The 288,358-nt window shown below is 39.1% G+C and overlaps 8 protein-coding genes and 2 pseudogenes across 13 annotated transcripts in view; 2 read left to right on the top strand and 8 right to left on the bottom strand.

Annotated features, from left to right (window-relative positions):
- The window catches only part of ADH5 (alcohol dehydrogenase 5 (class III), chi polypeptide), a 13,247-nt gene extending 8,049 nt beyond the window's left edge, over positions 1-5,198 (bottom strand). For 2 of the 3 annotated variants that reach the window (XM_032632366.1, XM_032632367.1), the window contains exons 1-3: positions 5,071-5,198; positions 2,047-2,148; positions 267-408 (exon numbers count right to left, since the gene is read on the bottom strand). In XM_032632366.1, coding sequence (XP_032488257.1) covers positions 267-408; positions 2,047-2,148; positions 5,071-5,082 — 256 coding nt within the window. In that variant the 5' untranslated portion in view covers positions 5,083-5,198. Of the gene's footprint in view, positions 1-266; positions 409-2,046; positions 2,149-4,757; positions 4,916-5,070 lie in introns of those variants that run through there. The other variant, XM_032632368.1, reaches the window with a different exon arrangement.
- Positions 5,199-24,408: 19,210 nt separating this feature from the next.
- LOC116754013 lies at positions 24,409-32,398 on the bottom strand (annotated as a pseudogene).
- A 373-nt stretch (positions 32,399-32,771) lies between these two features.
- On the bottom strand, positions 32,772-47,741 carry ADH4 (alcohol dehydrogenase 4 (class II), pi polypeptide). Its single transcript, XM_032632014.1, is given in 10 exon segments — positions 32,772-32,914; positions 33,408-33,497; positions 33,500-33,542; positions 37,200-37,460; positions 41,611-41,839; positions 43,547-43,634; positions 45,162-45,244; positions 45,246-45,301; positions 46,273-46,374; positions 47,724-47,741. Coding segments are annotated over 10 exon segments (1,113 nt in total).
- A 25,344-nt stretch (positions 47,742-73,085) lies between these two features.
- On the bottom strand, positions 73,086-90,745 carry LOC116754010 (annotated as a pseudogene).
- Positions 90,746-97,507: 6,762 nt separating this feature from the next.
- On the bottom strand, positions 97,508-112,875 carry ADH1C (alcohol dehydrogenase 1C (class I), gamma polypeptide). The gene is made up of 9 exons (XM_032632364.1): positions 112,778-112,875; positions 109,582-109,683; positions 108,820-108,958; positions 106,748-106,835; positions 106,431-106,650; positions 104,345-104,605; positions 101,349-101,484; positions 100,007-100,145; positions 97,508-97,778 (listed from the first exon to the last, which is right to left on the bottom strand). Exons 1-9 carry the CDS (start codon positions 112,793-112,795, stop codon positions 97,754-97,756), a joined length of 1,128 nt encoding a protein of 375 aa, XP_032488255.1. The 5' UTR covers positions 112,796-112,875; the 3' UTR covers positions 97,508-97,753.
- A 10,739-nt stretch (positions 112,876-123,614) lies between these two features.
- LOC116754009 (all-trans-retinol dehydrogenase [NAD(+)] ADH7-like) lies at positions 123,615-151,783 on the bottom strand. The gene is given in 13 exon segments (XM_032632013.1): positions 123,615-123,639; positions 125,766-125,904; positions 126,641-126,776; positions 128,547-128,594; positions 128,940-129,164; positions 135,610-135,826; positions 135,919-136,004; positions 136,619-136,759; positions 137,985-138,088; positions 142,653-142,793; positions 146,686-146,934; positions 147,027-147,125; positions 151,717-151,783. Coding segments are annotated over 13 exon segments (1,677 nt in total).
- Positions 151,784-152,239: 456 nt separating this feature from the next.
- On the top strand, positions 152,240-163,602 carry C5H4orf17 (chromosome 5 C4orf17 homolog). The gene is given in 6 exon segments (XM_032632012.1): positions 152,240-152,314; positions 152,420-152,431; positions 158,695-158,776; positions 160,125-160,314; positions 161,559-161,602; positions 163,096-163,602. Coding segments are annotated over 6 exon segments (606 nt in total). The 3' UTR covers positions 163,299-163,602.
- Positions 163,603-170,660: 7,058 nt separating this feature from the next.
- Positions 170,661-196,293, bottom strand: TRMT10A (tRNA methyltransferase 10A). 4 transcript variants are annotated; one of them, XM_032633628.1, is made up of 8 exons: positions 196,165-196,293; positions 190,617-190,813; positions 187,089-187,251; positions 177,326-177,397; positions 176,183-176,257; positions 174,193-174,342; positions 172,986-173,091; positions 170,661-171,796 (listed from the first exon to the last, which is right to left on the bottom strand). In XM_032633628.1, exons 2-8 carry the CDS (start codon positions 190,799-190,801, stop codon positions 171,531-171,533), a joined length of 1,017 nt encoding a protein of 338 aa, XP_032489519.1. In that variant the 5' UTR covers positions 190,802-190,813; positions 196,165-196,293; the 3' UTR covers positions 170,661-171,530. The 4 variants fall into 4 exon arrangements, with proteins under 4 accessions (XP_032489519.1, XP_032489521.1, XP_032489522.1 ...); XM_032633630.1 differs by lacking the exon at positions 196,165-196,293 and adding an exon at positions 195,565-195,870; XM_032633631.1 differs by lacking the exon at positions 196,165-196,293 and adding an exon at positions 195,589-195,870.
- An 8,881-nt stretch (positions 196,294-205,174) lies between these two features.
- Positions 205,175-251,076, top strand: MTTP (microsomal triglyceride transfer protein). The gene is made up of 18 exons (XM_032633740.1): positions 205,175-205,304; positions 211,000-211,187; positions 212,661-212,804; positions 219,045-219,152; positions 220,391-220,507; positions 220,794-220,933; positions 222,669-222,819; positions 224,967-225,124; positions 228,102-228,270; positions 229,163-229,270; positions 233,751-233,963; positions 236,104-236,315; positions 238,478-238,575; positions 238,681-238,802; positions 240,156-240,383; positions 245,666-245,790; positions 248,037-248,207; positions 249,697-251,076. Exons 1-18 carry the CDS (start codon positions 205,244-205,246, stop codon positions 249,866-249,868), a joined length of 2,685 nt encoding a protein of 894 aa, XP_032489631.1. The 5' UTR covers positions 205,175-205,243; the 3' UTR covers positions 249,869-251,076.
- Positions 251,077-263,674: 12,598 nt separating this feature from the next.
- C5H4orf54 (chromosome 5 C4orf54 homolog) lies at positions 263,675-284,283 on the bottom strand. Its single transcript, XM_032633060.1, is given in 4 exon segments — positions 263,675-268,484; positions 275,820-276,509; positions 276,512-281,214; positions 282,040-284,283. Coding segments are annotated over 3 exon segments (5,424 nt in total). The 5' UTR covers positions 282,108-284,283; the 3' UTR covers positions 263,675-268,484; positions 275,820-275,856.
- Between the last annotated feature and the right edge of the window lie 4,075 nt (positions 284,284-288,358).

The following is a 288,358-nucleotide window of genomic DNA, read 5'->3' as shown; positions in this document are numbered from 1 at the left end:
CATCTTCAAAAATTCTTGCTTAATTGGGCAAAATTTGCTTTGGAGATGTACTTAAACCATTTCAGATAAACAGCAGTCTGCATAATCAGAGAGAAAGAAACTCTCAAATATTTGTGCTTTTCAGATGAGGCGTATAAAATCAATCTGACAACTTACTTAGGCAATAACTTATTCACAAATAAACAATGTATAAGTTATCAGAAACATAATTTCCCTATAGAAATAAACCAAAATTGTAAAATAAGTGATTCAAATACTCTCCTTACCTGCCTTCAGCTTAGTAACTCCTTCACCAACACTTTCCACAATTCCAGCACCTTCATGTCCCAAGATCACTGGAAAACTCCCCTCAGGATCAGCCCCACTCAGGGTATAGGCGTCAGTGTGGCAAACTGCAGTGGCAATAATCTAACAGGGTATTAACGTGTCTACATGTGTGTGCATGCGATTCAGTGAGGCATAGGTGGAGGCACTTTTAATAACATTTTATTGATTAGAAGATACAATTCTTTCATATTTTAACCTCTCTAAAATCAGCATATGCTTATACTCTATGGCATCTTAATTAGAACTGGCAGCATTTTCTTAGTGGTACTTAAAAGTAACGGTGCATTTATAGGCAATGAAACATGGTACATCTATTCTCCTTTTCGGTGCATGTTAGCAAGAGAAGGTAAACAAGGTGATGTTTTGGGCACTGTGCCGTCTGCAGGTGTGGAGAGGAACATCCCCTGTGTGCAAAAGCAGGTGGAACCCATCTCACTGCTGGCCTCCTCCTAACTGCTGGGGAATGCGATTTCTAAAAAGGTATTGGCTATTTCTGAAATACGTCAGCCTGCTTGGTCTGGGCCAAAACTCAGAGGTTTTACTGGAACCAACTCCCCTTTTAGCAGCCACACACAATTTCTACTTAAATAAGCCCTTTATCCCGATTTCTCTAGCCTTCAAGCATCTCTCACTTCTCCAAACTACCAAAAGCACAGAAAGGAAAAGTCTTGGGGGTGTCTGTATTTATGCTTCTATGCTTCTCACAAATATATCCAATTACAATGTAACATTCTTGGCTGTTTGTTAGCAGTTTCCCAAGGAAGACTGCTGAACTCAGTGTGCCCGATACGGCTCATTTTAGTACATCCAGGACCAACATTTTCTTTTCTAGTAGCAAAATCACAACCAGGCTGATTTCTGAACTTAAAGAAAAACATACACACTAGTCTAAGATTTCAGATCCCTGGGCCTGGGTTAAAAGGATCTGGAAGTTATTTGGCTCTGGCTTCTCGACCTGTTCAGTGTGACCCCTGGGAACCTGAGAATTGGAAGTGGGATGGGGAAAGTATACTCCAATTCACAGCAAAAAATGCTTATTTTTTCTAGAGGTTAGTTTTATTCAATGTTCAGTACTTTAAAGCACTGATTTTATATGAAAACAAGTACAGAGGAGAATGCCAGAATATCCAGCTGCCTGCCTTGTGCAGTATGACTCTCTCTAGGGCTAACTTCAACTTCCCTGCCACAGCAGAGGTTGAGAAGCACTGCAATAGTGAATCCCCTGAACCCTGGCCTTGTCTCCAAGGGTCAGTACATTTTAAAGCTCTCTTAGCAAGCTTACTTCACTTGCTTGTTGGTCTAATCAATTAGGAGCCTCTTCCTAAATCTTATTTGAAGTTTCTTCCAACAATCCAAAGACCATTTCTTTCTTCTTTTGTTTCTAATGTGTCACCATAGATTTTAACTTATGGGATCAGCAGAAAGGGGAGCATCCTACCAATCCACCTTAAACCCAGACTACAGAAGATAAATTGCAGTAATCCAATGATCCATGCAGAAGGCTGCTCAGCACAACACCAAAGCTCAAAAGATGGGAGAAGGCTGCTGCAAAGGTGAGAGGGATAAAATAAGAGGCTGTGATTCCAAGGTTGGATGACCTTCAATACCTTCTCCTTGACATTGTCCTTTGGGATTTCTCCTCTGCAGACCTCAGAGGACTCATCTATCCAGAGACCTAATTGTAAGCCTTTTTCCCCAGTGCCTTGGATGTTTCGTTACCTTAATTCGAACTTCATGAGCCTTTGGGGGTGCCACCTCTATCTCCTCTATAGAGAGAGGCTTTCTAGCCTCCCAGGCAACCGCAGCCTTACATTTGATAACCTGAAATGGGGAAAACAGAGCAAGATGTTTATCCTCCTGAACTAGTAACAAACTACTTATTAGTTAATTTAGATGCTGGTGAATGCTAATCTTAGAAAGTACATCACAAATAAGACACATATAACTCTAAGTGATATGGAGAACTGTCTGGCACGTGTTTATACTTCATATAAATGATATTCATTAAAAAGATTTAATCGAGATGGCCACATGAAGTTTAATTCAGGAATTCCCTGGCAGTCCCGTGGTTAGGACTCGGCGCTTTCACAGCTGGGGCCCACTTTCAATCCCTGTTCCGGGGAAACTAAGATCCCTGCAAACCGCATGCCCCCCACCCCATAAAAAAAATAAAGTTTCACTCATCAAATATTTAATGACCCTCTACAATGCATAAACAGGAGCTGGTTAACAATACAGGTTCCAAGAAAATCTGATTCAGTAGTCTGGTATCAGACCAAGGAATCTGAATGCTTAAGATGTGCCCTATGAAATTCTTTTGCTCAGGCTGGTTTAAGTAACACTGGTTTAGTGCAAAACTGCACGGTGGGAAGGAGCGTAAGGAAAAGTATCAGAATGGGGGAATTAAAAAAACCCTACATCTATCCCTTTCAACTGTGCTATCCAACACAGTAGCCACTTGCCACGTGTGGCTTTTGAGTGCTTGAAAAATGGCCAGTCTGAACTGAGATAAGCTGTAAGTAGGAAATATACCCAGATTTTGAAGAGTTAGTATAAAAAAATTTAAATATTTCAATAATATTAAAAAATATTGATTACATGTTGCGATAGTATTTTGACTACATTGGGTTAAGTTTTAATCCAATTTAATACCGTTTGAATGTGGCTAATAGAAAACTTAAAATTATATATGTGACTCATACTGTATTTCTATAGTATAGTGCCACGTCAGAGTCTAGTCAGGACACTCCTCCTTTACCAGAGAATGAAGTGTAATAAGGAAGGTTTTGACTCGTTCACATAATGCTTATGAAACATGTTCACAGAATAAAGATTGCACTGGGTTTACAGGAGACAGACTCGAAAGCTAACGATTACAAAAAGTGTGATTTAAAGGGATAGGCACAAAGTGCTACAGAATGCAAAATGTGGAAAAAGAGTGTAACTTTGGTTGGTGGGTTTGGGAAAGCGTCACTTTCAACTGGGATGCGGAAAGATGAGGAAGAGTTAGTTACATAAAGATAAAATATCTACATATAGAGTGACTGTGAATGGTGAATATGAAGGCCCTTATACAGTCCTTGATACAGTGTAGCTTTGCAGAAATAAGGTGGCAGTTATTAGTAGCAAGAGAACAAAGAGTAGAGGAAAAGAACTGAACTATGTAGAAGGATGAGTGGCTTGTGTTAATTGGCGAGGCTGGAAATGATCACTTTAAAAATTAAAATGTAGATATTAAATCTGATCAATCAATCTGGTAAAAAAAATTCATACATTGCATTAGAATCTTTTTTCACCTCAATGTACCATAAATTTCAAAACAAAACTCCAAAGGTAAAATTCAGAATACTAACAATGAAGTCACATATTCTAGAGATCTGAAGCAACAAGAATAAATCATCCATAATCTAAGCTTTATTTAAGTCCCTTCTCCACCCTCTTAAAGCATATGTGAAAGTTTAACCTTTTCCTGTCAATTCTAAACAAAACAAAGCCCCACACTAAATCCACACGCAAATGCTCTACTTCAACATCTGAACTATCACAGGAATTATAATTTTTCACATTCTCTGCTGAAGACACTTGGTAATAAGGAAAAAAACCTGCCAACTTGTTAAATCTGAAAGATCGTTTAGAATTTACCATTTCTATTCAAGTCCAAATCTTTTTAGAAAATCTGTTTGCAAAGCATTAAAACAATCAGCAACTTTAGACGGATTAATCATATTACTCATATATTTCTGCCTTTGTTTACTGTCTAACGTGTATATCAGGAACTTGCAATTATAGTCTGTTGCACAGGGTTCGGAACCCCGGCTCACTATGTTTAGTGTTATCACTAAGCACGACAAACCTCTAAGCCTCAAGTTTTTGGTCTGTAAAATGGGCTACTACATTGCATAGCTGTTATGTGAGGATTAAAGGAGGATATGTATAAAGCTCTGGTGCCCAAGTGCTCCAAAACGTTACCGAAAGGGCTCTTAGGAGCCTTCCAAAAATACATTCCTGGGTCTTCCCTGGTGGCGCAGTGGTTGAGGGTCCGCCTGCCGATGCGGGGGGCGCGGGTTCGTGCCCCGGTCCGGGAGGATCCCGCGTGCCGTGGAGCGGCTGGGCCCGTGAGCCATGGCCGCTGGGCCTACGCGTCCGGAGCCTGTGCTCCGCGGCGGGAGAGGCCACAGCAGTGAGAGGCCCGCGTACCGAGAGAAAAAAAAAAAAAAAAAAAAAAATTCCTTGGTGGCACAGTAATAGCTCAATTATGAACTACTGTCGTGAAAAACAGGCAACGTAGGGGTTAGGAGCACGGGCTCAGGCTGCAGCTTTGCCACCGAAAAGTATGGCCCCGGGCAAGTTACTTATTTGTATGTACGCTAGGCGTGGCGGCCCCTAAGCCACCCCCAGAACACCAGGCTAGAGACCGACTCCCCCCTCACCTCCACTCTCCGGTTCTCCCCACCTCCACCCCGCTTCGGCTGTCCCAGAAAGAAGCAACAAAAACCCTCCCACGAACGGAGCCGAAACAAAGCTTCCTCCCTCCCTTCTTGCTGAACCGCTCGCCCGAAGCCCCGTTTCAGTTCCGGCAGCCGGAGGCCGTCTCAGGGCCAGGCCCCGCGCGTCTCCCCCTTACCTCCTGACTCCCCCCCCCCCACCCCCCGGTCCCCCCCCGGCCAGAGGCCCGGTTCTGCTCCATGGTTTCCCTCCCTCGCTTCCTTTTCTGGACTCAGCCAGAGTAGCAGCTGACAATACCTGGCTTGCCATCTTCTCGGATTCCGGTCAGCGCGAAGCGAGGACTCAGGAAGTTCCCCACCGCAACGAAAGGTCGAGGATGTGGGTGGGGCGCGCCGCCTGCGCCGGGGAGAGCGTGGAGGCGGGGTTTGCGGGGGCCGGGCCGTGAGGGGCGGGGCCTGGGGTGCGGCCCGCCCAACGTGCCAGCGGAGGCCCAGGTGGTCTCGCGGGGAGTTGGAGGGGTGTCAAGGAGGCTGGTTGGTGGCGGCAGCTTCGTGAGCCACGCTACAGGTACCCTGCACTATATCTGTCAGGAAAGGGTTTCCCCGTGTGACTGTAGCCCAGGCAGCGTCGATAAAGCTTACAAAGGAGAGTTGTGGAAGGTGAGGAGCCAGGAATTAAATTCTCTGGAAGCATGTGAGAAGCCATGAGAGGACTGCATCGTCTTTGTGCTCCTTCTACACACTTTGTGGGCACGTCTTGAGGGCGCAAGGCGAGTAAGATGCAGCTGTTCGAGGGAGTTTCCGTCAGCTGAGCTGTGTGAAGAAGAATAAAGGACACGCCCCAAACGGAGGCGCCTTCAGGAAACTTCCCAGGGTCAACTTGAAAAAAAACGCGCAAGGGACGACCAGTGAGTTTATTCAGTGTCCTGCTGGGGACTGTGGCGTGGGAGACAGACTCTCAGATAGCTCAGAAGAGTTGTCTTGGGAGGCCAATAGATATGTGATTTGGAGGAGGGAGGTCCATGTAATCCAGCGTGTTATCTCCTAGAAGGTTATTGCTAGTCCCGAGGAACGGTATCTTAAGTGAATGATTTTCGTGCATGGGAAGGTGTGAGAATCCAGGTTCATAAAAAAGTTTCTCTTGAAATATTTCTCACTATCTAAGGGCCTGTTTTCCCAGAGCACGGAGTGCCACTTTCCTGATCTTAACCCTGAATTCCTTTCAGGATGCACTGTAGGTCAGCGACTGCAGTGGCCAGTGACTCAATCCTTGCAGAATTGGATGGTGGGCAACATCCTTCACTTTACACCAGGCTCCTATACCAGCTGCTGCTGAAGGGTGAGTAGGATTTCTGATGGTGGTCGATAGGACATTGGGAGAGAACTTTGCAAGGAGAAGGGGGCAGGGAAAAATCTCTGAAACATGGATGCATTTGGTGTGTTTTAAGAGTGGACCAGAGTGTAGAGAGAGGGCGGATGAAGTATTTGCCAGTTTACTCTTAAACTCTGTTATGGATGCTGAATTTTATTAAAATGGCTTTACTGAACAGACCACTCTTCTTCCTTGCTGCTCAGTCTTTTTAATGGCTTTTTAATGGCTCCTTTCCCTCAGTATATACCTTAAGGGTTAGTGCTCCCAAAAAGTTTGTCCGAAGCCTTTCCTTTCACTCCACCCACTCATCTACACCATGGCTTTTAACTTCTATTTATATAAGGACCACTTCTAGATTATGAATCAGGATGGCTCCCAGTAAACTCCAGACTTGGGCACACAACTGCCTTCTAGACCTCTGCCTCCATTAGGATATCTCACAATTATCTCAGACTCAACTTGTCCCAGACTCATCCTGTCATCCTTTTTCCTTAAAGGTACTCTTTTTTCTGTCTTTGTGTGTATCACTGAAGGACCCAGATCTAATCATCAGACTACAGAAACCTTCCCCTTCTCCTACACCTTACCATTACATGACTAAAGGCCTATTTTTACCACCTTTTTACCCAATAAGTATATCATATGTGCCTTTCAACAAAAAATAACAAGGCATACTAAAAGGCAAAAAACACAGTTTGAAGAGACAGAGCAAGCATTAGAACCAGACTTTGATATTGCAGTGATGTTGACATTATCAGGAATTTAAAATAACTATGATTAATATGCTGAGGGTGCTAATGGAAAAAACAGACAATATGCAAGAACAGATGGATAATGTAAGCAGAAAGATGGAAATTCTAAGAAAGAAACAAAAAGAAATGCTAGAAATTAAAATCACTGAAATGGAAATGAAGAAAGCCTTTGGTTTTTTTTTTTTTTGCGGTATGCGGGCCTCTCACTGTTGTGGCCTCTCCCGTTGCGGAGCACAGACTCTGGACACGCAGGCTCAGCGGCCATGGCTCACGAGCCCAGCCACTCCGCGGCATGTGGGATCTTCCCAGACTGGGGCATGAACCTGTGTCCCCTGCATCCGCAGGCGGACTCTCAACCACTGCGCCACCAGGGAAGCCCTTTGTTAAAAAAAAAAAAAAGAAAAAATATTATTTATTTATTTATTTAGGCTGCATTGAGTCTTTGTTGCTGCACACAGGCTTTTCCCTAGTTGCGGCGAGCGGGGACTACTCTTCATTCCAGTGCATGGGCTTCTCATTGCAGTGGCTTCTCTTGCGGAGCACGGGCTCTAGGCACACAGGCTTCAGCAGTTGTGGCACGTGGGCTCAGTAGTTGTGGCTCGTGGACTCTAGAGTGCAGGCTCAGTAGTTGTGGTGCAAGGGCTTAGTTGCTCCGCAGCATGTGGCATCTTCCCAGACGAGGGATTGAACCCATGTCCCGTACATTGGCAGGCGGATTCTTAACCACTGAGCCACCAGGGAAGTGCCAGTGGGTTTATTTGTAGATTGTACATAGCTGAGGAAAAGATCTATGAGGTTGAAGATATGTCAGTAGAAACTTACTAAACTGAAAAGCAAACAGAAAAAAAAACTGAAATAAATGGAAAAGAATATCTAGGAGCTATGGGATAACTACAAAAGGCATAACATATACCTAATGAGAATGCCAGAAGAAGGAAGAGAAAGAAACAGGAGCAATATTTAGAGCAATAATGATTGAGAATTTCCTCAAGTTAATGTCAGACACTGAACCACAGATTAAAGAAGCTCAGAGATCACCAAGGAGGCTAATGCCAAAAAACAAAACAAAAATAAACAAACGAAAAAACTACACCTAGGCATAACATATTCAAGTGACAGAAAATCATAGATGAAAAAATCTTGAAAGAGGCCAGAGGGCAAAAAGCACCTTACCAAAAGAGGAGCAAAGATAAGAATTACAACCAATTTCTCCTCAGAAATCACCTATGCAAACACATAGTGAAGTGAAGTATATAAGTGTTGAGGGTAAAAACCTTCCAATCTAGAATTCTGTGTCCTGTGACTTTATCCTTTAAAAGTGAAGGAGAGATAAAGACTTTCTTAGACAGAGAACCATTGAGGAAATTTGTTGCCAGAAGACCTGTCTTACAAGAAGTGTTAAAAGAAGTTCTTCAGAGAGAAGGAAAGTAAGTCAGGTCAGAAACTCAGATCCAAATAGAGAAAGGAAGGGCAATAGGGAATGAATAAGTGAAGGTAGAATAAAAACTTTTATTTTTCTTTATTGATTTAACAGGTAACAGTTTGTTCAAAATAATAATAGTGGGACTTCCCTGGTGGTCCAGTGGTTAAGAATCTGCCTTCCAATGCAGGGGACATGGGTTCGATCCCTGGACAGGGAACTAAGATCCCACATGCTGCAGGGCAGCTAAGCCCGTGTGCCGCAACTAGAGAGCCTGTGAGCCTCAACTACTGAGCCCACATGCCACAACTGGAGAGCCTGTGCGCTGCAGCTACTGAGCCCCCACACTCTGGAGCTCATGCGCCACAACTAGAAAGAAGCCCGTTCACCGCAATGAAGAGCCTGCGTGCTGCAATGCAAGATCCTGCATGCCGCAACTAAGACCCAACGCAGCTGAATAAATAAATAGTTGAAAATAACCTAGCTCCGATTCCATCTTCTCATTAAAAAAAGTAATAACAGCAAGAACATTTGATGATTATAGTTATGTATAATTGAAGTGGATGACAGCAATGATACAAGGGATTAGAGGGTGGAATTAGGATTATTTTGTTATTGTAAAGTATTAGTACTACCAAAGAATCCATATAGTGCTATTTGAAGGTGAACTTGGATTAGCTGTAAATATGTATTGCAAACTCTAGGGCAACCACTAAATTTTTTTTCTTTTTTTCGGTATGCGGGCCTCTCACTGTTGTGGCCTCTCCCGTTGCGGAGCACAGGCTCCGGACGTCAGGCTCAGCGGCCATGGCTCACGGGCCTAGCCGTTCCATGGCATGTGGGACCTTCCCGGACCGGGGCACGAACCCGTGTCCCCTGCATCGGCAGGCAGACTCTCAACCACTGCGCCACCAGGGAAGCCCCCTAAATTTTTTTTTAAAAGTATATGGGAACATATGTATATGTATAACTGATTCACTTTGTTATAAAGCAGAAACTAACACCCCATTGTAAAGCAATTATACTCCAATAAAGATGTAAATAAATAAAGAAGTATAGCTGATATGCTGAGAAAGAAGGAAACATGGAATCATGTAATATACTGCATTAACACCAGAGAAGGTAGAAAAGGAGAAGACAAAAATGGTAACAAAGAAGAAGGACAACGAATAGGAAACAGTAACAAATATGATAGATAGTAATCCACCTATATCAGTAATCACTTTAAATGTCAATAGTCTAGATGCACCAATTAAAAGATAGAGACTGTCAGTATGAATCAAAAAACAAGTCCCAAGTATATTTTATATACAAAAAACTGCTCCAAAGAAAGCTAGAGTAGCTGTATTAATTTCAGACAGCAGATTCAAAGCAAGAAATATTATGAGGTATAAAGAGAGGCATTACATAATGATAAAAGGGTAAAAATGTAAAAATTCTCAGCAAAATATTATCAGATTGAATCCAGTAATTAATAAAAAGAGTTATATGGCACAACCAAGGGATTTATCTCAGGTATGCAGCCTGTTTCAACATTTGAGAATCAACTAATGTAATTCATTTCATTAACAGGCTAAAGAAGAAAAATCACACAATCATATTAATAGATGCAGAAAAAACATTTGACAAAATCCGACACCCCTTCATGATGACAACTCTAAGGAAACTAGGAATGGGGGGAAGTTCTCAACTTGATAAAGAACATCTACAACAAATCTACAGCTAACAATGTACTTAATGATAAGAAAGTATTTAGAAGCTTTCCTACTAAAATCAGGCACAAGGCAAGGCTATCCCCCCTCACCACTCCCTCTCAGTATCATACTGGAAGTCCTAGCTAACGCAATAAGACAAGAACAGAAAATAAAAGATATACTGATTGGCAAGGAAGAAATAAAGCTGTCTTTGTTCACAGATGACATGACTGTCTAAGAATCCACAAAAAACTTGTGGAACTAATAAGCGACTATAGCAAAGTTGAAGGATACAAGGTGGTATACAAAAGTCAGTTGCTTTCCTATATACCAGCAATGAACAAGTGGAACTTGAAATTAAAAACAATACAATTGGGCTTCCCTGGTGGCGCAGTGGTTGAGAGTCCGCCTGCCGATGCAGGGGACACGGGTTCGTGCCCCGGTCCGGGAAGATCCCACATGCCGCGGAGCGGCTGGGCCCGTGAGCCATGGCCGCTGAGCCTGCGCGTCCGGAGCCTGTGCTCCGCAACGGGAGAGGCCACAGCAGTGAGAGGCCCGCGTACCGCAAAAAAAAAAACAATACAATTTACATTAGCATGGAAAAAATGAAATACTTAGATATAAATTTAACAAAATATGTACCAGATCTATGAAGAAAAACTGTAAAACTGATGAAAGAAACCAAACAAGAACAAAGTAAATGGAGAGATAGTCCAGATCATGGATAGGAAGACTTATTTATTTATTTGGATGTGCCGGGTCTTTAGTAGCTTCACACAGGATCTTTGTTGTGGTGTGCGGGATCTAGTTCCCTAACCAGGGATTGAACCCAGGCCCCCTGCGTTGGGAGCACGGAGTCTTAACCACTGGACTGCCAGGGAAGTCCCTGGTTAGGAAGACTTGATATTGTCAAGATGTCATTTCTCCCCCTCTTGATCTGTAGATTCAACCCAATTCCAATCAAAATCCCAGCATGATATTTTTGTGGTTATTGACAAACTGACTCTAAAGTTTGTACGGAGAGGCAAAAGACCCAGATTAGTCAACTCAATATTGAAGGAAAAGAGGAAAGTTGGAGGACTGCCACCCCCCAACCTCAAGACTTACTATAAAGCTATAATAATCAAGACAGTGTGGTATTGGCGAAAGAATAGACACATCAGTGAAACAATAGAGAGCCCAGACATAGACCCACATAAATAAAGTCAATGATCTTTGACAACATAGCAAAGAAAATACAATGGAGAAAATACAGTATTTTCAAAAAAGGTACTGTAGGGCTTCCCTGGTGGCGCAGTGGTTGAGAGTCTGCCTGCCGATGCAGGGGACACGGGTTCGTGCCCTGGTCCAGGAAGATCCCACGTGCCGTGCCATGGCCGCTGAGCCTGCACGGCTGGAACCTGTGCTCCACAACAGGAGAGGCCACAACAGTGAGAGGCCTGCATACTGCAAAAAAAAGGTACTGTAACAATCGGACATTCATATGCAGAAAAATGAATCTAGACACAGACCTCACAAAAATTAAGTCATAATGGATCATAGACCTGAATGTAAAATGCAAAATTATAAAACTCCTAGAAGATAACATAGGAGAAAATCTAGATGACCTTTGGTATGGTGATGACTCTTAAAATACAATACCAAACGCATGATCCATAAAAGGAATAATTGATAAGCTGGACTTCATTAATATAAAACAACATTTCTATTCTGTGAAAGACACTGTCAAGAGAATAGGGGAAGCCACAGATTTGGATAAAATATTAACAAAGCATATCTGATCAAGGGCCATTTTCAAAATATACAAATAACAATAAGAAAACAAAAAACCCAATTAAAAATGGGGTGAAAGATCTGAACATATTGCCCATTAAAGAAGCATATGGCAACTAAGCATATGAAAAGGTATTCAACATCATATGTCATTTGGGAATTGCAAATTAAAGCAATAAGATACTACTACACACCTGTTAGAATGGCCAAAATCCAAAACACTGACATCACCAAATGCAACAGGTATTCTTATTCATTGTTGGCGGGAATGCATAATGATAGAGCCACTGTGGAAGACAGTTTGGTGATTTCCTACAAAACTAAGCATATTCTTACCATGTGATCTAGCAATCCTGTTCCGTGGTATTTACCCAAAAGTTGAAAACTCATGTCCACACAAGTTTTATAGCAGCTTTACTCATAATTGCCAAAACTTGGAAGCAACTAAGATATCCTTCAGTAGGTGAATGGATAAACTGTGGTTCAGCTAGACAATGTAATATTATTGAGCACTAATAAGGAATGAGCTATTAAACCCTGAAAAGACATGGAGGAATCTTAGACGCATATTACTAAGTGAAAGAAGCCAATCCGAAAAGGCTACATACTGTGTGATTCCAACTATACATTTAGCATTCTGGAAAAGAAACCTATGGAGACAGTAGAAAAATCAGTGATTGCCAGGGGTTAGTGGGGAGGGAGGGCTGAATAGGTGGAACAGAGAACATTTTTAAGGCAATGAAGCTATTCTGTTATGATACTACATGGTAGATATATATCATTATACATTTGCCGAAACCTGTGGAATGTACAACACCAAGAGTGAACCTTAGCATAGGAGTTTGGGTGATAATGATGTGTCAAAGTAGTTCATCAATGTAGCAAATGTACCAGTATTGTGGGGAACGTTGATAGTAGGAGAGGTTGTGTGTGTGTGGTAGGGAGGAGGAGGTACGTGGGAACTCTGTATTTCTACTCAGTTTTGCTGTGAACCTAAAACTGTTCTAAAAAATAAAGTGTATTAAAAAATAATAGGGCTTCCCTGGTGGCGCAGTGGTTGAGAGTCCACCTGCCGATGCAGGGGACACAGGTTCGTGCCCCGGTCCGGGAAGATCCCACGTGCCGCGGAGCGGCTGGGCCCATGAGCCGTGGCTGCTGAGCCTGCGCGTCCGGAGCCTGTGCTCTGCAACGGGAGAGACCACAACAGTGAGAGGCCCGCATACCGCAAAAAAAAAAAAAATAATAATAATAGACAGGAATTACAAGTAGATGTTTAAGTCTCATCTACTTTCTATGAGAAGACAAAATTGATACAAGGTGAAATCAGAGGCCCTCAGTCTCATTAGAGAATTTGCTAGTGTGGACTAAATTAGAAATAGCCTGAGCAGGTAGGAGATACAGGTGATCTTTCCAGATACAGATCACAAAATGGGTATAGCAGCAAAATATAGGAGTATTGGGGAATCTCAACCTCCTGGCAGCATTTGGAAGCAGGCCCTTTGTTAAATTCTTGACCTACTGTGCTCTCCATTTCATTGAATAGAAGAGAGGAAACAATGAATGACACTGTTAACTTGTACTTAATTCTAACTCTTAAGATAATTCAGCTTATTTTTAAAATTTATTTATTTATTTTTATTTCTGAGATATGCGATTTAAAGTAATAACTAGAATTATGACTTATAATATTATACCAGAACATGTAAGATTTTTAGGAATTTCATCTAATGTCTGAAACATTTATATTTAAATTTATTTTTAATTCAGCTCATTTTGAACTGAAGGGCTTATTAGGTGAAAATGACCTGTCATTTTAGACTTTGTAGCATGCAAGTAAGTGTACACTAGACATAGTCAAACAGACTTCAAAAAGTTGAAACATATTTCATAGAGCTCACAAGAAATAAAGATAAGTATTGAATGAATTCAAGGAGGAGTTCATGAAGCTGTAAATGTCTGCTACATTTTGAGGGGAACTTTTTTTGTTTTTTGTTTTACCGGCTTCAGTTGACATTGCTTGGGTACATATTCCATTAGAGAGGTAGAGATAGCCCTTGCTATGGCCCCTCTGAATTGGAACAGGAAACTGAACTGCCACAGATGGGTTAAACACAAGGGAGCCAGAAGTGGTTGGTACTAATTCTATTAAATACTGAGGCTCGAAATCTACCCATCAAATCCTTTCTCTTGGGAAAGCACACATACACATAGCATACAAAGTAGATGGACACCTAGTTTGCAGCTGCAAATCTGAATTGTGTTGTGTGGTTTTTCCTGTTATTTTTCAAGACGAACACATATCACAGAATTAGGTGGTCAGAGACTCCTTGGGTGGTGCTACGATCCCAAAGAAGTAAATTTTCCTTATTTTTTTTGTAGGTAATATATCATAAGTTATCCATTATTGTAAGTAACCTGAACATATCTTTTCCTGATTGGAACTATGGAGACTCTGGAAAACCTGACAGGCTGGAGAAGTACAGGCATACCTCACTTTATTGTGCTTCACTTTATTGCATTTCACAGATACTGAATTTTTAAAAATTGAAGGTTTGTGGCAACCTTGTGTTGTCAGTTGATGGTTAGCATTTTTTAGTGATAAAGTTAGGTATGTACTTTTTTAAGACATAATGCTATTGTACACTTAATAGACTACAGTGTAGTATAAACATAACTTTTATATGCACTGGGAAACCAAAAAAAAAAAAACCTCATGTGACTCACTTTATTGCCACATTCACTTTATTGCAGTGGTCTGGAACCAAACCTGCAATATCTCTGAGGTGTGCCTGTACAAGGGATAGTTTCATGATTAAATGTAACAGGAAGTTAAAATGGAACTTTTCATTTTGTCTCAGTTTTGGCTAAAAACTCCAAGGCCAAGCAATATAGGTGCCAAAATTACCCTCACATTCTAAAGCAAGGTACTAGAGTACCTTATGTAGGACATGCTCAGAGACATCTTCTGTCAGCATTAGCTCATCTCCTATCTCTCAGCTATATAAGGGAGGGCAAAGAATCCATGGGGAAGGGCAGAAATGGTTTGGAGGGAGAATTTCTTTGGAGAGAGTTGTCAGTATGCTGTATATGCCCCTCCTACTTCCTGGTAAGTATGTTGGGAGCACTTGCCCCTCATCTGAAGCCAAGAGAAGAAAAACACTCAAAAAGCTTCAAGTATTTTCTCTGAAATGTGGAAGATGCAAGGTCTGTTATCTGAAATAAAATTTAAAAATTTAAGGCTGGTGGCAGAATGAAGTAGAGCAGAGTTTAGTGGGGACAAGGACACAAGTGTGTTTCCCACGGACCAAAGGTGGAAACTGCAAAGGGATACAATTGTAGATTATTTTAAGAGGAACTTCATCACAGAAATCCATCTGGAGAGGTAAGGTGACCCTTGTGGAAGCAAAGGGTTGAAGGCAGAGTCTTAGTTGTCCAGTTGTAGAAAGAATCATCCCTATAAAGGAGTTGCAGGTAGGAGATCCCTACTGGGTCAGAGGATTCTTTGTGAAACCCACAGAAATTCCCCACTCAAGAAGGAATTCAGTATCTAAAAGATGCTGCACCCAAAGGACACCAATATCAGATTGCAACAGTATTGGTTGTATAAAATGTAGTCTTTTCCTCTAAATTTCTCCTCTTTTCCAGGCTGGACAATTGAGGGGACTTGAAGCAGTAGCTAGCAAGAGGTGGGAGGAAATGGAACACAGAAGGGAGAAGTAAGTCCCTCACTCCTTCTCTACTGCGGACTTAATTTCCTGTAGCAGTAATGGCAGTCAAGCCAGTGGCGGTGTCCTCTGTCCGGGGGTGGAATTGATGGTTCAGTCTGCGGCATCTTGAACCTGAGGTCAAGGAAAATGGTGACCAGATCAGTTCTGCTGCCTGGGTTTGGACATAATTTCAAGCTATAAATCTCTGAAAGTGTTTTCTAGTCCTCTTGATGGTTCTAGGACTTACCCAATAATAAATTCCTTATCATTATAAATTAGCCAGAATTGATTCCTGTGACTTGCAATGAAGTCAGTCAAAAGCAGTATCAGGAATTTTGCAAGAAAACAGACCATCAGGGAAATGGATCAGTCTGGGATTAATTATCTGACCTGTTGAGGCTGAAAGCAGTGAAAATCCAGTTGATTTTAAGGAGTAGATTATCTCTAGGTGTGCAGGGGTGGAATAGTTAATAGAAAATCAACTCTGATTTACTGGAAATAAGTAAGAAAGTATTAAAGGCAAAGCCTTAGGGACCACAAGATTTTTGCTGTAGAAGAGTGTTAAAGTACATGAGTCATTCAAAGCCTGTGGCGGGTAGATGGTTGCTTCTGAAAGTGCTGGACATTTTAATGAAAGAGAATGGTAAATTCTGCTGCTCAATGATGTCAAGGCTCTAGTTCAACTTCTCTGCCAGTCTCGTCTTTCCCATCATGGTTGCAAGATGGCTCCTGCAGCTCCAGACTGTCATGTCCTTACATGACAGTATCCAAAGGCGGGAAGGAAAGGGTCTTTTCTCCACTCCCCCCTTTTTTTCTTTTTAAAAAATTGAAGTATAGGGAATTCCCTGGCGGTCCAGTGGTTAGGGCTCTGTGCTTCCACTTCAGGGGACAAGGGTTCCATCCCTGGTTGGGGAACTAAGATCCTGCAAGCTGCGTGGCATGGCCTAAATAAATAAAAATAAAAATTGAAGTATAGTTGATTTACAATGTTGTGTTAGCTTCTGGTATACAGCAAAGTGATTCAGTTATACATATATATACATATTATTTTTTGTATTCTTTTCCATTATGGTTTATTACAGGATATTGAATATAGTTCCCTGTGCTATACAGTAGGTCCTTGTTGATTATTTTACATATAGTAGTTTGTATCTGCTATTTCAAACTCCTACTTTATCTCTTCCCCACACCCTTTCTCCTTTGGTAACCATAAGTTTGTTTTCTATGTCTGTGTTTCTGTTTCATAAATAAGTTCATTTGTGTCATATTTTAGATTCCACACATAAGTGATATCATATGGTATTTGTCTTTCTCTTTCTGACTTATTCACTTAATATGATAATCTCTAAGTCCATCCATGTTGTTGCAAATGGCATTATTTCATTCTTTTTTATGGCTAAGTAGTACTCCATTGTATATATGTACCACATCTTTTTTATCCATTCATGTTGATGGACATTTAGGTTGTTTCATGTCTTGACTATTGTAAATAGTGCTGCTATGAACATAGAGATACATGTATCCTTTCGAATTAGAGATTTCTCTGGACATATGCTCAGGAGGGGGATTGGTGGGTCACGTGGTAGTTCTGTTTTTAGTTTTCTGAGGAACCTCCATACTGTTTTCCATAGTGGCTGCACCAATTTACACTCCCACCAACAGTGTAGGAGGGTTCCCTTTTCTCCACATGGAAAGGGTCTTTTCTTTACCCTACCCTTCCTCTTTTTTTAAATCAAAAGGGAAATCACTCCCCCAGCAGATTTCCCCTTATGTCTCATTCACCAGAATGAAGTCGTATGTCTACCCCAAGTCAGTCACTAGCAAAGAGGAATGGGATTAGACCAGTCATAGTTTAACTTCTGGAGCCGAGGGAGAGTCCCACCTTGCCTGAGCTCATTATTGCCTGTTTCCTGAATAAAATTGGGGTTCTGTTTATAAGGGAGAAAAGAGGAATGGCTAATGAGTCAGCATCCAGTGTGGGCAACACCATCTTTGGGTAGCTCTCACCTGTTTATAGTATGACCTAAAAAACTGCCCTCTTTGAGTAGAACCTAGAGCAGAAGAAGTTCAGCTGGTGTAGCCTGCTATGAAAGCAACTCTGATGCTTTCCTTTTATGGACTGAATGGCTTTTAAGGGACCATAGCAGGACATTGTATGGAGCCTGTGGCAACTCCAATGGTAGAATCATGGTGGAGAACCTAAAGTTTTAGAGCAAAGTCATACTTTCTTCAGTCCTGGTTATGATTAAAAATGCCTGACTGTGGTGACCATGGTGATCACTAGGTGATCGTGCTATCTGAGTTTCTCACCATGAACTGGGTGTTACTGGATCCACAAAATTATAAGGCTGGATGTACCCAGGAGGATAGCCTTACTAAAGGAAGTGATGTATATTGGACTAGACCCAAGCAAATCCGGAAGGCATGGTAAATTGCCTGAGCAGCTGACTTAGACTCCTACTGCACTTCCACCCCTTGGGGAGATTCCCTGTGATCAGTTCATAGAGGAGGAAGAGAATTTCAGCTTGGTTATAATGCTCTGCACGATATTCTGCCAGTTGGTAGAGGTAGACTCGGGAAATCTTGCCAGAGTACAGAACTTCAAGCATTATGTCACTGTGAGTGCTCTGATAGGAATGAAATGATCTGAGATACAAATCTACATTGATTAATAGGTAGTAATTAATTAATGATTTGGTCAGATGATGAGGGACTTTGAAAGAATGAGGTTGTAGGATTGGTAGTAAGGACGTCTGGAAAAGAGATATGTGGATGGACCTTCCATAACAGGCACTGAGCATGAGGAAATTTATATTCCATGTGAATCTTGCCAAAAGGTCTGATTTTGGAAGAGATTGTTAATGATCAGGTGAAAAAGGTGACCCATCCTGGGGATATTGTTCAGCAGGCAACACTTTCTCTAGAGTCTTTGGAGTTTCACAAGACCTTTTGGTTTAAATAACGTTTGTATTAACAGAGAATGGATTTCTTTTTAACAAAGATCAGAAGACATTCTAGTAACACTTGTGAGTATATACATGTCTTCATATTGCTGAGGAGAGCAAAATGATATTCTTGGATAGATTCGTAATTTAATACTTTATCAAATCAGGTTTTTAAAAGTAGCTTATGATGCAGAATTTATTTCTCTTTTCAAAGCTGCAAGAAGGGACATCTCTTTCATTTCTTTCTCAGACTCCTTTGGTTAATAATGAAGACTTTTATTTTTAAGGTCAGGTTGTGAAATTTTATTAGTTATATTAACAGCAGGCCTATAGGACAGAATTTTATTGATAGAAATGGAGAAAAGGATAAAAATGTTATTTAATAATAATATAAGGATATAGCTTTTCTTCTTTATTATTTAATGCCTTATATACTTATAATTTCTTTCTAAAAAGACCTTGAAACTTCAGAGAAGACAAATGGTCTATCCCTGGGTTTAAGTGATAGAATAAGAGCATTCTGGTTAAATCGCATTCCAGAGAGGAAATATTTAAGGTTTTTATATAGCTCAATATTTGTCAACAATGGATATGATTGACTAAAGAATATACAGACATAGCCAGCATTTACTGGTATATTATTCAGAATAGGTATGTTACTCAGACTGTATATGGTGTATTGAGTTTAAGAATACTTAGCGATATGTAATTAGGAATAAAGAGGACGTGATGGTAGGGGAAAAGGGGGTGTGTTAGCTGGATTCAACTAGCAGAGGGACTGAACTTTGTGATGCTCCAGAGAGCAGAACTAGGGAGGCAAACCCTAGCTTTAACCATAAGGGAAAAATTGGCCTGCTCTCTGCAAAGCACTTGCAGAATATGAAAAATCGCCTTGCCCTCAAGAAGCTATAGTCTAGTGAAACTGTTGAAGAATCAGATGAAATAATGCACATGAAAATACTTTAAAAAATGTGAGCTATGATATAGGTGAAAGTTGTTATTCTCTCTCTGAATTCTTCTCAAAGAAAATAGATGGAAAAAATGTTAAAAAAAAAAACCAAACACCTGAGGGCATTGTGGTATTTAATAAACAATGACAGTCCAAGATGTTTGAAGACAGTTAATGTATCTTAAAATGCATTTTTTTCTTCTTAGAAGAATATACTGTGATTTTATTGGCTTCTAAATTCAGGTATTACTCACCCTATTAACTGGCATTCTTAAAGATTTGTAATAATTTTAGATCAAAATATCATTACAAAAATAGACCTGTGTATCTAAATATGTTAGAGAATGAAAACCTTTAATAATGCTTTTTGTTTGTTTGTTTTGTTTTTTCCTTTGGAGGGGTCAAGTTCCATTCCAGTTTTGTTTCAGTGGCTTGATACCCTAGAAATACTATAACTTGTGTTGCCCCTAGTATTTTAAAGAGTAACATTTTGGAGAGGGATGGATTGGGAGTTTGGGACTAGCAGATGCAAACTATTATATATAGAATGGATAAACGACAACGTCCTATTGTATAGCACAGGGAATATATTCAATATCCTGTAATAAACCATAATGGAAAAAGAAAAGAAAATTAAAAATTAACATTAAAAAATAACAAATAAATATTAGAGCCCTGAGGAAAAGCAGGAAAAGCAGACAATTGTCAGTAGTTTGCAGACTATTTTTATGTCTCTAAAGTACAGTTTTTAAATGGACGTTTTCTGCATATTAGCAAATGAATTATTGTTACAAGATTTTTATTGTTTCTGGAGTATCAAATAAAGACGCAGCATTCATTTCTTATTTGAAGAGAGAGATGTTTGGGTAACTTAGACATTAGGTGTACATTTTGAAGAATTATACTATAATTACGTTTACTAGGAATTTCAGTTGGGGGTCTGGATGAGGAAAAAGGCCTCTGCTGCTAAAGGAATGATAAAGGTTAAGCTTTAAACCCCATACACATCACCCTGGGTTTTCACTGATTTTATAAATAATCCCAGTAGTCTTGTTAAGAATAATGAGATTTTTTTGTTTTTCAAATTATAGAACCAGACATGGAAAAATAGAAGACTGATAGAGGCAGGGATGGTGACTGCAGGAGTAATTGGAGAGAGGGAGAGAGGAAACTACTGCCTCACAACTTAGTTAATAATTTATTATTAACTTAGTTATTATTTTTACTAATTAATAGGTTTTATTGATTAGTTATTAAAATAATGCTCATAATGACTATTCTGAGTTATTAGGATTAGATTTGTGATTATATAGGAAAAAGAGGAGTATAGAAATATTTTGGAAAATTTTCACTCAAAAGGGCTGATACAGGGCTTCCCTGGTGGCGCAGTGGTTGAGAATCCGCTTGCCAATGCAGGGGACACGGGTTCGAGCCCTGGTCCAGGAGGATCCCACATGCCACGGGGCAACTAAGCCTGTGCACCACAACTACTGAACCTGTGCTCTAGAGTCCACGAGCCACAACTACTGAGCCTGCGTGCCTAGAGCCCGTGCTCTGCAACAAGAGAAGCCACTGCAATGAGAAGCCCATGCACCGCAATGAAGAGTAGCCCCCGCTTACTGCAACTAGAGAAAGCCCATGTGCAGCAACAAAGACTTACAGCCAAAAATAAAATAGATAAATTAATTAATTAAAAAAAGGCTAATATAAACTATTTGGACACTTGTGAGGGTAAATTTGGGTATCAGACAACACATATCTATTGAGCATCTCTAACAGACAGAAGGGTGGATTCAAGGATTGTTCTGCCTTCAAGGAATTTACAAACATATACTTGAAAAACTAGCAATGGAAACAGCATGTCCTAAGATTGCAATAAAGATACTAAGAGCCAAAGGATATCAGGGAAGGAAAGCAGCTTTATGGTTGCCAAGATCTGAGAAGGAGGTGGGTCTCAAGCTGGACCTGGGAAGGATTGAGGAACCCAAGGAGAGGTGGGGAGGGCATGAGGAGAAAGAACCCAGCTGATATAGAGAATAACATGGGAAAGGCCAACCACCTGAGGGGTGCGTCCTATTCCCCACAGTGCCAACAAAGGAAGCCTTTACAGATGGGTTAACTGGCTTCCATTTCTAATGAAAGAGAATCTTAAATAAGCAGGAATATAAGTTTCTGCTTTGAGATATTACTACCCTCCTTAGCCAAAGTTTCAGAGTTTATCTTCTCTCAGAGTTAGACATGTGGTAAACATTAAAAATAACCCCAAACTGGTGGATTTCAGAAATTATGCTAAACTGAGATCTAGTCTTTGTTACTCTAATCTAAATTATTATCTGTCTGATTCTTAAACTGCCCATTGTAGCATCTATTACTAAAATAGTTTGAAAACGCTCATTTTGCTCTTCATATAACTCTTATTGTCTGTTATATCTTGCAACTGTAAATAGTTTTACTTACTACATTTATTATAAATACATTGTTCTTTGTCATTTCTAGTTGAATATAGAAAAAGATTACTTAGTGCAAATTACAGATGTTTAACTCTGTTAATCTCTAAACATTATACATTGTGATAATTATCAAAGATGAAAAGGGCAATTATTTAATAAAAGTGGAAAATTGAGAGTATAGATGTATTTTACTTTAAAAAATCTTTATATATATATGTGTGTATATATATATATTCATTTATACAGTTTCTGATATCCCAGTACTAGTGATTATAGTTCATAGTAGTAAAGTGGGGCTAAGAGAAATGAACAAATGTTAAAAAGGAAATTATTTAGCAGCTTGTTAAAGAAGAGTAGCTTGTAACTTATTGTAATTTGTGTTACATATACGATATATGTAACACAAGATTTAAAGATATGTGTATCTTGTTACATTTTACATATTAATAGTGATTTTTCTGTTAAAAAGTTTTTTATTATGGAAAAGTTTAAACGTATACAATAGTAGACAGAGCAGTATAATGAAACCCCATATATTTATCACCCCACCTAAAAAATTATAAACATATAGGCAATCTAGTTTTATTTATGATCCCTTCATTCCCCACTCCCACCTCTCCAGAACTAGTTTTAAACAATGCCCAAACATCTTATGATTCTATTCATAAACACATAAATGATCATAGTAATAACATAGGAAATACTAATATATTTTATGGATAAAAATGCTGTAATCTCTATAGCTGTTTGATATTGACATGTTAACTGTAAATATCTATTTAAACTCACAGTTATCATTGTTCATCATATCAGATAATGAATTAACCAGACAGGTTCAGATTTAGTCAGCTAGTATTACAGATCGTTCCTGGTGTTGTCAAAAGAGCAGGACTGTCCTAATGCTGTTACTAATAATGAAACAACAATCAGTATAATTTTCATGACAAATTTCACCAAAACCTATGAATAATTTTTGGTTTTTTGTTTCAAGATTTGTCTTAATATTTCTTTGTAGATACCCACTTTGCTAAGTCTGATTTCTTTTATCTTGTCATCCACTTCCATACATGACATTACTAATACTTTATTCATGGTGTTAGTAAGCTGGGGAAAAATTGGGGACCCTCACTTGATTCTGGGCAAGATCCTTGTGGCCCAGTGGTGTTGTAGGAAAGTAGAGCATGTTGAGGTTGTCGTGAGATTTTCGTCTTGGAATAGTCACTGCTCTTGGCTCTCCTGTAGCTTAGGGAAAATTGGGCATCAAAAGAAGGTGTGGTTGGTGTGTTGGAATACTGCTTGCGGAGAACTCAAAAATTCCTACTCCTTCAACATGTAGAAGCAAGGAGGGGGATAAGCCTCAAAGGCAGAGAATCTTGGACCTTACTGCTGGAGCTGTGGAATCCCTGGCATCAGCAGGTTGTCATGCACAAATATTTTCTTCACCCAGGACCTGGAACTACACCTACCTATGGAGGGAGAACTTCTGTGGCCTTTCCTCACCATGAGTCAGGGCCACTACACCTTAACAGGCCACCTGCGTGTTTTGTTCCCTCCAGTTCCTTGCTTCTGTGCAGCTGGTATGGCAGGAAGGCCTACCCTCAGTTGTGCTTCCCGTATGATCAGCATCGCTGGAGAGGCCCATCCTCTGCTTTCTCTGTTGCCACCTTTCCAGGTGTGTGGGCAGTCAGGTGGTCTTCTCAGTAGGCCAGGGGGAAGAAGGAGGCCTCATTCAGGTGTCTACCCCTAAGCCTCCATTCTACCACTGACTACCAGGCCTACATGGGATAGTGTGAAAGACTTGACCAGCTATTAATAAAGTAGTGCAGCATTTTCCATTTGGCCGCCACTTAGCAGGCCTTGTGGGTATATTCCGTGACTGAGAAAAAGGGTAGTTGTGGAGGAGCTATGAGCGCCAGGGTCTAAGGCCGTAAACCCCAACCTGACTCCTAACTTGGGGAATACTGCTTATGGGAATATTGAGATCGTACAAGATATTTTAGGGCTTACACACTAAGTTACTTTGTGTAGCTTAAAAAATAATGTTTACTTTTTCTTTTCTTTTTTTCTTTAGAAAATCTTTGATGTGCAATAGCTAAGAAGTGAAGCAACTTTATACCTATCTGTATGGATTAGTTTCAGGTTAGCTCCTAACTACTGTTAGGATCCCAGAAAAAGACTGAGTGAAGCCAAGACCTTGGGAAAAGTGTGGACAGAGAGAAACCCTAGAAAAAGGGAGGAAAGGGGGTGCCCATGAAGGGCAGGAGGATCGGGCCTGGGGAGGGACTCCTGGGAAGGAGCAGAATGCGGACAGTCGTAAACAGAACTCAAGGATCTCTGGGGGTGCCTCAGGCAGAGCCCACAACACTCCACCCCTGCTTTTGTCACACCCTGGACTTCTGCTCATGGATTTCTTCTGGAGAATTCTGAAGCTCTGCAACTTAAAATAGAGGTTTAAAAGCAAGGACTCTGACATAGTTATAGTCATTGTCAGTACCCACAGATAATCAGAAACACTTGGAAAAACAGCTACCTCTACCTAACTCTTAAAACACCACCGTGTGTTACAGCCCCATTTCAGGCAGTTTTCTGGAAGAGTCTGCTGCCTCCTGGAAGAGCAGAGGCCTTTGCCCACCTGTAGAACTTGTTGTCTGATCTTGATGTCTGTCTCATAGGGCCTGCCATTACTCTTCTTGATACAGAAGATCTCTTATGCGGCCAATTTGGTGTGGCTCACAGGCATCCAGGTTGCTGCCTTTGATGTAGTTGGAGTATTTCTGGTAGTGTTCTGGATTCAGATCTTCATTGATAGGCTCCTTCTGTGGGTGTTTTACAGGACTGGACAGCTTGATGTTCAACGTGAAGGCCTTAGGGAGGAGGTACACACCATCTCCCACTCGATACTGGATGCCATTCTTGGTGGCTGAGCTGTAGAGAACCCGGCCATCCAGATCCTTGAGCTGCTTTTCCTCCATCGGCTGAGTTTTTGGAGGGGACTGAAATCTCGCATCGTTTTGATCATACCACAGCTGGTAGAGATAGGACTTCCCATCCCATCATCCTCTGCCATCAGGGCCTCCGAATCCATGCCTCCCTCCAAGGCCCAGTTTTATGACAGAACTTTATAGACCTTCACTTTGCTGTGAGTGTATGAAAAGCTGCATGTCCTCACATTTGTCCACCAGGAACAGCTCCAAGGGGTCTGATGCGGCCCCGAGGACGTTGGGTGTCCCAACACAGAACCAGTGGGTACGCAAGCTCTGCCTTTGCTGCTCTCCTCCCACAGTGCCATGACAGTGGTTTTGAGGAATTATCTGGAATAACAGAGACACAGTTCCCCACTTCCAGGGTTTCTGAGGCAATGTATACTTTCTTATAGTAACTCTTCTTCCCAGCAGTCTTGATGGCTTCTCCAACCCAATAGATCAGATTCTTGTACTTTCTTTTCTCCTGATGCATTTTTTTGGAGTGATGGCATCTCCAGGATATTGCCATTGACATTGTTGTGATCTGCCTCCTTCATGACCATATTGGGACATCTCTCTTGGCAAGCCTGTTTGCTCCATTCCCTACCACAAAATTTAACCGTATCCTTACAGGCTTTACACTTTCCACATTCGGGCTGTTGACGAATGTTACAAATGCCACACAGTCGGCGTTTAAAAGCATTCTTCTTGTCTTTGTCATCCTTTTCAATTTGCTCTGTGAAGAAAGTGTCAAAGATCTGGTAGAGCAGCTTGGTAGTGGTGGCTTTAGTGAGGCCTTGGTCCTTCTTCTTGGCAGAATGCCCAATGGTCTGACATCTTTCAGCTTGCCTTTTTCCCAGGATGACCCCTGCCAACTTGATCAGGTCCCTCACGTAGTGGGTCAGGAAGATGGGCTGCTTGTCACTATCCCGAGTCTCATCATAATTCTCTACTTGTTCCACCACAAACTGGGCAGTGAATTGACTTAAGTTGAGCACAGAGGACAAACAGCAACTTCAATCTTATTGATCCGGCCTTCATAGGCTGAGTCAGGGCTGTTCTGCAGGAACTCAACTACTGCCGTACTTGTGTAGACCTTCTGCATCGTGCTGAACATCAGTGCTTTCTCTGCTTTGGGATCCATCATAATGTATCTGACAAATGAGGTGCTGAAGCTCATGAGAGCCTTTTCACCTCTGTCAAAGCCAGTGATCCACCGTTCACTTATGGGACCAAGAATTTTGCCATTAACACCACTTTCAAGAGATCAGTCATCATTTTATATTGATTTTGCTGAATCAGAAAAGGAGAGTTTGACATTCTTCTTAATTAGGCTGGTGTTGATTGGGCACAGGTAACCACTTTTACAGTACATGCTGAAGCATGTCAGTTTGGTTGGGGAAGAGCCTCTCAAAGCCAGATTCATTGTCTTCAGAGACAGACATTCTCCCATTTGTTAACAACTGTATCTCATCCACTGCGTCAGGAGGATGCTCTTCATATCCTAGTTCAGTGTCATCCAGGTCCTGTCTGCATTGAATGCACCTTGGAGGATGGGTCTTGGAGGACACAACTATTTTGGTTTGAGCAACTTTTTTCTCAGCTGGGTCCTTGGATATAGTTTTGCATCTCTTCTCCTCCCTACTGGCACTTTAATCTTGGACTTTCAGTCTCCAAACTTTTCATCCTTCACTTTCTAATCGGCAACTTGTGATATTACTCTTTCAGGTTCTTTTCCCTCATGTCTCTGGCAGCTAGAATCTTTGGGTTGTCTTCTGTAACTCTTTTCATCTTTCTTATCTCCTTCATCCTGAATTTTATCTTGAACTCCTTGTTCTGCCTGGCTCCTTAGATTTCTGTTTAGGTGCTTGTTCTTTAGTTTGACCTCTGAATCTCTTCTTTTTCATCTCTTTGTTCTTCTTCCTCCCTGTGTGTTTCTGGTTTTACTCTTTCTGGTTCTTCTGCAGGGAGTGGTCTAGCAACTGGTTCTCTGGATGTGACTTTATGTCTCTTTTCCTCCTAGTCTTTTTCTTCTTCATTGATAGAATCATCCAATTTCGGTCTTTCAAGTTCTTCCTCAGATTTCCTTGCGAAATGAGATGTGATGGTGGTCCGACTGGTAGTTTGCCTTATAATCCTGGGCCTAGATGAGACTTCAGACTTTGTTTCTCCATCAGACTTGCATCTTCTAGGTATGCAAAGTTTAGCAACGGGTATGGGACACTAGTTTTCCTCTGCTATTCCCACTCTGCGGTCCTTACCACTTGTTTTCTAGACATCCATTCACTTCCCAACTGAAAGCCTGAGGTCTGTTCTCCAAGGATAAATCTTTATTTAAAGGGATTTGATTTTAGCCAGGTAGCCCTCCACTGATAATTCTTCTTTATGTACTTTATATAAAGTCACACAACTGATTCTTTATTTCTGTTTGCAGAATCATGCAAGGGGTTCAATTTCTCCTTCACACATTCTCTTTCTGTTAAGCTATCTGAAAACCCACGGAGTCTGCTCCTGAACTGCAAAGAAAATCATCCTCACCACACTGAGCAGGGATCATTCCTTTTCTTCTTTTTTTTTTTTAAAACATCTTTATTGGAGTATAATTGCTTTACAATGGTGTGTTAGTTTCTGCTTTATAACAAAGTGAATCAGTTATACATATACATATATCCCCATATCTCCTCCCTCTTGCGTCTCTCCCCCACCCTCCTTATCCCACCCCTCTAGGTGGTCACAAAGCACCGAGCTGATCTCCCTGTGCTATGTGGCTGCATCCCACTAGCTATCTGTTTTACATTTGGTAAATTTGTTTTACATTTGGTAGTATATATAAGTCCATGACACACTCTCACTTCGTTCCAGCTTACCCTTCACCCTCCCCACGTCCTCAAGTCCATTCTCTACGTCTGTGTTTTTATTCCTGTCCTGTGCCCCTAGGTTCTTCAGAAGCCTTTTTTTTTTAGATTCCATATATATGTGTTCACATACAGTATTTGTTTTTCTCTTTCTGACTTACTTCACTCTGTATGACAGACTCTAGATCCATCCACCTCACTACAAATAACTCAATTTTGTTTCTTTTTATGGTTGAGTAATATTCCATTGTATACATGTGCCACATCTTCTTTATCCATTCATCTGTTGATGGACACTTCGGTTGCTTCCACATCCTGGCTATAGTAAATAGAGCTGCAATGAACAGTGTGGTACATGACTCTTTTTGAATTATGGTTTTCTCAGGGTATATGCCCAGTAGTGGGATTGCTGGATCATATGGTAGTTCTATTTTTAGTTTTTTAAGGAACCTCCATACTGTTCTCCATAGTGGCTGTATCAATTTACATTCCCACCAACAGTGCAGGAGGGTTCCCTTTTCTCCACATTCTCTCCAGCACTTATTGTTTGTGTGTGTATATATATATATATATATATATATAATTTTTTTTTTTTTGGTGGTATGCGGGTCTCTCAGTGTTGTGGCCTCTCCCATTGCAGAGCACAGGCTCCGGACACGCAGGCTCAGCAGCCATAGCTCACGGGCCCAGCCGTTCCGCAGCATGTGGGAACTTCCCGGACCGGGGCACGAACCCATGTCCCCTGCATCAGCAGGCGGACTCTCAACCACTGCGCCACCAGGGAAGCCCGTCTGTAGATTATTTGATGGCCATTCTCACTGGCGTGAGGTGATACCTCATTGTAGTTTTGATTTGCATTTCTCTAATGATTAGTGATGTTGAGCATTCTTTCATGTGTTTGTTGGCAATCTGTATATCTTTTTTGGAGAAATGTCTATTTAGGTCTTCTGGACCTAAATTTTTGGATTGGGTTGTTTGGTTTTTTTTTGATATGAGCTGCATGAGCTGCTTGTAAATTTTGGAGATTAATCCTTTGTCAGTTGCTTCATTTGCAAATATTTCTCCCATTCTGAGGGTTGTGTTTTCGTCTTGTTTATGGTTTCCTTTGCTGTGCAAAAGCTTTTATGTTTCATTAGGTCCCATTTGTTTATTTTTGTTTTTATTTCCATTACTCTAGGAGGTGGGTCAAAAAGGATCTTGCTGTGATTTATGTCATAGAGTGTTCTGCCTATGTTTTCCTCTAAGAATTTTATAGTGTCTGGCCTTACATTTAGGTCTTTAATCCATTTTGAGTTTATATTTGTGTATGGTGTTAGGGAGTGTTCTAATTTCATTCTTTTACATGTAGCTGTCCAGTTGTCCTAGCACCACTTACGGAAGAGGCTATCTTTTCTCCATTGTATGTTCTTGCCTACCTTGTCATAAATTAGGTGACCGTATGTGCATGGGTTTATCTCTGGGCTTTCTATCCTGTTCCATTGATCTATATTTCTGTTTTTGTGTCAGTACCATACTGTCTTGATTACTATAGCTTTGTAGTACAGTCTGAAGTCAGGGAGCCTGATTCCTCCAGCTCCATTTTGCCTTCTAAAGATTGCTTTGTCTATTCCTGGTCTTTTGTGTTTCCATACAAACTTTGAAATTTTTTGTTCTAGTTCTGTGAAAAATGACATTGGTAGTTTGATAGGGATTGCATTGAATCTATAGATTGCTTTGGGTAGTATAGTCATTTTCACAAGGTTGATTCTTCCAATCCAAGAACATGGTATATCTCTCCATCTGTTTGTATCATCTTTAATTTCTTTCATCAGTGTCTTATAGTTTTCTGCATACAGGTCTTTTGTCTTGTTAGGTAGGTTTATTCCTAGGTATTTTATTCTTTTTGTTGCAGTGGTGCATGGGAGTGTTTCCTTAATTTCTCTTTCAGATATTTCATCATTAGTGTATAGGAATGCAAGAGATTTCTGTGCGTTAATATTGTATCCTGCTCCTTTACCAAATTCATTGATTAGCGCTAGTAGTTTTCTGGTAGCATCTTCAGGATTCTCTATGTATTGTATCATGTCATCTTCAAACAGTGACAGCTTTACTTCTTCTCTTCTGATTTGGATTCCTTTTATTTCTTTTTCTTCTCTGATTGCAGTGGCTAAAACTTCCAAAACTATGTTCAGTAATAGTGGTGAGAGTGGACAACCTTGTCTTGTTCCTGATCTTAGTGGAAATGGTTTCAGTTTTTCACCATTGAGAATGATGTTGGTTGTGGGTTTGTCATATATAGCCTTTATTATGTTGAGGAAAGTTCCCTCTATGCCTACTTTCTGGAGGGTTTTTATCATAAAGGGGTGTTGAATTTTGTCAAAAGCTTTTTCTGAATCCATTGAGGCGATCATATGGTTTTTTCCTTCCATTTGTTAATATGGTGTATAACATTGATTGATTTGCGTATATTGAAGAATCCTTGCATTCCTGGGATAAACCCCACTTGATCATGGTGTATGATCCTCTTAATGTGCTGTTGGATTCTGTTTGCTAGTATTTTGTTGAGGATTTTTGCCTCTATGTTCATCAGTGATACTGGTCTGTAGTTTTCTTCTTTTGTGACATCTTTGTCTGGTTTTGGTATCAGAGTGATGGTGGGCTCATAGAATGAGTTTGGGAGTGTTCCTCTCTCTGCTGTATTTTGGAAGAGTTTGAGAAGGATAGGTGTTAGCTCTTCTCTAAATGTTTGTTGGAATTCGCCTGTGAAGCCATCTCTTCCTGGGCTTTTGTTTGTTGGAAGATTTTTAATCACAGTCTCAATTTCAGTGCTTGTGAATGGTCTGTTCATATTTTCTATTTCTGCCTGGTTCAGTCTCGGAAGGTTGTGCTTTTCTAAAAATTTGTCCATTTCTTCCAGGTTATCCATTTTATTGGCATATAGTTGCTTGTAGTAATCTCTCACCATCCTTTGTATTTCTGCAGTGTCACTTGTTACTTCTCCTTTTTCATTTCTAATTCTATTGTTTTGAGTCTTTTCCTTTTCTTTCTTGATGAGTCTGGCTAATGGTTTATCAATTTTGTTTATCTTCTCAAAGAACCAGCTTTTACTTTTTGACCTTTGCAATCGTTTCCTGCATTTCTTTTTCATTTACTTCTGATCTGATCTTTATGATTTCTTTCCTTCTGCCAACTTGGGGTTTTTTTGTTCTTCTTTCTCTGATTGCTTTAGGTGTAAGGTTAGGTTGTTTATTTGAGATGTTTCTTGTTTCTTGATGTAGGATTGTATTGCTATAAACTTGCCCGTTAGAACTGCTTTTGTTGCATCCCATAGGTTTTGGGTCGTTGTGTTTTCATTGTCATTTGTTTCTCGGTATTTTTTGATTTTCTGTTTGATTTCTTCAGTGATCTCTTGGTTATTAAGTAGTGTATTGTTTAGCCTCCATGTGTTTGTAATTTTTACAGATTTTTTTTCCTGTAATTGATATCTAGTCTCATAGCGTTGTGGTCTGAAAAGATACTTGATGCGATTTCAATTTTCTTAAATTTACCAAGGCTTGATGTGTGACCCAAGATATGATCTATCCTGGAGAATGTTCCCTGAGCCCTTGAGGAGAAAGTGTATTGTTTTTTTTTTTTGGATGGAATGTCCTATAAATATCAAAGTCCATCTTGTTTAATGTATCATTTAAAGCTTGTGTTTCCTTATTTATTTTCATTTTCATGATCCTTCCATTGGTGAAAGTGGGGTGTTAAATTCCCCTACTATGATTGTGTTACTGTCAATTTCCCCTTTAATGGCTTTTAGAATTTGCCTTATATATTGAGGTGCTCATATGTTGGGTACATAAATATTTAGGATTGTTGTATCTTCTTCTTGGATTGATCCCTTGATCATTATGTAGTGTCCTTCTTTGTCTCTTGTAATAGTCATTATTTTAAAGTCTATTTTGTCTGATATGAGAATTGCTACTCCACCTTTCTTTTGATTCCCATTTGCATGGAATATCTTTTTCCATCCCCTCACTTTCAGTCTGTATGTGTCCCTAGGTCTGAAGTGGTCTCTTGTAGACAGCATATTTATGGGTCTTGTTTTTGTATCCATTCAGCCATTTTATGTCTTTTGGTGGGAGCATTTAATCCATTTACACTTAAGGTAATTATCAATATGTATGTTCCTATTACCATTTTCTTAAGTGTTCTTTTCTTTTTATCGAATGTCTTTTTGTTACATTGCAGTTAACACTTCTGCAAATTAGGGAGTTCATATGAGTAGAGATATTTTCTCAGATTTCTTACCCAGGAAGTATCCTTGGTCCTCACACCATGGACCTATTTTCTTCTTTTGCAACATTTGTTCTCTGCTTCAAAGTCCTGTCATTTAACTATGTACTTTTCCCCTTTCACTTCTTTTTGTTGCCTTTTTGCATCTCTTCTGTGTAACACTGTTCCTGGTGTTTTGGCCTTTGCTTCTATTGATCAACACTGTGGTTGATTATTTTAACCAAAATCATTGATCCTAGTCTTACCCACTCCCCAATTACCAGGGATCCCCTGATTGGGACATTTTTATAAATCATTTCTCAGGGTCTATGCCAAGAGAGCACAATGTAGCTAAATTGTAGACTTGAATCACTTGTAAGACAACCATGACAAAGCAAGAGAATGAGGCAGTTGGGGAACCCTTTAAGTATCTGTTACCTGCCACTCACTACTCACATCTTCATGGTTTTCACCTGAGTCTGATAATGAAGGGCCTGGAGTGGGCATTCTGTGTCCACTGCAGACCACAGTGATTCCAGACTCAGGGCCATATTGTACTATATTGAACCTGACATTATACTCTAGAAACCTCTCTTACTATGGAGCAGCCCCAACTGAGTTAACAATTTGTGAAGGGGAAAATATGTGTCAGTTTATATCGCCACTCTATGTTGGAACAGTGTATGTCCATGTACATTATGGAAATAGAGTAGGAAGTTTTCTTTTTTGCAAATGGCCACTATTTAATCTTTTAAGGACATTGAGTACTTCTGATGATGTGGAAAGTGTCAGAAGAGACACACTGGTTAGTTTTCAACATCAAATGAAAATAGAATCATCATAAAGGTTTTTCAAACTGCTCACTCATCTCTTTGGTAATTTACCTTTTTCTTTGGTACATTACGTCAAATGCCTCATTAACTTTGTCAGAAGCAAGGGTATGGGACACCAGTGCATCCAGATCGAATTTCTTATTCTTGTAGTCAGCAGCCAGCTTTGGGACAGAATCGATACCTTTCCAATCTGTAATTGGCCAAAATACCAAATAAAGACATGGTGCTTGACATGAAAAGGTAGTTTAACCAGTGTTTGTTGAATGAATGAAATTATCAGGTCAGATTTGGGTTGCTTCAAATAGCTTATCCCCCTGCCATCTTTAATTTTTTGTACTTCTATCTATTAAATTTTTTTTCTTCAAAAGAAAATTTCAAGATTATTTTCTATTTCTAGATAAGGAAGTATCTCAATTTGATCACCGTCTACCTTTTGTTCCCCTATGTTGGTCCATTTTAATGCAAACTGAACTTCAGTTTTCAAATTATAGTTATCCTTCTATAAAGAAACTCTGTTTACTTTCAAGTAACTAATAGAATAAATAGCTTTCAGGTAGTCTTCAGATATGTTCTAGGCACTCAATATTTAAAAAATAAATTATTTTCCTTTCCTTTCAATAATCCTAATTATGATAATTTGAGTACTACTATGAAGAAAATTAAAAGAAAAAAAAAAAACTGACCACCAAAGCTTGTTCCATTTAGAGTACGGCCCATTATTAGCTCCACTGCAGAAACACTCAATCCGTTGTCACCAACGTTTACTCTAATGATGTACATACTCCCCAACCTACTGTTATGCTGTCAAGGGCTGCTCTCTGGAAGGTCAAACAAAAAGATTAGCTGAGTAAGTAGAAAAGTAGAACATGAATTCCAATGTGGGTTTGTACAATAGTTTAGGGAAATTTTACACAACTCTGCATAAAAGATAATGGCTAATGAGGTTGTAATATTGTAGATTGAGACTTGAGGCACCAGTGTTCTGTTTCAGATAGAATATCCAATAAAATTTTGAATGTCATCAAAAAAGATGTTGAAAAGAAACCAAACATATTTTACTCTGTTTAATACCACACTTATGCTGAACCCAGAATGCATCTCATTGTATATCAAGAAAAATATACATACATGAAGGTAAAGAAAGATCTATAGAAGATATTATAAACTCTAGTCAACAAGTTTTTGACCAGGTACAATGGTATATATGAAGATATTTGCAATTCCAGGGACAAAGGATCAAAATTAAGTCACAAACAGAGGGTAAGTATTCACTAGAGTCTAAAAATGAGGCATATACTGTAAACTTAGCAGATCTCAATGTAGGATAATTTAAAAGAAATGCTATTTAAAACAGAAGGCAAAACGGTTAAACAGAAAATAACAGTGGCTGCTGCTCATCAAACATTTCATCTGCTTCCCTATATTTTTTAGCTCTCTTGCAGTTAAGTAGAGTCATATGACTAGTTCTGGGCTATGGGCAGGAGTGACGTGTGCCATTTCCTAGCCAAAATAGAAAAGCCAGTGTACATCCCGCCAGCTGTCCCTTCTACTCTAACAACCAAGAGGACCTCATGTTGAGATTGTAAAGCCACAAATTTGAACTTCCTTGATTGATGAATCACTACATGGAAGACAGGCCCAGGGGATTTGCATTGATCTTTGCATGAGAGAAAGAGAAAATATTATCTTAACCTACTGCAGGTTTGGAGTTAATATAAAAATGCCAAGATTGAAAATGTAAATAAGTTTAAGAAAGATATAAACTTGTGGATGGCCATTCCACATAGAAGCCCTATGTTATAGTTGAACATTTAAAATCTTTTGAGACTAATATTATACAAGAAAAATATAAACTTATCCCATATTGTTTGCCATAGCCAGTGGTTAACTTTGTTCTCACCTGTTGAGGCAACTTTTACTTCTACAGAAGTCCCAATAGGAATACCATTCCTGTTCATCACTGATCATTATATGAAAGAAGCAATCTGAAGTACAGTAAATTCTTTCCCTCTTCTCTCGGTCTGTCTTACTAGGGATGGGCAATGCAATGACCTAGAACTTTTAGAATGTGTTTTGAAATCTTTATTTGAATATGTATTTATAGTTTTGAGAATTTCTAACATTTCTAAATAGCAACTCTTCTAGTTTCTGTACTTCTTATATGGCAGAAATATTTTTGTTTAATGTATATTGTACAGAGAGATCCACAGAGAGAGGTAAAGAGCACAGGCACTGCTTGCGACCTTAAGGTAGCTGCCTACATTACTCCTGGTTTTTTTTTTTTTTTAATTTAATGTTTTTCCTATTGCCCTTCTCTACATTTCTGAGCTTTGCTCCAAGCAGGGAATTAACCTCCATCATTATAACTTAGTCAAATGGGTATTATATGCAAATACAGGGTTTTATTTGGTAGCCTCTGATAACTTTTTTTTTTTTTTCGGTATGCAGGCCTCTCACTGTTGTGGCCTCTCCCATTGCGGAGCACAGGCTCCGGAAGCGCAGGCTCAGTGGCCATGGCTCACGGGCCAGCCACTCCACGGCATGTGGGATCTTCCCGGACCGGGGCACGAACCCGTGTCCCCTGCATCGGCAGGCGGACTCCCAACCACTGCGCCACCAGGGAAGCCCCTCTGATAACTTTTGATGAGAATTTTTAATTCTCAAAATCGTATAAAATTGTCCATTACTGTAAATTTCTAATTGTTCTGTTGGGTTCTTTAGACTGCTGTAGAGCATTAGTGATCATTGAAATTAAGTTCATTCCCATTACTGGAATCTCCTCCACGACGTAGAAATTAAGCTTTCCCTAGTTATGGAAGCTTTTGGTGGAAGGGTAGTTAGCCCATCTTTCTGTGATTAAACCCATCTCTTTTTATTTGGGTTCTCTAGTGTAATTCTATTCCATAATTTAAAATACGTTTCTTGGTGTAATAAATAAGTTAATAATAGAACCTGCCAAGTTTTGGATCAGTGGTTCTCAGCGTGAGAACCAATGCATGAGAATATCCTGGGTATGGGTCAATTCACTGATACTGGAAAACAACTCCCCAGGTACTTCTGAAGTATAGCCAGTTTTGAGAATCTCTATACTAGAAAAATAAGTGGGCTGAATTTCAGTGTTTGTGAAACATATGAGCTGTGGGAAGTGGAGGGAGGAATGTGGCACATTGAAGGCCACAGGTGCCAAGGACAATTGAAAAAGCAAGGCCTGAAGCTTTGGATGCAGGGGAGCGGTGCAGTACAAGGGGTCCTCACTGCACGGATGTCAGTAATAGCTAACATTTATTGAGTGCTTATTACCTGCCAGATCCTCTTTTAAGCAGTTGCACTATTATAATGAAGCCATTCTAAGAGGAAAGACCCAGGAAGGGCAGCCTTCCCAGTCTCCATTCTCTTTTGTCATATCATGTTGTGTCAGGTAAGAACCGAGGGGAAAATTGCCAAAGCCTGCTCCTGGGAGGTTGAAGTACAGAATTTCATTCTTTGTACCCTCTCTAGAGGAGAGTTTTAGGAGCCAGGCTGAGTGAAGGGGTAAATAAAAGGGAATACTGTCATAACTACTTCACAGCTCTCACTAATGAACTAAGAAGCCTCCATAGGCAGAAAAGTTAGTTGATGAATTCTTTGGTCATCTTGTTAAAAAAAACAAAACAAAACTCTACTTAGTGGCTTTGAGCAAAGATGCATTAGGTGAATATTTGCTGGAGACTAAGGCTGCGTGCTCTGGAGGCTAACTTCTCCCTATGTTGCCTGTGCAGTTGGCTCTTTACTCCGTTTTCTGGAGCAGAACAGACAGGACTGGCTATGTGGGCCTGCAACCAGTGCAGTTGCCCAGGGTCCTGCACTCAGAAGGGCCCTCCTTTCCTGTCCTGAGAGGAGAGGAAATCTGAATGGTACAAAATTGTAATGTTTAGGAAAAAAAGATTGAGTTTTTAATTTTGCAGCTTGTTGACTTTTTTAATTGAAAATTTCACATATATAATTTGGACCTAATTCTGCAGCCCGATTATTGAGATCTGATGGACAGAAATGGCTTGTTTGTAGGTTGCTAACATCTCCTTGCTCTACTTTAAGATGAGAGTGGATACCTCTGGCTGTTAGGGGTGACTCCATTCACCCTGTCTATTCCCTCCTCTAAATCTGCCTTTTCTATTTTTTTTCCTCACTTCTCATAGGCACATTTCTTTGAAAGTTTTTATTTCTAAGTTTTCCCTTAATTTTTTGCTGACTTTCATGTGAAAGAATAAACAAATATTAATAACACATTAATATTAAATAGTAATATTTATTAATAAGTAAAAATTAATTATATGTATGTAACATATAATGATATCTAATATAGTATTAATAACTATTCTTAAACATAACTTATACATGTATATAAATATTAAAATTTAATAAGTATATTAAGATGCACATATTATAAATGTTAATAAGCAATATTTATTATATCCTATTATAAAAAATATACATACCATGATTTTAGCTCCACCTACACACTCAAAGACAAAATCCACACCTCCATTGGTCATTTCAACAATGACCTCCTGAATGGGTTTATCTAGGTCTCTAGGATTGAGGCAGTTGGTTTCTCCAAGGGATCTGGCCTTTGTAAACTTCTCACTTTTGATGTCAATAACTATGATTCTGGAAGCTTCTGCTGCTTTATAACCGATTACAGCTGAAAGACTGACACCTCCTAGGCCAAAGGTGGCACATGTAGAACCAGGTGTAACCTGCAGGCAAGAAAATTATACATTAACTTCTCAAGCAGCTGGTCCCACTTTTTTTTTTTTTTTTTTTTCCTTGACCACTCCGTGCTGCATGCGGGATCTTAGTTCCCTGATCAGGGATAGAATGCGTGCCCCCTGCATGGGAAGCACAGAATCTTAACCACTGGACCACCAGGAGTCCCTGGTCCCACTTTGTAAAATAGGGACCGAGTGAGGTGGGGGCAGGACCATATAAATAAAGACGGCCTGTCATAAAACTAAATGATATAGCTAAATGGGGGCAATTTGCCAACATGAAAATGGATGAATCACTGGCTAAATCTGCAGAAACACTTGAAGGCCATTAGATATTCAGCTCATAACGAACAAACCCAAGTGAAAATCATTCCCTTGTCTTCCTTTTCCCTTTGGTGTTATGAGAACAAAAACTGAAGCCCACACATTTTAATGGGTTTATTGGTTTCTTTTTAAAATAGATCAAAGTGAGAGAGTAGCACTGATATATACACTACTGAATAATGTAAAACAGATAGCTAGTGGGAAGCAGCCGCATGGCACAGGGAGATCAGCTCCGTGCTTTGTGACCACCTAGAAAGGTGGGATAGGGAAGGTGGGAGGGAGATGCAAGAGGGAGGGGATATGGGGATATATGTATACGTATAGCTGATTCACTTTGCAATACAGCAGAAACTAACACACCATTGTAAAGCAATTATACTCCAATAAAGATGTTAAAAAAAAATAGATCACAAGCCCCAGTGTTCATTGCAGCACTATTTACAATACCCAAGACATGGAAGCAACCTAAATGTCCATTGACAAATGAATGGATAAAGAAGATGTGGTACATATATACAATGGAATAATTATTCAGCAATAAAAAAGAATGAAATAATGCCATTTGCAGCAACATGGATAGACCTAAAGATGATCATACTAAGTGAAGTAAGTCAAAGACAAATATCATATGATATCACATATATGTCGAATCTAAAAAAAAAATGATAAAAATGAACTTATTTACAAAATAGAAATAGACTCACAGACTTCAAAAACAAACTTATGGTTACCAAAGGGGAGAGGGGAGGGATAAATTAGGAGTTTGGGATTAACATACATACACTACTAGATATAAAAGAAATATATTTCCTTCAATTAAAATATAACCAATACCTCTAGGCCCAACTTAAATCACACTCTCCCCATGAAATGTTTCTTGATTCTTCAATTAGAAATTAGTGCCCACCTCTTTGCTTTTTTTATATCATATAATTTATAATTATTCTTGATTGATTTTGTTTGCATACACATGTTTCTTTAAAAGACTGCAAAATCTTTGAAGGCATATAATCACATTGCTATCAAGGAGTGTTCTTATCTTTTGTCTTTGATAAATGTTTGTTACATTGAATTAAAAAGAAACATAATATATAAGATGATAAGGAAAGCTGCTATAGCTGGAATATGTTATTTTGTAGAGTGGCAAAAAAATTACTATACAGAGAGATGCTCAATTAATATTTTCTAATGGTGATGAGAAACTGTTAGAATTAAAGCATAAATAAAAGGGAAAGAGAAAATGTGTCCAAGGGAAGTACTGATATATTCTAAACTGGAAACAAAACTATTAAGGAACAGAGAGAATGCATGTATTTTACTTTAACTTATGTGTGATATTAGGCATGCATATGCTGACTTTTGCTACTCAGGGAAAATAGAATATCTATTTTGCAAATATTCAGAATAATGTTCTATATATACTATGTTCTATTGACTATGATACTGTGGCATATTTAATATATTTCCAGATATATTTCTATGGAGACTGTATTATAAAGTTTGCCGTAAGTCTCATCGAAAGTAACATGCATTTTTCTCATTGAAGCAATGTTGTACACAGTAGTTGTACATAGCTCACAACAGTGTATAAATTGAATACACTGCACCAGTTATGTTATACAACTGGACATCTGTGTGTAAAAGTGCATTTAATTGCACTTCTGAGTGGAGGTTATTATAAAGTACCCCCCACTTAAAAATAGGGCTATAAATAGTTGATGATTATCTATCTGCAGACAACACTGTTACAGGACATTTTTATGCTTCCAAAGATCTCTATGAAATGTGATTAATTTGGCAGTAAAGGATACAAATAGGTTAAAAAGAACCCAGAGTTCTGATGATACTGGGGGAGTGGTCCTCAATAATTAATCAGAGTTTTTGCATCACTTTTCTTCCCAGAAGTAAATTAAACATTATTAAAGCTCTTGCCTTTTGACTAGAATTACTGACACTTCACTTCTCTTAACTTGTTCCTATCAGATTTATTTCTCTTCTTTGAGCGTGAGGTGGTTTAGCTATTCCTCAGTAGCAGGAAGAGCAGATTCTGGGAGTTTAGGTAAGTTCTGACTAGATTTAAAAGAAAACTGTGGCTGAATCTCTAGTGTTAATATCCCTGAAGAAAGACTAGAACAGTAGAAGGTGACAGTCAGCATGGAGTCCAGAAAAGGGCGCGGTGGGGTGTGGTGGCAAAGAGCAGTAATTTTTCCCTGTGGCTCCAGTGTTATCTAGAGGAAAATACGCCTTGACTGGAGGGTCACATCAGCTCTGAACTCCAGCCAACTAGCAACACCCTTCCTCCAGGAGCCTTCCGATTGTAGTTTGACCTCCCATATAGCTTTACATTTTTGTTAATGAATAAATGAATGAATGAACTTTTAGAGGGAGATAATACACTAAGAGCCAAGAGTAGCATTCCTGTGGCTGATGTAATTCTCAACGAAAAGTCATATCTCGATATTCTGGCTACTAGATCAGCCTCTTATTTTGGTTAGTTTGACTTTGTTTCCTTGGCACTGAACAACTCTAAGTAAGCTGATAAAAAAGAATATTTGGATTGCAAGGCTGAGAACCAAGCCTCACCAAGGCGTTTTAGGTGTTTCACATGAACCTGGCTTTATTCATTCATTTGCTGATAAATTATCAAGCTCATATTATGTGCCAGGCACAGGGCTAGGCTCTGGAGCTATCACAATGAACAAGAGAGAATTCTTGCCCTTACAGAGCTAATCATCTAATAGGAAGGAGAAATAAATGGGAAATTTCTTCATAGTGTGATAAGAAGGAAGACAGGGTTAAATACAGAAACTTTAGGGGAAAGTGGGAGGGAGGGATACCTCATGCATGCCTGGGAGGGTGGAGTAGGCTTCCAACAGGAAGGGATAAATAAATGGAGTCAGCCAGAAGAAGTGGGGGAGCTTTCCAGGCAGTGTTGGTGGGAGCCAGGTGTGAAAAGTCCAGAGGCGCAGTCCAGAGCCCAGAGACTGAGGGTCAGGCCCAGGGGAACAGTGAGCCACAAAAGGAAGAAGGAGAAAGAATGACTATAGCATATTGAAGGAAAAGGGGAATAATTAAAGGGGAATAAAAACTTTAGATTTTTTGTTTAGGAAGATCACTCTGGTTGCATTTTGCAGTTTAGAGTCAAGGGAAAAAGATTGATATCAAGGAGGTTCAAATAAGCAGGTTGTTTGAAGTGTCCAAGTGATATTGACATCTCTCTAATCTCTCAGTTGAAGAGCTTTGTAAAAGCTAAATTCTAACATGGAATTCCAGGGACGCATCTTACCATCATCAGGGCTGCCATCTTGAGACCTTCCCCTGAAGCCACAAAGGCACAGGGTGAGAAGCAGAGATGAATTACTACAGTTTGGGAGAGAGGAATCTGCTGTGTCAGGGAGAAAGTAGGGTAGCTCTATGGAGATGGGTGGAGGTTTCTGTTGTCTCTTGACTGGGTCTGCTGTCCCAGGGCGAGCATTCGTATTTAGGGGACATATTTATCAGGCTGTATTTAAATCAGGGACAGTCTGTAATCTAACATACGAGTAAAGGAAAAGAAATGAACATGAACTGGGTGCCAGCTATATGCTAGCCTCTGGGCCAGATGTCTTACGTATGTAATATGATTTAATTATCCCCACAACTATTTGTAGTAGATATTATGGTAGAGAGATAGGAATAGAGAGGTTAAATAACTGGCCTAAAATCATGGAGGTAATAAATGGCAGAGCCAGGTTTTGAAGATAAAGCTGGTTGCTTTATCATGCTGCCTCCTAGTAATGTCTATTTTACACAACCTGGTGATTAAGTATTTTACCTTGGCAATGTTGACTACAGCACCATAGCCAGTTGAAAATGCACATCCAAGCAGACAAACTCTCTCTAAACTGGCATCATCATCAACTTTGGCAAGGTTAACATCTGACACTACAGTGTACTGACTGAAGGTACTGGTTCCCATGAAATGGTAAAGTCTTCCTCTGCAGGTAAACCTGCTAGTTTTGTCTTCCATTAATTTTTGATCACCCATAGGAGTTTTGAAATGCCTAGGGTAAAAAGATACAGAAAAAGAGAAAGTAGATGGACCACTGATTACTTTCCTGAAGAAAAAAATTAGGCGTTATGTATTCGTTATGATAATTTTATTAGATGGAAAAATTGAAAACAAATGGCTTGAGAATTTTCACCTAAATATATAGTCAGAAGTGGTCTAAAGGTAATAATGATAATAATAATACACTTTTGATTGTATACTTCTTATGTGCCAGAAACTCTTTTAAGGGCTTTACATGTATTTCTTTAAAAAATTGTATTATGGAAAACTCAAGCACATATAAAAGTAGAAAGAATAGCAAAATGAATCCTCATGTAACCATCTCCAAGCTTTGGCAGTTATCAATTCATGACTGATCTAGTTTCATCTATTACCTACCTGATTCCCCAACACTAGCACCTATCCTCCCCACTTTGGACTATTTTGAAGTAAATCCTAGACATCGCTATTTCATCTGTAAATATTTCAGTATGTGTCTCTAAAAGATAAAGATTCTTTTAGTTCCACACATTGCATTTGGTTGATATGTCTCTTAAGTCTCTTCTAATTTATAGGTTCTCACCCCACCCCTTGTTTTTTCCCTGCCATTTATTTGTTGAAGAAACAGTCATTTGGCCTACAGAATTTTCTTCACTCTAGATTTTTCTGATTACACTCTTGTAACCTGGTTTAACATGTTTCTCCATCACTGTATTTCCTCTAAACTAGTATTTTTGATCTAAATGCTTGATCTGATTCAGGTTTTATGTTTTTGTAGGAATATTGCTAACATAGTGTTGTGTATTTTCATCTGGAGGCATATAATACCTTATCTCTATTTTTGTGACATTAGAGAGAATTGATGGTCATTGTCAAAATCTATTATTAAAAGTTTGCAAAAGGGTGTGTTCGTTCTTTGAATATCTGCAAAACCCTGTGAAGTAGGCATTATTACTGTCCCCATTTTATAGATGAGGAAATTGAGGCACAGTAATCTATGTAAGAGTAGTAAAATTTTAGCTTCTAAAATAACTAGTTTCAATTAGAATTAAGCATAAACAGATCTTTCTATAGTCTCAGTAGAGAATAAGGCAATTAAAAATTTTGACTCTGGAGCCAGACTGCCTAGGTTCAAAATCTAGCTCCAGGACTTACATCTACGTGGTCTTGGAATAAATTACTGTGACTCGTTGCATTCCTCTCTCATCCTCTGTAGAAGTAGCTATTATTCTGAATGTGGCATTTATCATTCCCTTTACTACATACACATGAACCATAAACAATATATGGTATTGTTATTGTATATGACTAAATTTATCTGTGAGAAACTTGCTTCTTTCCCTTAACATTATATGTGTGAGATTATTCTATGTTGATACATTTAGAGCAAGTTTAGCCATTCTCATTGTTATATAGTATATTTAGAGGAAGTTTAGCCATTCTCATTGTTATATAGTAATTCCATTGTGTTACTACGTAGCAATTTGTTAATCTATTTCTTATTGAAGGACATTTACCCTATTTTCAATTGCTCGTTATTACAGTGTTGCAATGATCATTATGGTGCACGTCTGTTTGGGTGATTTTACAAGTTTCTTGTACACATCTAGAATTGGTGGGTACAAAGTATCCACCTCTTCAACTCCATTTAGGTATGCCAGTGTACTGCCCAAAATATTTGTAACAATTTATACTCTTACTAATAGTTTATAGAGCTTACTTGATTTTTCCACAAAAATTTGTGTGTGAACTCAGACAGAACTTGCATTTTCTACATTGAGGTGTGTAGAGTGGAATTACTTTGTCACCTAGAAAAGAAGGCCATGTGTTAGATGATGCCTAAGATGTTACTTACAGTTTCTACCAGGTGAATTGGTGGAAAACACCATTCTTTATGGTATACATTTTATGTTCAGTAGGAAGTATAGGTGGCTACAGTATTTTATTAACCTGCAAGATCGCTGATTCTCCCAAGTATTGTATATACTGTCTTTTTTCTTTTTCATTTTCCCTCTGCTGGGCAGTCAAGCAACACATCTGTATTATACCATCAGGTGCAGAGTCCTTTGTGAGACTCTGCTGTCATTGCAACACTCTGCATTATGACTATTATTTATTACATAATGACTTTATTTATTACATTTCTAAACATCCTGCATGGAACAGAACATCCTTATATAATAGGGGAGGTGGGCAATAGGCTAGATATGGAGAGTAAACTATATATCATCTTCATGTTTCATTTAGTTCACTCTCAAATTCTACATTTTCTACTTTTTATTCAATTTCAATAATGATTTCTATCCTCTGATGACCAAGGTCCAATAATGATGATTAACATTTGTTCAACATTTAGTATGTGTCAGTCACCATTCTAACTGCTTGCATGTATTATCTCATTTAATTCTCAGGACAACCCTTTGAGATGGGTACTGTTATTGTCCCCGTTAGAAAATGGAAATCTGAGCTGAGTCACAGAAAAGTGACTTAACTGGTTAAGGTCACACAGCCAGTAAGTGGTAGAGCTGGGACTACATTGGCCAGACTTGTTTGTGGATGCCAAATTTTGGAGAGCAATTTGTTTCTATAATCTTGTTTTGAATGGAAAGATACTAATATACATCTCAGTTTGGAGCATCCTCATTAAAGGAAGAAAGAATGGTACGGTTCATCCTGTCTGATAAGTGACAATTGCATAGCTCATATTGCAGTATTTGATGGATCTGTTACAAAATGTAAAGTAAATAATTCGACTATTGGCATGCTTCATACACGTGTTTATCTTACAAACTTCCAAGAAGACATTTAAGCTAACATTGACATATGCATAATATTTCTCACTTAAGCTACCTATAAGTCATCATTCTTTAAATTCTTTATAATATTAAAATCGTTTTTTTTTATTTAGAGGAGGTTGTTTTAAATTGTCATCTATTCCCCCTTGGAAGCTCAGTGTAAGCTCACCTTGTAACTTTGCATCATAGGACAGTTTTGCAGTGCTATATGTACATAAAGTGACCGTATTTCCCAGATTTTATTAGACAGTTCTTTTTTTATTCATTTCCCAGACCAGGAATCAAACTTGCACCCCCTGCAGTGGAAGTGTGGAGTCTTAACCACTGGACTGCCAGGGAAGTCCCCAGGCAGCTCTGATCGGAAATATTGTGTCTCATTGCTAGACTCTGATAGACTGTGTGCTTCAGTTTTGCTTTGGAAAAGATGGTCCCCTTATGTAAACAGAGATCAATTATAGCATGCAAAGCCAGGACTGTATCAGGAATTATCCCTGAAATATCCTGACATTTCCATTTAATTGGAATCAGAAATTTAAATACCTGGTTTGAAGTTGGTCACTCTTGGCCCAACACTTTCCACGATTCCTGCAGCCTCATGGCCAAGGATCACTGGGAAAAAACCCCTCAAATTGAGGATGGATGACATGGGCATCAGTATGGCACAAGGTGGTGGCGATTATCTACAAAGCAACCGCAGACTTGAGTCCTGTTTCTGTAATTATATCATTGGGGTTGTTAGGAGGATAATTTTAGGCCCAATGACACTTTGAAACTTAACAACACTCATTGAGCTCAATAAAAGAATTGCATTTTGAAAAAAAGAGAATAATTAAAAATATGTTGTGATATAGTCTTTCCTCTTAATCCATCTTTATTTTCTTCCTTTCACTGTCACTGAAAAAATCACACAAAGAGAGAGAATTGGCAGTCACTGTCTCTAGGAGAGGAGAAATCAAAGGTAACAGAAAAGTTAAACTCTGTTAGAGGGAGTGGAGGGGGAACACAGGTTTCTAGGGCTTGTTCAAATTTTGTTGAAACGACATGAAATACAATAGAGGTAATAAAACTTTTATAGTTAAAAGAGAGATATCAAATAAGGGATTGTCTTAATTAATTACGAAGTGTCCCAGTATTATTTTTCAGGATTCTGTTCATGAGGATAACTCATTCATTCTCATGCATAAACTCTTACTGTGGTTGGTGATCCTGAGGAAAAATATAAGCCAGGTCAGCTGCGGAGAAAATTGACTCAACTTGTCGCCTGTGATCCCTCTCTGCTCAGTGCCATGTCTTCTCCCTGCTGTCTCACTTCTGTCCCCTCCTCTGGGCACCCAGGACCCTTAGCATCAGATCTTTCCTTGTTTTGAACCAAACTCTCAATCTTTCTTTTAATAACACTTTTCAATAACTGGCAACTGGAAAACAAAAAGAAAACCTACCTAATTCTAATCTAAAATGAATTCCTTTGTCTGATTCTTACAATTTACCCCTCCTAGGGATAATACCTGTTTTTAATGTGAACCTAAATATGTAATTCCCCCATAGTGAAAACTCTTGGGACTCCCAGTTATACTAGATAGGCTTGACCTGACCGAAGCCAAGTCTGCATTTGGTGTCTTGCCTGTCCCGCCCTGGGAAAGTTCACACACACCTGAATTCGAACTTCATGAGCCTTGAGGGAAGCTCCCTCAACCTCTTCAACGCTGAGGGGCTTGTTTGCTTTCCAGGTGATAGCTGCTTTGCATTTAATAACCTGAGAAAGTGGGAGAGGGGGAAAGGATAGGAGGGAGGAAGAGAGAAGGAGAGAGAAAGAAAGAATATCATGGAAAAAAAATGAACGAACATGTTGATACTATTATTTTATGAAAGAGAGTTTTGGAGTTTGGGGCTGGATGTTATATATAATTATATTATTCTAAAGACAAGGGACCTTAATTGAAAATAAGAAGTCAAATTCTACATTGTAGTCATTGCACTTTTAATTTTCAAAAAGAACAGGTGTATTAAAGTTTACTCTATTATAAAGCCTTGATTTTTTTCTCTCCAGAATAAAGAGGATAAATCTATAGGATTTGGGCATGGTAGATGACCAATATGTGTTTGTTGATCGAACCATTTGTTATCAGCTCTGCATTACCTGAATCCTTATTGCTAGAGCAGATGTGTTTTACATCTTCGCTGCTCAAAATGTGGACCTCCCTGCCACCAGCAGTTATTGACATCACCTGAGAATTTGCTAGAGCTATAAGCCCTAGTAGTTTGTATCCCTTAATTTCCCTCATTTATTTCTCTCATCTTCCCAACTCCCCACCCCCACACCCTGGGCAATCACCTGTTCTCTGTATCTATGATTTTGTTTCTGTTTTGTTATGTTTGTTTATCTGTTTTTGCTTTTTAGAGTCCACATATAAGTGAAATCATATAATATTTGTCTTTCTCTGTATGACTTCACTTAGCTTAATACCCTCTAGGTCTACCGATGTTGTCACAAATGGCAAGATTTCATTCTTTTTTATGACTGAGTAATATTTCATTGTGAGTGTGTATGTACATGTGTGTATATATATATATATATATTTAAATTTATTTATTTATTTTTGGCTGCGTTGGGTCTTCGTTGCTGTGTGCAGGCTTTCTCTACTTGCGGCAAGCGGGAGCTACTCTTTGTTGCGGTGCGGGGGCTTCTCATTGCGGTGGCTTCTCTTGTTGTGGAGCACGGCCTCTAGGCACGCAGGCTTCAGTAGTTGTGGCTCACGGGCTCTAGCGCACAGGCTCAGTAGTTGTGGCTCACGGGCTCTAGAGTGCAGGCTTAGTAGTTGTGGCGCAAGGGCATGTGGGATCTTCCCAGACCAGGGCTCAAACCCATGTCCCCTGCATTGGCAGGTGGATTCTCAACCACTGCACCACCAGGAAAGTACCTATATGAGTATATATATACCACATCTTCTTTATCCATACATCTGTTGATGAGGACTTAGCTTTTGATCAACTTTAAACTGCTGCTTTCTGAGAGTAATTCCCAAGGACGCTTCTTTTAGCAACTGTATAAAGACACACACAAAAAAAACAAGAATTGAACAAAGAAACAGTATATTTGCTTACTTTGCCCTTGGTGCCCATTTTCTTTGGGAAACTTGCCTTGGAAGTTTCTTTCTGATTTAAGAAGTTCTTCTTCTTCTATCCAGGGTGCTCTGTGTCCTGTGTAGAATTGTCTTTGAATAAATACCATCTCTGCTCTTCTGTTCTCCAATTCTTTTCTCCCCTTTTTTGTTGCTGTAATCTGCAACTTTGCCCATCTCTCTCCACATCATCATTTGTGGTGTCATATTTCAGCTGCAAACCCTCGTTGCTTCCAACTAGTTGGGGATTTCTGTTTACTTGTTTTTTTCTTTTTTTATTGCAAAATATAAAATAACAGAGTAAAGGTCATTAAACCTATTAGATAAGTTAACAAATAATTATAAAGTGAAGGACATTTCCACTGACCCAGAATCCCTCCTATATCCATCCTTCTCTTTCACAATCCTAATAATAATTTCCTTGCATTTCTTTTATGATTTATGCTTCTCTACACAATATAGTTTAGTTTTACTGATTAAAAGCTTTATACAAATGGAGTCATAGTGTATGTGTTCTTTCATGTCTTTTTTTTCTCTCAACTCTATTTTTGTGAGATTCATCCACATTGCCTATAGCTGTACTTTGTTTATTTTCATTACTGTAGAGTATTCCATTGTATGAATTGACCACATTTTTTTTTCATCCATTTTCTGTTTTGTGATGAATCAGAATTGCATAACAAGTCTTTTCATGTATATCCTGTTGTACTTGTGCTTTTCCTTAGGGAAAATTCAGGGCTTATATGCAGCTAACATACCCTATTAAGGTGATGCCAATTGTTAAAATATTGAAATACATCTGATCCTGTTGGTAAAAAGCCGTAGTATTCTATTATCTCCTCCAGACTTTAACTAATATTTTATTATTGAATATTTAAGTTGTTCTGTTACACTTTTTTTTTTTTGCGGTACGCGGACCTCTCACTGTTGTGGCCTCTCCCGTTGCGGAGCACAGGCTCCGGATGCGCAGTTATTTCAGTTATTGTATTCAGTTATGACTGGTTCCTTTTATATTTTCTAGTTCCTTGTTAAAATTCTCATTATGTTCATTGATTCTTTTCCTGAATTCAGTTAGCATTCTTATTACAAATGCTTTGAACTCTTTATCTGGTAAATTATTTCTGTTTCATTAATTGCTTTTTCAGGGGTTTTCTCTTGTTCTTTCATTTGAAATAAATTCCTCTGTCTTTTCATTTTGCTTAACTTTCTTGTCTCTGTGATATTGTGTGAAACAGTTACCTATTCTGGTCTTGAAGGGGTGTGCTTGTGTGGGAACATCCCTGTACAGTCTGTGTGTGCCCAGTGGCTTTGCAGGGAGAGCTGTATCTGACATGAGCATGAGTCATATCTTCCCCCAGGGTGTGCTGGCAGCTATCACCTTGGTAGGAGGTGGGGCTGGAGATAGAGGGGCTAGTGCCAGAGCCAGATGTGAGCTGGGGCTTCTCTACTGCTCAGTGGCCAACAGGACTTTTTTGGGAGTGGGGGTCAGGTCCTTAGTTGCTGGAGCAAAAGCTATAAGGGTCAGATCTGAGCTGGTTCCAATCCCTCTAATTGTGTGCTTTGCCCCCTCCCAGCGCCTGCACCCTCGCCCCAGAGGGGAGCAGTGCTTGAGCAAGAGAGGCTGGTGTGGACATTCAGCATGGGTCAGGGAATGGGCTGTGGCAGTCCTGGACCCAGTCAGAGTTCTAGATCTGCTGCTTCCATGGGCACCAGCAATGCCCACCCTCACCCTGTTATGATGCTACGTTGGGTCCGAGTCGGCTCCATCCTGCACAACTGTGCACTCCCCCGGTTCCATCAGCCCTTGTGCTAGTGTGGAGCTGTGCCGAGGAACAAGAGGGCCTGGAGCGGACACTTGGCTCGGGCTGGGGCTCAGGCTGGGGCGCATGCTGGGGCAGTTGTAGGGAACTTGTCAGAGTCCCAGACAATCTCATTTTGCTTCCTCTGCCTTGTTTCAGGAGTGAGCAAGTGTGTGCACACATTCTTCATGAGCATAGTCTAGGTTTCTTACAGCTCCACTGTCAGTCCCACTGGTTTTCAAACCAGCCAAGGGGACTTACCCCCACAAGCTGGGGTGCCCGATATGTGGCTCGCACGGCTCACTCCCCAGGGAGGATCTCTGAACCCACGTAATCCTCCCCCTCTTCTGTGTCCCCTCCTAGATGTGCAGGTCCTGACCTGACCACTTCTCTTCCCTTCCTACCTGATTCTGTGTGGGTCTTTCATACAGCCTTGGCTGTACAAGAGTCTGTTCGCCAGTCTCCAGTTTTCAGTGAGAATTGCTCCACGTGTAGATGTATTTTTTTTTTTTTTTTTTTTTTTTTTGTGGTACGCGGGCCTTTCACCGCTGTGGCCTCTCCCATTGCAGAGCACAGGCTCCGGATGCGCAGGCTCAGCGGCCATGGCTCACGGGCCCAGCCGCTCTGCGGCATGTGGGATTTTCCCGGACCGGGGCACGAACCCGTGTCCCCTGCATCGGCAGGCGGACTCTCACCCACTGCGCCACCAGGGAAGCCCGTGTAGATGTATTTTTGATGTGTTTTTCTGGGACAGTGAGCTCCGTGTCCTCCTACTCTGCCATGTTGATCCCTCTCCTGAAAAAGTGTCATTTTAGAATCTGGCTATAGTTTGTGACAATTGGCCAAGGGAAAATGAAAGTTTCAGATTGGTATGGGGGAAATGCCTTAATGGTGTGGGTGGTAACGTAGGGCAAGGATTCTGGTTAGAGCTTAGGTGGAAGACGTATAGACAAATAAGAATTATAGTAGTGTAAGTAATAAAATAGGAGGAATTTTGGGTCTTTTGCTTGTGGGTGGGTACAACAGAAGTACCAGTTCTTGGAGAAAGAGTGTAGAGAAGGGCAAGAATCGGCTTGTATGAGATATGAGTGAGAAAAGAGACAGCTCATGTAAAATTCCATGAGTGAGGGTGGCCAGAGGACATGAGGGCAGCAGAGCCTAACATTAAACTTAATGTTGTCAGTTCATGTCACACTGTACTATAATCTATCTTTCCTAAATCATCAGCAAAGTCTGCTACCCACTAGGGCTTTGTGTTGGTAGGGCTTTGGGAACTACAGGAAGAGGGAAAGTGCAGCATATAGTGAAGTAGCCCAGATAACAGTAGCTCCAGGAAGACAACTGACCAGTGGGATGATTCAAAAACGATTCAGCAGGAGCAGGAATTCAGACCACATGAATGTTAGCTCCTGGGGATGCTCAGAAAACATGGAGGGAGTATGTACTTCAGTAATTGTCATGGGGACCCCAGCCATTTTTTTGGAGGGGGGATAGTGAATGAAAGGTGGGGACACACATGCACGACAAATATCTGGATTACACAGGTAGAATCCGAGGTTTCTTTTTCTACCAAAGAAGTCTTTTGTTTTAAAGTTAAATCTTGTCATGATTTTAAGCAATATAAACGAGGCAGTGCTCCATGGGTTCTGCTGTTTGCTAGAGTTCTCTTTCTGTTTTGTTAATACAGTTTCATTTATTATCAAAATATTTTCAGAGGGGTTAAGAAAATGTGAAGAAATGGAAAATATTTCTAAAGAGACAAAGGGAAATCTCTTTATGAAAGTTTCTTTAGAGAGGCTCTTTAACTCCTGTCCTCACTTCCTGCAATCCCAGGTCTGCATCTGTCTCCTTTTGTGTCCTCCTCGAATATTTACAATATACAAGTATCTTTGAAAAACCCCACTCCAGAGGTCTTACTCCTGGTTCTATTCTTCTTTTAAAAAATCATCAGGGAGAAAGGATTGTCTCCATGCTGTCTTCTGTGTTTTATACCAGCCCTTTCTCTTTGGCCATGGAAACCAATGGTAGGCAGTTTTCTCTAGTAATGTTTTTCTCTAGTAATGTTCAAAGTATAAGGAGAACATTAGAATAACTTGCCTGTGATGGACTTAGTGACTGTCCCATTGTCTACTGCTGTAAACCAGAGCAATTTTCTTCATATTTTCAGTTAAAAGCATTTGTAGGATTTTGACTCTTCTGTTTCACTTATTTTCATTTTTTAAAAAGTAACACATACATACGGTAAAAATTTAAACTGCACAAGTGAAAACCGACATCCTAGTCTCCAGTCTTCCTTACCCCACCCTAGAGACAATTACTCTTGTCAATATCTTTCAGAGATATCTTTCAGAGATATAACCTCTTTAAAAATACAAAGGCTGCATATTATTTACCCTGTCGTAGGCCTTGCTTTTTTACTTAACAATAGATTCTGGAGATTTCTCATTTTAGTACATGTAGCATTCTATCATTTTGTTTAATAGTTACATAGCATTCTGTTGTATAAATATATCATAATTTATTTAACCAGTCCCCTGGACACCGATAGACATTTAGGTTGTTTCCTGTTTTTATGATTTTTTTCTCCCTGACATGAAAAACAACAATGCAATGAATATTTTGGGCACACATGGGCTGTGTTAGGCAGAATTTCTAAAGTGGCTCCCCAAAGTTGTCCTATCCTAGTCCTCAGACACTGAATATGTCAAGTTATCATGCCTGTGAATACGTTGCATGGAAAGAAGAGGGGCTTTGCAGATGTAATTAAGGTTACTAATCAATTAACATTAAAATAGGAGATTATCTTGGATTATTTAGGTGGACCAAAAGTTCATGAAAGGAGCCCTTGAAAGGAGACAAGAGGAAAGCAGATGAGAAAGATATAGTGATTCAAAGGACAGGAAGGATTTGATGTGTCACTGCTGCTTTGAAGCTGGAAGGGGGTGAAGGATCCCCATGAGAAGGAATGTGAGCAGCTTCAAGTAGCTAAGGGCAGCAGCCCCAGCTGACAGCCCATCAGCTGAGGTTGAGAACTCCAGTCCTACAACCTCAAGGGTCGTAAGCCCTATATATTATCATACTTTTAAGTCTTTACTAATCTCTTAGGTAAACGGTGTTTTTCCACTATATTTTTTAAAAATTTTATTTTATTGAAGTATAGTTGATTTACAATGTTGTGTTAATTTCTACTGTACAGCAAAGTGATTCGTTTACACACACACACACACACACACATATATATATATATATATTCTTTCTCATATTCTTTTCCACTATGGTTTATCACAGGATATTGAAATATAGTTTGGTGTGCTATATAATAGGACCTTGTTGTTTATCCATTCTATATATAATAGTTTGCATCTGCTAATCCCAAATTCCCAATCCATCCCTCCCCCACTTATTTATTTAACATTTGAGAGTTTGAGGTTGGGCATCTTCTCACATGCTTAAAAGCATTTGTGTGTGTGTGTATATATCTGTATCTATCTCTCTCTCTATTTCCCTCCAAACTAGATATGTATTTTCTTTGCCAATTTTTGTAAATTGCTTTTAAATTGCTTTTAAAGAATTCTTTATATAGTGAGGAAATTTGCCTATTGTCATATTGTTTTGTTGATTTTGGGGGGGATATTTTTTATATATGGAATTTAAAAAAACTTTTCAAATTTATCTATATGTTATTTTACATCTTATGGATTTTTGTATTGGTTAAAATTTCCTTTCCTTCTCCTTTCCTTCCTTTCCTTCCATTCCTACAGTGTTCTCTTATGGTACTTTATAGCACTGTGTGATTTCACTTTTCACATTTAATTCTTGGATTCATATCGCATTTTTTTTTTGTATAAAGAATGCAATAGCAACTCAACTTACCTTTTTTCCCCAGATAACTATCCAGTTGTTTCAACATCATATATTGAATAATCAATGTTTCTCTCTCAAATTTGAAAGGTAAACCTAATCCTATAGTACATTCCTGTATATATTTGGTCCAGTTCTGGACTCCTTCCCTATTTGGTTCCACTAATGTGTTCAACTATTTATCATATGCTTCATTTAAATAATTGTTCAACAGTTTCCCTTGGTTGACCTTTTTTTGGGAAATTTTTGTCTCGTTTGCACTTTCAGGTTCAGTTTCCGTGCATTCTATTTTTTGTTTACAGGGAGACCTGCTCGGTGCTTTGTGACCGCCTGGAGGGGTGGGATGGGGAGGGTGGGAGAGAGGGACACGCAAGAGGGAAGTGATATGGGAACATATGTATATGTATAACTGATTCACTTTGTTATAAAGCAGAAACTAACACACCATTGTAAAGCAATTATACTCCAATAAAGATGTAAAAAAAACAAAACAAAAAAAGACTACTGAAGAGGGCAGGATGGGTTCAGAAGAGACGGTTGTAAAACCACAGTGTGACTGATCAAAGGTCTCACTTTGTGCTTCATTGGAGCTTGTGGGTGGGAGTGTGGAGGAGAAGGACCAATTATAGAAATGAAGGAATTGGAACACCGGAAGGAAAAGGATAATGTCTCCTATTATAATTGAGACCTTAATTTATTTCACATTAGGGCTTTATAGTTGTGTTATTGGTACAAGTCATAGTCCCATTTTTTGTTGTAAATCAGCCAGATAAAGTGGAGACTCTCAAAGCAGTGGATAAGAAAGAGTTCAAAGCTGGAATCCTGGCTCTGTCCCCACCCCTCCTTCTTAGCTGTGTGACCTGGGGGTAAATTATCCTTCCAAGTCTCAGTTTCTTCATCTCTAAAATGGACACGCGTTCGGCACACATGTGCACACACACACACACATACAGAACTAAGTCAAGAATTGAAATCTATTGAATTTGCCCATGTAAAAGGGGGATTATTGGAAGAATACCATAAAATTGCTTGTAACGTTATTGTAGGAAGTGCAGTCAGACCTAATGGATCTAGAAATCCATCAAGCAGCCTTTGTCTTCATCTCTCTACTTTGATTCATTGTGCGCATAGCTGCATTTTCCTATTACTCTTTGCAGACAGGCTTTCTCTTATTCGTCATGATCACATGGTTAAAATGGCCACCAGCCCTGAGCCCCTCCAGCCTTTCCGGTTTCCACCATCCCCTGCCTTGCTCAGTCTCTCTGTATCTTGTTCAAATGCACGGATGAGAGATTCAGATTTGTAGCTTATCAGATAATGGGTGGAGATGTCTTTGAGTTAGTGGCCAAATCTCATTGTATGAGTTGTGAGTCTGTGGGTAGAGTGTGGATGGGGTTAGCCAAATGGACTTCTGTGCACTCAGCAGGGGGTATAGACCAGAGAAGACTCTCTGAAAAGAGGACATGGATTGCACAGGCAAGGTAACTGCAAGAAAATGACTCTCTGTAATCCATTAATAAGCAGTACTTATTCATCATTGTTAAAATTAAATAATGGCAATTTAAAAAACCTGAACGAGAAGTCAGGCGAACTACCTTCTGGGCTGGTAGCCTTTTATTAGAATCACCTGGGGGAGATTTAAACACTCTCATGACCAGACTGCACTCCACACCAATTAAATCACAAATTCAAAATGTCTGAGGATGGGACTCAGTTATCAGCATTTTTCAAAGCTCCCGGGTGATTCCAAATATATAAGCAAGGTTGAGAAAAACTGTTGAAGTCTGTGTTCTTACTTAGCCGTTTGAACAGTCGCTGCACCTTATTGGATTTCAATCTTCTCATCTGTAAAATAACAGGTATCCCTAAGCCCCTTCCAGCTCTAACCTGAATTCCAAGGATTCAGACTTGATTTATCTATAATCAAACCAATTTCATACAACATACAGTCAGCCTTCCTTATCTGTGGGTTCTGCATGCACGGATACAACCAGCAAGGGATTGAAATTATTTTTTAAAATTCCAGAAAGTCCCCAAAAGCAAAACTTGAATTTGCTGCATGCTGGCAACTATTTACATGTCATTTACATTGTATTTACAACAATTTACATAGCATTTATCTTGTATTAGCTATTTTAAGTAACCTAGAGATTATTTAAAGTATACGGGAGAGGGCTTCCCTGGCGGCGCAGTGGTTGGGAGTCCCCCTGCTGATGCACGGGACGCCGGTTCGTGCCCTGGTCCGGGAAGATCCCACATGCCGTGGAGCGGCTGGGCCCGTGAGCCATGGCCGCTGAGCCTGTGCGTCCGGAGCCTGTGCTCCGCAACGGGAGAGGCCACAACAGTGAGAGGCCCGCGTACCGGAAAAAAAAAAAAAAAAGTATACGGGAGAATGTGTGTAGGTTATATGCAAATACCACAGCATTTTATATAAGGGACTTGAGCATCCTAGGATTTTGATATGGAGTGGGAGTGGTCTTAGTACCAATCCCCTGCAGATATAGAGGGAGGACTGTATTTCAAGATAACTTAAATATCATGAGGAATATCATAAAGAAAGTTGAAAGTACAGATTAAAATATGGTTTGTGGGTAGAAACTTCTTTTAATTAGTAAATAGTAATAGTTATAAATAGGTATCCTTTGGGTATGTAGCCTATGCCAAACCTCCCTAAACTTTTCTCTGGCTAGATTTAAAGATGGATGGAAATTTTTAATAAAGAAGAAATAGGAGAGTGTATAGTTTTCTTTTTGAATTGAACATTGTGAAAATAATGTATAACTTACAGTGAACAGCTCTGAATTTTGGTGTGGAAATGTTGTGGATTTTTTTTTTTTTTTTACCTTTATGCGGACTTTATGTGAACTTCCTTTGCCTTTGGTGGAGCCACTTCTACCTTCTCAATGGAAAATGGTCCACCAGGCTTCCAGAGTATGGCAGCTCTGCACCTGATAACCTGGGAAAAAGAATATGGGGGCAGAAAAGGAAACTCCTTAGGCTTGGGAGTGGAGAAATCCTGTATTAATGATTATTTGAAGGTTGAATCCAATTCTTCTGCACTCAAGCCAAAAAAAAAAAAAAAGAAACCATCAATTAAATATACGCTGAATGTAGCCTCTTGAACCTCAATTCAACTTTTCTTGTACTGTCTCTGTATTCAGATTAGTCTTGCAATTCTAACTATATTTACATAATGCTGCACAACCAAGAGGATAGATGTCATACTTTTGATCTTACCGTGAATGAAGTTGTCCAGTGTCAGGGTAGAAATGACTTTGCAGTGTAGGAGTTTTTTTGTGATCTTAGGTATGGGAGAGAATCAATTTTGGGGTGGAGGCAGGGATGGCCATCTAGTTGTGGCAATTCATCAAATGGTGGTGGTCCCTGGCAGACTGAGATTGACGAGGTTGTTGGTGGTACGGTAGTTCTTAGGGGTTCTGATTTCAGCCCACCACTGTTCTCATTATAAATTCTCTTCTTATGTGGTCTCACCTATTTTTATAGATTCAGCTACTACCTTTATGTAGATGATGTTCGCAATCTGTATCTATGGATACACTTGTCCCTAAGCTTTAGATTCTATTCATCAGCTACTTGAATGTCCTACAGGTACCTCAAATTCCACACGGTAAAACATATACACACCATTATTTCTTTCTTCTGCCACCACCCTCCCCCTGCCCAGGGGTGGACCTAACACGCAATCTGTTCTTTACTCTTTACTTTATTCTCTGTTTCAGTGAGTGGCCATGTAACCTACTCACTCATCCAAGAAAGAAACCTGGGAAGTAGCCTTAATTTTTCTCTTTCCCTCAGTCTCCACAATCTAAAAGTTTCTGTTATCTGTCCCTTCTTCTCCATTCCTGCTGCTACTGTGTGGTCCAGTCCTCATTACCTTTCACCTGGCTTGGGTTCATCACCTTCAAGTCCATCTGCTATAGAATTGCTATCTCAACTATAATTCTGATCATGCTCTTTCCCTACCTAAAAATGATATTGCCACCAATTGTTTATCAGAATCTGTCGACATGGTCTATGAGGCTCTCCATGATCTTCTTCCTGTTATTCTCTCCAACCTTATTTCTGGTCACTTCCAGGCACAAAAAATATTCTGGAGATTCTCCTCATGTTGTTTCATCTGCCTGTACAATTGTCTCCTCCTTTACCTGGTGAATTCTTACATCTGTAAGTTTCCTCTTAGATGTCACCTTCTCTGTGAAGCCAGGCTAAGTTAGGAGCACTTTCTCTCTCTTTTGTTATTATTCTTGCACACTCTTATAATTACTGTGTCTCTCTGTGAGATCCTTGAAGGAGGGGGTATATCTTTGACTCTGGAAAGTTTGATGTAGGAGGGTTTGATATATTGCCTATTAAAGGACTGAAAAAACTGAGGAAAGGCAAAGCACATTAAGGGAATAAAAGAAAAGGGGAAGGAGAAGGAGAGGTATTAAGATTAAGACCCTCTCCCACTTTAGGAGTATAGAAACTACTTGGGCAATGAGGTGTTGGTAAATAGACAAGCGCACAGATTGACACAATTATGATATGACATAAAGAAGACTATACTTACTTTCTCTGTAGTACTCATGCTGATTTTCTCCGTGCTCTTCTGGCCACAGATGAATATATTGAGAAAGGGAGATTCTGGTTACAACTTTCAAAGTCCAAGAGAGTAAACATCACTGTTTGATCAAGAGGCTGGGTCCTGAGCTTTGTGTATAATCAGGAAATTAACACACCCGATGCTTGGAAGCTCAGATTTTCCTGTTCCTTAAGGGAGGTTCCTAAGTATGATATGAAATAGACTTAGCTCAGTGAAAATGCACAAAAGGTGAATTTGTGTAAACTTTTTTTTCTTCTCTCAATCATGAAGTTCTTTTGGTCTTTTAAATGTCCAAGTTTAAAATTTCTCATAACGTGTATAGAATTGTGTCTATGTCGTTTTTCAAATGCAGATATGATCTCTGTAACTCTAAACTTGAGTAATCCATTTGATTTTCCAAGCATGTGTCGCATTTTCGAGGAATTAGGATGTTACTAGGCAGTTTTATCTAGTAGTTTAGCATAAGCTCCTCACCTCTTGGTATTCTGAGCTGGTCACTCAGAGAAATTGAAACCAGTTTCTGTAAGAAGTCTAACAATCAGGATTTGGATTTGACCAAATCTCTGTATGTGGATTAAGAGAGTCTTGACCAGGACCCTGATGAACATGGGGACAAGGAAATACATTCCCGATGAAAGGCAACACCAGTGGGAAAGTTTTAGCTAGAGGGGAAGAGAAGAAGATTAAATGCTCTTTCTGTGTCATGATATGAGCATATGATTTTTCTTCCTTAGCCTGTTGGATTATGGTGGATTATATCGACTAATTTTCAAATGTTGAACCAGCTTTACATACCTGGAACACATTCTACTTGGTGTACTAGTTTTCTTTCTTTGCACTGTCTCTGCCTGATTTTGTTTTCATAGTAATACTAATTTCATAAAATTATTTCCTCTTCTATTTTCTGTGAGGGATTGTGTAGAATTGGTGTTAATTCTTTAAATGTTTGGGTGAATTCTTCAGTGAAACCATCTGGGTCTACAGATTTCTAGTTTGGGATGTTTAAAATTTTTAATTGTGAGTTCAGTTACCTTCATATTTGTGGGGCTATGTAAGTGATCTGTTTCGTATTTGGTGAGTTGTGGTAGGTTGCGGTTTTTGAGCAATTACTCCATTTTATCTAAGTTGTCAAATTTATGTGTGTAGAGTTGTTAATAGTAGTCTCTTATTACTCTTTTGATGTTTGCAGTGTCAGTAGTTATATACTCTGTATTATTCCTGCTTATTGGTAATTTGTATGTTCTTCCTGTTTTTCTTTGTCAGTGTTGCCAGAGGTTTGTTAATTTTATTGATCTTTTCAAAGAACAAGCTCTGTTTCATTGATTTTTCTCTATTTTTTTCTTTTCAATTTTGCCGATTTTTGCTATTAACTTATTTTGTTCTTTCTGTTTGTTTTTAGTTTATTTTGCTCTTTTATTTCTGGGGTCATGAAGCGTGAATGTGCGTTACTGATTTGCAGTTTTTCCTCTTTTTTAATGTAAGCATTTGGTGCCATATATCAGATTCAGTGCAGCTTTAGCTGTGTCACACACATTTTGGTATGTTTTTCATTTTCATTCAGGTATATGTATTTTTTAAACTTTCCCTTGAATCTTCTTCTTTGACCTACAGATTATTTAGAAGTGTGTTGTTTAGCTTCCAGGTGCTTAGAGATTTTCCTTTTATTTCTGTTATTGATGTTTATGATTTCTGTTATTGATTTCTAGTTCAGTTCCATTGTGGTCAGATAACAAACTGTATGATTTCAATTCTCTTTCCTTTGTTGAGATTTGTTTAATGGCCCAGGATATGCTCTATCTTGGAATATGTTTCATGGGCACTTGAAATGAATGTGTATTCTGCTTTTGGGTGGAATGTTCAATAAATGTCTCTTAGGTTCGATTAATTGATGGTGTTATAAGTTCTTCTATACCTTTGCCTTCTTTCTAATTTGTCTATCAATTTTTTTTTTTTTTTTTTTTTTTTTTTTTTTTGCTGTGCGCGGGCCTCTCACTGTTGTGGCCTCTCCCGTTGTGGAGCACAGGGTCCGGACGCACAAGCTCAGCGGCCATGGCTCACGGGCCCAGCCGCTCCGCGGCATGTGGGATCCTCCCGGACCGGGGCACGAACCCGTGTCCCCTGCATCGGCAGGCGGACTCTCAACCACTGCGCCACCAGGGAAGCCCTATCAATTTTTCAGACAGGGATTTTGAAGTCTTTAACTAAAATTGGTCATTTGTCTACTTTCCCTTTCAGTTCTATCAGCTTTTGCCTCACAAATTTGTAGCTCTGGGTGCATACACATTTAGGATTGCTGTTTCCTCTTGGTGGATTGCCCTTTTATCATTATATAATATTCTGCCCTGCCTCTGATCATTTTATTTTCTCTGAAGTCCACTTTATCTGATATTAATATAGTCACTCTTACTTTATTTTGATTAATGTTTGCATGATATATATTCTTTACCTCTTTCCTTTCAACCTGCTTATATATAAAGTGACTTTCTTATAGACAGCGTACATTTGAGTCATGATTTTTAATCTACTCTACCAATTTCTGTCTTTTTAAAAAACAACTTTATTGAGATATAATTGACTTAATATACAATTCATCCGTTTAAATCGTACAATTCAGGTTTTTTGTAGATTCACAGATATGTGCAACTGTCACCACAATCAATTTTAAAATACTTTCATCACCTCAGAAAGAAACCCATACCTCTCTATTCCTTTCTCATCAACGCCCCCCACCCCAAACCACCACCCTGGTCCAATGCAACCATTCATCTACCTTTTGTCTGTATAGATTTACCTATTCTGGATGTTTTTACTGAATAGGATCATATGATATGTGGTCTTTTATGACTGACTTCCTTCACTTAGCAGTATGTCCTCAAGGTCCATCCATGTTGTGGCATGTATCAATAATTCATTCCTTTTTATGGCCAAAACATATTCCATTGTATTAATATAGTACATTATCTATTCATCATTTAATGCTTATTTGGGTTGTTTCCCATTTTTGACTATTATGAATAATGCTGCTATAGTCATTCATGCATGTTTTTGTGTGGACATATGTTTTTATTTCTCTTGGGTGTATACTTAGAAAATAAATTGCTGGGTTATATGGTAGAACTCTATGTTTAATTCTTTGAGGAACTGCCAGACCGTTTTCCAGAGTGGTTGCACCCTTTTACATTCCCACCAGCAGTGTATGATGATTATGATTTCTCCACATCCTTGTCAACATCTGATATTATCCTATTTTTAAAATTATAGCCGTCCTAGTAGGTACAAAGTGGTATCTCACTGTGATTTTGATTTTAATTTCTCTGATGTCTAATGATGTCGACCATCTTTTCATGTGCTTATTGGCCATCTGTATATCTTCTTTGGAAAAATGTCTATTCAGATTATTTGCCTATTTTCAATTAAGCTCTTTGTCTTTTTTATTAAGTCATAAGAATTCTTTACTCTAGATACACATATCTCTTATCAAATATATGATTTGAAAATATTATCTACCATTCTGTGGGTTGTCTTTTCATTTTCTTAATAATATCCTTAGAAGCACAAAAATTTTTTATTTTGATGAAGTCCAACTTATTTCCCCTTCTTCTTCCTCTTCTTCTTCTTGTGTTGTATCTAAGAAACCACTGCCTACTCCAATGTTACAAAGATTTACACTGATCAATTTTTTCTAAGTTTTAGTGTTTACATTTAGGTCTTTGATCCATTTTGAGTTAATTTGTATATGATGTGAGGTGAAGATCCAACATTTTCTTTCGTGTGAGGATATCCAGTTATCCTAGCACCATTTGTTGAAAAGATATTCTTTCTCTATTGGATGTCTTGGTACACTTGTCAACTGACAACTGCATGGGCCTGGCGAGTGCTGCGGAAGGGTCTGCAGTGGCTGTAAGAGCTATTGGGGTTCTCAGCGGTACCTCTAGGTCCAATGGCTAGGGACCAAGGCAGGCAATGGTGGTGTCTGTGCAGCGGCTCAGCTGTGGGAAGAAGCTGCAAGTGTCTGTGTAGTGGCAGGGGCTGGTTGCAGACACACATGCAGTGGCAAGGGCCATTGCTAGTAGCAAAGGCTGGGGCCAGCTGTGGGTGCACCTACAGCTCTGGGGGCCCTGGCTGTTGGCAAGAACTCCTGTGGTATAGGGTCTTGCCATGGGCATGTGTGTAGCAGTGGAGGCTGGTGATAGAAGTCAGGCTGGTGGGATGCAGTTGTACAGGTAGACTGGCTAGCTGTAAGTGAGCACAGTGGTGCAGCCCAGTGACAGGAGTCAGTCAGGTCGGGGCTGGCAAGCAGCTATGGCGCCCTTGTTGTTGGTGTACACTCCTGTGGTTGCAGGGTCTTGCAACTGGCACATGGCAGTGGACAGGCTTGGACCAGTGGAGTGCAGGTGCAAAGCTGGAGTGGCTCATTGCAGGTAGGCCCAGCAGTGCAGACTAGTGACTGGATATAGGGCAAAATCAAGACCCACAAGCAGCTGTGGGGCTGCGTTCGCAGGGCTGCAGGGTTTTGCCGTGGGTATGCACTTGGCAGTGGAGGCTGGAAGTGGGAGTCAGGCTGGCAGCATGCAGATGCATAGCTGGAGGCACTAGCCCCGAGCATGTGCACGGTGGTGGGGGTCAGCCACAGGGGTCTAGGCTGGTATCTTTGCACTTGTACAGAGGCTGGGGCTGGCTGCCTGTGCAATCCCAGGCTCTGGCAGGGAGGAAGGAGAAGGAGCAGGGAGGGACTCAGGCTGCTGAGTGAAATCTGGGGTGAAAACTGATGAAATCTGCAGGGGATCCATGGTAGCTATGCAGGGGAAGGGGAGGGGGAGACTGACTCATTACTGTCGGGGGCTGGTGGTGGTGGAATTCAGGTTCCCCACTAGCTAGCATCACCTCCTGAGGCGGAGACTGCTCCTTATACTTCTGGACAGAGGTGAGAATTCCAACTCTCCGTTCAGCTTCCACTGACACCTCCCCAGTTGGAAAGGATAGCAGTGCCTTGTTACTGCTATCACATGGCCCCTATGACAATGGGGAGTGAGTGTGTGTGTGCGTGTGTGTGTGTGTGTGTGTGTGTGTGTGTAAGGGTAGCCTAATTATTGCTGGGTGGTAGTGAAAGTTCTGACTCTTCACCAGGGCTCCTCTGACACCACCTCAGGAAGGAGGGGAGGGGTGCCTCATTATTGCTGGGTGGGCATGGAAGTCTAGGCTTCCCACCCACACTATGGAGTGGGTGCTCCTTACTGCCAGGTGGGGTTGAAATTCCCAGATCCTTCCTTTGCCTTCTCTGACAGCACCCTGGTGGGTGGGGCTACAGTTCTTTCTGTTGTGTTTTGGTGGGAGTAGAGCAGCTATTATCTAAATGTTTTCTGTTTTACTAGGCTGCCCCTTTTGTAACTCTTTGGTTAGAGAGAGCAGGCTTTTGTTGGGGCCTTATTTTTTTGTCTGTGCCTGTTGGTGTTTTGAGGTTTCTGGCTTCTTCAGCTCTAAGTCTGAGATATATGAGGCATGCAGAAAACCCAGGTAACTCACACCCATACATTCCTTGGGTCTCCAGGTCTCTAGCCTTCTGCCTTCTTCTCTCCACCTTTCAGAAAGCAAACAAACAAATTAAAACCCCCCAAACCCCACACAATATAAGAAATAATTATAAAAATATCAGCAAACAAAATAATGTAGATGCATTATATGTGGAATCTTAAAAGAAAGTTACAAATGAACTTATATACAAAACAGAAATAGACCCACAGGCATAGAAAACAAACTTATGGTTACCAAAAGGGAAAGTGGGGAGGGATAAATTAGGAGTTTGGGATTAACATATACACATGACTACATATAAAATAGATAACCAACAAGGGCCTACTGTATAGCACAGGGAACTCTACTCAATATTTTGTAATAACCTATAAGGGAAAATAATCTGAAAAAAATAGATGTATACATACATACGTATAATTGAATCACTGTGCTATATACCTAAAATTAACACAGCATTGTAAATCAACTATACTTCAATTAAAAAAGTAATGTAGATGGATTAAACTCATACCAAAAAAACCCTACAAATTAATGTCAAACTTTAATCAGTAGGTTTATTAGTGAAAAAAGCAGAAAGGAGCATTGCTGAGGATGTTTATGCTCCATTTTCAACATCTGGGATCTCAAAATGAGAAGACACAATGGATGCTGAAACACAAAACTTCAAACACTGAAATGACTGACTTGCCTGCATAAATGTGGCTAGGACAAAATAATTACAGCATGAGTATTTTAAAGGACAAAATTGTCTACCTGCCCCCATTTGTTATGTCTACATTTATCTCCCCTCTTTCCTCATAGGCACCAGAAAATGTCCCCTGGATCAAGTCCAGTGGGTAGCTGGCAATCATAGGATTTGACTTTAGTAATAGGAAGCAGAGACAATAATCATCTCTGCTTATGAGCCCTGGAAGTCATCTCATTTGGATCTGTAGTTACAGGGTGCACTTCACTCCTTCAGTTTTTTTTTTTTTTTTTTGCATTTCTTTTTCTTTTCTTCCAGTTTTATTGAGATATAATTGACATACAGTGTAAGTTTAAGGTGTAAAGCATAAGGATTTGACTTACATACATCATGAAATGATTACCACAATAAGTTTAGTGAACACAGATTATCTCATATAGATACAAAATTAAAGAAATAGAAAAAATTTTTTTCCTTGTGATGAGAACTCTTAGGATTTACTCTTTATTTTTTTAATACATCTTTATTGGAGTATAATTTCTTCACAATACTGTGTTAGTTTCTGTTGTACAACAAAGTGAATCAGCCATATGCATACATATATCCCCATATCCCTTCCCTCTTGAGCCTCCCTCCCATCTTCCCTATCCCACCCCTCTAGGTTGTCGCAAAACACCTAGGTGATCTCCCTGTGCTATGCTTCTGCTTCCCACTAGCTAACTATTTTATATTTGGTAGTATATATATGTCGATGCTACTCTCACTTTGCCCCAGTGTCCCCATCTCCCTGCCGTGTCCTCAAGTCCATTCTCTATGTCTACATCTTTATTCCTGCCCTGCCACTAGGTTCATCAGTACCATTTTTTTTTTTAGATTCCATATATATGTGTTAGCGTATGGTATTTGTTTTTCTCTTTCTGACTTACTTCATCCTGTATGACAGACCCTAGGTCCATCCACCTCACTAAGGATAACTCAGTTTTGTTTCTTTTCTTTTTTTTTTTTGCGGTACGAGGGCCTCTCACTGTTGTGGCCTCTCCCGTTGCGGAGCACAGGCTCCGGACGCACAGGCTCAGCAGCCATGGCTCACGGGCCCAGCCGCTCCGTGGCATGTGGGATCTTCCCGAACCCTTGTCCCCTGCTTCGGCAGGTGGACTCTCAACCACTGCACCACCAGGAAAGCCCAGTTTTGTTTCTTTTTATGGCTGAGTAATAGTCCATTGTATATATGTGCCACATCTTCTTTATCCATTCATCTGTTGATGGACATTTAGGTTGCTTCCATGTCCTGGCTATTGTAAATAGTGCTGCAGTGAACATTGTGGTACATGTCTCTTTTTGAATTACGGTTTTCTCAGGGTATATGCCCAGTAGTGGGATTGCTGGGTCATATGGCAGTTCTGTTTTTAGTTTTTTAAGGAAGCTCCATACTGTTCTCCATAGTGGCTGTATCAATTTACATTCCCACTAACAGTGCAGGAGGGTTCCCTTTTCACCCCACCCTTTCCAGCATTTACTGTTTCAAGATTTTTTGATAATGGCCATTCTGACTGGTGTGAGGTGATACCTCATTGTACTTTTGACTTGCATTTCTCTAATAATTAGTGATGTTGAGCATATTTTCATGTGCTTTTTGGCCATCTGTATGTCTTCTTTGGAGAAATGTCTATTTAGATCTTCCCCCCATTTTTTGATGGGGTTGTTTGTTTTTTAATATTAAGCTGCATGCACTGTTTGTATATTTTGGAGATTATCCTTTTTCAGTTGCTTCATTTGCAAATATTTGCTCCCATTCTGAGAGTTGTCTTTTTGTCTTGTTTATGCTGTCCTTTGCTGTGCAAAAGCTTTGAAGTTTAATTAGGTCCAATTTGTTTCTTTCTCTTTTTCTTTTCATTACTGTAAGAGGTGAGTCAAGAAAGATCTTGCTGTGTTTTATGTCAAAGAGTGTTTTTCCTATGTTTTCCTCTAAGAGTTTTATAGTGTCTGGCCTTACATTTAGGTCTTTAATCCATTTTGAGTTTATTTTTGGGTAGGGTGTTAGGGAATGTTCTAGTTTCATTCTTTTACATGTAGCTGTCCAGTTTTCCCAGCACCACTTATTGAAGAGGTTGTCTTTTCTCCACTGTATGGTCTTACCTCCTTTGTCGTAAATTAGATGACCATATGTGCGTGGATTTATCTCTGGGCTTTCTATCCTATACTATTGGTCTATATTTCTGTTTCTGTGACAGTACGATACTGTCTTGTTTACTAAAGCTTTGTAGTATAGTTTGAAGTCAGGGAGCCTGATTCCTCCAGCTCTGTTTTTTTCCCCTCAAGATTGCTTTGGCTATTCAGGGTCTTTTGTGTTTCCATACGAAGTGTAAAATTTTTTGTTCTAATTCTGTGAAGAATGCCATTGGTAGTTTGATAGGGATTACACTGAATCTGTAGATTGCTTTGGGTAGTATAGTCATTTTCACGATATTGATTCTTCCAATCCAAGAACATGGTATATCTCTCCATCTGTTTGTGTCATCTTTGATTTCTTTCATCAGTGTCTTATAGTTTTCTAAATACAGGTCTTTTACCTCTTTAGGTAGGTTTATTCCTAGATACTTTATTCTTTTTGTTGCGATGGTAAATGGGATTGTTCCCTTAATTTCTCGTTCTGATTCTTCATTGTAAGTGTATAGGAATGCCAGAGATTTGTGTCCGTTAATTTTGTATCCTGCAACCTTACCAAATTCATTAATTAGTTCTAGTAGTTTTCTGATGGCATCTTTAGGATATTCTATGTATAGTCTCATGTCATCTGCAAACAGTGACAGTCTTACTTCTTCTTTTCCAATTTGTGTTCCTTTTATTTCTTTTTCTTCTCTGATTGCCATGGCTAGGACTTCCAAAACTATGTTGAATAATAGTGGTGAGAGTGGACCTCCTTGTCGTGTTCCTGATCTTAGTGGAAATGCTTTCAGTTTTTCACCATTGAGTATGATGTTGGCTGTGGGTTTGTCATATATGGCCTTTATTATGTTGAGGTAGGTTCCCTCTATGCCCATTTTCTGGAGAGTTTTTATCATAAATGGGTGTTGAATTTTGTCACAAGCTTTTTCTGCATCTATTGAGATGATATATGGTTTTTATTCCTTAATTTGTTAATATGGTGTATCACATTGATTGATTTTTGTATATTGAAGAATCCTTGCATCCCTGGAATAAATCCCACTTGATCATGATGTATTATCCCTTTAATATGTTGTTGGATTCTGTTTGCTCGTGTTTAGTTCAGGATTTTTGCATCGATGTTCATCAGTGATTTTGGTCTATAATTTTCTTTTTTGTGATATCTTCTTCTGGTTTTGGTATCAGGGTGATGGTGGCTTCGTAGAATGAATTTGGCAGTGTTCCTCCCTCTGCAATTTTTTGGAAGAGTTTGAGAAGGATCAGTATTAGCTCTTCTCTAAATGTTTGATAGAATTCCCCCGTGAAGTCATCTGGTCCTGGACTTTTGTTTGTAGGAAGATTTTTAATTATAGTTTGAATTTCATTACTTTTGATAGGTCTGTTTATGTTTTCTAAATCTTCCTGGTTCAGTTATGGAAAACTGTACCTTTCCAAGAATTTGTCCATTTCTTCATGGTTGTCCATTTTATTGGCGTATAGTTTTTTGTAGTAGTCTCTTATAATCCTTTGTATTTCTGTGGTGTCAGTTGTGATTTCTCCTTTTTCATTTCTAATTTTATCGATTTGTGTCCTCTCCTTTTTTTCTTGATGAGTCTGGCTAAGGGTTTATCAATTTTGTTTATCTTCTCAAAGAAGCAGCTTTTAGTTTTATTGATCTTTGCTAATGTTTTCTTCTTTTCTATTCCATTATTTCTTCTTTTAAACTTTTTAAAATTAACTTTATTTTTTATAGCAGTTTTATGCTCACAGCAAAATTGTTTGGAAAGTACAGTGAATACTCATACATGCCCATTCCCACACATGTACATCCTCCCCCACTATGAGCATCTGTACTATAGTGGTGTGGTTGTTACAGTCAATGAACATACACTGACATATCATTATCACCCCAAATCATTAATTTATATTAGGGTTCACTCTTGGCATTGTACATTCTGTGGGCTTGACAAATGTATAATAACATGTACCCATTGTAATATCATACAGAATAGATTCATTGTCCTAAAAATCCTCTGTAGTCTGCCTATTTATCCCTCCCCTGCCCCATTAACCCCTTATAACCACTGCTCCTTTTGTTGTTTCCATAGATTTGTCTTTTCCTGAATGTCATATAGTTGGAATCATACAGTATGTAGCCTTTTCAGATTGGCGTCTTTCACTTAGAAATATCCATTTAAATTTCCTCCATGTCTTTTCATGGCTGGAAAGCTCATTTCTTTTCAGCACTGAATGATATTCCATTGTTTGTATGTACCACAGTTTTGTGTATCCATTCACTTACTGAAGGACATCTTGGTTGCTTCTAAGTTTTGGTAGTTTTGAAAAAAGCTGTTATAAACATTCATGTGCAGGTTTTTGTATGGATATTTTATATGAACAGTTTTCAGTTCTTTTGGGTAAGTACCAAAGAGCATAGTTTCTGAATTATGTAGTAAGAGTATGTTTAGTTTTTTTAAGAAATCACAAAAATAACTTCCAAAGTGGCTGCACCATTTTGCTTTCCTAACAGCAATGAGTGAGAGTTCCTGTTGCTCCACATCCCTGCCAGCATTTGGTGTGTGAGTGTTTAGGATTTTTGCTGTTCTAGTAGGTGTGTAGTGCCATCTCATTGTTGTTTTAATTTGCAATTCTGTAATGACATGTGATGTCAAACATATTTTTATAACTTTATTTGCTATTTGTATATCTTCTTTGGTGAGGTGTCTGTTAAGTCTTTGGCCCACTTTTTAATAGAGTATTTTCTTATTGTTGAGATTTAAGAGGTTTTTATATATTTTGGATAAGTCCTTTATCAGATAGGTCTTATATTTCAAATTTTATATTATTTTATTTTTTATACAGCAGGTTCTTATTATTTATCTATTTTATACATCTTAGACTATATATGTCAATCCCAATCTTCCAGTACATCCCCTCACTGTCCCACCACCCCCGCTTTTCCCCTTTGGTGTCCATACGTTTGTTCTCTACATCTGTGTCTCAATTTCTGCCCTGCAAATTGGTTCACCTGTACCATTTTTCTAGATTCCATTTTTCTTTTTCTGACTTACTTCACTTTGTATGATGGTCTCTAGGTCCATCCACATCTCTACAAATTACCCAATTTCATTCCTTTTTATGGCTGAGTAATATTCCATTGTATATATGTACCACATCTTCTTTATCCACGCATCTGTCGATGGGCATTTAGGTTGCTTCCATGACCTGGCTATTGTAAACAGTGCCACAATGAACATTGTCACGCATGTGTCTTTTTGAATTATGGTTTTCTCTGGGTATATGCCCAGTAGTGGGATTGCTGGGTCATATGGTAATTCTATCTTTAGTTTTTAAAGGACCCTCCATACTGTTCTCCATAGTGGCTGTATCAATTTACATTCCCACCAACAGTGCAAGAGGATTCCCTCTGGTAGAGCTAATCAATGAATTTGGTAAAGTTGCAGGATACAAAATTAATACACAGAAATCTCTTGCATTCCTATACACTTACAATGAAAGAGCAGAAAGAGAAATTAAGGAAACAGTCCCATTTACCATTGCAAAAAAAGAATAAAATACCTAGGAATAAGCCTAACTGAGGAGGTAGAAGACCTGTACTTAGAAAACTATAAGACACTGATGGAAGAAATCAAAGATGACACAAATGGATGGAGAGATATACCATGTTCTTGGATTGGAAGAATCAATACTGTGAAAATGACTATACTACCCAAAGCAATCTAGAGATTCAGTACAATCCCTATCAAACTACCAATGGCATTTTTTACAGAACTAGAACAAAAAATCTTAAAATTTGTGTGGAGACACAAAAGACCCCAAATTGCCAAAGCAATGTTGAGGGAAAAAAACGGAGCTGGAGGAATCAGACTCCCTGACTTCAGACTATACTATAAAGCTACAGTAATCAAGACAATATGGTACTGGCACAAAAACAGAAATATAGATCAATGGAACAGGATAGAAAGCCCAGAGATAAACCCACACACTTATTGTCAACTAATCTATGACAAAGGAGGCAAGGGTATACAATGGAGAAAAGATAGTCTCTTCAATAAGTGGTGCTGGGAAAACTGGACAGCTACATGTAAAAGAATGAAATTAGAACACTTCCTAACACCATACACAAAAATAAACTCAAAATGGATTAAAAACGTAAATGTAAGACCAGACACTATAAAATTCTTAGAGGAAAACATAGGAAGAGCACTCTTGGACGTAAATCAGCACAAGATCCTTTTTGACCCACCTCCTGGAGTAATGGATATAAAAACAAAAATAAACAAATGGGACCTAATAAAACTTAAAAGCTTTTGCACAGCAAAGGAAACTATAAATAAGACGAAAAGACAACCCTCAGAATGGGAGAAAATATTTGCAAATGAATCAATGAAGAAAGAATTAATCTCCAAAATATATAAACAGCTCATGCAGCTCAATATTAAGAAAACAAACAACCCAATCAAAAATGGGGGGAAGATCTAAATAGACATTTCTCCAGCGAAGACATACAGATGTCCAAGAGGCATGTGAAAAGCTACCCAATAATTACTAATTATTAGAGAAATGCAAATCAAAACTGCAATGAGGTATCACCTCACACTGCTTAGAATGGGCATCATCAGAAAATCTACAAACAACAAATGCTGGAGAGAGTGGGGAGAAAAGGGAACCCTCTTGCACTGTTGGTGGGAATGTAAATTGATACAGCCACTATTTCATTTATTTCTGCTCTGATCTTTATGATTTCTTTGCTTCTGCTGACTTTGGGTTTTCTTTGTTCTTTCTCTAGTTGCTTTAGGTGTAGGGTTAGATTGTTTATTTTAGACTTTTCTTGTTTCTTGAGGTGAGATTGAATTGCTGTAAACTTCCCTCTTAGAACTGCTTTTGCCACGTCCCATAGGTTTTGGGTCATCCTGTTTTCATTGTCATTTGTTTCTATGTATTTTTTTTTCACTTGGTCAAGATATTTTTCAAGGCCTGAAAACACTGACTAATCGAAAATGGCCCTACTGCAATTTCTTATAATATATAAATACTTAATATAAAACTTTAAAAAATGTAGACACTATTAACTAACTCCTAAACCACACACAATAGGCTTTTCAAAAGCAATAGTTATTTAACAAAATGTAAGGTGACAATATCAAAGAATTTTCACACTTAATGAGGACACAATCAGTCACAAGCTACTCAAACAAACACAAATCTTTTTTACACTTTCCATGTTTGTTTTTAACTTTGTTTCATAGAACCACTGATAATTCAGGCTTTTTTCAAGTATAGGATTTCTAACATTCAATTACATTTTCTAAGTATTTCTATAAAGAAGAAATGAAAAAGACACATACTACATTGTTTGCCATAAATTCATACACCAAAAAGTCAAAACAATCCAAGTGAATTTATTCCTGCTTCTCCCTTCTCCAACATTAGCTTTAGATGTTCTTCTAAATATTATATAAACAGTTTTGTTAAACTCAGTTCTCTCATTGATGCAGATTAGGGGAAAATGGTTTTATAATAAGTTATCTTTAAAATTATCTTCTAAATAGCACTCTTTAGCCTTAAATTACATTGTGCTCACACAACTACAACAGTTTGCATTTGCTCAGGAACATATAATCACATTAAAAACAAATGACCTTGTATTTCATAGTTTAGCTGGCTCTTAAAATAGTTTCCCTGTGGGGGAAACAAGTATTTTGTGTTGTTTAAGAAACTGGTATATGTAAATGAAATGCTAGGTGTTCGTTTAACCTACAGATGAACTTTTGGGTGTTTTTTCTAAAATGCAAGAGATATGTGCTTAATCACTGTTCATATAGTGAAGGAATGGGATGGCAGATACAGACGCAGATGAAACTCTACATTTTGTAAGTGTAGAGTTGGATATTCTAAATGGAAGAACTGACACTGACAGTTATTTACAGGAAACAAAGGTTAAGAAAAATGTTGAAGAATATCTACTCTTAAAAAGAGAGAAGTGTTATACAACACATAAATGAGAGCTAGAGATTCAAAAAACACTTATTTTACTGTTTTAAAAGAAAAACAAAAAAATAATAGGGAGAGAGTCTAGACCAATTAGAACTGAGGCAGCTGTAACAAAAATGGAACACAGTATAATGATTTGAGCCCTTAAAGGAAATGACTAACTAAAATGAAATTTCACGTCTTCATGTCTGTAATAATATATAAATGCACAAAATATCAAAAATATGAAGTCTGAATTTTTCCCCTTATGTTTGTAATAAACTGTCAAGCCTCTGCTTAATATAGTTACTTTTATAAGCCTTCTGATTATCAGAGCATGCTATATAGGTACGTGCATGCTAGAATTTTACCATGAGAATTATAGTTCTCATCTCAAACTAGTGACTTGCCTGTTACCCATATTTATATATATATTTCATTTCCATTATAAAACACTTAAGACCTTTCTAGTGGTACATTTTAATTAACATATTACATAAAAAAGAATCTTGATTTTTAAAATGAACCTTTTTAGTACTGTAACATGATGGGTTTAATTGAACAGTTGGAACATAATATGGTAACTACATTGTACTGTTTAATTCACATTAATTCACAGTTTAATGTAGGAAAATGTTTGATTTTTAAAGTATAACCAAGATGAGACTGTAGAGTTATAAGCAGTAAAATATTAGAAAACAGTGAATGAATAAATATGATGCTTTTCCATCAGTGGCCATTCATTATTTTGCTTTTAGGAACCTGGAAGAAATTGTCTTCTTTGAGTTTCAAATGTTCTGGTAAATCTAGTCGTTTCTTAGCTTCCTCAATATCACCTTGAATTGCTGAAATAAGTGACTCTAAAGAATCAAAAGTTCTTTTCTGGTCTGGGGTAGCCGACGATGGCCACGTTGAGAATTTCCCCGTAGAAGTCCTCTTTGAAAGTATGCATGATATGAGTTTCCATGGACTCTTTTGTATTCTTGTAGTTTGGGTTCCATCCTATGCTCACCACCATCTTATGGACGTCTCCACTTCCAACACTGGCCCAACCATAATATATGCCAGTGGATACGTCAGCTGGAAGATTATCTACTACTTGTTCAGGAAAGTTAGCTGTAGGGATGCCCAGCTACTTGGAGCCGCGACCGAAGCCCCGCACCGCCTGGCTATGGTGGAAGTACGGCAGGTGCCTCATGACGCCGTCAGCTAGGGGTGCAGGCTGTGGTCCAGTCTGCGCGTCCCGCGGAGCCGCTGTTGAGGCGGTGCCTGGACCCCCTGGACCAGCCGGGGGACATGGGTGGGAGCTCCGCAGGCCAGCTGGCTGGCTGGGCGAGTGCACGGGCATACAACGGGTCTAGCGGCACAGACGACACACCATGGCGAGACCCTCACGCCTGACCGAACAGAAGGTGCCGGGTGACTCAGATGCGGCGTCTGGGCTCCGGAACGCCGGCGACTGAGGAAGTGTGTATTTCTGTGTATTTTTAAATTTCTTCTTTGATTTCTTCAGTGATCTCTTGGTTATTTAGTAGTGCACTGTTTAGCCTCCATGTATTTGTGGTTTTTACAGGTTTTTTTCCCTGTAATTGATTTCCAGTCTCATAGCATTGTGGTCAGAAAAGATGCTTCATACGATTTCAATTTTCTTAAATTTCCCAAGGTTTGATTTGTGACCCAAGATGTGATCTATCCTGGAGAATGTTCCATGTGCAGTTGAGAAGAAAGTGTATTCTGCCACTTTCAGGTGGAATATTCTATAAATATCAATTAAATCTCTCTGGTCTATTGTGTCATTTAAACCTTGTGTTTCCTCATTTATTTTCTGTTTGGATGATCTGTCTACTGATGTAAGGGGGGGTGTTAAAGTCCCCTACTATTATTGTGTTACTGTTGATTTCCCCTTTCATGGCCGTTAGGATTTGCCTTATGTATTGAGGTGCTCCTATGTTGGGTACATAAACATTTATAATTGTTATATCTTCTTCTTGGATTGATCCCTTGATCATTATGTAGTGTCCTTCCTTATCTCTGGTAACAGTCTTTAAAGTCTATTCTATCTGATATGAGAATTGTTACTCCAGCTTTCTTTTGATTTCCATTTGCATGTAATATCTTTTTCCAGCCCTTCAGTTTCAGTCTGCATGTGTCCCTAGATCTGAAGTGGGTCTCTTGTAGACAGCACATAAAGGGGTCTTGTTTTTGTATCCATTCAGCCAGTCTTTGTCTTCTGGTTGGGGCATTTAATCCATTTATACTCAAGGTTATTACCAATATATATGTTCCTATTACCATTTTCCTAATTGTTTTGGGTTTGTTTTTGTGGGTCTTTTTTCTTCTCTTGTGTTTCCTGCCTAGAGAAGTTCCTTTAGTATTTGTTGTAAAGCTGGTTTGGTGGTGCTGAATTCTCTTAGCTTTTGCTTGTTTGAAAAGCTTTTGATATCTCCGTGGAATCTGAATGAGATCCTTGCTGGGTAGAGTAATCTTGGTTGTAGGTTTTTCTCTTTCGTCACTTTAAGTATATCTGCCACTCCCTTCTGGCCCGCAGAGTTTCTGCTGAAAAAATCAGCTGATAACCTCATGGGGATTCCTTTGTATGTTATTTGTTGCTTTTCCCTTGCTGCTTTTTATACTTTTTCTTTGAATTTAATTTTTGTTAGTTTGATTAATATGTGTCTTGGTGTGTTTCTCCTAGGGTTTATCCTGTATGGGACTCTCTGTGCTTCCTGGACTTGATTGACTATTTCCTTTCCCATGTTAGGGAAGTTTTTGACTATAATCTCTTCAAATATTTTATTCTTTTTCTCTTCTTCTTCTGGGGCCCCTATAATTCAAATGTTGGTGCATTTAGTGTTGTCCCAGAGGTCTCTGAGATTGTCTTCAATTCTTTTCATTCTTTTTTCTTTATTCTGCTCCTTGGCAGTTATTTCCACCATTTTGTCTTCCAGCTCACTTATTCGTTCTTCTGCCTCAGTTATTCTGTTATTGATTCCTTCTAATGTATTTTTCATTTCAGTTATTGTGTTGCTCATCTCTGCTTGTTTGTTCTTTAGTTCTTCTAGATCTTTGTTAAACACTTCTTGTATTTTCTCAATCCGTGCCTCCATTCTATTTTCGAGATTCTGGATCACCTTTACTATCATTACTCTGAATTCTTTTTTCAGGTAGATTGCCTATTTCTTCTTCATTTATTTGGTCTTGTAGGTTTTTACCTTGTTCCTTCATCTGTGACATAGTCTTTTTTCATCTCACTTTTTTTTTTTTTATGAGTAAAATTGTGTTCCTGTCTCACTGGTTGTTTGGCTTGAGGCTTCCAGCACTGGAGTTTGTAGGCTGTTGGGTAGAGCTGGGTCTTGGTGCTGAGATGAGGACCTCCGGGAGACCTCACTCCGATGAATATTTCCAGGAGTCTGAGGTTCTCTGTTAGTCCAGTGGTTCGGACTCGGAGCTCCCACCACAGGAGCTTCAGCCGACCCCTGGCTCATGAACCAAGATCCCGCAAGCTGCACAGGTTGGCAAAAAACAAAGAAAAAAGAGAACAATAACAAAGTAAAAAATAAAATTAGACTAGGAAACAAACAGGTATGTTAGAAAGAAAAAATATACATATAGATGAAACAACAACCAGAAGGTAAAACAGAACCACAATAGTATAAAAGAGGAGAAAAAAAAAAAGGTGGAAATGCCTTGGCTGTGAAGGGTGGGACCTAAGCAGGGGTGGGGTTTGGGTGGTGGGTGGGGCCTCTGCTTAGGACCCACAGGGCTGGAAAAGGCCCTGGGGGTGTGGGGTGTGGGACCTCGGCTCAATGGAACAGAAGGGGCCCAGCCGTGTCTCCCACCTCTGGTCTCAGAGGACGGGGGACCCCACCAGGGAGCTCAGCAGTTTTCCCGGGCTTGAGTGGGTGAGGCAAATATCCTCCACTCCTCTCCCGCTCCTCCGGTCCTGGGCTGCCCCACCACCTCAGCCTCCCTCCTATGCCCCCAGGACCCACGCAGCCTGGAGAGGGCTTTGGAGGCCGGGGGACTGGCCTGGGAGCTCAGTAGGTTTCCTGGGCTCTAGTGGGTGGTGCCAATGCCCTCTGCTCCTTCCTCTGCTCCTCTGGTCCTGGAGGGACCCTCCCGCCTGCCTCTCCTCTTCTCCCCCAGCCTCCCTCCCATGCCCCCAAGACCAGTGTGGCCCGGAGGGGGCCTCTGAGGGCGTAGGACCCTGCCCAAGAGCCCGCAGACATCCCCGGCCGATTGGGCAGGGGATACGCTGGGCACACACCCCACGATCTGAGCCCCCGAGCGTCCCTCCAGGCATGGGAACCCCTCACCCCTCTCACCACACCCCTCAGGGGTGCCAGTCCTGTTCCGCCTCCACTTTTCCTCCCCAACTCAGTCCCCACACATCCTACCGGTTTGCTTTGGGGTTCCTCCCGTCTCCTTGGGCGTTGAGGTCCCCCATCCACATCCTGCAGGAGCCGTAGTCGTGGGGAGATGCAAACTCCGAGTCTTCCCACACTGCCATCTTGACTCCACCACCTAGGATTTACTCTTTTAACATCTTTCATATATAATGTACAGCGGTTTTAATTATATTTATCATATGTGCATTATATCCCTAGTACTTATTTATCTTATAACTGGAAGTTTGTATCTTTTGACTACCTTCATCTAACTCACCCCCCCCCAACCCCTACCTCTAGTAACTACAAATCTGATTTTTTACTCTTCACTCCATGACATTTAATCACCTTGTAGCTGCCCATGAGCTGGTATGATTGGAAAGGGAGGATTCCCACAGCATCTGTTTTCTAGTTGTGAATGGCTACATGAGAATCATCATAGTATTCCACTTCAAATGTCAGCTTCTTAGCTTCATCCCTCATCTCCTGTGGTACTACACAACCACTTCCAACAGCTGTAAAACAGTTCTCTGTTAGGAAGAATAATAAGCATTATACATTGTATAGTGGCAGGTACCCTAGATGTGTGCAGTATTCGACTTCCATTGTTCTAAATGCATTTGTAGTACCTTGGCTCATTAACACATGTTCTTATCTATTCATTTATTTAAACAGCTTTTTTTTACTGAGCCAATCCCATGTTTCAGGCATTGCATTTGATGCTGTGGTAATGATGATGAATATGATATTCAAAGAGTTCACAGTCTAATAGTGCAAACAAATAATTAATCAGACAATTACAATATAGTGTTTGACATGTTATAATGGGGGGGGGGTAGAGGGTGCAATAGGAACAGAGAGGAAGTATATGTAACCTAGATTTCTGGGAGCTTGAGGGCCCTGCTATAATGTGACTTGGACAATGGCTGGGAGTTAAGGAACATGGAGTTTGGTGGGGATGGGGTTTGGGCATGGATGGGTTTCAGAACAAGGAACTACATGTGTGAAGGCTCAGAGACAAGGGAGCCTGGTATCATTTGAGGGGCAGGAACTGGGAGAAGACTGAAAGAAGCTCAGTGTGATTGAGGCACTGTGCGCGAGGAGTGAAATGAAAGATGTGAGAGTAACATGGAAGATTCATGTAGAGAAAGGAGTGGTAAGAATACAAAATTTACTCAGCTGGTAATTGGCTGTGTGATCCTGGTAAGTCACTACACTGCGCTTACCTGGATCTTGATTTTCTTCCCCATAAAATGAAGGTGACAGCCAAATGACCTCAGAAATTACATCTGCCCATACCCTATCAAAGCTAAGTTCAGTAAGTCCCTTTGCAGAAAGGTTTCTGCAAATGGCTTCTGTTAGTGGGGTTGGGAAGGGTTAATAATATTCTATCCCAGGAGTATAAAACCCAGAAGCTTGGTCTGAATTTTATTTTTCTCATGGAAGTTCATCTCAGTTTCTTTGCACTCCGTTTTGTTCTATTACTACATACTATTTTGTTCTATTACTACATACACTGTTAATATTACAAAGAATAATGTTATTTATTTTAACCTTTGGTACCAAAGTCTAATGTTGCTAAATCATAGATAATTATCAAGCCAATCCCAATAAAGTAAATTTAAAGAGAAGTAACATTTCCTCATATTCCAATTCAGTAGTGTAAATTGCTTGAGGACTTTCTGAATAAGTTGGAAAAAACTGCCTGTTTCTAGGGTCAAATTCTGAAATTAGGTTTCAAGGTAGGGAAGATGACTGTATTAAATTAATATCTGGGGCTTATTTATAGTCATTACCTGTTAGTTATAGTAAATGTGAAGAGCAGAAGTGGCAAATTTTCTGATCTTTTTATGTGCTTGTAAACTCTGCAAAAGTGGCCATTTAGCAATAAATGCATGTTCTCCATCAAATTAGCATCAATGCCTACCCCATCTCCTCAGGAAATTAGATTCACCTTTTGCATTTTCACCCACGATTTGGTGACCATGGTCTTTAAATATTTTGAGAACACTAAATTTAAAATGCTTGAAAAGCTATGTGTTATTAATTTTCAGTTTAGATTTTCTCGCGTACACCATTGTATGAAACATTGCGTTAACCTCATGCTTCAATGGAGAAGAATCTAAGTTCTAAATTCTCAGCATGCTTATCTTTTCCTATGAATGCGAAGCTTCAATCCACAGTCAATAATGTGGGAACTGTCTATTGTTTTTCTAGGCTAGTGATGGATGGATTTTGGTACTCTCTTACTGCTGGTGACAAAATAGGATACATTTATTTAAATACTGCTGAGAGATAGGAGTGAAATATTTAGCTGAAGATTTTTAAAGGAGAGCTACTTAAGGGTCAGTTTCAGAGTTCTATAAAAAGTATTTGGGCCACATTGTTTCAGAACCCAGAACCATAGTCTCATAAGCTCTGAACTCAATATACATAGAAGCATGGGCGGACTCATAGAGCTAGAAAGTGGCTTCAAGGTCAAACACTCCAACACCTGTATTTTTGAGATGCTTTGTAGCTTGACTGATTTCAGTCAATCTACAAAGTGCACTTTAATAATTTCAACCAAAATTATTGTTGATTTATGTCAATCACTACTAGGTGGGACTGCTTAGCAATATCATATAGTAAGGCCCAGAAAATGCATGATAATATACTAGGAAAACCCAGTTCTCTTTAGATGTAAAAATTCTTGCACTCTTACTTGTTTACATAGAAAATATTTTGCAATCAAGACCTTTAAACTCACTCAGTACTCTACACAAACACAATCTGGCCCTTGCAGATGGAATTGTTTGCTGCTTACCATATGCAAGTTTTGTTCTCTCTTTTCTGGGTTCTTACACACAGTTCCAATTTCTACAGTGTCTTTTACCCTGTTGTTCATGTTGTAGTTCTATAAGCTCCCAAGGCTCAGATTAGGGCTGACCTGCTCCCCGAGGGCTTCCCGTCTTCCAGTCAGAAATGAGGTCTCTATGCCTTGAATCTGTAGTCTTCTGGATTTCATTCAACTCTGCTTTTCCAGTGTGTCTAGCACAATGTTGTTATTAAATGTTTAATGAATGTATGCTGAAGAGAAATATTTCTGAAATACCAAACAGTAAACTGTTGATTGAAAATAAACCCATAAAAGCAGCACAAATTGTACCTTGTAAATAAATAATTTTCTAGAAGAAGTTAGGTCATTTCAAAATTGTGTTACAGTCGGTGGCTAATTAAGTTGTACTATAATTTAATTTAATTCCCAATTAAATTTAATTTATTGGTCATATATATCAGTACTCAAACAAATCACAATGAAAATTTTATTATAACATAATTTTGTAGTATTTTTCCTTTCATTGGTCTTGCCTTTTATTTTCACATTTGATCTTCATACCTGTTTCTCAAGAAAAGAGGTATCATTATCCCCATTTTATAGATGAGGACAGTGATGACATGGGCAAAGGTAGCCATCTGGGGTCACACAGTGACTGCTTAAAGGGCTCTTCAAAACTGACTTAAAGCTCTTTTATTGCCATTCTCTAAACGGTTTCCCACAGCCACCCTCTTTTATACTTGATCTGAGACCTCTCACTTCTCATAAAGTCTTGGGTGTAAGAGTCATATGCATAAGATATCTCACATTACACAAACACACATACACACAAATACCAATTTCCATCTTGGAGCAATTCAAATGCCTTATTGATTTCTTTCAAAAGGCAACTTATGCGGGGGGAATTCCATGGTGGCGCAGTGGTTAAGAATCCGCCTGTCAATGCAAGAGACACAGGTTCAAGCCCTTGTCCGGGAAGATCCCACATGCTGCGGAGCAGCTAAGCCCGTGTACCACAACTACTGAGCCTGCACTCTAGAGCCCACGAGCCACAGCTACTGAGCCTGCATGCCACAACTACTGAGCCCGTGCACCTCAAGCCCGTGCTCCGCAACAAGAGAAGCCACCACAATGAGAAGCCCGCACACCACAACAAAGAGTAGCCCCCGCTCGCCGCAACTAGAGAAAGCCCGCATGTAGCAACGAAGACCCAATGCAGCCAAAAATAAATAAATAAATAAAGGCAACTTATGGGTTATAAGTAGATCTATGTTAATTTTTTTTACAAGTAGTCAGTTACCAGTTTAGGAATAGAGTCTGGTTTTAAACTCTGTAGAAGGCGAGGTCAATAATAACAAGACTTGGAAAAAAAGAAAACTAAACAAAGAATCAAATGAACTGTTTATGTAGAAAATTGGCAAAAGTATTCATGGGGGATAGTAAACCATTTACTTTTTGACTCCTTTCCTAATCATCAAAAGCAAGGTAATTTAATTCATAGCAGAATCCAGTTACTGCTCAGTAGTACTAAGATTACCAATATGGTAGCTGAGCCCTACATGGGCTATAGTAGACTGGACTGTTGGAGTGGATCCAGTACTGCCATGATCGCAGACCATCAGCCCGCAGCTATCCTTTGTGCTCAGGGCACCAGTGATTTCCTGTAACAGCTTACCCTCCAGCTGGTATGATTTGAGTTACCATGTACCAAGCCTCTCTGAGGCTCTAGATATATCTCCTTCACAAACCTAACATTTCAACCTCAGAAATAAAATTCTGTACTTTAATAGTGTTTTGAGAGTAACGTAGTAGAGTAGTTGCAGAAGTTGCTGGTGGCATCCTGCCTAGATCCAATTTACTATTTGATTACAGTGAGTAAGGCAGAAGCAGGCATTATTTTCCCTATTTTTCTGACTTTGAGGGGACTGATGTTCGGAGAGGTTAAATATTTTTTACTGATTGTATTTATTATGTTTTTCTTTTTTAAAAATATATTTTAGAATACTTTGATATCTTGGGACCTTTTGGACCCAGCGAGGGACTGCCTCTCCCGGGGTTAGCTAATTTCCAGAGACAGCAAACAGCTTGCTTCAGTACATCTTTGATATGCAAGCCAACCAATCTCAGTCCATATCCCCCATCCACCTCCTTTTATTGGTGCCAACATTCTGGGACACTATCCTCCTGCCCTAAATCACCCCAGGGCCAGTTACCAGATAACTGGGACCACCCCTATGGCCCAGAACCCACTGAAACTCACTTAGCCTGCCTACCCCACCTTGCCTGTTCCTTTTCCTGAAATCCACAATAAAGGCCCTGGCCCATGCTTTTTCTTAGCTCTTTCTGCATCCTGACTGACCCTGGGCTTCCCCATATGGCCCTGCATGGCGTGGCATGCTCCCTTCTTTTGGGGGAACTGTGAGCAATAAACTCTTCTTTCAAGGCAGTTGTCACTGTGTCTGTCATCGTACCATATCTGACTAAATCAAATCCTGGGTACATTTTAAGACACTGATGCACATCTAGAAAGTGGAAGTGCTGAACCTAGAACCCAGGTCTTTATATTCCTAGCAGGGTTGTGTTTCTACAACATTATGTTCTTTATAAATGTTATGTAAAATTACATTTAAGGCTATTTTGAAATGTTAGGATATGGTTAAAAAAAAAAAAAGGGGGTTGACTTCTTTTTATAAAAGATAGCTAGTACACTTTATCAGAGCCTTGGCCTCAAATATTTTATGTTGCCTAATGGGACAATTTTTACTAAAATATTTGAATATTATGTAATTGTTATGCAAGATTTTGAGTAACTTAGAAACTTGTCAGCATGGAATTGAATGATAGGAAAAAGCCATCACAGATTTTTCCATCCAAAACAAGAATCTTATTAAGGGTGTTTTTCTTCAGTGTGTTGCATATAGTGAGAGAAGGTGGAGACATGGCAGATACATGAGGAATGTTAGAAAATGTGAATAAATTCCTTCAATGAAGCAAAGGGTTAGCGCTGAGAAGAAATATCGGTGTCAATTATACTTAGTCATTCCAAGCACCAGCCTCATCACTTTTGAAATGGTTTAATTTTTAAATTGGGTTTTTATTCAAATTGGAAATTCAGACATCTAGAGTTTCTGGAAAAAGAAACTTTCATGATGGGAGGTTGGTCAATGGTAAAGTTTTCTCTAGTATTTGACATTGAAGTACTTATACAATTTTATTTACATTTAATCAACTCATGGAAAACCGCACAAATGAAGAAATAAAAGAGCACCCAGATATCTTAAAACAGCAAGAAATCCTTCACTTACCTTTTGCAATATATGTGCCTTCCTCCTCAACTTTTGTCTGAAGCTACTGTTATCATTATTGTTTCTGCTACAGTTAAACGTTAATTTTGTGCCTAACGTGTGTCAGCTTGTTTGACAAGTGCTTTACCTGCATTTTCTCCTTTAGTTCTCACTACACTAGGTAAGAAAAGAACTACTATATTTACCCTATTTTTCAGATGGTGGGACTGGCAATCAAGGAGTTTAAAAAACTTGCTAAAAAAATGGTTATGAAGAACCTAGGGGCAGGACAGGAATAAAGACGCAGACTGAGGATACGGGGAGGGGGAAGGGTAAGCTGGGACGAAGTGAGAGAGTGGCATGGACGTATATACACTACCAAATGTAAAACAGATAGCTAGTGGGAAGCAGCCTCATAGCACAGGGAGATCAGCTTGGTGCTTTTGACCAGCTAGAAGATCGGGATCGGGAGAGTGGGAGGGAGGGAGACGCAAGAGGGAAGAGATATGGGGATATATGTATATGTATAACTGATTCACTTGGTTATAATGCAGAAAGTAAGACACCATTGTAAAGCAATTACACTCCAATAAAAACGTTAAAAAAGTAAATTCCTAGAGCAATTTTGAAAAATACCCACATTCAAAATCATTTATAACTATTCAATCAGCATTTCATTTTTATTTTAAGACTGAAGTCAAAGATGTTGAGGGAGTTGAAATGCTTGCCAATGTTCTTGTAGCTTGGAGCTGGGATCCTTGCCATGAAGACCATTACACTCAGTGTTGTTTGCATATCTCCTGAGGGTCTTGGGAAATAATATATGAGAAGCCAAAATCCAAAACGACAAAGATGTACACTTTTGTCTTCTTGATGAGAGCCAAACTACAAACAATCTGAATGTCCCACAAATGTTTTGGTGACTTGTTTCGAATCATTTTGATGATGTGCTTGGCAGATGCAAAATATAATTACCGAGATGTTATAGAAACACCAAATGTTCATAATACTTTTAAAATAATACAAAGTAATACAAATGCCATGGTTGCAACAGTATAAAACTATCTTAAAACTAAGAATAGTTCTCTAATGGTGGAGAGTTTTCTTCTCAAAAATTTAAAATGTTGTTATTTTCCATGGAAAACAAATGATTACTATCAATATCTAATATTCATAGAGTGTTTAATTTGCTAGGTACTTTATATACATTGTCTTATCTAATTCAAACCCTAAAATTAGCCTATAAAGTAGATATCATTGCTATGTACATTTTATAGATGAGGACACTGAGGCTTAAGGAGTTTATATAAATTTCCCAAGATAAACAACTAGTGGTAGAGCCAGTATTCCAGGAGGCCTAACTGTAGAGTTTAATAACCTGCCTGATGATGATGATGACAAGTAATATCTTTGTCACTCTCAGTATGTTCTAAATGCTTTACATTTATCAAGTCATTAAATCCTCACAATAACTATGCAGTAAGTTCACTATTATCCTCATATTAGAGCTGCATGTGTTTCATCAATATCTTTGTCATCATTAAAGCCACTTGAGTTTTGTAGCACAGTTTTCCAGAACATGTCAACTTTACCTCCATCTAAATTTCTCAAGACCCTTGGCGTTTTCAAGCAGGAGCCAGCACAGTACTGGAAATTTTATTCCCAGACACTTTTCCTACTGGAGTCTTTGGCTTGTACCAGTGTGGGCTGGGGATGCTCTGCATCTGGGCACACCTGCCATCCTCAAGCTTCTCTGCCCTTGTCCTGGGGAATCCCTTCACTCTCTCCAGGGTGAGACCATCAGCTTCCTAGATACCATGTTTTTCACTTGAATTCACTTACCACTTTAGGAGAACTTCATCAGGTAGCCTCCTGAGAAAAAGTTCATTGGGAGGGATAGATTTTTTTGAGATCTTTAAATTTTTCTATTGGAGTTCCTTTCCTGCTATGATAATTTTTAATTCCCAAGAGCTCTTTTTTTTTAAATTGCCACCTGTTCTTACTTCATGTATACCCCATCTTCTTGTCTCTTTCAGAATATTAATAACAGCCTTTTTGAAGATTTTTACATTTTCTCTTTTCATGGATTATTTCTTCCAACTTTTCTTTGTTTGCTTTGTTCTCTCTCATATTAGAAAGCTATTGATAGAATCACCTCAAATGTCTGCTGATTCTTGGTTGTCTGCTTCTGTTGAAGAATGGCACACTAATAAGCTATTGGGAAGCTCAGAACACATGGATGGCTTTTTTTGAATGTGGGATTTGCTGTAGAATTATCTGGTGTGTTTTATTGATGTGTTTTATTGTTAGGGAATCGCAATGTTGGTATTTTGAGGTCTTTTCTCTTTTGGCTTGTCAGATTATTCAGAGAAGAATTTTCCAGTTTTCTATGTGGAAAGTACATACCCAGCTGCCACCATTCTGGGGTCCAAGAGAGCAAGTGAAGATCCAAAGATAAGCCCCTTGGGAGAAAAAAATGCAGAATCCAGAACTATGCAGGTAACTCCAGAAAGTTTGTTTATATTAATTTCATATAACTATCAGCCAAAAATCTACTAGACCTTACAACCTCATGCTTAAAAGCTCTAAACATTTTTTTAAAGGCCTGTGAAAAATGTTTCTTATATCTAGCCTTATATATCTGCCTTAGATAATTATAGGTTCCTAAATGATCCATTAAGAAAAACATGTTTATGACTCCATGAGTAATGTGCAAAATGGACAGAGAGTTTTGAAATCTTCTCAAGATTTTAGAGACATCCCCAAACGGTTTATATTATTTTGACAATTATTGGGCCGGAGTGTTTTTTCAAAAATGAAAACAAAAATCACAGTAACTTCAACTTATTTCATGGTTACATATGTATGTTAGCAGTTGAAATCTTTCATTTCTCTACAGTTTCTTTATAGGTAATAAAGTCATAAGTCTCATTGTAACAAGTGAAGCCAAACAGTTGCAGGTAAAAAGTTAACTTTTGTTCTCCAACTCACGTCAGGCCAAGTTTCTGAGGTAAACAGCCTGTATGTACATTTCCACACCTTTCTCCATGCTCATATAAACCTATATACTAATAAATGGGAATATACTTTTGGTTTGTTTTCGTCTTTCACAAACACTGGATCATACAATACACATTACTACTCTGTACTTCAGTTTCTACATGTAATGATGCACACATTCATCCACCTTAAAAGATGTCAGTTGTTTTTTTAAACATCCACTTAACATTCAAAATAGGGGTTTCTCATTCCTTACTCTGTCAGTTAGACTGTTTAAAAATTACTTATTTTTTTCTTCTACAAGCAAGGCTGCAGTAAATAATCTTGTCTTTACATCCTCACACCCAGATACTTTTATTTCTAGGAATTGATTCCCAAGTATAGTACTCCTGGGGGAAAGGACAGGTGTACTTTAGCATTTTAATAAATATTGCCAATTGCTTTTCAGAAACCTATAACAATTCACATCTTTATCAGTAGTATAAGCTAGAAGGGTTTTAAACTTTTTATTTTATACTAGAGTATAGTTGATTGACAATGTTGTGTTAGTTTCAGGTGTGTACAGCAAAGTGATTCAGTTATACATATAAATGTATCTATTCTTATTCAATTTCTTTTCCCATTTAGGTTGTTACATAATATTGAGCATAGTTCCCTGTGCTATACAGTAGGTCCTTGTTGGTTATCCATTCTAAATATAGCAGTGTGTACATGTCAATCCCAAACTCCCGAACAATCCCTTCTCCCCTGGTAACTGTAAGTTGTTTTCTAAGTCTGTGAGTTTGTTTCTGTTTTGTAAATAAGTTCATTTGTATCATTTCTTTTTAGATTCTGCATATAAGTGATATCATATGATATTTCTCTTGCTCTGACTTACTTCACTTGGTATGACAATCTCTAGGTCCATCCATGTTGCTGCAAATGGCGTTATTTCATTCTTTTTAATGGCTGAGTAATCTTCCATTGTATATATATACCACATCTTTATCCATTCCTCTGTCAATGGACATTTAGGTTTCTTCCATGTCTTGGCTGTTGTAAACAGTGCTGCAATGAACATTGGGGTGCATGTATTCTTTTGGACCATGTTTTTCTCCGGATATATGCCCAGGAGTGGGATTACAGGATCATATGGTAGCTCTATTTTTAGTTTTTTAAGGAAGCTCCATACTGTTCTTCATAGTGGCTCTACCAAGTTTCATTCCCACCAACAGTGTAGGAGGGTTCCCTTCTTTCCACACCCTCTCCATCATTTATTATTTGTGGATTTTTTGATGTTAGCCATTTTGACTGGTGTGAGGTGATATCTCATAGTTTTGGTTTACATTTCTCTTATAAATAAAGATGTTGAACATCTTTTCATGTGCCTCTTGACCATCTGCATGTCTTCTTTGGAGAAATGTCTATTTAGGTCTTCTGCCCATTTTTGATTGGGTTGTTTGTTTTGATGGTATTAAGCTGCACGAGCAGTTTCTAAATCTTGAGGACTAATCCCTTGTAGGTCACATCATTTGCAAATATTTTCTCCCAATCTGTGGGTTGTCTTTTCCTTTTGTTTATGGTTTCCTGTGCTGTGCAAAAGCTTTTGATTTTAATTAGGTCCCATTTGTTTATTTTTGTTTTTATTTCCATTACTCTGGGAGACAGATCAAAAAAGATATTGCTGTGATTTATGTCAGAAGGTGTTCCGCTCTGTTTTCCTCTAAGAGTTGCAGAGTGTCCAGTCTCACATTTAGGTCTTTAATCCATTTGAGCTTATTTTTGTGTATGGTGTTAAAGAATGTTCTAATTTTACTTTTTTTACATGTAGCTCTCCAGTTTTCCCAACACCATTTATTGAAGAGACAGTCTTTCTCCAATTATATAGTCTGGTCTCCTTTGTCATAGTTTAATTGACCATAGATACGTGGGTCTATCTCTGGGCTTTCTATCCTGTTCCATTGATCTATATTTCTATTTTTGTGCTAGTGCCATACTGTTTTGATGACTGTAGCTTTGTAGTATAGTCTGAAGTCAGGGAGCCTGATTCCTCCAGATCCGTTTTTATTTCTCAAGATGGCTTTGGCTATTTGGGGTCTTTTATGTCTCCATACCAATTTTAAGATTTTTCTAGTTCTGTGAAAAATGCCATTGGTAATTTGATAGGGATTACATTGAATCTGTAGATTGCCTTGGGTACTATAGTCATTTTGAAAATGTTGATGTTTCCTATCCAAGAACATGGTATATCTTTCCAGCTGTTTGTGTCGTCTTTGATTTCTTCCATCAGTATCTTATAGTTTTCAGAGTATAGGTCTTTTGCCTCCTTACGTAGGTTTATTCCTAGGTATTTTATTCTTTTTGATGTGATGGTAAATGAGATTGTTTCTTGAATTTTTCTTTCTAATCTTTCATTGTTAATGTATAGGAATGCAAGAGATTTCTGTGCATTAATTTTGTATCCTGCAACTTTACCAAATTCATTGATTAGCTCTAGTAGTTTTCTGGTGGCATCTTTAGGATTATCTATGTACCATCTCATTGCTATTTCTCCTTTGTCTTTGGATGTGGGGTATCTTTTTTGGTGAGTTACAGTGTCTTCCTGTTGATGATTTTTCAGCAGTTAGCTATGATTCTGGTGCTCTCACAAGAGGGAGTGAGTGCACGGCCTTCTACTCTGCCATCTTGAACCAATCTCAACATAACATTTAAGTTAAACATAATATTAAAGGTTATATGTAAGGCAACCCATGAATACTTGACATATAAGCTGTAGGACTACCTGTTTAGAGGTCAGAGGATGAGAAATCTCCTGCTGCCATGTCTTGTGATGTCTGTTCTCATTGGTGTGCAACTGTTGTTGCAATAAAGGTGCTTTGTGTCTCTTACAGAAATATTTTAGTAGCTCATTTGTTTTTTCACATTTTTGTTTCTCTCATCAAAGGCTATTGATAGTAATAATAGCAGCAATTATTTATCAATAGCTTACTATGTGAAGGCAGTGTGCCATGGCAGTGAGTGTTCGATGGCATTTTACGATTGGCAGGCTTACCTGTGGGAGGAAGTGTAGGCTAGGTGGTGGGCCTCCAGTTCAAATTTTAGTGTGGGGATTAGGAAGTCTAAAGTAACCCTAAGAAGTGTAGTAGTTAGAAATGTATTCAAGAGCAAATAACTGAAAACTTGACTCTGAGGGGACTAATCACTTAAGAATTATTTTCTTACCAAATAATCATAATTTGGAAGTAGGGATTTTTCTGCATGCGTTCAGCAGCATGGTGACATGAAGGCATTTTTTGTTTTGTTTTGTTTTTTTGGCTGCATTGGATCTTTGTTGCTGCACACAGGCTTTCTCTAGTTGCGGCGAGTGGGGGCTACTCTTCGTTGCAGTGCGTGGGTTTCTCATTGCCGTGGTTTCTCTTGTTTTGGAGCACAGGCTCTAGCCACACAGCCTTCAGTAGTTGCAGCATGTGGGCTCCGTAATTGCGGCTTGTGGGCTTTAAAGTGCAGGCTCAGTAGTTGTGGTGCACAGGCTTAGTTGCTCCACGGCACGTGGGACCTTCCCGGACCAGGGATCAAACCCGTGTCCCCTGCATTGGCAGGTGGATTCTTAACCACTGTGCCACCAGGGAAGTCCCTGAAGGCCAGCAGTTTTGAAATTACTTTAGTTCTTCTATGATTGTTATCACTGGTCCCAAGATGGCTGCCCCAGCTCCAGGTTTTACAACTATGTTTAAGGAAAGCAAAACAGGGAAGGAGAGAAAAGGGGGAAGGAGAAAAAAGGGATAGTGCAAACATATTTGTTTCCTTCATCAAAAAATGGGCAGCTTCATCCCAGAAGTCTCCATCAGAATATTGTTACATCCCTATTGGTAAGAAGTATGTCATATGGCCACTCCTAGATGCACGAAAGGCTAGAAAAGCAATATATACCTTTCCTAAGCCCTATGGTAGAGGCAGCAAGATGGACGTGGTTTGAGAATTACGTACTGGTTTAGGCAGTGGATATTATTGTAGGACAAAGAACTGCTGGGAGTAAGAATATGTGTTTTACATGAACTCTCATTTAATTATCACAACAGTGCTGTAGATAGGTGCTTTTATTATCCCCATTTTACAGATAAGAAAATGGAGATTAGTTTCTACCTTTCTTGTGTGCTGTAGCCATCTCCTGTCTTTTCTGTGGTAATTTAATCTATTATTTCTCTTTAAATTTTTTTTCAATCATTTCTTGTCTACTGTCCACTGACTGTTCATTTATCCCCCAAAAAGAATTTCCTCTCAACCCTGTTGCTACTACTGTTTTTGTCCAACATTTGAAAATTTTCCACACTTGCCTTTTTTTCATTACAACTCAACTCTTGAACTTCTTTGCTTATGCAATTTGCTTCTCCCACTCTCCTTCTCTTTACTAGAACTGCCACTTCCAGAGGTAAAACGCAGCTCTTTCCTCAATTCTCTGGCCTTCATTACAGGTTGTCTCCTCATTGTCTTCCCATCTCCTCTGCCTGCTCTCTCTCTCTATTCACAGAACTTCTTTTACTTCAAAGATGAGGACATGTTCCAACACCAGTCCTCTGATATCAGAAATCATTTTTATATTCATCCTTTTTACTATTACCTCATGTCCCATGCCATCTTGGATCTGAACTCTTATGTCTACTTACTGGACATCATTTGAATGCCTCCTGTCACTTCAAAAATCCATGTTTCTAAGATATGGCCCATTTCTTTTCTTTTTAAAACCCCCTTTTCTGGCACTCTATGTGGATTTTTCTTCTTCACCTGTCCCCTGATTTCCAGACCTGTGGTCATCTTTGGCTTTTCTTTCTCACAATAGGCACCAATCTCAATGATCCTTCCTTTATGGAGTTTCTCATATCCGTCACGTGTGATCAGTCTCTCATCTATTTCACTCATGTCCTATAGAAATTCTTTCCTAGCTGGTCTCCTTACCCAGACTCAGTCTATTCTACTTATTACTGATCTATTAATTTTCCAGATTGGTACATTTGCTAAACCTTCAATGGCTCTTTTCTCTAGGAAGAAAAGCCAAAGCCTGACATTGAAGGTCTCTCCACAGTCTGTCATTTCTCTTCCTATTCAGTCATTTCTCCTAGTTCTCAGTCAATTGTCTGACTTATGGTTCCTTAAATAGTAGCGCAAACACTTCTCCCTGTGGCTGTTAGCTGATACCTTCTCCCTGATTGAAATGATCTTTCAGTTTCTCCTTCTGATTTATTCTCTTGATGTCCTATACTCTCTCCCTGGACAATATTATCTTTCCCCAGGGATTCAGCCAACACCTTGTGCTTGTCTAAATGTTGATCATTGTAGACACCAGAATCTTCTAAAGGTAGTTTACACAGAAGGGATTTCTTGAGGGAGATATTTCTTTGCATAAGCAAAGGGATTTCCATTCTGACTGGTGTAAGGTGGTACCTCACTGTAGTTTTGACACTTAAATCATAATTTTGCATCTTGTAATTTTTTTTGGGTGGGGGCCATGGGAGAATTCAATGCTAGAAAAGGTGGACTTATACTACAGGGAATTATCAACATGGGAATCAACCCCAAATCTATATATTTAGCTCAGAACTTAATTCGTAGCTACAGACTTTGTATAAACAGCTCCATATGAAAATCTTAGAAGCACTTCAAACTTGTCAAGTCCAATGCCAATCTTAACCAGCTTCACTACAAATACTTGGTGCTGTTCTTAGACCCCAAGTTGGTGAAGGGGCCTACTGTCCACACCCAGTTGCCAAGACAGACACATTGGAATAAGCCTCAATTCTGTCTCCTTCTACCTTGCACCCTGCACTCCATCAGTCTTTGTGCCAAGTCACCTATACTTCCTAAGAATATCTCATTTATCTGATACACTCCTTCCCCTTTGACACTGCTCTAAAACAGACTCTGTTCCCTCTTGCCTCTACCTAGCTAAAGCCTTCTCACTCTGTTCCTCTCCTCACTTCTAATGTCCCCTCCCCAGTGTTGCAAGAATGAATTTCTAATGTTTTAATATGATCATGTCACCAATCTGCTCAGAAAATTTCAACAGAGGTCCCATTGCCCAGAGGATAAAATCTAAAGCTCTTGCAAGGATTTCAGAATTCACTGGTACCTGACCCTAGACATTTCCCACTGTGAAGTCTGCAAGTCAGCAATACTAAATGCTTACATTACCTAAACATATTCTGCTCTTTCATGCTGAGCCCTCTGTCTGGGAAGCCCAATTTTCCTTCTGTCAAACTCTTCATCCTTTCAATTTAGGTATAAATATTTGCTTCTAAGTAACAATCAACATAATCACAGAATGCAAATCTCAGGTTAAACAATGACAATTTCTCTTTTAGGTATTAGTTTTGGATGTACTTGTTATCCTCTCCCCTTCCTTCTTCACTCCCTTCTTTTTCTTCAGAACTATTGGAGAGATGGACAATAAATGGCTCAGAGACCCTTAAATCTCTCTCACACTCAAAAGTCAACCAGCATATTCTTCAAAGATCTGTTTTTCAATGTCCTTGAAGGAAGGGAAGGTAGCAAATATAAAATAAATGGTCATTGACAGCTCTAAGTCTTTTCTGCTATTCATTATAGTTTGAAGACTTTGGAAGGATAACACCAAATGCCTTAGTATTTCCTTCCATTAATGGAGGAGTGTACTTCACTCCAGCTTTTCTTTCACTTCTAATTTTCTGATGCTTGAATTCAGGTGCAAAATGACATAGAGATGAAAAAGACTATAGAAAAGTTCAGTGAAACCAAGAGCTGGTTCTTTGAGAAGATAAGCAAAATTGACAAACCTTTAGCTAGACTTAACAAGAAAATAAGAGAGGGCTCAAATAAATAAAATAAGAAATGAAAGAGGAGACATTGTAACTGATACCACAGAAATACAAAGGATCATAAGAGACTGCTAGGAACAAATGTATGCCAACCAACTGAACAAACTAGAAAGAAATTTTGGGAAACATACTACCTTCCAGGACTAAATCAGGAAGAAATAGAAAATCTGAACAGACTACTTACTAGTAAGGAGATTGAATCAATAATCACAAACCTCCCTACAAACAAAAGTCCAGGACCAGACAACTTCACTGATGAATTCTACCAAACATTCAAAAAAGAATTAATACCAATCCTTCTCAAATTCTCCCCAAAAATAGAAGAGGAGGTAACACTTCCTGATACCAAAATCAGACAAGGATACCACAAGAAAATAAAATTACAGGCCAAGAGCCCTGATAAACATAGATGTAAAAATCCTCAACAAAATATTAGTAAACTGAATTCAACAATATATAAAAGGGATCATAAACCACAATCAAGTAAAATTTATTCCAGAGATGCAAGGATGGTTCAACATCCTGAAATCAATCAATGTCATATACCACATTAACAAAATGAAAGCTAAAAATCATATAATCATCTCAACAGATGCAGAAAAAACATTTGACAGAATTCAACATGTGCTTATGATACAAGCTCTCAACAAACTGGTTATAGAGGGAACATACCTCAGTAAAGGCCATATATGAGAAGCCCAGCTGACATCATACTCAATAGTGAAAATCTGAAAGCATTTCCTCTAAGATCAGAAACATGACAGGGATGCCCACTCTCGCCACTTTTATTCAGCATGGTATTGGAAGGCCTAGACAGAGCAATTAGGCAAGAAAAAGAAATAAAAGGCATCCAAATTATAAAAGAAGGAAAACTGTCACTATTTGCAAATGAGATGATAGTGTATAGAGAAAACCCTAAAGACTCTGCCAAAAAAATCTGTTAGAACTAATAAATAAATTCAGTAAATTTGTAAGATATAAAATCAATATACAGAAATCTGTTGCATTTCTATACACTAATAATGAGTGACAAGAAAGAGAAAGAAAACAATCCCATTTACCTGAAACCAAAAAAGAAGAAAATATAGGCAGTAAGCTCCTTGACATTGAACTTGGTGATAATTTTTTGTATTTGACACCAAAAGCAAAAGCAACAAAAGCAAAAATAAACAAGTGGGACTACATCAAACTAAAAAGCTCTGCACAGGAAAAAGACTATCAATAAAATGAAAAGGCCACCTACTAAATGGAACAAAATATTTGCAAATAATCTATCTGGTATGGTGTTAATATCCAAGATATATAAAAACTCATATAACTCAACAGCAAAAAACCAAACAATTGGATTAAAAATGGGCAGAGGACCTGAAAGACAGTTTTCCAAAGAAGAGCTCCAAATGCCCAACAGACACATGAAAGGATGCTCCATATCATTAGTCATCAGGGAAATGCAAATCAAAACCACAATAAGATACCACCTCACACTTGTTAGAATGGGTATTATCAAAAAGACAAGAAATAACAAGTGTTGGCAGGGATATGGAGAAAAGGGAATGTTTGTACAATGTTGGTGGGAATGTAGAAATTGATGCAGCCACTATGGAAAATAGTATGGAGGTTCCTCAAAAATTAAAAATAGAACTAGCATATGAGCCAGCAATTCTACTTCTAGGTATATACCTGAAGAAAACAAAAAGCTAACTGGAAAAGATATATCCATCCCCATGTTCACTGCAGCATTATTTACAATAGCCAAGATATGGAAACAAACTAAATGTCCAGATGAATGGATAAAGAAGAAGTGGTCTATATATACAATGGAATTTTATTCAGCCATAAAAGAGATGAATACTTGCCACTTGTGACAATATGGATGGACCTCGAGGGCATTATGTTAGGTGAAATAAGCCAGATATAGAAAGACAAATACTGTATGATCTCACTTATATGTGGAATCTGAAAAAAAAAAACAAACACATAGATACAGAGAACAGAATATTTGCCAAAGGTGGAGGTGCTGGGGGGTGGGCAAAATAGGTGAAGGGAGTCAAAAGGTACAAACTCTCAGTTATTAAAAAAAATCCTGAGGATGTAATGTACAGCATGGAGAATATATTAGTTAATAATATTGTATTGCATATTTGAAAGTTTCTAGGAGACTAAATCGTAAATGTACTCATCACAAGAAAAAAAAATCAGTGTCAAAAGAAATACTTAGTCTTCATGTTATTTCCCAATCTCTCTCTCAGCCATGCTGAAACATGGGATTACCTAGGAGATATTCAGTATTTAAATTTAGAATGAACTAAAATTTTTCTTGCTTCAAAGCTGTAGTTATGACCCTTTAAGGCAGTTAGACATCTCCCAAAACACTATAAATTATTGGTTTATGGTGAGTAGTAGTTTTTTTTTTTTTTAATTTTTTGGCTGCGTTGGGTCTTTGCTGCTGCATGCGGGCTTTCTCTAGTTGTGGCGAGCGGGGACTACTCTTCGTTGTGGTGTGCGAGCTTCTCATTGCGGTGGCTTCTCTTGTTGTGGAGCATGGGCTCTAGGCATGCAGGCTTCACTAGTTGTGGCACGCCCTAGAGCACGTGGGCTTCAGTAGTTGTGGCTCGTGGGCTCTAGAGCGCAGGCTCAGTAGTTGTGGCACACAGGCTTAGTTGCTCTGTGGCATGTGGGATCTTCCCAGACCAGGGATCGAACCTGTGTCCCCTGCATTGGCAGGTGGATTCTTAACCACTGCACCACCAGGGATGTCCTGAGTGGTAGTCTTTAAACATCATTTTTAGATAAGAATTGTCTGATGATTTCTGACTTGCTTTTGTTCCTAATAAATCTACTGAGTTATTTGTTGACATGGCAAATACCTCAAAGAGCAAGAATGGAAAAGGAAACCAGATGCTTTACTCTCTCTAGTTATCTTTGCTCGTGCGTTAGTTTTGTTTACGAGTTATTCAGCAACCTCTGGGTTCTTTTGATGACTGTGGTAGGGCTGTGCAAGATGATCTTCTGGCCCTTGGATCCCAAGTGAATGAAATGAGCAAACCAGGTAGACATATACGACAAAAAATTTCATCAAAATGGTGTTTGGCCTCTAGGGCCCCCACTCTAGTTTTATTCTTGCCATACTAATTTTGGTTTCTCTTCCTATGCAATGGTCCATTTCCTGAATGTTTGCTGGGTATTTGACAGTTAAATATAATTTGATATACTTCAATAAAATGGTCAATTGCACATTTTTGGAGAATACTTAATAGAGGCTATTTGTGCAGTAATCATTTGCTAACAGAATTAAGTAGTCAGGTGTCTAAGAATGTAATTATTAAATACATACTTGCTCTTGCTCTACTTCAACTTCTGAGTAATTTTTTTTCTTTTTTTTTTTTGCGGTATGCGGGCCTCTCACTGTTGTGGCCTCTCCCGTTGCGGAGCACAGGCTCCGGACGCGCAGGCTCAGCGGCCATGGCTCACGGGCCAGGCCTCTGTGCAACCAGTAGGATTTTATACCCACTATTGTGACATGGGCATTTAGAACCATCTCTTTTTCCTCTGAATCTCACATTATCAGCACCAATATAAAAACATTGGAGCACCCAGTAACATGGGAACGTGGTGTTCCATGATGTTAGGACAATCTGAAAACTTAGGGACATTCTGAAAGCTCCCCTAACCCTCAATATCTCCTTCAGTATCTTTGACAAAAGAATTAAACTGTTCCCTGCATTTACGTGGCACTGCATAGTTGACAAGCCTTTTCACTAGCATCATTCCATCTAATCTTCATGAAGCTGTAATGGGTTGGTAGAGTAATTTTTTAAAACAATGGATAAAATGGGTTTAGAGAGGTTGAGTAATTTACTGAAGGTCACAAATAAGTGGTAGATCACTTGCTCTAAGTCTAGAGTCCTTTCCACAATATCAAACAAATTGTAGACATGGAAACAAATCACACTTTTAAAGATAGCTAAAGCTCCTTAAAGGAATAAGCTTTTCATTACACATTTAGAGATGAAGGTCAAAGTGCAAATCTTCCCCTGAGAAAGCACTAACAAATGGGGACCATAGACTTTCACATGTTCAAAGAATTAATTCCAGGGTTATAGGCTTAAGACATGGTAGTTAATAGAAAAGTTCTAGTTTGAAAAGATTTTTGCACAAAGGTACATCTCTATGTGTATATACATCTACTTAGAAAATCTATTGCTTTGGGTGTTTGTGCCATTTCTTAGTTACCCTTTTTACACGCTGTGTCCACAGCTGCTTTATTCCCATCCCTAGACTTCAAGCCACCGTATTATTTTTAATTACCTTATGACTTATTTTCAGTCAATTGTAATAACTAAGATCATTTAACCAATAAAGTACTTTCCCGAGTAAAAGTTATAGACTTTTGGAATATGGTTCCAAGAGCAGTTCAGTTTTCAGATTTACTATTCAAACCTCACATTTATCACATATAGTATGAAACTGTAGTATAAAAACACTTCCCTTCACCTTAAAAATATGTGACATTCCCCTAAGAAATTCCCTGCACTTAGAAGTTCTGGACCTTTTCCACTTATAAATCTGAGTGTATCCTTTCGCAGACTATGTGTAGTTTTTACTGTAGGGTTTTGCTACATTTCATAAAAAGGAAAATACAGACAGTAGAAGTACAGGTAGAAGACTTGGAGCACAATAATCCATCACATGTATGTTGGGGAATAAGTATCATGAGGACTTTCTCAATGACTAAGGCTTCAAAGACTAAGGGTGGCAAAGATACAAAAAGTGCAAAAACCCAAAAGAAATACCTTTCCTCAGTGGGAAAGATGACACAATTCAACATGAGTAGAATGATTAAGAAGGAGGGTTTATTGGACTCAATTACCCATATGATGGTTCATCTGGCTCTTACTTGAATTTTAAGCATTTGCTTAAAAAATGATTTCACATTAATTTTATTTCTTTTGGAAAGCCCCCATGTGTAATTTATTGGTAGTATCTCTGAAGAATAGAATTATTGATGATGTTTGGCTGATGTTTCAGATGATGGAGGAGCCGGAAGACTGCTACAAGTGAAGCCATGTGTATAGTCTCAAAATGTCAGGACGGTACGGACACTGAAACAGAAAATAAAAGATACTGATTGTTTTAATGTTTAGATAATATATGCTCTTCCATGTGAGAGTACAAGGAGCACTTGACTTGTCTCTTTGAAAAGCTATCTTTGTTTCCTGCTATTTCATTCCCATCCGTAATGCACTCAAGTCAAGTAAAACATCATCTCATCCTTTCCTGTTGTGTTTTCTCCAACCTGAAGCTCTATTATATCCTGAATATGACTGCCATTTAGGCTTCATTATGTATTAGATTTTCAAAATATAATTTTTGAGATCCCACATGCCTTGTATAATAAGGAATACAAAATAACAATGTGTAATGATATGTAATAAGTTCATGCTGTTTGTCACATACTATGTAGATGTTTTTCATGTATTTTATCATTTAAACTTCTACTTAAACAACAATGCTAGGAGGCAGTTTCTAATATTATTTCCATTTTAGAGATTGTAGATACTGAGACTTGGAGAGACTTGCAGCTTTCTTTAGATCACACATCTAGTGTGGGATCCTGGGATTTAAATCCAAATACAAAGTTGCACAAATTACAAATGATAGGTAATGTGCCTAAAGGTGCTGATAGTGTAATAAAGTTAAGACCATGTTGAAAGTTTAATAGAGCTTTGATAAAGAAATGTTTAAGGAGACTTAGAAGTAGAAAAAAAAGAATTGATTTGTACTGGGTGAGACTTTATTCTTGGAAAGATCAGAAATGTTACATTTTACTGGAACTAATGTCCTTTCCAAAAACCATCTTCTGATGGGTACTTTAGAAAAAGGTGGTCTTTGTATTTAAAAATATATATATATATGTGTGTGTATATATATAATATATATGAAAAATGTGTGTAGATAATTTAGAAAGTAAAGGACAGTATAAAGAAGAAAGTAAAGATAACCTGTAATCCCACAACCCAGAAATAATCAGTGTTAATATTTTCTTGAATTTTGATCAACTTTTTCTAAACATATGCAAGTTTTTATTGCTCTTATTGAAAACTTGGAACCATATTGTATATATAAGTTTGTTTTCTCTACTCTATAGCCTAAAATTACATCAGGAGAATTTCCCAATTTAATGAAATCATTTCTTTTTAAATGGCTTCATTGATTTCTAGTACATGTTTGGAATTTATTTAACTATCCCCTTAATGTTAACCTTTGGGATGTTTCCAGTTTTTGATATTATAGATGAACATGCTTAAACATATGTATGTTTGCATATCTCATAATTTCTGTAGAATATATTCTCAGAAATGGCATTGCTGGGACATAGGATCTAAGTTTTATTTTTTGTTTTGTTTTTTTAAGGTTTCTGATACAAATGACCAAACTGCTTTCTAGAAAGGATGTAATCTGGTACTGTTTGGATGCTAGTTTCTTTCCTTCCTCAATAATGTTTATCAGACTAAGTGCCTAGTATGTGTTATGTGTATGGGTGCTAAAGAAATATTGTTTAAAATTGAAAACCTCATGAGAAGAAGTGTGAAGGTGCAGAAAAAGCAGGGACTATGGAACAAGAAGGGGAGAGTTAGGTAAAACTGCCTATTATTAATTGTGCCCCATATATAAAGGCAAATGATAAAATTCTTCTTTTTAGGTGGTTGTAAAAGTTAAACGTTAGAGGTAGAAAATGGAACTGGCTTGTTTTCCTAAGCTTTGAAGAACATGTAAGATTTAAAGATTTAAAATAGATTTTGTACCCTTCCTCTTTGCAATAATTTTTATTTGTGAAAAATTTTTTGTAAATGGAAAAAAAAGAATAACAATAATAGCATTTTAATGAAGAAAGTAATATCTGTATAGAAAATAATGCCTATATAGCTCCACCAGCTCCCATAATGAGTTTTTGGGATGTCTTGAATGTAATTTAAATTTATAGCTATTAATAGTCAACCGTTTTAGGTGGTTAGGCAGGGGCTGCAGTAACTCCATGTTATAATATGACTGTGTGTCTCATTCTTTTTCCTTGCAAAGGTGAGAGTTCTCTTGTAAAGAAGGCAGAGGGCTCTGATCATTCAGATTTACTGTGACCAACATAATTTGGCTTCAACAAAACAGGCAGTGCAAAGCATTTAGCTTCTCACAACGTGATCTTAAGTGTCCTACATGCAAAGATTGAACTGGGAATGGAAAACCAAGGTACTGCACCCTTGCTTTCTCTCATCCTTCTACCTTTTTTTCTCTGTTAGTCAAACCGCACCATAAAAAGAAACTTAAAGTCTACCTCTTTCCTGAGCGAAGCAGGTCAAATCCTTCATTTATTTTTTCAAGGGGTAAAACATGGGTTATTAATGGATCCAGTGGAAACTTCTTAGCCATAAAATCAGCCACAAGTTTGGGGACAGAATCTTTACTTTTAAAGCCTGAAAAGGAAGTGACATCAATGTTAGATTCAGCCAGATATGAGGAGAATTGGAGAGGAGACTTTCCACATAGAATTTAAATGAAAGTTTATAAAGTGTCCACAGACTACTATTACTGAGGTTAAGAAGAGATGGTGTGTTTCAATATCCTTTTGCAGTGGTTTGACTTTTTAATACAATCTCCCCAAACAAACTAGGGTCCTTGGTTATTAGTTCTCTCATAGAGAAATTATAGTACAGATGGTTATTCTCAAAGTGAAGAAGAAAATTTAACAATTGTCTAAATTTGGGCAGTGAGTGCAGACATAAATTATCGCTATGGATTTCCTGGATCCTCCTAGGTATTTCAGTGCATTGTGCAGTCACAAGTATCAAAAGAGATGATGCCAGGGCTTCCCTGGTGGCGCAGTGGTTGAGAGTCCGCCTGCCGATGCAGGGGACGCGGGTTCGTGCCCCGGTCTGGGAGGATCCCACATGCCGCGGAGCGGCTGGGCCCGTGAGCCATGGCCGCTGGGCCTGCGCGTCCGGAGCCTGTCCTCCGCAACGGGAGAGGCCACAACAGTGAGAGGCCCGCGTAACGCATAAAAAAAAAAAAAAAAAAAAAAAAAAAAAAAAAAGAGATGATGCTGAAAGATCCTTGTTAGTTTATGGGGACTCCATTAAAGTCTATCTTGGGACTTTCTGTGTGCATTAGTTCCACATCTAGTTGATTTGGAGCCTATAGATACAAAGGAATTTTAGTTTATTTTTAAACTACATTGCGTTTTTTTTTAAAATTAATTAATTAATTTTGGCTGTGTTGGGTCTTTGTTGCTGCGCGCAGGCTTTCTCTAGTTGGGGTGAGTGGGGACTACTCTTCATTGCGGTGTGTGGGCTTCTCATTGTGGTGGCTTCTCTTGTTGCAGAGCACAGGCTCTAGGTGCACAGGCTTTGGTAGTTGTGGCATGCGGGCTCAGTTGTGGCTCACAGGCTCTAGAGCACAGGCTCAGTAGTTGTGGGGCACGGGCTTAGTTGCTCCGTGGCATGTGGGATCTTCCTGGACCAGGGATCAAACCCATGTCCCCTGCATTGGCAGGTGGATTATTAACCACTGCACCACCAGGGAAGTCCCTACACTGCATTTTAAAACCTGGCCTTGTCACTTGTAAAAAGGAAGAAATCCTGACGTTAGTAAGAATTTGGCCCTCAAGCCTAACTACGTACCACCAAAAATAGCTCCTTTCCAGGTACGTCCAGTCAACAGCAACATGGGGCTCATAGGGAGATTTTGGGCACTAGGAGGTATTCCTACAATGACGCTTACTCCATATGCTTCTTGACAGCACAACAAGGCAGCCATCTGGAATAAAATTAATATGTAGCATCATTAAAGTGGATTTTCTGGTAGTCCCAACTTATGATACACGGTATCGTGTAATATGGATCTAGCTAAATTGTGTGTGTGGGGCGGGAAGAGATTATGCCTTTTTCTTCATTCCCCATTATTTCCTAAAGCCACTAGGTGTGGCTTTAGAAAATGCCCAGAAAATATTGTTGAATGAGACAATAGATGAATGAATTTGTATGTTTGTATGTACTTAAGTCTTCTTTAGAAAATAATAAAGAGGCAAATATCATTACATATATATAATCTGATTCCTCAAATAAAGGTAATGTTTATCATCACATGACCCCTGGGCAATCTGAGTTAGTTAACTCATTCTTCATTTACTTATTAAGATATTTTGAACTCAGTACTTTGAACCAGGTATTTTGATGGTGAACCAGATACAAGGTCAATTACATCATCAACATTTCTCTCTTTCCCACTTCACAGTCTCCCTTTTTAATGGATCCCCATTTCTACCGCCCATTTCTAGTGGACACTTTTTTCCTAATTTATGTACTTTATTTTCTTACAGTTTTGTTGAAGTATGATTGACAAATAAAAATTGTTTATTTTTAGGTTGTACAATGTGATTTTTTAGGGTGAACAATGTGATTATTTAATATACCATGTGAAATGATTACCACAATCAAGTTAATTCACATTCATCACCTCACATAGCTACTACCTTTTTTTGTAGTGAGAACATCTGAGCTCTACACTCTTAGCAAATTTGAAGTATACAGTACAGTAGTATTAACTATAATAACCATGCTGTACATGGAAGTCTCCAGAACTTACTCATAACTAAAAGTTTGTACTCTTTGACATCTACCCATTATTCCTCCCCCACTCCTCCAGACCCTGGCAACCACTGTTCTACTCAGTGGTTCTAAGAATTTGATTTTTTTAGTTTCCACATATAAGAGAGGTCATATAATATTTGTCTTTCTGTGTCTGCCTTATTTCACTTTGCATAATGTCCTGCGGGTTATTCCATGTTGTTGTAAATGGCAAGACTTCTTTTTTATGGCTGAATAATATTCATATGAATTATATTATTGAATATATTATTGAATATAATATATATGAATATATATATATATTATATATACATCACAATTTCTTTATCCATTCATCCATCAGTGGACATTTAGGTTGTTTCCATATCTTGGCTATTATGAATAATGCTGCAATGAACATGGGGGTGCAGACAGTGATTTCTGTATTCTTTGGATATATACCCAGAAGTGGGATTGCTGGATCATATGGTAGTTCTATCTTAAAGTTTTGGAGGAACCTTTATACTGCTTTTCATAATGGCTGTACCAATTTTACATTCCCACCAACAGTGCACAAAATTCCCTTTTCTCCACACAATCTCCAACACTTGTTATTGCTTGTCTTTTGATAATAGCCCCTCTAACAGGTATGAGGTAATATCTCTTTGTGGTTCTGATTTGCATTTCCCTGGTGATTAATGATGTTGAGCACCTTTCCATATAGTTGTTGACCTAAAATGGGCATGTTTTAAATGTGCTTTTAACTCCTGTGTGACTTTACTTTAAACTACACCTGTTACTCTGGAACTTGAAAAGAAAGCCTTTCCCCTCCAGTCAGGTTTTTAAGCAGGTTTGCAGTAAGAAAGTTGTTTAGGATCCCCCCCGAAATATATAATAATCAGTCATTTGATTTTGGAGTATGACATTTGGAAGACCAGAGAACTTTAGAACATGTGGCTATCAGACATTTAAAACAGTCCAATTCCACAAGAGAAAATGGAGGGGAAACCATAGAAAAACGGCATAAGGAGAAAGGCTAGAGCCTTGGAAAAAGTTGGATTGTATTGGAACTTCAGTCGTCTATGGCATATTGTCCCAGGTCAAGGCTGCAAAGAGCTTTACTCTTTAGGTGCTGCTTCTTACTACCAACACTGCTGGGACTTACTGGAGAACCTTAAAAGGGGGCTTTTTTTTGTTGGTCTCTGGGGGTGTTTTCATTAGGATTCTAGAGAATTCTGGTTAGGTGAAATGTAGCTAGGGATGTGTTCTCTGTTGCAATTGATAATTGTAATTATTTGAAAGTAATATGTATATTTTAAAGATGATGTAAGTGCTGCAAGATTGCAAACAGTACTGTATGTTGATGACCCCAGCTGACGTTTATTAATAAGAGCTTGCTACTGACAGGTGGCACGTGCTAAGTCTTTTACATGTTTATCTCACTTAATCCAGAAACAACACTATGAGATACATATCACTTAAATTTTTTTGGTGGAAAAACCTGTTGACTTTTTAAAGTATTCAGTTCAACACACAGATTTGGATGCATATTATGTACCAGGCACTGTGCTGCGTGCTGTGGTAAAACAGGGCATATTTTCTGTTAATAAAATGATACGGAGCCTAAAGTTGCTCATTTTTTCTTTTGGCCAAAATATGATATCCATTGAAACCTATAAAAATTGTCAAACCATTTTTTGTTAAGAATGTGGGGGAAAAATCAAACTTGTCAACTTGAAACCAGAATTTATATTCTTTATATTGACTTGAGGTTGAATTTTTTTGAACTAAAAATTAAAATAAATTTATGATGGCTCAATAAAAATACCCTCTTCTGTCTCTAAAAAGGAAATAATACTTGTGACAGTTATACGTAACTGATGGAATGAGATTCCTCATAATAATAATTAAGCAATCCAGGTAACAAATAGGAGATGGAAAGTTGCCATAGTTTAAAATATATTCTTTATGTATAATGTTTATATTCTGCTGCATAAAAGTAGACTCTAGAATGCAGAAGCTGATGTCTCAAGGCATTTCAGGGTACATACCATGGTGTCAAAACGACCGATGACTTCAAATGAAAAATCCACACCTCCACCACTCATTTCCTTCAGCACCTCCTCGATGGGTTTCTCATAGTCCCGAGGGTTGATGCACTCAGTGGCACCCACCTCTTTGGCCTTTACAAATTTGTCTTTGTTGATGTCCACTGCAATGATCCTGGCTGCTCCAGCTGCCTTACAGCCTATGATAACAGACAGACCAACTCCTCCAAGGCCAAACACGGCACAGGTGGAGCCCTGGGTGACCTGTGTTTTCAGAAAATGCAAATACAGATTAATGACTGTTAGAAAGAGCCTAAATTGTATAAAGTGCCATGCTTTTCCCTTGTCAGGAGCGACTCAAACTACGTCCATCTGTTTTCAAAACTTCTTTTGGCTTCAGCTGCTTCATGTTTAAAATGAAGGGGTTGAATTAGATCAGTGGTTCTCAAATTTTGCTAGACATAAGACTCACCTGGGGAGCTTTCAAAAAATATCTCAACACCCAGGTCACAGCCCATAAGCAATTAAATCAGACTCTCTGCAGGTAAGACCAAGTCTCCAGGTGACTCCAATGGGAAACCCAAGCTGGGAGCCAGTGGACTGGATGATCTTTGAGCTCTAAATGCTAGTGACCCCCTCTTAAAGAGAATCTGTTGATAGCCAGCTTCAGTCCATCACACATACACAAACACAATTTTGGGGAAATTAAATAATAAGTAGAAGAGAGGAGACTGAAAAAAAATAATCTAGTTGAACCCTCAATAATTAACTCCTTGTTTCATTAACTTTCAGTAGTCATGATCAGTATAATGAGAGCAGAAATTATCAGTGAAGCATAGAAGAGTTATCCTCGGCTTAAAGCAAACTTAACAACAGGGGTAATTTAACAGGTAATTTTAAGATAATACTGCTTGGGACCAGTGTGCTCTGAGTGGGTCTTTATATCTGCTTTTTAAAATACACTAATGAAGAATAATGCAATGAAAAGCTAGCCTGTACTTTAATAATGGATGAAATTCATCATCCCAAGTGCTTCTTGGCTTCTGTGTGTAGGTTCAGTTGGACCACCTGCTCAGGTGAGGCAATTGGCCAAGGGACTTAGTGCTAGGCTCACAGAAATTTGGAAAACACGTGCTCTCAATTGTTTAACTTGCCTAAGGAACTGTTTAATAAACCTGATCTGCTATAGTTAGCCTTCAGTGTGGGTGAAATGTTCCTCCTGGCCCAAGTAAACATTCTGTGGGGCACAACACCACTTTTTTACCTTAGAAAAACATGAGGCTTGTGATTGTGATTTAAAAGTGCTGGTAATTATGTATTATGGTTTATGATTCAGCAGGAGTTTTGAGAAAGAGGCTAGTCACAGCTGTCATATTAACCAGTTGTGAGATTTTGGGCAAATAGCTCTATGTCTCTGGACCTGAGTTTCATAAAATGAAAGGATACTACTAGATTTGGAGGTATAGCAGTGGAATAAATGCTTCATGCATCATTGAAGCTTCATTGCTTTCCTCATAGAGATCCATAGAGTGGGTATGTTGGTGACCCTCAGTTTGGAAGTATATCAGGATATCAGGTAAGGCTTTGAAATCTACTGTTGATCATAATTCTGGGAGTAGAAGATCCATGGACTAGATACTCCTCAAAGGCAACACCTTCATTTCGTTTACTTTTCCTGACTCAGAACTTACTGGAAACTGCTGTGTATGGCTCATGTTGGTGCTAACTACAAAATGAATGACAAAACGAGCTCCCAGCTCTAAAATTTAGTAATCCCATAGAAAAACACATGTAGAAGAATAAGTATTGAAAACATCTTTACTTTCTCTTAGTTAATTATCAACAGCTTTTCGTTTGTGATTAACAGATAAATTTTCTAGGATGCGCTCTCAATTCCTTCTGAGGGCATTTTCTACTTACAATCAACAGACTCAATTCTATGGAGCATGTCAATGTTATTACGGTGGTGGGGGGAGAAGCTACCAGTAAATCTGTGTAGCATGATCTCTGATTCCTTTGAGACGCTGCTCTCCTTTTAGCTCCTGACAGTCTGAGTGTAGCTGGTTTTATCACCCATTGTAATTCCTACCTTGGCAACTTTGACTGCAGACCCATAACCAGTAGAAAATCCACAGCCAATGAGACAGACTTTCTCCAGCGGTGAGTCTGCATCAATCTTGGCCACCGAAATCTCATCCACCACTGTGTACTGGGTGAAGGTGCTGGTGCCGATGAAATGGTAGATGGGCTTCCCTCTGCAGGTGAACCTGCTGGTACCATCCATAAGGGTCCCCCGAGGCTTGGTCACACTGGTCAGTGCAACACACAGGCACATGAGGGTATGAGACAGGAGTATAACTGACGTGCAGATTCCTTGGCTGCTTAAGGAGAGTATCAGAAACTTACTTGTTTTTCAGGCAGAAATTGCCTTCCGGGTGTTTACAAACACTGCACTTTCCACACTGGGGGACAAAGAGTGGGATGACTTTATCACCTGGGGAAGGGGGTAAAACAAATTCTTCTTAAATTTCTACCCAGGAATTAATAGAGCTAGAGCTTAGAACTTACACATATGTATTAGAGGCACTTGACTTTGAAAAGTCTCCAACAATAGGGTCCAGTCAGCACTATGTCTTGGTCATTGCCTGCCAGCATCGTTACCAGTTTGGGTTTATATATGCCTGAAGATGCCCAAAGAAAATGCAAATGTGGAAAACAACATGGATTTTTAGAAGTGGTTCCACTGTGTTGATAGTTATCTTTTATTGTGTGCCCTTTCTCTTGGGGATTTTATATGTATCATCTCATTTAATCCTTAATAATTAAAACAAATGTTCTCACTGTAAGTGTAAATATAAATTTAAGTTGTGAGCAGGCTGCCATAGTTCCACTAGATGATCCAGTATTTTATAATAGTTTGGGATACAATAACAATGAGAATCTCAACAACTATTTCTTGGCTTTTCAAAGTGATTATGCTTATCTCTACTATGAAATGAGTCCTTTAAAAAAATTCTTTTTTAAGGAAAACAAACAAAAATACGACACATAAGAATTTAAGAAATGCTTTTGAAAACCTCAACCCTCAATAATAAGTTAGACTCTTTTAGGATAAGAACTGACTTTCCAATGTTTGTAGCTGATAATTTGTGAATAGTTCATTTTTACTGCTATGGTGGAGGGAGCAGGGGTGAAAAGTAGGGGTGTTGGGCTTCCCTGGAGGCGCAGTCGTTGAGAGTCCGCCTGCCGATGCAGGGGACACGGGTTCGTGCCCCGGTCCGGGAAGATCCCACGTGCCGCGGAGCGGCTGGGCCCGTGAGCCATGGCCGCTGAGCCTGCGCGTCGGGAGCCTGTACTCCGCAACGGGAGAGGCCACAACAGTGAGAGGCCCGCGTACCACAAAAAAAAAAAAAAAAAGTAGGGGTGTCATTTATTATTAATAGATTTCTAACTAAAGGAAATACTGAGAGCTGAAACTCAAACCAGACAACTGATTTTATTATTTTCTGTTCACAGGTCAATTAAGTATTTGGTAAGCAGGGAGGTCAAATCTACTGGCTAAAGTGATTTTTTAGAATTAAAAATATTTATTTTTAATCATCTATACTACTTATCCAAAAGACTCAGAAAGATAACATTTAATAGATAAACTTTATATGAGATGATAGCATGGAAATTTTCTGTTTATTCAGTTTACCTCTAAAAATATCTGTATTAATACAATAGGATTAGGATACAATAAATATTGTATCCTAATAGGATACAATAAATATTAGGATACAATAAATATTAAAGAAAAATAGTACTTGGTAACCAGTCACATTTAATCATGGTTAAAGGTAATAAAACAGATATTGTTTATGGCAGGATGCCTTCTGCTAGTTCTCTTTCATTTCCTGCCAACTAGTCTGTTTCGTTCATTCCGTGTTCAGTAAAGAAGGCCATATCGGAAGGGGAAATCAGTGAATGGGCTCCACTTCCCACCTGAGAAGAGATAATGTTGATTCAGTCATGGCCTCACAATCCCCATTGTGTGAAGTCAGTACAGAACAGGTTCCATACACTGATCTAGAGGCTCAGGACACAGACATGTTTTTTCCCTTGTCTCATTTGTATTTTAATTTGGACCTGATAGAAGACAATGCTTAGCAACACTAAAATGGGAATTAATTCATTATGAACTCCACCCTGGCAGGCACTGGGTCTTTTTTGATCCTCATGTATTCCCTGGATCTAACATGGTGGCTGACATCTAGCAGGTCCTCAAGAAATACTTGCTGAAGGAGAGAATACAGGAGTGCATGGATGCATACATGCCTGAGACAGGCAGGGAGGGAGGAAAGGAAGAGACCTCCAGTCAAGTCCTAGCTCAGCCTTGAGCAAGTTCTTTCATCTCTTATTACTTCAGTGTCATCATCCAGGCTGGATCATCTTGGGGTCCTCAACCAAAGCACGTTCCCCAGCTGTGAATTCTGTACCTGGTTTTACTGTAGTCACCCCTTCTCCAATGCTCTCCACAATGCCGGCTGCCTCATGGCCTATGATCGCAGGAAGAGGTGTGACCAAAGATCCATTAATCGCATGGTCATCTGAGCGACAGACTCCTGTGGCCACCATCTACAGGGTAAAGGGAGGATGATTAGATTCAGAAAATATTATGACCCTCACTCAGATGGACTTAACATACCCAGTTTCCTGAATTTGCGCTAAAGAGTTTTCACGGGTTTTACTGATAATTCCTACTCTTCCCAAATACAGATTCAATTTATACCCAAGATTATTCAGCCTAAAACCCTCCTCTACTTTCCTTTCATGCATTAAACAATTTGGAATAATCTGTGAAATAATTGTTTCTGAAATAGTTAAGTCATATAATATACAAGGAGGCAATCTTTTGTATAGAAGTAGGAAATGCAGATTAGCACCAAGAAAATAGTTACTTAAATGCTACCATCTAATGCTAATTGATTTAAAATCTGGATATATATTCCTTTGCACTTATTTTTCTGTATTAACACATAAATTCTTTTTTATTTTACTAGGTTTATACTGTATATACTCTTTGGTCTCTTTTTTAAAAATTTAACAATTTATACTTACAACTTTCCTTGGCAACAAATGTAATTCCACAGTCTGGATAACCATATGAAAAGTGCCTCTTAATGGATTTTGGTTATTTTCATTGTTACTCTCTGAAATTTTTAAACCTAAGATTAAATAGAAATGGAAGAAAGTTTTACCTTAATACGAACTTCATAGGCCTTAGGGGGTGCAACCTCCACCTCCTCAATGGAAAATGGTTTTTTGAGCTCCCATAGCACAGCTGCTTTGCATTTTATTACCTGAAAATTGAACAGAAAGACGATACCAGTTTTTCCCCACCCTTGAAGTCAGGGATTGTGTCTTTTACCTTTTTACGTGCAACATCTAGCCCCATGTCTAGAAAGTAACATTGTTCCACAGAAATGAAAACCTTTGATTTGCAAAAAGAATAATAGTACCTCTTTATAAAAATGTGTAAAGCAATACCACAAGCAAAGAGAAACAGAATTAACTATAGTGAGACACTGAGATAAAATGGAATATATTCTTTCATGAAGAAAGAACACCATGGGTTTTTTTTTCTCTAAGGATTGTTTATTGCTTCTATTTCCTAATGCAGTCCTGAAATTGGTTGTTTACCCAAAACTATTGGCTCGTACGTGAAGTTCTAAATCACTATCACTTTGCTGACAGATTCAGTGTCTGTTCACATGATACTGATTTCTCCCTTGCTCAGTTCTCCACTCCAAAATGATCTGACTTTATGATTCCAGTTATGGACTTGCCCCCCTGCCTAGGGTTTCTCTCTCTCTATTTGCCTGTTCCTTTGATTTTCTCTCTACACTTGTTCTATGTGCTATTTGTTTGCATCACTTATTTGAAAGTTAGCTTTGGCAGCTCTGTTTTGTTATATAATTTATGTATAGGGGTTTCTTCCAGATTACACTTGAGCCCAAAATTGTAGAGGTTAAAACTCTACACACACACAACACACACACACACACACGCATATATTTAAAAATGGGACAACTGTGTATTTGACTTTCTAGCTAGCATAGCTTACTTACAGGTGTTCTTACAAATAAAAGTTGAACACATTTTTAGTGCTTGGGAATGTAGTATAAGACTTGTGTTCATTTTTGCAAAGCTTGTATAGTTAGTTGACAGTTTTTTCTAGAGAGAATTAGCATATTGCAAATATGATAAAAATTCAATTGAAATTTATCTGATAATTTATTTTCATTATTTGTATGCCAAATCCTTCTACTTTGCAAAGTGTTTGTCATGGTCAATTCCACAATAAATATAAGAGTACTTGGAAATAATACACTAACGGTAGATAGGTGTTGATTATTGGGTGCCAATGATGTAGCAGGCACAAGTGGCTGTGTTGGGTGAGTTCTTGATACATGTTTGACTTTTAAACTTCACAGGGCAGTATTATTGAATTATTAGTCTTATTTTACAGATGAAAAGATTGAGGCTCAACTGATTTAGTAATTGACTAAACACTTTTCCCAGAATCACAAAGCTGGGTGTCCAAAGAATTAACATCATTTTATCTTTTCACTACTTGATGGTAGTAAAAGATTAACAAAAGGTTAGAGGTTAGATAGCAATAACAGCAATAATAGCAGTGACTGGTATTTATTAAATTATTTCTATGTACCAGGCACCATTTTCAATGCTTTCCAGTATGAAAAAATTTAATATGGGGCTTCCCTGGTGGCGCAGTGGATGGGAGTCCGCCTGCTGATGCAGGGGACGTGGGTTCGTGCCCCGGTCTGGGAGGATCCCACATGCCGCGGAGCGGCTGGGCCCGTGGGCCATGGCTGCTGGGGCTGCGTGTCCGGAGCCTGTGCTCCGCGGAGGGAGAGGCCACAAAGGTGAGAGGCCCACGTACCACAAAAAAAAAAAAAAAAATTTAATATGAATTTATTAAATTCTCACAACCACCTTATGAAAGTAGGTATTATTATTGTTGCCATTTAGCATTTGAAGAACATACAATGCAGGAAGGGTAAACAAATGAAGTGTTATCATAGCTAAAAGTTATTGATGTTGCACCTGAGGAGTGAGAATTGATTGCCTATAATTTATAATTATCATTAATACATTTGGCTTACCCTTTTGATCTCTGAACTCTTTCAAGCTGAGTTTTGGAAAATTTAGTTTTTCTTTTTCTTTACTATTCTTCATTTGAAATGTAATATGCCACTGTAAATGCTAATCAGTAATGGATGAAAATAAAGTTAGAATAAGAAAACTGACAATTGGTTACCCATAAGATTTCCAACCAATCTCATTGATATAGGCCTTTTGTGTGTCCCACAGTGTGCGTAGAAACCTCAGAATCTTTCCGTTGAGTCATCATAGCAAGATATTATATTGTGCAATCAACTCCTAATACAGCAAACCTACTGGAAACAGTTACACAGGCTTTTGCCGTGAAGAAGTTAAACAACATGAATTGATTGTATTGAATAACCACATGTATTTCTCTGCACCTGTAAGCACATTGAACAAATAAACATGAATCTATGGAAGACTTAGAACCAAATATCTCTGTTCCCAGTGCTAATAAGTGGTTCAAACTGTATCAGTATTAACTTTTTTTTTTTTAATCACATTGACTTTTACATGAAGAAGATGTCGTTCTTTAGCAGTGGTCCCCAACATTTTGGCACCAGGGACTCGTTTCGCGGAAGATAATTTTTCTACGGACTGGGGGGTGGGGGAGGGGGGATGGTTTAGCGGGTAATTCGAGCGATGGGGACCAGCAGATGAAGCTTCACTGGCTGGCCTGCCTTTCACCTCCTGCTGTGAGGCCAGGTTTCTAAGCAGCCCAGGGGTTGGGGACAACTGTTCTATATGATTTCTATGGAAATTTCCTGAATTGTGCCACAATAGGACCCTTTTAAATCAGAATTTGCATGTTGATGTTCGTTTGTTTTGTCTTGATGGTTCTAATGCTTTGAGATCGACAAAAGTTTTGTCACACTGAACTTTCCTGTATTCATAAGAAGACTATGATTATAAAGAATAACATTCATATTATGGTATCTTAACATAAAGATAACTTCTTGATAAAAACATTTCATTTCGACTTGAAAGTTACTCATGATTGGATGTACTACTTCGCATTTATTTAATATATGAAATACAGACCGTAATAGGTATAATGCTATACATTTTGTTAAAGATATTTAGGTATTGCCCATCTCAATTGTAGTTTAATATACCTTGTATATTGAAGCATATATTCTATGTTGTATTTCAGTATATATTATTTCTAATTTATATATGAATTTTAAGTTATTCATTAAATACTGTATCTCTGTGTATTATATTAATTAGAATATAATTCCAAAAGTAAAAAAAAAATTGCCTTACTTTTCCTGCTGTACTCATGTTTCTGCTTTCTCTGCAGGCCAGGAGACGTGAATTCTTACAGACTCTTCCCTGCTTAAGTATGTACAACAGATATATTGCACAGATTATTGTTTGCTTGGATAATGCCCAATTCTACACATGTGATCTGGGATCTTTAAGCCCCTCCCATCAGCTTATTTTTGACCAAGTCAAATCAGGAAGAACAGTGCACTGAAACACTGACTTTGTTTGCAATATGCTAATTTCAGGTAACATCTTGATTTCATCAGGTTAAATATTTCCCTAGATATATCTTTTTCCTGGATTATGTATTTCTCTTCTCTCAATCCCACACAGGGTGTTCAGAGTTCTGCTTTCCCTTTGTGTGAACTAAGCTCCAACTTATAATGCACATAATGCAGTTAGCAAGGCGGAGGAGTAAGAAAGCAGCACAAAAGCCTTAGGACGGAGAGAGTTACAAGCCTGAGGAATGTGTTTGCTTCAGCACTCTCCTCTTCACAGCAGAGAAGTCAGACACCAGTCAGTGACAGCAAAGGTGCTCACTGTTTCTGGCATTTCTGCTCCACTCAATACCAATTAGCACTGGCTGGGAACTTCCCTGTTCCAGACACTCAGCTGGGTACCGTGGGGTGACAATGATGGATAAGAGATGGCCTCTACCCGTGCCAGGAGGCATTATGAGGCAGTGGTTATAGCATGACCTTGGATTTGAGCAGACCCTATCCTTACTAGCTGTGTGAACTTGGTCTTGTTATTTAACTGTCCTTGGCCTTAGTTTCCTTATCTGTAAAATGAGGATGAATAGTAGTGCCACCTGAAAAGGTTGTTTGATGGACAAATGAGTTAATCCTTTTAAAGCACTTAGGGGGCCTGACACACAGGACAGCCTTTAATAAGTGTTAGTTACAGTGATCATCCATAAAAGTAAACTCACAATCTATGGGGGAAAAAGACACAGGCAACCAAGTCAGACCATCTGTGATGTTCTATATCAGAGGGAGGGCATTCTGACTGAAGGACTCAGAGGAGGCTTTGTAGAGAGAAGACATTTAAGTTAGAAACTAAATAATGATCATTTGGCAATTAGTCAAGAAAACTCCTGTGCATTTCCATTGTCCTTTGTTCAGTGCAGTGAGTATGAGAAAGAGTTTGATTTTTAATAAATCTCAAGTCTTTTACCAGCACTAGGAGGACATAGTGCATTCAACTACTTAATTAGATTTAGTCTGTCAACATGTATATGTTAACAAAAAGGGTATGTTTCTGTGGAATTGTCAAGGGAACAACACTATTGTCTGTTTCCAACTTTACTTATGCAGGTGTAGAAGGCCATACTAGGGTTGCACTACATCCACCAAGAGGAGAGGCAAGAAAGGTCTTCCATCTCACTGTGGTCTTATAATCATTGAGTAGGCACCACTTCTAAGGAATGGCCACCACCCAGTTCTCACCTACCTTAACTTGTGGAGGAGAGCAGTGCAAAGAAAGGGAGTCTGACCACTTTTCAGAGATTCTGGATGGTATCAAGGGGCTGATATATCCTAACCAATTTGAAAGACTCATGGGATTCTTGTGTTTATAGGATAATGGAAGGATACAGTATCAGGAATAATGTAAATTCTTAATAAATTGGTGGTTTATTTATGAGATATGAATTTACAGGAAGCTAATGGCCACCATTAATTGAGCACCTACTATGCTTCCAGAACTCTACTGGGAGTTTTTCCTACATTCTCATATACAATCCTCAGAGCAATCCTACAAGGAAGATACTACTATTATTCCCATTTTACAGATGAGGTAAGAGAAGCTCAGAAATTATATATCCCTAAATATCCTTTCTAAGTCAGAAATATTGGCTTCAAGAACATCAAGATGCTCAGGCTGATGTTAATAAGAGTGTTAGGGTATGAATATAATAGGCAATCACATAAGCATCAAAGGACAAGAAGTGAATGGTATGCCCTGAAAAAGTGAAATATCAGGGCTAACTGACTATTTCATATCTTTGATTCCCTCTCCCTCTCTTTCTCTCTCTCTCTTTCTCTCTTAGAACATAGCTTGGCCGTAAGTTTTCTATCTTTTGACTAAAGTCTCTCCATCCAGCAGTTGGGTCAGGTGTTATCTTAGTCTCTCTGGGCTGCTATAACAAAAATATCATAGACTGGGTAGTTTAAACAATAAACATTTATTTTTCATAGTTCTGGAGGCTGGGGAGTCCAAGGTCAAGGTGCTGGCAGATTCTGTGTCTGGTGAGAGCCTACTTCCTGTTCATAGATGGCCATCTTTTCAATGTGTCCTCACATGGTGAAAGGAGCCAAGGGAGTGCTCTAGGGCCTCTTTTATAAGGGCACTAATCTCACTCACGAGGGCTCCACTCTCATGACCTAGTCACCTCCCAAAGGCCCCACCTCCAAATACCAGCTATTGGGGATTAGGTTCAAACATGAATTTTGGGGAACGCACACATCAGTCTGTATCAGGTGTCCAGCCATGAAATAGTCAGTTAAAAACAGATGGTTGAGTTTATGCAGCTGTAGAGAGCTATACCATCTCTAATGGTTTCATGAAGCTGGAAGGTGGCAGTGGAAGAATCCTAAACGAGGTCTGCCCAATTCAGAAACCCATGTTTTCCCCACTACTTTATAAAAAGAAGACAGGGCAGAACAGGGTTTGAATAAGACATTCAGCTATCTATCCACAGAGGTGGCCCCCACATTTTATAAGGCCTGAGAAAGAACTCTTTAGCAAGGAGATCAGAAACCATCCAATCCAAATTCCTTATTTTATAGGCCAAATGACTTGGCAAAGCAATGTGGTTAATATTTACTTAAAAGATATTTGGAAAGGAAAAAGATGTAACTCTTCTCATGGGTGCATAAATAATCTAATAGCTTTCAAATATTGTGGGGTTTGGGCAAGGTAAAGAGGGAGGTTAGCAACAGCCAAACATTTACGTTGCTATGGCAATATGCTTAAACTGCCCAAATTCAATACTACAAATCAAGTATTGGACTTCCCTGGTGGCGCAGTGGTTAAGAATCCGCCTGCCAATACAGGGGACATGGGTTTGAGCCCTGGTCCGGGAAGATCCCACATGCCATGGAGCAACTAAGCCCGTACACCACAACTAGTGAGCCTGTGCTCTAGAACCCGAGCTACAGCTACTGAGTATGCGTGCCACAACTACTGAAGCCCACACACCTAGGGCCCATGCTCCACAACAAGAGAAGTCACCGCAGTGAGAAGCCCACACACTGCGATGAAGAGTAGCCCCTGCTCGCCGCAACTAGAGAAAGCCTGCATGCAGCAACAAAGAACCAACACAGCCAAAAATAAAATATAAAATTAATTAATTTTAAAAAAACAAATCAAGTATTTACTTAACATTTTACTTTGACATTGAAGCCTAAGTTTTTGAGGGAGTTAAAGTTATCTCCTTTTCCCCCAAGTTAGAAAATATTTTGGCAACTGACCCCTGATCCTGACCTAAAGAGCATGTATAGAATGTTTAAAATATTTGTTTGTAGATCTCCTTGTGAAAGGTCTTAGGAAATAATCTCAGAGAGGTGTTAAGGCAAAGCCATGCAGATTTTCTTGGCAGTTTTCTCTGAGTTCCAAATTTGAATTATCTGAATGCGTAGCAGATATTTTAGTGAAATATTATGGTTCAATATGCTGAAGTGCTACTCAAATGATAATTTTTGAGATGATGCAGAAACAGAAATGTTATGTAATGATTTTTAAAACATTGAAGTATAGTTGATTTACAGTGTTGTTTTAGTTTCAGATATACAGCAAATTGATTCAATTATACATATCTATCTATCTACCTATCTACCTGTCTATCTATCTGTCTCTATCTGTCTTTTCTTTTTCAGATTCTTTTCCCGTATAGGTTATTACAAAATATCGAGTATAGTTCCCTGTTCTATATAGTAAGCCCTTGTTGGTTATCTATTTTATATATAGTAGTGTGTATATGTTAATCCCAAACTCCTAATTTATCTCTCCCGCCTTTCCCATTTGGTAACCATAAGTTTGTTTTCTGTGTCTGTGTCTATTTCTGTTTTTGTAAATAAGTTCACTTGTATCATTTTTTTAGATTCCACATATAAGTGATATCATATAATAAAGTAATGCAAAATGGCATGAATTCCACACTTTAAATAATATGAAAATATGTACCAGGGAAAGATGCAGTCTACACACTGAAAACAGTTGTTTAACCATGAAGAATCTATGGTGATTTTCCACAGGATAGTATTTTTTTTAATTGATCATCACATTATATTACTAAATATAGCCAAATTTTATTGAGTGATTGCTTTATTAGTGCTTTATTTACACTGTTTAGCTTAATGTTTATTAGGAAGATATTATCATACATCACCCTTTGTAGATAAGAAACTGAAGATAATACATTAAAAAGTTGATTGAGATAAGTTTCTAAGAGGTTTTCTCCAAAGTTCTTAATAAAGAATAATAACGATGATACTAGTAGCTAGCAATTATGTAGATTTAGCATGTGCCAGGCACTAAGTGCTTTATATTTACTAAAAGTTTTCAATTCAATCCTATTGCAGTACTACTAGATTCCTTTTTATAGATGAGGAAACCGAGGCCCAGAACCAGGTTCCCCCGCCAGTGTGGGGCAGAATCAGGATTCGAACAGTTCAGCTCCAAAGTCTGCACTCATCTGTTTACTGCTCTAGTCCCAGGGCTTCGTGAAAGTAGCAAAGAAAGAATGAAAAGAGAAATTACAAAGGAAAAATTAAAGTACGTGTGATAAATCCAAAACAACTCAATGTTCCAGTGTGAATGCTTAGGAGAAAGTGGTTTTATTGACTAATGGGGGAGGTTGATTTGAACATGTTAAATTTTAGATAACCTTGAAATATTCTGAGTGGAATGTCTGGCTGGGAAACATGGGAATGTAATAGGCAATATAAAATGACTCAATATGTAGATTCGAGAGTGTGCAAAGAGAGGTAAGAGAACTTCTGGTTTTCAATCTGGCACGCAAGAAGCTTGGAAGTCACCACACCATCCTAACAACAAGTAATATGCTAAACAAACTGAGAAATCAACAACTCTTCTTAGAACCATAAGAGAAATGAGGTCTCAGGGCAGACTGCTGCCCCCCAAATTGGAGAAACCAATTGGAATACAGAGGATCACAGCTGACTGGAGCAGCGACTGCCAGGGAAGCCAGCACTGGGTAGGAAGACCTGAACTGCAACGGAAGAATTGCTGGAAGGCTCAGTTAAAAACGGAGAGAGTTAAACAACTCCAGGGGACTCAGTCAGAAGGAGACCTCCACACTTTAGTGAGTTTTACCTCCTGGATCTCGACCGGATTCTCAGTTATTATTGGAGAAAAATCCCCTCCTGCTTCCTGCAGGGGGGATGAGAAGAGGAACCTTTTTGAAATATGCCAGCATATTTTGTTCCTCTCAACAAGGCCTTCCCTCAGGAGCAGCTATTTAACCAAAGCCTAACCTTCTGGGGTTTTTATCAGAGCCTAAGTTACCTGGGGGAAGGGAAATACCCAACTCCAGCCAGCTCTAGCCATCCTGTCTTACCTAAGGGGGGTGGGAGGGGGACTGAGAAGCCTTGATGAAGTTCACAGTGCAGGGGCACAGGCTCACTGAAAGACTCATAGGGCCACAGGATCCTCCCCCTCTCCCCACACCTTACCACCGCATTACTAAATCATATTTTCATCAGTTCCTTTTACCCAGCACAATATGCCCAGATATCAAGAAAAAATTACAAGGCGTACTAAAAGAGACAGAGGAACCAGACTCTAGGAACCAGACTCAGATATGGCAGGAATGTTGGAATTACTGGGCTGGGAATTTAAAACAACTATGATTAAGATGCTAGGAGCTCTCATGGATAAAGCAGACAGCGTGCAAGAGCAGATGGGCAATGTGAACAGAGAGATGCCCTGTCCTCCCCTAGAGGGAAGTCAGGATGAGTGTAGTTTGGCATTAAGTAGGTATAAATGCTTTGCTGTTAATATTGTTCTATTGTAACAATCATTTTACCCTTTTGTAGTCTACTCTGTGATGCTGGAGCTATGACTCTCCTAACTAAACTTCCCAGAGTCCCTTGACATGTAGTTTCCCTAAAGTTTCTGTCACAGAGAGATTTAAACATAGGAGAAGGGAGAGGGGACTTTCTTTCCAGTTCCCATTAGTGTCACACCGTGTCACACGGTTGGCTCCATCCGCCAGTTGCTTTAGGTGCTCGGGGCACCCTTGCTTCACCCCTCAGAGGCAGCAGCAGCAGCTGGGCCCAGCTCTCTGGGCAGAGGGAGTGTGAGCTTTGCCTTCTGAGCAACCACTAGGCTGTACCCTCTCCTCGCGTGGTCTGAGCCACAACCCCGTGGGGCTCTTTTGCTCAGGTTTCTGTTCTGGCAACCCCACCACTTTCTTTTCATTCTCCCAGCCCTTTTGGGGCTTAATGCTTTTAATGTTCTTGGTGACTTCAATATGCCCTTTGTGATCTTTCTAACAAGTTTATAACCAATTTTTCTGTATTAAATTCCTCTTTATTTGAAATACAGAGTTGTCTGCTTTCCTAATGGGGCATATTGATACAGCTCTTGGCAGCAGGAGTGGTTCCAGAAGCAGACCCTCACATAAACAAGTGTTAGCGCAGATTGAGTTGATGTCTTTTTAATCGTCGTAATTTGCTGAAATAGAAAGCACTGGGATGCGTATGTTTAAGGGATGTGAGAAGAAAGGCAAAGATCCAGAATCGTCAACTAAGGAGAAGCCACTAGAGATGACTAACAGGGCCCAGTTCCTCTTTCCCATGACAGATTTATATGGGTCTGATCTGCAGTGTTTTGCACACCCTCCATGTGCCTTCAAGCAGAAGTTTTCCAGAACATCCCAAGGTGTTTGCAGTATAGTACCTTTTGAATCTTTATCTGATACAGTCACTGAAAATGACTCAGCTACATATACCTATTTGTACAGTGCTATGAAATTGGTTTTAAAGTGTTCATTCACTTTGTATTTTATTAATCCTAGAATGTAACCAACTCTTAATGTCTTCATCATTTTTCCAGTTTTTTATTATTGTGTTACTGTTGATTTCCCCTTTCATGGCCGTTAGGATTTGCCTTATGTATTGAGGTGCTCCTATGTTGGGTACATAAACATTTATAATTGTTATATCTTCTTCTTGGATTGATCCCTTGATCATTATGTAGTGTCCTTCCTTATCTCTGGTAACAGTCTTTAAAGTCTATTTTATCTGATATGAGAATTGTTACTTGTATTTTCTCTATTCTATTTCTGAGATTTTAGATAATCTTTACTATCATTACTCTGAATTCTTTTTCAGGTAGTTTGCCTATTTCCTCTTCATTTATTTGGTCTTGTGGGTTTTTATCTTGTTTCTTTGCCTGCAAGTCATTTCTCTGTCTTCTCATCTTGTCTGATTTACAGTATTTGAGGTCTCCTTTCCCTAGGCTGCAGGGTTATAGTTCCTCTTGCTTCTGCTCTTTGCCCCTCGTGGTGAGGTTGGTGCAGTGGCTTGTGTAAGCCTCCTGATGGGAGGGACTGGTGCCTCCATTCTGTTGGGTGGAGCTGAGTCTTTTCCCTCTGATGAGCAGGGACGTGTCAGGTTGTGTGTTTTCGGTTGTTTGTGAGATTAGTATGACTGTAGGTAGTCTGTATGCTGATGTGTGGGGTTGTGTTCCTGTCTTGTTTGTTGTTTGGTGTCAGGCATCCAGCGCTGGGAGCTGCTGGCAGTTGGGTGGAGCCAGGTCTGGATTCAGTTAGAGGCTTCTGTGAGAGCTCTTGGCGATTAATCTTCCCTGTGCCTGGGAATTCCCTAGTGGTTCAGCTTCCTGGACTTGGTGCTCCCAGCCCTGAGCCTCAGGCCTGACTTCCAGTGCAGGAACCAAGAGCCCACAAGTCACTCATCCCAGCAATAAAGGGATTAAAAAAAAGAAAAACTAACAAAACCCCAGACAAATGGTAAAAAGTAAAATGAAACAAACAAAAATAGAAAAAAGGAAACACGCACTTACAAAAAAGAAACAAAAACAGAACCAAATAAAACAAAAAGCAAGAGAACACGCAAACAAAAGAACCCAAGAATGAAATCAAACAATTAAAAAGAAAACTGACAAAAACATAAAACCAAAAAACAAAACCAGAGTGCCAACTGCAGAATGAAGCAAAGAAACAAAAGAAACCAACAAAAATGATTTAAAAAAAAGAAAAAGAAAAAGGGGAAAGAAGACAGAACAACTGAAAAGCAACATAGAAATAGAAATATAAAAAAATAAAATAGAAAATATATTAAAGAAAAAGAAAGACAAACAAAACCCCAGAGAAATGCTAAAAACAAAATCAAACAAATACAGAAACAAGGAAATACACACACACAAAAAAGAAACAAAAACAGAACCACATAAAACAAAAAGCAAGAGAACAACCAGTCAAATAGAAGAACTCAAAAACGAAATCAAAGAATTACAATTAAACTATCAAAAACACAAAACCTAAAAACTAAACCCAAAGCAGTGTGCCAACTGAAGAATGAAGCAAGGAAACAGAACTAACTAATAAAAATGATTTAAAAAATAATAATAAAAGAAAATAAAAAGGGAAAAAACACAGGACAACAGAAAAGTAAAGTAGAAATGGAAATATAAAAAAAGAGAGAGAAACATATATTAAAGAAAAAGAGGAAGAAAAAAATTAGGGAAAAAAACACAGAACAACAGAAAAGCCAAGTAAAAATAGAAATGTGTAAAAAAATAAAAATATGCTATAAAACATGGAGATCCCAAAAGGCTAAATAAAAAAAACTAAACAACAAACAAAAAAAATAAAGAAACCAAAAAAAAAATCTAGAACCAACAACAGAATGAATCAAAACATAATAAAATTAATAGTAATAATTATTTTTCCCTGGGGTCTCCGCTGTGAGGTAGTAAATTATAGTAGTAAATTTTATATTACTATAAAATTGTGACATACATAATGATTAAAAAATATAATTGATAAGATTATATTATATTAGATTATATATATTATATAATGTTATATTATAATTATATTAGATTAGATTATATATATTATATAATTGATAAGAAACTCTAGGCATAAAGTGGAGTTCATTTCAAAAACTGTGATCTGAGAATATAAATGTTTATTCCTTTTGGGATTTATTTCTTCTGATATAACTATATTTGTATATAACTTTAGGTATCCTTATGTAATAAGTATTTTCAAAATTTGAGATAAGGTACATAAACATTAACCCATTTTACATATGGATTAAAAATGCTTTTGGGGGGTCAGTTTTCCTTCATTAATTAGGTCATAGGGTCCTAACTATAGATGTTGCTAATGGATGAGGGAAATGTCTCTGAATGATGCTTAGATGGAGACTGTGTGTGTGTGTGTGTGTGTGTGTGTGTGTGTGTGTATGCATATATGTATATATTTTTTTCTAATAAACTGTGACTATTTATAAGTGCTTTGAGAATTGCCATACCTAAACAGCTTGATGAGGGGATTTCATATACTTTTTAGATATTTCTCCCGTTTTTTGTTTTGCTTTGTTTTTTGAACCTAGATTAAGCAGACCAACAAACTGGTAAAGAGACCTTTTACCCCTTGAGTTCAAGCCACTTTTTATTGGGAAATATTCATTGTGTAAAAGTGACTCATAATTACCTGGACCTTTTGCAATCTCCCAAGGCAGGACTGTCCAAGCTATATGACAACCTTATATTGAAACCTCCTATTTCTGCTATGCCCACCTTACTTATTTTTCTTATGAAGTATTTTGTATGTTTTTCAGGTACCTTACTTTAGTCAATAAAAGCTTTATAACAAATAAAACTGCACTCTTCAAACAAAATATATCACCACAAAATGTTTTATAAAACATTTAAATTTTATTAAGAATTTTAAGTATATCATATATATAGACATAGCTAGATATGCCAGTGCAGTCGTACCAAATTGAAAACATTTTTTGGTTAAATGAGTCATTACTAAGTAAAGTGGGACTTAGGGATTTATAATTCTACTTTATTGAATTGAACATTAGTATATATATTACAGTATGATTCTAGCTGCACTTTTATATTTAAGTAGTATTATAAAAAGACATTTTCTGAAATGTCAATGTATGCTGGCAAGTAGCCTCATGACCCCTTATAGGATGCTTTTCAGGTTCATCTAGTTATAAAATGATTCTTAAAGTTAATCATTTAAAGTGTGCCCCTCCTTTATATTTCACTATTTCTTTTCTAAACTAATCAAGTAACTTGTACCATGCAATGAGCTGATTTCAAAACCTAATCCAAGTTAATTTGTAACAAATGCTTTTTAAAAATATTTACATCCAAAAAGAAAGGTTACAATGTGTTAAACACTATCCATAAAATTAATATTACTGTAGGAAATACACGTACCATATGTTTATATGCTAAATCTGCTCTAAGTGGTGACAGCTGGGTAAAAGTCTTTTTCAGAAATCTCTATTCCAACAAAAAAATCCAATTGTGTGTTTGTGTGTGGGTGTGTGTATATATATATATATATCTCAAAATATATAATTATGGCTTTAGAACATGTAAATTAAAATTTTTAATATTGTTGACCTAAACACCCTGCTAATTCCCAGGTCCTCATAAGACACTAAATCTTTATTTCCTAAAGATTATATATCTTCATCAAATCTTGTACTTCTGCTTGTATTTATGAAACAGATCCATGGTCACAGCAGAGGAAATGTGAAAAGGGAAGCCCAGGTCACCATCACGTGACACAGACCTTTTGTCACTTAGAATCTCAAAATGTCAGGACAGTTCGAATGCTGAAGTGTAAAATGATGGTTTTTAGTGATTTGTTTCCACACCTTCCAAACAAGAACATTTTATACAATTGTCCTTTCTGCCTGGGTTAGGAAACTTCAGGTAAATTCTGTTACTGGAAATCCTTCTGGGCCTGAGGTCCCCACCAGAAAGAAAATGAATCAGTGTATGAGTATATGCATATGGGTATCTGAGCTGATTCTTGAGGCATCGGTACAATTGCAAAGGCTGACAAGAGGAAAGGGGTTTCCTTGCTGAAGGGAAAGCATGAATATGCTAGGAAGGTGTGAACAGGAAGGATAATCCAGTGTGCTTAGACTTCTGGGTGCCAAGGAGAAAAGTAGGTGAGCCCTGCTCCCTTACTTTATCTCCAGAGCCTAGCACACAGGCTGTGATAGACTGGGTGCTAAATTCTCAGTTGTTGAATAACTGGGTATATTAACAAAGTAGGTTGTGGTCCAATAGTAAAGGCTTTCAAAACCATGCTAAGTCATTGATATTTGGGGGCAACTTGAGTTTTAGCAGCTTAGTGAATGCCTGGCTAATATGGTAAAATACAGAAGGCAGGAGACATATTATCATGCTACTGTGTTAACATGTCCAGGTGAGAGATTACTGGACTGAACTAAGGTAACAGTCATGGGCAATGAGAGGGAGAATCCTGGAGGAGAAACTGGACCGTGCACTATCAGAGCTTAGCATCAGTTTGCATGTTGTAGGCAAGAGTGAAGAAGGAGTCAAACGTGATGCTCTGGCTTCTAGTCTGTAAAAGCAGAGTAAGTGGCATTATTTGCTGAGATAAGATGTACTGGTGGAAGCATTATTTTGAGTGAAGTTGATGCAAGTGGGACATTCAAGTGGAGCTGTGTGGAAGTCGATGGAAATTGAAAAGCTTAGGTTTATAAATGTCAATTTAGAAGCCACTGCCTTAAGGTAATATTTGAAACAAAAAAGAGTAGAATTTATGTTTCTTTGGATAACAGCTAGTAACTATTTTTCAAAGTGACCATATTAAGTTATTAATATTGCTTGACTAAGTAAAGGTGTATGTCGGAATAGACGTTTTTCCAAAGAAGACGTCCAAATGGCCAAGAGACACATGAAAAGATGCTCAACATCATTAATCATCAGGGAAATGCAAATCAAAACGCAATGAGATATCACTTCACGCCTGTTAGGAGGGCTACCATCAAGAAGATAAGTAACAGGTGTTGGCGAGGATGTGGCTAAAGGGAATCCTCATGCACTGTTGGTGGGAATGTAAATTGGTGCAGCCACTATAGAAAACAGTATGGAGGTTTCTCAAAAAAATTAAAATAGAGCTACTCTGTGGCCCAGCAATTCTACTTCTGGGTATTTATCTGAAGAAACCAAAAACACTAACTTGAAAAGATATATGCACCCCCATGCTCACTGCAGCACTATTTACAATAGCCAAAATATGGAAACAACCTGTGTCCATGGATGAATGAATGAATAAAGAAAATGTGGGGGGTGTATGTGTGTGTGTGTGTGTGTGTGTGTAATGGAATATTTAGCCATAAAAAGAATGAAATTTTGCCATTGGCAACAACATGGATGGACCCCAAGGGCATTATGCTAAGTGAAATAAGTCAGTCAGAGAATGACAAATACTGTATGATCTTACGTGTATGAGGAATCTAAAGCAACAACTTCATAGATACAGAGAACAGATTGGTGGTTGCCAGAAGCAGGAGTATTGGGTGGGAGAAATAGATGGAGGTCAAAAGTTAAAAAACAAACAAGCAAACAAAACCTAACCTTCAAGGATCAGAAGAAAACACATTTAAAAAAGCACTTTGAAAACTGTAAAGTAAGGAAATTTTGTGGCATTACTTGAAGAAGTGAGCAGCTTTGTGCTGAAATAAAAATAGCCAAGATGAAATCAATCTAGTATAAAAGAATGAAGTCCAGAGGTTTTTTAAAAAAATTGGTTGATATAAGACGATGACATAATAAGTCTATGAAGAAGAAGTAATCAGCTTTATCAATCTTGCTACATAAGATAATCAGAAATAAAATATGAAGGAAACAGATGCATTTATAAATACTAAATTTAAAAAGTGACCTATGGGGAGGAGACAAGAGAACTATAAAAAACAGATACCTTTGATGTGAGTAGAGCAGTTCAAAACCTTCATTGATTTGTTTAAAAGGGAAAACATGGGTTGTCACTTGATCCAGGTCAAATTTCTTTTCCAGGAAATCAGTCACTAGTTTTGGAACATCATCTCTGCTTTCCCAACCTGTAAGTAAGCATACATGTTCTCTTTAGACTTTACTGAATGATCTTTATGTGTTATTATATTTGTTCCTTCTCTCTCTTGCATTATTACCTTTTCCCCATACGGGACTATCCTTAACAGCACACAAATGAGCTGTATTTCTCCCATCTTAAGAAACAAAGGCAAAAACCCCATGAGGAACCTCTATTTCCCCCACAACTTCTAGCTACCCCATGTCTCTGCTCCTTTTACAGAGAAACCACTTTACAGTTCACTGCTCCACTTCCTCTTCTCCCATTTTCTCTCGAGCCCACTCAGCACGCGGCTAGTATAGCTCTTGTCAAGGTAACCAAAGATACAGACAACTGTTAATGTGAGGCCAAGCCTTGTTCTCTTTCCACAGTACCTGGTGCACAAAAAATGAGAGGCTGGTTGGTACAGATGAGATTCTTTAGAGAGGGCTCCTTCAGGGAAATAAGACTTGAACTGAGAACTACACAAGAGGTACAAGTTGAGCCTCCTCACTTTGACTCTTTGTGTGATGTGGGGAGATTATGGATTACCCAGGAATTAGAAGTAAAATTCAGTTATTCACTAAATGTCTTTGGGGAATATGCTAAGGACCAGGCACTGTTTCCAGGGCTGGGAATAGGGTAGAGGTGTAACATACCCAGTCCCTGCTCTCAGGAAGCATGAGGATCCTCTCATTTAGTGCAGAGAGACTGACAATAAACAAAGAAGCCTCTGCCATTCTTACCTCCAAAAACGCATCCTTTCCGTGTGCATCCAGCGCGGGGCAGCACTGGGTCATAGGTGAGCATCTTGGCTGATAGAGGAGCCCCTACCACTACACCGACCCTGTAGTTCATGCTGCAGGGTGCAAGGGCATCAATCTGAGTTGAGAATGAAGAAGACTGTTGTTTCTCATGTCTCATAATATGTCGTGGGCCTCAGAAATGCCATACATACTATTGCAGTTCCAGTAGTTCGTTTTGTTTCCAAGTCATGAAGTGACATTAGGCCCACATGCCTTTTTCTTTCTGCTTGCTTTTTTTTTTATTTCAAACTTTCTTTTTATTTGTTATTTATTTATTTATTTATGGCTGTATTGGGTCTTTGTTGCTGCACGCGGGCTTTCTCTAGTTGTGGTGAGTGGGGGCTACTCTTCGTTGTGGTGCGCGGGCTTCTCATTGCAGTGGCTTCTCTTGTTGTGGAGCACAGGCTCTAGGTGCGCTGGCTCAGTAGTTGTGGCTTATGGGCTCAGTAGTTGTGGTGCACGGACCTAGTTGCTCCACGGCATGTGGGATCTTCCCAGACCAGGGCTCGAACCCGTGTCCCCTGCATTGGCAGGCAGATTCTTAAGCACTGCGCCACCAGGGAAGTCCCTCTGCTTGCTTTAAAACACTCGCAACACAATTTTAGTCATGAATTAAACTCGTTCATACATTTGTCCTTTAAGGCAGAAAGTAGAAATTAATGTGGTCAGTGTTCATGGCATTTTCAGTTTACCATGGACCAAAATGCAGGGAGAAATTCCTATATTTTCAGACCAATATCACCACTTCAGATAAGGTTTGGAAAGCCATTTGAACTAAATCAAATTACCTATACTGAATCAATTAATCCAGTTTTTTTAAAGTTTAGTATGAAAATTAAATCAAATACCAAAATGTGGGACAAAGGAATCCCTTTCTTGGTTACATTTCTGAGACTAACCCCACATTTTCTGGTCATCCACCCATCCAGTCATTCATTAATAGTTTTTTTGAATACTTGGTAGGTTGTAGCAATAGATGTTGGCATTTTTCAGAGACCAATGTTCAATTAAGTATCATCTGAAATCAGTAGGCCATAGCAATCATTCAGTGTTGCATATGGCTGTGTAAACATGGTATTTGTTGCTATGGAATAATTCTAAGTGACACTAAGGAAGGGGAATGAAAACAGTGGTAAATTAAAGACTACTTGTTCCTAAAGTACCAAAAGTATTAGAGCGAATTTAGTCTCCTAGTCAATTGTGAGCAGAATTGACTTTGTCCCATATTTCCAAGTCTCCCTCCCTACCTTATCCCAGGCTGGGGCTTTCCAATCCAGGAGATCTGACCTGTTTCTCAGATTTAAATGGAAGTCTGGTGCTACTGACTGCCACAAGGGAGGCGTATTTTTAAAAGTTGAAGGCTCCTATTTTAAGAGAATTCAGAAAGGAGAAAGCAAACTCAGGTATAGAGTGAGAAGTTGGCTACATCGTGGTTTTGAGGAAAGAGACTGCCAAATTTGGAATAGTTCCTTTCGCCCCTGGATCTCCTCCTCCTCTGTCTCCAGAGAGTCACTTTGTGCTGGTTGACTTGCTAACGTTCAAGAGATGGAATCACTGTTGCCAAAAAAGCCATACATACAAAGTAGATTAACACTTAAACAATTTGCCTAGTTGGTTGACTCCCTCCCTGGCAGTCTGATCACATGAGAGTGGTATGATATGATATACTTTGGTCAAGCAGACCTGCACATAAGTTTTGCTTGACTTTTTAGGCACAAGTGCTTCATGATTACCAGGTATTTTGCCTAACAGGTAGTTGCTTTCAGTAAAGCTGTGGAAAATGAGTTTACCCTGTGCGTTCAAGGTAGTTTGGGTATTGTGTGGCTCCTCTAATCTTGGCTCTCACCGTAGTTTCAAGATGCCCAATAACTTCAAAACTGTAGCCCAGTATCGCCTGTCATTTCTTTTCTTTTTTATTTTAAATTAATTTTATTTAGTTAGTTTTGGCTGCTTTGGGTCTTCGTTGCTGCATGCAGGCTTTCTCTAGTTGTGACGAGCGGGGGCTACTCTTCATTGCAGTGTGCGGGCTTCTCATTGCGGTGGCTTCTCTTGTTGCGGAGCATGGGCTCTAGGTGCACTGGCTCAGTAGTTGTGGCTCACGGGCTCAGTAGTTGTGGCTCACGGGCTCAGTAGTTGTGGCTCATGGGCTTAGTTGCTCCATCGCATGTGGGATCTTCCCGGACCAGGGCTCAAACCCGTGTCCCCTGCATTGACAGGCGCTTCTTAACCACTGCGCCACCAAGGAAGCCTCGCCTGTCATTTCTGACAGCACCTCACTGATGGGCTTGGTGGAGTCCTTGGGGCTGATGCACTTAGTGGCTCTGACAGCCACGGCCTTTTCAAATTTGTCTTTGTTGAGGTCAATCCCAATGATCCTGGATGCACCAGCTGACTTACAGCCCATGATGACCAAAAGGCCAACTCTTCCCAGGCCAAAGGCCACACAAGTTGAACCACGGGTGACCTGTGGAGAGACAAGTTCCTGTAAATGTTAGACCTAGGGTTAAAATGTGAAACCTGCAAAGTATCTCCAATATTAGAACATAAAATTCAGAAGATCACTATGATGAGTTATTAGGACTGGATGACTTGTTCTCATGAGAATGCCACAAAGAGAGCTAGAAACAGCAGAATGTCTGAGAACAGAAAAGGAACAAAATCAGTATTTTGCAGATAAATGAAAACCTTTGATAAAAGGTTACATCATTCAGGCCTTTGTTGTGGGAGCTTTTGCAGCCTTTTTGGCCACCACCCATAACCTCATCCAACCTCATAACAGGATTAAATAAGCACTTGGATCTCTATTACTCTTCTACACAAAACCATGCTAAATCTGTTTTAGATTTGGTTTAACTAGCATTTTCTTAATAACCATAACTCTGAGTCATTTGTAAATAAATTGTTTTTTCATTGAAGTTGAATTTCCATGTTGCAATTAGATGATCCATGTGTAGCTCCAGGAAGGAAATGTAGTTAAATCAGTTGGGATATTTTTACCCTGTACTGTGCTATGTTAAAGAAGGTTCTAGCCAAAACTCACTTTCCTGCTAGTTTAGTCCTAATCCTTTTTCATAGCAGGGATCAGGGAGACCTGAAAACCAGGAAACCCACAAAAAGGGTATGGAACTTATTGTGATCATTTTTGTCTTGTTTTCCTTTCTTTTTTCTCCTCCCTCCCTTCTTCCCTTTCTTCCTTCCTTTTTTTTTTTTCTTTTTCTTTTTAACATGCAAAGGCTTATGTGTGAGCAGGGTGTGTTGTCATATGTCCTGATTCTCCAGTTTTGTCCTCCTCTGCAGGAATTACCTGAAAAAATAGCCTGTGTGTGGAGGTCTGTGTATGCATGTGTTTTGAAATGTCTGAATTTATAAGCAGATATTTAAGTGGGTACAAAGGTGCTGTAGTTTCAGCTATGGCATCCTAACCCCTCAGTTCATTTCCTGAATTTGGAGCTCTGAAGTTAGTGTGGCCATTCTCTCAAGTATCATTCAGTCATTCACTCATTTATGCAGCAAACTTTATTAATGGATTCTTTGTGGTCAGCATTTTATGTCAGAAACTAAACTGGGCGTTCTCTGTCTTTTCTACTAGTTTATCTGCTAGCTTTATTATCTAGATCTGAGATGGAATTTTTTTGTTGATGGTTGAATTCTAAATCTAGAATTTTATGATTCTAGCACTGTCTTCTGGGACCTCTTTCAGCCTTCCTTATTTAATCTCTAGAAAGATTAGGCTGTGATGGCCCTGAAGTGTGATATTTCTGACCACCAGGGAACTGTGCCTCTAAAGACTTCTCCCTAGGACTCCATCACCCATCTGGAAAGTTGTAATTTTTGACCTTCATGTCACCCTGACTCTAAGCCTTTAAGTGGATCATGGCCCCAGTCTCTTGCTAACTTCAGATGTCCCCCCACCTGAAAAACCAAAACCAAAACCAAAAAAACTTCTCTTCCTTCCCAACCTTCTTGTTCTACAGAATGGGAACTGGAGATTAATATCTATAGTGAATTATCCATATCATTATTATAGAAGAAAGTTATAGTCTAAAACAAGAATGTCAATTTTAGGTCACTTAAAATTTTTTATTATTTAAAATAATATTTTATTATTTTGTATTTTAAAATATAGTAAGCTTCCACTTTTTAGTATTATTTTTCTTTACTCTTCTGATTCCCTTCATGATCTTTAATAAATACTTAAATTTCACTATCCCAAAGAACCTTAGGACCTTAACCAGCTCTTGGGAGATAACTTTTGAGTCCTTGGAATATCCTGTCCACTAAGAGTGTCTTTGTACATCTGAGACATTGGGCTACTCCAGATGGTTTATGCTAACAGTGTGACTTACAGTGAATGCCTGTTTTCATATGTCTGGGGCTTTGATCCATCAGCTTAACTCCTGATGCTACTGGAGTCTGAGTAGCTGAGGTCAGTCCTGTGTGTGCTGTGTGCCTACATGACTGTTCCCACAATAGAAACCCTAAACACCAGACTTGGGTGAGCTTCCCTGGTTGGCAACACTTAATATGTGTTGTCACACATTGTTGCTGGGGGAATTAAGCTCTGTCCATGTGACCCCACTGGGAGAGGACAACTGAAAACTTGTACCTGGTCTCTCCTGGACTCTACCTTATGTGGCTTTTTCTTTTGCTGGTTTTAATCTGTATCCTTTCACTGTAACAAACTGTAGCTATGAGTATAATAACTGTTCTGAGTTTTATGAATCCTTTTAGTGAATCATCAAATCAAAAGAGCGTCTTGGGGGACACCAACACATCCTCATATTGTAAGTTTGACCTATTTTCAAATAGGCAAAGGCAAGAAAATGTGTTCATTCAAGTAATTTGCCTTAAGATATAGCTTCCAGTAAAAAATTATACCTAAAAGTAGAGAATGTCTTGGTTAATAATATATTAGCCAAGTACTAATATGGTACCAATATATCAAGTACAATAAAAAACTTAGAATACTAACATAAAACCATATCCAATGTCCCTTCTCTCACCTCTATCTTGGTAGAAAATTCTTAGTGGAAGGTCTCGAGGAATGTTCCAGCACCAAGATTTTCCAAAGAAATTTAAAAGCAAGTGGTTACTAACATATGTCATTGACATGTACATGCATGCTAATGTTATACATTCATAGATCTGAGACCTGTCTTGAACCTATGTCTGGGATAAATCTACTTCAACGCCCATATGTATATTTTCCACAAGCTCCTCACCTTTTTATTCTTCCACATATTTGGACATCCCTTTCCTTATTCATTCATACATCTCTTTTTTTCCAAATATTATTTATTAAGTCATTACTATGTCCAGGCTCCTTGCTAAGTACTGTAGTGAATAGAGACTTGGTCCATACCTTCTTGGAGCTTGTGGTCTAATGAAGACTAAAGGTGTAATAAGAATTTGAGATTTGGGACACATACTGTTAATGAAGCAATCATGTAGCCTTGAATAATGGAAGGAGGTTCCTGCTTAGATGGAGTAGACAGAAAAAAACAAACAAACAACTTCTTTGAGCAAGTGGGTTATCTTTAATCTGAGAATTATGTTAATGAAGCACCTACACAAGGGCTCAGTAGATGAGTGTTCCAGACAATCAGAATAGCTTGTGTAAATGTCTTCATGTAGGAACAGGCTTACAGATCTCAAGAGAGGTGAGTGAGTGTGAGTGGATCATAGTGGAGGAGATGAGATTGTTCCAAGTATGGAAGCTACTGAAGGAATTTTGGCAAAAAAGTAATGCAGACCAATTTATGTTTTATAAAATTCCTCTGGCTTGTAAATGGAGAATTATTGGAGATGGTCAAGAGGAGTAATGAAGACTACAGAAGGGAGGCCATTGCATCTGTCAGGATATGATGATGGTAGTGAGTTGAAGAAAATGGAAAGATTTAAAATATACCTTGTAGGTAAAATTAACAGGACTTGCTGCTGGATTGCATATAAGGTAATGGAGAGGGAAGATCAAGGATGAAGAAAATTTGAGTGAGCATAAATATGTTTGGGTGGTAGGGAGGAAGAAAATTAAGAATTCTGTTTTATACATATTCAGTTTGAGATACCTGTGAGACCTTCAAAGGGAGAGGTCAGGTAAGGAGTTGGACAAAAGAATTTGGGGTTCAGAGAGAGTTTGAGATATAAATTTGGAGTCAACTAACGTATACGTAATTTTTAAGACTTTGGAGTTGGATGAGACCACCACAGTATGGTGATTGCTTGTGGGAATGGTTTTACTATTTATGAACTGTGTGTTATTCTACTTACTTCTTTGATTCATTAAGAATGACATAAATTGAATCCAAATAATCACTCTTAAATATGCATTCATGTTTTCATACTATATGCCAGCCATTATAGGTTGAATTGTGTCCCCATGCCCAAACCTGCAATTTCATATGTTAAAGTCTTAATCTCCAGTACCTCAGAATGTGATCTTATTTGAAGATAGGGCCTTTGCAGATGTAATCAAGTTAAAATAAGGTAATTAGGTGGGCCCTAATCCAATATAATTGGTGTCCTTATAAAAAGGGGGAATTTGGACAAAAAAGACTGGCATAGAAGGAAGGTGATATGAAGAGACATAGAGAGAAGACAGCCAAGGAGAAAGGCCTGGAACAGATCTTTCACTCACAGCCCTCAGAAGGAACAAATCCTGCCGACCCTTTGATTTCAGTCTTCTACTTTCCAGAATGTGAGACAATAAATTTGTGTTGTTTAAGCCCCCTAGTCTATGGTATTCTGCTACAACAGCCCTAATAAACTGACAAACCAGCATTGATATTTGTTTTGTGAAACAAAAGATTAATTTTATTTTATTTATTTTTTTAACATCTTTATTGGAATGTAATTGTGTGTTACTTTCGGCTGTATAACAGAGTGAATCAGCTATACGTATACATGTATCCCCATATCTCCCCCCTCCTGCGTCTCCCTCCCACCCTCCCTATCCCACCCCTCTAGGTGGTCACAAAGCACCGAGCTCATCTCCCTGTGCTATGCGGCTGCTTCCCACTAGCTATCTATTTTACGTTTGGTAGTGTATATATGTCCATGCCACTCACTCATTTGGTCCCAGCTTACCCTTCCCCTTCCCTGTGTTCTCAAGTCCATTCTCTATGTCTGCATTCCTGTCCTGCCCCTAGGTTCTTCAAAACCATTTGTTTTTGTCTTTTTTTAGATTCCATATATATGTGTTAGCATATGGTATTTGTTTTTCTTTTTCTGACTTACTTCATGCTGTATGATAGTCTCTAGGTCCATCCACCTCACTACAAGCAACTCAATTTCGTTTCTTTTTATGGCTGAGTAACATTCCATTGTATATATGTGCCACATCTTCTTTATCCATTCATTTGTCGATGGACACTTAGGTTGCTTCCATGTCCTGGCTGTTGTAAATAGAGCTGCAGTGAACGTTGTGGTACATGACTTTTTTTAAAGTATGGTTTTCTAAGGGTATATGCCCAGTAGTGGGATTGCTGGGTCATATGATAGTTCTGTTTTTAGTTTTTTAAGGAACCTCCATACTGTTCTCTGTAGTGGCTGTATGAATTTACATTCCCACCAACAGTGCAAGAGTGTTCCCTTTTCTCCACACCCTCTCCAGCATTTATTGTTTGTAGATATTTTGATGATGGCCATTCTGACTGGTGTGAGGTGATACCTCATTGTAGTTTTGATTTGCATTTCTCTAATGATTAGTGATGTTGAGCATCCTTTCATTTGTTTGTTGGCAATCTGTATATCTTCTTTGGAGAAATGTCTGTTTAGGTCTTCTGCCCATTTTTGGATTGGGTTGTTTGTTTTTTGTATATTGAGCTGCGTGAGCTGATTGTATATTTTTGAGATTAATCCTTTGTCAGTTGCTTCATTTGCAAATATTTTCTCCCATTCTGAGGGTTGTCTTTTCGTCTTATTTATAGTTTCCTTTGCTGTGCAAAAGCTTTGAAGTTTCATTAGGTCCCATTTGTTTATTTTTGTTTTTATATCCATTACTCTAGGAGGTGGGTCAAAAAGGATCTTGTGCTGATTTACGTCCAAGAGTGCTCTTCCTATGTTTTCCTCTAAGAGTTTTATAGTGTCTGGTCTTACATTTAGGTCTTTAATCCATTTTGAGTTTACTTTTGTGTTAGGTGTTAGGGATTGTTCTAATTTCATTCTTTTCCATGTAGCTGTCCAGTTTTCCCAGCACCACTTATTGAAGAGGCTGTCTTTTCTCCATTATATATTCTTGCCTCCTTTATCAAAGATGGTGACCATATGTGCGTGGGTTTATCTCTGGGCTTTCTATCCTGTTCCATTGATCTATATTTCTGTTTTTGTGCCAGCACCGTACTGTCTTGATTACTGTAGCTTTGTAGTATAGTCTGAAGTCAGGGAGCCTGATTCCTCTAGCTCTGTTATTCTTTCTCAGGATTGCTTTGGCTATTCGGGGTCTTTTGTGTTTCCATACAAATTGTGAATTTTTTTGTACTAGTCCTGTGAAAAATGCCATTGGTACTTTGATAGGGATTGCATTGAATCTGTAGATTACTTTGGGTAGTATAGTCATTTTCACAATGTTGATTCTTCCAACCCAAGAACATGGTATATCTCTCCACCTGTTTGTGTTGTCTTTAATTTCTTTCATCAGTGTCTTATAGTTTTCTGCATACAGGTCTTTTGTCTCCTTAGGTAGGTTTATTCCAAGGTATTTTATTCTTTTTGTTGCAGTGGTAAGTGGGAGTGCTTATTTAGAAATAAAATTTCGAATCTGAATTTTTTCTTCCAGTTGATTTGCCATTGTGTAGAAACAGTCTGTACATGAGATGTTTTCAAAAGCGTTTTTCCCAAAATGCTTCAGTTTTTCAAAAAAAATTATTTAAAAAATAAAAAAGAAGGAACTAGCCCACCCTGCTGCTTACCTTGCCAGTTTTAATAGCAGTCCCATATCCAGTAGAAAATCCACATCCAATTCAACAGACTTTCTCAGGATGAGCTTCATCATCGATCTTAGCAACAGAAGTTTCATCCACCACTGTGTACTCAGTAAATGTACTAGTGCTCGTGAAGTGATAGACTGGTTTGCCCCTGCACGTAAATCTGGTGGTGCCATCAGCCAGGACTCCATGACCAGTAACGCTATTTGATACATCAAACGCTCATATTAATTCAATTCAAAACTTAGCACAGGAACAACTAAATGGCATTAGAGAAAAGTGACTGAAACCTACTCACTCCTTACACAGAGGTTGACATCTGGGTCGCGACAAGCATTGCATTCTCTACACTGAGGCAGAAAGACGGGGATGACTGTCACCTAGAGGGAAAACATCATGATATAAGGTGTTGGTAATTAACATTAAAGGCTGAAATAGATGAATGTGAATTGAGCCCATGCCACATGCAAGAATTTCTTAAAAGTAGAGACATACCTTGGAGATATTGCAGTTTTGGTTCTAGAGCATCACAATAAAGTGAGTCACAAATTTTTTGGTTTTCCAGTGCATGTAAAAATTATGTTTACACTATACTGTAGTCTATTAAGTATGCAATAGCATTGTGTTTAAAAAAACAATCTACATACCTTAATTAAAAAAGAATGCTATTGGAAAAAATGGCACTGATAGACTTGCTTGACGCAGGGTTGCCACAAACTCAATTTGTAAAAAAAATTCCACTTTGAAGCACAATAAAGCAAAGTGCAATAAAACAAGGTATGCCTGTATTCTAAAGTTTACAAGCACCATCAAATTTGCTTGCTAAAAGTTGAGATTTTGCCAAATTAAACTTCACTCTATATAATCCATTCTCCTTGTATTCTCTTATCCTCCTAAATTCATTAAGGCTCCTCTAATAATTCCTAGTTGTGCTATTTCCTTTGATAGGACAGTCAACCCTACTTATCTCAGACTTGTGACTTGACATTTACACACCTGGTTTCACCATAGTGACTCCTTCTCCAATGCTCTCCACAACCCCAGTGGCTTCATGTCCCACAGTCACTGGAAACTTAGACACTATTGTTCCTTTTGTCATGTGCTCATTTTTCCAACAGATTCCCGTGGCCAAAGTCTGGGTTCAGAGAAAAGAACATTGCACCAACCAGCAAACGGGTCATTTTACAGTTGGGAGAATATTTATCTCTCTCTTGAAAAGATTATAATTGTTTAATCAGTATGATTGTCTCATATAATAGTGTTGACTCTTAGGAGATTCTGAGCCGAATATCAACCATCAGACCAAAATCTCTCTCTTTAAGGGACTTCCCTGGTGGCACGGTGGTTAAGAATCTGCCTGCCAATGCAGGGGACATGGGTTCGGTCCCTGGTCCGGGAAGATCCCACATGCCATGGAGCAATTAAGCCCATGCGCCACAACTACTGAGCCTGTGCTCTACAGCCCGCAAGCCACAACTACCGAGCCCGCATGCCACAACTACTGAAGCCTGTGTGCCTAGTGCCTGTGCTCCACAACAAGAGAATCCACAGCAATGAGAAGCCCATGTACCACAATGAAGAGTAGACCCCGCTCGCCGCAACTAGAGAAAAGCCTGTGTGCAGCAAGGAATACCCTTAACAACTTAAAAAAAAAAATCTCTCTTTAAGGAATTTATAGTATTGCTGCCTCTGGCCTTTTTTGAATCTCAGTGCCTTTTTGAAGTAAATTGATGCTCTTGTGAGGGAACTATAAGGCAGATGTTACCATGCAGCCAGCACAAAAGTAGACTTTTACAGTTAGTTCCTCCTCTTGATGAAAGGTAGAGGGAATGGTGTGTAAGAAGAGAAGTGAGCAAAACTGTACTGTTACTACAGTGCTCAGGTAACAGGAGATGGTCAAAGAAAGATAGACGGCAATGCCTACTCAACAAGCTGGTGTTCAAACTAATGGTTAGGCTCTGTTCAAAGGAGTGTGGGAAATCCTCCAGGAAGGGAAATCCAGGAAGCTGTCATTTCTCCAGGCACAAATGAGTTCCTCATTCTTTGTGAAAAGTAATCTCAATACTATCTGATACATTAGTCATAATTATTAACTATTTTTATCAAACACTGTGTCAATAAAAATTCAACAAATTAAAGTTATAATAGAGCAGATTAGCAGGGTTGTTTTTTAATCAATAAGTCATTAATTTTATATTCAGTATGACCAGATCCTTATCAAATAAAAAAAAAACCAGTATGAGAACTAATAACCAAAATTTGGGAAGTATCTCCTTATTTAAGAATCCAACCTCACAACAGTGATATACTCAAAGTAGGTATGATAGCATTTTAGACTTATGTACTCTCAGGCTCATTACCTTACTACAAACTTCTTTAGCCTTTGATGGGGCAACTTCTGTTTCCTCAACGGAAAAGGAATTCTTCTGTTCCCATAGCATAGCTGCTTTACATTTAATAACCTAAGAAATTGGTGAGAGTTATAATGGGTCCTAATTATGTCTTTACAGTTACAGACTCTCCAAATAATATAAATCTGGGCAGAAGATCCCTAGAGATCATCTTATGTACACCCGTGTTTGATATATGAGAAATGCAGCCCGGAGACACTAAATAATGGATCCATGGGCACACAGCAAATGGGAAGCAGGGCTGGCCTAGAACTGAGGTACACCCTTTCCAGCCCTTTGCTTTTGCTGCCTGTGGTCACATAATATTTTATTAAGCTAGGGTTTTTTTTGGCTACAATTTCAAAGTTACAAAATGTCATCTGTGTATCACTTATTCACAAAAGCGAATTTATAAAACAGAAAATGTTGTTGATTTATCTGCAAGAATCTAAGCCAGTATTTAATTGTTGTATAATCAGGTAGCCATGGTGAAGAAATTAGAAATTGGCTTGGTTAGAGATAAAGGGAACCATGAACGTCATGAAATGTATAGACTGAATTCCTGGATGACTCAATTTGTGTCTTTGCATCTCTGAATCCTTTTTTGCACCCAGCACAGTTCTTGCAGCTTAGGGGTCTAGATAGGCAAGGTGAAGCTTCTCATCCTATAGAAGTGGAAACTAAGGGGTGGAGATCCTCAGTGAGTAGACTCCAGCTGTTCAGTTGGTTTTGGTATAGTTATTCAATTAAGTAATTTTGCTGGCATTATTGAAATCAGTGAGGGGTGGAGGGAGAGATAGAGAGAGAGAGGGAGAAGGAGACAGGGAGAGATTTTTCTTGTTTTCCCATCCTCAAATCTGTCTAGGAATCGTATAAAATATTTTAATTAATTTGTTCAGATACAAAATGAGTTCTCTCTCATCTTACTTGTCGACTAACATACCACTCCTAGAGATCTCCTTTAGATGGATGGTTACATGGCTCTTTTGCAAGTGATTTAAGTGTGAGAAATGATATGCTGGAAATAAATGGGAGGCTGAAAGCCATCAGTGACTTTAACATTCACCCTCTGCCTCTGCAAGGCAAATGTCATGGGTCACAGTGCAATGTGGGCCAATCTCAAAGTTAGAAATCTCACACCACAATTCCACACAAGTTCCTGCTGGAATAGTTGAGATTTAAAGTCAAAACTATTTTATCGATAAGTAAAGATAAAAATATCAAATATATGGAGAATGGAGGAAATTTTATGCTTGAGGATGATAGAAAAAGTCATAAAGGAAACATCTAAGAATGAAAATTTTGTGTGTTGAGAAACAGTAAATAAATCTTCCAAATGTAAGTAATTCAAGCAAGTAGTCTGAGGGAAAAAGCTTAAAGCAAAAATGACGAGTTAACATTTTTGATATATACAATGCATAAGCGAATTGATAGGGAAAGCATTAAAACTTCCACTACCTCTTCTGCCCTCCCACATATTTTACTCATACCTGGAGATACACGCAAAAGAACATAAGACGAAAATACAAATTAGTAAATATGTAGTGAAGTGTTTGTTTTCCTTGGTTATAAATTTTTTTTTTTAATAAAAGTAATGAGATAATTCTCTGTTAGGTCGATAATGATTTTTTTTGTTTGTTTGTGTTTTGCGGTACACGGGCCTCTCACTGTTGTGGCCTCTCCCATTGCGGAGCACAGGCTCCGGACGCGCAGGCTCAGCGGCCGTGGCTCACAGGCTCAGCCGCTCCGCGGCATGTGGGATCTTCCCGGACCGGGGCACGAACCCGTGTCCCCTGCATCGGCAGGCGGACTCTCAACCACTGCGCCACCAGGGAAGCCCCGATAATGATTTTTTACTTACGTATTGTCAAAGGGGTGGTGAAATGGGCAGTGTCATTCATGTCAACACCTTTGGAAAATAATTTTCAGTATACATCAGGATACTAAAATGGTTCTTTTTTCCTGTGGGTGGTTACATTTTGTTTAGCAACTTAATTGAGATATCTTTGCCATATAAAAATTGTATATGTTTAAGGAATATAACTTGATGTTTTGATATATGTATACATTGTGAAAAGATCACCACAATCAAGCTAAATAACTTATCCATTACCTCTACCTAGTTACTATTGTGTTTTCATGTGTTTGTTCATGTATGTGTGTTAAGGTTTAATTTAAGATCTGTCCTCTCAGCAAATTTCAAGTATACAATATTGTTAACTATCATCACTATGCTATACATTAAATCTCCAGAATTCATCTTATATAACTAAAACTTTGTACCCTACTTAAGAATATTTTGACACTTTCACCAGGTAATTCCATTTAAAAAAACCTAACTTAAGGAAATTGTAAATTCAGAAAAATATTAGTATATATTAGAGGTCATGACAGCACTAGTTATAAAGGGAAATATGTAAACAGTATGTGTAAACAAATATGTAGATAATAATAGAGAAATGAGTAAATGAACTGTAAATCTAGAAATTAGACATTTAAAAAGTTTATAAATTGTTATAAATTTGGAAAATGCTTATATTAAGTTGGAAAAATAGGATAAAAATATTTATATATTGTACGAGTACAGCTACATAAAATATGGATGGAAAAATCAATGGTAGTCTGTAAGATATAAGACAATTGTTGATTTTTTCTTCTCATATTTTCTGATTATCCAAATTTTCTGGAATGATTATTGTTACGGGCTGGATTGTGTTCCCCCAAAATTCACATGTTGAAATCCTGACCCCCAGTACTTTGGAATGTCTGTATTTGGAGATAGGGTCTTTTTAGAGGTTAAAACAAGGTCATTTGGGTGGTCCTTAATCCAATATGATTGGTTTCTTTATAAACAGAGGAGATTAGGACACAGATATATACAGAGATAAGACCATGTGAAAACACAGAGAGTAGATGGCCATTTGCAAGCCAAAAGAGAGGTTTCAGAAGTTACTTCCAGCACCTTGATCTCAGACTTCCAGCTTCCAGAACTGTGAGAGAATTAATTTCTGTTGTTTAAGCCATCCATTCTGTGGTACTTTGTCATGGCAGCCCTAGCAACTAAACAATCATCTTTTACTTTTTTAATGAAAAAGAAAACATTTATTATAAAAGAGAAAAAGCAATCCCCAGTGTAAAGAGAATCCCTCCTTTCCTGTGATTCAACTGAAACCCTAAAGCAACTTGGGCAATATAGAACTCTAATGCAAACCACACTATTGCATGCATATCTCTATATCAAAATAGTATAGCTTTTATGCTATATCTTAAATTATATACTGTATCATTAATTTTAACTGGAAACTGCTGCCTTTAGGTTACAGAGTTCTCCATCGTTGGAAATATTCTAATAATGGCTAGATATCCACTTTATAGAGGTAGCACAACTAGAACTCAAGCATCTGTTGGTTGGATGGAGTTGCAAATTTTTAAGATTCCTTCCAACTCTAAGAGTCATTAATTTCTATGGGTAGAGTTGCTAGCTTCTAAAGTCCAAAATTAATTCCCTGATTGAGCTAGTTTTGCTGGGTCCTTGACCCAAACTAGAATGCTTTTATTCTAGTTCTATTCCATTCCAGGAAGAATTATTTTCAAATTCTAACATCATAGGGCCTCCTCACTTTGTCCACATCACCCAGACTTCAAGTGTCATCTTCATTTTTCCAAAACCTTAAGGTAGGCTAAATGCAAAGTTGTTTTAAACAAAAACAAACAAACAAATGAAAGCACCTAACACTATAAACAATTGGCATACCCATTTCAAGCAAGCAACTATACTGACCAACCTGCAAATGAAAAAAGTGCCAAAACTATTTCTAAGTTAATGCCAACTCTGTTTTAAAAGAATAAACAGGGCTTCCCTGGTGGCGCAGTGGTTGAGAGTCCGCCTGCCGATGCAGGGGACACGGGTTCGTGCCCTGGTCCGGGAAGATCCCACATGCCGCATGAGCGGCTGGGCCCGTGAGCCATGGCCGCTGAGCCTGCGCGTCCGGAGCCTGTGCTCCGCAACGGGAGAGGCCACAGCAGTGAGAGGCCCGCGTACCGCAAAAAAAAAAAAAAAAAAAAAAAAAAGAATAAACATACTTTACCTACAATGCATTCTTGGTTTTTAAAGATTTTTTTAACTTGTATTTTGATGAAAACTGTACCATTAAGAAATCTTAAAAGCATGATACTTTCTTGTCCACTTTGCATTCCAGAATTAGCATTTTTCCATTGTCAACAGCAGGAAAATCTTTTCTAACTGCTGAGAATGAGACCTTGGTTACCCTATGAACTACAGAAGTGAATGTAATGCATGCTATTGAAAGTCAATTTATGGAAACATTTTGCTTACCAGCGCAAATGCCCAGCCATCCTGAAATTAAATTATTAATAATGTCAATAGAAACCACATTTCTCCATTTTCCCCCACTGTCTTACTGAAAAACCTTAATACGCTGTTTTATCCTGTTCCTATTGGCATTCTCTGAAACTCCAACCCAGTGTCCCCCCCACCAAGTGTATGCTTGCTCAACGGGCATTTAATTCCCCAAGAAATAACCCCAAGTATTTAATTACGTTAAGGTATTCCAAGTTTTAACAATCAGTCCCACATTATTAGATCATAATGAGGATACAGAAACGTTCTGCTTATTTTTCCATTAGTGCCCATCCTGTCTTTCTCTTCATTCTGTTTATTAGTAAACAGAGACTTTTTCTGCCTGATGTTTGGCTCCGTCTGCTGTAAATAACAGCGTCTTGTGCCTTCAGTTAAATAGTCTGGCTCAAAAGTTCCACCTTTAGCGATGACTCATAGCCTTCAAGACTTTCCAATAGCTCATGAACCCCACCATTTGCAGATCAAGTTGTGAAAAGCAATACAGTAACTTATAATGATCAAACCATGGGTAGAGCTCTAACAAGACAGGATAATCAAACCTACTGAAAATGACTGAAAGCTTTCTTATCCACCTTATATCTGAGAATATAAAAACATGTCAGGTTAGTTCAGGTCAACACAACTCAGTAAAAATGTACTGTATGCTTCTTTAGCTGCTCTGCAAGGCGCAGCTGATTTTAGGCATGTGTGTGTGTGTAGTTATTGATGCTCTCCTTCATGCCACAAAGACATGATGTAGTTTGTGGAAAACATGTAATTAAACATAAATGAAAATAAGGCCAAGAAAATGTAAACAAATTGGAATAGAAGGTCAAAATTTGGAAAGAGGAGTTGGGGGTATATAGAACATAGGTATGGATAACTATAGTTTATAGATATTTGGGGGATAGTAAGATATGTAAAACTTGTTAGCTCTGCACGTAGACAGATTATGGTCTGAACCCAAATCACCGTTACATACACGGCTGTCTCATACAGTTGTACAGGTTGTGCATGGCACAAAGGCACGCAGTGCAGAGCAAAAGTCCACCCTGTATTACTGGCTCTCAGATGCCAAAGGGCTTTTATTTGGGCAAGTGCTTCACTCTTCTGAAGTAGCTGTTTAAATACTTCAAGCCACTATTTCTTAAAATAAGATGCACTGATCCTGGAATCTCCTGGATCTACTGACTGTATTGATAGGAGAGTGTCCAGGATGAATTTTATTGTTTACACTATTTGGGGGTGCACTGGCAGACTTACCACCAAGTAAATTTATTCTACACAAAGGACGTTTTACTCTTGTGGAGTCAATCAGTGGAGCAGGTTTTCTAAGTCTTCAAAGCTGTTCAGATCATGAAATATTTTTTCAGACAACAGATATGAACAAAACTTTCTTTTGAAAACCTGGTATAAGCTTTGCCCACACATATCTCTCTCAATGCAATATAGTAAGTGTTGTAGGTCCAACAACCTATAACCTAAAACCTATATGCCTAATTCAGAATTAGCAGTAAGAAGGACCTTGTTTATCCATTCTATATGTAATAGGTTACATCTGCTAACCTCAACCTCCCAATCCATCCCTCCCACACCTCCCCTCCCCCTTGGCAAGCATAAGTCTTTTCTCTATGTCTGTGAGTGTGTTTCTGTTTCATAGATAGGTTCATTTGTGCCATATTTTAGATTCCACATATAAGTGATATGTTGTATTTGTCTTTCTGTTTCGGACTTAACTTCACTTAGTATGATAATCTCTAGGTCCATCCATGTTGCTGCAAATGGCATTATTTCATTCTTTTTTATGGCTGAATAATACTCCATTCTATATATGGACCACATCTTTTTTTATTATTTATCTACTTATGTGTCTGCTTCAGGTCTTAGTTGCAGCATGCGGGATCGTCATTGTGGCATGCAGGGTCTTTTGTTGCAGTGTGCAAGTTCTCTCTAGTTGTGGTGTGAAAGCTCAGTAATTGCGGCACGCAGGCTCTCAATTTGTGGCATGCAGACTCTAGAGCACGCAGGTTCAGTAGTTCCCCTGAGGCATGTGGGATCTTAATTCCCCAGCCACGGATAGAACCCATGTCCCCTGCATTGGGAGGCAGATTCTTAACCACTGGACCACCAGGGAAGTCCCTGGACCACATCTTCTTTATCCATTCATCTGTTAATGGACATTTAGGTTGTTTCCATGTCTCGGGTATTGTGAATAGTGCTGCTATGAACATGGGGTGCATGTATCTTTTTGAATTATAGTGTTGTCTGGATATGTGCCCAGGAGTGGGATTGCTAATATTATTTTAGAAAAGAACAGGAAAAAAAATAAAGTCCATGAGAAAAGAAAATAGAATTAGCAATTAGAATTAGTCATTCTAACTCACTGGCTAAATTAAATCCACCAGGTAAAAGCACTACCAGTCGATCAGCCTTGACTGTGAACACCATTTTTTTAGCAGCAAAACACTGAAGAAACCCAGCATATCTTACAGGTATTATCAGATAGAGTTAAGCAGGTGTGGACCGAACAGCTATTTTGAGTTTTCATTTTCAAACCAAAGAAACCAAAATTTATCTCAGCAACAAATAGTTGTTTACTTATGAACAAAGGCAAAAGAGTACCAATATGGGTGGTATCGGCACAAACAAAAAAGTACTCATTTGGTAAACTCCTTCATAAGGCCTTGACACAATCTTATAGCACCTAATCTAAAAAATAAAATTTAAGAGAAAATAGTGTGTCCAATAAGGTTTAATATCTATATAAATCTTTATGGCCCTAATCCCTTCTCCAGGATAATTGATTGGATGTTAAAATGTCAAAAACTGAAATTTGGAAAGTAACCTATTAAAAAAAAAAAGTTGAGATAAAAATGTTCATGGTCATGTTGCATGATATAGCATGTAGTTAGTCCTGATTTTTGGTTTAGAGAAGTTACCAGCTGAATCTCCCCTGTAAACCCTTTTTACAGTGTTTCTGTGACATTCTGGGGCCAAGTCTCTCAGGGTACTGTATCTCCAAAATGCTGTGAGCCTGGTTCCACTCCAGAGTTTCCAAGAGCCTCTAAAGAAGGGTGCTGATCTCAAAGTAGCCATGCAATTCCGATTTGCTTGGGACAGGGTACAGGGGACCTGGAAGAACTTTGAGATGCGCTGCGGGAATATGGGCTTTGGAGTCAGATACACCTGATTCAGGGTCTGGAGCCTTGCTTGAGTATGTACGACCTCAATACCACATTTGTAAAATGGGAGTAATAATAACACATTATGTGTCAAAGATTAGCAGTGAGGATCAAAAGCACTTCCTATACTGCCTGTTTCATAATTAGTAGAAAATATCATTGTTATTAACTTGGTTCCCACTGGTAACCAAGGGTTTAAATTTTTAAAATATTTAAAATGTAACCACTTGGGGCAAAATGACCCAGAGTCCAGGCTCAGTAAAAACTGTCTTGTTGAGATCCACTGTGTGTTCCCAGAAGCCTCTAGAATTTCCTAAGAGTTTGGGGCTAAGAATCTTCTGAATCTAGAGGTGCTACCAGATATTTACATGGAAACAAAGAGGCAGAATATTATCCATATGGGGGGTGACCAACCGTCCTGGTTTGCTCATGACTGAGGGGGTTTCCAAGTCACGGGCTTTTCAGTGCTAAAGCCAGGACACCTTATAGCACCTGATCTAAGAAATAAAATGGAGCTGAGCTGGTCACCCTCTGGTGCTGTGATGTGAGTGTGTGTGGTGGACAGGGTCACGTTAGCTTCACGTTGTCAGCCCTCCTCTCTCACAGCTCTGATCCCTCACTCTCAGTAACAGCCTTCTAGCACAGACCCCAGCCAGGACTCACATCACCCAGTCTCATAATGACAGCAGGGGAGTGAAAATACTTAGTGGAGTCAGGAGAGCAAGGTTTGACTGTCACCTCTAGCAGTGACTGGTAAGTGCTCATGAAAAGACACTAAATGCTCTGATTTTCACAATGAGAGGAAATTATACTGACTTCAGGGCTTGTTGTGAAGGCGAAGTGAAGTAGTGTGTGTAGAAGTGCCCATTAAACTGTCGAACACTCAGTAAATGAAAATTACAGTCAGTGATACCCCTAAGGTTAAGAAAGTAAGAAAAGAGCCTTTGTGTGCACAGGGAAATGGACCTCCATTTATTGCTGAATCATTCTTAATAGCAGAAATAGTTACGCAATTGTAGTACCCAATGGCATACAACTGCTAGTCACTAGAATCACAGTGACTTTTGTTCTGCCTTAGCAAACCAAACCTTAAGTGTGGAGTTTTACTCTGATCTTTGTTTTTTCAAACACTCCAAGCTCAGGTGGTAAGGCAAACAACCAGCTGCAAGCTGAAACTCATCCTTTAATCTTTCCGCTATGCCAAGCCATGCCAGGATGGGGCCAAGCTGGAAAGCAGGGTTGAGATGGGGTTTCTGCAGCTGCACCCTGACAGGTGAAGATTTTGCTAATCCTTTTTCAGGCGTGCTGTGCCAGTTTGCAGAACTGCTGTGTGAGATTATGCTTGGCAGTTTCAAAACTTTTCTTCTCCATGCAAACCCTGCCCAGGAAAAGAATCCAGAGCAGATTTTTCATTATAAGGCAAGGGCTTCACATCTGCTCCACATAAACTCTCCATTGTGCTCAGCTCACCAGCCGAGCGTGCTGGTTGATGAGAATTTCCGTTCAAGGAGATCAGGAATTGTGGAAAAAGTATAAATCCAAGTTGTTTTGTGCCCCTCTTGAGCTCCCCTTAAGAAAAAACAGAACAGTTAGGGAAATTGGTTTTGCCATGTATCTGGCTAAGGACAAGTTGAAAATAATTTCAAGGCACCAAGGTCCGGCAGTTCTTCATTACTGCCATGGGTCTAGGGATTGTTTCTTGCAGAAGACAAGCCACAAACCATCACAACAATGGGAAGCGTGCTGCCTAAGGACCAGAAGCCAGGATCATGGCCTTGAAAGGAGGCAAAGATGGCTCTGGATGCGCTGCATGGCCGTAAGTCAGGTTCATTGATTTGTTCTCGCTTTGCTTCCAGAGTTCCCCTCAGGACTTGTCTGGGTAAAACATGGAGTAAGATTCCAGAATGTTAGCACCAGAGGTAGACGCAGACCACTTCTCCGTTGCAAAAGTCCACTCCATATTCAGAGGGAACTCTCTTCCTGGCACAATGAGAATGTAGCACTCAGAGTGAATCAGCTATTTCCGTGCCTGCTGCTCCGCCCAGCCTCGCTTTGTGTTTTTTTTGTTCTTTTGTTTGTTTTGCGGTACACGGGTTTCTCACCGTTGTGGCCTCTCCCGTTGCGGAGCACAGGCTCCGGACGCGCAAGCTCAGCGGCCGTGGCTCACGGGCCCAGCCGCTCCGCGGCATGTGGGATCTTCCCGGACCGGGGCATGAACCTGTGTCCCCTGCATCGGCAGGTGGACTCTCAACCACTGCGCCACCAGGGAAGCCCTCTCCTTGTGTTTTACATTATCAGTTAAGATGGTTAGAGAGTAGATCCAGGGGAATGTTGAATCCTGTCTCCATGGGATGCTGTGGTGTGACGAGGTTATCTTTGGTCTAGAAACTTCTCAGCTTTGCAAGTTCAAGAACTTGATTTTATTAGTATGCCTAAGTTTGATTAGACTCTGAAGGCTGATTCACGTGAATCACACCCATGAAGAATCGATAAACTAGATACCAATTTATAATTTTATAATATATTAATTTATAATGCTTGCCACTATAACTTTGAATAGATTCTGCACGAGGAACATAATGGACAGATGTAATATTCAGAATAGTTATCAAACCTGAAAGGCATGGGCACCAATTAATCAGAATGGGTCCACAATCCATTAGAATAGATGCCAGATGGCTTGCTATTTTAGGGCATATTAGGGAGATAGCCCTGGAAATAGGGGCAAAAGTTAATATTTAAGTAACCCTACTACCTGCCAGATACTAACATATGATCAATTTACGTGGACTTTTTAAATTGAAAACTTACAATGACGCTTTGAGGAAGGCATTAACAAAACTGGTTATCGAAGATTTCAGATAACCTGCCCTTGGTCCCACAGGTAGTACAGTAGTCTGGTTTTACACACAGGTGTATGTGTACCATACTGCAAAGGGAAATTCTGCCCTGGTACATGCAGAACTGTGGCCCTGATTTTCTTTTCTGGTCCAAGGAATGACAGTATGTGACACGATGGAGCCGCATGGCAATTCTCACTGACGACAAGACCCAGGGTTGCATAACATGCAAAAGCTAGTGGCTAAATGAAGTCTGAGCTATAATCCTGTGGGGGAGGACTAAACTGAGAACAAGTCTGCACTTGCCCTGGATTATTTCAAAACAAAAAACTTCTAACTTAAAAATAAACGGTTTAATTATGCCCCAAATATAGTGCATTTTATTTTCCTAATTAAAAATCAACACAGTCTAATAAAGGGTTTGCTTTTGATGCTGGCGATGTCACTCCCTTTAATACTTCGGACCTCATCTTGGAAGCTTAATTTGGACACTCATGTAGGAATTTTCTGAAACATTTCAGTGCTTTGTGGAAAGAGAGAAACAGAATATTTTATATCAGAATATGCTTGAAAATCAGAGCTATGGCCACATTTCTGCCAACATGAAAGAAGGAGAGGAGATGGCCTCCTTGGCATCTGAAGTGACAGTCTTCAGCAATGCCCAGGGGCTCTTCCCTTCCCTATTTTTTTTTCTTTTTTTTTTTGAATCCCGGTTCAAAAAGCCCAACCTGAGGTCATGCTAAAGCACAGCCACTCTGTAAATGCAGATTCTGCTTCTTCCCTCTCTCCATCTACCCCAGTAGAGATGTGAAGGTCAACAAAACAAACTGGGTGGATCTAAAATTATTCATCAGAATAAACAAATTATTAACTTTTTCAAGTGCACCATGGGGTTGGAATAGTTCCTTTTAAAGAGAAAAATGAGATAAGACCAAGCAACATAATTTTTTTATATTTAAATGATCCATTATAAAAACTTAATGATTCATCTAAAAAATATTTACTATATTTTTTTCTTCCCATCTTTTTAGGTCTTTCTAGATAAAATGATTGGCTTATACATACTCAGTTTGGTTCATTTTCAGTGTTTTAGAGTGAAAAAAAAATCATAGGTTTTGAAGTTAGAGACTGAGCTTGGCCAGGTACTAGCCATATACTTTGACCAAGTTACCACATTTTTCAGAGCCCCAGTAAATGAGGCATGTCTTTGAAGGGGTGTTTTAAAGTTAGAAGAAGATAATGTAATTAAAATGCACATTGTAATAGGTACTTGCCAGGATAATTTTATTTTTGATTGCTAATCATTATTTTGGAGTGTAATACTTTTCATTTTTCAACCCAGATGTCTACAGACATATTTTAAGTTCATACAAATCTTCTGGGTATCACCTGTTTGCTCCCCAAGGTTCCCTCTCTACCCTGCTCTGTCCTCAGGGAAGGCTAACTGGATACATTGATGGACTCTCTTGCCTTCTGGCTGGGTTTTGGCCAAGGGCGGATCGTAGGTAGAAGAAGAGGTAAAGAGTCGGGTTGAGGATTTATTTCCCAGGTGCTTCTCTGTGGGTCCCTGTAGCAAAGGCCACAGCCGCTGTCAGGGGCCCTCTCTGTGCAGCTCTGTCTCTCTCCTGGTTCCAGTAAATGCTCCCTCTCCCACCTCCCAACACCCCGAGCCCCCCTTACTCACTCCAGGGTACTAGACCACTTCTTGTTTGTTGCTTTTTAAAAATCCTGTCCACAGCCTTACCATCTATTAAACTCTTCTCAATAATTCAGCTTGGAGGTAGCATCTATTTCCTGCTAGATCTAGAAATTATACAATAGTTATCACACTTCCACTAGTATTGCTTCCAAGCTTCATAAGATTTTGTTTATATTACATATATATGTGTATAGTTGTCAATCAGGTTCTTCCACGAGGCTTTCCATCATAGCTAACAGAAATGTGTTCTGGAGGAGGTTTGGCTGAACAGAAGCTTTGGTTTCAAACAACTGGGTTCTGGTCACAATTCTGCCATTTCTAAGCTCTATCCAAGACTTCTCTGTAAGACTCAATTCTTTCATCTGTGAAATAAGGATAATAGTTTCTGTCTCATAGGATAGTTAGAATACATGTAATTGTTAAATTAATGTCAGCTGTTAAGAATAAAAAAAGGATGCCCAGCTGATCATAAACGAGCAGCTGAGCTTTGTCAAGTCTGCCTTCAGTACTGTAACATTTCAGGCCAAGGTGGAAGTACTGAAATCAGGCCTTGTGTGAACCCAGTGTGAACAGGGGACAGGGCAGCTGAGTGCTGTAGGAACAGTCTGCACCCTCTGGCTACAGAGCAGATCTTGCTGGAGGCCTGGCTCCACAGCGATTTTGTTTTCCTCCCGTGACTCTGCATCACCCTACCAGGAAAGGCTTTTTAAAACGAATTGCAGGTACTATTTCAGAGCTCCAGAATTTTTACAGACCTACTCAGGTGCTTCTGATATCCAGCCTGGGCTCTGAGCCTTACCCCAAGGGGCAAGATACTATCCCGGGCAGAGGTCACCCTGTGCTACACCCTGTGGCCCTCCTCTGCTCCACAGCCAGCCAGGGACCAATCTGATCAGCCTTCAAAGAAAGCGAATACTTAGAAAATCTTAGGGCTAGGATGCTAACATTTGCCCTAGGATTACCAGCCATAGATTAGACGTATGAGCTGTTTTTCCCAACTTGGATACAGAGTCCTAGTGCCAGATATTAATAAGCTCAGTATTCTCTGGGGGAAACTCTTGACTTTTGACAGACTTTTGACAAGGTCTGTTACTGTCCAGGTCCTTCAGGGTTATTGCAACTACCCAAACTGCAACTTTTCTGGAAGCACCATGGCTGTCACTGCTGGGAGCTTTGCTGTGCTTTCTCCAGGCCAGTGCATGGTCCAGCCAAAAGAGTCTGGCAGTGCCCTTTGTTCTCATCAACTCCCTACCTGTCCTATGTATTCTTTTATTCACTCATGCATTCAGTAAATATTTATTGTGCTATCACAGAGGGTGGATTCTACCCATATATATGGAAAGCCTCCTGGGAAAAAAAAATCCCCAAGTAATTCATTGGTACACCCATTGAGAATCGTGTTTCTAAATGTAGTCAGCCTGAAGTAATAACTTGAGTCAATGGTAGCTCACATTTCTGTAAGGCAGTTTTGTAGAAATTATTTTAATTGTTCATTCTGTTTATCCAAGAGGTAGAATGTCAAATCCACTAGTGAAAGCAATCTACTGGTGGAAGCAGATGTTCCAATTTATCAAGAGTATCTTTTTGAAAGGGCTATACGTAAGTCTTCATTGAGTTTTACCTTCTAAAGGGTTTATTAGTTTAGGAAACTGACCACAGCAGTTGCTGCCTCCATTCTGGCTCTTCATGCTCTAGCTGACCTGGACACAGCCAAGTCTGTGGATGGCATGTTGCCGCCACCTAGTGGTGAACATGGAACTTTAACCTTGTGACTGGAATAAAAATCTCTTTGAGGGAATTGGTAGAGTTGGAGTAGCAACATCAGTTTGAAAACAATCTTGAATCCCCTCTTGCCCTCAAACAAACAAAAAACCCACCCAACCACCCTGATATATTTCTTCGACAAGTTTAGGTATTCTCTAACTTTTTTTAAAAGGGCACACCAACGCTCATTTCCCCCCTTTTCTCTATTCACACACTACAGTAATTTTTCCTTCATTAAACAAAAAGTCAGAAATAAACTATCACCCTAACCTCTCAATATCTGTGAAATATCTAATGTGGATATGCAAACGACAGAGAATGCTCGTTCAACCTTTTTAATGAACCCTTAAACATCAAATGCATAGCGCTTCTTCTGATGAATGAAACATCTCTTCTCAGAGCCAGGAAAACAATTAAGAAGCACTCGAGAGGGAGACTTTCAAGATGGCGGAGGGGTAAGACGCGGAGATCACCTTCCTCTCCACAAATACATCAGAAATACATCTACATGTGGAACAATTCCTACAGAACACCTACTGAACGCTGGCAGAAGACCTCAGACTTCCCAAAAGGTAAGAAGCTCCCCACGTACCTGAGTAGGGCAAAAGGAAAAAGAATAAACAGAGACAAAAGGATAGGGACGGGACCTGCACCAGTGGGAGGGAGCTGTGAAGGAGGAAAGCTTTCCACACACTAGGAAGCCCCTTCGCGGGCGGAGACTGCAGGTGGCAGAGAGGGGAGCTTCGGAGACGCGGGGGAGAGCGCAGCAACAGGGGTGCGGAGGACAAACCGGAGAGATTCCCGCACAGAGGATCAGGGCCGACCAGCACTCACCAGGCCTAGAGGCTTGTCTGCTCACCCGCCGGGGCGGGCAGGGCTGGGAGCTGAGGCTCGGGCTTCGGTCGGAGCGCAGGGAGAGGACTGGGGTTGGCGGCGTGAACACAGCCTGCAGGGGGTTAGTGCGCCACGGCTAGCCGGGAGGGAGTCCGGGGAAAAGTCTGGACCTGCCGAAGAGGCAAGAGACTTTTTCTTGCCTCTTTGTTTCCTGGTGCGCGAGGAGAGGGGATTCAGAGCGCCGCTTAAAGGAGCTCCAGAGACGGGTGCGAGCCGCGGCTATCAGCGCGGACCCCAGAGACGGGCATGAGACGCTAAGGCTGCTGCTGCCGCCATCGAGAAGCCTGTGTGCGAGCACAGGTTACTATCCACACCCCGCTTCCGGGGAGCCTGTCCAGCCCGGAACTGCCAGGGTCCCGGGATCCAGGGACAACTTCCCCCGGAGAACGCACGGCGCGCCTCAGGCCGGTGCAACGTCACGCCGGCCTCTGCCGCTGCAGGCTCGCCCCGCACTCCGTGCCCCTCCCTCTCCCCGGCCTGAGTGAGCCAGAGCCCCCAAATCAGCGGCTCCTTTAACCCCGTCCTGTCTGAGCGAAGAACAGACGCCCTCCTGCGACCTACACGCAGAGGCGGAGCCAAATCCAAAGCTGAACCCCCGGGAGCTGTGAGAACAAAGAACAGAAAGGGAAATCTCTCCCAGCAGCCTCAGAAGCAGTGGATTTTATAAAGCTGCACAATCAACTTGATGTACCCTGCATCTGTGGAATACCTGAATACACAACGAATCATCCCAAATTGATGCAGTGGACTTTGGGAGCAACTGTAGACTTAGGGTTTGCTGTATGCTACTGACTGGTTTCTGCTTTTAAGTTTATCTTAGTTTAATATTTAGAGTTTATTATCATTGGTAGATTTGTTTATTGATTTGGTTACTCTGTTCTCTTTTTTTTTTAATATACAGGTATATATATATACTTTTATTTCCCTTTTTCTCTTTTTGTGAGTGTGTATGTGTATGCTTCTGTGTGAGATATTGTCTGTATAGCTTTGCTTTTACCATTGGTCCTAGGGTTCTGTTTGGCCATTTTTTTTGTTTGTTTTTTTAGTATAGTTTTTAGCACCTGTTTTCATTGGTGGATTTGTTTTTTGGTCTGGTTACTCTCTTCTTTCTACTTTTTTTTCTTTTTATAATTTTTAATCATTTTCTATTTTTAATATTTTTTATTTTAATAACTTTATTTCTTTTAATTTTCTTTCTTTCTCCTTCCTTCCTTCCTTCCTTCCTCCCTCCCTCCCTCCCTTCCTCCCTCCCTTCCTCCCTTCCTTCCTCCCTCTCTTTTTTCTTCCTTTTCTTCTGGGCTGTGTGACTGAGGGTCTTGGTGCTCTGGCCGGGTATCAGGCCTGTGCCTCTGAAGTGGGAGAGCCAACTTCAGGACAGTGGACCACCAGAGACCTCCCCACTCCACATAATATCAGTTGGTGAAAGCTATCCCAGAGATTTCCATCTCAACACTAAGACGCAGCTCCACTCAACAACTAGCAAGCTACAGTGCTGGAGACCCTATGCCAAACAACTAGCAAGACAGGAACACATCCCACCCATTAGAAGAGAGGCTGCCTAAAATCATGTCCACAGACACCCCAAAACACACCATTGGACACTGTCCTGCCCACCAGAAACACAAGATCCAGCCTCATCCACCAGAACACAGGCACTAGTTCCCTCCATCAGGAAGCCTACACAACCCACTAAACCAACCTTAGCCACTGGGGACACACACCAGAAACAACGGGAACTACGAACCTGCAGCCTGCAAAAAGGAGACCCCAAACACAGTAAGGTAAGCAAAATGAGAAGACAGAAAAACACACAGCAGATGAAGGAGCAAGGTAAAAACCCACCAGACCAAACAAATGAAGAGGAAATAGGCAGTCTACCTGAAAAAGAATTCAGAATAATGATAGTAAAGATGATCCAAAATCTTGGAAATAGAATGGAGAAAATATAAGAAATGTTTAACACGGAACTAGAACAACTAAAGAGCAAAGAAACAATGATGAACAACACAATAAATGAAATTAAAAATTCTCTAGAAGGAATCAATAGCAGAATAACTGAGGCAGAAGAACGGATAAGTGACCTGGAAGATAAAATAGTGGAAATAACTACCACAGAGCAGAATAAAGAAAAAAAGAATGAAAAGAATTGAGGACAGTCTCAGAGACCTTTGGGACAACATTAAATGCAACAACATTTGAATTATACGGGTCCCAGAAGAAGAAGAGAAAAAGAAAGAGACTGAGAAAATATTTGAAGAGATTATAGTTGAAAACTTCCCTAATATGGGAAAGGAAATAGTCCAGTCTGGTAAGCACAGAGAGTCCCATAAAGGATAAATCCAAGGAGAAACACACCAAGACACATATTAATCAAACTATAAAAAATTAAATACAAAGAAAATATATTAAAAGCAGCAAGGGAAAAACAACAAATAACATACAAGGGAATCCCCATAAGGTAACAACTGATCTTTCAGCAGAAACTCTGCAAGCCAGAAGGGAGTGGCAGGACATATTTAAAGTGATCAAAGGGAAAAAGTTAAAACCAAGATTACTCTACCCAGCAAGGAACTCATTCAGATTTGATGGAGAAATTAAAACGTGTACAGACAATCAAAATTTAAGAGAATTCAGCACCACCAAACCAGCTTTACAACAAATGCTAAAGGAACTTCTATAGGCAAGAAACACAAGAGAAGGAAAAAACCTACAAAAACAAACCCAAAACAATTAAGAAAATGGTAATAGGAACATACATATCAATAATTACCTTAAATGTAAACAGATTAAATGCTCCCACCAAAAGACATAGACTGGCTGAATGGATACAAAATAAAGACCTGCATATATGTTGTCTACAAGAGACCCACTTCAGACCTAGGGACACATACAGACTGAAAGTGAGGAGATGGAAAAAGTATTCCATGCAAATGGGAATCAAAAGAAAGCTGGGGGCTTCCCTGGTGGCACAGTGGTTGAGAGTCCGCCTGCCGATGCAGGGGACACGGGTTTGTGCCCCGGTCTGGGAAGATCCCACATGCCGCGGAGCGGCTGGGCCCATGAGCCATGGCCGCTGAGCCTGTGCATCCGGAGCCTGTGCTCCACAACGGGAGAGGCCACAACAGTGAGAGGCCCGCGCACTGCAAAAAAAAAAAAGAGGAATTGTACAGATGTTGTCAGGACATATAGGAGTAGATTTGGAGCTAAGAGAGTCTTCAAGGAGAAAGGAATCCAAAGAATGTTTAAGATATAATTAGAAAATGAAGAAAAGCATGGAAGAGCTCATTCCCAGTGAAGAGAACTTCGTATCTAAATGCTAAGATGTGAGAGCACTATCTATTCAAGGAACTAAAAGCAACGATATGGGTAGTGCAGAGAGTGCTGGGAGAAGTTTATAAAAGACAGGGCTGGAGGCTTAAGCAGAAACCAGATAATAAAGTATTTTATAAGCTATATTGAGGTGGCCAGATTTCATCCCAAGGGCTGAATTACTTTGTAAGTACAAGAATTACATTGTCAGAGTTGTACTTTAGAAAAATCATTCTAGATATAACATGCAGAATTAATTTGGGAGGGGGAAGAAAATTTCCAGCAAGGTACTCTGCTTCCAAAATGATAGGTTAGGTTCATTAGCCTCCAACTGTAAACAACAATATATCTGGGAAACAAACAAACAAACAAACAAAAAACTGTTTCCAGGCACTGGACACCAGACAGCACAGATTTATGACCATTAAGGGAAGTGAAACAATTGGGATAATTTCCACATTCAACCCAGATTTCTTCCTGGGGCACATTCCTAATCATGGCACAGAGAAGTGGAGCCCAAACAGAGAGTAAGAGCTTCACTAGGTAGAGAAAACAGAGTTCAGTGTTTGGGGATGCTGAAGTGGCTGGAATTCGCAAATTAAGATACTGAAGAAGAAGGATCTGTGGACAGAATGAGCTCCAGAAATCTGTATCGGGTTCCCTGAATCTTTAGCCCAATAAAAGCTGTATGTGCACAGGATGGGAGTCTGAGACCTGGCAGAAGAGAGCTAATGGGAGGGAGCATTTTGCTTAAAGATGATGGAGTTCTGATCTGCTAGAGTAGAGAGACCTTGCTGAACACACCAGGAATGCAGTTGAGACCCCAGAAAGGTCACACTTTAGAAAAAGAATAGGGTATACTAACCCACAGTAGGGGCTACTCTAGACCTACACTCAAATCCTAAAATCAAATTTCAACAGATCAAACTTACCCACCAATATATTAACTGGCTTCCAGAATAAAACTCAATGAAGAAAAAGTTTCCTAGGAGGACTTATTCTATCTTCTCTCACTAAAATGATAATTATATTCTTTCAAAGTTGTAAATGAGTGACCTGTGAATGAGAAGAAGCTGGGAGTGATGTGCAATCACCATATTGATGACAAAATCATGAGAGGCAGAGTGGCCTAGAGAATAATATAATACCACAGGGCTATTTTTCTATTTTTGCCATGGCCACTGATTTATTGTGAAATTAGGAGCAAATTTAACTTGTTCTCTCTTCTAGGATAAGGCATTATTGAGGACAGGAATCTTAATAATAGAACAAAGCTCAATAAAGGACAGTGGATTTTTCTGCCCTTTACTTTAAATTCTATATCTCCAGCACCTAGATCAATGACAGACACAAATATTTGTTAAATTAATAGTATTTTAAGAAAAGATTTCAGCCAGAAAGCCTAGGAAAAAGGATGTTGCAGTTGCAGAATTGATGATAGTTTAGGCTGGGTCAAGGCTATGGGGATAAAGAGAAATAGAGATATTTGAGAAATATTTAGAAGAAAGAATTTACTGAACTTGTTGGTAGTATGTTGTAGAAAAGGATAAGGGAGCTGTCCAGTATGAATCCCAGGGTCTTGCTTGGACATATGCTCAATGTATGCTGGTGTGTCCACTGAGATAGGGGAACCAGGAGAAACAGCAAGTTTGGAGCAGGTTTTATGAAGAGAAAGCTGGGTTTAGCTTTAGATATTTGGGGTTCAAAGTACCTACAGTATGTCTAAGTGGATAAGTCTGGTAGGCAGATGGATAAATAGGACTGAAGTTCAGGAGACAGGTTTGGATTTCAGATATGTCTAAATTCCAAGAACAGACACAATTTAGGGTAAAACTAGAAACATCTACATGTGCTTAATACTTTGGACTTTAATGCCTTATTATAGTCCATTTTTATTAGAATTATTTCATATATCTCCTCTGTCATCCACACTCAGCCCTTAACTCCAGATTAAAAAGTCAACGGAGGATTCTGATAGACTAGAGGTAATTGTATTCCTATCCGATTGGGCCAATCACTGTGTTCAGGGGACTGAGGAACAATGATGAATTCAGCTAGATTCACTCGCTATAGAGAGGAGAAGTACAGATGGGGCAGTTCTGTGACGGAAAGAACCCCATGCTGCAGTGGGAAAGTATCAATTCCGAAAGAGAAGAAAAGTGAATTGCTCCTCCAGAAGACGTTAGTACCGAACAAACAAAACAAAACTGCATCGCCTAACCTAAACTATCACCGTTGACCCTTGAACAACTCAAGTTTGAACTGTGTGGGTCCACTTATACATGGATTATTTTCAATAGTAAATATGATAGTACTACATGATCTGTGGTTGGTTGAATCTGTGGATGTGGAACTGTGAATATGGAGGAACCACCTGTATGGAGGGCTGGCTCTAAGTTATAGCTGGATTTTTGACTGCTTGGAGGGTCGGCGCCCCTAACCCTGCCTTGCAGGGTCAAATGTACTTGTACTGAAGATGTTTTTTTCCTGTTTGAAATCTGGCTCCCAAGCTAAAATCCCAATCGACTTGAGCATTGTGTACAGAGTGACATTTGGGAAGATGAGATTGTGGAGTAAGTAAAGGAAACCTTACAAACCTTGCTCACTATGTAACTCTAACGTTCTCTGTCAGGTTCTGGAAAAGATCTGTAACATTCTACGTACTGATTCTCTGGCAGAAGTTCTACAGTGGCTGCTCCATGCAAGTTCAAAAGGTGAGATTAAGCATTTGTGAACACTGAGCTCAGTTTATTGTCAGAAACTAGGAATGTGCCAGTGTCTGAAGTTTTCTTCCTTGGATTTGCAAAGACAAGGTTGCAATATTATTTCCCTAATGTTTCAGTATCAGAGTCCTGTATATCCAGCTGCACACAAGCTGGCCATACAATGACCCACAATTTGGTATGCCCCAAGCTGAACTTCTTCGGGTGATGTGAAACACTTGTGTCCAGAGCTGGTTTGTGCTTCTCCTCCTGAGTCCGCACACCCAGGCTCTCCCTGAGCATATCTTCTGGCCTCCTGTGACCCCTGAATACAGCCTGTTTCCCTCCTTTTATGTGGATGGCAATAGCACAGCCTTCCAAATTCCAGATTCTAACAGCTCTGCCAATTCCTCACCAAAACCATCAAGTCAGTCAACTCCCAGCCTCCTTCAGGCTTTTCTGACCTGTTCCATGAAAGCACATGCCAGTCCCAAGTGAGATAACCATAAATAGCATAGAGCAGCTAACCTCAGACCTAGCTGGTCATCAGACTGACTGAGGCAAAACTGAGGTGAGTGGAGTCTGAGAATTGACATTTCTAACAAGTTCCCAGGTGACACTGATAAGCCTGGTCTGGGGACCACTCTTTGAAAATCACTGCAGTAATCAATGTTAGGAAATACCAATGTGTTAGGAACAGACTAATGTTTTTAAATGGGGAGTACTTTGGAGATAGTACCTTACCTCAGGAAGATTACTTGGCAGGCAATTGAGAAGTATTTGGGGATAAGGAGTTTTTAGTTATTCTTTTTTTTTCCTTTTTAAGAATATAAATTTTTAAAATTTACACAAGTATTGAGTGCTTATTTGGGGGTGAAAAACAAATCAACCAGAAAAAAATAATAAAAGAGGAAAAATAATAAAATTATCACGGACATCACTTTAGTACTACTTTGGTCTATATCTTTGTAGAGATGCTTAAAACTATTTATTATTTAACAATTAGTCTTTATTTTAATGAGATCTCATGGTACTAGTACTTTTTATAGGTATCCTTATTTGTTTTTATTTGGCAGTGGCCTGTAAGTCTGGGTTTTATACTCAATATTTAAAATGTATTCCACTGCCACTCAGGGACAAGTACCCCAGTGAGTACTCTGAGAGCTATACAATATCACAGGTCAACAGAAATTAGGTTGATGTGAATCACCTTTTCCACAGAAAATTTAACTCACACGTAGGTGCCTACCCAGAAAACAGATTACCTTTCACACTAGAGTGCTGAGTAAAAGAACTAATCCTGTGTTTCTAGCCAACATGATAATTACAACCTTCATGCCCCTCTCATTTTTTAAATCAGAAAAGGAGTGGGTCTCAGCTTTGATTCATGCTGAACTGGCTGAGATAAACTTGTTAACTCCCCTCAGAAGAAACGCCTCAGCGGAACTAGCAGCAGAGACTGGCAGGCCACCCAAAGTTAAATCACCCTCAGATTCACCAGCAAAATCAGAAGTGGTAACCAGTTCTAGGGAAGGACATCAACAGAGCAGGTAATTAGACCTAATGGCCACCTATGGGGCATGTGGTTCATAAAGACTTTGAATTCCCTTTTGTGTTTTGTTTGCTTGTTTGTTTTGCGGTACTCGGGCCTTTCACTGTTGTGGCCTCTCCCGTTGCGGAGCACAGGCTCTGGACGCGCAGGCTCAGCGGCCATGGCTCACGGGCCCAGCCGCTCCGCGGCATGTGGGATCTTCCCGGACTGGGGCACGAACCCGTGTTCCCTGCATTGGCAGGCGGACTCTCAACCACTGCGCCACCAGGGAAGCCCTGAATTCCCTTTTGGTTATCTTTCAAAACACTAAAATCGCTGAAGTTTTAAGTATCCTCCTTATTCAGTAAATGACAACAATGAGTGTTTGTTTTCTTTCATTTTCATAAACGTAATACGAGAAATCATTCTAAATCCTGTTGTTCAGAGCATTTGGCAGAGACCATGTCTTCCTTACCTAACAACCCATCTTTTTGAGAAAAGTTCCCTTTCCATTCAGGGTAAAGCAAGAGTAGCCACCCAGAAATCTAAGAAAATGCAGTGGTTTTTAGTTTATCTAAAAATAGAAGCAATAAAGAAAACCAAAATTGCATTGTTATTGTGTATTTTGTTAAATCACTTTTTTTTTTTGTCTAGAACAATGCAAGATTAAAATAAATTGCTCCACTTAATTTTCTCTGACGTATGCCTGGGGGCTGCCAGAGGGAAAAACAACTATTAAGGGAATTTGGAATTATTTCAGTAGAAATTTGTCTTAAGCTTTGTAATTTCAATGACAGAAGAAAATACATGTTTATGTGTAACAGCATGGTGAAAGAATGTGGTAAGATGTTATTTAAGCTGCGAGAGAATATCTTGTTGCTTTAAAATTAAAAGTTGGGCAAATCTTAAATTCAGGGAAAATAAGTATTCAAAACACATGTCACTTTAAAAAGCATTATTAAGACAGAGGAAGAATTTTACATTTTAATCGGTCACCACCTTGAAGTTTCCATAAAATTGGAAACTGGGAGATAGAGTCAGTTTCTCTACCTTACTGAGTAATATCATGTACTGTTCAGATGTTTACTCAAAGTTAGAAGAATTTTTCATTGGAAAGTACATTTAATGCTGTCTGCATTGAAAAATGAAGAATTGGGGTAGCTTATTTAAGAAACATACATAGCTTGTTGATGATAATGCAGTCTATGGGAAATACTTGTTTGTATCTGTGAATTTCATTTTCTCTTTCTCCAATTGATTTAGAGTGTCAAGTCAAGGATCTGAAGGAAATAAGGAAGTACTGAAAGGTTAAGTACAGTTTGCGATAATTACTGAGTTGGTATAAGGAAACCAGTAAGTATCTAACTAGTTAGAGACAAAGATGTTAAGGATCTGTGGTTTTAAAGGCAGTATAATACAATAGCAATTTACAGCTACTCTTAAGGGACAGCATCTGCTGAATTTCTCAATGAGATAAATTTGACCTATATTTGACTTTGTTTTGAAAGGCAAAGTGCCTCATCGCACTCTTTGAGAAGCAAGACAGAAGGACAGCAGGAACTCTTAAGTTTGGTCATGCCAATCCAGTGACAGGAGACAACCTGCATTGACCTAACAAAAAGGACAGTGATAGTCAGAGTTTTGGTTCTTCACAGCTTAACTGTCATTGGGCTAAATGATTTTCGCTTGAAACAAAGCCAGCCAGAGAAAACAATGAAATTTTGACAATTAGCCACAACCATATGCCCACAACACAGCTGAAATACAACAGAGAGTAGCAGTTTTATGTCCCCATCAGCAGTCCAGCCCCAGCCTTCAATTTGGACCAAGCAAAATCAAGAATTGTGGAAAGTCCTAGTTTGGTCCAGAATAGTCCAATCAAAATATCCCTGTGGGTTTGGCAGCTCCTAGCTTTAAAACAAACATAGCAGCAATGGCTATAAGGCAACAACTATGAAGCCTGTCCACAAGCCTCAAACAAAAGTCTGTCTTCCTATTTCTGCAAGTCCCCCTTATACCAGGAATGACATAGCAATCAATTAGAGTTTCTGGAGGTCACTCTAGACTCCAGCAGTTTCTGTTGGGATTAATCAAACCCGAAAGAAATGCTATTTGCTAATAGGCAATAATAAGTATAGTTTAGAAATTAGAAAATACCTCCTTACTCTGACACTCCAAGGATGGTCTATTGTATCTGACTTTTAACAAACTCTTCACCCTATGATCACAAAATCATGACAGTGATGGTTTCTATTACATAATTTTATGTCTTATCTGTAGGCCTCAAATATATTTTACCCTGTCTAGATACTTGTATACAAATCCTCAAATCATACCTCTTTGTCTCTTGTGTCGGTATTCAGCGTTTCCCCAAATCCTTATTTCTGTTTAGGTGTAAACAGTGTAGGCCTTGGGAAGGTCTTTTGAGTACAGTTGTTTTAACCGGCTTGTCTACTTTCTTTTTTGTCTGTCAGGACCATATGTCCTTCACCTTTCTCTCACTGGTCCCATCCTTATCTCTCACCTTTACTCATCACCAGCTCTAAATCGTTCCTACCAAAATAATGTTTGATTTTAAGATTGAAAGAACATATCTTGCATGTTATAGAACAAATAACTCACTAAAGATGAGCAGGTGCTAAGAAAGATGAGAATAAATTATTTTATGAATTTTGGGTGTATTTGATTCACCTAAACTTCATATAGATTTTGTGTGTGTGTGATTTGCTACTAAAACATGGCAGAAGCTACTATATTCAATGTCTCAATTATGGTCTTATTGAGACTTTTTCTATTTCAGAGGCTGAGCACAAGCTTCCACTGTTTATAAGAAGAAATAAGATGAAAATACCCATTGCAGAATATTTCAGCAAGCTAAAGCCTCTTCCCAGGCCTAAAACTCAAGAGAGCATATCAACAAAACCAACATAAGCAAGGAGTATACAGCAAGGATACAGTCTCTCTCCCCAGAGAACATTTTATCCTGTAACACACCAAAGGTAGAAATTCTAGACTGGGCTAAGTCTTTCACAAACATGAGTTTCACTTTGTTATAACATCAAATTATTAAAAACATGTTTTTGGTATGGAGGAATCAATAGCTCCTCTATATGTTGGTACATGTAAATCTCAAAGCACCTGTATATAATGATACTAAATAAATATTAAGGGAGATAATATTTCTATTTGTAGTTAAATTAGTACCATGTATAAAAGAAATATGTTTATTTATATACTATATTTCTAGTCTTGCTACTATTAATATTAGTACATAAGCATTGGGCTCTGATACTAGAAAAATCCATAATCAGAATTAGGCAATTTCAATTCAACACTACCCCAAAATCTGATAAAAAATAAAAACAACAACAATAAACAGAATTTTAACATCTGAGCTACTTTTTGCAATCTACTGTGTTTCAGTGTTGTTGGACTATGGGAAAAATGGTCATCTTCTTACCCAATCTTTTGTTTAGAATGTTTGCACTGATATTCAAAACAGATATTATACATTTTGTGTGTGTGCATTTATGCATACACTCTTTTTTTTTTAACATCTTTATTGGGGTATAATTGCTTTACAATGGTGTGTTAGTTTCTGCTTTATAACAAAGTGAATCAGTTATACATATACATATGTTCCCATATCTCTTCCCTCTTGTATCTCTCTCCCTCCCACCCTCCCCATCCCACCCCTCCAGGCGGTCACAAAGCACGGAACTGATCTTCCTGTGCTATGCGGCTGCTTCCCGTTAGCTATCTACCTTACGTTTGGTAGTGTATGTATGTCCATGCCTCTCTCTCGCTTTGTCACAGCTCACCCTTCCCCCTCCCCATATCCTCAAAGTCCGTTCTCCAGTAGGTCTGTGTCTTTATTCCTGTCTTACCCCTAGGTTCTTCATGACATTTTTTTTTCTTAAATTCCATATATATGTGTTAGCATACGGTATTTGTCTTTCTCTTTCTGACTTACTTCACTCTGTATGACAGACTCTAGGTCTATCCACCTCATTACAAATAGCTCAGTTTTGTTTCTTTTTATGGCTGAGTAATATTCCATTGTATATATGTGCCACATCTTCTTTATCCATTCATCCGATGATGGGCACTTAGGTTGTTTCCATCTCCGGGCTATTGTAAATAGAGCTGCAATGAACATTTTGGTACATGACTCTTTTTGAATTTTGGTTTCCTCAGGGTATATGCCCAGTAGTGGGATTGCTGGGTCATATGGTAGTTCTATTTGTAGTTTTTTAAGGAACCTCCATACCGTTCTCCATAGTGGCTGAACCAATTCACATTCCCACCAGCAGTGCAAGAGTGTTCCCTTTTCTCCACACCCTCTCCAGCTTTTATTGTTTCTAGATTTTTTGATGATGGCCATTCTGACTGGTGTGAGGTGATACCTCATTGTAGTTTTGATTTGCATTTCTCTAATGATTAATGATGTTGAGCATTCTTTCATGTGTTTGTTGGCATTCTGTATATCTTCTTTGGAGAAATGTCTATTTAGGTCTTCTGCCCATTTTTGGATTGGGTTGTTTGTTTTTTTCTTATTGAGCTGCATGAGCTGCTTGTAAATTTTGGAGATTAATCCTTTGTCAGTTGCTTCATTTGCAAATATTATCTCCCATTCTGAGGGTTGTCTTTTGGTCTTGTTTATGGTTTCCTTTGCTGTGCAAAAGCTTTGAAGTTTCATTAGGTCCCATTTGTTTATTTTTGTTTTTATTTCCATTTCTCTAGGAGGTGGGTCAAAAAGGATCTTGCTGTGATTTATGTCATAGAGTGTTCTGCCTATGTTTTCCTCTAAGAGTTTGATAGTGTTTGGCCTTACATTTAGGTCTTTAATCCATTTTGAGCTTATTTTTGTGTATGGTGTTAGGGAGTGATCTAGTCTCATACTTTTACATGTACCTGTCCAGTTTTCCCAGCACCACTTATTGAAGAGGCTGTCCTTTCTCCACTGTACATTCCTGCCTCCTTTATCAAAGATAAGGTGACCATATGTATGCACACACTCTTAATGATAACACTTATACTACACTTACTGTGTGTCAGGAATCATTCTAAACACTTTAGATATAGTAACTTATTTAAGTTTCACCATAACTATTTGAGGTAGCTATTATTTTTATACTCACTTTTTTCTTTTTTTAATTATTATTAATTAATTTATTCATTTTTGGCTGTGTTGGGTCTTCGTTTTTGTGCGAGGGCTTTCTCCAGTTGCATCAAGTGGGGGCCACTCTTCATCGCGGTGCACGGGCCTCTCACTATCGTGGCCTCTCTTGTTGCGGAGCACAGGCTCCAGACACACAGGCTCAGTAGTTGTGGCTCACGGGCCCAGTTGCTCCGTGGAATGTGGGGTCTTCCCAGACCATGTCTCGAACCCATGTCCCCTGCATTCTCAACCGCTGTGCCACCAGGGAAGCCCCTCACTTTTTTTTTAAATAAGAAAACTTATTTAAAAATAAGTTTAAATTCTCTGAGGCACAGAGAGTTGTACTCATTGGGATGAGACAAAACAGTTGTAAAAAATGTCATCATTCAAATACAGCAGAGGTTTTTCTCACATAAGAGTCCAAGGTGTGTGTTTTCAACCAGCAGATGACTTCACTTTACTTGGTGATTCAGAGGCCCTGGATCCTTCCATGTTCTGGCTCTACCGTTATCTAGAGTTTCACTGTTAATTTCTTCCTGCTGGCAAAAGAAAGTAGTATCTTCCTATAGCTGCTGTAATAAATTACCACAAACTTAGTGGCTTAAGCCGATACAAGTTTCTTACAGTTCTGGGGCCGAGGTCCAAAATGGATCTCACTGGGCTAAAACCAAGGTGTTGGCAGGGCTGCATTCCTTTTGGAGGCTTTAGGGGAGAATCTGTTTCATTGCCTGTCCAACCTCTAGAGGTTACCCACACTCCTTGCCTCAAGACTCCCTTCTATCTTTAAAGCCAGCAATGGCTGGTTGAGTCTTTCTCATAACACATCACTGGTACTGACTCTTCCGTCCCCCCTCTTCCACTGTTAAGGACCCTATGATTACATTGGGCCTGCCTGTTATCCAGGTTATCCAAGATAATCTTAAGGTCAAATGACTAGCAATTTAATTCCACTTTACCATGTAACACCATAGGTTCCAGAGATTAGGATCTTTGGAGGGACATTATTCTGCCTCCCACAGGGAGGGTACATCTGCTTGAAGTCTTGGTATACATGATATACAATGCTGTGTGTTGTGTGTTTCGAAGGTGTACAGAATCTTTTTCATTTATACATATAGATATATCTATTCATCTCTGGATTCTTTTCCCATATAGGTTATTACAGAATGTTGAGTAGAACTCCCTTGTTATACGTAGGTCCTTGTTAATTATCTATTTTATATGTAATAGTTTCTATTTGTAAATCCCCACTTCCTAATTTATCCCTTCCCCACATCTTTCCCCTTTGTTAACCATAATTTTATTTTCTACTTTTGTGATTCTGTTTCTCTTTTGTCAATTGGTTCACTGATTACTTTTTAGATTCCATCTGTAAGTGGTATCATACAATATTTGTCTTTTTCTTTCTGACTTACTTCACTTAGTATGATTACAACTAGGTTCATCTATGTTGCTGCAATGGGCATTATTTCATACTTTTCATGTCTGAACAATATTCCATTGTGGACATGTGCCACTTTTTCTTTATCCATTCGTTGGTCAATGGACATTTTGGTTGCTTCCATGTCTTGGCTGTTGTAAATCTTGCTGCAGTGCACGTTTGGGTGCATCTTTTCGAATTCTGGTCTTTAGATACATACCCAGCAATTGGACTGCCGGATCATATGGTAGCTCAATTTTTACCTTTTAAAGCTGCCTCCATTCTGTTCTCATTAGTGGCTGCTACCAGTTTACATCCCACCAGCAGCATAAGAGGGTACCAATTTCTCCACCACCCCTTCAGCATTTCTTGTTTGTAGATATTTTGCTGATGGCCATTCTAACTGGTGTGAGGTGATACCATTTTGTATTTTGGATTTGCCTGACTCTAATAATTAGTGATGTTGAGCAGTTTTTCATATGCTTTACGAAAAAGAAAAACAACGGTGTGAGTAGAATTTACCTCTTGAAATTGTCGTCTTGAAAGTTTGCCCTGTGTTGAATTTTCTTGTCGATTCCAGACCGCAGGACATTTTTTGAGGGCAGGTGTCATTTACAGCCCTGCAGTCCTTGTGAATATTATGTGACCGTTAGCACTAGGTTTAAAGCTGCTGTTGCGGAAAACGGCCACAAGGTGGCAGGATTTCTCAATTCCCCACTCTGGTTACTAGGGCAACAGAGCCTTCCTGGAAGTCCTGTTCCTTTGTTGTAAATTAGAGTGGAATGTGCCAGGACAAACCCCCAAAAGCTTATGTCTCATTACTTCTTTGTTTTTTTAATTTAATTTTTATTTTCTATCAGAGTAAATTTGATTACAATGTTGTGTTTGTTCTCAGTGTACAGAACCTGCTTCATTTATGCATATACATATATCTATTCATGTACCGATCCTGTTCCCGTGTAGGTTATTACAGACGGTTGAGTAGACCTCCCTTGCAATGAGGTAGGTCCTTTTTGATATATTTATTTTATCTGTATTAGTATATGTATGTTAACCCCAACATGCTAATTGACCCATTCCTCCCGCCTTTCCATTTGGTTAACCATAAGTTTGTTTTCTAAGTCTGTGTCTTTCTCTGTGGAAATATGTTCATTGGTATCCGTTTTTAGATAACACCTATAAATGACATCATAGGATATTTGTCTTTCTCTTTCTGACTTCACGTAGTATGATTATCTCTAGGCTCATCTATGGTTCTGCAAAGGGCACTGTTTCATTCTTTTTTTGTGGCTAATATTCCGTTGTGTACATGTACCACTTCTGTCCATTCACGTGTCGATTGACATTTTGGTTGCTTCCATTTCTTGGCTACTGTAAATCTTGCTGCAGTGGACGTTTGGGTGATTGTGTCTTTTAGATTCTGGTCTTCTCGGTTGATAGGCCCGGTAGCAGGTCGGCCAAATCATATGGTAGCTGAAGTTTTACCTTTTAATGGCACCTCCATTCAGTTCTCGTTAGTGGTTGTCACCAGTATACATCCCACCAACAGCATAAAGGGTATGCATTTCTCCACAACCCCTTCGGTATTGTTTGTCGACTTTTTGCTGATTGCCATTCTAACTGGTGTGAGGTGATACTTCTTTGTTGTTTGGATATGCATGTCTCCAATTATTCATTATGTTGACCATTTTTCCATGTCTATTTTTTAATAAAAAAAAGAGTAAACTTTACCTTGTGAAAATTTGCCCGTGTTGAATTTTTTTTGTCAATTTCAGACTGTAGGACATTTTTGGAGGGCAGGTGTCATTTACAGCCCTGCCTTGTGAATGTTAAGTGACCATTAGCACTAGGTTTAAAGCTGCTATTTCAGGAAATGGCCACAAGGTGGCGCAATACCTACATCCCCAACTCTGGTTACTAGGGCAACAGAGCCTTCTTGGAAGACATGTTCCTAGGTTGTACATCAGAGTGGAAGGTGCCAGGACAAACCCCCAAAAGCTTATGTGTCATTACTTCTTGTTTTTTTAATTTAAATTTTATTTTCTATCGGAGTAAACTCCAGTACAATGTTGTGTTTGTTGTAGGTGTACAGAATCTGGTTCATTTATGCACATACGTTTATCTATTCATCTTCAGTCCTGCTCCCATATAGGTTATTACAGAGTGTTGAGTAGACCTCACTTGGTATATGGTGGTCTTTGGTGATTATATATTTTATTTTAGTATATGTATGTTAACCCCCGTATCCTAATTTATCCATTCCTCCCGCCTTTCCTTTTGGTTAACCATAAGTTTGTTTTCTAAGTCTGTGAGCATCTTTCTCTGTGGAAATATATTCATTGGTATCAATTTTTAGCTAACATCTATACATGATATCGTAGGATATTTGTCTTTCTTGTTCTTACTTCACATATGATTATCTCTAGGCTCATCTATGGTGCTGAAAACAGCATTTTTTCATTCTTTTCCGTGGCTAATATTCCATTGGCTACATGTACCACTTCTTGTTTGTCCATTCATCTGTTGATGGCCGTTTTGGTTGTTTCCATATCTTGGCTATTGTAAATCTTGCTGTAGTGGACGTCTGGGTGCCTGTGTCTCTTCCATTCTGGTCTTCTCAGGTTATAGGCCCAGTAGTGGGTCTGCAGGATCATATGGAATTTTTACTTTTTAAAGGCACCTCCGTTCTGTTCTCCTTAGTGGCTGTTACCAGTTTACATCTCTCCAACAGCATAGGAGGGTATGCATTTCTCCACCACCCCTTCAGCATTTCTTGTGTGTAGACTTTTTGCTGATGGCCATTCTGACTCATGATGGGTGATGCCTCTTTGTTGTTTGGATTTGCATGTCTCTAATTATTCGTGATTTTGAGCATTTTTCCACATCCTTTTATTTTGTTTTTGTTTTTTTAAAGAGTAACAAATTCTGTTGTTTTAAACCACTGGTTTGCAACAGTTTGTTATGGCAGCCCTAGGAAACAATTAACAGGGCTTTTATAATCGGTGAAAATTAAACTTTGTAGTGCTTGTAATGATCTTTCTCCACCTTTCAATATTAAACTGTGCCTTATTCCATATGGAGTAATTTAAGGAAAAGGCATAATGTTCCATGCCACCAACTAGATTTACTCAGAAAAACCTGGAACTTTGAAAGATACAACTTAAGACATTAAGATTTGTTCTTCTACCATTGCGGGGGCTTTTCTTTGTTTACATACATTGCTCACAGACCTTAGACGGATAACTATAAAGATCACTAAGAGTAAAGCAATGTAAGAGACAGTGAACATCAATGTTAAATTCAATGAATTTTCTACCAAATATATATATATATATATATATATATATATATATATAATTGAGATGCCAATGAGTAAAAAGAATAGAAACTTAATTGTGCAAACTCAGAAAAGGCTTCTGAAATGTTACTTTAGCTGTGACAGAGAATAATCACTTTAAACGTAATTGCTCTACATTTACTGGTAGGAACTAAAATATCTTTTTCGAGCCCCATCTTCCCTTGCCAATGCCCTCATACAAATGTTGAGTTATGGATTTTTGCACTTTATGAAATTTAAATTCCTTAGTGATATTCAGCACAATCATTCACACAAATAAAACAGATATATGGCAACTCAATCCTATTATCATTGATTAGTAACAGAATCATACATGATATGGACAAATAGATGTATATACAATTACATGCATATTTTCATATATGCTTATATTATTTATAGAAACTTACATTAGCTTGAATATTATTATATGATAGTAGACAGATGCACATATAAAGTTAACTTTATTTGCTTAAGAACCAATATATTTTATTGTAAAGAAGTACATATGGAAGGAAAAGAATAGCTGCTAAGAGCTACGTTTTTGTTTTTCTTTTTAAGAACTGTTTCTTTTTAAATTTGGGTAATGACAAAATTGATCCTTCAACAGCCTTTTAAAATAATATAGCCTGAAAAATTAAATTTTGTAATTGAAATAATTTACCATCATTATTGAAATTAAGAAAATATATTAAAGAGAGTCTTAACTCTTCAGTGATTGCTTTAGAACCACAAAGGCATTACAAAGGAAGAACAGAGATGGGCTCCGTAGTCCAAAAGAAATCAATTCTTGAGTTTCTCAATCCAACACTTATTCCTAAAATCACTGTATTCCTTTGAAGTACCTAAATTGAATATAAAAGCTGCAAATAGGAGGTAACCACCCATACAGAACATTTTGGTGGACTTAAAGGAGTTTCAGGATAGCTGCCTCCATAAATAAGTAGGCGATAAATCAGAAAGACATTGATATAAACATATAATAATAAAACTGAAAGGTCAGAAGACACATTCTGAAGAATGCAATCTTGTAAATAAAAGAGAATGACGGTTTACTAATAAGGTAAAATTCTCAAGAAATGCTTATTTGAGGCTTAGAAAATTATTTTTTAAATTACACATTTAAATCTTATGCAAAAACAAAAAAATGCTTTTTTAGTGCTTTTTATCACTTAGTTCTAAAAAAAGAAAGTTTAAAAAATTCACAACAGAAATAAGAGAAAATGAAAGTTTCTTCCATTTCAAATATTCTATGAAATATTCTATGAAATTCTATATTCATTTTCTAATTTTCCTTAAACTTAAAAAAAAATGACATTAGTGTAGTATAGAGTTCACTGTAGATTCAGTGCTATTTTCTTTATCCTGCTTTTCTTCCTTATGTGGTGAATCTAGTTCATTTCTATTTTCCTCCTCACTGGAATCACTGTTCAATCCACCTTCAACTCTGGTGAACTTCTTGTCATGTGAAGAACTTTCACAGGCTTTGTCTGTGGGAACAGCTCCTTTTCTTTGGGGTAAGATAGTGAAAAATGCTTCTTGCCAGTCTCTTGTTTCTAGGTATTCCAGAATAATCTCAAACACTGCAACAAAGACAAACTCCATGTGTTTCTTAACCTAGTTCATCACAATGGTGCATGCTTTAAAACACACTGCTTTTGTGTTAAGAGTGCTAGTATGTCCTAGTAACTACTTTGTTCTTATTACTTCTTTCTCCTGTATTAGCTGTCAGAGCCAATATGCCTAAGGCTCTCCTACCTCTTTTGTAGCTTTTTCTCATTTCAGTTCTTAAGCACTCAGAGGTTTACCATTATCTGTTGTCAATTATAATAGACAGAGGACCTTTTTTGTTTCCTTCCTATTCTTTTTTCCTTCCACTTCTTTATCCTTTATGTGCTAACATAAAACTAGAAAAAAAAAAGGGGTTAGTATTAACCTAAATTTCTTCTATCTTTCCTATATAGTGCCACTCACTCTGGGGAGTGTCTTGCCTGCTTTTTTTTTTTTTTAATACTATCTTCAATGTCCTTTCACTTTAATACACTGCTGGGGGAAATGTGGATTACTTTATGATAGAAAAGTAATTTCCACTAATTTAGCAAAAGTCTTAGAAGAAGTTCATTCCTTGAATCAATAAGTTTGTTTCTGTAACTCCCTAGAGCCTGCTATAGAGAAAATTTAAAAGCCCAATTAGTAGCTGTGTACTAACAAAAATCTCTACTGAAAAATTTTTAAAAAGCAAAACTCTAGGCAAACTTAAGTCTGAGGATGTCTATTACAATGATATTTACAATAGTAAAAAGAAAAAAAATAACAACAGGAGAATGGTTACATTATTGTGTATTTAGATGATGGAAAATTACATAGCCACTAACAGTGACTCAATAAATATAATAATAAATAGGGGGGAAACACCCCAGATTTATAACATTTTATGCAATAGAGTAAGAATCCAATTATGTAATAAATAATATTGTATATGCATAGGAAAAGAACTGGAAGAAAACACACCAAAAACTTTCTACAAAGTATCTCTGCATAGTGAAATTACACCTATTTATTTTTCTTTATACTTTTGTACATTTTCAAAATTTTGTAAAGTATGCATATATTATTCAAACAAATCATAAATGATGACATTTTATAATTTTGTACCCCAAATTGTGTGTTTTCCAAAGGTGTATATTTTCTACTTGTCCAAAATGTAAATGTAATGTTATTTTTCACAGTGTTCACTCAGGTCCATTTTCAGTTTATCCCCTTATAGCTTACCATGATTAATTGCCAAAACTTTTCTACTATTCATCTTCACGAAATTTCCAAGGGGGAGCTGTGCATGATCAATTCCATGTTCTGATGCTTGTTTATACGTGAGTCCCTAAAACAAAGACACTGTAACTTGGGCTAGAACATTACATTATTTAAAGTCTATGAAAGAATAAATAATTTTTAGGAAAGACTTTAGTTCAGAGAATATAATCTGAAAAAGTGTGTGTGTACATGTAACCACTAATTTGGAAACATTCTCTTGACAATAAGTATAGTTAGAATGTTGCTGGCATTTGTCTTAACCAATTTACAAATGAGGAAACCAAAGACATTATGCTCTCCGTCCCATCACAAAGTTCCTCAGTGGCAGAACCAAAGGAAAAACCCGGCTCATGCCTCCTGATCAAATAGCGTCTCATCACTCCACACTGCCTTTCTCTCTTAAAGTACACAAACTGAATTCCTAGAGAAGCATCATCATTCTTCCCATGAATTTAAAAGATAAAACTATGTTTCAATTACATAGCACTAAGAGGCACAAATGGCAAACACAAATAAAAACCTGAATTGAAAAAAATGTTCAACTGCCTATAAATTTTATTTTTCCCTTTCTGTCAATTAAAAGAATGCTGAATATAAATTTTCTCTCTTCTCAAAATTAAAATCCTTAAAGCCTGGGTCTAATCAGGACTGAAAGAGCAAAAAGACAGAGTGACGGAGGAAGAAGAGCTAAACTTCTCAACCGATAGTTTGCATGTTTTTTTTTTTAATCTTTTTAATTTTTTTTTTTTTTGCGGTACGCAGGCCTCTCACTGTTGTGGCCTCTCCCGTTGCAGAGCACAGGCTCCGGACGCGCAGGCTCAGCGGCCATGGCTCATGGGCCCAGCCGCTCCGCGGCATGTGGGATCTTCCCTGACCAGGGCACGAACCCACGTCCCCTGCATTGGCAGGCGGACTCTCAACCACTGCGCCACCAGGGAAGCCCTATTTAAAAAATTTTTATAGCACTGACCTCACTGGGTTGCAGTGAGGATAAAGCAAACTAATATATGCAAAATGCTTTGCTTAGCTAGAAAGGTGACTGAAATATTGTAGGCACTCAAACATCAACTATCAGTATTTACTATCAAGAAAACTGATATTACTATCAAGAAAACTGATATATCAATTTTAAGTATGAGCAAAAGCAAAAATAAAAACTTAATAGTACCTTGTGATGGTTGTGATCTACTAATCCTCCAATCACATAGGCCTTTGATTCATCTAATTCCTTTAGTACATTAGGTGAATCTGATGTAAGATAAACCAGGTCTTCTTTCTGTATGAATTCACTATAGTGCTCTGGTTTGATGTGGATATCCTTTAAAACACAAGGGGAAAGATGTTATTAATAGGATTTTGTGAAAATTGGCTAAAAATGATTATTTTCTTTTCCCTAGACAAACCCATCCAAAAAATATATGAAAGGAAGTTTGAAAGAATATTATAACAATGTATTATTTATTTAGAATCTACTACTCCAACATCTTTTCACCTCACATCTCAATTATTTAAGTAGCCTCCTGACATTATTTCCCTGTCTCTAGCCTCAGATCTCTCCAATTTACTTCCACACACGGATGGTGCACTCATTTTCTGAAAACACTATCATGTTTTATCTTTATCTGTAGAATAAAATTCAAACTCCTTAACTTAGTAATTCTTTCCTGAATATAGCAGTAACCTATCTTTCTCTGTTCCAACAGAACAAATGCATTTTTGTCATGTATTTGCTCACATTGTTCTCCAGCCAAAGAACGCCTTCTCCAATTACTTCCTTCTCCATCTACATGAATCATCTAAAGGAAAGGGCTTACAGATTTAATAAATTCCATGCATCTGCTTCCACAAAGATACACATTTGAAATCTTCACCAAAACTGTCAGGTCAGAGGTACAAGACTGAACAACAGTTGGCAGTCAGAATTTTGCAAAGTGCACCAAAAGAATAAAGGAAGATGCATCCATCGCCAGGCTCAGATGGCATTTCTCAATAATTTTTGTGGAAATCAAAAATGAAGCGGAGACCTCTCACCTAAGATGTATACCTTATTGATTAATAAACAGCCATTTTTCTGGAAAATGGTATATTATAAACTTGATCCCTATGCTGAATAAGGGCCCCAAGAGGAATGTGCATAATTAGAGACCAGCCAAGTCACATCTCTCTGGAAAACTGGTGGTATGAAATAATAAATTTAACAAGCCACAAAATAGCTGAACGTATGCCTATTCTAACTTATTACATTATTTCTTAGAAAAATAGGCATGAACATAAAACTTGGTAAATATATTGTACTTTAAAACTTAAAAAACCTTTGAAAATGTTTTATACTATGGACTATTAATAAATTAAATGCAGTCATTATGGGGTTAGTGAGTGAGACAGGGAAAGTCTGTCACAGTGAGAACTGGCTTGGAGAAAGGAAAAAAGTGTAGGAATAACCCACTACTTCTCTGAGTAGAATAGGGTTAAGGGTCCTTAGGGACTGGTACTAAAGCCAGTCTATTTGTAATCTTTGCAAATGACTGAGAGTAGTTTAGTCCAATAGAAAAAAATGTGAGCCACATATATAATTTGAAATCTTCTAATAGCCACATGAAAAAAAGTGAAAAGAAATAGATGAAATTAATTTTAATAAATTGTTTTTTTTTAATTTTAAGGAGATATTTTACATTCTCTCTCTCTTTTTTTGTACTAATGTCTATTTGACATTTATAGCACATCTCAACTCAGACCAGTCACATTTCAAGAGTTCAGCAGCCACATGTGGAAGTGGACACCATATGGTATAGCACAGATTTAGAAGAAAGAGAATGCAAGTACATTTCCAAATTTTAGAGTGACTTCACTCTTATAAATAAAGTATAGCCAGTTTGCTAGGTAGAGACTGCATACAGACCTTTAAATTTTTTCCTTTTTAAAAAAATATGTTTTAAAGTTGGCAGTAAAATAGCAAGTGAGATTTCATGAAAGCCAGTACAGACTATATCTCAAGGCTCTTAGCTTCTTCCACTGGTAAACTTAGGTACAGTGATATGCAGGGTTTGTAGCTGCTGACTCTTATATTTATTAGCATTGTGTAGAACTTAGGTAAAACATGTAGACCTTTAAGCATAAAAATGCCTTGAATTATGTGAGAGTTAATCTATTTTAGTTACCTTCCAGTTGACCCATCCTTTGTCATTTTCATCCATGTTCTTTTTCAACTGGCCTCCATGGCTTGTCAAGTAAAACTGATAAAGAGATTGGCAGGTATACAAAGAGACAGCAAATGACTATTTATGTCAATATTTTATTCCCTCATACACTCCTCTGATTATCAATGAAAGACAAAATATTTTCATTCTGGAAAAAAATGAATTTATGGCATGCTTTAAACGTGCAAGAATAAATTTGTGGTACAAGCAACGTGTATTTTTGTGTATCTCCTAACCCACTAACTTCTGTATTCCATCTACATTTTCATCCTGTTTTCTAAGCAGTTATAATCTGCCTCTTGTTTAATGATCACTTTACTATAAACTTCCTGCTTCCATGTGAAGTTTCCTTCCCCTTCTTTTGCCACTACAGTTATTTTTTACCAGTCCAAAATCTTCATAATTTTGCTTTGACTCTAAACCCTGAAACCTATTTCAAATCTAATCAAGGGTGAGAAGAATATAGAATGTAAAAATATAATATTACTATCACTTGATAAGAAGAAAATATCTAACCAAAAGTATATTAAGATTTTCTGGTTTTTAACATCAGTGAGCCAGAATTAATTTTTAGGTCACCTAGAATTCAAACAAATTCAGTAAGAAAAATGACCATACTCTTAAGAGCAGCCAACTAGTCTCACAAATCACTTCCTCATTCTAGCTAATAAAGTACCTTTCAAAATTATTAGTGACTCAATATCCTTTAAGTAGAAAAAATCTAGCCAACAGACACAATGGCACATATCAGCCAGGGGCAGTTACCCCATTCCCCAGAAAGGAAGGAATTGAGAGCTGAGAAACTGGTATGGAAATATGCATAAGTCCTTTAATGAAGATGTTCAACTACACAGCAGTGAACAGGTCAGTGTGTATAAGACTAATGATGAATGGGCACAATGTGTTTGAGAATGACATGAAAAAATGTTTAAAATATTTTATTTTTGTAGAAAAATAAAACATTTTTACAAATAGGCATTTTGTTCTCTAAGAAAGATTACTAGTAAGACTCTTTCTTATAAAAGCAACGAGGATTACCTATGCCTTTTCCGAAGGAAGATATAAAAGGAAATTGGAAGTTTGTTTTAAATTCCCCAAACATACCTGCACAGGATGCAGTGCTCGTCGATTTTCTGCATAACATCGTTGAATCTGCTTATGAAGTTTCTTAATGTCCTATAAAAGAGTGAAATTTTTAAAGCAATATTTTCAAAATTATCTATGGCCATTCCACAATCCAAGTGGAATAGAATAAGCAGAAGGGATGACTAGATAGGGACATCCTTTCTTTTGAAATACAAGTCCTTTCTGATAATTTCCATTCAGTTTTCTTACATACTAATAAAATAATTACCATAAGTCAATACTCTATAAGTGACCCATTATTTCACATGTTGTAGCCACTTAAAATGCAAGTTCAGGAAAACTTTCACTCTTAAGAGACAACAAAAGAAAAAAAGAACTCTCTTATAGTCATGCTATTACAATTTTTATAACTACCAAAGGTTATAAACATATTCCTTTTAGTAGCATTGTTTAAACAACCAGGTTTCTCAAACTATTAAATAAGAAATAATTCTATTAAGCCAATCATATTTCTTATTTTCTTCCTTTTGATTAGGATAAATAACAAACTCCCCACAGCACTTTATGATTAATATGCAATTACTGAGTTTCATAATCTCTTAGAGTATCTGTCTTTCCCTCTGTCTACACATATACATATAAATAAAAGCAACTTATTAGCTACTTAATTTAGGGTAACAGATTTTGAAAAACTTAATTTTAAGATGCATTTTAAAGCTGGTTTGGTGGTGCTGATTTCCCTTAGCTTTTGCATAAAGCTTTCGATTTCTCCATCTAATACGAATGAGAGCTTTGCTGGGTGGAGTACACATTCCTGCACACTAACAACAGAAGGTCAAAAAGAGAAATCAAGGAAACAATCCCATTTATCATCACATCAAAAAGAATAAAAATACTTAGGAATAAACCTACCTAAGGAGGCAAAAGACCTGTACTCAGAAAACTGTAAGATACTGATGAAAGAAATCAAACGTATGGAGAGAGAGCTAAGATATTCCATGTTCTTGGATTGGAAGAGTTAATATTGTCAAAATTACTATAGTACCTAAAGCAATCTACAGATTCAATGCAATCCCTATCAAATTACCAATGGCATTTTTCACAGAATTAGAACAAAAAATTTTTAAATTTGTATGGAAACACAAAAGACTGAGTAGCCAAAGCAATCTTGAGAAAGAAAAACGCAGCTGGAGGAATCAGGCTCCCTGACTTCAGACTATACTACAAAGCTATAGTCACAAAAACAGTATGGTACTAGCACAAAACCAGAAATATAGATCAATGGAAAAGGATAGAAAGTCCAGAGATAAACCCATGCACCTATGGTCACCTAAAGGAGGCAAGAATATACAACGGAGAAAAGACAGTCTCTTTAATAAGTGGTGCTGGGAAAACTGGACAGCTATATGTAAAAGAATGAAATTAGAACACGCCCTAACACCATACACAAAAATAAACTCAAAATGGATTAAAGACCTAAATGTAATGCTGGAGACTATAAAACTCTTAGAGGAAAACATAGGCAGAACACTCTTTGACATAAATCGCAGCAAGATCTTTTTCAATGCACCTCCTAGAGTAATGAAAATAAAACCAAAAATCAAACAAATTATTGTTTTTCTTTTCAGTTTTTTTTTTTTTTTTTTGGCCATGCACATGGGATCTTAGTTCCCCAATCAGGGATCAAACCCACGCCCCCCTGCATTGGAAGTGTGGAGTCTTAACCACTGGACTACCAGGGAAGTCCGAATGGGACCTTTTTAAGTTTAATTAAGCTTAAAGTTTAATTAAAACTTAACCTTTTAAGTTTAATTAAACTTCAAAGCTTTTGCACAGCAAAGGAAACCATAAACAAAATGAAAAGACAACCCTCAGAACGGGAGAAAATATTTGCAAATGAAGCAACTGACAAAGGATTAATCTCTAATATATACAAACAGTTCATGCAGCTCAATATCAGAAAAACAAACAACCCAATCAAAAAATTGGGAAGAAGACCTAAATAGACATTTCTCCAAAGACATACAGATGACTAAAAAGCACATGAAGAGATGCTCAACATCACTAATTATTAGAGGAATTCAAATCAAAAGTATACTGAGGTATCACCTTACACCAGTCAGAATGGCCATCATTAAAAAATCTACAAACAATACATCCTGGAGAGGATGTGGAGTAAAGGGAATCCTCCTGCACTGTTGGTGGGAATGTAAACTGGTATAGCCACTATGGAGAACAGTATGTATGTTCCTTAAAAAAATAAAAATAGAGCTACCATATGATCCAGCAATCCCATTCCTGGGCATATATCTGGAGAAAACCATAATTCAAAAAGATACATGCACTCCAATGTTCATTGCAGCACTATTTACAATAGCCAGGACATGGAAGCAACCTAAATGTCCACTGACAGAGGAATGAATAAAGAAAATGTGGTACATATATACAATAAAATAATACTGAGCCATAAAAAAGAATAAAATAATGCCATTTGCAGCAACATGGATGCACCTAGAGTTTGTCATACTGAGTGAAGTAAGTCAGACAGAGAAAGATAAATATCATATGATATCGCTTATATGTGGAATCTAAAAAAAGGGTACAAATGAACTTATCTACAAAACATAAATAGAGTTACAGATGTAGAAAACAAACTTATGGTTACCAAAGGGTAAGGTGGGGGAGGGGTAAATTGGAAGACTGAGACTGACATATACACACTACTATACATAAAATAGATAACTAGTAAGGATGAACTGTATAGCACAGAGAACTCTAGTCAATTCTGTGTAATGGCTTATATGGGAAAAGAATCTGAAAAAGAGTGGATGTATGTATATGTATAACTGATTTACTTTGCTGTACACCCAAAACTAACACAACATTATAAATCAACTATACTCCCACAAAAATTTTTTTAAAACGATGCATTTTAGAGGGCTCCAATCGAGATTGCAAAATAGAAGGACACAGAGCTCACCTCCTCCCACAAATACATCAAAAATACGTCTACATGTGGAACAATTCTCACAGAATACCTGCTGAACACCGGCAGATCTCAGACACCCAAAACTGCAGGAAAGATCTCCATGTAACTGGGTAGGATGAAAGAAAAAAAAGGAATCGGAACAAGACTTGAGCCCCTGGGTGGGAACAGTGAAAGAGGAAAGGTTCCTGCACCCTGGGAAGCCCCTTCACTGGCAGGGAGATCAGCTGGGACAGAAAGGGAGCTTCAGAGGCTCGGAGGAGAGCACAGCAGCTGGTTTGCAGCAGGCAGAACAGACGGAGACCTGCACAAATGGTCCCTGCCATCGCCCTGCACTCCCCAGTCTGAGATCTGCTTTTGCTTTTGTGTATGGTGGCTGGGTGCTAAAGCTCGGGCTTCAGAGAACAGACCCAGGGAGAGGACTGGGGTTGGCTGCACGGAGACAGCCTGAAGGGGCTGGACTGTGGCTCGGGCCTGCCACAGAAGTGAAGCACCATTGTTAAGGGGTGCACAAAGGGAAGGGCAGGGTCCGCCATAGCAGCCTCACTCTTGGCGCACTCACAGCAGGTGTGCTGCTGCCACTGAAACCCCACTGTTAAGGGGCAGTGCCTGCTAAAGCTCCTTCTTTCTCAGTGAGCTCTCATCAGGCTCAGTGCTGCCTCTACGAGCTCTGGGAGCACGCAAGTGCCAGCAAGGTGTCCACACACAGAGGCAGGGCTGAAATCAGAGCTGATCCCTGATCCCCAGGGGCTGTGTGACTTACGAAGCAGGGCTGATATCTGAGCCCTCTCCCTGTGGCTGTGCGATCTGTGGGTTTAGGCCACTGCTGCCAGCTTTGTAAACTCAGTTCCTGCGGAAGATCCAAGTGGGATACAGGTGCTCCCATGGCTGGGGCGGGTCTGGCCTTAGCAGCTGTGGGCTTTGTGGGTGTGTGCATATGGAGTTGGGCCGGGGTCTGGGCTCCATCCATAGCTCCCACGGCAGGTTCAGGTATGCAACTACTGCGGTCCTGGTACCTGAATTCAGTGGATCTGTGCCAGCGGATCTGCGCTGGAGGCTTTGTGAACCCAGCACCTGAGGAACAACAGTGCCTACATTCCCATGGTCGAGGTGAGGCTGAGGGCAGTGCCCACAACAGTGTACTTTGTGAGCCTGCACAACGGGTGACAGATGACACGACAGAGCACACTTCTCAGCGGACAGCTCTGGCAGAGGAATACTCAGTGGCTCCTCTCCCAGTGGGAGTGCTCCAGTACTGCTTACCTCACACTACAGCTCAGAAATGGATCTGGGGGCTTCTACTCCAACAACTGGGGAACAGACCTTGCCTCCAATAGGGCTGTGACAACCACAGAGCAAAGAGGAGGCCCTGCTCAATATTCAGTGCAGGCTCTGGCCACCACAACCCCAGTCACACCCCCTATCGAGGAGACAACAGCAGGTATCCATACAAAAAACAGCTCTCTCACCAAAAATATTAAACCCATGCAGGCTACACAGGGACATTCCCACATAAAAATATCTCCAACTATTTAGGAAACAATTGTTTCTCCTAAACTCATAGAGTAAGAGAACTATAAGTAAAATGAAGAAAACAGAGGAACCACTCCCAATGAAAAGATCAAGAGATTGCCAATCAAAGACAATGAAACAGACTCCTTCAGTCTAACAGACATCAAGTTCAAAAAGGAGATAATGAAAATACTGAAGGAAGTAAGAAAGGCTATTGACAGAAATGCAGATTACCAGGAAAAGGAACTAGGAAATATAAACAGGAGACAAGAAAAATTAGAAAACTCATTCGCTGAGACAAAAGCTGAGCTAAAGTCAACGAACAGCAAATTGAATAATGCAGAAGAACAAATAAGCGATGTGGAAGACAGACTAATGGAAATCACACAATCAGAACAGCAAACAGAAAGCCAAGTGAAAAAAATTAAAGCAATATAAGATGTATGGGGTAATATAAAGCATGCCAATCTACACATAATAGGGATCCCAGAAGGAGAAGAAAGAGAAAAAGGAATCGAAAATATATTTGAAGGAATTATGGCTGAAAACTCCCCAAACCTAAAGAAGTAAACAGTTATACAGGTACAGGAAGCACAGAGTGTCCCAAACAAATGAACCTGAACAGACTTACACCAAGACGTATTATAATTAAAAAATGGCAAAAGTAAAAGATAAAGGGAGTATTCTAAAGGCAGCAAGAGAACAAAAAAGAGTTAATTACAAGGGAACCCCCCATTAGGCTATTAGCTGATTTCTCTACAAATATGTTCCAGGCCAGGAGGGAATGGCAAGATACATTCAAAGTCCTGAAAGGGAAAAGTCTGCAACCTAGGATACTCTACCCAGCAAGATTATCATTTAGAATAGAAGGAGAGAGAAAGAATTTCTCAGACAAGCAAAAACTAAAAGAAAAAAGCAATACTAAACATATCCTAAAAGAAATATTAAAAGGTCTTGTCTAAATAGAGAAGTAAGAATCTATACAAAAGAGAAAATCACAGTTGGAAAGTAAATCACTTAAATAAGCCAGTATACAGATTAAAAAAAAAAAAAAGAAAGAAAAAATTTCTGTGAAAGCAAGATAACCACAATGAACAGCAAAAGGATGAACATGAATATGTAAGAGGACATCGAAATCATAAAATGTGGGGGAGGAGAGTAACAAAATGTAGGGTTTTTTTTTTAATGTGTTTTAGCCTATATGACTACCAGTTTAAAAGCAGTAGATATAGGAAGGGGTTAACATACTTGAACAACAGGGTAACCACAAATCAAAAACATACAACAGATTCACAAGAAAACAAAAAGAACACAAGCATAATACAAAAAGAATCATCACATCACAAAAGGGAATACAAAAAGGAAAAATAAACAAAGAAGAAATACAAAATCAAGTAGAAAACAAGGTTTAAAATGGCAATAAATACATACCTATCAATAATTACCTTAAATGTCAATGTGCTCCTATCAAAAGACCTAGAGTGGCAGATTGGATAAAAAAGCAAGTGCCTACAATATGCTGCGTACAAGAGACCCACTTTAGGGCAAAAGACACACAAAGACTGAATGTGAGAGGATGGAAAAAGATATTTCATACAAACGGAAATGACAAGAAAGCGGGGGTTGCAATACTCATATCAGACAAAATAGACTTTAAAACAAAGGCCATAAAGAAAGATAAAGAAGGACACTATACAATGATGAGAGGATCAATATAAGAAGATGATATTACACTCCTCAACATATATGCACCCAACATAGGAGCACCCAAATACATAAAATAAATACTAATGGACATTAAGGGAGAAACTGATGGGAAAACAGTAATAGTAGGAGACTTTAACACCCTACTCACAGCAATGGACAGATCTTCTAGACAGAAAATCAGTAAGGCAACAGATATCATAAATGATAAAATAGAACAGTTAGACTTAAATAACAACCAAACATACAAGGAAGAACTTATATCAATCCTTCTCAAACTCTTTCAAAAGCCTGAAGAGGAGGGAACATTCCCAAAGACACTCTGTGAAGCCATTTTCACCCTGATACCAAAACCAGACAAACCATAACAAGAAAATTACAGGCCAGTATCTCTGATGAAAATAGATGCAACAATTCTCAACAAAATATTAGCAAACTGAATCCAAGAACACATAAAAAAGATCATACACCATAACCAAGTGGGATTCATCCCAGGGTCACAAGGATGGTTCAACATATGCAAATCAATCAATATGATACACCACACCAACAAAAGAAAAGACAAACACCACATGATATCTCAATAGATGCAGAAAAAGCATTTGATAAAATTCAACATCCATTCATGATAAAAACTCTTACAAAAGTGAGTATAGAGGGAACATATTTCAACATAATAAAAGCTATTTATGACAAACCCACAGCCAATATAATACTCACTGGTGAAAAGCTGAAAGCCTTCCTGCTATAAACTGGAAGAAGACAAGGATGCCCACTCTCATCACTTCTATTCAACATAGTATTGGAAATCCTAGCCACAGCAATCAGACAAAAAAAATAAAAGGTATCCAAATTGGAAAGGAAGAGGTAAAATTGTCATTATATTCAGATGACATGATACTATATATAGAAAACCCTAAAGACTCCACACAAAAACTACTAGAACTGATAAATGAATTCAGCAAGGTAGCAGGATACAAGATTAACATACAGAAATCAGTTACATTTCTTTACATTAACCATAAATTTCAGAAAGGGAATTTAAAAACAGAATCCCTTTTAAAATTGCAACCAAAAAAAATACTTAAGAATAAACCTGACCAAGGAAGTAAAAAACTTATATGCTGAGAACTATAAAACATCAATAAAGGAAACTGAGGAAACTAAAGATGATTCAAAGAAATGGAAAGATATTCCATGCTCTTGGCTTGGAAGAATTAATATTGTTAAAATGGCTATACTACCCAAAGCAATCTACAGACTTAATGTGATCCCTATCAAATCACCCATGATATTTTTCACAGAACTAGAACAAATAATCCTAAAATTTATATGGAACCATAAAAGATCCAGAATTTGCAAAGCAATCCTGAGGAAAAGAACAAAACTGGAAGCATAACCCTCCCAGACTTCAGACAATACTACAAAACTACAGTAATCAAAACAGTTTGGTACTGGCACAAAAACAGACATATGGGTCACTGGAACAGAATAGAAAGCCCAGAAATAAACCCATGCACCTATGGTCAATTAATCTTCAACAAAGGAGGCAAAAATATACAATGGGAAAACAAAGTCTTTTCACCAAGTAGTGCTGGGAAAGTTGTACAGCTGCATATAAATCAGTGAAGTTAGAACACACCCTCACACCATACACAAAAATAAACTCAAAATGTCTTAGAGACTTAAATACAAAACATGACATCATAAAACTCTTAGAAGAGAATATAGGCAAAACATTCTGTGACATAAATCCTACCTATGTTTTCTTAGGTCAGTCTCCCAAGGCAATAGAAATAAAAGTGAAAATAAACAATTGAGACCTAATCAAACTTATAACCTTTTGCACAGCAAAGGATGCCATGAAGAAAATGAAAATACAATGTATGGACTGGGAGAAAATATTTGCAAATGATGCGACCAACCAGGGCTTAATTTCCAAAACAAAAAGCTCATACACCTTAATATAAAAAAAAAACCCAATCAAAAAATGGGCAGAAGACCTAAACAGACATTTCTCCAAAGACATACAGATGGCTAAAAAGCACATGAAAAGATGCTCAATATTGCTAATTATTAGAGAAATGCAAATCAAAACTACAGTGAGATATCACCTCACATCAGTCAGAATGGCCATCATCAAAAAATCTACAAATAATAAATGCTGGAGAGGGTGTGGAGAAAAGGGAACCGTCCTATACTGTTGGTGGGAATGTAAATTGGTACAGCCACTATGGAGAACAGTATGGAGGTTCCTCAAAAAACTAAAAATAGAGTTGCCATATGATCCAGCAGTCCCATTCCTGGGCATATATCCAGAGAAAACTATAATTCGAAACAAAACATGCACCCTATGTTCATAGCAGCACTATTTACAACAGCCAAGACATGGAAGCAACCTAAATGTCCATCAACAGGTGAACAGATAAAGAAGATGTGATATATTTATACAATGGAATACTACTTAGACACAAAAAAGAATGAAATAATGCCATTTGCAGCAACATGGATGGACTTAGAGATTATAGCCATAAAAAAGAATGAAATAATGCCATTTGCAGCAACATGGATGGACTTAGAGATTATCATACTAAGTGAAGTGAGTCAGAGAGAGAAAGACAAATACTGTATGATGTCACTTACATGTAGAATCTAAAAATATGACATAAATGAACTTATCCATGAAACAGAAACAGACTCACAGACACAGAGAACAGACTTTTGGTTGCCAAAGGGGAGGAGGGGTGGGGGAGAGATGGATTGGGAGCCTCGGATTAGCAGATGCAAACTATTATACATAGAATGGATAAACAACAAGGTCCTACTGTATAGCACAGGGAACAATATTCAATATCCTGTAATAAACCATAATGGAAAAGAATATGAAAAAGAATATGTATAAATGTATAACTGAGTCAGTTTACTGCCCAGCAGAAACTAAGACAGCACTGTAAATCAACTATACTTCAATAAAATAAATTTTAAACACACACACAAAAAGAACAAAATAGCCAAGAGGTGGAAGCAACACAAATGTTGATGGACACCAGATGAATGAATAAACAAAACGTGGTCTATACATACACTAGAATATTATTCTGCCTTAAAACATAAGGGAATTCTGACACACACTATAATGTGGGTGAACCTTCAAGACATAATGCTCAGTGAAATAAACCAGTCACAAAAGGACAAATACTGTAGGATTCCACTTACATAAGGTACACAGAGTAGTCAAATTCATAGAGACAGAAAGTAGAATGGTGGTGCCAAGGGCTGAGGGAGGGGGAATGGAAATGGTTGTTCATTCAGTGGGGATAGAGTTTTAGTTTTTCAAGATGAAAAGACTTCTGGAGACTGGCTGCACAACAACATGAATGTAATTAGCACTACTGAACTGTCCACTTAAAAATGGTTAAGATGGTAAATTTTACATTACATGTATTTTACCACAATTAAAAAGAAAAAAAGAGATGCATTTTAGTACATAAAGTTATATCAAAGTCATATTACATATTAAAGCAAAAATTATTCAGCCTAGTTCAGTTACAGGATTTTTCTGACAACGATTCATGATACCTTTAATACCATCAAGCTATCAAAACTGCAGTCAATGATAAGGCGGAGTGGGCTGTAAACAACATCTCTTCGAATACGTTTTCTGTCACTTCCTTCTGAGTTTGATTCCAGTTGACACTGTCGCTCTAATTGCTTTCTCTTGCGTTTTTCCTTCCGCTTTTGTCTAAAATTAGTAATTGAAAATAACTTTTCATTATTTGTATATTCATACATTTACAATACTTTGCTAAATAGACAAAGAAACAATTACTTTTAAAAATTAGCAGACTAAACCATAACAAAATTGCCACTTCCATGGATCAAAAATTGTCAGAGGGCTTCCCTGGTGGCACAGTGGTTGAGAGTCCGCCTGCCAATGCAGGGGACGTGGGTTCATGCCCCGGTCCGGGAGGATCCCACATGCCGCAGAGCGGCTGGGCCCGTGAGCCATGGCCGCTGGGCCTGCACGTCCAGAGCCTGTGCTCTGCAATGGGAGAGGCCGCAACAGTGAGAGGCCCGCGTACCGCAAAAAAATAAAAAATAAAAAATTGTCAGATATCAGCAATTATATATAATCTATCTAAAAGCTTTACATAATAAATGAGTTTGCAAAAACAGTATAGTACTTTTTACACAAATTCGAACTATACTAATAATTTTATTTACTACTGGTAGCACGTTAAACATACTTACGAAATTTTTAAAATACTGAGTTTGAGAGTTACGATACATTTTACTTTTATCATTCTTCTCCTACATGATTTTTGAGTTACATTTATAACCATATAAAAAAAGTAAAATTTTTATTCAATATAGTTTTGGAAGTCGAAGCCACAGCATGCAGAAAGAAAAAGAAATAAATAAAAGGAATCCAAATTGGAAAAGAACAAGTAAAACTGTCACTCTTTGCAGATGACATAATTCTGTATACATAGAAAATCCTAAAGTGCTACCAGAAAACTACTAGAGCTCAACAATGAGTTCAGTAAAGTTGCAGGATACAAAATTAATACACAGAAATCTGTTGCATTTCTATACACTATGAATGAAATATCAGAAAGAGAAATTAAGGAAACAATCCCATTTACCATCTCATCAAAAAGAATAAAATACCTAGGAATAAACCTACCTAAGGAGGCAAAAGACCTGTACTCTGAAAACTCTAAGACACTGATGAAAGAAACTGAAGATGACACAAACAGATGCAAAGATACCTCATTCTTGGATTGGAAGAATCAATATTGTTAAAATGACCATACTACCCAAGCAATCTACAGATTCAGTGCAATCCTTACCAAATTATCAATGGCATTTTTCACAGAACTAGAAAAAAATTGTTTTAATTTGTATGGAAACACAAAAGACCCTGAATAGCCAAAATAATCTTGAGAAAAAAGAATGAAGCTGGAGGAATCATCCTGACTTCAGACTATACTACAAAACTACAGTCATGAAAACAGTATGGTACTGGCACAAAAACAAAAATACAGATTAATGGAACAGGATAGAAAGTCCAGAGATAAACCCATGCACCTATGGTCACCTAATCTATGACAAAGATGGCAAGAATATACAATGGAGAAAAGATGGTCTCTTCAATAAGTGGTGCTGGGAAAACTGGACAGCTATATGGAAAAGAATGAAATTAGAACATTCTCTAACACCATATACAAAAATAAATTCAAAATGGATTAAATACCTAAATTAAGACTAGATACTATAAAACTCCCAGAGGAAAATACAGGCAAAACCCTCTTTGATATAAATAGAAGGAATATTTTTTTTGGATCCATCTCCTCAAGTAATGGAAATAAAAACAAAAATAAACAAATGGGACCTGGAGTGGGAGAAAATATTTTCAAATGATGTGACTGACAAGGGATTAATTTCCAAAATAAACAAAAAGCTCATACAACTTAATATCAAAAAAACCAAACAACCCAATCAAAAAATGGACAGGGGCTTCCCTGGTGGCGCAGTGGTTGAGAGTCCGCCTGCCGATGCAGGGGACATGGGTTTGTGCCCCGGTCTGGGAAGATTCCACATGCTGCAGAGTGGCTGGGCCCGTGAGCCATGGCCGCTGAGCCTGCGCATCTGGAGCCTGTGGTCCGCAACGGCCAAGAGGCACAGGAAAAGAAGCTCAGTGCCACTAATTATTAGAGAAATGCAAATCAAAACTACAATGAGGTATCACCCTACACCAGTTAGAATGGCCATCATTAAGAAGTCTACAAAAAACAAATGCTGGAGAGGGTGTGGAGAAAAGGAAACTCTCTTACACTGTTGGTGGGAATGTAAATTGGTGTAGCTACTATGGAAAACAGTATGGGGCTCCTTAAAAAACTAAAAATAGTGTTACCATATGGTCCAGCAATCCCATTCCTGGGCACATATCTGGAGGAAACTCTAATTCAAAAAGATACATGCACCTCAATGTTCATAGCAGCACTATTTACAATAGCCAAGACACAGAAGCAACCTAAATGTTCATCGACAGATGAATGGATAAAGAAGATGTGGTATATATATACAATGGAAAATTACTCAGCTATAAACAAGAATGAAATATTGCCATTTGCAACAACACGGATGGACCTAGAGATTATGATATTAAGTGAAGTGAGTCAGAGAAAGGCAAATATCTTATGATATCAGTTATATGTGGAATCTAAAAAAATGATAAAAATGAACTTATTTACAAAACAGAAGTAGACTCAGAGACATAGAAAACAAACTTATGGTTATGAGAGTGGATAGCAGGGGAGTGGGGAGATAAATTAGGAGTTTGGGATTAACATATACATACTACTTATGTATAAAATAAACAAGGACCTACTGTATAGCGTAGGGAACTATATTCTATGTCTTGTAATAACCTATAATGGAAAAGAATCTGAAAAAGAATATATATACATGTACATACTTATACATATATATATAACTGAATCACTTCGCTGTATACCTGAAGCTAACACAACGTTGTAAATTAACTATACCTCAATAAAAATAAAATGGTTTTTTAAAAACTATTCCTATTTAAAAGTAAAATTGTTTGTGGAAAAAAAGTCATATTTTTTTCTCTCATCTGCATCAACAATATTTTCTTCTAGTAAATTCTGTCTTTATGCAGTGACAGCTTCAGCCTAACTGCTCTCACCAAAACCTGTAATAGTTCTTCTAGCAAAATCAATGTTAGGCCCAAATATGATCTTTCTGAGGTGGTTATTTTTGTTCCATATCTAGGACATGGATGCTAACTATATCCCTTTTGTAAATCAGTTATTTTAGAAATTGTGCTCCTACTCACAATAGGTTCTGGGTGAGAAAAGTGTACAGTGTAAATTCATCAACACTGCTAAAAAAATAAAACACATTCAGTTTTAGTAGCCAATTGACAATGTTAGCTAACAATATGTAGAGCCCGAATTTTAATTAACACAATTATTTTTAATATGTCAAAGGGCTATTGCAAGGTCCAACATTCCAATAGGGGTATATTGGAATATACCCCTGTGAATAGGGGTAGAATACATGCATTCTGATACATACTTGCGGAGTTCTCTTTGTTCTTCCCATTGTTTCTGTTTCATTAGCTTCTTCATTTGCCGTTTAGATATTGGTTCAAACCCTTCACCTAATCCTGGTTTCTGATTCTCCTCTTGGTCTTCATTTAAGTCTTGCTTTCTTTCAACATTAGAAGTCTCACTAAATGCTGGCAATATTTCAGATGACATTATTTGATGCCTCTGAAAAATTGAAAAGCAACTTTGAAATGAACAGATGACTTACAAACACAAAAAAAGTAAGAAAAAAAACTGAAGGATGTGATTAAAATTAAGCCATATTAGTAATGAATAAAAATGCAAATTTGGGCAATTAATCGTCATTTACTGGCAAAGATCATTTGATGAAATGGGATATTTTCATACAGTACTGGTGGCCATTGCACAATTTTTCCAGAAAATTACTCAGACCTATAATGTTTGAAGAGCTTTAAAATGGTGGTGATACTCTTTCACATAGTCATTTATTTCCTTAGAATAAATTCCTGTAAATTAATTAGAAATACACACAAAATTAATGCAAAAGCATATATGTACTGTTGTTATTTTTAACAATAAAAAATTAGAAACTACTTGAATGTCAGCAAATGGGGACTAAAAATAAATTAAAGCTCATCGATAACACTGGCTTGGAATACTAAGCAGCCAAGAAAAATCATGTTTCCCAAAATTATTTAATGATAAAGGGAAATGGCTATGTTAAATAAGAAAATCAAAGCAAAAAACAATACACAATGTCCAATTTTGTTTTAAAAAATACATACACACGTTTTAATTCTGACCCACCTGTGGCTTTCTGCATTTTTAAAATTTTATATAATGAAAATATAGTTTTATAAAAAATATCTACTATTTTTTAAAAGAGATGGAAGACACCTTTTTGTACTTGTCTTTAATGCTGTCCATACAAGAAAAATATTACTTTCACTATCTGGGCGTACCCTCAACAATTGGGTTTTGACAACAGACATGCTATATATTTCTATCTTTTGGCCAGTGCAGAGAACAACTTTGGTTGCCCCCACCCCAATATATTTCATTGTAAATATGTAATTGTCAATTTTCCACTTAAGTCACAGCTGAAAAACAAAATACGTAAGTTGACTCTGTAATCAGCTGTGGAATACTTAGGGCCAATTCAAACATCTTTATTTGGATTTAAACACCCACATCTTCATATCCATTGCCTAAAACTGAACATGCTTTCAGATTACAGAAAGGGCTAGAAATATGAGATATCTTTTCTCTTTAATTGATTCTTAACATCAAAGCTTAAGAATGTATGTTATTTATCCATACCAAAGACTAAGCATGAAGCTTGCAAATGTTCTATTGGCCTTATAGAAAAATACATGATTCTTCCCTCTTACAGAGATTAACAAGTCTGTGCAAAGAAGCTAACACCTAAAAGAAAAAAGAACAATCCCCACAATTCAGATAATGGAAGGAAAAAACCTTTGCAGAACATAATTTGAGCAGTAGTTTTATTATATGGTTCTTGCTTTCTTTAAAAGTGCAATGATATAACAGGACATATGGGGATAACAAAAGCAAACTTAGAAAGTTTACTGAATTTTGACTGAAAGACAAGAAATTTTAAGATGCGTGCTTTAGGGGCTGGAGCAAAAGTCCTGGCATTTTACTAGGTCACAAAATTACTAAGAGGGGGAAAAAAATCATTTAGTAATACAAGTAAGAATTCACAAGTTTTCCTTATGCCACCAACCAAACAATTCTCCTTAGGGAGAACATCTCCTAGAAATGACAACTCAACTTTGACTCTACACTGGAAACTCCATTGGGTAAGGGATAAGTCTGATTTTGCCCAACATTATATCGCCAATACTAATACAGTGCTTGGCACTTCGTAGATGCTTATTATACATTGGTAGAATAAACAAATGAGTGAATATGATATTACAAAGGACTTTTTAAAGTAATGAAAATAGAGCAAACATTAATTCTTATTATGCTTAATAAAAAATGTATTATCTAATTTACTCTTTATAAAAACCCTATGAAGTAGATAGTATATACCTACTTTGCAAAGGAAGAGGTACAACTTGCCCAAAGTTAGAAAGCTATTAAATAATTCCTAAGAAACAAGGCACCTAGAGCAAATGTCACACAAAGTAGGTCCTCAAAATACTTGAATGAATAGACAAATGAAGTGATGGAGCTAAGATTCCAACCCACATCAAACTCTACCATCTCCCAGAAATCCAGTCTTATTTTAAAAAATGAGGGTTTCCAAAGAATGTTAAAGAGTTGTGTTGCTTTAACCCTGCTGTTGGAGGGCTCTGAAAAGACCTGTGTCACTGAAACATAAGGAGAAAAAAATAGCTCCAGTTCTATCCTTATGCCTCTGCACCAAAAAAATTGGGACAGACTTCCTAGAGATCATTGCCAAAAGTTCATGTTTTGATGCACTCTGCCTCCCAATCTTGAAATATATGACAACAGTAGACAAAATATAAAAAGGGGAAACAAAAAAGGTACAGCCTTTCTCAAAATCCAGGTTAAGAACTGGGTCTTCTGTGTAAAGGCAGCTAGAAGTTTTCCTAGCTTTAAAGTAAAGAGAAGAAGAATACAAGACAGAGGATGGGAGAAAGATGAGAGACAGTTTAAGATGAACCCTTAAACTAGTGTTAGGGGTGGGGCTCCTCTTTCCATGAAAAAAGCCTGAAAACAGGTAAAATTATAGACTATAGCTTATACAAAACTGACTACTTGGGGGAAACCTGAAGGAAACAGACACAGCCTCTTGGCTACAACCTGGGTCCAGCATGAGGTGACATATGAACTTATATTATTACATGATTAGAATTCTGAACCACATATATAAGCTCTGCTGTGGGCTGAAGCACTGAAAAGGGTCATGGGTGGGAGAAACCACAAAATCAGTAGTTTGGAGAGGAAAGTTATAATTCCATTCAAGATGAGTCTGCAAAGCAAAATTACAAAAAGACAGAAATGATGAAAAAAAACTCCAGCTAAATCAACAAGCAGGAGATAAATTCACTCTATAAAAATTGAATAGAGCAATGTGAAAATGACTTTAAAATAAGTTTGGTTGAAATCTTTCAGAGCTCATGAAGAGTAATAACCATAAAAACAAAACAGGAAATTGGGACACAAAAGCAGGCATAAAAATAGGAAAACAAGAATGTGTAAAAAAGAACCAATTTGGAAACTAGGAAATGAAGATATAAAAATTTCAACGTATGAGACAAACTCCAGATTACCTGGAGTCCAAGAGGTAATTGATGAATTAGAAGACATCCTCAGAATCTAACTCAGAATTCAGACAGAAAAATAGAACAAAAAAATAGTATGTCCGAGCATTTAGATACAAATAACAGGATGAGAGAACTACAGGCCAAAAAGGTAAATGTATAACCTTGAGTGCATTCACTAATTTTTTTTTTTTAATCTGGAAAATAAGGTTAGCATTCAATTTAAGGAACAGGAGACAGGAGAAACACAGTAAGCCTGAAAAGATCAGAAGAAAAAATTTAACTATATATTGTGACCCCTAGGATCAATTTTATTTCCTTTCCATAGATAGTACGTTAATAAAAATGGGAAATAAATGTATTCAAAACAATATAGGGTGGAGAAAACATAAGCTAAACCTGCCCATTAAGCTAAATGTGCAAACTTAAAGGCACAATTAAAATTCAGAGGAAACAAATTGCTTTCTTCATGAAACAGTGATTAATATTCTAAGAGAGAATATTTCTATGATCAGTGGCATTTTTTGCTAGTTCTCTACTCTGTTCCAAACTGCAAGTGTTGATTTGCTTTATCATGTGAAAATTTTAGAAAAGTATAGCAATGTTTTACAGCTTATGCACACCAGGGGGAGCTTTCGCCTTTCCTATCTAAGAAGTCTAAGTTAAATCTAATTTGCTTATCATTGCATACTAATGTTTTTAAACAGCCTATCAAATACAAAAGGTCATGAGCTAGTCAACATCATTATCACTACTATTTTTAAAGATATTCCCAATTAAGAAAATGCACTGCAGTGAGAGAATTTTTTTAAGCTTTGAATAAGCTAGATACATTGCACATTGCACAACAAAAATGATGCTAGCTTGAGATCCTATAAATTATTGCTTGCAGCATACTTTACATACAAAGATACGTACCAACTCCTACTGCCTACAACATACAATAAGCATTTCACTATGTACTCGCTTGTTTGGATTAACCTGTTAAGCAAAGTATAAACTCCATGGAGTTTTGCATTCCTCCCTCACATGCAGTGATACTCACAGCTCATTTTCATTCATTCACCACGTTCAACAAATTTTGTAGCAATTATAGAAATAATTGCGTGAAATTTAGTTTACCGGGGCATTGAATTTTTTAAAAATGTTTCATTTAGTTGCAGATCCAGGTTATCTGATGGTCTTATAAAATTAACAACTGGATAAGGATGACTAAGGCAATTTGGTACGGGATAAATACATTAAAAAATAGTATCTCAATCGTCCTTGTATTCCCACTTCTTAGCACATCTGCCGGCAAGGAGGACATACATCATAATGAGTGACCGGCCAAAAGTTAAAAAAAAAAATTTCATGGTTTTATTGATTGGGCTAAAGTCTTCATAATTTATGACACAGCCTCCCTTACAGAAAGATCCAAATGAATGTCGGAATAACTGCAAAATGGAATTAAATGACCTGACGGTGATAAAGAATACCCTTTTTAAAACGCGCGGGCCAAATGTGCATAGCTCGGTTCAGCTATGAGGCCCTTAGGCAGAGAGGGCTGGGCTGGGCCGGGCTGGGGAGACGGGGCAAGATTTAAAACAAAGAAAAATAAAGTGAGAAAGTCTTCTGTCGCTATCCTCTTTATATCTCTAGAAAAAGTCCCGAATTTTAACACAAAATATTTCAGTGAAATCCAGTAACACCACGGACTTCTTAAAATCGTCCTCAGCTCACCACCGTGGGGCTGACAGCACCTGCAGCAACCTCGCCCTGGCCTCTCCCCACATTTCAGAGCGCTCAGCGACGTCTTTGGAAAACTGAGGTAAGGCAGGTTTAGAGGTGAAGCGACATGCTCACGCTCTCTAGCCACCAAGTGGCAGAACCACAACTCGTTTTCCGGCCCTTCAAAGTCCAGATTTCCCTCTCCCTTCATTCTTTGGAAGCGCACACCCTTCACATGCTAGGCACCGTATCGCTACCCGCAAGCAAACGTCGACAGCTACAGCCCCGACGCTTGTGGACAGAGCCGCGCCCCACTCTTCCCTACAGGTCGCCCGAGGGCGGACGCATTCCGGAGGCGGGATTAAACTGTAGCCGACGAATCAAAAATCTGTTTGGCAAGGCGAGGGGGCGCGCTCTCTGACGTCACTTCCTTCGGAAGCTGGGTCTCGGTTGCTGCTTCCAGTGTCCCACTCCCCTCACCCTCGGAAGCCCTACTGCTAGCGGAAGGCAGCAGTGGCGCGCGCTCCTTTTGCGCTCGGATCATATCAAAGGGTAGGCGAGCGATAGCCTCCATGCCAAGAGACTTACCGAACGGAGGAGTTGTCGGGGAACCTGAGAGCCCGCACAGAAAGCTTTTTGTAGTGGTCTTTACCACTCCAGAAGGTCCTCTTTCGGAAACTTCAACTCCCAGAGGCAGACACGGTAGCTACGCGTAGGAGGCTACGGAGGTTACGTCTTACGTCAGCTAACTGCGCCAACTCCGTACCCGCAGTCGGAGAAAGGGGCGGGAGTTTATGTGGGGCGGGGTCTGGAGTTAGGGTTTCTGGAGTGGGAGGTAGTTGCGTGATGTCTGTTTTCCACTTCAAGGCAAGGTTATGCCTGCGGCATATATTCACTCATATTTCTGTGGGGATGGCGGGGGATGTTAAGACATTCCTGCTCTTAAAAATTACAAGTGCGAAATACTGTTGAAGGGCTCTTAATTCTTCCGTGTTGGAGATGAAAGCATCTCTTGCCTAAACTATTTGTAACTAATACAGAAGAAGGTTGTTAGTATCACATGATTTTACACAACTCAAATGGAAAATCAAATTTTAAAAGTGAGTCAAACTCCCAATAAGATGCGTGTAAACCTGGAATGGTTAAGCTTTTTCTTGCTTACAACCGCAAGTCTCACTCTCCATTTCTTGAGCGGTTTTACATATGCTATTTTGCAAAACGTCAGGTGACATTTCATTGTTTATAATACCTGACCTTATGTAATCTTTTTGCTATATATAGATCAAGTCAACTGAGGGAGGGCTGAAACATAATCCGGTAGATTGTCATTTTCTATTTAGTTTTTAATTTGGTCCTCCTTTGTTTTGTTTTGTTTTGTTTATTTATTTTTTTGGCTGCGCCTTGCTGCATGTGGGAGCCTAGTTCCTCAACTAGGGATCGAACCCTCGGACCCTGCAGTGGAAGGGCAGAGTCTTAGCCAGTGGACCACTGGGGAAGTCCCTGGTCCTACTTCTAAAAGGTGATTATTGCAGAATTTGAATAGAAGAATGTTGTTTGACTCAATGAATAGAAGACTGCCATCTCAGTATGGAAAGAACTCTGAAGTAAATTATTCTTGATATTTGAAAACATTTTAACATGTTTAAAGGTTTCAGTGAATAGAAAATTAAATTCTGAATTTGAGTTTTCTTAAAGAATTGAAATTTCTCTAAATTTAGTTACAAAACGGAAGTCACTCTTGCTTTAAACCATCAAATTTTACTTGAAAAACTGTGTCAGCTGTAACATGGTTGTAAGCCATGTCTGCTTCTTCATTATCTCCAGTCCAAAAGATCTTTTAACTAAGCATTGGCAGAGAAGTCTGGATCCATTTCTGATCTGTTAGTAGGGCATCTTTTTTCAGCTGCCTCCATATCAGGCCAACGAGTAGCTGAGGGAGGATTAGTAATTGGATATGTAGCCCTTCACATGTAGGTCATTAAACTCAGGCTGGCCATAGTGATGTGCCAGAACTTTCAACAGCTGTTCAGTTGCCCCTCAGGGATCTGTTTTATGAATAATTATATATTTTTTTCAGCGTTAATACCTGATATCCTTAGATATTTAAAACAAAAATGTTAAGTTACTTTAAAAACCCTCATATTTTAACAGTGGGGTCAATGTTTTCTTTTGACATAGCTATTCAACTGTATAATCATAGGGTGTGAAATTTAAAATGATTCTAGTATCAATCCAAACCAAGCACCAGCAAAAAATGGACAGTTTAACCAAAGATATAAAAGCATTCAGAAAATACAGGAAGGTAAAAATCATAATATGAAATAATCTTATTTTCATTGATTCGTAAAATTCGTGTTTAATTCTTTTTTCTTTTTTCTTTTTTTTTTTGCGGTACACGGGCCTCTCACTGCTGTGGCCTCTCCCGTTGCGGAGCACAGGCTCCGGATGCGCACGCTCAGCAGCCATGGCTCACGGGCCCAGCCGCTCCATGGCATGTGGGATCTTCCCGGACCGGGGCACGAACCCGTGTTCCCTGCATTGGCAGGCGGACTCTCAACCACTGCACTACCAGGGAAGCCCAGATCTCAATTTTTTTAAACAGCAGCCGGAAATCTAGATTTTTACGTGAAACCTGATTTTTAAGTGTTGGCAACTATTTTGTTTGTTTTTAAGTACTGAGCAGGCTAAACAAAACATGTCTTGGACCACATTCAGACAATTGGCAGCCAGTTTGTTAAATTGGACTGTAGATTGTAGTACAGATAAAAACAGAATTTTAGGACACAAAAATATGGTAATAAATAAAATTATGAGATCCTCTAAGATGCTTGGCCTGAAAACATAGGGCAGTCATCACAAGTTATTTTAAGCTGAGTTCTGATGTTTTATTAAGTCTGAGAGTACTCTTCAGTAGGTTGGGGAGGTCTGGGAATAGAGTTACACTTGTGGGTAATTAATCTGAGGCTAAGAAAGCCAAAAAGAACCTAATTTCTTTTAAATGATGTGAAAGGTATCTAAAGTCAACCTATCATCTATAATCATTTCAACTTGCATTTGGATTGCCTTCAAAAATATAGAAAAAGTTTAAATGTTTTTAAAAATACCTTATTCCCCCCTCTTAAATTATTGAAGACTCTAGGAAGATGACTATGGAGATTGTAGTCTGAATCTCTTCATAAAACAGGTAGAACATCTAGGATAGCAAAACGACGCTAATTACAAGAACAAATCATGGCTACAACAAGAAAGAATCCTTATAAAGCTCAAACTATGAACAGGTGGGAGCAAACCACCAACTTAGTATCAGCATCTGTGTAAGAGGAAATAGTGGGAAGACAACAGAGCAGCTGAAGGCCATGAGAATGGGAGGACATCAAACTGCCAACAGGTATTCACTGAAAAGCAAGGGAGATCAATGTGAGATTAGCAGTAAAACTGACAGACTCTAATTTCAGAGTGAATACAAAAGTATGAACAGGAAGGTCTGGAAGTGCTCATGGGGTGTGAGGGTCCAAGAACTCTCAAAACTTAATGAACCTGAAAAAAAACCCAACACTAAGAAGAAACTTTGGGGAGTAGAATCCAAATTGAACAGGACAGGGACAACAGAGGCAAAGAAAAAAGGTCCAGATAAAAGTGGGAGAAAAGAGGAGACAGAGCTAAGAAATGACCAGGATTTTATGAAAACATCAGAAAAGGAAGCTCTAGAAGCTAGAAAAGCTATTCTACCCACTGCTGTCTACACATATAGAATAACTTATTTAGCCTAAAAATACGCCATGAAAAGAATAGTAATTGAATCCTATTTAAAGCTGTTATAATAAAAAAGAGAATATGAAGCAGAAAAATAGATGAAAACTATAACCCATTATTTCAAAACGAGAAATTTTTTAAATGCTAGGAGATAGAACAACATAACACAAAAACTCAGAAATAAAGTGATTGGAAAAAAGATTTGAAGAGCAGTAACAACTCAGAAAAGAATATGAAATGTAAAAAGTACACATATATATTTAACATCATATTGGAAGTGTGAGCTAGTGCAGTAAGAAGAAAAGGAAATAAAAGGAAGAAGTAAAACTGTTCTCAGGTGACATGATTGTCTATGAAAAGCATCCCCCCAAAATCAACCAAAAAACCCCTCATGGAATTAATAAGTGATTATAGCAAGGTCACAGGTGACAAGGTTAACATACAAAAGTCAATTGATTTCCTATCTACTAGCAACGAACAATTGGAACTTAAAATTCAAGAAAACATTAGCACCAAAAAGAAAGGTGTAAGTCTAACAAAATATGTACAGTACCTATATGAGTGAAACTACAAAACTCTGATGAAGGAAATAAAGATCTAAATAAATATAAGATACTCTGTGTTCATGGATTAAAAGACTCAGTATTGTAGGGACGAGCACACTTTGTGCTCAGATCTTGGTTTCTAATACCATTCTTCAGTAAAAGGAACCACTTGGAGAAAGGGCTGATTCTAGGATTGGGGTGAAAACATACAAGATGAGCCTGGAGCATCTTGTAGTGCCAGAAATGAAGGAAATGCTTAAACAGACACACACACAGGGATGGGGTATGTCAAAGGAAAACAGGAGCCAACTGAAAGAGCTCCCGATGGCTGAAGCTGGAACAATTGTAGATGTAAATTTAAAAGTAGTATTAGATTATAACCCCAAATATAAAATAAATAGTCATGTGCTTATACGGCTATAAATGATAAATAAATGGGGGAGAAGTGACAAATCTGTCATGCAGAGAAATTCCAAATAATTTATATAGATGCTCCACCTTCAATGAGGAGCAACATAATTCCCTACTCCGTAAGTACGGGCTGCCCCTAGTACTTTCTTCCAAAGAGTACAGTATGGAAAAGAAGGTAAAAAAAAGAGTAAGTTTACAGTGGAGAAACCTGACGACACTTGTCAGCCAGGTGATCAAGGTCAACATCAACAATGATAAATCACATTGATAGTATGTACTTTTGATACAGTGTGATGAAAATGGGGTCTTCCTCCAAACCTACAAGCCCACTCAAATCATGAGAAAAGCATTCCACAAACTCCAATAAAGGAGCATTCTGCAAAACACCTGACCGGATCCTGCAGAACACTTCAACGCTGTCAATGTCATCAAAAATGAGGAAAATCATTATATGTGGAATCTTAAAAAAAAAAAAAAGGAGTACAAATGAACTTATCTACAAAACAGAAGTAGAGTTGCAGATATGGAAAACAAACCTATGGTTATCAGGGGGTAAGAGGTGGGGAGGGACAAGCTGGAAGATTGGGATTGACATATACACATGACTATATATAAAATAGATAACTAATAAGGGCCTACTGTATAGCACAGGGAACTCTACTCAGTACTCTGTAATGGCCTATATGGGAAGAGAATCTAAAAAAGAGTGGATATATGTATGTGTATAACAGATTCACTTTGCTGTACACCTGAAATTAAGACAACATTGTAAATCAACTATACTCCAATAAAATTTTTTTTTAATGAGGAAAATCAGAGAAACTGTCATGACAACTAATTTTAATGTAACCTGGGTGGGATCTTGGAACAGAAAAAAAAAAGCATTAGATTAAAACTAAGGAAATCTAAATAAAGTAAGGATTTTAGTTAATATGTGAATTATTAGTATACCACACTAATGTAAGATATTAATAATGAGGACAACTGGGTGTAGTCTATATGGGAAATCTCTGGAATGTCTTAGTAAATAAAATGATTCTGATCAAAATTTAAGTTTGTTTTCTTTACAATAGTTCATTGAAAGAAAGCCATCAATTTTCTCCTTTAAATGCTAGAAATTTGGTTTTATGCTGCCAAAATTAGTGTAAAGTTAGACTCCTCTTAGGGTGACTATTATTGACCCATAAGGATTTTTTTGGTTGTTGTCAAATACATGTGTGTGGAGGGGTGGGAGGTGGAGGTAAAGTTTGGTTAATAACTCTATTATGGAAAATGACTACCCTTTCTGGAGAGTCTTAGATTCCAAACTTTTCAAACCTAAGTCTTGTTTACTCTTTTTAAGGAAAGGCATTTAGTGCATTTGTATTTTCTCAAAGTGAATTCTTAAAGAATACCTTAAAAAATAGTATATGTATTCTATAATTTTTGCCTTGGCATGAAAGACAGCATCACATCATAAGAATACAGTCCCATAAATTGGGAGATTGGGATTGACATATACACATTATTACATATAAAATAGATAACTAATAAGGACCTACTGCATAGCACAGGGAGCTCTACGCAATATTCTGTAATGACCTATATGGGAAAAGGATCTAAAAAAGAGTGGATATATGTGTATGTGTAACTGATTCACTTTGCTGTACACCTGAAACTAACACAACATTGTAAATCAACTATACTCCAGTGAAAAATTTTAAAAACCAAACAAACAAATAAATTGAGAAAATGTTAACTGACAAAAGGCAAAAAAAAAAATAATAATACAGTCCTCTCTCAGTATCCATGTGGGACTGGTTCCAGGACCCCCACTGTTACCAAACTGCAGATGCTCAAGTCCCTTACAGTTGCCCCTCCTGGGTATCCCCTGGTTCCACATCTGCTGATACAGAAGGCTGACTGTATTCTTAACCTACCAAAAATATTTTTTCAGGATTCCTTGAAAATGCTAATTGAATTGAAAATACTATTAGACTTTATTATGACCGCTTAGGGATAACTTGAAGAGTCCCTCTAAGAATTTGTTTTTCATTAATGTCGTGGTTCTTTCTGGAACAGAGTAAAGTGTTCTGATGTTATAAAGACTTTTTTTTTTGTCTCTAGCTATCATACATTCTGACTTACTATATATAGTAGGTTAATACCTTTCCTTCCAACCTTTAGTGGGGTGAAGTTCATTTATCTTCTAATCTAGGAAATGAGTTAACTCCTAACAACCTCTGATACTCGACAGAAACACTATTGTACTTTGGAATCAGTCAGCTGTCTTTATTTCATAGTCTCTTATTATCACTGCAAAATAGTAGTATAGCAAATATTCCACAGTGTCATGTACTTACCAACAGAATTTCATTGCAATAGCATTGTTTTAAAATCTATTATTTGATTTTGACCTGGCTAGCACAGATCAATTTTTTCCCCTGGAACAATTTGTTCAGCCTGGAACATCTAACAACAGCAATCAGGTGCTCTTTTAGCCTCCATACAAAAGTGTGATGAACTTACTAAAAGAGAGCCCCAATTAATAATTCTATGTCATCCATAAGAAATCAATTCTTTCTACCTCCTATCTCTAATATTTTTTAAGGAGAGTTTTGGATCTAGGTCTCAAGGCTTGTTTTTCTATGGTCCCTAAATCATTTTACTAAATAAATCTGAATATCATTTTGCTAACGTGTGAAATGATTGTTGTTAGGATATACTACAAAATGTTCAGTGCTTAGCATAGTGTATTGTACATAGTAATTGTTCCAAAGATGGCAGCTCTTATTTTTGTATCGTGCTGTGCTTCTGTCCTGCTTCACGTACCATGTAAATAGCTGATTTACTTGTGATGAGGTCTGGAGGTATCTCCCACATATATTGTACAATGTTTGCTCTGCTTGATCAACAGCGCAACAGAGGAGAATGCCTCTCCTTTGGTACCCAGAATTCACTGAATATGAAGACTTTGGCATTCTTATTTCATCTCTGTGAAACAATCTTAAGAAGTCTTTCAAATGTCTTTGTAAAAAGTTACAAGCAAAATATAAAAGGATGATGGTTTTTATTACCAAGAGAAGCAGCCTTATTTGAACACCCTATGTTGAAATGACTACTTAATACAGTGACTCATAGGAGCTTTCTAGTGAAAAGCAAATGCTCAATGAAACAGATTTTTTAGGCAATAGTGATATGCCTTTTATTGGTTGGATGCTGGTAAACACCTGACAATGAATGGTCCTTTACCCGAATAGACATGTATCATGCACCACATAGTCTAACCACAAACATGTAGCTGTGAGCCTCAAATGGAAATACAAAGTTCTCATAAGATTCAGACTAGTCCTTAATTTAAATAAATAAGTATGTAAAGTTTAAGTGACTATAGTGGCTTCATGTCACTATGTATATAATGCAGAAATTGTGGGAATACATAGAAATCTATTCAAATGTAAAGCAATAAAGCACTTTCATATTATCTTGTATTTATAATACCTACTATTCATAAAAACTTATATTCCTTCAACAGTTATTTTTCTAAGAATGGCCTTTTCTATTTACCCCAGGATAATATGTAAAGTGATTGTCATAACCAAATATTTTCTTTTTATATAGGTATTTTAGTCATGATTTATATATAAAACATGATAGGAAATGAAGTTCTAATCTCAATAGATGATAATGACAAATAACTTTTACATTTCAGTTCTTTATACAAAAATATATTTCGAGAGGAAATATGCTTAACTGTGAGATTTTAAAATTTTAGATTTCATTTTGTGGCCCTGTCTATAAAGTTGACTGTCTTTTACCTGGGTTGTCTAGAAGATTTAAGCTTAAGGTTAGGATTCTAGAAAAGGGTTTAGAGAGAGATGAGGGTAGATTTAGGAACCCATTTTATGCTTAAACACGGCCGTAAGTATTTTCAAGTTCATTCCAAAAAGCCCTTCACCAGCACTTTATTCCTTCCTTTGCCAAAACATCCCCATGTGCCCCCCCAAACCACCTCATTTTAGTAGGTTTTATTCATATCAGGTTTCTCTTGCAGAAGTTTACAAGGACAGAGTTAGTTTAGTTAATGTGGCCTTAGCCATACTAGAGTATTCACTTTAGAGAAGTGTCGTAATTAATTTTCTGTAGTAAAAGTGTTAAGGGCTGGAATCCCCCCTCTGAGTTTCTTCCTAGAAATGGGATTCAGAAAGCACAGGGGACTCCATCCAGCCAGTCTGGGGACTCAGACAAATGTTTCCTGTCATAGATATAGCTAGAGGTCTACTATGATAAACTCAGTTGCCTGCTAGTACGTTAATGGTAGACAATGCTGATTCACACATAAGGAGAACCATCTAGGTTTCAGAACTGAATGTTTTATCTAACATTATTTTGAAGTGATTGGTGGTGGTACAAGTTAAAATTTTTAAATTTAAATTCTAAAATTCAGAGTGATTTTTTAAATAATAGCATACACATGGTATAAAAAAATTCAGATGACCATACAAGACAATAAAATCCAAATTTATCTGAGTTTGCAAATCCTCAGCACCCTCCCACATAAAGTGGTAAATGTGAAGACAGGCATTTAATGTTATAGGCATGATGATAATTAGGTACTGAGCAGAAAAGTATCACCACCAGTTTTCCTTGAATGCCCCTCAGTACTTTTAAATTTATAGGATGGTAGACTGGTTTAGTTTAGTTCTCAAAAGTGAAATTTTCTTGATTTTTCTTATTGAGTAAAAAATAAAAAGAGTGAGAGACTGAAAACTACAGCCCACCTAAGTTTAATCATTAATAGTGAGCCCTTCTGTGAACTTAGGTCCTGATTTTGGAGTTTGGAATCTGACCTTTCCCCCAAAGATAACCATTATTGTTGCAGGTTCTGAGGAGGGTCACTCCCTCGCTGCCATTGGAAGAGTCCACTTCTCAGTGACTCCTAGCTGGGAACTGGATGCATTAGAGGGTAGCTAGTCAATATGATTCTTCTTGCTGTGCTTTTCCTCTGCTTCATTTCCTCATATTCAGCTTCTGTTAAAGGTAAGTTTGTGTTGCTTTCTGCTAAACTTTAATTTTAATCGTTGAGGGAGAAAAGTGTGTGTGTGTGCGTGTGTGTGTAGTGAAAGAATTCCAAACTAAGCGATCTTCAAAACCATGTAACTTTGGAATGTTGGTGAAGGCATGACTGGGTTGGAATGAAAAGCAAATTCAAATTCCTACATAAAGAAAACAGAGGTTCCTTTTAGTTTCAGTCCCTCAGACTAGCATGCTTCTTGCTTCATTCTCTCATTCATGGTTTATTTTTAAAAGGGAGAAAAAAAGACACCAACTATTGTTACCTGCTGCTGTTGGTCACTCAATGAATGCAGCTCCTTCATTTGAATTGTAAAAGTAGATTTAAAAAAAACAGTTCTTAAATTTCCTTCTAGTTGCCTAGCAATGTGATATCAAGAAGGATTAGACCCAATGAAAAAGGCATTTGACTTGCCAAAGGATTATGAATGAAATGGTAAAGGCTGTATTTAATTCCATTACCATTCAGAAGTGATAGGACTATCAGAGTTGGTGAATTACAGAAAATAAAACTACATGACGTAGATTTAAAAAGTAACACTTATCTTTGGAAAAATAGTGTTGCTCATTATCGTTTCTATTTTAAGATAAAATTGATTAAAAAACACATGAATTGATAACTTTCAGAGCAAACATTTTGAGTAATGACTTTAAAAAGCTGTATGAAATGTATTAATATGGAATCTTGTTTTAAATCAGCTAGTTTATGCGCGCCTTGAATTTCTCAATGTTGCACCTGTAGAATCATCACTTTTTAGAATCTTTTAAGAGGACTCACTGTCAAAGCCAGTTGACCTAAGAAAAGACTTAGCATGATAGGGTCCAATTTTAATAACTGTGTACTCGTAGTAAGTGATAAAAAGTAATTCACCTGTAAACTTTTAAAAGCCTTTTGGGATAACTATGGCTTTTTTTCATAAGGTAAAGTTTGTCTCAAGATTTTTTTGCACAGAAAATTTCCACATGAGGAAAAGAGACAATCTTTGCTATTGGAGCAATAAAAGGGTGGCAGGGGGGTTAAATTATTTCACCTAAGCAAATCACACTTTAGGTTCTTGAACTAAAGATAATATATATATATTTTTACCAGATTCTAAAATGTTCAGTATTTAAAGATATAGTCCTTACTTGGATGAAAAGAAATTTTAATGAGAAAAAAGTAAAGGTTTGTAAATTATATCTGACAGAGAATTGCTATATAGAGAGCTTACATTTTATTATCTGTCAAATAAACTGTTGAATATTGGAAATATGAATGATTCATACACCATGAGATCAAACCAATACCATGATTATTTTGAGAAAAATAATTGAGATATAGTAGTTATTGTGGGCTTCTCTTTTTTCCCCCCGTCCTACAAATGAGAACATTGGATAACTTCATGTTTTCAAATACATGCATTTTTAAAGATTTAAACACACACACACAGAGCAATGACATACAGGGAAATATGACTTAGAACATTAACAGATAGCTACAGTTTTTTGTGTGTAAGTTCAGTGGCAAATCCAGAATTTTAGAACCTGAAGCTTATGAAATTTAGGCTCCATCTTTGAGAAAAAAATATCTACTTTTTTACAAAAATATCCTACTTTTGCAAATGTTACTGAAAAAAAGATATGGCGTGTGTACACAACGCTAGGGTCCCCTTCCAAGATCTTGGAAGAAGCCTGGGTAAGTGAGGGCTCCAATGCTTAAGCATTATTAGCATCATGATATAAGCTGCTTATGCCAAATACCATGAATAAAAAGTACAGGACTTGACAGCTCTCTCTTACCCAGATAGGGTAATTTTTTGTATTATAGTACCATGGTTTAATTATAGATTCCTTGCCCTTTGCAATGATTGCCATTTAATAAGCGAATTACATGTGAAGAGTTTACTTTAAAATCAGGCCATTATAAATTTTGGGATGTTATGCATCACTTCAAAACTCATCTCAAATTTAGTTCTCAATGCAACTATTTAGCAAGTCCCCAGATCTGGGTGGATGTTGAGAGAGGTTGGACCATAAAGAGGATGGAGGAGGGGTTTAGAATTAGAATGGAAAAGGGTCTATTTAGAAGAGGTATGCTGACTGAATGTTTGGAAGACTCAGGTTTTCCCTACCTTTTCTGAATCACATTTTGTAATGGTGGGTCCATTCTCAGTGCCTTCTTTGGGTTTTCTTTATAGTGCTTTTCCTTTTGATAACCTGCCCATACACTTTCTATTTAATCTTGTTACCTGAACTGTTCCTTCACTCCCAGTCTTTCAGTCCCTGGCCCTACCATGCTTTTCAGTTCATTCACAATAATCATCTTCCATATTTTCTCCCTTATCCTTCATCCTACTCGTTTACTTCCGGCCTTCTAGTCTTCTGCTGGATTCGTAAATCCCATTACCTATCTTCCTTATCACCAACGCAGGTCTCTTCCAGCCTCACCTTTATTAACTTATCTCTATTTTGTCTTTTTGCTTAAGTCAATGAACTATTATATTGATCTAAGTTTAATTAAAGAATATTTGAAGATATTTCTTAAAAAGTTCAAAATTAAGAGTTTTCTTCCTTTTACATGACTAAAAGTTTCACTTGAAGGGGCACCTTGAAGAGGTACTGACTCCTTTTGGGGCTAAAATTGATTTCTCGTTTAATCTACCATCAGTTCCAATTGCCATTCTGCATACTCTACAGAGCAACACCTTAAGACAGAAATTTAGTCACCAGTATAAATGGGACATGCCCCCACTGCCCAGTATTGCCGGATCTCTGAATAACAGAAACAGAAATATCAATAATTATCAAAGAGGAAAGGATAAGAGGGACAAAACTTCAGCACCGTCAGCACTTACTTAAACCATTGTAGGCTTTATCTCCTGTTGAAAGAGGTAGGAAAAAGTTCTAGGAGAACAAAGCCCAGTCTTTCCTGTGCTTTATCACTTCCAAATCATAGTCAGGAACTGATATATATTGTCGCTTTTCACATTCTTTTGACCAGTCAAGTAAAAGAAAAGAAAAGAAAAAAAAGAACAACATGATAGTTTGGAAAGCTTTGGCATTAAAGAGAGGCTACTTTACTGCAAACTTTTCATAGCTACTTTAATCAGAAGACACCTTCAGGTAGTCCACAAAACTTGAATTTTAGCATATTCCAACGTCAAATTCTGCATTATATCTGCTATGTTGGATTATATGTGGAGTCAGCTTTTTTCAGCTGCCATATACTGCTTATCTTTCAGACTTGCTGTGAGGATTAGATAAGACAACATGTATTTCCTTTTTGCCCTATGTGGAACTTGATAGGTGTCATAAAAAGAAGGCCTCTTTGACCAAAATATCTTCCTGGTCAGAAAGCCAGTGTTTGACCCTGTAGCAGTGTCCCCAGTTAAAATGCAGAAGAGGTGGAGATCAGGGAGGCTAGAGGGAGTCCCAGGCTTCACCTCCTGCAAGGTTTCTCCTGACTCTGTCTGCCTTCTGTATCTCATACCTGAGGTTCTGCCTGACTTGGTGTTTGGACACAGCCTGTTTTTGTGTACACACTTGGAGACCCTCTCCTACACTTCCTTCTACTGGCTTTTCTTGATTCCTATTAAATGCCCTATTCCCTTTCCTTGAAGGTTTGTCAGATCATGTATAACTTCACCACGCGAAACTCTCCAGTGGCTCCTCGTGTCACTCAACCAAATTCTAAATCTATGCAAATGTCCCCCCAGGTCTCCCAGCCACCCATGGGTACCTATTTGACCTCATCTCCTTCTGCTATGTCTTTCACTTAGCCAATCCCAGCCTCTTTGGCCTCCTTGCTGTTCCTCCATTACACCTGCATGAACTCTCCTCAGGGCCTTTGAACTTGTTACTCCCTCTGTGGAGGGGCGGGGGGTGGGTAGGAATGTGGGGAAGGAGGGAAGGGGGATGCTCTTTCCACAGATATCCATGTGGCTAGCCTAAAGTATCTGCCCAGAATATTACCTTCTCACAAAGCTCTTTCCCTTAACATCCCAGTTCCCTTTCCTGTTTCATTTTTCTTCATTAGCACTTCTAACATACTTTATAATTTGTTTATGTACTTGCTTTTTAAATTTTCCATCCCTTCCTCATTTAAAGGTAAACTCCACAAAGGGAGAAATTTTGTCTGCTTGTTAACTGGTATAGCCCCAGAGCCTAGAAAAGTGCCTACTACCCAGTAGGTGCTCAGTACATCCTTGTTGAATGAAAGAATGAATGAATGAATTCCTAGCTCACTCCCCAGGAATGGAAGAGTTCAACCTAAAGGTTTTATGTGTATAGTATAGGTAAGAGCATGGTCTCTAGATCCAGACAGGGTGTTAGAGGCTCCGCCACTGATTTCCTGGGTGATCTTGGGCAAATTGTATAATCTCTCTGTCCCTCGATTTCTTCATCTATAAAATCAGGCTAATAATAGTACCCACCCCATTAGGTTTTTGTGAAGATTTAATAAGTTAATGTGTATAAAACACTTAGAACAGTTTATTGGAGACAATGTATTTGACCTTTTTTTCCTCTGGGCAGTAGGCACCACAGTAGGTGATAGAGACACTAAATAGTAAAGACTTTTCAGAGGTTTTCTAATTTCTGGCTTTCCAAGTAATTTCACTTCCTTTCTCAGCTGCCTCACTTCTGTCCTAGTCATCTCAACCTCCTTTCCTGTCCCTCTCCCACGTGCATATGTCCTGAGGGAAAAAAAAGGTATGGTTCCCTATATAGTTAACAAGGCAATGCTACCCTGTTAGCACTGAGGAAAAATGTATACTGAAGTCGTTTTTTTACTATCTCCTGCGAGCTATGGATAGAAAACATACAAAGACTTTGTATGACCATAAACTGCAAGCCATCTCTGGGAAAGACTTGATCCTACTCTTTTACATTTCTTTGGGTTAAGATAAACTGACTTGGAGAGTGTATGAACTCCTCCATATATCATTTTTTTTGGTCATAATACTGACTTGTATACTATTTGACATTAAATTGTCCCTGCCAGATTAAAGCCTGTGCTAGGATTTTATGTAGGAAAACATCGTTTTATTCAGGAATAGCTAATTTAAATTTACATATGTGTAGCCTTGAAATGTACATTCATACTAAAAGTTTACTAATTAAATTAATAGGATAAAGTACATTAGAGGGATATTTAAATACTCAAAATATCCAATGTAAGGGACTGCTTTCTAACTACTAAAATTACTTTGGCTTTGATCTCTTGTATTTAAATGATATGTTAATAACAAATGTTTTTTATTAAATTATAAAGCAATCTCTGGCTGCATCTCTACTTGAAATCATATTCATTATACCTCAGTAAAGCTGGGGTGGGGGGCAGGGAAGAAATCATATTCATATAATTTAAAGCAATACAATGATATTTCTTTAAAAAATATTCTATAGTTCAACCAGGGCAATATTTAGATAATCTGATTACTGATTAAGAATACAAACTAAGGTTTTCTGAAATGGAAGCTTATTTCTTTGTTGTGGTTTTTGTTGTTGTTCAAGCCAATAATTTCAGCAGATGGAGAAGTAGAACCATGTTTCACTTAGCAAAAATTTACTTCCATTAGCAAACATAAGCTCCCACTGTGTACCACTGTGCTAGATAGCACAGACCCTGGCCTGATGGGTGCTTTACAACTAAGACTTGACTTGTGTCACTATCTTTATGCAGGTCACACAACTGGTCTCTCATTAAATAATGACCGCCTATACAAACTCACGTACTCCACTGAAGTTTTTCTTGATCGGGGCAAAGGAAACCTCCAAGACAGCGTGGGCTACCGAATTTCATCCAATGTGGATGTTGTCTTACTGTGGAGGAGTCCTGATGGTGATGACGACCAACTGATCCAAATTATGGTGGGCATTTTCTACCAGAGAGATGCAAAGATTAGATGTCAGTAGTCTTTGAGACGTGTACCATTCAACAGCACTTGTCTGTACTCTTGGTCATATAGTCATTGAATTTTTTATCCATCACTAAAATAAGTAGAGATACAGTTTTGAAGTTTTTGCTAACCAAAAGTGATCTGATCTTTCCAAATTGTTGAAGCAGGCAAATGAAGGTGTATACGGGTGAGTAACTGAAGTATGATGTCCAGTTCTATATGTCATACTAATAGGCACATTAAACTAGAATCCATTTGAAGTGTTCTGAAACTAAGGAGTCTAGAATCCATGTTATGTGTAAAGCAATCGAGACCACTCTAACTGAAGGAGATAAATTGTGACCTTCCAATTTTTCTGAGTTCCTTGATCCAACAGGTAAAATTACTAATGAGGGAGTAAACCTATTCTGCATTCTTCTTGAGGACAGAACGAGGTGCTCCCCTGAATGGCAGTGTTTGGTCAGTTATGATGCTTTAGAGTTAAGTGTTGACAAAGAGATTCAAATTATATGGCCTCTGGGGCCTGTTCCTGTTTCAATATATGGTGAGTCCACATTTGCTTTTCAAGGACCTAAAGGCAATACTTTCTCTAGTATAGTCAGTTCTCCTTCTACAAGTCAGTGTGAAACAGGTACACAGGACCAAGATTTGCTTCATTGTCACTGATAAGTAGTTACTGATATACTTTATAATGAGGTGTTACTGCAATACATTTATCAAGTGATCTTTGCTTCTTTGGTTGTCTCTAATAGCTGTGTGTGTTTTCCAAGTTGGATCAAAATTTTATCATCCACCTCACTAAGCCATTTCTCAATAGAACAGTATTTTGCAGAAAACATTCTGTACCTCTTTGTTCAGTAATCAGACTGTTCATTTTAATTTTGTATGTACAAATAAAGTACAGTGGGGCAGGGCTCCTTTCAAACAAATGGTACAGAAAGTGAAGAGAGCAGGCAGACAGCAGCAGTTCAAAATAAATGAAGAGAGTGACAATGACGTAAAAGAGCTATCTTCTAGCCACAATTATTGTAGACTTGAAGTCACAGATTTCTTTTTTTTTTTTAATTTTTAAAAACTTTTATTGGAGTATAGTTGATTTACAATGTTGCATTAGTTTCAGGTGTACAGCAAAGTGAATCAGTTATACATATATCCACTCTTTAAAAAAATTTTTTTTCCCATATAGGCCATTACAGAGTATTAGGTAGAGTTGAAGTCACAGATTGTCTTGATGTCAGTATTTTTACCTAATTCAAAAATCTAATTTTTAATACCTTCTCCATTCTTTTAAAGTTGATAATTAGGTCCTATGAATCATGAATTGAGAATGACAGAAGAAATTATGGCCAACCCTGTTTATTGCTTTACCATTTTATTTTCTAGGAGACTCTGATGGAAACAGACATAGGAAGTTTTTCTAATAGGTTTCTTTCCATGATTCCAGATAAAAGATGTAAACGTCGAAAATGTGAATCAACAGAGAGGAGAGAAGAGCATTTTCAAGGGAAAAAGGCCATCCCAAATCATAAGAAAGGAAAACTTGGAAGCTCTACAAAGACCTGTGCTCCTTCATCTAGTCCATGGAAAGGTAAAAGTGATTCTTGGAGTTTCACATTGTTTTTTCCAACTTCATATTTTTCTCTCCTTCAGTAGTTATTATTTTAGGTGATCATGGTGTTGCTACTTTTATGGAAAATGGAATTTTTCAAGAACTAATAAACAGAAGTTGCAAATTAAGTGTTTCAGAAGTAAATCAAGGCATTGGATTCACTTATATTTCCTAGCCATTTATGTTCCCTATTTTTATGAAAAATCTTTATATAGGAAGTATATGTTTATTGGTAAGAGACATAATTAAAAGGTACATTCCTTATTAAATTAGGAAGAATTCAAAAGATATTGTAACACAATAGGTCATCAGAGATGATTGGATAAATTCAGGAAAGTAGACAAATTATGAGAATGAAATGATCTAACTTAGATAAGTGATATTAACTTGTCATAAGAAATCAATAAGTGGATTAAGTACAAAATTGAAGCTTTTGAAGGGGTATGGCATTTCTAAGATAGAGTTGATTCTTTAGAAAAGCATTTAGATTATTTTATAGCTACGACTGAAAAGCATTTCATATGTTAAAGTAATGAATGGACACTATAATATACATTGGAAATTTGCTCTGAAAATTCTGTAACTGCATTTCTTACGGTTTGAGTCTAGTCTATTAAAATGGTCTTACTATGTTTGGAATTGAAAAGAAATTTTGATCTGTGAATGATCAAGTATTACATATGTGGGTTTATGAAAAGTATAGATGTTATACTGACATGTATAAAAACATATTAGTATAAGATGAAAGCTTACTTTTAGGAACTGAAGTAGAAAACCAGAAAGGGATCATTATAGTTAAAACTACAAATCTCTAAAATTTCTCTAGATCCAAAATTTCTAGATTCAAACTAAAAGTGAAAACAAATACTTTAAAATATAAATTTCAGACATGAAATATTTTGCTATTCATGATGCTCATTTTTAATAAAGTACTAAAAAGGGGCTCACAAGAAGGATTATTATATCATCACTCTCCTGTAACCAAACATGAATCACCATTTCAAGAATCCTTCTCTTCCTTCTTCACTTGTGAAAATACTTACCATGCTTCAGGCTTTGCTTGCAGACCCTTTCTTTTACAAAGTTCCCACCCTTCTAGCCAGCTGAGCTCTCACTCATGCCCCTCATTACTTTCCTTTTGGTCATTTGTGTTCATTGCTAGATTATGGGTCTTGGTGGAGAAAATTGCTGTTCCTCTTGATATTCCAGCCCTTCTACTCCCTTCCTCCTCAGAGCAACCCAGAACCAAGCCTTGCACTGACCAACTTGGTGTTCTGAAAGCCTTTCCCAAACCCCATACTCCCCTGAGCTTATTTCTATCCAAGCATTTATCACAGTGTATTGTAATACTCTCTTTACTTGTCTACCATCTACATTCAGAGTAAGCTTCTCCTGGGTGGCAGTTGTGTCTTTATCTTGTATATTCAGCACCATGTTCATAGTGGGAACTCAATAAATGTTCGTAAATTAAAGGAATGAACAAATAAGGTTATATGGGGCTAAAATGAGTCAGACTTTGAGGAAGTCTGTGCCTATTGTTTGCTTAATAAAAGCTAAAACAGGGACTTCCCTGGTGGCGCAGTGGGTAAGAATCTGCCTGCCAATGCAGGGCACGCGGGTTTGAGCCCTGGTCCGGGAAGATCCCACATGCCACGGAGCAACTAAGCCCATGTGCCACAACTGCTGAGCCTGTGCTCTAGAGCCTGCGAGCCATAATTACTGGGCCCACGTGCCACAACTACTGAAGCCTGTGTGCCTAGAGCCCGTGCTCTGCAACAAGAGAAGCCACCACAATGAGAAGCCCACACACCACAACGAAGAGTAGCCCCCGCTCGCTGCAACTAGAGAAAGCCCGTGCGCAGCAACAAAGACCCAATGTAGCCAAAAATAAATTAATTAATTAATTTAAAAAAAAAAAAAAAAAAAAGCTAAAACATACTTAGTGCTTAATGCCTGCACTGACTGAAGGCATTACATGAATTCTCTCTTTTTCCTCATGACAGCCCTAGGAAGCAGGTGCTACTTTTTGGTCCTCTTGTAATAGATGAGGAAACCAAAGTTAAGAGAAGTAAAGAAACTTGCCTAAGGTCACACAACTGGCAAGTGGTGGAGCTGGGATTTAAAACAGGTTTCTGTGCTGGAAACCTCTATATTTTACTGTCTTTTCGAGCTGGAATGTACTTGGGGAAAAAAAAATGTCAGGCTGCCTTGTAGTCTTTTTTTTATTCTTCACTGTGTCTATTAACTCACTTGGTTTTCATATAGCACAACTTTATTAACAACATGAAATACTGTTATTTTCATCTCTGGCCTTCCAATGTGGCAAGATGCTTGATTTATAAACTATTAATTGCATTTATAATCTTAACGACAAGCCAATTATTTTATAGCCCCTTGGGTAGCGGTTGAGTACAAAGTCTTTTGTTACACATACAAAAGCACTCAGTGCCCTCCCTGTTCAAAGGCTGGGATGGAGCTGCCACATCATTATTTCAGTGACTCCAACATGCCATTTCTACAGGAGCTATTACTTGTGATGATTTACTGTAGCTACAGGTCAAAGTACATTGTGGTATCTTTCAATTACACAATAAAGTACTTGTTGGAAAAAACATGACCCTGGAGACTAAGAAGCCACTTGGACTTTTTTAGCCACATCACTGTCAGAAAGATCATTATTTAAACTATCACTTCATTTTACTATGAGCGAAATTATGAAAGGGAAGACTGTACTGCTGTTTTCTCAAAGAGTATTTTCTATCCCAGGCTCAATTTAAGAAATTTCTGTGATTTCAAGGATACCCATCAGCATGTATTTTTGTCCTCCCAGAGCCCCCTGTTTTAAGCTCCCACATTTACATTGTAAAAGATATCTCATGGAAATACTTACATGCATATTTATTGCACATATTTTTTTTCCATGCCTACTTATCTCCCCTACTTAAATGTTTGGGTATGACTCTAATTTTATCTACAAATCATAGATGAAGTCGGAAATATGACAGTTTTCTGGTTAAGACTGACATGCAAAAGATGCCTCAAGTTACAGTGTTGAATGCTAATCCAATTAACTAGAATATTACCAGACTTCTATTTCTGGTTTTGGCTCAGTATTGATTACATTAGTCATGTGGCTGCCGAGTCTGTCCCTTATTTTGTGTTGTTCCTAGACATTGATTTGCTCTCTGAATCTGGCAGTGTGGCTCCTGTACACACACGGAACCTCCAAAAGATACGTGGCACCTTGAAAACCTTCTAATTCTTTATATATTTCTTCACTTGTCTGTTTTCCAATGTACCATTTCTTAGCTATGCTCTGTCTTAGTTACATATGAAAGAGACATAGCTTCAGCTAAGTAGACCAGATAAAATGACTAATCTCTGTTTGCTGAGATCCTTTTTGTTTATTTTTGCTCTTTGACCAGTTAATGAAAATTCGCTTTCTCTTATTCTTAACGAATGTGTAAATTAAGGGAATGTATAGGAGTAATTTTTTCCTACGGAAAAGAAATGCATAATCCCTACTGATTCCAAGGGGAGATTGGCCCTCAAAATTATCCCAGAAGAGGCACTGAGTCTCCTTTCCCACAACCCACCCTTCTCCCTCTATGTTTAGTTTCCTTGGGTTCAGCTCTTAGTTTGTGACTAGTCTACGATGCTGCCGGTCTCTGGCAGTTTGGGAGACTGTGAATTTAGATAAGAGTCCTGTGCTCTTGGATGTTCAGAGCTCATTTCAGAACTGAATGAAGTAATCAGCTTTATGGCCTGAATATAATAAAACTTACTTAGTTCCTGTTGTGAAATAATGAATTTAAGATTATTGTTGTGTCAGCCATGTGGATTAAACTTCCAAATTCTGATATTTTATTATTATTTTCTGAATTATCAAAACCGTACTCGATTCTAACAGTTTTGACATTTAGCTAATATGGATACCAGTGCTGTCTTCACTTTGGATCTCATTGCTCTGCACTAAAGGAAGAGAATGTAGGCCCCAAATGTAGCAGGCAGACAAAGGAAAAAGAGACTTGTCCACTTTTCTAGTTCTAGGGAAACAATAAAAGCTAATAGAAGGAATGAAAAAAATTTTTTCTGTCTCACAGTTTATGTTGTTCAGCCTTCCAGGAAAAAATTCAGCATACCATTTTCTTAGGTATCTAGCAGTCAAGATCAAAAGCAGTAGGAGTAACAGGAGAGCATTTAACCTTATGCATAGTCTAAAGATTAAATTTGAGACCTGGGTTTCCTGAAATTTTAGGTGAAACTTTATAACTAGTTCAGGCATATTTTGTAGCTTGGAAGCAAAGTGAGGATACTGATGATAGTACAAGCATTTTTCCCACTTAATGGCTCCTCTCACTTTCTGAAGTATTTAAGGCTCAGACCAAAAAAGTCACAGGCCTTAGGCATGTGTGTATTGCTACCAGTAAGCCCTTCTGACTGTGTATGGGCTCAAGCGATCCAGTTGTAAAGCTCTATTAGTCCTGATATTTGCAGATCCCACACTCCCAAATATTTGAAAAGAAATTTACACTATAATTCCTAAAAGGAAAGAAGACCTAGTTTACAAAATAGAACATCAGAAACTCAGCCTTGGTTCTGAGAAATTGCCAGTGATTTGTTTGAGAATATGATGCCATGGATTTTCAGACACTGAGATCACTATTCCAGTTCCTTTTTAAGCTGGACAAACACAATTCCAACATTTATAGGTTCATCCACTGTAATGACTAAAATTGTTTGCCAGATAAAGTACCTAATAAATCTATCACTAGGCAGAGTATATGTAGAAAATAAAAATAGAAAACTTGAGGCACTTGTTAGGATAATTCAGGCAAAGTATTTTCTTCTTCTAAGGGATGAGGGAGTTTTCATGTACACTAAATTGTTCAGATTGGTATTAATTGAATTTATTGCATAATGACTGAGCTTTCAGTTTTACTTGAGAAGTCATGGTTGGTTTTAAAGAGAAATAGGAAGGCATTCAGGATATTTCTGGTAGAAATGCCAGCTATAATTATCATAGACCTTGGGAATTTTTACAGGGAAGCTATGTCCAACCTCTCCATTTCTAAATCATGTGACATGTTTGGAGTCAAAACAGAGTAAAAAATGACAGCCTACTTTCCAGAAAATGCTTTGTATTTTTATCCTTGTTTCCTAAACATGAGCTAAATGTTCAAAATGGTATGAGACATCGTTATTACCTCTGTGCCTAGAAATCTCAAGGATGAAACAAAGCTAAGATAAGCCATTTACTAGTGCAGCCAAATCACACTCACCTTCCTCATTCCAACCTCTTTTTCCCACCTTCTGAAGAGAAACTCAAAGCAGCGCGTGGGGCAGGCCATGCAGTGTTAGCACCCTAAACCTCAAGTCTTCCAACCTTGTATGTCTCCTTATACCCAAGGGCAACATGAATGCTATGGAGGGCAGAACATCAATCCTGTGGAATTTTTTTTTTTTTTTTTTTTTTTTTTTTTTTTTTGCGGTATGCGGGCCTCTCGCTTGCTGTGGCCTCTCCCGTTGCGGAGCACAGGCTCCGGACGCGCAGGCTCAGCGGCCATGGCTCACGGGCCCAGCCGCTCCGCGGCATGTGGGATCTTCCCGGACTGGGGCACGAACCTGCGTCACCTGCATCGGCAGGCGGACTCTCGACCACTGCGCCACCAGGGAAGCCCGATCCTGTGGAATTTTGACCATGGGCATTTTGGCCACGTGTGGGCCCGTATCATAGCCCTTAGAGGCTGTGCTGCCTCAGGAGTCTCAAGCATGGGGATTGCCATTCTCTTCCAAGAATCTATTTCTTTGATGTTATTTTAAACCTTGGTTAGTTTTTGTTTCAAGCAGAATCACAGGTAGAGAATACATTGACATGTTTGAAGAGAATGTTCCTGATTTCTCTTCCTTGGGCAATCCTTGTTTTCACAGAAATCCCACCCCGTATCGGTGCTCTCTTTCCTTCCCTATGTTACGCTCATCATATTTAGAGCCTTCATTAAAAGTCTCCTGAAATGTCGTATTTGGACAGTCTAGCTTCTTAGAAATGTAAATAGCTTCTTTTCACAAAAAAAAGAAGTCCCAGCTTTGGACTAACAGATCTCTTTCTCCCAGAATTGATAGGGGGTGAGAATCTAACCTTCCCTGCTATTTATTTAACCAAATCTGGTAAATGATGCATTTTTGCTCTATTTATGTTTGTCCTTTTTTTTTGCCTAGGTCAAAGAGTTCTACTCCTATCAAAATGAACCAATAGCCATAGAAAATCTCAAGAGAGGCCTGGCTAGTCTATTTCAGATGCAGTTAAACTCTGGAACTACCAATGAGGTACTTACTAATATTATTAAGGATCCAGAAACGTATTTGTCAATAAAGTTACCAAAATTGTTTATATGGGTTTCTATCTGCAGAAATTCTTAGAATTTAAAATCTTTTTTAAATTCTAAAATCTAAAAGATTCTAAAATCTTTTCTTAGGTAATGCTTAGAAAAGATGACTTGGGTGGTTATCTCATTTACATATGAAACGAATTGCCGTTTACCCCAATTTGTATTTGAATACAAGGTAGAGGGAATTAGAATAAGTCATACTGAAGAGACCTATAGAATGACAGAATGATAGAGATGCAAAAAACCTTGGAGGATATTCCAGTGGTATCACTGTGCATCACTATCCCATGGGGAGCTTATTAAAAATTCCCTGGATTCACTGCAGAGATTCTGATTAAGTAGATTAGCATCTGTATTTTAACAGTTTCTCAGCTAATGTAGATGCATTGTCAGTTGGAGGAACCACTGGTCTATACAAACCCTCTTCATTTTATAGATGAAGAAACCGAGGTTGAACTAGGGAAGTTGAGTGACTCCTTCAGTGCCATACTTGGAGTCAAAAGCAAAGCTGAGTCCAAGTTTTCTTGTCTGAATTCAGCCAGTCCATCAGTGGGTGAGAAAATCTGATGGCAAGGCTGGGCCAAGGGAATGCTGGTTAGCTTTCTAGAATGAAGACTGGGGGTGGTGCTTGTAGAGGCCAGAGGGAAGACTCAGAGATGCTAAACTGAGTCTGTACTGAGATACATTTGCCTACATTCAAACTGTTGATGTGACTTATAATGAGTTGAATTAATCCCACAGGTTTTTAAGGATTTCGAATCATACTCAGATCATCAAAGCATGTGAGCGCACACACACACACATGCACACGTACACACAGCCTACATACAGCATTAAAAGTCAATTCCCCTTGCCACATAATTACCCATTTACGAGAGGTTTTGATTATGACCAGGCCATTTGTCCAGTTCCTATTAGACATTAGAGAGAAGTAGGAAATCCTTTATTATTCCTGGGGCAATATGAAGGCACTCATAAGACTCAAACAAAGGGAATGGAAAAGAATCCACATGCTGCAGGAAACACTGAATTCTTCTGCCTTCCTAGCTTGTCAGCCTGGGCAGAAAGTCAGTCCCCCATGACATATTAGAACCCCAATTTTCAAGCCACTTCCCACTGGAATTCAAATGGTCCATGTGAGAATCCCAAACATTGTATTTTTGCTTTTCTTTTTAGATAGATATCTCTGGAGATTGTAAAGTGACCTACCAGGCTCATCAAGATAAGGTGGTCAAAATCAAGGCCTTGGATTCATGCAAATCAGAGAGTTCTGGATTTACAACCCAAAATCCGGTATGCTTGCTATTACTTTCTTTGAGGCAACCAAGTAATTACCTTTTGTAGAGATTATTTTAAAATAATAGGTGAATAAGGTAACAATATAATTTGGGAACATTTATAATTTTTAGTTTAGGGTATTAATTTTGTATAATATCAAATGAATAGGTTTATCTTAATATATTGTAGGTTTGGGTGACGGGGAAGTTCTTGTGAAGATGAAAAGATAATTCACTATTTGGCTTGATTCAAAGATAAAAAGCTAATTACTTGTTACAACCACATATATTTATTTATTTAGGTCTTGGGTGTCACTTCGAAAGCCACATCTGTCACTACCTATAAGATAGAAGACAGCTTTGTTGTAGCTGTGCTCGCAGAAGAGATACATGCTTTGAGGCTGAATTTTCTACAAACAATTGCAGGCAAAATATTATCAAAGTAAGATAATGTTAGAATTTAAGTTTTCTTTACTGTTCTTTGATGTATTATTATACTTGGTTTAAAAAAATATATGTGTGTATATACACGCACATGTATATGTAGTGCTTCCTCATTTTGACTGAGTTCTTTTAAAACAGTGATTATGTCTGTTCATCTTTATTTTTCATATTATCTACAGTAATATATGGCATGTAATAAATACTTAATGTTTTTAAATAGAATTTCATTAAAAATAAATTGTTAATTGAATAGAATTTAAATTTTGAAAAGGCAAACTACTTGATTCATTCTCATTTATTTTCTAATTTCTCTGTCAAATGATTTTAATGTTAAGCGTTAAAAAATGGTGGCATTTGTGAGTTCTCGCCTCAAGATTATTTTTTGTTATTGTTGTTAATAAGCACAGAAAAGTTCCATACTAAAGTGATGTGACAGAATTTTTGATGTGGTTTATAGTACTTACATATTCGAGCCTATTATTTCAACTGGAGAAAATTTCTCTGGTCAGAATAGTTCTCACAGGCTAAAGAACTAGAATTTCAAATCTAAGAGTATGTATTATTTTCAAATTTTAATTCAGAAGAACATCTCTAGCATTAAGTGTTAGTTTTATCTTATGTCATTTTTTCTCAAATGTTTCTTCTGAAGTAGCCCTAATGTCAGAGGTACATGGTTGCAAAATCTTGGGAGAAATCCTTCAAACCATAAATGCTTGAAATTTTATTGAAGTCTCCTCTGGATTAGAACCTTGTGTTCTACTTTGTACTGTATCCATATTGTTTTCATATAAAATTAATATTTTTAATTACTTAGGTTTATCAGGTTTCCATTGCTCTATAACACACCACTCCAAACTTAGTGGTATAAAAAAACAACAATTGCTTTATTATTCTCACTCATAATCCTGGCACTTGCCTTGGTCCTGCTAGGCATGCCTCTCTTGGTGTCTGTTGGGCAGTTGCAGACAGTCACTGACCAGAGATGGTTCAAAGGCTGCTCCCTCACCTATCTGGTGTCTGGGCTGGGAGACTCAAACTACTGAGGCTCCTTATGCATCTCTGTTTATTTCCATGTGGCCTCTCAACATGGCAGGTTTGGGTAGCCAGACTTCTTACATGGCAGCTCAATTCTCTCGAGGTATGTGCTGCTAGCATGCCAGATGAAAGCTGAATTCCCTTTTATGACTTAGCCTTACAAGCCACATATTGAAACTTCTACTGTTCTCTGTGAGTCGGGGCAGTCACAGAGTCCTGTCCACGTTCAAGGAGAGGGATGTAGATTCCACCTCTTAAAGGGAGAGAGGCAAGCTTCTGAAAGAGCATATCAGATAAAAATATTATTGAGCCCAGTTTTGGAAAACAAGGTTTCCTAATTGTCTTAGTTAATAAGTGAAACGTGGTTGTACTGAAGACATCATTTTCAGAGAGCTGGGCTAAATCCAAAAGAGGTAACATCACATATCCAGGCAAATTTTCTTTCCTATAGTCTCTTGTCATAATATTTTTACACTCCAGACTTAAATTTTCAAATCTTTGAGTAAAATTGTTGCTCCAGAAAAATTTCATAATTTTCTTGAGGTTTCTGTTACTGCTGGAGATATCACTGTTTGAAAGACATGACCTTACAGAATTTGAATAAATTAGTATCTTGTTTGCCAAAAGAATGACAACTAGTAGCTTGTTCACTCAAATGGATGCTGCTAATGCGACATTTCTCTTCCTTGGTTATGCAGGCAGAAATTAGAGCTGAAGACAACAGAAGCAGGCCCAAGACTGATGCCTGGGAAGCAGGTTGCTGCCATCATTAAAGCAATTGATTCGAAATACACGGCCATTCCCATTGTGGGCCAGGTCTTTGAGAGCGAGTGCAAAGGATGCCCTTCTGTAAGTGTGAACAACTGCGTTGTGTGGCCAAATCATGGAATAATCATGGCTTAAAGTTCTGTTTTCCTTTTGTCTCCAGTGGAAGCTTCAGTTAATTTGTAAAGAAAGTTTACAAAGAACTACCAGCCACCACTGAGTTATAATGGCAGTAGCCTAATAATATGCACCCAAGGTGATGCATAATACAACAATAATTAACCAATGATTACCATCCACTCATTTCAAATAAAAAATGTTATGACTTAAGGAGAGCTTCCTCAGAGCAGCACTTAGAATGCAGTGGGGATAAGGACCTCATGAAGTTAAGGGGAAGCATGGCATCAAGAGCACAGACAGGGGTCTGAATCCTGAAAGTTCCGCCATTTGGTAGTAATATGTCCACAGGTGAAACGGTTTACTGACCTCAGTGTTCTGAGAATTGCTGTGAGGACTAAAAAAGGATACCAAACTCTTTGCCTAAATTGGGAACACTGATTTACCATGCCCCAACCTCCCTTACAGTTACAGCCAGAAATGAGATAGCACATCCCCAAGGCAAAGTGTAGATCATCTCGTAACATTTGTAATCCAGCAAAGAGAAATTTCATTTATTGCATGAATCATTTGTGATGTATGGCCACAGATATGACTCTGGGTTCCAGCATTTCCTAATACTTCACGTCTTGTCAGGAGAGCAAACCCTTGGCTTCAGGCTCTGTTTGTATCTACCAGAAGATGCTCTACCCTTGGCTATTATTAGTGTTGAGAAAAGTAGACACATCAAGGACTAATACCATAATTTGCTTAAAGTGTGAGGCACTAATTCCTTGCTAGTTTCTCAAATATACCAAAATTGAATTAAGGGAAAAACAAAATGAGACAAAAAAAGTAATTGTTCTCACACTTGGTTTTTTCTTTTGTTTCTCTTCCATAAATCATCTCATGTTCTGGTGTAATTTTCTAATGTCATATGAGATGAAAATTATTTAGAAAGTTGACTAATGAAACTAATCATCTTTTCTTATGCTGTTAATTTCTCCCCCTACAGTTTTCCGACATTATGAGCCATCTAAGATTTTTCTTAACTATTTCTTCATTATTATGGGAAAGGTTTATGTCTTTGAGGAATTTGTTTTCCAACTTCAGTATAATGTCACCAGTGCAACCCTTTAAAGAAAAAAAACAAATCTGACTTCACATTGATATGCTTTCTGCCCTCAGAAATGACCCAGTAAATCTTTAGCTAAGTACAACTGGAATTTTGTTTTGGAATATTCTCTTAAGATTAGGTAACCAAAAGGGACTTGAAAAAAGAGCAAAATATATATCTGTTGCTTATTGGAAGGAATGAGTAATTTAAAAACTGGCAGCATGGACATTATTCAGAGTTAGAGGTCACTGATGAGATTTAATACATTCTTTTACAACTGGGGAAAAGTGGTAAACTATGAAAAATAAGTTTTTAGCTTATTTCTAAGCCAAAGGATGTCATTAATTAGAACTATTTACTATTTTTAAAACCACAGTAGCATAATGATGGTGTATGTGAGAATTACCTTTATCTAAATAATACTCTACTTAACACGGATATATGAAATGAACAGTTCCGACCCCAGCAATATGTTTTACTATTGTTTGCAAACTATTTACTATTGTTTGCATCTCATACAGCAGTAAAATAAAGAGAATAGGGAGCTCAAATTATTACAGAAACTGGTTTTCAGTAAGGTTCCACTGCATAAGGAACCTGATACAATTCTTCAGCAGTTCTGATTTTTTCCCCTCCAGAATATCCTGTTGTTAATGAAATTTTGGCATCGTTTCACTCTGGTAGTCAAAGTCTGGCCTCAGATAGAATTCCCTTGTTTTAACCATGGAATGACCCATATGCCCAGAAGCTTGAGGTCCTTTGAGCTAAGTGCTAATAGACAAAGACAGTCCTCCTACAGGGGAATTGTACACAGAGTCAGCAGGCCTCTGTGTCAGCCTCTGAGAGCCACAGGAGTGTGGTATGGACAGGGGGCGATCAGATATATTGAGGTAAGACACAAAAAGCTTCTATGGCTTGTCAGATACAAAGGAAAGTTTATGTCTGGAAAGAACATCCTTTGTAAGTGTGGATGTTCAGAATTATGAATGTGGTATGGGCCTGCGGCCATGTTTTGCAGCTCTCGGAGCACTGGCAGTCCATCAGAAAACACCTGCAGCCTGACAACCTCTCCAAGGCTGAGGCTGTCAGAAGCTTCCTGACCTTTATTAAGCACCTCAGGACTGCAAAGAAAGAAGAGATCCTCCAAATCCTAAAGGCTGAAAACAAGGAAGTACTGTAAGTGCCCTGAACATTGTGTGGGATTGTCTGTGGGAAAGCATTACTGGGTTATTGTTTATTAAGCAAGTAAGATCTCTTTTTAACCAACTGCCTCACCTTCCAATCAATTGTTTTGTTGTTTTGTGTTTTCATTGAACAGTTATACCTCAGTGCAGTAATGCAGTGGTTAATTGACCAGACATGCAATAACAAGTTTTCAGTAGTGACTCAGAGTGAACATTGTTTTTTGAGTATTCATGAGTTTACATCAGGTCTGGATTGGTACATAGATGGGGGGGCAGGGCTTCATTGTGACACCACGGTGCATGTGCTGCCTCACTGTTGTGAAATTGTGTTCCCTAGCTATTCATTTACACTCGAAAAGATTTCAGAGTTGATTATAAAAACAAAAAACGAATATGATTTTTTCAGTTGAAAATGTGCTTTCATTTTTATGTGATCATCCCCATTGCAGCCGTGTTTTAAAAAGAAAATTGAGTACTGAGGTACACAGCCAAAAGAATCCAGAGAAAAGAAATATGTACATTATTTGAATATTTGATGAGAGAATGCTTTATTTGACATGCACCGTAAAGAGAGTTGACTTAATTACCAAATTTACTTTGTAAATACAAATACACTTTCTAAGTAAAAGTGTTTTGGTCTTGTAATGTAAAATTTGTCTATAACTACAAATTCAACCATATGACACTAATTATCCTAACTGATGATATACAACATGGCTCAATTAATTTGACAAACAGTGGAAACTAGCCATTAAGATAATAAAAAGTAGAAAGTGGCCAAGTTACATACGCGCATGTACACACACACACATACACACACACACAGAGCAGCAGTAGTCACTGAGTTCAAGGGACTCAATTACCCAAGAGTAAGAGAATTTAGTTTTTTTTCTGAGAAGTCTGTTTATTCTAGATTGTATTTGTTATTTACTCATCTTGAGGATATTAAAAAAATTGATATGAATTCCATATGACAAACCAGAATTTAGTTGGATACTATCTTCAAAAATAAATATCTAAACCAGAAGTTAAGTATATGCAAAATCATAAATTCTTAGACTCTGTTTTAATCATAGAACTTAGGAAAAATATATTTTAGAGTGACTTATCTTTTTATCAAAAACAAAAATATGACAAGAATAGTGCAAAAATTAGCTATTTAGAACAGAGATTACACTAAGCCTTAGCCTATTTGTATCCTAAAAATTTTAAGGTGGCAATAATTTGTATAATGTAGTTTCTAAATCAGGTTATTTACGCAATATTGTACCATATCATAGGTAACACGCACGTAACGTAGTACGGTAGAAAAGATACTAGGATGCACTAATATCAGAAGACCTAGTTTTAAATTCTGACTTCCAACAGCATACAACCTTGAAGTAGGTCATTTACATTTAGCTTCCCTGAGCCTCACTTTCAACATCTGTAAAATACAGAGAATAGTTCCTTCTATTTATTGTAGGATAGTGAAAGTCAGTGTGGTGGAATGTAACATCTCCCGAAGTTTTTATTATGTGTATCTTATAACTTATAGAATATTAACAAGTATGCCAAGAGGAAAGGCTTCTGTGAGCAACTGAGTTTGAAAAACACTGGGAGAAACCAAGTTAAACAGTTCTCTGCTACAGAAATATCCAGCATCTTTAATCTGATAATATTATGTATAAGTTTCCTTAAACATATTCCAAACTTACACGACTTTGAAAATCCCTTTTCTTAAAGCATTTGGTAGGACTAGTATTGCATGAAAAACACTTTAGGAAACACTGTAATTAAAGACCGTGTACTCCAGTCAGAAAAACCTGAGTTCCAATCCTAGCTATATTTTTACCAGCTATGGGACCTTGAACAAATGACTGGATATCTCTGTTTCTTTATATATAAGGGAGAATATTAGTATTAAACTGACAGAGATGTTCAGTGAGGTGATGGTATTAATACCAGCATATATTTATTGAATGTTTACAATGTGCCAAGCACTATTCTAAGTGTTTTACATAGATCATGTAATTTAATCCTCTCAACAATCGTAAAATAACTACTGTTTTTAGCCCCATGTTACGGATGAAGAATTTAAAGCAAAAAGAGGTTGCACACCTAAAATTTCTAGTGCAATAATAGACACTTAATAAGTATTACCTCTCTCTCAGTTTGCTTCATTCACTAGGCTTTTTGTTAGGATCAAAATGGTATAGTGCAAGAATATCTTTTTTAAAAAGTATAACATATTAAATACATGTATGGTATGTTATGTGAATGTGGAATAAAATATATATCAATACATACCTAATATGTTCATTAGTATGGCAACTAGTTTCAGAAATTTTACCATCCCAAGACTCGGCCAACAAAAGATTCTTGATGAGTAGAATATGTAACTAGCACTTTCCTGCAGGAGTTTTGCTCTGCTCACAACTAACCATTGTGGTTGAACTTGAACTATACCATGGTGCTTTTTATTTTTTAAAAAATGAGCAAAAACATCTCTCTTGGATATAAATGAAAGTTTAAAGAATGTCCCACCTTTCCATTAAATAATACTGCCCTAGTTAAGTTAAGTATTTGAGAAATGTATATATTTTCAAAGCTAATTAGAGAAATAATTGATTTGGGGGACCATAGCTTTTATATATGACCCATACAGAAAAGTTTGAACCTAATTTATAATATTATTTATATGATTTTATTTATAAATCTCCAAATTATATTTGGCTTAGGCTAATACAGTAAAATTAATTTGTATATTCTGATTATACATTGAGGAGAAAGAAGGGAGTTAAGGGAGAGATTTCAAATAAAAGGGGGAAGGATCTTTGGTGAAAGTCATTCATTTTTCTTTTGTTTAAATACAAAATTTTTCACTTCTTTAGGAAATGTAAACCAATGGGGTCTATGAATGGTAGCGATTCAAAATAATTTCTTAAGCACCCTAAACATTGATATCCATGACCATGCCTTTTTTGTAGACCCCAGCTGGTGGATGCTGTCACCTCTGCTCAGACCCCAGACTCATTAGATGCCATTTTGGACTTTTTGGATTTCAAAAGTGACAGTAGCATTATCCTCCAGGAGAGGTTTCTCTATGCCTGTGGATTTGCCTCCCATCCTGATGAAGAACTCCTGAGAGCCCTCGTTGTAAGTCAAATGGAAACTGCAAAAATAAAGGCTCTGGGCTGCTCTTAGGAATCTAGGCAGTAATTAAATTTGCTAGCATCAGAATACAGGCTGAAATACAGCCTTCTGATTATTCATATTCAAATTCCTTTGGACTATTTTCTTTCTGTTAATCATTAACTGTACAGTAGATTATTTCGCATAGTGTCTTCTTTGTAATTCCTCTAAATAACTTAAACTATACTTTATGGAAATTTAAAGATTGTGTTCACCTATCATGTAATGTAACATAGGACAAAATTTCAGAGGGGAGAAGTCTTGATTATGCTTCAAAATTTGATTTTAAAAGATGTATTTTGACTTCAAAAATCTTCATGGTATTTGATGTACAGTACATTGTATAATGTATAATCTTATACATGTTATATACATATATATATAAGATAAAATTCTTTTGATATTAAAAATTATATTGGAAGCAAAAGCTAGAGTTCTCTTGGATCCAAGGTTTAAAATCAAAAAGTGTACTTATTCACTTATGATTTAGGGGAATAGTTCATAATCTTTTTAGAAAATGGGTTTGTTTGAAAAATCTGATACCCATACATAAAATTACCCATACATAAAATTTTACAGACCATTTTTTGGATTCACTGACCCAATGAGCCCAGTCCATAAACCTCTCAGGACTTCACAGACCCACGTTAAAAATACCTGAAAGAACTCTAAGACTTTTCAACCCAAAGCTAGATAGTGAATTTGTAAGTGTCCCCAAAGCAAAATTCAGAGTTTGCAACCTAGGAACATAAAAACAATTTCCTCAGACTTTGGCTACTTTGTTTCTTTACTTAAAATATCCCTTGGAAGTGTCTAAATGTTTTGGTAACCTATTTTATCCTTGTTTGGCTAATAGAGTAAGTTCAAAGGTTCCTTTGGGAGCAATGACATCAGAGAATCCGTTATGATCATCATTGGGGCCCTTGTCAGGAAGCTGTGTCAGAATGAAGGCTGCAAACTCAAAGTAAGTGCAAATCCAATCTCATTTACCGTATCTATAGTTCCGGACCAATCTATTTAACATTTACCGTGCTGCCCACCATTGGGGCAGAAATCAAATTTGTATGGTTTTTATGATATCAAAGGACTATGACTTCTTATATTTTTCAATTTCCATAATTATTTGAGTTGGCTGGTTTACTTCAGCAATCATATATCAAATATCTTGGCTAAACACAAAACTCACATATAAAAACATCCATTCAGTAGTATTTAATGAGTGTTTACTCTGTGCTAGGCATTATGCTAATGCCTTAATATAAAGATACATAAAACATTCTACCATCCTCAAAGAACTCCTAGTCTGTTTATCAAATGTAAACAGATAAATAATAATATTGAAATATAAAAAGAGTGCTCTGGGGCTTCCCTGGTGGTGCAGTGGTTAAGAATCTGCCTGCCGATGCAGGGGACATGGGTTCGAGCCCTGGTCTGGGAAGATCCCACATGCCCCAGAGCAACTAGGCCCACGCGCCACAACTACTGAGCCTGCGCTCTAGAGCCCGCAGGCCACAACTACTGAGGTCCACGTGCCTAGAGCCTGTGCTCCGCAACAAGAGAAGCCACCGCAATGAGAAGCACCGCAATGAAGAGTAACCCCCACTAGCCGCAGCTAGAGAAAGCCTACACGCAGCAACAAACACCCAACACAGACAAAAATAAAAAAAAAAAAAAAAAAAAAAAAAGAGTGCTCTGCAAATACTACAGAAGATGCACCAAACTATTCTGCTTGGGAGTGCTGGGGAAGCTGTCACCAAAATGATAATATCAAAGAGCTTAGCCTAGAAGAGGTTTTTAGGTGAAGAGATAGTTTTGTGGAATAGAGGACATTCTAGGATAGATACAATAATGTATAAAAAAGCCCAAACTCAAAATGAGCCTTGTATGCTTGAGAACAGTGAGAAATTCTGTGGGGCTAGAGCAAAAAATATGTATGTTTGTGGGGCAGATAGGTGGGAGTGCTGATGAAGGAAAGAAGGGAAGAGAGAAGAGAGGTAGGCTGGATCTCTATTAATGGCAAGCTAAGGAGTCTCGACTTCATTCTGTAGAGAAAGGGGAGAATAATGTGGTTTTTAGGTGGTGAATGACACGCCGATTTTTTTAACCTAGGAAGAAGCAAAATGGTATATAGACTGGGTGTCAGCTGCATTAGGGCCAGTACGATCTGATCAGAAATGTTTACAACAACCTGGGCACGAATTAATGAAGGTCTGAATTAACGTAGGTGCTGTACAGTGAGAGAAGGAGACAGATTCAAGAGCCCTTTAGGAGATAGAATCGATAGTATTTAGTGACTGATGGGATGTGGGGAATGAGAAAGAGGTGAGAATCCAGGTGACTGTTAAGCTTCCAGGTTAGGATACTAGATGTATGGTGATGTGAACCACTTAAGCAAAATTTATTATAGAACCTGGTTTGGGGGTGGGAGGAGGGTAGAGCTATTAATTTGGCTATGTTTTGGCTATGTTTGAATCCTTTGGGACACCAGGTTGAGTTGTCCAATAGGCAGATGGCCACATCCATCCATAGCTCAGAAAGGGAGTTAGGACCAGGAATAGAGAGTGACTGAAACCTTAGGAGACAATGGGATTACCCAAGGGAGGCATATAGAGTGAGAAGGAAACAAAACAAAGGATTACATTTAAAGTTCTTCTGATAATGGGACAGCCTAGTTATCACATCTTTAAAGTTACTTTATGAGTATAGCTGTAAACTATCCATCACTGTCATTCAGTTTTGTTAATGTTTTTGAGCAGCTTTTAAAAAAATGCATCTTTGAAGATAATGAGACTTGGCTACCAAATGGACCATAGCAAATGTTCAAATTTTCTTTTCAACTTTCTGCTGTGGAATACTCATCTATCTTTTGCCCATATCAAAGACATCTGGATAGAAAGAAAACGATGTATTCTAAATACACATTTAAGGCATCTGCTGGGCACACAATCCACAATACCTTACTGTGCAAAAGGTACCTGCGAAGCTATCGAGTGCTATAGCTGTTCAGCATTTACTGACATGAAAGCAACTGCCCTATGACAGTCTAAATGGCAGCTACACAGGTCACAATGAGTACTAAACCTCTATTTCTTTTTTCTATTTGTTTTCCCTTACATTTTGATCTCCCTGTATCCTAATTTCCTTTTTCACCAAATTTATATTTGAAAAAATTCAAACCTATGGACAAGTTGTAAGAATAGCACAATTCCATTAATATTTGTATACCTGCTTCATCTAGATTTGCCAGTTGTTAACGTATTATCATATTTGCATTACCTCATTCTGTTTTATTTCATTTTAGATTATCTTGGTTGAACCCTTTGAGAGTAAGTTGCGTGCATCTGACATTTTGCCCCTAAAGACTTTTACTTCTTATTATTCGAGTGCCATTGCATCTAGGCTCTTATAATGGACAAAATACATATATTTACATTTATTAAGTTATGAGTTCATACTGCTACCTCCAGTTCTACAGGGTTCTTCCTCTCCTTCCGTCATTCTGTAATTATACCTTCCTTCTCCCACAGTGAGAACCCTGGTTCTCAAGAACATTAATATCCTGATTCATTTGCTCAATCCTAAAACATGTACAAAATAATTTTGGAATTGTTACACCAACGTCATTACAAAAACCAAACTGACTTAAATAAAGTTCAAGACTTCATCACAGTCTTTTTGACCTTAGAATATATTTCACTAAAGGTATACAGTCAGAGGACTATGTTCAAACATTGTTTGGATTAATTCTTTTTTATTCTCTTCTGTTTATTTATGTTATTACTCTGATACACATTCATGTTCATTTGTTTCTGTTTGAAATCAATTTTAGCCACCTTTCATCCTTGTTGACTTCATTTTATTTCTTGAACATATGGAATGGTAACATGATTCAAAAGTCAAGACTTTATTTTAAAAGTGTTCTCAAAGAGGTCTCATTCCCTTTCCTACCCTTCCACCCATTCTCACCTACCTTTACTATGTAAGCGGTATCATTAGTTTTAGGTTCTCCTTTCTGTTTCTTTTTGCGACAGCAAGCAGATGTACACACACATTTTATTTCTTTTTTCTTGCACAAAATATAGCCTTCTATATACACTGTCTTGCATCTTCTTTTTTCCACTTAACAACATACCTTGGAAATCACCCCATACTGGTTCACAGAGATCTTCCTCCTTCCTTTTACAACTGCCTAGTACTCTATTGTGTGTTAAACTGAGACAGAACAGTTTATTCTCCCATGTATGGTCATTAGGTGGTTTTCACTATTTTTACTATTACAAATAATGCTTAAATGAATAATCTTAGGCACACTTTCTCTTAATTTTGGAGATACAGCTTCAGGGCCAGGGTATTGGATCAAAATGCAGATTTGTTAGCTTTTGCCAAATTATCTTCCATGGGAATTGTAGCATTTTATGCTTCCACCTGAATGCCTGTTTCCCTGTAGGCTCAATAACAACGTATGTTATCAAACTTTTGTATTTTTAAAGATCAATCTGGTAGTTGAGAAATGGTATTTCTTTAATTACATTTGAAATTTAGCATCTTCATTCTCTTTGGGGGCCTTTTATATCTTCCCTACCCCCCATCTCTCCCATGGTGTGTGTGTGTGTGTGTGTGTGTGTGTGTGTGTGTGTGTGTGCGCGCACGTGTGTGTGTACCTGCAGCCTGGTTTCAGAGTTCATAAATCCTATAGATGAATTAGATCTTAGGAACCTTTACTTTACGGATGATTACTGAAGCCCCTAAAACATACGTAGCAGCAAAGGTAAAATAAGAACCTAGATGTCCCTATTTCTAATTTGCTTTTCCATTAAACTGTTAACTTGCTAGTTCGTAGTTTCTAGGCCAGAAAACTAAAAGGCCTTTTCTGATTAAAGAATATGTTTGAAAAGTACCTAGCAAAGTACATGCTACATAAAAGGCATTCAAGGAATGTTTTTTGAACAGTATGTCAGCATTAATCAAATTTGGAATCAAGTGGGAACAAGCACTTTTTAAACATTTAGAACAAGACCTTACAGTTGAGTGCTAAGTGCTTTCACCGAAGTTGTTACTAAGGAAAAGGTGTGTGCCACTATTTAGGCACCATCTAACCATTATTTTAGAATTTCAGTGAATGGGCAGTTTTAGGAATAATCGATCACAAGGGAATTTTAAAAATGACTTTATGCATTCAGAATGTGTTTAAAAGTAAATATGCCCATTATTAATTATACTCATTGCTTCTTAATATGTTAATGTATGTATTTTTTTAAAAAAACAATACCACCTTTATCAAACTTTACTTGTTCATTTTCATTGTGTGCCTCAGTCAGGCAACCAGTGTAAACCTTTCTAAAACCTTAGGCTGTTATCCTGGACACAAGAGTGAAGCTGATCTTACCCAAGCTTTGTTTAATATATGGTTATGCATATGTCTGATGTAGAATGTGATTTTTTAGGGAGTGGTAGAAGCCAAGAAGTTAATCTTGGGAGGACTTGAAAAAGCAGAAAAAAAGGAGGACAAAATGATGTACCTGCTGGCTCTGAAGAATGCCCGGCTTCCGGAAGGCATCCCACTCCTTCTGAAGTATGCGGAGACAGGAGAGGGGCCTATCAGCCACCTCGCCACCACCACTCTCCAGAGATATGATGCCCCTTTCATAACTGATAAGGTAAATTCTCCAAGAATGTTTGCAACATTCACAAAAGGAAAAAAGCATGCCTAATCACAAGTCAGATGCAAACTTCTCTGAAGTCACCCTATTTTTTTTTTCCAAACTAACAATCTCTCTTTCCTGTTAGAAATAACTCTTAAATTGGATTCAAGGCTATTCTGAAGCAGCCTCACAATTTTGAATAGATAATGTCCTATATCCTGAAGCATAAATATTGAAGCACATTCTCTTGTTTTATCACCAAAGGTAATAGATAATGCTAAGATATAGGAAGTCAAGAGTGTGAAAGGAAGATAAAGCAAGGGGAGCTAAATCTAAAGCTAAAAGATGAGAAACGGTCAGGCAGAAGAAAGGATATGTGTGTTGGATAGAATATGAGAAAGAAGTGGGAGTCTTTCAAGCAGGGGAAGCATATGGGTGAAGACCCACAAATGGGAAAGAGGGTGGAATATTCCAGGAAAAGAAATAAGTCCAGAATGACTGGTACATGAAAAGTTAGGGAAAATGTCTCTGCAATATGGTTATGCAGCCTGTACTTGAATGTTTCTGGTGACTAGAAGTTCAATATTTCACAAGACTTCTTCATTATTGGACAACTCACACTGTCCGATTTTTTTGCTCATATCAAGGTGATATCTTCCTTCCTGTGACTAACACTTATTTGTCTTAGTTTGGCTTCCCCTCCGGCAGGAGAATTCTACAAGTATTCGAATAGAGGCAAAGTCCTCTCTCCTCTTGGGTACCAATGCCAGTTCCTTCAGCAATTCCCTGTTAAATATGATTTCAAAATATCTTCCCCAGGATGAATTCTTGTTGTCAAGTGGTCTTCTTAAAATTAATATCAAAATTCAATAAAATACTCCAAATGATAATACAAAAAAGAAACAAATTCTTTTCTGAAATATCTTTACTTCCACAAGTTTTAAGATGCTCTTAAATTTTTTGACACTGGAATAACCTGGCTTAGGTACTACCATGTTGGTTCCTACAGCTGCATTTTCAGGAAGCCATCCGAACTATACTTTTTTTTAGAGCAGAGAATGTTTATAAAGTGTAAGATAAACTGCCTGCTGAGAATGATGTTCCCGGTTTGCAACTATGTTTTGTGTCAAAGTTGATAAGCTGTAAAGTGTGGTAATTAGGGTCATGAGTTTTTGAGATAGACAGACCAACATATGAATTCTGGCTCTGTCCCTTCCTAGTTGTTTTTGCTTAGGTGATTCTTAATTCCTATATACCTGACAACAAGGTAACATTTGTGGGAGATAGAAAAAGACAGAGGAAAGTAGAACTGAAAGAAATATTTATAAATGCCTAGTACAGAACCCCAAGCACTGCATATTGTTAGGCAATGCTAGTGACCAATGAAATTATTTGTTGCCGCAGAATGTAATTATTTTGGCAAATTTTCTTTTGTGTTAATGTTTTGTTGAAAGAAGAAAATCCTCTAATATGACTTATGGACTTTAGGTGATAATGATGTATCAATATAGATTCATCAAATGTAACAAATGTACCACTGAGATGCAGGATGTTATACAGGAGAAGGTTGTATGTTGGGGGGAGAGGGGAGGCATGTGGAGCACGAGGTATTTAGGAATTCTATACTTTAAGCTTAATTTTGCTGTGAACCTAAAATTGCTCTAAAAAATAAAAGGTCTATTAATTAAAAAGAAGAAGGGAAAATTCTGAGGTACCTCATTGTAAGGAAATGTAAGTTCATATAGCCATCTCTCTCCAGAGCCCCTTTGCCATGTGGCAGTAGTGTCTTTGAAAATTCTGTGGTTGTTAGGGAATACCATGATATGCTGCAATAACAAACAAGACTCAAAAATCTCGGCTTCTCATCCACTCTATGGCTAAAGTAGGTAAAAGAAAACGTGGTCCTGAGCTCACTACCGTAGTAGAAGAGAGAGAGGGATAAGATACACCAGCTCTTAACTGCGTTGGCCCAGAAGTTACCCACAGTGGTTCCGTTCATGGTCCATTAGCCAGAACTATGACCCCAACATAATTGCAAAAGAATATGGGAAATATTGGAACACATGTCTATTTTATGAGCGTTAACTCTTCCTGCCCGATATCAATTTAAAAAATCTAGATGAGCACTAACTAAGCTTGAACATCTTACGAACAGGTGAAGAAGACTATGAACAGGATATACCACCAGAATCATAAAGTTCACGAAAAGACTGTGCGCACTACTGCAGCTGCCATCATTTTAAATAACAATCCATCCTACATGGAAGTAAAAAACATCCTCCTCTCTATTGGGGAGCTTCCCAAAGAAATGAATAAATACATGCTCTCCATTGTCCAAGACATCCTACGTTTTGAAATGCCTGCAAGGTATGAAGCAGTGCCCCGTCTCTGCTTATCCAAGCTTATCTGTATATTGATGTGGTACATGTGTGGCTAATAATAATGGTGTGGTCTTTATGCTGGGTTATGTTGCATAAAACCAGAGAGTTTGCCAAAACTATTTGGAGGGCCAGATTAAACAACTTCACTTTGGCACTGTGATTTGGAACTCTGGGTATGATTTTTTTACTCTAGGTCTCCCGTTAGGTCTGGTAACATCATATTGCCAAATGTTAGCAATGTTTTAAAATCCAACTGTATTTTCAGTAGGACTATTTCGATAACTAGCATCATAAAATGAGGTAGGTTCCCACCAAATGGTCTTTCATCTTAACTTTCCAAATGTTAGGAATCTTTGAAGCCTCGTTTATCACAGGTTAAATGAATTTACCATTTGAGTTTAAAACCTTAGACAAGACCCATGTTTTAGGACTATTCAAAGTACGAAGAATGGAATCAGCAGACTTCATTGCTCTCAGTTACTCATTGGAATCATCTTCCTTCCAGTTCCCAAGTCTCTTCTCCCAAATTCACTGCTGTCCCTTTTCCTCACTGAAATCAGAGGGCCAGGGAAGGAATCTCCATTTCCCCTGAGTTACACGCCGAGCACTGCCTTCAGGAAGGATCATGTTTGAGCGTTCCCAGTTGAAAAGGGAAACAGACATGGGGGGGGGGGCGGAGGGTGGGAAATAGGTAAGGAGAAAGGAAATGGAAAAAAAGGCAGTAAAGATCGAAGGAAAGAAACAAGGAGTAAGACTGAAGGAAAAAGAAACAGGAGGAGTAAGTACAGACAAAGGAGCAGGGCAAGTAAGGAAGCAGGGGGAAGCAGATCAGAGATGCAGAAAAGAAACGAATTCTCTCTGCAGTCATGTGTACCTGGTCAAATGGATTTGATTTCTCCTTCTATAGCTTTGCTTTTGTGAGACTCTGTGGGGGAGATCCTGGGTGTATTTGCTGCCATTGTCTCGTGAACCTAGTGATTCAGGGGACAGTAAGGAGGAAGCAGCGGGGTAGAGAGCAGCCTGGGAAACATGAGGAAGCCATCACGAACAGGGCAGGTCAGATTCTCAAAACTGAAAGCATCAGAGTTGGAAGGGACTTGAGAGGCCCCCTCACTTGCTATCTCTCTCCAGTGAGGGGGTCTAGTCTCCTGGCAGGTGGTGTCCAGACTTTGCTTGCACCTCTCCAGAGGTGGGAGGTTCACCACCTCTGAGGGAACTTGTGTCATCATTTAGAGACTCTCTCCATTACTGCTTTGCATAACTGAAATCTTCTATTGGCCCAGATTTTATTCCTGAAGCAAAGTGGAAGAGATCTAATCATTCAGCCACATGCAGGCCCTTTGAATATTTGAGGACTACTCTTCGTCTTTCCTTTTTCAGGCTAAAATCTTATAATCTAGTGATACTGGGGGAAAAACCTATAAGATAACCATTCTTCCTCTCAGTGATGTTCTACCTCAGAACTAGGTCCAGATTTCTTTGGTTGATTATTTTGATTTCATTTTTGCTGAGTTGTTATAATTTTATTATTACTGATATGATTAGTGTTAAGTAGTCAGGAATGGAAATACCTCAACACTAATTAGTTAAGTAGATAAAATAGAGGTATGGGGTCAGGTTTAAGACTTACTTTAGAGGAGACTATTGGGTTTTACTGATATGTTTCTTTAAGTGAAAACTACACAAATATAGAAGAAATTCCTGGAAATTTGCTGTTATATATCATTAGCCAGTGATAACATTAGAGGGTGTAGGAAAACATTCAAAGAAATATTGGGCAACCTCTCCAGTTTGGTACAACTTTCCTTAAAAGTATATACTATTTAACAATAGAACCACGATGATTCAAAGAACATGTGTTTTCCACTCCTGAGGTGTGTCCATCAGTCAGCTTAAGCCATCTCATAGCTGGCTGAACTCGCCTTGCTGTCATTTTGATACCAAACTGAATTTCAAATATCCGAGGAATGGAGGGGAAAGCCCTCATCCTGATGCTGGCACTCCAGCTGGCACCTCCCCAGTTTTGGAGTGGCATGAGGAAAATTTGGCCCCCTCTTTTTTCCACTGAGGATTTGGGTTCTTTCCAAATCTGACTTGGGAAACAGCCATTACCATGAATGTGCAGCTTTTTCCTTTTACGTGTTACAGCAAAATGGTCCGTCGAGTTCTGAAGGAAATGTTTGCTCATAATTATGACCGTTTCTCCAAGAGTGGATCCTCTTCTGCCTATACTGGCTACATAGAACGTACGTAACCCAAAAAGGGGTTCTCCCTCCCTGCTCCGTCCCCTGCTCGGTATTTCTGGAACTGTTGTTAAATTACAGGTTGTTTTTTTTTTTTTTTGTCCTTAGGTAGTCCCCATTCGGCATCTACTTACAGTCTTGACATTCTTTACTCTGGTTCTGGCATTCTAAGGAGAAGTAACCTGAACATCTTTCAGTACGTTAGGAAAAATCCTCTTCATAGTATTCAGGTATCTCATTTTTCATTAATTTTGCTTATTAAAGTATGTAAGAGGTTAGTGTGTAGTAAAATAAAATATATACTAATGATAACACTATAGAACGCATAAATTAACGGTGGATCTATCATCATCTGCAAGAGGCTGTATGGTTTACAGTCCCAGAGAGAGTTTCAAACATGAACTTGAAAGCTTATGTGTTTTGAGTCACTGGACTTGCCAAACATCCATAATTTTTTCAAAGGTACACATAGTCACAAAATTGAAGTCATGCCAGTATTTCTCATGTATGTTTTAAAAACTGTTTTTATCCATAGATATATTCCTTGGAGCTCCAGATATTTAGTTATAGAATATATTTCCTTCTCTTGGTGTTTCTATGAAGAGACTGATTCCGCATAATAAAAGCTTTCATGATAGAATACGGTTCTCCAAAGAGTCAATCTATATTTTTTCAATATTGCTAAGAGAGAAAAGAATAGAGTGTAGACATTTGACAACTGGCTGACTTCCATCCCTTTAGTTTTACCCCAAATGTGGTGACAATCTCTAAAGGCTTCCTAATTGTGAAATATACTTTCTTTATAGTTTTTATGCATATCAAACTATAGCCTTCTCAATAAGCTCATTTAAGCTTTAAAAATGATGCAATGTATATAAACTTGAGTTCTTATCAATATTGTATTACTATACCTTTGGTAGGACTCTAGTTAGGATACCATGCTTTCTGTCCTGAGGAATCACCATCTGTTTTCTGATATGCATTCTGAAATGCCAAATGCCCAGTGGCTAAGGTGCTGGGCGTGGAGGACAGAGAATCTGTAGGATTCCTGTGTGTGGCAGAGATCAGGATGTGAGGCTCCTCATAGCGTTCATCATCTTTTCTTTTACTGGAGAAAGTTTTATGTGGAAAGGTGTGAGTCACGGCTTAGGGGGCAGACTCTCGTAGGGCAGACTGTCCCAACACTTCTCCGCCTCTTTTTAGGGGCTCTACAAGGTAGCCGATCCACCATGTATGACAGTTCTGCAGAGACTGAGTCTCTAGGATGACGCCATTAAATGGAAAGCTCATGGTCATTGCAGTCAGACAGAAGGGGTTTGAGACTTACCTCTGCCATTTGAGCTTTTTTTTTGGCCTTATCTGCAAAATGGATACAATCATATGAACCTCAAAGGGTAGCTGTGAGGATTAAATCAAGAAAACGAACTCATATTCAGGCCTGGAGTTGTTTTTGTTTTGTTTTTGCCTAGCAACTGCAAATGTTTGAGGTTTTGACCCCCGGGAAAGTTCTAGTTGTCAGCTCATCATCACGTACAGAACAGGCATGGAGCTAGTGTCATGAATGCTATATCCATTTTCTCTAGGTGGTCATTGAAGCCCAAGGACTGGAGACCTTAATTGCAGCCACTCCCGATGAAGGAGAGGAGAACCTTGACTCCTATGCTGGCTTGTCAGCCCTCCTCTTTGATGTTCAGCTCAGACCTGTCACTTTTTTCAACGGATACAGTGATTTGATGGCCAAAATGCTGTCAGCAACTAGCGACCCTATGAGTGTGGTGAAAGGACTTATTCTGCTAATAGATCATTCCCAGGTAATTCATTCTGCAACTGTTTACTGAATGTACCAGGCATGCTTTAAATGTACTCCATGCTTGGAGGATACAAGACAAAGTTCCACCCACCTTGGAACTCACATTCAAAGCATTTGAACCTCTTGGTATTATTGCCCTTTCTCTTTTTCTCTTTTGCTACAGGTAAATGTGTTTTCTTTTGTCTGTATTATCTGATTAAGACATCTTTTCACTGTTGAGGCAAAAGAAGAAGTACTCAACATAATATGAGTATAATATAATGTCATTTATATCTCCATAGAACTAAAAGGTGGGGGTGGGGGGTAACTGATGTGAACAGAGACAAGAAATTATGGAGAAAGTAACCTAGGATTCAACAGAGAAGAGATGGCCTTATCTCTTCACTTGGTTTTCCTGGGCACAAGGGCTTAGATGATATTTTTTTCTGAAGGCAAGAGCTAAACTACATGGCTTCATAGTTACTGATGACATTTGTCACGACAACAATGGTAAGATCCAAATAGCGCATCATCCCTGCCAAATTCGTAGAGACACAAGCAACCACTGACACCAACCACACGTTTAATGGAGACTCTGCCCCAAATTCGCATGTTCACAGAAGCTTACAAAGGTTCACTCATTGTTAAAGAGTAGGATTACTTTCATTCACTTGACCTGCATTCTTCAGAATAGTTTTCAGTTTGCTTCACCCCTAAATCTTACATTACTGTACTAAGGTACGACAATACTATATTCTGTGTGGTAAGATTCAGGTGACCAGGTGACTGTGAGATGGGAGTGGGCTGCCTCATGGAATTTTTTGAGAAACAGAAAAGGGTTAATCTGAATAACCTTTGAGTTTGAGTGTTTGATGCTTAAAATTTTTTTCTTTAATGGCTTGACATTTCCTGCCTTACTAAGCATAGCAATATAAAAATGGAATATTTGCTAAAAAAGGATCTTATGGGAAATCCTTAAAGTGATCACTTGCACTCTGATTTATATTTATTAAATTAAAATTTAAAATTTACAGACTATAGGACTTGCTTGGGAAGTTTGCTTTTGTGGTTTAATAAATTCATAAGTAATAGCCTAGTTTTGACTTTTGCCTTCACTACTTACTTTCTGTGTGTTCTTGGGCAGTTACTTAATAGCTTTAAACCAGGATTTGCTACTCATAAAGTGAGGCATCTGGAACAGATGATTCACAGTTTTTATCAGCTTTGTTCTTTGCCGGATAATTTGAGGATCTTGATTTGTTGGATTCTGGTTATGAAATCATAGATTTTAAGATCTGGGAGTGACCTTAAATATCAGATTTACTAAAACTCCACCAAAACATCATTGGTTGAAGCTAGATGCTAATTCCCTATCTTTATTATTCCTCATAACAGTTCAGGATAGCTGTATATAACAAAAGAAGCCAGTTTGGGGTAGCTTAACCAAATCGTTTGATTTTTATCATGTTACAAGTATTTGGAAGTAGGTAATCCAGGACTGATATGGAAACCCTAAGATATTGTTAGGAGCCAGACTTGTTTTCCTCAGGTCGGCCATCTTTACTTGTGATTATCAGATGGCTGCTGCACTTCCAGCACTAATTCCTCATTCCAGGAAGGAAGAGAGAAGGGTAAGGTGCAGCAGAGTCTGAGACTCTTTCTCAAGAACTGTCCTGCAAGTACTAACTATTTCTACAAAAGATAAGCATCTACAAAAAGAAGTCCTTTTTTATTGACCCAAACTGTGCCATATGGATATCTCTAGCTGCAAGAGAAGCTAGTAAATATAGTTTTTCAATGGTTGTATTGACACTCTGAGCAAAACTGTGTTTCTGTTGATATGAGTAAAAAGAAGGACAACCAGCAATGCGTTTCATGCCCCTTAATCCTCAAAGTCACAGAAGAAAAATTGTTCTCAAATTATATTATAATTTGACACTGCATTTTTCCATTGAAGTATTACCTCTGGAGAGATGTATTCTTAATGAAAGAATCTCTGAAGAAGGCATAAGAGTGCTGAGAAAGTAGTCCACATTTTAAGATGCAGGAATAATAACAGTTCAGTACCACCTGTACGTACTCACCTACCCAACAGCAACGCCTAATAGTCTGGATGGGGGTATAAATCTTGATGCAAAGATAAGTAATAACCTAGGTCAGGGTTGGCAAAGTTTTATGTAAAGGGCAGAAAGTAAATAGTTCAGGCTCTGTGAGACATATGGTCTCTGTTGAACTACTCAGCTCTGCCACTGTAGAGTGAAAATAGCCATAAGTGATATATTAACATATGAGCGTGGCAGTGTTCCAGTAAAATTTTATTTACAAAAATAGCCAGTGGGCGAGATTTGCCTGCAGGCCATAGTTTGCCAACCCCTGATCTAGATTTATCTTGCATGATTTTTGTCTTCATTAAGCTAGGGCACTGCAGGCATATTCTAAGGGAAAGATCTTCCCTTAGTTATTGAACATAGCCCAATGCCAGTGTAATTTAGATTGGAGTATTTGGCAGATCTGGGTTTATTACACAAATATGCTGTTTGAGTCTCCCTGGCTCTGCAGAGCACTCCAGTAATGCCATCCTAGCTTCAGGGGCACATACCACTCTAGGTCAAGTGCTGACATTGAAGGAAATTTTGGCAGTGGATGACCGGTCACAAACGCCAGGGCAGATGGAATTACTCTGTGCTTACTCTCTCGCTCTCTTTTTGCAGCTAGCTGGATCACTCTTCAGAGAAGGATGTCTCATAAAGTCAGATTAACAGGGGAATCCTCTTTAGCCAGCAAAGAACATATTTTCCTGAATGGGAGCAATGGGATGAGTTGTCAAAATATCAGTGTCTGAGCTCTAAGAAACACCTTTAGGCCCAAAAGTAAAAGATCAAAGGGGTCACATTAGCTACGAATACAAAGCTCCAGTATCTTATTCTTCTGGTTCATAAACAAGAGTTTAAATAAATATGTCCTCTTGGTGAAACAAGGACATAAGCCTATGCTTTATCTTTTTTGCAATATTTCTCAGAACAGGCTTCCTTGCACACTATGAGACAAATGACAGTTATGATTCCTGCTAGCCACGCATGTATGGTAGTAGAAAAGTCTCCCAACGAGAGACAGTCTGGGTATTCATTCTAGCTCCACATGCAGCCTCCAAGCCTAATTTTTCTTTTCAGTCTTCAGATATAATGCCCACCATGGAAGATTTGTATGGGAATTAAATGAGATACAAAATGTAGAGCTTTGGGGGCACAGTAGGTGCTCAAAAGCTGTTAGTTCTACTTATTTGACACCCCTCAAAAATTCGAACCACTGCCCTACGTGGTTTAGTCACTTTCACGAAGGAAAGAGTCGTTTGTCCTTCTACAGGGGTCAGTGGTCTGTCCTTCTATTGCGGGGTGGGGTGGGCCAAATAAATTCCTGTGTGACATGCATAAGAATTCTTCCATGATCCCTTTGCAGGAGAGAAGTGGAATATTCCCGGAAAGCCAAGGCACTCCTCAAAACCCACAATGCAGTGGAAATACTCTCTCCCCACAAAAGGCACCTTGTTTTATAGCCGTGAAATGTTCTTTTCCATGGCAGTTGGTGTGTTTTGACATCCACGTAATGTATGGTCAGTGGGAAGGCTAAAGTCCGCATCACAGACCTCTGCCGAGTTAGGTGGACTAAGAAGATTATAGTTTTCAAATGGGGAATGGAGAATATGATCCAAATAAGGAAGTACTTTTGAGGCAGGCGTACAGTAGGGCCAATTTGGAAACAATGACAGTAACAGTGCAAGTGCAGAACTCACGTCTTGGTTCTGCAGTTCATGGGCATAGGTTACAATTGGGACATGATTATCGTGGTTTTCTCAGGATAATTTGTCTTCCTTCATATCAGTTATGATGCCTGAGGTAACCCCTGCATCCCACCACCACCACATTTTGTTCTGGACCTAACGTAGCAGTAAGTGTCCTTAGGGCTGTCTCCTAATGCAGCCTGAGCTCTGTGTTGAGAGTCTCATGCTTTCGTCCAAGTGTCTTTCAGACTGAAGGTAGTTTCATGCCACAATCAGACTTTTCTAGTAAACCAAGTTCTACGATTGAGATTTCTCACCACATTTTTTTGAAAGTTGGAGAAAATTCAGGAAGATCGATGATCAACACAGAACTTTCTAGGAAGTGAAATTGCGGCATTAATAGTTGGTGAAAGCATGGCTTATTTGGTCTGAATAGGGCAGTTACGTAAAGAAGTTAGTCATGCTGCCAGTTGCTGTGGACCTAAGATCTTTGGAGGAATATCAAAATTAAATGTACTGAGCCTTTTTCCCAGAACTGTTATCATTTCAAACACTGTCCCAAGGCAATCTGATTCCAATCCAGCTGGAGAATTTTTCAGCCAACATCACCCCATCTAATGTACATAGAATTGCAAGACTTAAAGGGTAAATGCTGGCAAACAGCATAAAACAATGGTTTTCAGACAACTACAAAATTACTGAGGATGGACTATGTTCGTAAATGAGTACTGTCCCTCTGGAATATGCCGTGGAGTTCATGTTGGTCTTGTTTGTTATTTTGATGTCATTCCAAATGTTAAACAACAGGATATTATGGCTTAGTTAAGTTGCCTAGCTTTCCTTTCCTAGGCAATTCCTGGAACTTGTATACTGCAGCGGCAGTTTTGATCCTGCCTTTCATTCACCAGCAGGATGCAGTTTACTATATTTGACACAGCACCTAACTACAAAAGTGCTAAAGGACTTCAAGAGATCATCTATCCCAAACCCTCACCCCCCACTCCAAAGCCACACTGGATTTCTGATGGATATGCTTTCATTTTCCCTAGTCTTGTGGTTCTCAAATTTAGGTGCAACAGAAGCACATGAGGGCTTATTAAAACACAGAGTTCTGGGCACCACCCTCAGAGTTTCTAATTCAGTAGGTATGGGGCTTCCGTTCCTAACAAGTTCCCTGGATGCTCATGTTATTTGTCAGGGAACCACACTTTGAGAACCATTGCCCCTCCCAAAGTGAGGCAAAGATTGAAAGAAAGCACCCTTGTCAATTGACACTTCACTTCTTTAGTATTTTAATTGACTAAATAATTTAGCAAATCAATAATCTACTTCCGTGATCAAGGTTAGGATGTGTTTCCAAGCCTAGAGAAAGACTTCAATGTTAACACAACTCAAATGGTATTACCTACAGCCGGAGGTTGAATGTGCCTTTGGAAAGGGGCTGGCTACATTGTGCCCCTCGCCCTCCCCTCCTCCTTCTTCTAATTCTTCTTCTTCTCACTGTTATTCTATATCTTTGTTTCTAGGAGCTTCTGTTGCAATCTGGACTGAAGGCAAATATGGATGTGCAGGGTGGTCTGGCTATTGATATTTCAGGTTCAATGGAGTTTAGCCTGTGGTATCGTGAGTCTAAGACCCGAGTGAAAAATCGGTAAGCATATGTAAAGAACCACAGAGATAAAGTTTTTTAAAAATTTTATTGAAATATAGTTGAGTTAATTTCTGCTGTACAGCAAAGTGATTCAGTTATACATATATATAGTTCTTTTCCATATTCTTTTCCATTATGGTTTATCACAAGATATTGAATATACTGTGCTATGCAGTAGGACCTTGTTGTTTATCCATTCTCTATATAATCGTTTGCATCTGCTAATCCCAAACTCCCAGTCCACCCCTCCCCCACCCCCCTCCCTCTTGGCAACCACAAGTCTGTTCTCTATATGCAGAGATATGTTTTCGGAATTGTTTAACTTTCCGACTTCTTGAAATCTATGCTTTCTGTTTGTAATCATTAAATCATAGAGTAGGGAGTAACCATGGGAAGTTATTCTTTCCATAGCTTCTTATGAGCAGCTAGGTACCTAATATGACTCAGACAAGGATCTCTTCGCTTTTAAAGACATCCACGGACAGCTTGCACAGTGGATGAGATGTTCATCTTCTCTTGGTAGTTGACAATGCTGTCAGAAGACTTTACTTTTAAGCAATTTTTTTTAGCTTATACCTCTCGTTGGGATTTTAAATCTTTCCTCTTTTGCTATCTTCAGTGGAGAAAAATAAAAAGATGATCACTTTTGTGAGAATCTAAGTCTTAAACATTGAGTCCTTAAGTGTTTCTATTAGTGTTCATTTTTCTAAACAGAATTTTCTCTGCTCCTTTAGTTTTTCTAATTGACCCATCAGATCAAATGAAAGTGTTTTATTTTGAACTTAAAACAATGTCTTTGAACCAATGTGATTGAACTTAAAACAATGTCTTTGAACCAATGTGATAATCAGAAGAATTATTCTTCTGTTTGTTGTAATACTGAGGAAAAGAACATGAAAATGCAATTGATTTTTACTTTTTGGATATTTAAAAATACAGTGGGGCAGAGGTGAGATAGGAGTGCTAAAATTAGATTTTTAGTTTATTTTGAACAATGGATGAAGGAATTGAGAAAAATCAAAAGGTGGCACGTTTAACATGAAAGGTGACCCTCAGTGTTACTAAAAGGAACCAAAGAATGAGAAATGGGAGAGGCTTTCAGAGTGATAAGCGATATAATTTAGGGCTTCCCACTGCATCAGTCATCTTGGTCATCTTTTTGATGTATTTTCTAGACAGTTTACCCAAATTAAACTGAACTGAATTATTTTCAGAAGGAAATCAACAACAGCTACAACAAAAATTTCTGGCTTTTTAAAAGAGACACGGTATCCCTAAGTACCTGCCAGTGTCCACATTATAGCCAATTCATCTTCAATTTTCCATTTGTTCATTTAAAAAATATCTCTTAAGCCTTTGTTGAGTGTAAGATATTAGAAGGTATTCAGGGATTTAATGAATTCAGGGAAAAGGATTCAGGGATTTAAATGATACCACCTCTGACCTACTTTTACACTGGCAATAGCAGCAGGTGTGCTGTGAGAAGCACAGCAAAAATTAGTAGCCTATTAAAAGAGCACGAACGTACAGCTCTGATTTCATCTAAAGTCTGCAATTAAATTAGAGTAGTCCTAGAGGTAAGCCTTCTACTAGGATTGTTTATCCTCTTCATTTTCATCCAAGCCTCTATCCTAGTCAATCCAATCTGTCTAGGTGATCACTGGAGAACCTATGATATCTGTCCTTTCTGGGGCACCCAATATACATGCTGTAGGAATGGTTCTTTGTGATACTGTATTTTTCAAATATCTTGGCAACCATAGACTTCTGTCATCAGAGACCCTTTGGAGAAAGTAATGAAATGGAATTGAGGTAGCTACATAGAAGCCAACAGAGAGATAGTTACCAAGAAAATTGTTGTAAACATCAACTGTCTTCTGGGTGAGCTTATATTTTGTTTTAAGATAACACAGGTATTTCTGACTTCCTGATAGGACCAGGTCCTAGGCATGTTTTCATCATGGCCCTTGGTATGCGCATACCAAACATTAATGCCTGATAGACATTTCATTCCCACATCTAGAATTGAAGGCTGGGGGAGGACTCAGGAGTAGGGCAAAACTTCACTGCCCAATTGCTGGGACAAACCAGTTCCTGGTTACCAACAGAATTCTAAGCACATTTAGGTCACCTATTAGTCCCTTAAGTGTTTCCTTCCAGTTATCAGCATGAGAAATTCAGACCCTGTTGTCTGTTAGTTCAGCTCAGTTAAATGTGATTAACAGCTTATTGTGTTCAATTCTTAGGGTAACTGTGGTAATAACTGGTGACATCACAGTGGACTCCTCTTTTGTGAAAACTGGCCTGGAAGTTGGTATGGAAACAGAAGCAGGCTTGGAGTTTATCTCCACGGTGCAGTTTTCTCAGTACCCCTTCTTAGTGTGCCTGCAGATGGACAAGGATGGAATTCCGTACAGGTAAGAAGCAGTGCTTATGGAATGTTCCAGGGCCAGCCCCAGTTCACCAGGAACTTGCACCCAGTTTTGAGCATTCTGTTACAGAAATTAAAGGAAAATGGTAAAAACCCAGTGAAACATGACTTTTCTTTAAATGAGTAAAAGAATAATTGATAAGACTAAAAAGAACAGTTAGTTTCTAGGATACCAAGAAACTGTAATGACTAGTTCATTTGATTCTGGAGATAATATCATATTCTAGCCCAGAAATAATTTATCAAGGCAACAAAGGGATTTGATTTACCGTAAGAATTGCCACACAGTTTCAGCAAAAACACTAGATGCACATTTACTATCAGCTCTCTTCACAGTTGTCTCTTGGACAGAACGTTCAAGACAGAACATCTGACAATCATTTACTGTGGTTTAAGAGCCCAAATGAATCACAATTTTTAGGTAATCCATACAACAGCAACTTGACCTGGTTTAAGTTTTGGCTCAAGCTTAAGATTTTGGGATTTTGAATTTAAAAAAAAAAAAGGCTTTTAGTAGAGTACTTAGTGTCCCAGAAACTAAATATATAACTGTCCATGTAGTTTTCCCAACACCTTATCCACTCTAGAGCTTTTCATTTACACTGTGCCCTTTGAATTTTGTAACAATTATTCTAATAATACTATAGTGAGGAAGTAGGATGCTTCAGGTCTAGGGAGCACTGACTTTTCTGTAGTGGGTGTAGAGGTCGCCTTGACATGCACGCTTAACCATGAAGGGAATCTGTATACTTAAAACAGAGAACCATGTTTTACATTATCTCCTTTGATAAGTAGGGCAGAGTTAAGCACCTTCTTTCTTTATTTTTTTAATTTCATGATCCACGTAAGGAATGCTAGATGATGTAAGTACAAATACGAACAGGTTATGTTTTTACAGAAGAAAAGATTGTAGATTATAGTACATTAAGCTGTTGCTAATTTATTAACCTATGTCTAGAATAAACCTCCATTAATACATTTTAGAAAATCAACCTTCCGATGATCAAAATGCAGTGACCAGCAGCCCAGGCACAAGGCTAACTAGTTAGGTTCCACATTTCACTTGGGCCAGGGCTCTGGGGATGTTTCCCTGTCAGCATTCTCAGCTTAAATCCAGTTGGATTTGCTCCTTTCTCGAAAGGGGAATGCTCCAGAGGTGGGGCTCCTGGAATGAGGGTGGGGGACATAGCAAGGCCTACAAAGCTTAGCAGCCTCTGCAGAAAGCTGCGAGACATTTGGTCCTTCATTCCAGAAGAATGAGTAACAGCACTCCCGTATCCCAGGCGTGTGAAGAGAAACGCGAAGAAAAAAATCACCCCATTCGTGGGAACGAGAGCTAGTCGTCTTTGGTACTCACATCCTTTCTCAAATGGCTTTGAAACAGAAGCTTCAAGTGTTCACTCAGTAACTTGGCTCTGACGGGGGTGGGGTGACTTTAATATGTGTGTAATTTTGTTATTATTGTTATTATGCAGGCAATTTGAGACAAAGTATGAGAGGCTGTCCACAGGCAGAGGTTATGTCTCTCGGAAGAGAAAAGAAAGCCTAGTAGCGGGATCTGAATTCCCGCTGCACCAAGAGAACTCTGAGATGTGCAAGGCGGTGTTTCCTCCTCAACCAGAGAGTAGTTCCAGCAGTTGGTTTTGAAACTGATGGGGCTCTTTCACTGGAATCCACCTCCCCGGAAGGGATACGATGTGACGTGCCTAAGTACTTGCTCCTCTGAGAGCACAGTGTTTACATATTTACCTGTATTTAAGAGTTTTTGTAAAAAGCAGTGAAAAACCTCACATAATTAAGCTTGGGCCTGAATCATTCAGTACTACCTACAGTGTCATTTTGAGCCAACCTATGTGGCACTTTTAGTAGCATTCTTAGTTTCATTGTATCTCTCTCAAATCACATTTAGTACTATGAAAATAGTTCTTCCCTAAGAAGAAACTATTGTTTGTAAAAAATAAGACACACAGACACACATTCAGGAGAGCACAATTTTGTTTCACCAATTTTCAATCAATGTATATGAAGCCCTTGGTAGAACCTTACACAGCTTGTTTCTACGAAACATGCCCAATCAGGAAAAAACAGACCTTTTTTTCTTGGAGAGGGGAGCATGGAGGAAAGGGATAAGACTTTTTATGGCTTTTGGCAGCCATCTTCAAGAATTAATATTTATCTCTTCTGTTAGTTTTATTGAGTATTGAGGTAGGAGGCACGCAGAATGAACACATACCATCTCTCCTTTCTGCTGGCCACGTAGTCAGATCGCTAGAAGAAAGCTAGTGAGCCCTCTGCCTTCTGCCTTACAAAAATGCTGGACTCAGCATATCAGAATTAGAAATATTAATTTCAGGAACTCCATTTGACTTTTCCCTGTGCTGTGTCTCTTTGAGACTATAATGTGGGTCACTGTCCTGTATAAGGGACATCCTCAAATATTCCTCATTTTATTTTTCACTCAAATGTTTTGTGGTGGAAGTCCCAGTCTGTTGGGCTGCAGTCTACAAAAGCCAGAATGGCCGAGAGAATTTAATAATGCTTTGAGAACCTGATGGATTTGGACTTCTAAAAAATGAAATCAAGAAAAGAGTGTCTCTATTTGTACAAATTAAAAGAGCCACGTTAACCATTTTCAAATACTTACTGACAAAACAGATACATGTTTTGATAGCGACAGGCCCAAAACAGATAACAGGTGCTCACTTGTCCATTAAACACACACACACACACACACACACACACACACGCACACACACACACACACACACGGGAAATTTAGCTAGCCCGCCACTAGTTGTAAATTTAAAATGATGTGTGATGAAATAAATATGTGGAATTCCTATTGAATTGCTTTTGTCTTCCATATTTCTCTGTTCCTGCCACTTTCTGAGCCCAGACACATACACAGCTAAGCCTCTGAAGCTCTACAGAACAGGCCAGATGCTCTAATAGGTGGTCAGAGCCCTTTGGAAAATACGCTATTGAAAATAGCAGCAGAAGCAGTCAGAAGCTCTTTAGGACCGGCAAGCTTAAAAACAAGCTCTAAGCCCAGTTTTTATAAAGCTCTGGACCTGCACACGTATTGTTATGCTATTGAGAAGACAGAAAGGAATAAAAACAGGAGGATTTCGGGGGTACTCTTGGTGGTGGTGGCATTGGCCTTGGAGGAAGCGCTCTGTAGAGATACTCCTGCTGCCGCAAAAGCAAGTTGATCCAGGGCACTGAGCTTGAAGATGCTGTGGGCTAAGGAACCTCATCCATGTGACACTTAGTAAATCACAGCTGCTTCTGTGACAATAACTTACTTAGCACGTAAAATAATAGCTTACTTAAGAGTGATGACTGCAGGGTCATGCATATTACTGTTATGCCATTTCCCAACTGCTTATCTGCCTGGCGGAGTCAAATATGGCCACTTATTCGGAGACTGGATGGTACCTACCAACTCTAACATGCTCCAAAGAAAAAAGAAACCTGAAGCATAGAACAAACATTAACTCCTTTCTAGATAAATGAGACAAATTTAAGAGGAGTAGGGTGATATTTCACCTTTTATATGACATATTGGAGCCAGAAAGACTTACTTGGCATCCTTATTGTTGACCTATTTCAAACACCAGTGTCCAGATGGCTGACTTTTGCAGAGGTGGCTGTCTGGGAACTTCACGACCCTCTGGCATGAGCCCCTGTGCCCAGTCAGCCTCTCCTTGCAGACCTGAAGGATTTAGCCTGGCTGTTCTACAAAGCGCTACTGTCATGCCCTATTTTTCACAGATGTACTGCCCATGGAAAGTTGCTCTCTGCTTCTTTGAACCTGACCACCTTCAAATACATTTTTATTTTTATTTTTATTTTTTTTGCGGTACACGGGCCTGTCACTGTTGCAGCCTCTCCCATTGCGGAGCACAGGCTCCGGACGCGCAGGCCCAGCGGCCATGGCTCACGGGCCCAGCCACTCCGCGGTATGTGGGATCTTCCCGGACCGGGGCACGATCCCGTGTCCCCTGCATCGGCAGGCGGACTCCCAACCACTGCGCCACCAGGGAAGCCCTAGTAATTTATTTTTAGCCGACTATATAATTTATTTTTAACCCACTATATAAGTAATATCATATCAAATGGGATATTCTATTTTGGGGGAGAGGATTAGGTCTTGGAAATGTGATATATAATTTGCACCTATAGCACATCTCAATTTGGATTAGCTCATTTCAAGTGTTCAATAGCCACATGTGGCTAATGGCTACTGAATTGGACAGCACAGTTACAGATGGAGAAGCCAGGGCACAGAAGACACTTAACTTACCCCACAGGAGACTTTTTCTCAGCTAGGAAATGGTAAAACTAGAATTCAAATATAAGCAGTCTTACCCCAGAAACTGCTCTCTGAATCCACTATATTTCCCAGATTGTTTGGGTTTTTTTAATTTGGTGCTGAAAGAATACAAATAGTAGTTGTGAAAATGACAAGCCTGGAACAGCGGCTACAAAGCTTTAAGCTATGCTACAAAGTTCTGAGAGTCATTGCCCTTTCTCTGTAGTTCTAGGTCTCTTTCTCTGACAGCATCAGAAGTCCCTGTACACTCACAGGTCTCGACATTTTTCTTTGCCAAGTGTCCTGTGTCCCTTCCTCCATGAAAGGTGCTTCATCCCTAGAGGCAAGTCTGAATGTGCTACCAGCAAATGTTCATTTTTTTGATAGCAGCTTTACTGAGATGCAATCCACATCACATGCAATTCATCCACTTGTAGTGTAGAATTCAATTTTTCGGTATTATATATAAATATAGTAGAGTCTCAAAGTTGTACAACTATCACTACAATCTATTGGGGAACATTTTCATCATTTCAAAAAGACATCTGTACCTCTAGCTCCTACCCCCAATCTCTTCAGTCTCCCAGCCTGAGGCGATCACTAATCTGTTTTCTGTCTCTATAGCTTTATTCTGGAGATTTCATATAAATGTAATCTTATAACTACATGGTCTTTTTTGACTGGCTTCCTTCACTTAGCATTATGTGTTCAAGGTTCTTCTGTGTTGCAGCTAGTATCAGTACTTCACTCTTTTTTACAGTTGAATAATATCCCATTATGTAGATATGCCATTTATCAGCTGATGGACACGTGGGTAGTTTTCACCTTTGGCTATTATGAATAATTCTGTTATGAACTTTTGTGTACAAATTTTTGTGTGGGCATGTGCTTTCATTTCTCTTGGGCATATACCCAGGAGTAGAATTGCTGGGTCAAATGGCAACCCTATGTTTAGCTGTTTAAGAATTGCCAGGTTGTTTTCTGAAGTGACTACACCATTTTATACTCCCATCAGCAGTATATGAGGGTTCTGATGTCTCCACATCCTCAACTACAATTTTATTATCTTTCTTTTTGATTATAACCATCCTAGTGGTTGTGAAGTGATGTCTCACTATGGTTTTGATCTGCATTTCCCTAATGACTAGCGACGTTGAGCATCCTTCAATGTACTTATTAGCCATTACATATTATTACATCTTTTTTGGAGAAATATTTATTCAGATCCTTTGCCCTTTTAAAAATTGGATTATTTGTTTTTATTATTGACTTGTAAGAGTTCCTTATATACTTGGGGTGTAAGTCCCTTATCAGATATATGATTTGTGAATATTTTTTTTCATTCTGTGTGATGTCTTTTCACTTTCTTGATAATGTCCTCTGAAGCACAAGAGTTTTAAATTGTGGTGAAATCCAAGTAATCTATGTTTTCTTTTGTTGCTTGTACTTTTGGTCATATCCAAGCAACCACTGCCAAATCCAAGGTCACAAAGATTTACCCCTATGTTTTCTTCTAATAGTTTCATAGTTTTAGCTTTAAGTTAAGTTTGGTCTGTATTGAGTTAATCTTTTTATATGATGTGTGGTAGGGGCCCAAATTCATTTTTTTGTATGAGGATACCTGGTTGTCCCAGCAGCATTTGTTGAAAGATTATTTTTTCCCCACTAAACTGTCTTGGCACCTTTGTTGAAAATCAGTTGACTATAAATGTAAATGCTCATTTCTGGATTGTCAGTTTTATTCCATTAATCTGCCTGTTATCTTTATCCCAGTACTACACTCTCTTGATTGTTGTTGCGTTGTAGTAAGTTTTGAAATTGGGACTTGTGAGTCTACCTACTTTGTTCTTTTTCAAGATTGTTGTGGCTATCCTGAGTCTCTTGAGTTACCATATGAATTTTAGGATCAGCTTATCACTTTCTACAAAGCCAGCTGGGATTCTGATAAGGATGATATTCAACCTGTGCATCAATTTCAGAACTATTACCATATTGTCTCCTGACCCATGAATGTGAGACACCCTTCCACTTACTTAAATCTTTTAAAATTTCTCTCAACAGCATTTTGTAATTTTCAGAGTATAAGTTTTACACTTCTTTTGTTAAATTCATTCCATGTGTTTTATTATTTTTGATGCTATTATAAATGGAATTGTTTTCTTACTTTCAGTTTCAGATTGTTCATTGCAAGTATATAGAAATACAATTTTTTCTTGTATTTGATCATGTATCCTGCAACCCTGCTGAACTCACTTATTCTAATATCTTATGATAGAAGGATTTTCCATATAAAAGATCACGTCAACTGTAAATAGAGATTGTTTTACTTTTTCCTTTCCAATCTGAATATCTTTAATTTCTTTTTATTGCTTAATTGCCCTGGTTCGAACTTGGAGGTTGAAGGTTGAATGGAAGTGGTAAGTGTGGACATAGCCAAGATAATGGTGCTAGTGAACATGGTGGTGAGGGTGATAGTAATGAGGGATAATAGTAACCCCCCGAACCCGGAAGGAAGGCTCAAATCACTTGGCAATGATCCGGTTCTATTTTCACTAAGTAATATATTTTAAAATTCATAAAAACTTATTTGAAACCTTAAAACACATTCAAAATAGCCTAAATGCACTCCTGTACAGGGAGGAGGAACAGAATTCGAGATGTCTATCCCGACATTAAGAGTCTGTTCCAGACTCAGATTGATCACAGCTTGGTTGCTTCTTCTCATTAATTTAGTTGTCAGCTGAGACAGTGGGTCCAGCAGGGGAGTGGGGCAGGGAGGCCCGGCTTGGAATTCCAGTTCTCCTACCTATCGGTTGAATGATTTCGGGTATATGACTCTATCTGTCGTCCCTAAAATAGGTATGATGATCCCTACTTCACTGGCTTGGTTTAAGGATTCATTGAGATAACGCATGTATAGTGTTAAGCACACAGTAGCATTTGATAAATGTTATTTTCCACTTTCATCAATTTTTTGTTTTGATTTTATTTATTTTTGGCTGCGTTGGGTCTTTGTTGCTGCGCGGGCTTTCTCTAGTTGTGTCGAGCGGGGGCTACTCTTCGTTGTGGTGCACGGGCTTCTCATTGCCGTGGCTTCTCTTGTTGTGGAGCACAGGCTCTAGGCGCGCAGGCTTCAGTAGTTGTGGCGCACGGGCTTAGTTGCTCCGTGGCATGTGGGATCTTCACGGACCAGGGCTCAAACCCGTGTCCCCTGCATTGGCAGGCGGATTCTTAACCACTGCGCCACCAGGGAAGTCCATCAATGTTGTTTTTAATATTAGAGATGTGGTGCGCAATGTTCTTATTTACCTATGATCAGTTTCAATAAAAGGGTTTGTTTACGTGTTCTTTCTACCTCTACCTTCCAACTAGTCAGACAGCACAGTGGTCAGGCTTCTCTAACTCTCAGGGCTTGGTGTAGTATGGCTGGGATATCTGCACCTCTCACGTGCAGCATCCGGGAAAGTGGGAAGCAGGGGAGGACAGTAGTGAGGGCGATTCTGAGTAAGACACTCCTGTATATCTGAAATCTCACCTCTTCCATATAGTCCTGCTATATAAACTGCCAAGCCTCTTGGCTTTCACATCTGTGAAATGAGCCTCTCCGCATGGGTTGTTGTGAGCCTGGTACACAGCAAGAACTTAATAAGTGTTCACTAATATTCACTTTCAATGTGTGGTCCGATAGAACTCCTGACAGAAAGCAACGTGTTACGTTATGACTACTCCATGGAGTGAATCTATTTTCTGGACTTTCATCCGTGAGGAAAATGGGTTTTAGGAAGATTACCAGGCTTATTTATTTGCTTATCATGAAAACACTACTTTCACATTGTAAGATTATTCTCATATTTTGTAAAAACATGACTTTCATCCGTTTCTCTACTTGCCTAAATTGACTTCAGATTTCACCAATCCTTTATTTACCAAACTCCTTTGCCTTTGTTCTCTGTGAATGTGAAAATTACCGAGAAAAAAGAATAAGTATTTCCATGAGGAAGCATGGAATGAATCAAAAATTCAGCCTTAAAATAAGCAGGTTCCAGTAGAAAGTTCTTCTAGAAAATAGTAAGAAGGACTCCATATCATAAGTGACAGGTACAACATTTTTGAGAACGAAGAAAATATGGGAAGAAGATTGCCTCTCAACTCAGTCATTATCCTTCTTCAGGACTGGAGCAGGATATCATCTCTGTGTCTAAACTTCTGCGTATTCTTAGTCCCCTTCACCCTCACTGTCTCTTGCTTTTTCTCTGTCAGGATCCCTGTAGGAAACAGGGCCACTGCATAAAACTGATGGCACATCCAAACTGGGTAACTTGAGAAGAGCTTAATAAACCTTAGAAAGATAAGGGCAGGATATAAGGAAACCTCAAGGGTGATACAGCACCTCCAGGCTCATAACAACAGGGAGAAGGAAAGGTCAAGAGAGATCACTGGAACCCAAAGAGCCTAAGCCATGTGGACCTGTGGCCTTGGATTAAGGGACACAAGCAGCCCTCACCACCTCCACCGGAGGGAACCAGGGAAACAAACATCCTGACTTCACTTTCTTTTCTCCCTTGGATCTCCTGCCTATGGTACCCATTGGCTGAGACCAGCCACAAGGCAGGGGGCAAGAGTTTCTATGGACCCAGACTATCCACAAAGTTGGAAAGGGTAGTGAGGGGTTTGCAGGAGAAAATGGAAGAAATCTAGCCCCGGTTTATATGATGGGTTCTCCTCTACAATTTATTAATTTCTTTAATTAATCATCTTACAACGTGGAGAGTTTATTAGGATCAAGAGATATACTAGGTTAAAAAAATTTAGATGGGTTGCCTCAACTCAAGAAACTCAGTGAATTCGGGAAAACAATACAACCACAAATAATTTTAGTACAATGAATAAATGTTGTAAAAGCATTGTGTTCACAATCCTAAGAGAGCATCAAGGAGGTGAAATTTGAAGGAGGCCGTATGATTTCTTTACCTCTCTTCATCTACCGTTTCACCAGAATTGGCTTCTTTGTGCATCAGCTTCCTTTACTGTCCAGGACATCTCAGACCCCCAGATGGAGTCAGGTCTGTTTGTCTTCAGCTTGAGTGTGCAGACAGTTCACATTCTCAGAGAGCCTACCGCACAATTGCATATGCTATTTGATGAGATTACAGAAGAACATAAAAATTGATATCAATAAAAAGTCCACCATTGGAGGTACATTAGGTAACCATTTACCTTCCGTAATGGGATTACAGTTAAGCTAGAATGAGTTAGTAATCCTTTGCTACCCTCCTATTAATAAAAGTTTACTTTATTCACAGTAAACCTGTATGCTATTTTCATCCTTCTGTTTTTACTAGAGAGATTCCTGCCATAATCTAGGATTACATGTAAGAGTTTGGACGTTCTCTTTTCAGAATAGGCTTTAGGTTTAAATTACCTGATTCTTTTGTTGGTGAAAGTGAGTCACCTCCATTCTGTTTTGAGGTACCTATCCCCACTTCTGTATACTTCTTCCACTCAATTTGCCTGAAGATCAACCATGTAAACACAGTCATGAGTAAGATTTCAGTGTGAGATGAATCAAATTATTGAGAAACAAAGAGATGCTTAAGAGTGGACACGGTCTAATGTATTCCCCAATTAGGGAAGAAGATGTCAGCTCTTTAATAAAATCTGAGGGGCCTTGGTGAATACAAAGCACTTACGGGATGAGAAGACAATTCCTAAAAATTAGAATTATTTGTGCTTAACCAAAGTCTTCCACAGTCTCCCTCTACCCTTTTTACTCAACATTTTATATTACACCTGTTAGGCAACATGTACTGCTCTAGGCACTTCATAGGTATCCAATCGTTTCATTCTCAAAACAACCCTATAAGGTAGAAACTGTTATTACACACCTTTTGTGTATGGAGAACTGAAGAACAGAGATATTCAGTGACTTGTTTAAGATCGCACAGCTGGTGGAGAGCAGAGTCAGGATTTAACCCTGGAGTCTCCCTCTAGAGTTTAAGCATGTAACCATTGTACTACACTACCTACCCAGGATCCAGTCTAAGCTCCTAAACCTGGAAGTCAATTTCTTCTCCCCACTCAAGTTCGACATTTTATTCCAGCCTCATGTGCACTAGTCTTCCCAAACAGCACACCTCCTGTTCCTGCCATGTGCACTCTCCAAACACACCAACACTCGGCTGTTCCGGTTCCTTGGCTCTCATCCTTCCACCTGCCCTTCTGCCCAAATGAGTCTTCCCAAGCCCAGCTTCCGCTGCATTTCCTATGCATAGAAGCTGCCAGCTACTGAGCCACCTGCTTCCCAGGTACACTTATTACATATACCACCACTTGTGAATTAACCATACCAACCTGCCCTTCTCTCTTTCCTTATGTCATTAAAATTTTCTTTTATTATGTAAATATCCTATTTTCCCAAATGAAGGGTGAGCTTCTCAAGCTCAGGGCCACATGTATGTCCTTAGTATCCTCCACATAGCACAGCTGGTGTTCAGTAACTACTGAGCTATTCCCCAGGGATGTCAGTACGTTTGTAACTTTCAGGATGCTCAGACTGCCTTCAGAGTGGCCAAGGAGACATTTGAAGCAGACAGAGCCTGCTGTCTGTCAGAGCCTCCGTAGTGAAGCAATGTCCCTCATGGCCCAGCGCTCTAACGTTTTCCTCAAAAGAAAAAAAATAAAGGAACAAACAATAAGGGCTAGATTAACTTTGCCAAAAAGAAAGAAAAGCAATATTTCTTTTCTTATGATAAGCAATTTAATAAAATAAACATGATTTCACAAAAGCTCCTGGTCAAAACACAATTTTTTTATAAAATATTTTTCTTAATTACAAAATATGTCCGATGGAAAATAGAGGGAGAAACATCTATGCATTTAAGATCCAGGTTTGGCACTTCCCTGGTGGCGCAGTGGTTAAGAATCTGCCTGCCGATGCAGGGGGCACGGGTTCGTGCCCCGGTCCGGGAGGATCCCACGTGCCGCGGAGCAGCTGGGCCCGTGAGCCATGGCCGCTGAGCCTGCGCGTCCAGAGCCTGTGCTCCGCAACGGGAGAGGCCACAACAGTGAGAGGCCCGTGTACCAGAAAAAAAAAAAAACCAAAAACCAAAAACCTCATGGAGGAAAACGAGGGTGGGAGGGGAATCTCTCTCTGGGGATGAGTACACTAACGTGATGGGTGCAGAGCATAGATTTCCACTCAGGACATCAGCCTTTTGGCTTCCCTCCAAGAAAGAGGTCAGCTGGTGGTTGCCAGCGCCATGTGGTCCAGAGCAGTGGGTCTCAAAATTGTGTGCAGAAGAATCACCTGGAGGGCTTGTTAAAGCACAGATTGCTGCCCCTCCTCCCCATTTTGGATTCAATTGGCCTGAAGTGTGCTGAGGATTTGCATTGAAACAGGTGAGGTTTCCCAAGTAAAGCGCACACTGTTGATGGCGGTCACACTTTGAGAGCCTTGCTCTTGAGGAAAAGGAAGACACTTAAAGTCATAAGAAGACCACCAGTCTCTCCTAAAGTTTGTAAGCGGTGTGTGTGTGTGTGTGTGTGTGTGTATTTGGGGGGATTGTTGGGGGGTTGAAAGTAAGAGTTTGTATTTTGGGCAGGGAAATATGTATTTCAGCAAATCACAAGGAGCTTCTCATCCCTCAATCGTCAGGATAATTTAATAAAAGTGCTAAAATGTAAAGTTTCTAAATGAGGTGTTTGCATGTTTCAGGGTGGATGGTGGGGAGACATCTGTGTGAAAAGTTTTAAGAATGTTTATGTCCTTTTATTCAGTAACTCTACCCAGAGGACTTTATCTCAAGGAAATCATCAGAGATGCTTGGAAAGATTTGTGTTCAGATGTTCATTGCAGCATTTATTTTCATAGCCCCAAACCATAAAAACTAAGTACTTAAAAATATGAGATTGATTAAACATGTTATGATACAGCCATATAAAGAAATTTAAGATATAGCTGTTAAAAATCATTCCTTTAAGAATACTGGAAGATAAGGAGGTAGGTTTATAAATTTATGAAGAAAAAATAGACTACAGAATAGCAGGTAAAGTATCAAATACACTTGCAAGTATTTATTTCTGGAGGCATTTTGTTTAGTGATTAAGAATTTTCCCTACTTTTCAGTTTTTAGAAATTTTAACATTTTCTAAATATCCTTCAAAGAACATTCACTATTTTTATAAACAGGAGATATCCCATAAATGGTTTGAGTATTTTTAAACAACGTGTATAAGAGTGAACTTGAAGTTTTCAGGAGCAGAAATGTTATAATGGAGAGGTATATTGTAGTAGTTAATATTTCTTGAATACAACTACAGGGTAGGGGTAATATGTATTATCTCACAATTCTCTCTTTATAATAATATATAGTATGTCACATATTATATAGAATAATGTTATTCTGCAGTACTGTATCTAATGTGTGTTTGTGTGGAATATACATATGTGTATAATAAAACCTGTTTTCCCTCTCTATCCAGTAGTACTGAAGGTATATAAGCCTTCAGGGAAGATTACACTCAAGGGACAATCTGTTGATTGCGTTGTAACTTCAAGGAGCATGAAAAATATATATACGATTTTGCTGTGTCTTTGATGACTATCTTTTCACACCACTTCTGTTGGATAAACTTGCTGCCAAAGGGTTGAGTCCACACTACTTCTCCATACACTCTGCCCCTTATTGCCCTTCAGCAGCTCCCTGCCCCCTACACAACTAAACAGCTTTTTCTTTTTCTGTCTCTTGCTATTGTGCCGGTTTTCTGGTTCTCTTCACACCTAGCCCTCTTTGCTCCCTGCCTGCCCCATGCTGGGTCGCTGGCATGGATCTCCTCTTTGTGGCTGCTGGCCAGTTTCCTCTTTCAATCTCTGTGCATTTGACAAGGCTTACACTGGAGAGCTTCATCACCGCATCAGGCATTCTCACCATGTTTAAAGGCTTCCTGAAATCCGAACCTCTTCATGAATCAGAGCACCTGGCATATAGCAGGCATTCATTCATTCCTCAACAACATTGGTTCCCTCCATGCTGGAAATACAGCAGTGAAATTCTGCCCTCTGAGATTCCAGCATACTCCTAACACACACAAAAAGCATGCCCAACAAATCTTGTATAGACCATTCTCATTCTAGATTTTTTCTAAAATCTTTGACCGAGACTACACTAATCTAAGAACTAACTTTAAAACTCCTTTATAAAAAAGTATCTGTTTACAAACACCCCTTAATGAGGATGGTGGTTAAAACAAGTTTCCAAATTATTTGACACTCTTTCCATTGAGAGCTGGGACTGTGTTCCTGCCCACTGAATCTGGGTTCTGTGATTGTCAAACAGAGTATGCTAAAAATGATGCTGTGTCACTTCCCAAACTAGGCCGTGAGAAGTGGGCAGCATCTGCTCCTGTCTCTTGGATACTCATGGTTGGAACCCAGCCACCATGTTCTGAGGAAGCCCAAGCAGCCCAAGGAGAGGCCCAGCTGAAGAGGAACTGAGGCCCTTGGCTGGCTCCAACTGAACTCTCAGCTGACAGCTATCATCAGCTCTCTAGTCATGTGAGTAGATTGTCCCTGGAAGTCACGCTGCCTTCTGAAGCAGAGCCAAAACTTCCATGCCAAGCTCTGCCCAATTTGCAGACTCACAAGTTAAACAAATGATTTTTGTGTTTTTTAAGCCATTAAGTTTTGGGGTGGATTGTTACTCAGCAATACATAACTAGAACAATGGTTCTGGACATAGTGCAGTGGATCTGCTTTAGTAGGGCTTTGTTAGGTGGTTAAATTGCTCTATATAAGAAATAATAGGGGGCTTCCCTGGTGGCGCAGTGGTTGAGAGTCCGCCTGCCGATGCAGGGGACACAGGTTCGTGCGTGCCCCGGTCTGGGAAGATCCCACATGACTAGGAGCGGCTGGGCCCGTGAGCCATGGCCGCTGAGCCTGTGTGTCCAGAGCCTGTGCTCCACAACGGGAGAGGCCACAACAGTGAGAGGCCCACGTACCGCAAAAAACAAAAAACAAACAAACAAAAAAAAAAAAAAAAAGAAAAGAAATAATAGGAAATTAGAGGATTCTGAGCCAGCAAACTAAGGAGCAGAGGAAGCAGAGGATGAAGAGAGGGAGAGGGTTCTAGCCATAGGCAGGATGGTTAACGCTCAAATGAACTCAACAACCAGCAAAATTACCTAGGGCCAGAGATGGCAGGGGACTGTATAAGAACAGGGGTGCCAGTGCTCAGGTTTAAGGTGTTTGCTAATGCAGCTGGCTGCTGTCGGGTGAAGCACCTGCTAATCTCCATCCCATGTACCCTAAGCCTTCGGCAAAACCCTGACACACATATACAGTCTCAAGTCTGGAATACTCAGGACGGGATGGGTGTCCTGCAATGAAGCCTGGTGGGGCAATGCAATGCAGAGGAAAGGAATGCACACTTGAGGCAAAATGGAAGAATGGAATTTGAGAATTCACTGGAAACAAGAGCTGGAAGCCAGAGGTGAGTCAGGAAAATACAAGGCCTAGAACAGCCCTCAACTTAATTTCTTGCCCTACAACCCCCCAACCCTGGACATATGTAAGGGATTCTGGATCTGTATGTTCTCGTGGAATGTAGTTTCAAGTCTTTTGGGGGCTTCAATCTTAAGGTTTATAGTGACTTCAACCAGTGCTTGACATTTTACAGTACTGACCCTGTGCAGTGGGTCTCCAGATGTGTGCTTCAGATATTTAGGTTTTGAAGGGGGCAGACCGCAATTACTCTCCTGGGCCTCAGTGTGGACCCTCAGGGACACTCGTTGTCTGGATTGCTCTTTGGTGTCAACGGAGCATCTCTCAACTTGGTAGGTGTCCCTCACAATGCTACTTAAAAATGTAAGCAGTTAGATACCTTCGGTTGATCAGGTGAAATACTCCGGGTACAGGGAAAGACCATACCAGACTCTGACCTCCAGAACTGTAAAATAATAAATTTGTGTTGTCTTAAGCCACTAAGTTTGTGGTTCCCACAGCAAGAGAAACTAATACAACCTGGATGTGAAACATTATAATAGAGTATTTTAGTTAAAGGAAGGATTTAAGTTGGAAGACAGAAGAAAATGAAAATGTCCAAAGCTTTTTTCTGAGTTAAAATAAAGAGAAAGAATGCATGTTTCCTTTGCATTTACTTTTACTGGAAAAACAACAACAACACATTTTTTTTTTTTCAAAAAGAGTCAAAATAAAAGACCATTACACAAGATCGCACAATCGCAAATGCTGGCAGTTAAAGGTAAATAAGCTAGTCAGTCTCACAGAGTCCTTGTCTAAGTAGTTTTCTCCACATGCAATCCACTGATAAAGTAATTCTCAGAGCTTTTGGGCTGGATTCACAGTCACAGTGGCCATGCTCACTGCATTCCATAATTGAATCACATCAGACCTCAAGTAGGAACTCTTCCACCAAGATTTCTATCTTGAGAGCAGTTTAAATGTTCATGTTCTTTCCATTTCCCACTGGTTTTTTCATAGTCAGGGGTATAATTCAGCGTTATCCAATGTCTTTCTCCATTTACCACACAATTTACTCTCCTCTGTTTGGGACCTAACTTCCTCAGTCTTCACATTCTTTTCAACCATCACTGTCTTTACTGTACAATAAGATGACTTCAATGTAAATATAGAAACCTACGTCTTCAAAGGGGGAGAAAAAGAAAGGACCACCTGCTAGAAAAAGATACAGGGATGACAAGTAATTTCAGGGAGCCCTGGATAGCACTTTTTGCCATTAATACCAGCTTATAAAAAGCAAGTAGTAAACTTTAAAAAAGAAATCAAATTCAACGTGTTGTGTGTGTGTGTGTGTGTGTATGTTTTATTCTGCACCATTATGAATCAAATAGGAAAATAACTAATAATATGCTCTAGCTGCAACATAAAACAAGAATGTTAACAGCTTACAAATGCTACTGTGAACATTTAGTTCTCTTCTGAGACAAGGGGCATACAAATGAGTCCAATTTTCAGAAACCTCCCCTGGGCCTTGTAATGACATGTGACACAGACGGACACTTTTTTTTTCCCCCCCCAAGGACCAGAGTCTGCAATTCCAATTAGATTCAAGCTCAAGGTACGATTTAGCAAATGCTACATGCTTTATTAATGATTTTATGCACCTGTGAGGTCTACTTAGGACCCAGAAGTTAGAAACAGTCTCTTGAAAATATGTATCATATCTATATGTATACTTCCTTAGGAATTATGTAAAAGTCTAACATAATTTGTGTAGTTGATTTTTATAAGTAGTTTTGTAAAACAAACCTACACATAATTTTTCCCCTCAACAGTACTGATAAAATACAGGGCACCTTTTTCTTTCAAGTATTTGGGTAAAACAGCATACCCTGAGAATTTGGGGTGCAAACCTACACCTTGTAAACTGTAGAATAAAACTCCTCAAGCACCACATTCGAAAATGTATACCGTGATAGCTTTTAAACAGAGACTATTACTGAATGTGTTTTTTCATGCACGTATAATATATACTTATCATGAGATTATAGTCAATCTACTTAAGAATCAACACTGTCCTGCACTCCAAAGTGTTATTTCAGGTAGCATGGGCATTCAGTTTGCAGCAAACACTGACTTCCGTTTCTATGGAATATGAAAATAATTAAAATGCATTAAATCTCTTTAAGAGGCTAGAATGATGAAGTTAAATCTGAAATTAAGAAACTTATATCGCTAGATATTTCCTAGTGATACAAGGATGGATTTGAAATGTGTGTTAACATTTAAGATTTATCATAAAGACGTCAAAGTGTCATTTGTTTTAGCTTACTTACTCAATGATATCCAGAGAGCCATACACATACAGACATACGGAGACACAGGCAGACATACAGAGAACCGATATGTTAAGTCACTAACAGCATATCTGGGCTTCATCTCATCCTGAGGGCAATTTCAGTGAGTGCTTTTTAAGAAAAATACATTCTGGTGACTTAGATTTTCGTACGGGTTACAAATTTGTTCAGTTTTCCAAAAACAATTCAAATGGGGCATATTTCAACCTTACCATTTAACCAACAGGGAAAAACAGGAAATGGATCAAGATTTCTACACAAAATGCCCTGTGGTTCATCTGGAAAACTGAGTCACACATGTCACCCTGAGAGGAAACGGCGAAAGCCAGACTCTGCAATGCTAATTAGATTCAAGCTCCAGGCACTATATAGGAAATGCTACATGCTTTAGTAATGGTTTTGTGTACATGAGCCATAAAAGAGTATTTCAGTAGCTAAAAGGACACTGGTAGGGTAATGGTTTTATGGGTCGGAAGGCTTCATAGACTCTTGGTTTTTCCTACTTAGCTTGGGTTGAAAAAGAAAGGGCACAACTGTTTTATTCAAATATCAATTCAACCTCAAGAAATAATAAAACAATGAAAATGAGGATTTAGATTTACCTCATGTTTTTAAAAATGTTCCTCCTTATCACTCGAGGTGGTAAATGGCCCGGCAGGTTTGATTTGCTTTTTTATGGCTTGATGAAATGGAAAGCCATAAAATTAACAGTAGATGATATGGCATTCATAGAATACTATTTTAAAGTCACATTTTAACCACTTGGACATTTACTACATCCACAGCAGCTTCTCAGAGGACACGGCCTCTCTGATAGAACCGACAAATGAAAAGTTCTCCTTTCTTTCCAAGTTTCTGTCCTAGTTTACCTCCATGTGAGAATTTAAGGCTCAGATCTGCTGGTGATAAGTCATGATAAATAGTGATAAATAGCTTATGGGCTTCCCAGACCCTTGGCAGGTAAGAACTCTACCACATGTTCTAGGAAAGAAGATGTCTCTCATTTTGAAGACCTGGCAAGCCGTTGACTACTTGACATGAGCACTGGGTTTTCCTAAAAGTCATACACATATAATATATACTTATCATGTATATATTACATATACATGATATTATATATACATGTCATTCTAAAACAGTCTTATCAATTCTGGTTCTACCTGCCGAATCCTATCTGAGTTTCACAAGATGCGTTCAAATACGTGAGATTTCACGGTGCTGCTTTAAGTATTCTAAGCTTAAGATCTGAGTCTACTTTCTTGTTTCAATATTAAGTGACCTCTTACCCAGCACATCTCTACTGAAAATGAGGAAAGGCTGATGCTGTAAGAGAAGTTTCCCAGTGGTGAAAAATCAAGCAGGCTCTGGGGTGAATCTGTTGATGTACTTGGGTAAGAAGACCTCTATGACAAAGGAATAACGCTCTCCCCAATATGGCACAAGGGCATCTTTTCCAAACACAGAGACTGTTTCATATTTCATGTTCCATGTCTCAGAGAGGCTACCGCTTCATGTCATAGCTCATCAGCCCAATGACTGATTGAATTGTGACCAGAGCTGACTATTCCTGCCTCAAACCCTTCCTTTTACCCAACAGAACTTCTTTTCAGAGTAAGATCCCTTTAAGGAAGTTCCTGAATGTGAAATTGAGTTTTGTTTTTTTTTTTTTAAAGAGTCCAACTGAGATGGAAAGCATAAATACAAAGTAATGAGATTACACAGATCATACAAAAATCAGTCTCTTAGTTTTTCTACTCACACCTTCAGTTATGAGTAGTATAAAATTCTATGGTTTCAAGAAGCTGTTTTAAGCAGAAACCAATATTGATGATCATTAAAATCAAAATAAGCCTTTAAAAAAATTACCAGAATGCTTTATCTTTGAACAAATAAGTAAATAAGAGGAGATTCCTTTAAAAAAAAGTCTGGGAGAACCTTCCAATTATTGTTTTAAAAAGTAAAGAAATATTCCAACGTAACATTTGTTGAATATATACTGACTCATTTTTATGATGAGCTAAATATTTATCTGTTCAATCAACTCTTCAAAACTCACCGTGAACACTCATTAAAATAACCTTCAGAATTGGGCTACAACTGAGTCAGTACTGAATGTCAATGAAAGGTTCTGTGATTTAGATTCTCGACATCTCTTAAAACCATAAAGAGCAAATGATATAAACCTAGGTCACTGCTATGGGTATGGCTAGGGCTGGAGATAATCAGAGCCAACAAATCAGAGTTTACTTTCTACTCCACTGCCCCAAACAGGTCACTCTTCAGGCTCCAAATAATCCGTGAGAGACAGGAGTGTGCAACTAAGGAGGGATCATTGAAGAAGAAAAATAACCCTATACACTCATAGCAGAGGTTGGATTCTGAGGGAAGTAGATATTTTATACCTTTCTGAAACTAAGAACTTAACTTTAAATGCAACCACTGGCTCTCTAGTCTTTCAAGCCATTCTATCTTAAGGCAACAGATAGTGTCATAGCATTGTACCAATGGGAAACTTAAAACAAGGCACAAAAGTTCAAACCACCTTTCCACAATCACATTTGAAATCATGCTAAACCCAATAAAAGAACATGTAAAACATAACCAAGAGAACGACTAGGCATGATCCAAAATGCAGACCCATCATATTTAAATCCAAACAAGTGCTACAACTCTGCCAGCCAGCCCTGATATATTCCAAGCTTCTGCAGGGAGATTTGTGATCCAAATTACTGATTTGCTCATTCGGTTTACAACAGAACCAATCCTACTCTGTTGTATGATTTGACTGAGCTATGAGAACATGTAAGAGATTGTTTGCCTAGTCACAAATGCAGGAGGGAAAGATGAAGGGAAAGCTTATATTCTGTATTAAAGTATAAAAAGAAATAGTTTTACACAGGAAAAATGCAACCATTCAATCAGCTTCATAAAACTAAAATAACACAAGCTGTCTTAACAGGGTTATTCAGAAAAATATAGGAACTTACACACTTGGTTTATAGAAGCAAAAACTAAGAATAACATATGTAGAGGAAGGTTTCCAGATAAATTCTTAGTGCTGTTACAATGCAGCCTTCTGATTCAAGAAGATTCATCCATCTTTCTGTCTTACTCCTATAAACAAACATAATCAAGGAAAAGATTGTTAGTAAATCTCGCTCTTAAATAAGGAAGAAAAATGACAAAATACATTTTATTTAACTATTTGGCTAATTTCAGTGTGAATAATGATGAAGTTCACATTTTAAAATGTGTTTGGTGAGTGTGTTTCTGAACCTACTAGACACATCCTACTGACTTCAAGAAATTGCCTCAAATGGAACCCTCTCTTTGAAACTTGAATTAAATACAGTCAACCATTCAAAAATGATTTTAGAGTTAAATATTTAGTTTTACTGAAACCATCCATAACAGAGATAAAATAGTATAACCGATATGTTCCTAAAATATACAAAAATGATATTTAAACTAAAGTGAAACATTTGAAATTTACCATGAGTTATTAATCTAGTTAAATGAATAAACTCTATACTCTAAAGTGAATGGTCACTACTTAAATTATGTGGAACTTCACATTGCGCATTTTGTTTAAAATGAGATATACTGGTTAGAGCCTATAACTTAGTTAAATCCATTCTAAGACAAGCATTGACATGTTCAAAAGCTTACTGAAAATTAGCCCTTTCTTTCTGTTAATCTCTTTCTCTCTATGTATCTATTAGAACTTGGCCTAAAGAACATTTTTAAATTAACCTTTGGGAGTTGATATTTGAACGTAATATTATGAAGACAGAAATAGAGTGGCCTACAGGTAGTATTTGTTAGGGGTTAGAAGACTCTAGCGTGTGAAAAGTAACTTCTAAGAAGTATCAAATAACAGCTATCTAATCAATTATAGGCAGAGCAGTGCGGCAAAGGGTATTTTAATCCTGCCATCTAGAAACTGACCTGTGTTAAGTATATACTTAAGGAAAAAGAAGTCTATAAGAATAATTATGGGTTTAGAGAATAGCGCATGTGTATATATTTCAAGTTTGTTGGTTTTACTCTTTTGTGTTTTATATCAAGAAATGACTTTCAAGAGGAAAGGGACAGTTGTGGGTTTGGAAACTTCTCATTTGCTAAAAAGTTTAAAAGTTTTTTTTTTACCTTAGGACACACGGAGTAGCAACAGGAAAAAATATATATAATTACAAGGGGGAGGAGAAGAAAATAGACTAAGAAGAAAAGTTTTAATGGGGATGCAAGGATTTAGTGACAACTCAAGCTGAATCCCATCGTGAAGCAAGGTTGGCAAGGACTCTCTGAGCAGAAGGGGGACAGAGAGAGAGAGAGAGAAACAGTGAGAGAGAGAGAGAGAGAGAGAGAGGGAGGGAGAGAGAGAAAACCGTACAGGATGGGGAGAGCAGTCTGAGGAATGGAAGAGAAATCTGTTTCTACCAGCTTCTGGGATCATTTTTGGGGATCCATAGTCCAGATACGGCCTTTTCATTCTTTTCCAGGATACTGCTTCCGCTTATATTAACCTTCTAGGAATTTTGTTTGAAACTTTGAAAGTAATAAAATGCTCCAATTCCTATTAAGGATGAAATAATAAAAATTGCCGGTTCAACTTAGCAGAGGGGCACGAAGAAGTCAGTAAAGGGAGAGGAGTGACTGCACTGTGTCACCGGGCAGTTTGGCCTGGATGACTTCCCATGATTTTAGGACCGGAACACATGACAGAGTTCAGCAGGGATGTTGGGTCAGATTTTCCCTTGCTCCACAGAGGTCTGTGCCCAGACTGAGAGGAAAATCACCACATGCAGCTGGCCAACTATGCCCAGAGTTGTGTAACATGCTGGAAAGCCGTGGGGCCTACTAGAGGACCCCGACCACAGCCAACTGGCCTGACCCAGGAGATCAGGCAGCCCAAAGGGGACTGCAGAGCTGTGGGCATGACCTCTGGTTTGGGGAAATATCAAGCAATCCTGGATACGGGTCCCTGGTGCTGTCCTGAGAGTCTACAGGAATAAGGGCTGACTTTCTGCCTTGGTGGAGGGCCCTGAGAGGTGAGGGGCTTCTGAGGCATTGATGAGCTTCTAGTCTCCAAGGAAGATAGAGCTCTTACTACATGCCATGGACTTTGTGCCACATCCTTTGCAGTGATTTTACCATTCAATCTTCACGACGTTCCTGAGAGGCATCCCCATTTTACAGTTGAGGAAACTGAGGTCCAGAGAGGGTAAGTCACTTATCCAGAGGAGGAAGATTTTGGGCCAGGGCTGCCTGACTTCATGGTGCAGATACCTGGGTTTTAGTCAAAGCCACACAGTTTCTCTTAGACTGAAAGGCATGAGCCCATCAGTATCCAGTGGGATCCCACGCTCAGGTGACAGACCACACTCACCCATCCCCACATACACACAAAATTATTACAGACCACACACACACTGGGAGCCACAGCCCCTAGAAGTGCTGGAACTGTTTGTCTTTGGGACATAGGAGGGCTAAACTTTAATCAAAAGAAAAACACATACGGAGGCTTAGTATACGCTAGACATCGCCAGATTCAGGGTCAATTTCTTACCTTATTCCCTCCTTCTTTTTTCCCAAATAAGGGAAGAAGGACAATTCACAACAAGGAACTGAGACGGGGAGGGCAGAGAGGGAGAAAGTGGGCAAACTAGGGGTCATCAATAAGAGCATGGGCCCCCAAGCTTGAAGGGCCTGGATTTCAGCTGATCTCTTAATCTGGGACAAGTTATTTTTTCATTTGTTAAATAGGGTTAAGAATAGTACCCACTCGTTTAAAGAATCAAGTAGCACCATGTCAAATCTTAGTAGATAATAAATGATTAATACACATTACTTTTCATGTTTTTATTAATTTTGTAGAGAGTTGAGAAGAAAATATAAGGCAATAAAATTGTAGAGAAAGGCACAAAATAATAAGAATGGGGAAAGCTACCATCCAAGAAAAGAGAAAGGGAGAAAAGAAATGGCAAAAAGAAGACACGAGGAAGATAATAAAATAAAACAGCAGCTGTATATAATAATCAGGAGAGGAAGCCACCATCAAATTAGGGGAAAAAATAGATATAAATGAATTGATTCAAGGATGTAATCATGGGATGAGCTGGAAATGAACTGTCGAGCTTGTAGCCTGCAGCCAGCAGCCTCGTCCGTCACCTGGCCTCATGCACAAGGCTGCAGAGAACGCAGGTGAAGGAGCCGCAGCTTCAAGCCTGCCCTTGAAGCTGTCCAGTCTGTGGTGACAACAGACTCCAAACAGAAAAGGGAGGAGAAGGGAAAAAGCAAAGTGGGGCTTTAAACTAAATCAACTCAAGCGAATGGGAAAGGAGAAACCACAATAAGGAATTTAAAAAAAAATAGCAAAGAACAGAAAGTAAATTCTCAAATAAAAAGCAAGGGAAGAAAAGAGGGGAAGTAAACTGGGGGCCCGACCCCAAGATGGAGGACCAGAAAGAAGAGTGGCCCTGGGGAGAAAAAGAGAAGGGGACTGGGAAGCAGGAAGAAAGAAGCAAATGGAAAATAGACTCTGGTCTGGGATGATTTAGGTTTTGAGTCCCAACTCTGCCCCAGAGGGACACTGTGACTTAAGAAGGGTCACTTAACTCAGAGGGTAGAAATAACTCTGAGGGGGTGAGAAGAAAAGAAAGACCAACGATGTAGGAAGAACATAAAGCACACTCAGAAATGAAGAAACAAATGGGTAAAGTTTTACAGAAAAAAGAATAGACATTCAAAGGAAACAAAATAATTGTAATACCCACTGGGTAGCAGGCATGGTGCAACTTAAAGTTTTCTGTCGTTATTATTACACATTTATCTTTATGCCCTTGTAAACGGTATTTAGTATCAAGTCTCAAATTTTAAAACAAAAATATGGTATCTAAGTGGGCAGGAGAAAGCATGAAAGTGAACATATTAGGGAAGGAAAAATACAGCTACATGTCTCGAATGACAGAAAACAAAAAACTCTCATCAGAAAAGACATCGAAGGTCCTGTGGAGAAGGAACTTTCAAAACTAAAATGAACAAATAACAAAGGCCTGAAACAGAAAAGGCCTAACAAAAATGGAGAGAGTTGTGAAGGTTTGAACTGTTGTGCTCAGCACACTGGTGTGTTATCAATGGGTTCCTGTTGGGACTTCCCGGCCTCTGGGCCACCGGCTGGGAACAGCCTGGTCCATTTATCACAATGTGTGATGTCATTACTAAATACAAATAAAATACGTAACATTGCTACTTATCTTCTGAGATGGGTTGTGACCTGGCGAAGTTTGAGGAGCGCTGCAATTTTCACCACAGGAGGGAGAGGAGCAGGGAAGACCCTACCTATGAAAGCAAAACTAGAGGAAAATTCATAAGAGAATAATCCGAGAGTAGCAGCAGCTGGCTATGCTCAAATCTACACAGGGGAGAAAGAAAGGCTCCCTGTTACAACGTGCAGCTAAAAATAGATGATGAAATACTTATTATTTGAGCTGGAAGGAATCTTAAAGGTTAAGACAGGACTTGAACACTGGTTTCGCAGTTCTGCATGTACGGTCTGTGCCCTCCAGCTGGCTCCTGGGCTGTGGGACGGTACCAGGTCACGTGTGGCTTTATAGCCTCGCTGCAGAGTACACCGTGCCTGGCGGAGTGTAAACATGTAATTCACGTTTGTTGAATGAATGATGGAATTAGTGCTTTTTGTTCAGACGTTCATTTCACAAATGTCTGGAGAGGCAGAGCAGATCCATTGCACTTCTCTGCCATCCTTCTTGCGTTTCATGCCTCCTACCAACAAACAAACAGCGCATGGCGTGGTCCAGGAGCTGGGAGCCAGGCCCATCCTGGCTCTCTCACTCTCTGGGGACCTCAGCAAAACCGTTTCTTTCTAAGCCCTAGTTTTCTTCTCTGTGAAATGCTGTGCTTGGATCAAACCATTTATGTGACTTCTAGTTGAAAGGGGCACATAAAACCCTACCTTACCGCAAGGAAAAACTCTGGAGTAAGTCTGGTTTTCAAAGGAAATCTTAAACTGAAAACAGCTTCCAAGCCTTCTCACACTGACCATCCGTATTAACACCAACTGATGGATGGGGGTGTACAATGTAATTTTTGATATATCTGAACCATGTTTAAATTTTTTTCACACAAGGAAAAGAACTATACACTTCTTTTTTATGTATCTGACTTTTCTTTGGAAAGTGGCATAGGACTTTCAGGGTGGTGAGTTTTGAAGGATTTTTATAATGATTTCAGTTATTATCTGAATTTGGGTAATTAGATTTTTGCCTGTACACAAAAAGCTAATAACTAGCTCCTGACTAGTCTTTCGCTTTCTATCTTTAGGACTAAAATAAAGGTTAAAGAAGGGAAAGCTTTCAAAGAAATCACTGTTCAAATCTCCAATACAGAAAACTCTGATTTGTATTTGTGTCTGATGGAAACAACTCCAGGCCTAATCTCTCCAGGCTCAGCAGACAGGAGAAAGGCCAAAGGCAGCTGCTACAGGGACACGATTCGATTCGAGCGTGTGCCCGGTTCCTCCCTCCTCTGGGCCCTGTCCTCCTTTCCCCTTGCTCTGCACCTGCACAGCTCACACAAAGGCCTCGCAGGATTAGCTGCTCCCAGAGAGCCGTAGGTAAACATCCCACCTGTCCAGAAGATGAAAATGCTTTTATCTAGAGGCTACTCTTTTCCTTCTACAAAATGAATTCTCTAAATCTGCGCCTCTTCCACATGCATATTTCTTTATTTTCTACACCGAACAATAGATACATTATTTATCTTTAATCTTCCCTCCCCTCTGTATTTGTGGTCATTACATAGGGCCCGTTGCAAATTCTTGGAAAGGAAATCATCTGTTTCTAGATTGCAAGTAAAATGAGGCTTGTGCTTTCACCTGAATTCTTACAGAAAAACCCAAGGATTTTTGAACAGTGGCCTAATGTTGTCTTGCACTCCGAGAAATGTAATGCATAGTAACAATCCCTTAATTTGGAAAGGTTTTATATTTTGCAATACACTGTTGTATCATCTGACATTCAGATACATTTTGAGGAGTAGAAATTATTGACACATGAGTGTCACATGTGCTAGAGAGTTTGCATGTCTAAGAACACACAGCCGGTGAGAAGACGCTGGGATTCTGATCTAATGATCCTACTTCCTAATTTAAGGCTCTTTCCTTGAAGAAAGAAACAATGTTCCTGTTTGTTTTAAGTACAGAAGAGAGAGGAATGGCTTATTTCTTTCATATAAGCGTAGAAAGGGTTCCTCTCCTAAAAATAAAGGTTCAGTATGATCTTACCAAGGAGTGAAACTCCTCAGAAGCATTTATGATGTCAACCCTTCCTCATGTGAAGAGGACAGGAGAATGAGAGGGCAAATTTCTCCCCACAGGGCTGGCAGCTTTGTGCTGTATCTGAAGGTTGCCCCTGTCTTATGTTTTTGACCTGAAGTGTCCTGGTTCAGAAAACCCGAGCTCACCTTTCCTATCAAGTTCCATGGACTGTAGTTACAGCCAGGATTCCTGTCGGTGAATCTGAGTTAACTTGGGTGTCAGGATCTACATCTACTTCATCTGATTTCCTTTAGAGGGGGCAAGGGGGAGTTGATTCTTTTCTGAAGGGAGAGAATGCAGATAGGAAAATGAGTGCCTTGTAGGGATCAGCTGCAGAGCGTAGTGGGTTCAGTCTGAACGAACTGGATCAAACACAGCAGCTCCACTTCAGGAGTCACTGCAGGCCCGGAATCTCCTCCTCCCCTGGAGGTCAAGCCGAGTGTGTGTGTGTGTGTGTGTGTGTGTGTGTGTGTGTGTGTGTATGTAAAATACCCTAAAGACTGGACTCACCTAAGAAAAAGTATTCTGATTGTCTGAAAACAAAAACAAGAGCTTAAAAATACAGCCTTTTTGTATAAGAAACTCCAAGAGGAAGATGTGGTGGAGGGAGAGAAGCCTTTCTGTAGATTTTAGAAAACCTCCTAACAAGAAAATGTCAGTCTTTGACTCTCTTTACTCTGAGGAGTAACCAGAGTAACGGTGTCCCCAAGGATTTTCGTGCCTGTCACAGGGGCTGCTAAGAATAGAGTGAAGCTCGCTCACTCCACAAAATCCAGACCGGGTTTTTATTGCTTCCCCCTGCCAATCTTCACCCAAGGCTAACCTGAGAGATCCAGGGTTCACCTCCCTCCCACTCACTGTGGGAAAAACACTCAGGCAATTTGAAAAGGTCAAAGGGGAAAGGCCAGCTGTGGGACTGAGGAGCAGGGAGAGAAGGAAGCTTGGCAAGAAAATTAGCTCCTTAATAATACGGATGCAGTTTTTGTTCTGTTCTTCCGAAATGCCCATTTCCAGAGACAGCCTCCGCTGCTGTAAGTCTGCCCCTTCAAACACAAAGAAATAGGACTGCTCTTAATCCCTTAAACCTGATTATCAAAGTGATGTCCACTCACCAGCAGCTGCGCCCTTCTGCTTTCTGGTGACCGCCCATCATCTGTGTTCCACCACGAAGCTCATGGTGGTGCCGTCAAAGGAGGGGGGGGCGATGATCCGCGGCCCCAGGGGCTGCGAAGTGATGCTGATGACAGGCTTGCCATGCAGCTGGGCAAAGCCCTTGGCCCCCACCAGCTGGGATGTGGCCGCTGGGGCAGAGGAGGAGGTGGGAGACTGACCGGAGGACATGAAGTAAGGGGCCTCGGTGAAAGATGCAGCTGCCTCTTTGCTGGGGGGCTCTGCTGCCAGCGGGGAGAGCTCGGCGCCCCTTGGAGCGTGAGCAATTGGCGTGGGCTGCAGGGCATTGGCGGGCAGCACCGTGGGCAGAAACCCGGGGTAGATCATGTAGGCGGGACCGTAGGCCCCCGGACTCAGGGCCAAGGGAGGCCCGGGCAGGGACATGGGAGCCACAGCCTGCTGCTGGGAGGTCATGGGCACGTCCACATACTGCCCCGTCTCGGGGTCAAACAGTCTCCGGGTCATGGGCTGTACTGGTGTGTCCACCAGATAGTACTGGCCGGTTGTCACATCCAGGAGCATCTTGCGCTGGGTCTGCGGAGGCTGCGGCTGCTGGAAGGGGTCTGTGGGGACCGGAGCTGGGCCCACAGGCGCCGGGGCAGGCATGCCTGGTGGGGAGAAGCAGAGGACCTGGGCTGCGCCCCCTGGAGGGTGAAGGGCAGCAGCTGCTGGTGGTAGATCGTGGTGGGGGGATGCTCGGGGCTCTGTGGCTCTGCGGGGGCAGTTCCCGTGCCCCGGGGGTCGTCAGGCTTGGTGCGCCAAGCTGGCCGGCTGGTTCCGCTGACCTGAGAGCCTTTGGGGCTACTGGGGACCTGACTGCGGGCACTCAGCGGGGGCAAGCTGCAGAGAGAGGTGGCTGAGGAGGGAGGGGCCTCCCTCCCCGCCCCAGGCCTGCCTGGAAGCTCCCCAGCTGCAGAGCTCCCTTTAAGGGGGATGGTCAGGTAGTTCTCACAGTCGCTATGGCTCTTTTCCAGATGGCTGCCATTCTTCCTGTTGGTCACCTCTTCGAGAGATGCCCGAGTGGCCGGAGAGATCTTGAGAGACCGGAGTCCCTGCGATTTGATGCCCTTTGCCGCCGAAGGGCTCTCTGCAGCGGGGCCTTGTGGGAACTTGCCAGCGACACCCCCAGTTTTCTGGGTGCTGCTGGCGCTCACTGTGAGCATGTTCTGGTGGCTGGGGAGCGGGGGCAGGGGCTGGGTTCTGTCCACATCCTTGTGCACCGGGGGGATATAAAGGGACCGGGGCCTCTCCCTGGCCAGGTTCTCAAAGGCGGCCGCGCGGGCGGACACACTCTCGGCGCTCGGGTTGGAGTTCCTCCGCTGCAGACGCTCTATGGGGCCCCCTCGCAGGACCACACCTGCGCCTTGTGCCCGGCGCCCCGCTCTTCCGCCCCCACCCACCCGTTTGGCCAACTTGTCGGGTTCCCGCTCAGCACCCCCGGCCCCTCCTCTCTCCTCACTGGCGATGAGCGACAGGACGTGGCTGTCGGTCATCAGGGGCAAGGGGTCGCTTTTCCGCTTCCACTCGTTCCTGTTGAAGCTGTACAGCTCTTCCATGGACCTCACGGCCGCCGTCAGCTTCTCCAGAGCATTGCGGGATGTCTTGGGGCCCCTTCCTTCCTCCTTGACCTCCTCCTCCTTGGCCTTCTCTGGGGTCTTCTGAGCCTTGGAGACGATCTTGAGCACGGGCAGGTACGAACCCTGCTCAGGCTTATTGGGGGCGATGGTGGCCACGGGCAGCCTGCCAGATGCCCTGTGAACCAAGACTGTCCCTTCTGGTGAGGAGGAATTCAAGGCCCTGCTGCTGCCCTCCACGCCCACGTTCTCCCTGGGCTCTCGGTCTGTGCCGTCTTCCCTCTGGTTCACCACAGCCTGGCACGTAATCACCATGGGGGACAGGGATCCCGATCCACCAGCTGCAGGAGCCAGCTGCCTGGGTTTGGGCCCGGTCAGCCCCTGCTCTGGGGTAACGCTGCCCTTGTCACTGCTGTCCCCTGACGCTTTGATGAGTTTCCGGACATCTCTTACCTGGTGGAGGGGGCCTTGGGCCTTGGACTTGTCCCTGACATCTCTCACCTGGAACTGGGGCACTTTTTCCAGGTTGTCCCCCCGGAAGAGTTTCTGCTGTGCCCTGCTGTTGTCCTCAGTGGTCTTGAAGAGGTTCGAGGCGCTGCCACTGGCCAGTTTGGGTGTGAGCAACTTGGCAATGTTGAAGTCCGAGCTCGGCTGTTGCACGCTTCCCAGCCGGATCTTAATTTCGGGAGCCTTGGGCCTGACCACTGCTGTGGAGGTGGCCTGGGCAGCGGGGTGCTTGGTGGCCTGCTTCCCCGGCTGCTTGTCCTTGGGTGTCTGCTGGATGTTGGGGACAAAGAGGCGAGACATGATGGTGGACTTACTGGCAGAGATCTCCCCGATATCAGCCCTCCAGTCGCCCCCTTTGGGGAGTTTCAGCTTCCCGATGGGGGCCTTTTCTTCCCGCTTGTCAGCCTCCTTCTCCTTCCATGACCGGAATGCACTGTTCTGACTACGGAGGAAGATGCTCTTGACAGTCTCTGACGCACTCTTTTTAATTTCACACACTTCTACTGGGGGTCCATTGGCGAAATTACGGCTGGAGCCTGCATGGCTCTCCCGAGGGGCACTGGCTTTGAAAACTGGGGATTTAGACCCAGCTACGGACCCCTCCCCACCTGCATCAGACACGCTGACCACCGTGTACTCAGAGCCGGCCTCCGAGTGGCGAGAACTCTGCCTCTGCAGGCCCTTCTCCCGCTGCTTCTCACCCCCGGGGGGAGGGCCCTCCGTCTCCTTGGAGGTGCTGGAGAGGTTATGGTGGGATGTGTCACTGACTTCTCCCCTCTCCATTTTGAACTCATGTTCCCGCTGCATCTTCTTGGAGATGACGTTTTTGAGCAGACTGGAAGCAAACTTGGACTTCTTCTGGGGGCTGTCAGCTCGGGAGGCAAGCCTGCTGCCCTCAGAGGTCTCCGAGCCATCATCCGTGTACACTGACCCGGGGCCCTTGCTGGGGCCTTTGGTGGCCCTGCAGGGCCCCGCGGCGGAGCTGGCTTTGCTCTCACTGCGTAAATTCAGAGGCTCGAGAAGGGTGACCACGTGGGAGCCCGACTGGACCTGCTTCTGGAAACACAGAGGTGTCTCCACGTGTTTGATCTCCCCCTCGACTTTGCTGACCACGAACTCCAAGGCCTTGGTCTGGGACTTCTTGGACTGGATGTAGAGCTGGTCTGCGGTCGTCCTGGCCCCACTGCCCTTCCTCAGACCCGCAGCCACAGAGGCGGCGCTGCTCCTGAGGAGACTCTGTTCCACCCTGGCTCCAACGCCTGCGCATTTCAAGTCCAGGAAGGCCGACCAGCGCCCAAAGCCGACTTCGGAGAGCGAGGAGGACTCCCGGGAACTGATGTTCAGAGCCTCAAAGTAGGGGTAAGCGAGGCTCCGGAAGGCCCGGGAGGTCAGGTTACGCACCTCTTTGTCGGCGTCGTCCAGCTCGCTCACGGCACTGGAGGCCCCGCTGGAGGAGTCCACCAGCTCCTTCGCCCGGACGGCCCCGCACCGCGTTTGCAGGCGAGCAGGGACGGCGATGAATTTCTTTGCATGGTCCTGAGCCACGGCTGCAGCCGGGTCTTGCTTCAGTGAACTTGAATTGTGTTCAGCAGCTGTAGAGACGCGGAGGCTCATGTCGCCTTCATGCTTGGCAGCGTAAATAATGTTTTGCTTTGCACACACGTTGCTAGGCTCATTTATAGCCCGGGAAGTCGGTTTGATTGATAGGAGGATCTGGCCTGCTGCACTCCCGCAGCTGCTTGCGGCGGCTGAGGCTGCCTCCAGCGGCTGCAGCAAGGGCTCACACGGGGTGGCAGTGCCAGGCCCCGTGGCTGGGGGAGTGGGGTTGCTGTCCGAGGGGCCGCTGCCCACTTCCGTGCTGCTGGTGTCGCCACCGCTGCTGCCCGCGCTGGGGCGGGCAGGGTCACTGCCGGTGGGGCTGGGTGTCCGGGTGGCGTTGGTGCTGGGAGCGGTGCTGAGGTAGCAGCTGTTGTCATCGTCCTCTTCGCTCGGCGTGGTGACGTCCTCTGGGGTCTCGTCGCTGCCACCAAAGGAAGCATAGTCCACGAATGAGTAGATCACGTTGTTGTCCTCGAAATCCCAGCGGGAGGCCAGGCCCACGTCGAAATCCGTGTCCTGCTCTACCTCGCTCAGCTGGATCTCGTGGGTGGTGATGTAGTGAGCCTCCTGATTCTGGGGGGGGTCCCTGCTGCCCTGAGACTTGGTAATCATGTCTCTGCACTCGGTTCTCTCTCCGCCTCCTGGTTTTCCCCCTTCTTCTCCTCCCTTGGGCTGGCAGCTCACTGCGTTCTCACCACTGTCACTCTCAAAGTCTAACAATGAGGACGAGGTGGCCAGAGCCCCTGTGGATGTGGTGGTATCACCCGTCTTGGAAAGGCCACCTTCCTCTGCTTTGTCCACCAGGGCGGAGGAGGGAGACGAGAGGTTGCTGCCCTCATCAGTGCCGGAGAACTGGGGTCCGGAGGCTTCCAGGGAGGCAGGATTCTTCTGGGGGGCTGGAGCCTCACACTCTTGGCTGCCGGCTTCGTCTTGGGCTTTCTCCTTGGGGCTGCTAGAGCCCCTCTGATCCCCCGGGCGCTGCTCCAGAGTAAGTCTCATGGTCCGGGGACTGTCCCTCTGCACTCCAGCTGAAGTGCGCATCTCCACATATTTCTCTTCTCGCTGCGAGGAGGCCGATGGCTTGAGAAGTGGCCGCAGCTGCTGCTTGAGCTCCTGGCGATCTTGAGCTCCGCTCACCCCCTCCCTGACCTCCTTCGGTCTGGCCTGCAGATTCAGCTCAGGAGGGGCGCCTTCCATTCTGAGCCCTCGCCTAGGTTTCAGCGACAGGAGAAGACAGTGGGGAGCACCGGGGCGGTCCCGGGCCCCTCCCTGGCCCTGGAGGGGCTGCAGAGTAGCCCGAAGCAGGGTCCCACGTGCCTGGATTGGCCCCAAGGCTATAGGCACCACTGCCGCGGCTGCCACCACCTTCCGGTTCTTCAGCCCCTGTGGCGGGGCCCGGGTGAGGCTGAGGGAGGAAGGAAGGCTCCTGGATGGGGCGGCAGAGGTGGTCTGTGGCCAGGGGGCTGCGGCTCCGGCCGAGACCGTGGCCAGTTTCCCGTAGCTGAGCTGTTCTGTCCAGTTGTTTGCCTGGCACCATCGGCAGCTAGGAGTCTGAATGCCGTCGGCCACGGAAGGAGCAGCATCTGTAGGCCGACCCCGGGACTCCCAGAAACGAAAGGAAAGTATGTGCTGTTTCTTGTGAAGCCGTGTTCCTTTCCTGGATGGGGTAAGAGTGGGTCACATCATTCCAGAAATATTTTTAGTGTCTATTCCCTAGTCATACGGAAACCACACTTGAGGGTAGAGAGAAGAGGCTCTAAGATGACGAGAGAGTGTTGGGGGTGGAGGACGCATGTGGGTTCTAACTGAAATCAACCAAATGTCCTATGTAATCTATTACAGGGATGTCTAGCAAGTATGAAATTGTTCTTTACTGACTGTCATCTTTCACTCCCAAGTCTGATTAGATGTTTTTTTCCCCCTTGTTCTTAAATAAAACCCAAATTCAGCATTGCATTTCAAATCAATTAAGGACAGCTCTGAAAGACTTCAAAATCTCCCTTGAACATATGGTAGCTTTAAGTTTGTCTCAAAATCTATGCATTTCCTTTCTCTTTCATCTCAAATCAATCAAGTTCTGGTAATAAAACTTTTCACAGGAATAAAACACTCTGTCCTTCCTTCCCCAAAGTCCTACTTTATGAAACGTAATCTGTTTGTTTAAAAATAGGAAGAAACCCTTCTAGAATCTTTACTGTGCACTCGAAGTGTACAGGGGCAATTTTTAAAGACTTAGAACTTAACACTTCAAATAAACTTTTAATTATAGTCACTAAACAGGAGCACATGGGTTAAAAGTGACACGACTTCAAATCCCTACCACCTCAAGCAGGTTCCTTAAACTTCTAACACCGTGGCGAGACAATAAACCTCCACTTAAATATAGCCTGGGCTGCAGCCTCACGGGTCAGTTACACTGGCTGAATCCCAGACCTGCAGGGCACCAAGTCAAAAGGCACAGAAGAGCGACGAATGCACTTACCCTTCATGAGTACAGTACGGCTTGGAGGGAGGTTCAGAGAGGAAATGTGACCCACTGGCATGCCGCATGGCAACGAAGCCCAAATCCCAGTTCACTGGCTCTGAGATCCTTCCATTTCAAACAGTTCAGTAGTTGTGTAAATGAATTCGCCAGGCAACCCAAATGGGGGTTCTGTACTGGCCATCCTCAGAGCAGATCCCTTGGCTGCTATCCATGGAGAACCACGACTCTTGGTTTGGTGAGATCTGGCCCTCATCGTCTGCCAGGCCCAATTCCACCACTATACATAGTCTATGTGTCACTTATGCCGATTGAATAAAGCACTATTTTAAACATTCACATTCGTGGGGAACAAAAATAACACCATCAACCATCCCCTTCCAACATGAAGGCAACCCTCACACAGAAAAATGTTCCTTCCTCTGCATGGGCGTGGGAGGAGGCATGGAGTGGGGGCCCCTAGCAACTGAAGCATCGCCTTCTCATCCTTGGGATGTGGACGGCACAGCCCTGCCATTCTGCCCAGGACAACTCCCTTCTGCCCACATCACTGCCATTAAAAACATGACATAGGGAAGGCTGGCAATAATACCAAGTATCACAATGTGGACATAAAGCCAGAGCGCTAGATGAAGAGAGTAAAAGAGAAAAGGAAACAGAAGGAAACAGAGAGGGGGAGAGAGGAAGGGAACGAAAGAACAAGAAGGAGAGAGAGAGAGGACTTGCTAAATTTGCAATCAACTGTTTTGATTATGGAGAACCGTGTGTAATGGCACAAAATCGTGGATTCTTTTTTTTTTTCTGTAGGCGGACCTCTCACTGTTGCGGCCTCTCCCATTGCGGAGCACAGGCTCCGGACGCGCAGGCTCAGCGGCCATGGCTCACGGGCCCAGCTGCTCCGTGGCATGTGGGATCTTCGCAGACCGGGGCGCGAACCGGCGTCCCCTGCATCGGCAGGTGGACTCTCAACCTCTGTGCCACCAGGGAAGCGTCCTGGATTCCTAATGATAATAAAAATTTTAAATCATAATAATTACAATATGAGTTACAAAGTGTTTACTATGTGTGAGACGCCATCTGAAGCACTTTTAAATGTGTCTGTATTAATTTATTTAATTCTCATTACAATTTGGTGAGTTAGGTACAATTATTGTAGTGGTTTTACAGATGGGAAAGCTGCAACACAGAGATGTTAAGAAATTGTGGAGCAGAATTCAAACCCGGGCTGTCTAGTTCCAGACTTTGACCCTAAACCGTGATGCTGCAGAGCCTTGCTGACTTCCGCGCTCAGATACTCTCTAGGGCGCCCAGATGCTCAATGAGACGGGAGCAACGCATCCTAGGCAACTTCACCTGCATGACCACAAGTCAACCACATCACCGTTTCTCGGTTTTGTTTTGTTTTGTTTATATCATCAACCTGTGTACACATTATGTATTCAGGGATTAAGGAACATGAGCGTATACGTAAAATGAAATAAAATATAATCGGCTCCTCCAGGCAAGTAGAGTGTTCTCAATGCCCCATTTTAATTTTGCTTTGAAGCCTTGGACGAGAAACCCTGAACACTTCCTCAAGCTCTGTGGGCCATGCACACTCCACAGCTGAATAGAAGATGGAGTTTCTGCCCATCAAGGCAATTATAGTCTAAGAAGAAATTTTTCCAGCACTTTCCATATGGCCCTGTCTGTCATGACAACTCAGCAGATTTTAGAAGTTTTGCCTTGCAGTTGGCAAAGTACAAAATTGGAAGGTCAGATGCCCTGGATGTAGGTTAAAGCATAATTGTCTAATGCCCTGAGTTCTGGAAACTTACTTCCAGAGTTTTGCTTCCTCCAGAAAGTGCACCCCTAGCCAAAGCCCCCCAGCAAAGAGAGAGGGTTATCCTAAAAGAGGTACTTACCTCCAAAATATCCGTGTGCCTCCTTTTCTCTTTTCTGTCTAAGTGAATGCCAGTGTAGGAAAAAATCCGTAGAAAAACCTTTTTTAGATAAGGTCAATTTCTGAAAAGTGGGGTTTAATTCAAACCACAAATTCTATTTAAAAGTCAAAAAAAGCAGAGAATTTGGAGTAGGACAGATTCTATTAAAAGATTTAAAAAAAAGAAACTCATACATGGAAAAACAAAGACCAGTTGTAGGGTAAAGTAAAACAATTAAGAACACCAGACTTCTGCCCTCTGGCATTTTCAGAGCTCTGGATCAGTGTGTTACGATGCCATACTCTCAATTCTTTTGAAAAAGACTTCTGTCATTCATTAGCCATAGAGCCTTTTATTTCCTCACATGACTACAGTCATCTTTTTTTTTTTTGCAGATGAACTCAGCCTACCTGATCTCAGCTCTTGAGCAATTAACAGTGACTAATGCCACCAGCATTAAACCATGTTAAGCAAGCATGCTTGCCAGACCAGGCAAGGTATACTCGGCAGACAGCTTTATATGGGAATTCAAAGAGCAACAAAAAGGAAATGACTTGTGTCATTATTTTTATCTCCGCAGAGAAAGTTTCTTAGCATTCCCTGAAAGTCTTGTGAAATGTATCATAGTAGGGAAAACTTTAACATGATTAAAGAAATGAAGAATGAAGGCCAGGCTATCCACCAACTGGTAAAAGGGTATGGTTATGTTTCAGGTCTCTGACAGTGACATAGTATGATAGACAAACACCTCATTTGAAAGGAAGAACAGTTTATCAGAGGTAGACTGGAAGAGCAGAAATGAAGAGGTAGGTTTAAATTCTGGCTCAAACTAGGAGTTGGACAAAAGATTTTCCAAACAGAAACAGTCTCAGGATTCTCTGGGGTACAACAGGAGAGAGAAAGGGAGAGAGAGACAGAGAGACAGAGAGAGAGAGAGAGAGAGAGAGAGAGAGACTGATTACTTTATATTTTGTGTAAGGCTTTCCATAAACACCTTCACGCCTATCCGCGAACACTGATGTGAAGGAGGCTTTGCTACAGGCCGCTGCTTAATGCCCAGAGTGTAGCCAGCTCTTCCTCTTCCTGGCCCAGGTTGACACCTGTAAGAATTACATCTGAAGGAGCGGCACCATTTTCGTTTGTTTGTTTGGTTGGTTTTTTGGCTGGTTGTGCCAGAGTGTCTATTATTTAGTTACTGATATAAATGTTTTACACACTTTAAATCTTCTCAAAAACACCATGCAAGGGCAATTATTATTCCCATTTTATGGATAAAAAAATTGAGTGAAGACATGTAACCTGGATGACTTTTCACAACTAGTAAGTGCTGGAACCCTCACTACCTGGCTTCGACTGACTCAAGCCCACACTCAGTTGATGGTTGAGCTTTCAGTCCATGAGGTGGAGGTCACAGGCTCCTTCCCAGGGCTGGCCAGTTAGCTGTTCCGCAGCCTCCACCAGCTGCCTGCACATGGGAGAGCTGGTCACCATGGAGACCAAGGAAACGGAGTGGCAGGATTAGTGTAAAACTATCCCTGTGAATAGAAAACAGCATGTCCCGTGAGAATGAATAAATATCTTCTTGTGCAAAGAAGAGCACGTTATCGTAGAAGCGTGCCGTGCACACTGGAGATGCAGCCTCTTAGCTATGCCCTTAAAACTTGGAAGGACAAGAAGGAACAGTTCACCACCAGAAATAAAATGTTCACAGACACAGGGCACACAGAGGGCAGAGGTGGCGCGAGAAGTCCTTTACTTTTCCCCTTGAGTCAGGATGTGTATTGGGTGTTGCTCCTCTCTGGTCCCTCCTAGCCCACCACCTGTCTCAATGGTCTCCTGCACATTTGCCCTCCCTTTCCCCAGACCCATGCCCCTTCTTCTTCCTCTTTCTCAGTAGTTTCCATCTCACTCTCTCTTGAGGGAGTAGTGGAGTTTCGGATGTTTCAGATCTTACTGGATAAAGAAAAATTATCCCTTCCAGACCAACCTCAAAGTGAAACTTGGACAGGACAAATAAGTCTTCTTCTCTGGAATACAGACCACTTTGAAGAGCCTAACTCTAAATGTTTGTCCATCTCACCCAAGGCTGTCTGTTATCCTAGCCTGTAGGAGGCGGGAGCCTGAGAGGGCTGTTGCTAAGGTGGCCTCCTTGGTCTGGGAGAGCAGGTCACGGAAGGTGCCTTCTTAGTGTTTCACAAGTTACTGTAAATTTTTTCTGGTTGGTGTTGAAACAGAATTTAAAGCATCAATCAACTCAGCTGTCTGTCTACGGAGTAACATCAATGGCTTACTTCTGAGACTTTAGAAAGGAATTTTTTTTTGCCTTTTAATTCTTGATATTGCATTTTGGGGGCTAAAATCATGTTTCTATTTGTGTTACTCTGGAAACGATTTCTTCTCCCCACATTTCTGATTTCAGACTGCAGCAATTTCAAACCGGAGCCTTTAAAGATATACTCAGTATTTTATTTTTCAGCTTTCTATTTTCTATGACTATTTGGAATCATTATGAAAATTAATAGCTCATTTCTTTCCTTGCTTCAAATCTCACATTTAAATCTGCTCAAAATTCAAGTACTGAGATGCAAATTAAACAACTTTTTAGAAAACAATCTGACAGTTTCTATCTATCATACATAATAAGACCATTAGGGTTTAATAACATATGTACAGGAACGCTTATTGCAATGTGTTGTGACAGCAAAAATTTATTGGAAACCATGTGAATATCAACCAGTAGAGGACGGTTGATGGATTACAGAGCACGCATGCTAGAGCTCATTGTGCAGACATCCATTCTTCAGACACTAAATGAAGAGAAACATATGTTCCAATCTTGGAAGAATTTCCATGAAAAGAAAATTACAGAATAAAAATGTATTAGTATGATTCTACTTCAAAAACAATAATAAAACCTAGTGAACATTACTTACCATGTAGAAGTATAACACCAAACTGACATTGTTTTTGTATATGTAGGAAGGTAAGATTGAACAATTATTATTAAATTTTCCTTTATGCAGCTCAGTGTTGTTTGAACTGTTACAACAAACAAGTTTTTCTTTTATAATAAAAAAAATTTATTTTGGAAAAATTTCATTTCTCTGTAAACTTTCCTTAAGTTAAGCCAATGCAGCTTAGAGTGGAAACAAAGACAACTCACTGCAGAAGACCAAAGAGACTTTTTAAGTTTACTTTCTTATTTCATTAATGTAGGAAATGAAGTTCAGAGACTATAAGTGACTTGCCCAAGGTCACACAGCGGCAATGATTGGTAGAGGAGGAGTAGAATCCATTTCTCCTGACTCCAAATTCAGTGCTTATTCCTGTGTTGCTCAAACTTAGTCATCGAAGTGACCAAAGGGAATAAGAGATCAAATTGCATTCTCAAAAAATTGGGGTATGATCCCTAAAAAGGCAAATAATTTTATTGTGGAGTTACGTTTTACCTTAAAAACTAATGTCAATTAAATAAACAAACTATTGCCACATGCAGCAATGTAAATGAATCTCACAAATGTAATGTTAGGAAGAAGCCAGCTGCAAAGAGAACATACTAAATGATTCTATTTATATAAAAATCTGAAACAGGAGGGCTTCCCTGGTGGCGCAGTGGTTGAGAGTCCGCCTGCCGATGCAGGGGAACGCGGGTTCGTGCCCCGGTCTGGGAAGATCCCACATGCCGCGGAGCGGCTGGGCCCGTGAGCCATGGCCGCTGAGCCTGCACGTCTGGAGCCTGTGCTCCACAACGGGAGAGGCCACAACAGTGAGAGGCCCACGTACTGCAAAAAAAAAAAAAAAAAAGCTGAAACAGGACAAACGTATCACTGGTGTTGGAAGTCTATCAGGATGCTGGTGACCTTCGGGGGTAGGCTCAGAGAATGGCCAGTGGGGCCTCTGGAGTGCTGTAAGTTCTATTTCTCCATCCGGTGCTGGTTACATGGATGTGTTTACTTTGTGAAAGTATATTGAGCTATATGCTTACGATTATTCACTTTTCTGTACACACGTTACACAACATGTTCATTAAAATATTAATGTGATGTTTACAACCATAATATACCCATATCTAATTTCATATTTTTTTTCAAATCTTGAAAGAAAGTTGATAACTTGTTAAAATGTTCAGTATTTGTCACTTCACATTCCCCTTGGCAAACTCCAGGGTGTCTCCAGATGCACCAGTACCCCTGGTATTGATGAGAAGCGAGGAGTCATGGCCATCCTTAGGTGCAGCAGAAGTCAGGATACTTGGGGCCGATCAACAGAGTGTTCCAGAGCTTGGGCACTGGAGTTACACTGCCTGAGTCTGAATCATGACTCCACCTCTCCTAGCCGTACAACTGAGAACAAGTAATTTAACTTCCCTTTACCGCAATAGGGTACATGTCAATAGA

The sequence above is a fragment of the Phocoena sinus genome, chromosome 5 (assembly GCF_008692025.1).
Source record: "Phocoena sinus isolate mPhoSin1 chromosome 5, mPhoSin1.pri, whole genome shotgun sequence".
Classification (NCBI taxonomy): domain Eukaryota; kingdom Metazoa; phylum Chordata; class Mammalia; order Artiodactyla; family Phocoenidae; genus Phocoena; species Phocoena sinus.
Note: the sequence above shows the minus strand (reverse complement) of the source record. Positions and strands in the feature narration are given on the sequence as shown.

Excerpts from the sequence above, each read along its gene's own strand:
- ADH1C (XM_032632364.1), bottom strand. Across the intron at positions 106,651-106,747 it reads AATTTCTGCCTGAAAAACAA|TGTGACCAAGCCTCGGGGGA; the intron begins GTAAGTTTCTGA and ends TGCACTGACCAG. Across the intron at positions 104,606-106,430 it reads CTGCAGTCAAAGTTGCCAAG|GTCACCCAGGGCTCCACCTG; the intron begins GTAGGAATTACA and ends CTGAAAACACAG.
- MTTP (XM_032633740.1), top strand. The coding sequence starts at position 205,244 with ATGATTCTTCTTGCTGTGCTTTTCCTCTGCTTCATTTCCTCATATTCA. Across the intron at positions 219,153-220,390 it reads ACTCTGGAACTACCAATGAG|ATAGATATCTCTGGAGATTG; the intron begins GTACTTACTAAT and ends TTTTCTTTTTAG. Across the intron at positions 220,508-220,793 it reads GATTTACAACCCAAAATCCG|GTCTTGGGTGTCACTTCGAA; the intron begins GTATGCTTGCTA and ends TTATTTATTTAG.
- TRMT10A (XM_032633628.1), bottom strand. The coding sequence starts at position 190,801 with ATGTCATCTGAAATATTGCCAGCATTTAGTGAGACTTCTAATGTTGAA. Across the intron at positions 187,252-190,616 it reads GAACAAAGAGAACTCCGCAA|ACAAAAGCGGAAGGAAAAAC; the intron begins GTATGTATCAGA and ends TACTAATTTTAG. Across the intron at positions 176,258-177,325 it reads GAGCACTGCATCCTGTGCAG|TTTTACTTGACAAGCCATGG; the intron begins GTATGTTTGGGG and ends TCTCTTTATCAG.